Below are 288,358 nucleotides of genomic sequence, written 5' to 3' on the forward strand. Positions count from 1 at the left end.
AATGTTTATTAAGCAAATAAATGACAGGATAAACCATTATTGGCCACCTATCATTTACAGATTACAATCCAAAATTGTTACCACTGGCTTCAAGATTATGCATATTTTGGCTCCTACTCACCACTGCCACCTACCCTGTGCTTTTACTCACCTCCCCAAACTGGCCATGCATTTTTTTGTTTTGTTTTGTTTTTTGGCAGGGGGAGGTAATTAGGTTTACTTATTTTTGGAGGAGGTACTGGGGATTGAACCCAGGGCCTCCTGCATGCTAAGCATGCGCTCTACCGCTGGAGCTATACCCTCCCCCCCAGCCATGCATTTTCACGCCTCTATAGCTTTGTATACATTTTCCTTCTGCCTGGGCTATCTTACTCCTCTTTCATCTAATGAATTCTGTTTTACTTTTCAAAAGTCAGCTCTGAGTCACTTTTCTGTCTGAGGCTTTCCCTGAGTCCCCGAAGCAAAGCAAATTTTTGGTAGCACTTTGTATTGTAGTTATTGGAGTGTAAATATTTGCATTTCTGCCCTGCACTCTGAGGGCAGGGGTCTTTTTTTCATTTATAGCTGTATTTCCAGCACTTAGCAAAGTCTCTAACACACAAAGATACTGATAAATAATTGCTTCATGGATGAGTGAAGAGCTCAGTGATTTGAAAAGACTTCAGTGATTCTTTCATGGGAGAGCCTTTCAGCACCCCTATTGCCCTCAGCTTTAATCAGTGATTGACATAAGAAACAAGCCCTTGAAGAAAGTTTCTGTGTCTTCTGTAGAAATGCTGTTGATAGTTGTCCATATGTTATCTAATATCCTTTTTAAAAAGGAGATTTGATAAATGGTTCCAAAATCTAGTCAGGAAAAAAAAAGTATTTCCCCATAGCAATTTGTTGCACCAAGTTTGTCTGGCACCTGCTTGCTTCCCTCTTAGGAAACTTACAGCCTTCCAAGGTGGCCCATTGCACTGTTGGACAGCTCTGTTAGAAAACTCTTTAACTGAAATCTGATTCTCAGAGACTCCCCACATTGCTTCTAGCTCTGCTGTCAGGGCTGCCCAGAAAAAAGCCAACTGCTTTGATCTTTTGAGAGCCCTACAGACATTTGAGGCAGAGAACCCCTCTTCCATACTCTCATCCTTCCTTACCAGTTCTGGCACATGGACCCCTCATGCCACATTAAACTTTCTCTCTCTTCAAATGTGCTGAGCTCTTTTGCCCCTCCCGCCCTCTCCATATCATTTTTTCTTTCCTAATGCCCTCCTTGTACCTACTCTCATCTGTCTGGCAGGCTTATTTTCCCAGGATCAAAGTAATCTTGTTCATTCATCCAACAGTTACTGAGAGCCTGCCCTGTGCCAGGCACCATGCTAGGTGCTAAGGACACAGTGGAGAACAAGACAGACACTGATGCTTGTAGTCCAGGTTCTCGCTGAGATCTCTTTAATGGCCTTCTTTCCTCCATGCTTCTGTATCTCTGTTATAGCACTTAGCACATTGTACCATCAAAGGTTTTATGTCACCTTCTCTAAAGTGAGAACATACACTGTTATTTATCTATTATTTTTCCTAACCTTCAGCACAAAGCTTTGTAGCTGCTAAATAAAGGTTCATTGGACAATATTCTTGTTCTTTCAAATAGTCTTCTTGTGACATGTTATTTGTGGCTAGCAATCCTCCCCCTGGGCTGCAGGCTGCTTGATTATGTAAGATTAGCATAACAATAAGGATCACAGGGTTCAGTGTCAGGGAAAGGCTTCTTAACCACAGTCCAATTAATTTCGTAAGTAAGATTCTAAAAGCAGATTCACCATATGAGAGTTAATATAAGAGGACTATGTAACACATACTACACCAGTGGTGTCCTGACAAATGTTTAACAACCAGCTCCACAGGAGAAGAAAGCTGTGGTTTATAGCATTTGCCAGTTTCCATGGTGTGAATACTCCCATCATGGCTAATGTCGGGTTACCAAAGGATGTCATTGAATGTGGAGTTGAGATGCACAGTAGGACATCATTATGCAGTATTTCCATCATACAGATACAATAAATTAAATAACTTCAAGAACGTTGATAGTAAAATTGTAAAGTGTAGTAAAATAATTAGGTGATGATTTGAATGTTTTAAATACAACTTATTTAATTACAAATTTATCTAATTTAATGTTTAGTAATGACTGTGTTTGACAATCAGCTTGCAAAATTCCTGAAAAATTTCGCAAATTCCTCTCCTGAGCTTTTACAAGCTGGCTATAGTATTGTATGGTAAAAGTATTTCTTCACTGGTATATAGTGCACTGTCTTTACTTGATGATGTCCTGCAAAGGGTAAACAAATTGACTCTTGAAAGTTGTGTCCAATTTAGATCCATTAGGAGGAAAGTCTTACTTAAAGGAGCTGTTAAAGTTGATATTATTTGTGAAGCAAACAATCCCCACTCCACTCCCACCCTTCAGCCAGGTCAGAGTTATTTATCCCTGTAGAAAATATTTAAGACCTACTGTTATTTTAGGACATGTTCATTTGAATCTGCAGATATCCTGCATATAGTTGGCCTAAATAAATGCTTGTAGAATGAATGTGAGGCCTCCCCAGAATTATTTCTATGGGTTCTTATGTGGCTATGTGAATATTTCTAAATCTTTTTTCTTCTCTCAGTGGACCCTCTCTTCCCAGGACAGCCTGCACATAGATTCTGAAGGAGGAGGTATCGGGAAAGCAGGATAGGGGAACACATGGCCCTTAATTTCACAGAGTCCTCATGGGGGAAACTGAGTGGGGACAAAGTGTCTTCAATGGGACACATGGAGTAGGATCATCCTTCAACCAGGTCCTAAGCTCTGCAATCGATCAGAGGCCTCTTCTCTTACTGGTGTCATCACTAACCAAGCACCAAGGAGAATGTAACTTCTGCTCCTGCCTCCTCCATGCTCAGGGGGACCTTCAAAAAGCGGTTTGTCCTGAGACTTCTTTGCATAGATCTGTGAGGATGTAGGTAGAGCACCTGTGGATGGTGCCACACAATTTGGGTTCCAGAGCCAGATGGTGGCAGGCACTGTATCCACCCAAAGGTGGAGTGAGGAGCCACCAGAGTTATCTTTTCAAAATGTGAATCATTCAGTGTCACTGTCTTAAAACCTCTCCATTGCACTTAAAATTGCACTTAGAATAAAATCTAAACCCTTTGCTACATTTTGAAAAGTCCCTCCATGACCTAACATCTGCCTGCCCTCTGACTTTAGAAGTCTCCCTATACCTGCTATGCTCCAGTCCATTGGCCTTCTTTCTGCCCCTGGGTACACCAAGCTGCCTGGACCCTCAGCAGGGTCTTTGCCCTGGAGGCTTCTCCTGCTTAGAATGTTCTTCCCTCAGCTTTTTCCCCAGCTGACACTTCATTCAGCTCAAATGTCACTTCCTCGGTGAGGTTTCCTTGGTCCAGCCTATCTAATGAGGTCCCCATCCAGTCATTTTCTATTGCCATGTTTTATTTCCTCTGTGTCACTTATGATCTGAAACTTATTTCTTCACTTGTATATTATCCTCCATGAGCATGAAAACTCTATGGCAGCCTGGATGTTGATTCTTTTTTTTTGTATATATATTTTATTGAAGTATAGTCAGATTACAATGTTGTATCAATTTCTGGTGTACAGCATAATGCTTCAGTCTTACATGAACATACATATATTCGCTTTCATATTCTTTTTCACCATAAGTTACTATAAGATATTGAATATAGTTCCCTGTGCTATATGCTATACAGTATAAACTTGTTGTGTATCTATTTTATATATAGTAGTTAGTATCTGCAGATCTTGAACTCCCAATTTATCCTTTCCCACCCCCTTCCCTCCCTGGTAACCATAAGTTTGTTTTCTATGTCTGTAAGAATGTTCCTGTTTTGTAAATAAGTTCGTTTGTCTTTTTTTTTTTTAGATTCCACATATGAGTGATGTCACATGATATTTTTCTTTCTCTTTCTGGCTTACTTTACTTAGAATGACAACCTCCAGGTCTATCCATGTTGCTGCAAATGGCATTATTTTATTTTTTTTATGGCTGAGTAGTATTCCATTGTATAAATATACCACCACTTCTTTGCTGGATATTAATTCTTAATCACTGCTATATTCCTTATTCCTAGAACAGTGCCTACATGTAGAGCGGGCTTACTAAATATTTTTTTGAATAAATGAAAATAAGCGGAGGATAGAATATGTGTCTGGATTATCTGCCTTATATGAGGAATGAACCCTAAACTCAAGGCCCCAAATCCTTCAAATTCAACCACTCTTGTGTTTTCATCATTATTATTATTGCCTTCACTTTTATTATCTCATAACCATCATTATCAACAACAGTGGTGCCTGGCACATGAGGGTATTTACTGTCTGTAGAATGAATGAAGGAATGGACTTCAACTTTACAGCTGACCTCAAACTTCCTTTCTAGTCTTATTTACTACTCTCTCCCCAATCCAGCTTCTTGTATATAGTACACTCCAGCTACTCAGAACCAATCATTTTCATCTAACACACCATAGCTTCATGTCTCAGTGTGTCAGCTTATTCTACTGTTCCTCCTATTTGAAATTCCCATTACCTGTCTCTGATGAGTTCTCATTCTACTAGGACCCACTTTTGTATCCCTTCCAGGTAGTTTGTCACTTCCCCTTCTTGTGCTTCCATATCACTCTGTCTACACCACTGTTAAAAACTCACTTCCTGAATTATAGTTGTTTGTTGACATATCTGCCTTCTCCCCTAGAGAGTGAGCTCCATGAAAGCAGGGACAGTATATTTTCATCTCTGTGTTCTCAGGAACCACTGCTGGGCCCACCACATAGCAGTTTCACAATATGTGTTGAAATCCTCCATCTGGTATTGGGCATAGTCTGCCTACAGAGCTGGATGCTAGGTGCTGAAGGAGAAAATAGACAATGCTGGGCAAAACATGGTCCCTGGCCCCAAGGACTTACAATCTAATTAGAGGGACAAGTCCTTTTCATAGAAGATGTAACATTAAAAACCAGTATATTCTAACAGACTCAAAGACATAGAAAATAAACCATGGTTACCAGAGGGGAAGGGAGTAGGAAGGGATAAATTGGGAGTTCGAGATTTGCAGAGACTAACTGCTATATATAAAATGGATAAACAACAAGTTTATACTGTATAGCACAGGGAACTATATTCAGTATTTTGTAGTAACCTATGACGAAAAAGAATATGAAAATGAATCTATATATGTATACGTATGACTGAAACATGCTGTGCACCAGAAATTAACACAACATTGTAAACTGACTATACTTCAACTAAAATTTTTTTTAAAATAACGACAACAGCAACAACAACAACAACAATTTAAAAAAACCCCAGTGTATTCTAGAATTACATATGAGACAAGAGGAAGCTTGGTGGTGTAGAACAGGTATGGGACTGGAGTAGCCAGTAGACTTTTGTTTCTGGTTCCTACTTTACCATTAATTCACTACGTGGCCTTGACAAATTATTTCTCTTCTTTAGACCTTGGTTTTCCTCCCTGTAAACAATAATGTTAGATCAGAAGCCTTGGCTGATTTCTATAGCCGATTCCATCTCTGACATTCTGAGTTTGGCTCCATAGAACTGGGTGGAGATGGTGGGGAGAGCTCGGTAGTCTTGGTTTGCCCCCTGGTGGTCACTCAGCAGCATCACAGGCCCGGGAGACCTGGCTGTAAGCTTTTCCCAGCGATGGAGGTAGTAGAGCCCAGAGCCTAGAAAACAAAGAACTGTGGAACAGTGGCCATTCCAGAAGAGAACCAATCAGCCAGCCACTGGTAGATTGGTATAGAATCCTATCCTCCTTCAGGATTAATGAACTCGGGAGACCATGCTCTCTGTTTTCAGCCTCTAGGTGAACTCATCTCATATCTATTTCTTTCCAAACCAGAGGAAGTCAATCGTAAGAGGTGCTTTTGCAGCAACCCCCCCAACTTTTTCTTCTGCTCCCATCACAGTACTCTCTTCTGAGGCAAATTCTTCATTCTAGTCGCCATCCATTTATATATAACAAAATGAGGGTTTTCTCTCCTTCTTATTCTTTTCCTGGAGGAGGGTCACCAACCTCTAGTTCTGGGACACTTGGTCCAGAAAAAATGAAGGTAGCAGGAGGATTTCTTTGTTGAGATGAGAAAAACAGACAGACTCAAATAAAACATGTTATTTATACTGTAAAAGGTGATTACAACTAGCAAAGTTTGTCTTGTCTTTTTTTTTTTTAGATTCATGCTTTATTTTCTCTTTCAGTTTTATTGAGATATAACTGACATACAACACTGTATAAGTTTAAGATGCACAGCATAATGATTTGACTTACATATATCAGGAAATGATTACCACAGTAAGTTCAGGGAACATCCCTCATCTCAAATAGATACAAAAGAAAAGAAAAAGAAAAATATTTTTCCTTGTGCCGAGAACTCTTAGGGTTTACTCTCTTTAACAACTTTCATATATAACATACAACAGTGCTAACTGGATTAATCAAGTAGTATGTTACATCCCTAGTACTTGTTTATCTTATAACTGGAAGTTTGTACCTTTTGACCACCTTCATCTAATTCCCCCTCCCCCAAACTCCCAGATTCATGCTTTAGAAAGATCATTCTGGCTGCAGTACAGAAAATAGAAGAAGGCATGACTAGATAGAAGGTGTTCTGGATATTTTCTGTTTGCCTCTCCAGATACTCTCTCCACCATACTCCTGTTCTGTGTCCCAGAAGTTTGATCTGTGTGGGCTCCCAACAGGCTGGAAAGTTTTGCCTTTTAGGTGTCTCACTCTGAAGTGGAGTTAGGGAGGGCCCTTTGGCAATTTATTTCTTTATTCTCTGTATGTTGAACCTAAAGGACTTAGGGCCACCACTATCCCCTTAAAACAAATGAATTGACCAAATGAAAGAGGGAATTGGTTGCTTGGAATCTTGGGCCAGAGCCTAGAGGGAGAAGGATAGAGTCTCTGAAGGTAGGGAAGAGAGGAAGAAAGACCAAGGAGATGGGAGAGAGGTGCAGAGAGAGAAAGAGTGAGAGCGGTTGAGGATTCTGGTTGGACTTATAGGTATCTAGAGGGGAATCTTTTTTAACTGAAATGTAGTCGATTTACAATGTTAGTTTCAGATGTACAGCAAAGCGATTCAGTTATACATATACATACATACATATAGAGGGGAAATTTAAAGAAATTAAAGAATTCTTTTTCTTCACCAATGTGCTTGCTTGTTAAACAGAACTTTTTCTTTTCTGGCCAGGACTGCATTCAAACCTCACTAAACACTAAAAACATAACTAAGGGGCTAACATTCATTCATTCCACAGCCTCCTGAATGTGCCAAATACTGTACCTAAAGCTGGTTCCACCAAAGCTGGCTCAGCCCCCACAACCCTGCCTGCCTAGTGCGCGGCTGAATTCTCAGCACCTGTATTATCCTACCATGTAGTAACTGCTCACTAGGTATTTGTTGAATATAGGAATGCTAGGATGAATGTTAGGTGCACTATAATTTCTCCAGTGATATCTCAGCTCCATAGGGGTGGGGTGACATCTGCTTAGATTACTTTTATTCCTCACTGATAATTATAGGCTCAAGAGTTATCCTTATAAAATATAGATCTATATGCAACGCTCCCTTGATCCAAATTTCAATGGTTCCCCCAGTAGCCTGAGTTTATTTCTCTGAAAAATGGCGATAATAATATACTTACCTCACAGGGTTACTTGAGGTTTAAATGAGATAGATATATTATTGGTTGGCATGTGCCTAGCACATGGGAGTTGCTCAATGAATTCTAGTTCCTTTTCTTCTCCAATTTTCTAGCCTCATGTCCAGCCCAATGTTCTGGCCACATCAAATTCCTTATCAGTCCAGCACAGATCCTGAACTTTTATACATTTTTTTTTTTGCCTCTGCTCTTGTTTCCCTCTGCCTGGAATGCCTTCCTTCCTCTGTGTCTACCTAGTGAACTCCTCCTCATCCTCCAAAACAGAACTCAAATGTCTCCTCCTCTGTGAAACTTTTCCCACCTCTTCTCACCAGCTTTGCTTTCTTGCTTCCATAACACCTTATACGTGTTTCACCTTTATAGCTTGTACTTCTGTTATAATTCTCTCTTTTTTTCTGTTATAATTATTCATGTATAGTTTTGCCTGTTAGGGTTAGGCTGTTAAGAGGGCCAGGGACCAAGTCTTGTTTGTATTTGTAGTGTCTGGAAAGAATCGGAGGAGGCTGGAAAGATGACAGGTAGAATGGATAGCTTTGCAAAAAGAACTACTTCTTCCTCTGAAACAAAAAGGAAGGAACTGAAGATGGGTAATGGTAAGAATGTGACAACAACCTTTAAAGCAAAAGGGAAGGGGCCAAATCTCAAGGGGAAATCTGGCTTGAGGGAGGAAGAGTACAGGAAGAAGAGGCCACCAGGAGAGGTGAGGAGGGCAAAGGAGGGGTGGTGCTGATGCGGTCCAAGGGACTGAGCCTTCTGCTTCCTGGGTGTGTGAGGACTCAGGAGGGACTTAGTGCCTGGGTTGGCAAGAAGGGGTTTTTGGGGTCTGCAGGGAGCAACAGCCTGGCTGTACTTGGAACTAAGCCGAGTGGCCTTGCTTCATATTTGAGTCTTTTAGTTCATCAGGAAGAAGCTGGAGCTTCCAGCTGGAGGGAAGAGGGAAGGTTTGCAGTGATGTGGATGAGGAGGGCTACAGGGATAGCGGGGGTATGGACCATGGAGTGCTGGTTAGGCACACACTTTGAGAAGGATGGCAGGGAATTCTGGCAGCTATACAACCCTCAGAAAGGACGACAGGAGAGGCAGAGCAAAGGCAGCTGGAGAGCAAGCACTGGTAGGTGTTCCTCAATGACTGCATTAAAGTGAGTCTGTGAGTCTGTCTTCCCTTGGTGGGCTGTGGTCCAGGTTGGGGCTTAGGCAAAAAGCAACACATGCAACTCGGGCTGTTTCTACTCTAGGCTTCAGACTAAGCTTCTTGGATCATCTCATAACTTACCAAGCAGCCCTGACAAGCATTTTCAGGTGACACTTCAAAAACAACAAACCAATGTCTCAGTCAGAGTCCTTTGATGCAAACAACAGAACTTGTAATTTAAAGGACAAAAAAAAAAAAAAAAAGGAATTTCCTCAAAAGATATAGAGAGTTCACAGGAAGGCTAGAGAGCTGAGTGTGGAAAATAGGTTATAACCCAGGCAGCAGGCACCACAGCCAAGTTCGTGCCTCAGGCACAATCTGGAATTCTCACCGTCACCCTGGTAGGGACACTCCCCTCTGGACCCCAACCCCCAACGGATCCACTGTGGTTGGACATCCATTGTCTCTTTCTGTGAATAATTATAAACCTGTCAATATGTCTTTGTGTCATTCCTTGAAGTGTCAAAGTTCAGAGAGGAGTGGCCAGGTGGCTGAGCCTAGGTCATAGGTCATGTTCTGACTGCTGTGGGGCAGGGACCTTCTCCCTGGTTCAGCTTCCCTCATCTCAGCAATACTGTGTAGAATGGGCTTTCCCCCAAACAGGAAGAAGTTTTGGATGCTGATGGTAAACTAAACAGAACAAAATATCCACCATGGCCTCATCTTTCAGGCTGCTTTTCCTTCCCAGTTGCACTCTTGTAAGTTGTCAATTGTGATCATAATCTCAGGCTCCTGGACTTGACACTTTAAAACCATCCTTATCACACTCATTTTCCCATGTAGTGAATAACTCTCCAAGTTTCTTGGATTTGCCTTGCCTTCTGTCACAGCTACTGCTTTAGTAAAGATTACTTTGACAACAGCGTAAAGAGGAGAGACTGGAAACTGGGACTCAGACTTCGAGAATGTTAGAGCTAGAAAGAACTTTGGATTGATATATTGTAATGGTCTTATCTAGGAGTAATGATTAGAATTCCTATGATATTATAAAAAATTTACATGCTGGCATCCCACTCAGTTTTTGGGGTTCAGTAGATTTGAGGAAGGACTTTGGCATGTTTTGTGTGTGTGTGTGTGTGTGTGTCTTAGCTGCATCCCTGGTTGAGAACTGCTGAATTCCAATTCTCTTATTTTAAAGATGAGGTGACTAAGGCTCAGAGAGACTATCTGTTTGAAATCATACAAGTTAATAAAAGGAAGAAAGTGGCCATGACTAACCCTAGATCTTCCACTTTTGGTCTCGTGCTACTCAAAACTCTTGCTTTTTCCCTCTGCAAAAAGAAATTTCCTGTCTTTATTTGTATCCAAGAAGGCATGCTAAACTTCTGTGGTTCAGCTGCTCCAACAGTAAATACACTTCAGATTAAGAGCCCCAAACTGTCAAGAGTGAACAGCCCACACCAAGGGCCCTGTTTCTAATGGTAATTGGCTTGATCTCTGGACCACAGGCCTCCCTTCTCAGAATCTGGGCAAAGCATCCTCAAAAACCTCAAGTGGAAAGTGAAATGAAGAGGACCCCTGGATAAAGGACAGTCTGGCCGAGGCCATATTTCTGTGTTTGGCAGGATTCTGACTGTCTGGGCCTCTGTGCACACAAGCCCTTGTTTTAATTACTCATTGACCCTTCTTCAATTCTTGACTGTCCTTTAGCCATCTGGTTCTCATTTGGGAAATCCACTTTCTTTTTTCTGCTGACTTCCACCAATCATTCTGCTTTGGACTGGTTTACTATCAGCTCAGGCACTGTTTCCAGGCAATCTCATGGAGACCCAGGGCCTCTGATGCCTTCCATTACATTATGTTGCTTTTTAAAATTTTGCACTCCTTGCAAAACTTGTGCTTCCTATAAAGATTCCCAACAGGAAATGCCACTTGCTTAATGTCTTCCTGCTCCAAATCTACTTTAATGCAAAAAAAAAAAAGCAAAGGATGGGAAAATTGCTGTAGCAGAACCATCTCTCTATCAGAGGGGAGTCATTGTTTCTTCCATATCCTCTGCATCCAGAAAGGGGATTGGCAACAAATCTGAGCATCTCACTCAGTGATTAAGCCAAGCAGGAGTGATGCGGTCAGAGCTGTCCTATAGGAAGCAACTCTAAGAACTGTGGAGGATGGATTGGAGGAAGAGACTCTGGGCAGGGAGAAAATTTGTAGAAGCTACTGCAATAATCCAGGTGAGAGATGATGAGACCTGAATTGGGCAGTGGGAGTGGGATGAAGAGGAGAGGACAGGTGGGAAAATGGTAATTTCGGCGGGAGAGCTGACAGGTGTGGGAGATGAGGGAGAAGTAAAGATTACCACGTTTGGAGGTTGAGGAACTGGGAGAATAGTACCTTTAATGGAATGAAAGGAATAAGAAGAGCTGTTTTGAAAGGAGGGTGGAAAACAGTGACTTTAGTTTTGCACACGAAGGATGCAGACATCCCAAATGATGTTTTTTCCATCAGGCAGTTGAATATGCAGGGCTGGACTCAGGAGCGCACTGCAGGTATCAATTCAGGAGTTTCAGCTGGAAGAAAACGTGAGGTGGTTTGGGGGCTGGACGGCAGTGCATGGAAGAGAGTGAGAAGAGAAGAGGACTGAGGCCTGAGCCTAGAGGAATACCTGGTTTTAAGCCCCAAACAAGGGGAAGGGCTCAAGAAAGGAGTCTGAGAAGGAAAAAAACTAGGAAAGTGTGGTTTTTGCCAGCCAAGAGAAGGAAGTTTCAGGAAGGGATGCGGAGAGAGGACTGACAAGAAGCTGTTATTTTTGGCAGTTAGTTGCTGGTAACAGTGGGCCTGGTCTTAGTCCCAACAGCTTACCCCCCCATCGAATGAAGCACTGAGGCAGAGTTCTGGATTATTCACATTCTCCCCACCCACTTTAGCCTCAGTTGTCAGGGTATTGCAGGATAAGTAAGTGTAAATACTTTATAAAATTTAATATCGCTCAGAGTTTCCAAATAAATCCTCTCAGTTCTCAACCTGATTTGGTTCAAAAAGAGGAAACTGCAAAGGCTGGAAGACGAGGCTAAGAACGGATATATAAAGGATAACTAATAAGTATTAATGAGGCTTCACCTCCCGCCAACCAGGGCCCGGGAGAACCTCCTCTGAATCCCCGCCCCTTATGAATATTGAGATAGCGCTGCCGCCGCGCACTGCCCCGCCCTCTACTCTTCTCCCTCGCAACGGACTCTCCCTTCAAACGGGAAACAAGATGGCGGCGGCAGGTCCGAGTACTCGGGCTTCTTCCGCGGCGGCAGCGGCGGCTCTGCGTCGGCGAGGTCGGCGGGGCCGCTGTGACGAGATGGCGGCAGCCAAGACTGGGGCCCCGGGCCCAGCTTCTGGCCCCGCGCTGCTGGTGTTGCCACCGCCGTTGCTGCAGCCGCCGCCTCCGCCGCGGCCGGAGGAGTCGGGCTGCGCTGGGTGCCTGGAGACCCCGGGGGAAGCGGCGGCCCTGCCGTGCGGCCACTCGTTGTGCAGAAGCTGCGCCCAGCGCGCCGCCGACGCGGCGGGCCCGGGTTGCCCGCGCTGCCGCGCCCGCGGCCCAGGGTGGGCCCGCCGTCGGGCCCGCGACGACGGGCAGGCCGACGCGGAGGTGCTGGGCGAGCGCGCCCGTCGCGGCCCACCCGAGCGCTGCTGCCTGCGTCGGGACGGGGGCGCGGCCGCCGCGGGGCCCAGGCCGGAGCAGGAGCCGCGCGCCGCGCCCGCGGAGCCAGGTGGAGCTTCCCCTCCTCCCTTTGGGGTCCCGAGTGAGGCCACCGCGCCCCGGCCAGGCCTGGTCAGGGGGTGGAGGGCCCCAGGCCCTGCTCGAGCGGTTGTGGAGTGGTCTCGTCGGGTTGGAATCGGGCTCTGCCTAGGTGCAGTGTTTCTGAATTTTGTTTCTGAATTTTGAACTTCGGAATGAAGTAGGGGCATGATGGATTTGGAGGGGCAGTGAAAGTATCCCGCGCCTTACCTGAATCAGAAGTTTGGGGGGAACCAAAGCATTCTTGGAACAAGTTAGGGCCAGGTTGGAATTGTTGAGTCGAGGAGGGTATTGAACTTTGCAGGGGCCGTGGAGAATCAGAGAAGTGCTTGGTTTAGTATTGGGTGAAGAGCTTGAGGTTGAATTGCGTGTGAAGATGTGATCTTAGGCGTGAATGGATGGGTCAGTGAGGAGTATCCAGAGTTTAGGGGACAGGTTGCTTTTGAGGATGTGAAGGGAGCTTTTCAGGCTTGAGGGTAGAGTGAGTTGAGAGAATGAGCTCACATGTGCAGCTTTCACAAAATCTTAATACATGCTTAACACAGAGCTTGGCTAGAGAAGTAGTAAGCGACGCCTTTATATATTTATAATAATACTAATAATAAGCTCCAGTGGTGCTCGACAAAAAAAGATGGATGGGTTTAAAAGTCTTGGAAACGGAGATTGGTTGACGGGGACGCCTTCTATCTCCATTGAAGTGTCAGTTTCCTCCTATTATCCTGGCAATTAAAAGCCTGTTGAAGGAATGATGCCTTCAACTTCTTCGCCTTTCTTACCCCTCCTCCCTTCAGCAGCGTGCTACTCTTTGGTGCTGAGATTGACGTAGAAAGTGCCCTGTTTAAAACACAAAACAAAACTGTGTTTCAGCTTAGGACTCCGAGACACGCCCAGTCAACACAGCATCTACAGTTCTTTGATAGAAGCTTGCCTAGGAAGAGATTTTTCAAGAAACATAACCAGGAAAGGCCAGATATTTGCAACTTTTGTGTTGGGAATTCTGCCGTGTGTTATTTTCAATAGGGAAAAGGAGGCATTGCTTGTGTATAAAAGTACAATCCCTAGAAATTACAGGTTCCAGAATGAAGTCTGTTTTGATTCAAACAGCCAGACACCTGCCACTGTCCTAGGATGCCTTACTTTTATTTCTGTGTCTTACTTTCTGTGTTCCTTATTATTCCTTTTAAACTTCATAACCTCCTTATGAGCTAGGTACTTTTATTTCCATTTTACAGATGAAACTGAGGCCAGGAGAGGTTAATAATTTGCCCAAGGATGAAAACCGAATTCTATCTGATTCCTGCTCAGATCCGGGATGAAGTCCTCCCTAAATGTTATCTAATTTGTGGATGCTGTGTAATCATCTCATATACTATTTAATTTGGTTCAAATTCTGAGATTATGGTAAAAAAAAAAAAAGACAGTATTTTTCTAGTCTCCCTATTAGCACTATTGACTATATGGTCAAATAGGATAGAAATTTCAATTTTTATTTCCAAAGCCTGGATTCTCTTGTGAAATAACAGGTCTGAGATTTGAACCATGAGAGGGAGTATGGCTTGATGATTTGTGCAAACTTTTTCCCTTGAAGAAATTTGTGTATCAGTGATAAAGGAAAAATATATAAAATGAGATTCCAAATTGGGATCTATCGAGTCACTGAGTCCCATCAGTTACTTTATATGTTTATATGAGGACCATAATGAAAAGTATTTTTCCTTAAATGTTCTTGTTGTTGGGTCATTGGGTATACATAATTACATGCTTATTAAGTCAAGGACATTATAGAAGAATATTGCCGAACAGGGTTTGGGGAATTATCTTCTAGCTTCAGGTTGTCTAGACCTCTTGAAGTTACATGCAGTATTTTTTAATTTAAAATTTTAATAGGCAATTCACATAACTCAAACAAAAATATAAGAAAGTATACAATAAAAAGTTCCTCATACCCCTTTCTTCATTTCCCTGTCCCACCAAAGATTTGTGTTTGTTCTTCCACGGTTTCTTTATGCTTATACATGGGAATTCAAATATATTTGTTTTATTTCTTGATCTTTTTACATAAAAATTATATATTATACACACGTTCTGTAACTTGGTTTTTTCATGTGACAATACATGATATATCTTTTCATATCAGTACATAGAAGATTTCTTCAGTCTACTTACAAGGAGTTGCAAGGAATTTCATTGAATGGCTGTGACATAATTTACTTGACCATCTATTAGTAGACATTTAGGTTGTTAACAGTCTTTTGCTATTATAAATTATAGCTTATAAAATAAGTTTATATGTACATTTTTATGAAGAGGTCACCTGTAACTTTCACCATACTCTGAAATGGTTGCAAAAAAAAAAAAAAAAAAAGGTTAAGAACCACTCTTTTAACCCAGGCCCACATTCTACAGAAGAGAGAACTGAGGCCCAGAACAGTTAGAAAGAGTGCCAGCTAAAGGTCATTGGGGTCATAGTAGCAGATAAACAAGGGCTGAAACATAGCCTAGTTCCCCATTAAATGCTCATGATGCTTTTAACAGGGAAAATAAAAGTACCAGTTTTATAAATATTTACATTGTACTTTTACCAGTGGGAAACAGCACAGAATTAGCAGTTTTAGGTATATTCAGAAGTATTTTGCTTAGCAGTATTCTTTTGGCATAATTACATTAATTGATAAAAGAAAGGTCAGGCCTGCTTTATAAAATTGGAAATGAAACTTTGTAGTAAATTCACTGATTTTTAAGTAAAATTCTTACAATTAAAAAAGAATTTTGTTGAAGCCCCATGGCTCTTTTGGAGTTGAATCATTTATGAAAAAAGTGCAAGAGTTTGTGTATATTGAAAATTTTGGTTGCGCTTGGTGACATTTTTGTTTTTTGCCTGCTTCTTGGCAAACTTTAAAGTTCAGAACCTTAATAACATCTGTTATAAAGTGTTTTATTTTTTTCTTATATACATTGTCAATTTGCTTTTAGAAACAGTATCAGTTGATTTGTTGTACAGCAGTGTGTGTGAAGGATTAAGTCAGTGATCATTTCAAGATGAACCCAGATTTCAACTTTATGTACTTTGAGTCTCTGCAGCTCATTGTATATATCTACATATTAAGTATTTGGACCATCTTGAACAATATTCAGCAAGTATGTAATGAGTGCCTACTCTCTGCCAGGCACTGTTCTAGGTCTTTGGATGACAGTGAATAGAAATATTACTCGAGCTTATAGTCTAATATTTCATTGATAAATGAAATGTTATTCTAGAGTCCTGGTTCATTGGTTTAAAAAAAAGATTTACCACACAGATGTACATAGCTATATGCAACAAGAACATTTAAGCCTTGTTGATAATAATTAATGAATTTTAAGAATTTATTTAGTCTTTTGATTTGAAATGAAGGATGATCATTCTAAATTATGCTGCTCTTGAGCTGGAAACCAAGACCTTTTTAGGGTAGTTCTTTTTCTTCTACCATGGGTGATAATTGAGGAGAAAAGCTAGAACAAAGGCTGATGAATCCTTCAAATTGGCATTTTTTAATTTGTAGTGTTAAAAGTACATTTCAAAAATTGAATAAGGCCAATAAATTGAATAGTACCCCATTTATTCCTTCCCTTTATTCCACTCCAACCTCCTTGTTCACTTAGGGTTAACATTTATACATTAAAAAAGTTTCCTCTTTCTGTGAAAAACAAGTAGTTCTGGTTTATTACTCAGTTGGCAGACAGTGTGTGCTGTGTGTGCAACCTAAATTGCATTTAGGACTAATGAATAACGAAATCATGTGATTTTAGTGTGAAAGGACAGGAATTTCCCTCATTTCAAGGGATTTATTTTAAAATGTATAAAGTGACTCAAGTTTTTTTTATCTTTAATAACACATATTCCAGAATTTGAGAGTGTCCTTATGTATTATACTAATGTGGAAATATTTGCCTTGTGTTTATGCGGTTTTTAAAACTCAGGATGAGATTAAACCTTAATTACCATTGATGGAATAGCTCCATTATGTAAAATTCAGGATTGAACAGCAGGAACTTAGGTAGTATTTGTTTTTATTCATATTTCTACTCCCTATATAACTTCCAGTCAATCGTGGAAGACTTACCTACCTTAAATTCATTTATGTTTGAATTTGCTTGAGTGTAGGATGTATGATATGTCTGTCAAATTTCATTCGGCTAATTCAGTGAGCATTTAGGGCATGCACTGTGTAGGATAATACAGTAAAAAAGATGAGTGAGACATGGTTCCTGTTGTTTAAGATTCCACAGTCTGGTTGGGGAAACATACCTTATCACATACAATATGAAGTGGTAAGTGAGGTAAATGCATAATGCCAAGAAGAGTAGAGGAATGGATAACTGACAGTCTGGAGGAAACCTGAGGATGGCATTTGCACTGTGTGTTGGAAAAAGAGTAGGAATTCACCAGGTGAGGGAGGAGGGGATGACTATTCCAGGCAGAAGAACCTGCATGTACAAAGGCATGAAGGCACTTGGCATGTACAGGGACTGACAAGAAGTTAAATATAGATGGAATGTGGGGCTGGAGTGGGGAAGGAGAAGAAAAGAAACTACAGAAGTTGGATCTTGAAGGTCATGGTATGTCATGCTGAAGGAATTTGGGACTTTATCCTATAGACAGTGTGGAGCCCTTAAAAATGTTCAAGTAATGGAATGACATTGTCATAATGTGCTTTAGAAAGACACTGTTCATTGGAATGTGGAGGAAAATTGTGAGTAGAAACTGGAGGAAGGGAGTCCAGTTAGGGGACTGTTTTAGTAGTTCAGACATGAGATGAAGAGGGGCTGAACTAAAGCAGTGACTGGGATGGTTCCTTCACTTATTCATTAATTTAGTAACCATTTGAGGTGAGAGCCTTCTGTGTGTTAGGCAGTGGAACTACAAATAGAAATAAAGCATAATTCTGTCTCTTAAGGTCAGTGTAGTTGAGAAGATTGATATATAAACATGCAGCTGGAATGTGGTATAATAAGTACAGTAATAACTAATGCAAGATGTAATTGTAGAAGACAATATGGCATATATTAATAGAGCAAGTTAATGCAGCAGGGTCTGAGGACAGACTATCTGTGTTCAAATTCCAGGCCTGCCATTTATAGCTGTGTGTCATTGGGCACATTGCTTAACCTCTCTGTACCTTAGTTTCCTCATTTTGGAAATGGGGATAGTAATGGTAGCAGAGTCATAATGTGGTTCTTAAGACTAAATGAGTTATTAGGATGAATTATTAGCATATAAAGAGCTCAAGAATTGTAGATATTTTTATGAAAAAAGAGAACCCAGCTTGGGTGGGTCAGGAATGGCTTCAGTGAAAGGCAGACACTTGACCATGAGTATTAAGTAGGTGGTTGAGGGCAGAATAAAACTGAGGGAAATCAATACATTTAAAAGCATAGGAGTATTACACAAAAAGAGTTCTAGGGATTGCATATAGGGGTAGTTGGAGCATGGAGTACATGTGGGAGAGTGGAAGGAGGGCAGAAGTGCAGAAATAAGCAATTACTGGATACTGGTGGACTTGGAATGCCATGCTAGGGAGGGAGGATCCACTGAAGAGTTTTAAAGAGGAGTTCATCTTTCCATTTTAGAGAGATCACTCCTATGGGGGTAATGTAGCAAATGTATTGGAGATCCCAAATTCTCTTTTAGCAAGACGGCTAACTGATATTAGCTGAAGATTTTGCTGCTACAAGTATCCAGAAAAGCTGGATGATATACAAGCAGGTCTTTTATGTGCATTTCTGAGCTTACAGGAAAGACAGGAAAATCTCTAGATTCCAAAAACAAAAATGGAACGAAAAACCAAAACTTCAGTAAGCCCTCTAGCTCATGCTGTGATGCCCTGGACAAAGATGAAGGAAGGGAATGAGGGGTTATTTCTGGTTTTCTATTCCTAGTGACTGAATGTTAACTGTGTGGAAAAAAAGAACCAAAACTAAGACTTCTGCATCAAGCTGGGATTCTTGATGTGTTGCATCCTAGGTAAAAGGGTGGATTAGAGAGGAATCTTCCCACTGAAGCAAGGCAATAATAAGAAATACTGTCTTTATTTGCCTGGGCTTTATGCAAAAAGGAAATGGAAAAAAGCGTCCCTGAGAATTTGAAGCGCAAGAACTATGCCTTGCTCATTTTTGGGATTTGAGTTTACATTATATGGTTCAGGTATCCCCATGCTGAGAAATTAGTGTAAAAACTGGCTCCAAGTCAGTGATACCCCTGGGTCACCTGGAGAAATGAAAAGCAACACTAATGTGTACTCCCATATCTCAGGCCATGAGGGATTCTTACAGAAGAAATAAGTGTAACTGAAGATGAATTTACAATGAAAAATGACACACAAGGAAACAGTTTTCTACCTTAAATGAAGGTCAGTAGATACAACAAGCAGGAGGATTATAGCTCTAAGAACTGGGATAGGAGAATGGCAGTTTGAAAGATAGTTTAAATTAGCACATTAAACAATTAATTGACATCCCAGTAAATGAATAAGACATGAAACAGGTACATTTGAAAAAGAACTAAATGTAATGAAAAATACAGCCAGAGGTTAAAAAAAATCTCCGTAAATAAGCAGTAGTTTACACAGATGAAAATAGTAAGTTGGGAGTTAGATATGCGGAAATCTGAGTGCAGAACAGGAAGATGAAGGAAAACGTGAAAGAGGTGGAGAAATGAAAGAATAAGCAAAAAGACCCAAATCTAATAGCAATTTCAGAAGGAAAAAAATAAAACAAGAGAAATGGAATTTTAAGAGATGATGACTTAAGAATTTTTGAAATTAATAAAGAAAACGTGAATCTTTAGGCTTAAGACTCTTGAGAGCCTAGCAAGAATTAAATGAGCAAGACAACAAACCCCACAACTAAACACATTGCAGTGAAACTGTTCAATACCAGACACTTTTAAAAACAACCAGAAAAGAAGGACAAAGGAGTAAGAATCAGACTGACAGCAGATGTCTCTTAACAACAGAGGCCAGAAGAAAATTGAATAATGTCTTCCAAATGTTGAGAGATTTGAATTTCATACTGAGCTAAGTTATCATTCAAGAGTGAGGGCAAACTAAAAGTATTTTCAGATAAATAAAAATACAGAGACTTTACCACATTATTTCTGAAAGAACAGTTACACTAAAGAATATACTTCCAGAAGAAAGAAATGTAACTTAGGGGAGAAAGTAGGATACAAGAAGTCATGGTGAACAAAGAAATTGGTAGGTAAACTAAGCATTGACTATATAAAACAAAAATAATTATGACTAATTTGTGGGGGCTAAAACCAAAGTGGAAGTAAAATATCAGACAAGGATAAATTGTAAGCTGAGAGGGAAGGTGATCAGTATTAGTGAGTTATATATAGTTCAGGAGGAGGATAGAAATATTGATTAACTTTTAGGCTTATAGTTAAATGCATATTAAAAATTTAAGGGTAACCACCAAAGAAAAGAAGTACAATGTATAACTTGATCTATTGCACATACATAGAACCATACACCTCCCAAATCAGAGAATATACATTCTTTTTAAACAAATGTGGAGCATTTACATAATTAGGCACAAAGAAAGTTTCACTAGATACTAAGGATTGATATGTATACCATGTTTCTGACCCCAATACAATAAAATTAGAAACTAATAACAAATATAACCAATTCTGCCCACCTCCTGCCCATGTTTGGAAATTTAAAAAGTAAAAACAAAAAAAAAACTTCTAAATAATGTATGGATTAAGAATAAAATCATGGGAATTGGAACATATTTAGAATTAAATAACAATGGAAACACTATCTGAAAACATCTGTGGAATACAGATAAAGCAATACTAAGAGGAAAATTTAAGTGCCTGTATCATATTTCATTGAATTTTAAGATGTCATTCGTGAGATGGACTATTATTTTCCAATTACAATGCTTTCCTATCACTTAGATTTTTTAACTTTACATTACTAAAAGAGCACTTAATAAATTTATGTAGATATAGACTTAGTATATCACTCATGCATATATTTATAAAAGGAAGTGAAGTAATAAAATATTCCTGTGACTTCATACTCAGTCTGATTCTTCTAAATTATTTTTTGACTGACTTGTAGAGGGTTGTGTTTTTCTACATAGTATTGTTCACTATGTCATTGAGAGCATTGGTGATACGTTTCTTAAGAATGCTCCACGGCTATCTCCAGCATTTTCTTTCAAAGTGCTGGCACCCATCAAATTTTGATGGTAATGTTTTCTTGAACTCGCTAAAAGGTATCATCAGAAGGTTTTTAGGTTTGTTTGTTTATTTTGATGGAAGCACTGGGGATTGAACCCAGGACCTCGAGCATACTAGGCACACACTCTACCACTGAACTATCCCCTCCCCTTCACCAGAAGGTTTTTAGATGAGACTTGTAGGTCTTTAGATGGTCTGTAATAGGTTTGTTGACTAACATTGAAAATTTACTGTTATCCAGTCATACCACAAGGGATAACCACAAATTTACTACTTTTTTTGCGAGCTTATTCTTTAATTGTGCACATTCCTACATATATAAGCAATGACAGTGGCACCATCACTGCTGCCTGAGTAGGATTGTAAAACTCCAAGTGTGAGAAAGATCCCAATTTCAGAGATACTAATATGGAAAAATTTATGTCCTAGAATCTATAAGGTATTTGAATAGAAGAAAGGCTGAAAATTATTAAGTAGCCAATTGAAAAACATAACAGCAGATTAAACCCAAAGGAAGAAGATAGGAAAGGATCAAGATAAGAATAGAAATTAATGGAGTAGAAAACAAACAGTGAAGAGGATTAATAAAATTAAAATCTAATTCATTGAAGATACTAATACAGAATGTGTATTATAGACAAATCTCAGGCAAGATTGGTCAAGGAAAAAGAAAAACATACCTTCATGTGTTTGAATTTGGTAGATGACAGGTGGCATTACACATCAGTGGGGCAAAGATACCATTTTCAGTTGTTGTGGATAGTTAGCTGACTTTATACAAAATAAGAAAAAATTAGCTCTTTACCTCACACCATACACAAAATTTAATTCCAAATGGATTAAAAGTCAAGCTGTAAAACTTAGAAAATACTAGGAGTATTTCTATGAAAATGGGGTAGGAAGGATTCTTTATACAAGCAAAAAATACAAAGCATAAAGGAGAAGACATAATTTGGTCACACTAACATCAAAACTTCCACATGATAAAAGATAAAGATAAACCACAGAGAAAATATTCGCAATGAAATAACTGATGAAAGGTTAATGTCTAAAATACATGAAGAACTACGAATCACAGTGACAGACACCTCATTGGGAAAATGATGAGGGGATTTGAAAAGACATTTCATAGAAGAGGAGAACGGAAAGGCCAGTAAACATTTGGAATGATGCTCAATATCATTAGTAAGTAGAGATGAGATCTAGCATACCAGGGGAAGGTTGATCTTATACATGATTAGAAATAACTTCCCCCCATTCTGGTGACTTTGTACTCATTGCTCTCTCTTTTTGGATCATTTTAATTGTTTGAAAGTTAAGTTTCTAGTGAATCAAAATCTGCTTCCCTAGTCTCAGTATTCAAATATTTAAAGAACATTATTTCTATCTAAATTTTTAGGTTAAACTTCTCAAATTCATCTCATTGGTCCTCTTTCTCCCTTTCCCAAGATTCTGGTCATGCTGTATTACTCAGTTTTTGAAACCTTTTTGAATTTTGTCACCTATAATTATTCTGGAATACTCTCCCCTTTTATCTTCCTGTCAAATTAGACTCATCTTTTAAGACCCAGGTGAAACAAGTGCTCTGTGAATTTTTTTCTCGCTCAAATAGGAGTTGATTACCTTCCTTGTGCCATCATGTGAGTATGTGTATTTGTCATGTCACTGGATTTCAGTTCCTTGTTTTTTTGTCTGCCTCTGGTACTACACTGAACTCTCTGAGGTCAGGAATTATGTCTTTGTGTATTTAGTGCTTCATGTGGTACCTAAAATTTTTTAGAAACTCAGTAAATGTTTAATACAGGAAAAAGTCCTCAAAAATACTTTAAAAACATTTTTGATTATATGTCATGAGTCCTTTATCCTTCTGCTCATTTTTAAATATGCCACTCAGAACTGACCCTCATGCTTTAAATAATGCCTGACCAGTGCAAATTTTAGTAGGATTTACTCTTTCTCCATCTGGATGCTAAATTCTTACCAATACTACCAAAGGTTGCATTGGCCTTGCTCTTAGTGAGTTTGTAGGCAACAGAACTTTTTTTTTTCACGAACTGCTGCTGTCAAGCCAGTCTTTCTTATCACATGCACGTACAATGAAATTTTTAAGCCTGAAGGCAACTTATATCCAATTTTGGTTTTTATTTTTCTGAATAATAGTGGATTTATTTTCCCTTTACTTACATCTGTTTTGTCATTTTTCTTGTGTTTTGTCTACCATTTGGTTCTGTAAAATTATTATAAAAAACCTCAAAAGATTGGATTGCATTAATTTGGAGTTTACTTGGACTCTACTAAAGTTTATCTTTGCCCTAATTATAAAGAAAAATTCTACTAAATTCATCTTCTTTCAGACAACACATTCTTTAAAAGACCTTAGGACAAAATGGTGCTGGTATTAAAGCACTTTTCATTGGTTCATTGAACAACAACAACAAGTTTAAACCACTTTTTCACCCTGAGACACATACCTAGAGATCATCTCTATCTTCAAGAAAATCTCCTAGCTTGGGGAATCAGAGGCAGAGACCAGTAATTATAACATAGGTAATAAATGCTACTACAGTTGAGGTAAGTCAAGAATGTTGTGAGGACCCACAGAAGCCTAAGGTGATTCTCTCTGGGTGGGAAGTGAGAAACTTTACAAAGGAGAGGGTAGTAAACCAGGTTTTGAACAAGTTGTTATGTCGTGAAAAAGAGAATAAACATTCTGGGAAGAGGAAGTGGCATAGATAAAGTCAGAGGAGACAAGGTATGGCATATTGAGGAATAGTGATATGTGTGAAGGCTGGGGAGGGGAAAGTATTTAGAGAATGGTAGAAGATGTGGCTGGAGTGCGAGAGTGGGTTCTATTTATAAATCTTGAAGGCACAGGGAAGCCAATGAAGGTTATTTAGCAGGAGGTGATAGGGTCAGGTCTCTGCTTTATAAAGATCTAGGGAAGCAGTGTTGAAGATCGAAAGACAGAGTCCAAGAGACAGGCCAGTTAGGCTTCCATTTAATATTCACAGAATTAGTACCAAGTAGGTACTGGAGGAGTAGATGAGACAACCTGTTAAGGTAGGTGTTACTCCCATTTTATGGATGAAGAAACAGGCCTAGCAAGGATGAATACTGGTAGGTTCAAAGCCAGTGGGTAGTAGATTTGAATGCAGGTTGATAGGATTCCAAATCTTGCACTCTTTCTAATTTTGGTATCATTCTACCTTATGGACTATTGTGGATGATTCTTTGTCTCAAAAAAGTGCAAAAGTTAAGTCCAAAGGCTTTTGTACCAGGATGGTGGTGATACAGTGATGGGGACAACCACGTGGTCTTGGCCTGCCTCGGTCTGCATAGCCATCATGTCTGCAGCATTCCTATACCTGCATTTGCTTTTGTGACCTCTTTTATTGTGTGCCTCATGCTCTGACTGTGCTGATCCAGTGCAGGCTGCCTTACTGTGCCTTGTTTGGGCTATTTCTGGAGTCAACGAGGAATCTTACATGTTGATTCCGTGCTTGTTTAATATCAGCTTTTGCAATTCCTGTTGATCTCTACTCTCTTTGTCTTTTTCTAATCAGGGCGTCATAGTCAGTTTGGGCTGGGATAACAGCATACCATGGACTGGTATGCTTATAACTGGGTGGCTTATAAACAACAAATTCATTCCTCACAGTCTTGGAGGGTGGGAACTCAAAGATCATGACTGATGGATTCGGTGTCTCATGAGGTCCTGCCTTCTGGTTCATAAATGGCTGTCTTCTTGCTGTGTCCTCACTTGATGGAAGGGACAGGGGAGCTCTTGGGGTCCATTTTATAAGGGCCCTAATCCCATTCATAAGGGCAAAGCCTTTCCAAGATGCCACCTCCAAATACTGTAACATTGGGGATTAGGTTTCAGTGTATGAATTATGAGGAGAACACAAACATTCAATCTATAACACCAGGGGTTATGAAACTACATTTAGCAGTCCAGATCTAGCCTGAGGCTTATTTTTGTAAATTTTTATTGGAACACAGCCATACTCATTCATATTGTCTATGGCTGCTTACAACAGCAGAATTGAGCAGCTGTCACAGAGACCTTTTGGTCTGCAAAGCCGAAAATATTTACTGTCTAGCCATGAGTCTACACGACTCATGCTGCTTAGGACTCCTCATTATTCTCTCCAGATCAAAGTACAAATCAGGTTAAATCTTTAAGGAAGCAAGATACAACTTGGAATTTGAATATTTATGATTAGTTTTTACTAGCAGCTAACTTAATAAGCATTGTCCACTTGCCCCACTAATATATATAAAAAAAACTCTGATGCCATTTTTCTTCATTGAATTCCTTATACTTTCCTACAATTCTGAGAAATTTCTATCCCTGAAAATAAGTAGAATTTTTTTCCTTATAAGGAAGTACCTAACATTTAATGATCAATTATATGTCCCTCATTGTACCAGACAGGCATTGCTTTAACTCATATTTAATCATTCATTACTACTTGAGAAATGGGGAAACTGAGGGCTAGAGAAGTTGTAGTGTGCCCAGTGTTACACTGGTAAGTGATGGAGTCTGATTGGTCTCCACAGCCTGGGATCTTTCTACTTACGGAAGTTACCAGGCATACTCGTGTGGTTGGTAAAGTGCTATATTAAGAAAAAATGTTTAAGTGAATGACCAACTCAGGCAGTTAGGCATTCCTGACAATCCCTGAGGTAGCTCCCTCATACTGTGGGGCAGATTCTGCCCAAATTTGGCATTGTTACTACAAAGAATTAAAGAACATCCTATTTCCCAAATATGCTGGATAACTGAGGTTTTATTGTTTATTAATAGTTTTACTATATTAATAAGATTAAATACGGTAGTATTATTGTTGCCGACAGGATGAGTTTAGATTCCTTAGCCTAATGTTGAAGGCTCTCTGTAATCTGGCCCCAACCTACTTTTCTGGCCTATACAACTCTCTGATAAACTTTGTTTTAACAGAATATATTTCCTCACAATCCAGTCTTCACACTTTAAGAAAATGAAAATCACGTTAAAAAACCAAACATGTAACTTGAAACTTACCATCTTAACCTTTTACGTGTGCAGTTCAGTAGTGTTAACACACTTTTGATCATGCTTTATTGTTCATGTGAATTGCTCTTCTTCCATCTTTTCACTTAACTAAGTTTTACCAGTTGGACTCAGCTTCATCCCACCTTCCTAAGCCTTGCCTGCCCTTCCCAGCCCTTGTTCTCCTATTGCAGTGTTTGCTTGTAAGATTCATTTGGTAATTGTTTATTTTGTAACTTTGCATCTCTCATCATCTCTACAGTTACTTAAATCTCTTCTTAAAACTTTATGAGATTGTCTTAGCTACTAAGCTATATTAATAAATGGTTTAGGGAAAGGGTCTCATGCCTTTTTTGTGTGTATTTTCTCTTCCTACAGCACTTCCCTCCTCACTGCTCACCTCCCTCTTTAACTTCCTGATCCCTGATAACAGTTTCCATTATTCTTACACACTTAATGTATGATAACTTGATACATTGTCACTAATATTTTCTTCTTCTCCCTTTGTAACTTCTACAGTTATATTGCTGTTTCTTTTTCCATTTCTTATTGCCGTTCTATGTTTAATGTTTCTTCCTGTTTGAAATTACAAGGCATATTCAATCTAGCAACTTGCATCTCTCATTTATCCTAAATGGTTTCCTCTCTTCTTAAAGCAATATCTCATATTATTTAAAAAATCTTTCTATGTACTTCTGATGCAGAATAATAGTACATTGTATACTGTCCATAATTAGCCTAATCATGCCTTCAATCTTGGACATTTAGATCATTCTGTTTTTGTTTTGCAATTATGAACAGTGTTGCAATGAAATCTTTTTATGTAAAAGTTTTTCTATATTTTAGATTATTTTCATAGATAGAGTCCTAGAAATTATTAGGTCAAAAGTTACAAACATTTGGTAAGTTCTTCGTATGTGGGCTGTGGCATTTTGATTTCATTAGTTTTTTGCCAAAGGATTGTTTTAAAACACAGTTTAAATTAATGTAGTAGTAATCTGTGGTGTTAATTATGGTACTTAGGTAAACAGCCTTAAAATTTGATGTGAACATTTTATTAGCTTTTAACTTTTTCTCTGTGTGCTGCTTCTTCTCAGGTAAACACTCTTTATATTGCCTGCTGTAAATTGTTACTTGTCTTGGGCAAGGGGCTAAATGAGCAATTGCATTAGTTTAAGACAGTGGGTACTTGGCTGTCATCTGCACTCTTAGAGATTTAGCAGTAAATAAAAAATGGTATATCAAGTGAAAAGCACTTTAGTGTGGTTTTAGAACACATTTGTGGTTCAATTCCCATGTTTCCACCTTCCTACTTCTAAATTGTATGCTTAATTTAACCTTAAAGTTTCTCTTTTTGGGTATTCCATTTGAGTAGTTCAAAGTTCAGTGGGCAGTATAAACAGGTAACCTTGAGATTAATATGGAAAGTAGCCTCTTGTTTCCTGTGTGTCTCTGTATTACATATGTTTTGTTGTAGAAGATGTGCTTTGATTCATTGTCTTCTTTTGCTGTTGTGCACCTCTACCTCATGCTCTTCTATGCAGCACTTAGGTGTTTAGTTTTATAACTCTTTGACATTCTATAGTTGTTTCACTTGTGTATGTTTTTCATTCCCTAGTTAAATTGTAAGTTTCTTTAGGACTTGACCCACACATATTCTACCATTATTAGATTCCTTTCTTGACTTTCTCAAAGGAATATTTTCTTCTTTTGTCTTCTTCCTCACTGCTCGTTCCCTCTTTAGTAGTGGTTTGTGGTTTCATGATGAAAATCTTGTCTTCTCCACTGCTTATGAAGAATGTAGATTCTGCTTCTGGCTATGATGGAGCAGATTGTAGCAGACCAAAACTCCTGCTGAGAATAACTAGAAAAGCTTGATTTTAAAAAAAGAAATCTATATGAAGGCATTGGTAAGTTGCCAAGGCAGCCAGGACTTCAGACATTTGTGGATTCTTGGCAAAGAGAGAGTACAGCTATTAAGAGGCTGAAAAGCCAGCAGAGCTTTCTTCATGGGTCTGGGGAAACAAAAATTATAGTTCAGGGCTGCCAAGGCAACCAGAACTTGAGAGGCCAAGATCCCAGAGAGAAAGGAGGTGCATCTCCCCTTGCCCCCCACCCCAGCCTCTCCACCTGCTTTTTTTCTCTTGAGGCATTTGCAGATTCTTAAACTGTGCAGAGTAAAAGGCTGAGAAGCTTCACAGAAGACTAATGAAAAGCAAAGCACTGTTTTAGCATTTCTTCAGTGTTGAGGGAAAAACAGTTCAGGACCTTCCAAGGAAGGCAGGCTTGATAAATACCCCAGGCTCTCAATTGGATCTTTGGAGGGCTACAAACTAGGGTAGAACAAGCTTTGCAAGCTTTACAAAGACTGCAGCCAACCTTGAATCAGCTCAGGTCCTGATTGGATAGTGAGGTGATCTGCCCTCATTCTAACTGCCTGCCAGAGAATATGGTGAGTCCTCTGTAGGAATATAATATTATCCATAGCCTTTACAGTTTTTCATACACAATGAATGGCATTCTAACAGTAATTACCAGGTATGCCAAGAAATCAGACCAAGAATAAAAACAGACATTATAGAAATAGATCTGTAGTATCCCAGTCATCTCATATTTATTAAATCAGTCTCCAAATGAAGGACATTTAGGTTGTTTCCAGTCTTAAGAATTGTTAATGATCTGTAGTGAATATTCTTGTGTGTACATCTTTGTACACATGTGTGATATATCATTAAGATAAAGGATACCCTTGCTAACTCTTGTTTTTATCAAATTGTTTGATCTTTGCCATTCTGATACATAAGTGTTTTGTTTCAAAAGTTTTTCAATATGAGTTAAATTGAGCATATTCTAATATGTTTATGTCCTCCGAATTTATTTTTTCCATAAACTGCCTATGTCCTTTGCCCATTGTTATATAGGGTTGTTCAGCTTTTTTCCCCCTTTCTTTTGATAAAGGAGGTAATAATAAAGCATCGTGGGTAAGAGCACAGATCCTGGAGCCAGATTGCCGGCATTTAAATCATAGCTCTTTCACTTACAGTAGTGTAGCCTTGGGCAAGTTAAATCCTCTGTGCTTCAGTTTCCTCATCTGTAAAATAGGGATAATAGCATCACCCCATTGGGTCATTATGAAGATTAGATGAGTTAAAAATATAAAGTGCATAGAAATAGGCTTGGCATAAGGTAACTGCCAGCCATCAGAATGATGCTGATGGTGGAGATAGAGATGGAAATTAGCCAAAGAGATTTTTTTATTTCCCAAGGACAAATAGCTAGTAAGTGGGAGTATTCAAATTAGGATCTAGGTCTTGGGACTCTTAAGTCCTAAGTTATTTTTTATTCTACTGCACCGATAAGAAGTTGATCCTACAAGGGTAAAAATATAACCTGGTACTAAGGGGTGATTACCTTTCGATTTGAGAGTTGTTAGTTTAGTTGCCTTCCCAATATAATTGAGTGCGGTTCTTTTTCTAATTTTGTATCTAGTGTGGATGCTTTGACAGTGACACTTTATTCCTTAGGGTTTGGTGCAGTTAGCAAAATGCCTGTCTTATAGTTTGTTTTGTTTGCCTTTATTAATAACCAGTCACCCCACTCCATAGAAAATTCTTTTCAGGAAGAACCATCAAGGAAGTAGAGCTGCTCCTACAGTTCAGATTAGACTGAATGCAGTACTCAGCTTAGGTCACTGGCCACAGTGGGTGCTTGTCATTCTTTGGGCATCGTATCCTTAGAGAGTTTCTCTTCTTGTTAAACATAGTACAGTTGACCGTTGAGCAACATGGGGATTGGGGCACTGACCTCCCTGTGCAGTTGAAAATTCGTGTATAACTTTATGATGGATATGTGGATTCAACCAGCCATGGGTCATATAGTACTGTAGTATGTATGTATTGGGAGAAAAAAATCGACTGTATAGCACAGGAAACCATATCGAATGGCTTATAGTAACCTGTAATGAAAAAGAATATATATATGTATAACTGAATCATTATGCTGTACACCAGAAAGTAATATAACATTGTAAATCAACTATACTTCCATTTTTAAAAAAGAGGAAAAAGAAAAAATAATCTATATATAAGTGGACCTGTGCAGTTCAAATCTGTGTTGTTCAGGGGTCAACTGTAGTCGTCAGAGGGCAGGCATTATGGACGTACTTCTACCACTGTATTCATTTATAAATACTAAAATACTCAGCAGTTCAGTAACACTTGAAGTAGTTTTTAGTATTTTCTGTGAGATGAAGGAAGGATGAGTGGTTGTTTCTGTGCTACTGAAACACTTGAAAATCCCTGTGGATTCTGGTGGAGGGATTGGTGGGTTTTGGGACTAACTTCTCTGGACTAAGGAGGGTGATGTTCTGGTTCTTCTGACATCTTGTTGCTCTGCTTTTGTTCTTCCCTTCCAATAATTTATTTTTTAGAGCAGTTTTAGTTTCACAACAAAATTGAGAGGAAGGTACAGAGACTTCCCATATGCTCTCGCCTCAACACATACATAGCCTCCCTCATTACCACTATCACTCACCAGAATGGTAGATTTGTTACCAAGGATAAACCTACAGTTACACAGCATAAATTACCCAAAGTCTGTAGTTTACCTTAGTGTTCACTGTCGGCATTGTACATTCTATGGATTTGGACAAATGTATGACATTTGTCCATCATTCTAATATTAGAAAGAGTCTTCACTGCCTCTATATTCTGCCTACTTATCCCCATCTTCTCCATCCCTGGAAACCACTGATTTTTATACTGTCTCCATAGTTTTATCTTTTCCAGAATATCATATAGTTGGAATCATACAGTATGTAGCATTTTCACATTGGCTTCTCTCACTTAATAATATGCATTAAAGGTTCCTTCATGTCTTTTCATGGTATTGATAGCTCATTTGTTTTTAGCACTAAATAATATTTCATTGTTTGGATTATCAACTTTAATAATAAAGTAGCCAGTTATTTTACTAGCAAAAGTGAGTTTATTCAGGAGTGGCCAGAGGAGTTGCAATTCAGGATATGCAAACTATAGCAGAGCAGAGGCAAATCCAGAGAACAAGGGGAATTTGCTTTTATAGGGAAAAGAGGGGAGTTGGGAGGGACTGTAAAAACCAGAGAGCCCTTTGGAGGAAGCTGGGAGTCCAAAGTATGTAGGCTTCTTATTGGTTGGGCTTCTACAGTATCTAATTGGCAGGGCTGTTGTTGGATGGAGAGTTTTTTCTTCCTGCTGGATAATAAAGTAAGCAACGCTTTCTTGTCAGAGGTATAAATAAGTGCATTGCTCTTCTTAGTTGGACTAGCTGATGATGCATGGTAGGGCATGAGCCTCTCCCTGCAGATCAGCCCCAGTTTTAGCTGAGGTTTCTTTAATTTCACAGTATACCTCAGTTTATTTATCCATTTACCTACTAAGGAGTGCCTTGGTTGCTTCCAAGTTTTGGTGATTATAAATAAAGCTGCTATAAATGTCCATGTACAGGTTTTTGTATGGACGTAAGTTTTCAACTTACTTGGGTAAATATCAAGGAGTATGCAATTGCTGGATTGTACGGTAAAACCGTGGTTAGTTTTGTAAGAAATTGCCAGACTCTTTTCCAAAGTGGCTCTACCATTTTGCATTCCAACCAGCAATGAATGAGAATTCCTGTTACTTTACATCCTCACCAGCCTTTGGTGTTGTCAGTGTTTTGGACTCTTGTCAGATTCTCTAATTAGGGGTGTAGTGGCATCTTGTTTTAACTTGTAATTCCCTAATGACATAGGATGTTGAGCATTTTTTCATATGCTTATTTGCCATGTGTATATTTTTTTTGGTGAGGTATCTTTTAAGATCTTTTGCCCATTTGAAAAAACAGGTTGTTTGTTTTCTGATTAAGTTTTGATAGTTTTTTGTGTATTTTGGATAACAGTCATATCAAATATATCTATTGCAGATATTTTCGTCCAATCTTTGTCTTTTCTTCTCATTCTCTTGACATTATCTTTTGCAGAGCAAAATTTTTTCATTTTAATGAAGTCCAGCTTATCAGTTACTTATTTTATAAATCATGTCTTTGATATTGTATCTCAAAAGGCATCACCATACCAAGTCATGTAAATTTTCTCCTGTTGAGCTGCTTTTATGCTATTGCAGGCATTTCAACCATAGTTTCAACTTTTGGGGTGGCAGAAGCTGACATATGACTCTAGGAAGGCAGAGGGAAGTAAAGAGAAAATGAAGAAAAGGGAAGTCCCACATCACAGACAGAAACTATTTTATTATAAATGACCTTTCTTTACTAAAAGTCAGAGAACCTGAAAGGTTAATCATGATTGATAAATATCTTAGTATAATTAATAACGTTGAGTGTATACATGTTCTCCAGTAAGCTTTAAGAGATATTATAGAAGACTGTGGTTTAAAGGGGGAGATTTTTATTTTCTGGCCTTTTTCTGCTCCATTTCTCATAATAGTCCAGGTGGATTGAAACACCACATTTCATAAGGCTTCAAAGTAATTATTTTGATGTTATAGCTACTCTTATGTAAGTTTAACATTCTAATAGCATTTTTATCCATTATATTAAACTTTAATAGAGTATTTCAGAATTTAGAGAAACCTATTGAGTAGTAAATGAAAATGAGATAAAAATATTATTATAGGCATACCTTGGAGATACTGCAGGTTTGGTTCCAGACCACTGCAATTAAGCGAATATTGCAATAAAATGAGTCACATGAATTTTTTGGTTTCCCAGTGCATATAAAGGTTATGTTTACACTATTAGTGTGTAATAGCATTATGTCTAAAAAACAATGTACATTCCTTAATTAAAAATATTTTAGTACAAAAAAAGGCTGTTCATCATTTGACAACACAGGGTTGCCATAAACTTTCAATTTGTAAAAACCACAAAAATCTGTGATGTGCAAGAAAGTGAAGTGGACTGAAACAAGGTATACCTGTACTGAATCATTAACTTTAGAAAGTCTCTAGTGTATTCACTTCATTTCTCCAGTAGAAACTGAGATCTACAGAGATCTTAGTCCATGATACGTGTATAGGTATGTCTCAGGAGGGCTCTAAGACCCTCCCCCACACTGGCTTGATGATTCACTAGGAGCACTCACAGGACTCAGTTTATAGTTCTACTCATGGCTATGATTTATACAGTGAAAGGGTACAGATTAAAATCAGCAAAGGGAAAAGGCACGTGCGAGAGACTCCAGGGGAAACCAGGCATGAGCTTCTAGAGTGCTCTTTTAGTTGAGTCTCACAGGATGGACTTAATTCCCCAGCAACAAGTTGTGGCAACAAGTGTTAAAAACCAGGGAAACTTGTTAGAGACTTGATGCCCAGAGTTTTTAGCAGGGGTTGAGCACGTAGGGATAGTCTGCCTAGCATGTACCAAAATTCCAGACTCCCAGCAGGAAAGAAAGTATTCAGCATAACTACATTGTTTCTACAAACAGTTTAGGTACAGTGAACCTGTACCTAATCTGGGAGGGTAGGAACTCTCCTGAAATCCAAGTTCCTAGGCACCAGCCAAGGGCCAGCCTTGTAAGCAGGCCTTTGAAGGTAGGCAGTTAGGCCTGCTATTGTTAAGTCTTTTCCGCATTCTCTGTGTGTGTATGTACGCAGCATTTAGCATATAGTGTGCTCTAATTAAATGTTAGCTGTTTTTATTTATTATAGAGGTTCTTCACTGATTACTACTACTACTATTATTTGTGGTCTTCTGCATTTCTATAAGGTAGGTTTGGCCAGTATTTTAATTTCCGTTTGATAGATGAGAACAAGGCAAGGAGAACCTTTGGTATTTCTAAATACTCATTTTTTGCAAGCCCATAGGGGGGAAAATGGAATTTTTTTTTTTGCTTTGCTGACATTTCTAGAGGGTGTTACTAAAATAGGAAATAGGATTAAATATTTAAGTTAATGTCACATTGGACCAATTCACAACCTATTATTCCTAACTGGTTTTGTGTTCAAGAGTTACTTTGTTAACTATGTAAATTTTGAGCTTTTGAGCATGATGCCAGTTAATGTAGCAAAGTCCTGTTGGGGGAAAAAGTCACAGAGTGACTATTTAGCATTGTATTCTTTTTTTTGTTGTTTACTGTTTTTCCCTTTTTGTTATGGTTTATTACAGGACATTGAATGTAGTTCCCTGTAGCATTTTGTATTCTTAAAGCATTAAATATTATTAATCTTAATCCAAGAGTAAGCTGATCTATATCACTATTAATTTTGGTGAATGTTAGTTAGTACTCCACTTCTACCCCTGCCATTACCTTTTGCTCTCAAATGAGTCAAGACATAGTAAGATTTCAGTTAGTATCCTGAGTTCCTACTTGCTCTTATGTATGAACTTTGAGATTTCTTAATGAGTATCCCAAAGTGAACTTAACTTTTCATACATGTTTCAAAGCAGTTGGGGCATTATCTTTGTTTTTTGTTTTTTTTTTTAATTTAATTTTATTTTTTATTGAAGTTTAGTCAGTTACAATGTATCAATTTCATAAATCAGACCAAACTACCATTTCTTTATCTCACCAACACCAGAGACAATTTTATAGTTACTATGCCACTCCACTGCTAAAATAGTTTACAAAGTGTTTTCATTCTTAGTATATTCATTTGATCTTCATAATTGTGTGTCATGATAGGTATTATTCTGATTTTACAGAAGAGGAAGTTAAGGCTAACTTATCCAAGACTCTGGAAGCTTCTAAGTTGGGGATTTGGCTTTTAATTTTGTAGTATTTACACTATATATTGAAGATGTTGAGCTCTTTGGACATTTTCTTCTAAATGTCAACAAGAACTATTTTAGAGAAAGCAAATTCTCCAACAGTAAGTAAAAAGCAATCATTTTTACCAGGCTATCCCTAAAATATTTTTGGTCCCTTAAGTTGGATAGTAGACTTATTAAAAGCCTGAATAAGATTATGCTACTTATGTTGCTCCCAAATAAAAATATTTAGTATCTTTAAAAGAAGACATGAGAAGAATCTTATACTTTGTACCAGAAGAAACTATGACAGAATTTGTTTTTGTATCTTGGCCTGAAGAATGTCCTTCCAAATATGATATAAGATGCAGAGGCCACTAAAGGAGAAGCTTGATAGTATAACTACATAAAAATCACCGCTATAAGCAAAGTCAAGACATGATAAACTGGGAAAAGTATTGCTATTCATCTGACATGAGGGTAATTTTCCTTACATAGAGAGAGCTTTAACAAATAAAGAAAAAGTTAATTCCAACAGGAGTAAAGGAGATGCATATACATTTTCTATCAAAGGAAATGCAAATTACTTAAACATATGAGAAGTACTCAATTTCACTCATAAAATAAGTACATAAGATACAGAATTTCACTTATTAGACTGGCAAAGCTAAAATTTTCAGCACTCATTTTGCTGGAAAAGGTGTGAGGAAATGGCACTCTCATGCATCGCTGGTGGGACTGTAAGTCCGTATAGGCTTGAAGGGCAATTTGGTTTTGTCAGCATTACAGAAGCACATATTCTTTGACATAGCAATTCTGATTTCAGCAATTTATGGATATACTTGCAGACAAGCAAAATGATATATATGTAAGATCTTTCATTATAAGGATTGTTTTAATAGTCTCTGGAGATTTAAACTCACCTGAATTTCTCTATCTTGGTCCTCCTTTTTATTCTTAGTATTAATTTGTCTTCTCTCTCTCCTTTTTTTCTTAACCAGTTTTAATACTTTTGTTTATTGGTCATCTCATAGTACCATGTGGAAAATAGAATCAGCCAGTGTTGTTAGCTTTAATCAGCAGAAATCTACTTTGGCAAATTTAAGCAGAAAAGCAATTTATTGAGAAAGAATATTGGGTAACCCAGGGTAATCAGCCAGGTAGCTAGAGAACATGGCTTGGGAAATGGCAGCTAAGATCCAAGAGCAAAGTCTGTATAATATGAGTTCTTTGAAATGTTTTTGCAACTTCTTTGTCACTTAGTGTATTTTCAATTGTTCCTTGTTTGCTTTCATATATATTTTGTTCATTGGGTTCATACATGTATATAAATATATATATTCAAGGTTGTTAATTTTATTGTTCAATTTTTCTGTATTTTTATTACCTTTTGATCTGCCTGATCTGTTTTTAATTGTGGTATGTTAAAATTTTTTACCATAATTTTGGATATATTAATTTCTCTTATTTTTTGCTCTGTTGTAGGTTCATACAAGTTCATAATTATTGTATCTTCTTGATGGGTTGCCTTTTTCATCATTATGTAATATCTCTCTTTGTTCCTGTTATTTCTATTTCTCTTAAATTTGCCATGTACTATTTCTGTGGCCTTGGGCAAGTCATTAACCTCTCATTTTCCTTATTGTAAAATGAATAAAATACCTGCTTTATAAAGTTTCTGTGACAATTCACTGGGAAAATAGATATGAAGTACCTGCCATGTAATAGTTTCTCTATAAATGGATTAAAAGTTCTTTTTTGCCTTAAGGGCTTTGTTTTACCCTCCCTTCTTTCCCTCTTCTTTTAAAGCAGCTACTTTTAAATACTATTTGCCTGTAAGTAGAAATGTGCTTAGGGATATGATTAAAATACTCATCAGGCCTTTTTTTTTTTTTTAAGTAGTGAAGGTGATGGAGTGTTTGTCTCCCAAACCCAGGGTCTAACAATTCTCTAGTGCTTGGAGTTCTGCTTCTCTAGAGCTTTAAGTTAATTTTCTGCATCTGCATTAGGTCCAATGTTTCTGAGTATCTTCCACATTCTCTGGTGCATATGAGTCTTTCTAAAATAGTTGAGATGAATAAAAAATTAAAAAATAAAATAGTTGAGACAACTGAAAAAAGGACAGAAGTCAACTTTTTGAGGAGCTTACTTTTATGCAACAAATATCAACCTGAATGGGATATAGAGTTATTAGTAAGTCTTAAAATAAATACTATGCTTAAATCACTGAATAATAATAATAATAGGGTATATAGAAGTGTCATGAACATTTAAGGAAGCAGAAGTGTGTACTTTCTCCTTTTTGATAGCATTTAGGACTTATCTTTTATTCCTGTTCTTAACTTGGATTTTTATCATCTCTTTATATAACCAGTGTGTATTTTGTGCCTCCTGTGTGCCTGGATATCTCAGATTTAAAACTATATATAGAGAAGGGGAGAAAACAGAATTTCAACCGAAAAAACAGTATAAAAAGTTTAAAAGTATATGGCATTTATATATTGTAACCAGATAGTCAAGAGTTAAAAGATACAGGACTTTAGAAAGATAAAGTTGTGATCGGTCTCTGGAGAACCTTGAGTGACATATTGAAGAGTTTTGACTTTATACTATAAGCTGATCAAAGCCACTGAAGGCTTTGAGGATAAAAATTCAAGTTATGTACAGAAAATATTTATAGATTACATGTAGGAAAATATTCTGGTGCAGTGTTGAAAAAGAAATAGAAATAGTATTATGAGTAAAACTTTAGCTAATTTAAAATATTGCTTGGTAACACTGAACTAAAACTACACAGTTTTCCTTGAGGTCTTTTAACATGGTACTTTATCAGTGAGAGCCTTCTAAACTACTCTGGATGAAATATATTTTTTCTTCCATTCTACGTTTATTTTCCTCCATAGCCCCTAGTACTGCCAGTTGTATTAACACATACACGCTTGCTTGTTTATTGTCTGTTCCATCCACAAGATTGTAAGCCCCATGATAGCAAGGACTTTATTTGTTCAGTGCTCCTCCCTGGTGCTTAGAACTGTGCCTGGCTTATACCCTTTAATAAATATTTGTTAAATGAATGAATGAATAAATGAATATGCAAATTAATGACCACAGTTTTTATGTGGTTTATGATGTGGGGGCAACAGTAGGACAAGATCTTGGTTCCTTCCTAGAAAGTTTTGTTAAAAAGTGTTTTCCTTTCCCTTTTCTCCAGAGTTTATATTCAGAGCACCAATCAAATTAAGCAAGCCTGGGGAACTTTGTGAGGAATATGAAAGCCTGAGAAAGGTATAGTATACATATTATTACTGCCATTCATTTTCTTAAAGTAGATGGCAATAATGACATTAAAGAATGCTTAGTGGAGATTTTGATTTACTAGGGGTTTTTAAAATTTACAATGCAGAGCCTGTCTTTTTCCACTCCACCTTTTACTGGTCCAGTTAGATTTTGTAGCTATAATGGAAGTAGAGTAAACCTTAACTAAGAACTCCTTTTTAGCTGTCCTTTCAAAGATGAAAATGTAGCTCACAGGGCCTGTCACATACCTGTTGCAAAGCTGGCCACCAAGAGGTATTCTTGGCATTTAATTGTTAATTAAAAGCTAGCATTTAAGCTTTAATAATAATAGCTTGTATTATTTTTCCTTATCTTGCAAGATTCCTCTAATTACAAGAAGCTGGTATTATCTTTTATTGCTTTCACTCTATTAAGAACTCCAGAAGAATGTAACTTAGGCCATTAAGGGGGTAGTGGAATAATTTTCGTTTACCATTGGGAAAGCTTTTAGCTTGTCCACATCATCTTTTTTGATGTTTTCAAGCTAATTGTCTAGAAATCATTTGGGAGAATTAAGACTTGAAAAAGGCTCCTAATAAGAAGTATACTATAAGATTTGTGTCGTCCTTCCCTTGCACTCTCCCTCACCACCATCCCCTACCCACGTTCATAAATGATTAGATAATCATTCTACATGTAGATATTTATTTAATACTTTATACAGGCAAATAATCCACTTCTCTGAATCAGACAACATCATGAAAGAGGTGAGACAATAACATTATTGTGGCATTCTAGACTGAATGAAAAATATAGGTATTTAATAAGGTCATGTTAAAGAGAAAAGATTAGAAAACTGCTTAATGACTGTGTATTCTTTGACCTCGTTTAAATGGGGGTGTTACATGTTGACTTGGGTTGACTTTTATGTTGTTATTGTGAAGTTTTTTTTGGTTTTTGTTTTAAATCACTTACAAAGCTTGTTTCTACATAGAAAGAAATTATTCTCAGGGGACACATCAAAAGAACCAAAGTTCTCAAATAAAATTTCAGAATATGCAGATATTTAGTTTCAATGTAACTTTTCAGAAGCTTGGAGAATATGGAAAATTTAAAGCTATCAGCTTAAAGGTAAAGAAAAAAACAAGGAGTTGGAAGTAGGAAAAAGTGGTAAAGCAGAAGGCACAGTGAGCATAGAGGCCTTTTCACGCTAATGGGAAAGACAGTAAATAAGCAAACAACCATTCAATATATATTAATAAAATAGAAGTAAGAAGAGTTATAGGTGAGTGGAAGGGAAACTTGAGACATAAAAGGACTGTTTTTTGAGAGATGGCAACATCTGAGTTGCTACCTGAAAGAAGCGAAGGAGCAAGCCAAGTAAAGGTATGAGGTTTGGCTGAATCTGAGCGTGCAGGTGTTGGGTGGAAGCGGGGAATGGGGATTTGGTAAGACATGGGCTGGGAGAGTTAAGAAGGCCAGATCAAAGAAGGCCTAGTTATCTGGTAAGGGGCCTAAACTTATTTTAAATGTGTTGGGAAGCCAGTAATATGATCTGACTTACACTTTTAAAAAGGTCTGTGATTGCTGTGTGGGGAATAAACTGTAATGGGCCTAGGAATTAAGAATAGTAGAGACCCAAAATTTATGACTCAAATAAATTAGGAGTTTTATTTTTCTCAAGCAACAAAAAAAAAACTGGAGACAGGCTATCCAGGTCTGATATGGCAGCTCCATGACATCAGGGGATCAGGCTCTCTCTCTTTTTTTTTTAAATTTAGACGTCTTCAAGTGTGCCTGTCTCCCGTGTGGTGTGGGATGGATGTCCTTCTCTAGAATCACATCTAGACAGAAGGCTGAGGCAGAAGGGTGTATGTCAGCTGTATTGGGTCTTTTAAAGAGCTTTCTCCAAAGTCCCACTCAGTGACTTCACCTATTTTTATAGTTCGCTGTCACAGACTTCCTTTAGCTGCCGGGGAGTCTGGGAAGCATAGTGTTTTAGCTGGGTACATTAACTTCCTAAGTAAAGTCAGGGTTCTTTTAGTAAGGAATGAAAGAATGGATATTGCATAGGCAGCTAGCTGTCTCTGCATCATGGTACAAGAATGGAAATAAGACTAATTAGGACACTTCTGGAGTAAGCAATGTGTTGAGTTTAACCAAGGTTAGGGTTTTGCCAGAAGTGTGATCGAGGGAGAGGTGCAGTGGACTTGAAGATGTAACAAGGAAGTTGTTGTAGTTTTGGACCATGGTTATTTAAGGAGGTTATTTAAGGAAGGAGTTGAGGGCATGAGGGACACATGGACAGTAAGAGTGGGAGAGTCAATGGACTGGAACTTTTGATGGTGATACGGAATTGTAAAAGTAGGGTCACTAGCATACAAGTAAAGTTGAAAAGCTAGGAAGTGGTGAGAGGCTTAAAATTGAGACTTGGAGGTGGTTTAGTTGTTGAATGTGACAAGGTTTGGGTTATGACTGTGGGAGAGATAACTGAAGTAGGATGGAAGATTTATTTAGAAGGAAGTGAAGAAACAGATTATACTGATATTGAAATCTTCAGAAATGATCACTGGAGTGGCTGCGCAGAAACTTAGATGCGAAGTCTTTCTGTGAATAAGGGGAGCTGACAGACGGGTAGATAGGTGACTGCAAAGAGGGACTGTGGGTATTATAGTCTGATGGTAAATACTTCAAACAAGCTAGGAATTTTGAGGAATAATATCTATTCTGTAACTTAAAAAAATTTTTTTACTAACAATGTGGTTTTCTTGGCGGGGGTTGGGGGTACTTTCATATAGATACTTTTAAATTCTAAATGATATTTCATAGTATGGATGAGGCATAATCCACTTAACCATTCTATTATCATTTAAATAATCTGCTGATTATTTAAATTGTTTCCCATTTTCCCCAACAGTGAAGAGATTTTGCACTAAACATACATGAACGTATCTAAGCAAATGCTTCCTTTAGGTTAGAGTCCTAGAAGTGAAAGTGCAGGGTAAATGTTATATACATTTTGTATTTTGGTGGATATAACAAACTGCCTTTAAAAAAGACTTTTTCAACTTAACCCTCTCACCAACAGTAAAAGAGTTCCTTTACTTTAAATCTTTGCCAAACCTTTATCATTATTTTTAATATTCTACTGTCTGCTGGATAAAATATCTCATTGTTTTAATTTACACTGCCCTGACTACTAGAGAGGAGCATCTTGTGCTTACTGGTCGTTTTCTGTGAATTCCCTGCTTATAACCTTTAGATGTGGAAGCTCATTCCACAAATACCTTTTGGGTATTTGTGATCTTGATTGCTAATGGCATGCTATTTTGTTGTTGTTTTTCTGTGCTTTTATAGATGTATTCTATTAAAAAGAAGTTTTCTGACACAGGGTTTTAAGTGGAAGGAGAGTATTAGCATGTGTTCAGTTCTTCATTTGGGCTACACTGATTGAGGGAAGAATTTTGTTGTATTCATTCTTGAATGTAGATATTTTTGTCTGCAGTAAATATATATTGAAGTGAAAAAATAATTTTTAGGGAGAAATTATTTCAATATTGATCTCTTCATGGTTCTAATCTATGTAAGATTGTTAGTTACTTTGTCTTTTAAAGCAATTGATGCGTTGCTGTAAGTTCTGTTTATTGGTTGCATTAAGCCTATTATTTACACCATTATTTCTTCTGCTTATTTGTTAAGTGCTTCACTTTGACTACATGGTTAAGTAATAGTTGCTCTATGTTATAGTTGGGAAACATGATCCATCATGCTTTTGTTTGTCTTCTTTGAATCATTAGACAGAAAGGTTGAAGGTGGTGGGGGGGATAGTCTTTTTGCTTCTAGACTGCTTTTCTCCCTGGTTTCTATAGTGGGAAAGATGAATTGCTTTTGATAATTCTGTGGATCACATGAATGGTTTAGGCTTTCTCTGAATTAGTTTACTGACCTATCCATTTTCTTTTATTCTCCCTCACCACTGTTTTTGGTGGAGAATTTGTTTTTGAGGAGAATTTTCTCCCCATTGCTGGCTGAATTATTCAAGTAGTAAGCATTGCAGTTCTTAGTCCTTAGCCAGAGCATAGAGTAATCAGATATAGTCAGTGGGTTACTGAAGTGAGTAATGACTCTATAAGGCAGACATTAACTTTTCTGAAGGAATTTTTTTTCAAGGTAAGTAAACTTTTAGGGCCTAATTATCTTTGAAATTATATATCTTTATGTTTCCTTTTATTATCTTTTTGCATGAACTGTTAAATATAATGTACTTTATTAAAACTTGAACGTTCCACGTAAGTCTATTTGGCTATGCAATGCATCATGAGCTGAATGCTGAGCTGGCCTTTCCCTTATTTTTTAAATTTATTAATTTTAAAAGAAGCTTGTATTTACTTAAATATGTTCTGTAACACCATGGAAGCAGCAGGTTGTTTGCGTGTTGAAAAAAATTTTTCCCAGTTAGATTGTAAAATCTTTCAAGATGGATCTGTTTTAGTCTCTTTAACTCTCCACCACATCTAATATAATATCTTGCACTTACATATTTTTTTTTACTAGCAAATGCTTTACTTTATTTTTTTTAACATTTTTTATTGATTTATAATCATTTTACAATGTTGGTGTCAAATTCCAGTGTTCAGCACAATTTTTCAGTCATACATGGACATATACACACTCATTGTCACATTTTTTTCTCTGTGAGCTACCATAATGTTTTGTGTATGTTTCCCTGTGCTGTACAGTATAATCTTGTTTATCTATTTTACAATTTTGAAATCCCAGTCTATCCCTTCCCACCCTCCGTCCCCCCTGGCAACCACAAGTCTGTATTTCTATTTCTGTCCTGTATTTATGCTTTGTTTTTGTTTGTTTGTTTGTTTACATATTTATTACATACTGATTGAATTGAGTTGTTGATCATCCAGTTTTAAAGCCCCTTCTTTTAGAGAAATGACTTGAGCAGGGATATACAGCTGTCTCATGATAGAACTAGATGTATTTTAAGATTTCTAGAGTTCTTTTTACCATATTATTTTCTCTTTTTTTCTTCTTCATCTGAAATGTTAATATGTAATCTTTGAGGAAATGCCTGCTTTTGGCATGTGCTGATGCACCTCTTTCTTGAAAAAGAAATAAATATAGAATCTCTTAATACATCTTTAAGAGCAGATAAGCTGTATGGTCCTAAGAAGGAAAAACTCTCAAAAGAGTATGTTTTAATTTTGACTGCATGAGGGAAGAACTTGTTACCTTTTAGGATGTTCAAAATCTGGAAATGTTCACCTAGTTTTTTTCTTCTTTTGCTATTTACAGCCACCCAGATGAGGAAAAACAACTTTATCAAGTAATGTGCTTTTCAAAGAAAAACAACATAATTTGGGAAATTCAAAGCCATGATCAAATTTAATTAGAATAGCAGGTTATTTAGATTACATCTGCAATGTGCTGTTTTTCCTTGTTTCTTTTATTTATGAGAGATGATCAGTAGTTATAAAATTACTATATTAGTATAATAGTTTATGTGGTTTAGAGACTAATTTAAATAAAATCATTTCAGTACTACTTGAAAACCAAACTAGGGTATTTTCTAGAAATAGTTGCAACTCTTCTGTCTCTAGTTTAAAATAAAATATTTTGTTAAAATATCTGATTAGTGAGACTTTTAGTAAATTTAATTAGCTTTATTTTTTCTTACTTATAAAACTAAGCAGAATTGTAAAGTACTGTGAGTTGTAAAAAGAAGAAAAGTTCAAGTTATAAAAAGACTTCAAGGAGAAAGGGAAAATTACCAGTAATCCTGCCACCTAATAACCATATTTAAATGCTTATCATTTTTTCTAGTAAAATTATTTTACTTGGTTATAATACCAATCTCCAGTAGCTTGAAATAAAAACTTCCATGGTCTCCAGTTGAACTTTATGCCATTTTCTTTTAGAATGTCCTGTTTTTATTAAAATAATGTCTAAACCACTCTATGTATTCAACCTTCTTAACACTCAGATATGGGCTTTTGGAAAGGGCACAGGTCACCAGCTCCATGAAGTGGCTAATTGGTCCTTGTTTCGGAAAATCCTTTAGGTATTTATCGAGAAATATATGTTTGTGAAATTCTGAACCATTGTCATTAAAACCTGCTTCATTGTTAATTAGAAACTCCTAGAGTTTCCCCTCTTTTGTCTACTGGATCATCTCTTCAGAACTGTTTTGGAAGGGCTATTCACTGACTGCAGCTAAATGCTTAGCAAATTCCACATCCCAAAGTGAAGGTGCTGTCTCTGTGTTTCAGATGCCTCTTTGATAACTGCCTTAAGCTCAAGTATTTATCTCTTCTCTTTGGATATATTTTGCCTAAAACTTTTTCTAAGATCAACGGTCTTCTCATGGCCAACATAATCATCAGCTCCTTCATCAAACTGAATCTGATGCACTGATCTCGTACTAACTCTATCTGTGGCAGATCTGGCAACTTTCGTAGCTGACATGATGTTACTGAAACTAATTTTAGGTCTTTCTCCATCTTTCTGTGCCCTTGAGTCTTCCTTGTGCTGTTGGATCTCCCCGAGCAGCTCTGACTTGGTGGTCTGCTTGTCAAAAGGGAGGGAGTCTGCAACAGCAGATGCAGCTGCCACTAGCTTAGAACTCAGGGACTCACTTCTCTTTTTGGGGGCATCTTCTGGGCTTTTGGAAGTCTGCCAGTTGCAGCCTCCAAACGTTTAAGTTGTCTTCTGTTGGGTGGCTTTGTTGTTTGTACATTTACTGTGCTTAATTCAACTTTCATGTCCTTAATAATATTTATCAAGTCTTTTTTCTTATTCTCATTTACACTGTCTTGGCTCTCTCTCTCTCCTTGGAAATCTCATGGGTTGGAGCAGAATGCTCATCTTTCTTGCGATAGATCATGCTATTAGTGCCAAAATATCTCCTGATATTATTTTTTTGTTCTGACCATTCCATATAGAGAAGTGAGTAACACAGTCACAGCCAACAATTCCTCTGGGCCTCCAGAGTGCAAAGGGAGGCAGGAAAGGGGGCAAAGAGATAGGATTCCCTAGACACTTGGAAACATCATGGAGAAACAAACTGAACTGGGAAACAATGGGGATAGAGCAAATGTCCCCCACCCCCATTATACTAAGTGAGATACGTCAGAGAAAGACCAGTACTGTATGATTTTACTTATATGTGGAAACTAAAAGGCAAAACAAATGAACAAACTAACAAAATAGAAACAGAATTATAAATACAGAGAACCCCTCCGGTGGTTGGTTGCCAGAGGGGAAAGGGTAGGAAAGAAATAGATGAGGGAGATTAAGACGTATAAATTTCCAGTTGCAAAACAAGTGAGTCAGGAGTATGAAATGTACAGTGTGGGGACTACAGTCAATAGCTATGTAATATCTTTGTAAGGTGGCAGATTGTAACTAGACTTATCATGGTGATCATGTTGAGTATAGAAATATTCAATTACTGCGTTGTTAACAGGAAATAACATAGTGTTGTAGGTCAGTTATACTTCAGAAACAAACTCACTCATAGAAAAAAAAGATCAGATTTGTGGTTACGAGTTAGAAGGTGCGGGGAGAGGGAATTGAGTGAAGACAGTCAAAAAGTACAAACTTCCAAGTTATAAATAAGTACTAGGGATGCAGTGTACAACATTTTAAATACAATTAACACTGCTGTATGTTGTACATGAAAGTTGTTAAGAGTAAATCCTAAGAGTTAAAAATTTTTTCTATTTAGTTTTGTGTCTGTATGAGATGATGAATGTTCACTAAGCTTATTATGATAATCATTTCATGATGTATGTAAGTCATATCATCATGCTGTACCCCTTAAACTTGTACAGTGCTGTATGTCAATTGTATCTTGATAAAACTGGGAGGAAAAATATATCTATCATAAATTTAAGCTTGACTTTTTACACAGTATATTTAGGGTCACACTATGCATGCCATTTTTACTAACCTTTTTATTTAGCATATCAGATGAAGCTTTCCATATCAATATCCAAGCCAACAGTTTTGATGGCTGTATAGAATAACAGAAAATATCTTTGTAATATATCACATGCATGCCGATATCTTCCTTAAAGCCTAACCATTTAAGAATCAGAAGTAACATTTAAAAATGTGATGTTTAAAAAAAGATTCCATAAAATAATTTTTAAAGTGTCCTATCTCTATTCAAATTTGTGTAAAAATTCACACGTAATCTACTTTCAGTAAAATTGCAAGCTTGGCTGTATTCTTCTGGAATTCAAATGAGAGTTTAAAGCCTCATGTGCTGCTTACATCTGAGAGGCAACTTTTTTGTTTATCTCAGACTTTAAAACAAAACTGCAGATGCTTGATAAATCACAATACAGATGGTGTGGCTATTTTGCCCTAACCTGAGAGACAGGGCGTTATAGTGCTTAGGAGCCAACTGTCTGAGTTCAGATCCTGGCTCTACATGTGAATTTGGGCAAGTTAGTTCATCTCTCCATGTCTTAGTTTCCTGGTCTGTAAAATGGACACCATAGTACCCAGCTTATAGGGTTACTGTAAAATAGTGCCTGGCACATGGTAATCCATATATAAAAATTATTATTCTTTTTTTTTAAGATTTTTTATTGATTTATAATCATTTTACAATGTTGTGTCAAATTCCAGTGTTCAGCACAATTTTTCAGTCATTCATGGACATATACACACTCATTGTCACATTTTTTTCTCTCTGAGTTATCATAACATTTTGTGTATATTTCCCTGTGCTATACAGTGTAATCTTGTTTATCCATTCTACAATTTTGAAATCCCAGTCTATCCCTTCCCACCCTCCACCCCCCTGGCAACCACAAGTCTGTATTCTCTGTGTGTGAGTCTATTTCTGTCCTGGATTTACGCTTTGTTTTTGTTTGTTTGTTTGTTTTTGTTTTTGTTTATTAGATTCCACATATGAGCCATCTCATATGGTATTTTTCTTTCTCTTTCTGGCTTAATTCACTTAGAATGACATTCTCCAGGAGCATCCATGTTGCTGCAAATGGCATTATGTTGTTGGTTTTTATGGCTGAGTAGTATTCCATTGTATAAATATACCACATCTTCTTTATCCAGTCACCTGTTGATGGACATTTAGGCTGTTTCCACGTTTTGGCTATTGTAAATAGTGCTGCTATGAACATTGGGGTGCAGGTGTCATCCTGAAGTAGGGTTCCTTATGGATACAAGCCCAGGAGTGGGATTCATGGGTCGTATGGTTAAGTCTATTCCTAGTCTTTTGAGGAATCTCCACACTGTTTTCCATAGTGGCTGCACCAAACTGCATTCCCACCAGCAGTGTAGGAGGGTTCCCCTTTCTCCACAGCCTCTCCAGCATTTGTCATTTGTGGATTTTTGAATGACGGCCATTCTGACTGGTGTGAGGTGATACCTCATTGTAGTTTTGATTTGCATTTCTCTGATAATTAGTGATATTGAGCATTTTTTCATGTGCTTTTTGATCATTTGTATGTCTTCCTTGGAGAATTGCTTGTTTAGGTCTTCTGCCCATTTTTGGATTGGGTTGTTTATTTTTTTCTTATTGAGTCGTATGAGCTGCTTGTATATTCTGGAGATCAAGCCTTTGTCGGTTTCACTTGCAAAAATTTTCTCCCATTCCGTAGATTTTCTTCTTGTTTTACTTCTGGTTTCCTTTGCTGTGCAGAAGCTTGTAAGTTTCATTAGGTCCCATTTGTTTATTCTTGCTTTTATTTCTTCTAGGAGAAAATTTTTGAAATGTATGTCAGAGAATGTTTTGGCTATGTTTTCCTCTAGGAGGTTTATTGTATCTTGTCTTATGTTTAAGTCTTTAATCCATTTTGAGTTGATTTTTGTATATGGTGTAAGGGAGTGTTCTAGCTTCATTGTTCTAGCTACATTGTTCTAGCTACATGCTGCTGTCCAGTTTTCCCAACACCATTTGCTGAAGAGACTGTCTTTATTCCATTGTATATTCTTGCCTCCTTTGTCGAAGATGAGTTGACCAAAAGTTTGTGGGTTCATTTCTGGGCTCTCTATTCTGTTCCATTGGTCTATATGTCTGTTTTGGTACCAATACCATGCTGTCTTGATGACTGTAGCTCTATAGTATTGTCTGAAGTCTGGGAGAGTTATTCCTCCAGCCTCTTTCTTTCTCTTCAGTAATGCTTTGGCAATTCTAGGTCTTTGATGGTTCCATATAAATTTTATTATGATTTGTTCTAGTTCTGTGAAATATGTCCTGGGTAATTTGATAGGGATTGCATTAAATCTGTAAGAATTATTATTCTTTAAAATTTGAAATTCTAAAAAGTCTAGCACAAAGTAACCCCTCTCCATTGCTGCCATTTTAAAAATTTCTTCATTTGAGTAAGAAATGGCTTACTGTCAAAAAGTTATGATTGGAAGCTGGAAAGTTAGTGGTATGAACCATAAATGAATTCCCAGTTTTCTTGCAATTTGAATAGTGAAGACCTGTCTTTGACTTTTCATAGTCCATCACTTAGAGCTCTTTACACTTCTAATAAGTGAGTGCCCTCCCCTTCATGTAGCCTTTTAGCTTGACAACATATGACTTAGACAATATCTGCTGGTTCAATTTATGTTTAAACTTAAATGCTTATAATTAATTTTATGTGCATTTTTTATAACACATGTAATAATTAAAAACCTATATTGAAGTAATTTTAAACATTTTACATAAAGGAGAAAATTTGTAAAATGTTATGTTGGCATGTATATTTATATATATTTAATTCTAAACATAACATTTAAATTGGAAGGTGTTTAAGAATTTAAAGTGAAGGGAGCATAGTATTGTCAATGTGATTTCTTTAAAATTAGGTATAAGTCATAAGAGCAAATAGTTGCTCTGGTGCTATTTAAGTGATTGCTCAAGTCGAAGTCGTGGCTTTAGCCTTGTTTGCAAGAGTTCATTTGCTATGATTTCTGGATGCTGTGAGATGGAAGCTTCAGGTAGTCCTTACTTATCCCAAACACTTTCTTTTTGTGTGCAGCATCAGCAATACTCACCATTTAGACCCCATAGTAGTGGTTAACTATTAGTATCAAATGAGAGTCTATGAACGAGATAGGAGATATAAAGCATTGATCGCTGTAGATACCGAAGTAAATTGAAATATTCTGACACTAATTTGAATATCTAACAAGTTCATCATGTTCTGAAGCAGTGTTTCTGAAGTAGTGGTCTACGACTTTATTATCTTGTATTATACTCCTTTCACAACCCCCTTAACAATTTAAAATACTTTTGATGTCTTCTGTTAAAGAATAATCCCTAGATAAGCAACAAAAGTGTATTCAGCCTATTTATTGAGATGGTGATATTTAGTGGTTACAACCTTATGGACTATAAGTGTATGATTTGTTAGATTGTTAGGAGATTGTCATTCTAAGTGAAGTAAGCCAGAGAAAGAAAAATACCATATGATACCACTCATATGTGGAATCTAAAAAAAAAAAAAGACAGAAATGAACTTATTTACGAAATAGAAACAGAATCACAGACATAGAAAACAAATATGGTTACCGCGGGGAAAGGTGGTGGGAAGGGATAAATTGGGAGTTTGAGATTTGCAGATAAAACTAACTACTATATATAAAATAGATAAACAACAAGTTTCTTTGGTATAGCACAGGGATCTATATTGAATATCTTGTGGTAACCTATAATGAAAAAGAATATGAAAACAAAAATATGTATGACTGAAACATTATGCTGTACACCAGAAATTGAAACATCACTGTAAAACTGACTAAACTTCAATTAAAAAAAAAGACCAAGTCTACAAACAAACAAAATATATATATTGGAAATTAACTTAAAGATTCCCATTATTACCTTTGTGAATCCTCTTAGGAGTCTTGGGTCCCAGTTTGAGAACCTTTGGCCCAGAAATAATTAGAAAATGAGTTAAATATATATAACTCATATAATTTACTATATGTTTTTATATATAATCATCTTATTTTATAGGAAAAAAATCTGTTATTGTGTCTTGGGGGGAAGATTAATGAAACACCACGAGGCTAGAAGGTCCTACAGCTCTCACAAATAATTTCTGTAGTCTACTATCATTGGGTGGTGGATCATTTCTTACTTAGATAAGAAAATGAGAAAATTACAGATTGGTGAACTCCTAATCTTTAAAGTACCATTTGGCAGGACTTTTCCTACTAGCTCTGTGTTCATGGCACTGCCAGGTCTGTTATCTTTTATTGTGGAATTGAGAGAAGCTCCCCAAAGCAGGGGGACTGGTACAGTGACCAAAATAGGTATAGTTTATACTGCAGAGAATATTTGTTGGAAGGACCTTTTAAAAATTAATTAGTCCAGTGACGTCATTCATTTCAACCACATTCTGCTAGAACATAAGCCCCATGCAAAGAGCTTTGTCATTTTTGGTCAGGGTTGTATCCTTAGCACTGAAAGGAGTGCCTCACATGTAGACTCTAGTGCTTTGTAAATATTTGTGGAACTGAACTTATTGAACACAGGCCCTGTGTCTAGAACTCAAGTAGGAGAGAAGAAATGAAGGATGAATAGGACATGGTTCCAGACTGAAAGAAGCTCATAGTGTTTAGGGAAAGATTTGAAAACAAGTAATTGGACACAAGCAATTTGTGTTAAAAATCCATGATAGAAGTGTGTTTTGTGTGTTATGAAATGTATATTAAAATATTTCATTTGGAAACAGTCTGATATGTATATGTATTTTAATCTAAACTCTAAGGATGGCTAGTTAACATTTGAAGCACTGAAGGGGAATAGTGGAATAGTTACATGGCATTTGAAAGACTGTAATCTGAACTTTTCTCTGCAGAGGCTCCTAAAAGCCCTTTAGTTAGCTCTATAATCACCCAGAACTTGAGGTTTGTTAACTAGCATAATGGATGTTATAAATGATTTCTAAATTTTTAATTTTCATAACATTTAAACAAACATAAAAGTGGAGAGAACAATAAAATGCACCCCTGTATACCTATCACTTAGATTTTACAATTATGAAGATAAGTAATTTTTCATGATGAAATGAGTATTATTCAAGACATGTGGATTAGCTTCAAATATTGTACAGGCATTGCTGCCCTTGCATGAACAGAATTTTAGAATCTAGTGAGTTCAATAGCCTGTTCCTTCGATGGAGCATTGCCCTATGGCTAGGAATTCTGTTTGCCTCTGTGCTTAGCTGTTAGGAGAAAATTCAACTACCTGATTCTAACCAGAAGAAGTTGAAGTCTCCTGCTAAAATACTGCCTTTGCCTTGAGTGAACCTGTCATACAACTTGTTTACTGTAGTATCTAAAAGAAAGCTATCTGGAAGTTCATGATATGTATGTAATAGGATATATAACACTTCAATTATTTAAGTGCTATAAAATATACATAATATAACATTTGCCGTTTTAACCATTTGAAGTGTACAATTGAGTAGTCTTAAGTACATTCACAGTGTTGTGCAATCATTACTTTCTTTTTCCAAAATTTTTTCATCACTCCAAATAGAAACTCTGTACCCATTAATCAATATCTCCCCATTCTGCCATCCCCCCAGCTCCTAATAACCTCTAACCTACTTCTTCCTTCTACAGATTTGCCTATTCTAGATATGTAAGTGGAATCATACAATATTTATCCTTTTGTATTTGGCTTATTTCACTCAGCATAATGTTTTCAAGGTTTATCCACATTGTAGCATGTTTTAATACTTCATTCCTTTTTATGGCTGGATATTTTATTAAGTGTGTATATCACGCTTTGTTTATCCTTTCATCTCCTGATAGACACTTGGGTTGTCCCACTTTTTGGCTATTGTGAATAATGCTGCAGTAAACATTGGCATATAAATAACTGTTTGACTCCCTGTTTTCATTTCTTTGGTGTATATCACTAGGAGTGGCATTGCTGGGTCATAGGAATAATTGTATGTTTAATTTTTTGAGAAAACGTGTTTTCTACAGCACTATCTTACATTCCTACCAGCAATGTTATGAGGGCTCCAATTTCTCCATGCTCTTGTTAGCACTTGTTATGTTCTGATTTGTAAAAATAATCATTTTAGTGGGTATCTCATTAGGTTTTGATTTGTATTTCCCTAATGAATGATGATGTTGAGTGTCTTTTCATGTGCTTATTGACCGTTTGTGTCTCTTCTTTGAGAAATGTCTTATTTAAGTCTTTTGCTCAATTTTGAATTGGGTTGTTTGTCTTTTTGTTGTTGAGTTGTAAGAGTTCTTTATGTATGCTGAATGTTAAATCTTTATCAGATATGGGATTTGCAAATATTTTCTCTCATTCTGTAGGTTGGCTTTTCACTTTTTTGATAGTGTCCTTTGCACAGAAGTTTTTAATTTTGATGAAGTCCAGTTTATCTGTTTTTTCTTTTGTTGCTTGTGCTTTTCTGTTTGGCTTTTTCACTCAGTGTAATTATTTTGAGATTCATTCACTTAGTTGCATGTATCAATAGTTTATTCTTTCTTATTGCAGAGTAGTATTTCATTGTATGCATATGTCACAATTTGTTTATTTATTTGCCTTTTGATAGATATTTGGGTTGTTCCCATTTATATTACAAATAAAGCTGCTATGAACATTCATGTACAAGTCTTTGTATAGCATATATATTTTTTTCTCTTAGATAAATACTTAGGCATGAGATGGCTGGATCATAAGGTAGTTGTGTTTCATTTTTTAAGAAACTGCCAAACTTTTCCTAAGTAGTTTTACTGTTTTAACTCCTACCAGTAGCATATGAAAGTTCTGGTTTCTTTCAATGTTTGCCAGCATTTGATATGGTCAGTCGTTAATTTTAGCAATTCTGATTGGTGTGTGGTGGTATCTCATTGTGGTTTTAGTTTGTGTTTCCCTAGTGAGTAATGATGTTGAGCATCTTTTTGTGTGTTTATTTGCCTTTCGTATATTTTCTTTGGTTTAATGTCTTTTCAAATCTTTTGCCTTTAAAAAAGTGGGTCATGTATATTTTCTTGCTGTTGAATTTTGAAAGATCTTTGTATGTTCTGGATACAAGTCTTTTATCAGGAATATGCTTTGCAAACATTTTTCTTCCTGTGTGTCAGTCTCTTCATTCTCTTAGAGCCTTCTGAAGAGCAGACATTCTTAACTTTCAAAAAGTACAGTTTATACCTTTTTTCTCTTATGGATTGTGCTTTTGGTGTTATATCCAAGAATTCTTTGCCTAGCCCAAGGTCACAAAGATTTTCTCCTATGTTTTCTTCCAAAAGTTTTATAGTTTTTGGCTTTACATTTAGGTCTATGATCTATTCTGAGTTAATTTTTATATACGGTGTGCAAATTGATGTCCCAGTTATTCCAGCATCATTTGTTGAAAAGACTATCCTTTCTTCATTGGATTATCTTTGCAACTTTGTCAAAAATTAGTTATCCATTTATTTGGTTTTTTGTTTATTTCAAAACTCTATATTCTATCTGTACCATTGATCTATTTATTTTCACACCAGTACCCTGCTGTTTTGATTATTGTAACTTTATAAGTTTTGAAATCTGTTAGTGTTAATCCGCCAACTTTGTTCTTTTTCAAAGTTATTTTGACTTCCTGGTTCTCTGTATATCCATCTGAGTTTAGTTATTAACTTGCTAGTTTCTACAAAAAAACTTGCTGGGATTTTGACTGGGATTGCATTGAATCTATAGATCAATTTGGAGAGAACTGACATCTCAATAATATTGAGTCTTCAGACCTGTCAACATGGTATCCTTCTATTTTCTTAGGTCTTCTTTAGTTTCTCTTAGCAGTGTTTTGCGGATTCTAGTTTCCAAATCTTGTCAGATTTATCTTATGTATTTCACATTTTTGATGTTAACTGTAAATGGTATTATAATTCCTATAAGTATATAAAAATCCAGTTGATTTTATATTTTGATAGTCTATCCTGCAACCATCCAAAACTCACTTAGTAGTTTTAGTAACTTTTTTGTAGGTTCTAGTGGATTTCCTACATGGAGGATTATGTTGTCTGAGAATAATGACTGTTATAATTGGAGGACTTTACTACCAGATTTAAAAATGATAGTCATCAAGACAGTATGATATTGGCATAATGAAAAGACATAGATCAATAGACTAGAATATAGTCTTGGAATGGACCCTCGCATATATAGTCAAGTGATGTTCACAAAGACACAAAAGTAATTCAATGGCAAAAGAACTGTCTTTTCAATAATTGTGCTGGAAAAAACTGAATATCCTATGAATAAGTAAAGGTGAATTTTGATCTCTACTTTACACAATATACAAACATTAATTCAAAATAGATCATAGACTAAACATAAAAGCTAAAACTATGCAGAAGAAAAGGTAGAAGAAAAAAATTTTGACCTTGGGGTAGGCAAAGATTTACTAGATAGGAACACAAGAAACCCTAATCACAGAAGAAAAAATTGATATATTGGATTTTACTAAGTTAAAAACTCCGACTCATTTAGGAAATAAAGGCAAAGCAAAGACTGGGAGAAGATATTCTCAAAATGTATATCTAACAGTGGACTTGTATCCAGAATTTATAAAGAACTGTTGCCCTTAATAATAAGGTTAAAAAAATTGGGTAAAAGGTTTGATTGAACAGACACTTCATAAAAGAAGATAATGCTACTAAACATATGGAAAGATGCTCAACATAATTAGCCAGCAGGGAGATAACTTATTAAAATTACAATATGATGTCCTTTTACGTCCTCTAGAACAGCTAAAATTAAAAGGCTAAGAATTCCTCATGTGCGAATTAATGTGCAAATGTGACTAAGCTGGAACTCTCATGCATTGTTAGTGGGAGTGCAGTCCTCCCTCAGCATCCACAGAGGAATGGTTCCAGAAACCCTGCAGATACCAAAGTCTGTGGATGCTCAAGTCCCTTATATTAAGTGACTTAGTAGAGTTGGCATTTATATCTGTGGCATCCACGGGTTCCACCAAAGGTGGATTGATTCTGGATTTTTGATCTGCTGGTTGGTTCAATCCATGGAATCCATGTATATGGAGGGCTGACTGTATAAAATGGTATAACCTCCATGGGAAACATTTGGCTGTTTATAAATTTAAACATATACTTACTACTTGACCCAGCAAACCACTTGTAGCTGTTTAGCCAAGCCTAAGAAAAACATCTGTCCACAAAAAGACATGAATGTTCATAGCAGCTTTGTTCATAGCAGCTTTATTCATAACAGCCCCAAACTAAATACAACCCAAATTAAATACAACCCAAATGTACAACACTTAAGTGGATAAACAAACTGTGATATATTCATACAATGGAATATAGCTCACCCATAAAAGGAATATAATAATAAACTCAGTAACATGGATGAATATCAAAAATATGCTGAGTGAATGAATCCTGATGTAAAGGATTATATACTATGTGATTTTATAACATGCAAAACTAACCTGTAGTCATAGTTACCAGATTAAAGGTTGCCAAGGGCTGTGTAGGGTGGGAGATAGATGGCTAGTGGGCTTGAAGGGACTTTCTTGGGTGGTAAAATGTTCTAAATCTTGATTAGGGATATGGTTATATGGATATACACATTTGTCACAATTCATAGAGCTATGCATTCCATATGTGTTCATTTTATCATATGTAGATTATTCCTTAACGTGGTTGATTTTTTAAAAAAATCAATTCTAAGTGAATTATACATCTAAATGTGAAAGGTCAAATAATAAGCTTCTAAAAGATAACATGGGAGAATTTCTTAAATAGGATATAAAAAGCACTAATGTTAAATTAAACTACATTAAAACCTAGAACTTCTAGTGTTCAAAAGACACTACCAAGAGAGTAGCAAGTTACTGTGAGAGGGGAAAAAAAAGTGTGTATCTTGTATGTATATTTTTTCCTTGAAAATTGCCTCATATCCAAAAAATATAAATAATTCCTAAAATTACTAGGAAAAACCCAAATATTTAAAAGAAAAATGGGCAACAATGTGAATAGGCACTTCATAAAAGAGAATTTCCAGATAGTCAGTAAACATATGAAAAGCTGCTCTACATGTTCAGTCATCAGAGAAATGCAAATTGAAGTCATAATGTAGTGGCAGTATGTATGCACTGAAATGGCTAAAATAGAAACACAGTGCTCACAAGGTTGAGAGCAACTGTCATTCTGCTACATTGGGTTGGAGGGTGGGAGTGTAATCTGAATAACCAATTTGGAAAACTGATAGCCTTGAGATGCATTTCATACTATTTCTCATATTGTTCTCTGTAGCCAACTATTAGGCCAGCCACTTTTACTGGCTTGTTGTCTCTCATTGTTATGCTATTCCATCCTTAACTCCTGCTCCCCAATAAAATATTCATGAATAAGCCTTCTACTCAGACTCTGACCAGCTCCCCTTAACAAAGAATTATCTGCCCCAAAATGTCAGTAGTGCTGAGGTTGAGAAATGCTAGTATCTGAAGTTCCAAAGGTTTGCTTAAAAATCTAAGCTCTTCAGTATTCAAACAGTGACTTTAGGAAATAACCATGAGTGTTAAGTTTTGTGTCTATAAAATGATAATGATAGATACAAACAAAACCCTTAAGGATTAGATAAGATAAGCTCTATAAACTTAATGCCTAGGCCATAGAAGAGTTCAGTAAACAGCAGCTGTTGTTATTTCCTATTCAAGTTTCCATGCTACTTTCTGACACTCTCTGAGCCATTTTCCCTGAGTATAAAATCTCTTTCCCAGAGACCAAGTTCTCAAATCCTTACAAATAATCACCAAAAGGGTCAAAAAATAGCATCTGCAGAACCCAGTATAGAGATAACACTATTAATGTGAAGATTTAAATGAATATATGGGTTTTTTCAGTTTTGTAAATTTTCAGCATTAAGTTGATGCTGTGTTAGCAGCGACTCAACATTGCAATGAAAAGATTGTTTTGCCAGCAACACATGTTCATTGTCAAAACTTTGAGAGCATCAATAAACACTAGGAGGCAGAGGGTACATTCCAAAACACTAGAAAAGCCAGAGAACATAGTATGTAAATACTACTAAGCACTAAATAAAATAACACTAAAATATATAAAACAGGAAATTTAAAATTTAGGTTTTTATAAAATAGTAGTATCTGTGTATGTATACATTATTGGAGGCTATCCTGTGCATTTAGGGTGTTTAGTAGCAATTCCTGGCCTCTGCCCACTAGATGCCAGTAGCACACACCTTATCCCCTCAGTTGTGACAATCAAGAGTGCCCTAGACATTGCCACATGTTCCCTGAGAGGCAAAATCATCTTTGGTTGAGAACCACTGAGATAAACGTAGATTTGAATTCCAGCTCCAAGGCCTTGGCTCCATAAATTTGAACACATTTACCTAACTCTTAAACCTTAGTTTTTTAAAAGTAGATTATGTACAGTGGCTTTTGCTTAGCACCTGACACATAACAGTTCAGTAAATGATGATAATTAATGTGATGCTAAAACCTGTTCTCTTTTGTGCCACTCTGCTTGTCTATCCTCTAAAAATGAATGCCTCTTTGTGTAGCCTGTGGTCATATTCTTGAATAAGAGTGTCTCGTCTAAGATCATCAAAAGGCATTGATCTTATATGTGGGCAATCAGCATAGACTTCAGGTTTGCTTTCTCCCTATCTATGGATTAGCCTCCTTTCTCTTGTTTTCTTGTATGACTTGGGCAGAGTTGGGAGTACATTATTTCAATTTCCTCCTGAATAACATTGTATATGGTGTTCATTGCATGTTCATAACCTCTTGAGTTAGACTCAGCATGTTAAAGACTAGTTAGGGTTTATTGGAATCATCCTGTAGAAATTGGAAAAGATAAGACTGAATCTTTATTGTTGTTTATTGTTATTGTTGTTTTTGTTTTTTAACCTTGAGTTGACTGTCAATAAAAAGACTTTATTTTTTTATGAGTATAATTAAAAGTATTAGTAGCCTGGAATTGCTTTGATATACATTTTGTTATTTAAATTTTATTAAAACCTTAGGCAATGAAAAGAAATTAAAGAAAGGTTAGGATAGGGAACTCTTGTTATACTATAAGTATATAGCAAGATACTACAGTAAGTACTTTATATTATTACCTCGTTAACTTCTTAAAACAGTATCTGCAAAGTAGCATTATCCCTGTTTTGTAGGTGAACATATGATGGTTCATTTGCCCAAGATCATACAGCTGGTAAATAAGTGATAGAACCACTAGAACCCAGATTTTTACTCCAAAGCCCATCTTATATTCATAATGCCATGCTACACTCCCCCCTCCCCCCATGAGGAGCATATTACTCTGCCTTAAATTTCTTTGTAGACCATGTATCTTGACCTTTCCTCTAGATCACAAGATAACTGCATAAATTGTAGGATACTGGAACTGAGATAGTCCAGTTACTTCTGTTGCCAGTTGGCCCAAAGATCTGGTTTGCCTAGCCCAGCTTCTCTGGCCCTCTGTGGCCTACATCTCTGCTGTTCTCCTGGTCTGAAGCAGTTACATATGGCTTATGGGAATAAGGAAAGTTTTCAGGTTCAGCTTTTTTTGGCTAAGTGAATAAACCTCATTTTTTTAATTATATGTGTATTATCTTAGCTTTTACAATTTCATATTGCTCAGAAATGCAGAGCAGTAAATCTTAAACCATGAAGCAAATGTTTGGCCAGAGTCCAGTAAAGTAGACTTACTTAAAAATTAAGAGGGCTTTATATCCAATAAGAAAAATAGTCTCAAAACTTTGTGGTTCATTCTTACAGATTATTGAGTAAAAGATGTTTTTAAGTATAGTTGCCTAAACTCTGCTGTCTTGGTGTAATTTGTATTTTTAGCTGAGAGAAGAAAAGTTACAAGAGGAGAAAACCTCTGAAGATCAAATCCACAAGCTGTTACCAGAGGATACAGAAATAGGAAAAAGGAAAATGGATGAACAGAAAAAAAGAGATGAGCCATTAGTACTGAAAACAAATCTGGAGCGTGTAAGTAGATCACCTTTCTGATGGACAGTTGCCTCAAAATCAGCAATTAGCCCAGGTGACATGGGTCTGAAAAACATATGTTGGCGAACAATAATAGTCGTTAACTGTGCAGCTTAAGAGTAGTGAAGAATTTAGCATCAAGATGAGAGCTGGAGAAAATGGTTTACGAATGGAACAGTGAGACTTGTATGGAAAGATTAAGAGGGGGACAGTGGTGAAAAAAGTTGAGTGAGGGAAAACCTAATATAGTATAGTACTTGTGGTAAGTTTTATAATTATGTTGTCATTTTGACGTAATGTGTTGTTATTTGACATTTAAGTTCTGTATGTATTATTTCCTTAACTCGATTTCCTCAAAGTTTGTATTTTACTTCCCTTTACTCTTTATAGTGCCCCAAGCAGCACAGTTCTAGATACAGGGTAGGTCCTCAGTATTAGATTAGATACTCAGTTTAAACTTAACCTAATTAGACTTCTCATTGGGCCATATCTTGCTTGAATTTTTTCCCCTTACTTATTTACCAAGCAAATTACTGAAAATGGTTATAAATGGAAAATTTAACTAATATTTGGAAGCAGTTTTGGAGGATCCACTGATTACGCTCAAATCGATGATTACAATTGAGGTTTTTTTCCTTTAGTAACTCGTATTTGATTGGACATCTTCTATTGCTTGTTGTATGTACTTAACATATCTTTAGAATCATATATTTTAAAATATTTTGTGATTCAGGCTTGTTAGTATTTCAGGTTATATTTTTAATTTGGTGGATTTAATAAAGCTTTATCGTATATAAAGACGGACAACATAGAATAGAGGAAAAAAATCTCTGAATGAGAAGTCTGCCTCTTAAACGGGTCCCAGCATTGTAATAGACTGTGTACAAACTTTGGCAAGGTTAATTTCTCTGTGTTTTTGGTTTACTCTTTGCAGTCATTTTTCCTGAACTTCAAAAATTGAGATTACTTAAGTTTTCTTAGATTGATAGTATTTGCTGACTGTCAGCATGCACGTGGGGCTCTTTGATTCTAGTAATAATAATAATTATTATCATGTAATTATTATTAAAAACAACCATTTGCATTCCAGTCTTCTAAAAGATTCAGTTTACAAACATGAAGTTCTTGTGTACTCAGTGCTCTGTTCATTGGGAACTACAGAAGGAAAAAGACTGCAGTTGGAGAGAATACAGTTCATCTAGGAAGGCAAGAATGAAACATATGATAGTCTTATGCATATAGTATGTCTTCTGACTAATAGCCTCAAGTGCTGTATGTGGTCTCTAAAGACTGCAAACTCTGCCTCTTCACCCCAAAGGGACTGTCCATTAGGGCCCCATTAGGACAAGCCAATCTCGACAGAGAGAGCTTACTCTTTACTACGGGCCTTTGATAGAATGAACCTGCTGTTTTTGGCCTTGCCAGATCCAAGTTCCCTCCAGGAAATGATCTCTAGTATTAATTAATAACAAGAATTGGAAATTAGTCTAATTATTTTTTCTTTTGCCACTACAATCTTTGAAATAGAAATGAATTTTATCAACCTATAATTTAATCTTAAAAGGAATCAGGAAGTACAAATTCTGATTGGCAATAGCCAGGTTTGCAAATTTTTCTATGGAAAACATATTGAATAAAACTGAATCTATGAACACTTCAAGTTTTAGATTTTTATGATTTTATGTTTTTTTCTGGTTGCTTTTATATTTTTGAGGAATTATTAAATGACTAATTTTGCTCTAAATGTGTCTTAAGAGCTTTTGGTGTTGAACAAATAACTTCATTGAGCCAAGGAAACATTCAAATTGGGACTGAAGAGAAGCTCAGATGGTCTCAGTGGAAAGCCAACTGAAGGATTATATTTTAGAGAGTATTATGATTAGAACTGGACTGATCATTTTACCCACCTGCTCTAAATACCTCAGTGGCTCCCCATTTCCTGTGGAATTTAAATGAGAACTCTTAACTCCAACATTTAGGTCCTTAGTATTATTCTAGTTTATCTTTCCATCCTTGCTTACAACCCCCAAACTCTAGGGAACAGAGCTGTTTGCTTACCCCAAGTATCTAACCTTTGCTTTCCCTCCTGAGAGTCTTGGTCTTGCATTTCATCTCATTGAAACGCCACTGACCTTAACTGTTGAAAGGCTATTTATCTTTCCATGTCCAGTTCAAAAGCTGTCACCTTCCTGGAGCCTATAGGGATTCCTTACTTGTTTCTCCACTCCTGTCATCCATTTCTCCCCTCTCAACTTTCCTCTCCTCACTTTGTAACTTTTATAGGACTTACTGCATTCTTCCTTACCTTATGGTTATTTGTATGTTTATGTGTCGCTACTTGATGTGTAAGTTTGTTGAGTATAGGGAATGTGTCCTACCTATTTTTAAATCTCCTGTAGTACCTTGCACATCACAAGTGTTTGATACATGTGTACCAAACTGAATTCAAATAGAGGGAGGAAGGTGCTTATTCTAGAAGCATAGTTATCTGCTGTTACTTGTTCAGAATGGAAATAAAATAGGCACCATGTTTAATTTATTATGATTTATTGTGGTACAGTTAATACTGATAATAATGTGAATTGCTGGGAAACAATTTGGTGTAACAATTATAGTCACATCAAAGATGATAAGGCTAAAAGTGAAAAATTGCTTCTCATCCCACAACCTAGAGATAACCCCTATAAACATTTTGGTAAGTATCCTTCCAGACTTCTTTTCTAAGTGTGTAGGTATAAAATATATTGTTTTTCTTTTCAGAAACTGCAACCCATTATATATACTGTTTTATAACATTTTAAAATATAAGTTGTGGAAGTCTTTCCATGTAAATAAAGAACCCCACATCGTTATTTAGTGGCCTGCTAGTTACTCTTTACTGTAGAATTTGTTTTAATTAATCTCCTGTTGATTTTTTGCTACCTTAGACCACCACTGTGATGAAAGTCTCTTGGCTCATTAGTTCCTTAGAATAAATTACTAGAGGTGGAATGATCAGATCAAAGGGAGTGTACCTTTTAAGACTTTCTGGTACTTCTTATTCAGTTGACCTCCAGAAAGTTTGTATATAATTATACTCCCACTAGTAGTAAAAAAGTGCTAAACTAATTTCCTCACACCCTTGCCAACTCTGTATATTATCATTCTGTTAATTTTTTTAGGCACATTTAGAAAAATATCACTTCAGAGATTTCCATCTTAGGAATCCATAGTGCTATAGGCTTATTCTTATCCAAAGTTAAAGATGAGAGGTAAATATTTTCCTATCTTATGCTCTAGGTTTTTTGGGGTAGAAATATAGAGGGATTGGGGTACCTTCTGTTTATATAATTATTTTTTATAAGGTAAATTTATTTTCAACAATTAAAAGAAATCTGGCATATAGCTATTATAATACCAAAGTTTTTTTCTTAAAAGATTAGTAGTATTTAAATTGATACAAGCAAATCTATCTTCCGTGGAGCACTTACTACTTGTTAGCTAATGTACTATGCGCTTTTAACGGTTTATCACAATCTGTGAGTAGACAAAGCATTCTTAATTTTTCAGGTGAGAAACTGAGGCTCAGAAAGATAGTGACAATGATAGCTAAGTAATAGAGCTGGGATTTAATTATTCTCTTACTTGGTACTGAAATGATTATGAAGACAGACCTAAGTAAACAGAAACTGCATTATTTATCCCCTGTTGAGTCTACTGATGTCAAAGCTTTTCCTTTTTCCCAGAGTTGAAAATTTGATTATGCTATTTATGCTATTAAAGTTTCTCCAGTGAATTTTTTGTACAACAGGGTTCTTTAAGGAGTGATACCCTAATAAATTGAAAAGCTCTATAAATTCTAATTCTTCAACTCTTTCTCAGAGGTCATTAGGGAACTTAGCCTATTGTATGCACGTGCCTCTCAGCCTATAGAGTAACAAAGCATTTAAGGAATACAAGGTACTCTGACCTATAGGATGCCTTGCATGCCCCATCTACAACTCTAACTTTGATAGTCATTTAATCATTAGATAACTGGTTAATCATTAGATGATTAAACATTTCTTTGTTTACTTACTATATATAATGGTGTTAGAAGTTTTAAAGAAAAGGTCGTCATTTACTCTTAGAGAGTTTGTCTAAAGTTCCTAAATAAGAAGCTGCAGTTCAGTGTGATTAGTTGCTCCCCCTAAAAGACGACTCCTAATGAATCATGAGCAAATCCTCATGACACGTTGTGTGCAAAAGGCACATGTAAAAGAAACTTCAGATGTAAATTTAAGGACTCAAAAGGAGACTCTAAAATAAAAGGAAGGAAATGAGTGAGTGTCATTAAGATGTAAAAAGCTGATGTAGCAGTATTTGGAAGCCCTTGCAGAGAAAGTGACATTTAAGATGTCTCTGAAAGGCCAATTGGTATTTTATAGGCAGAGAATGTAGAAGGGGAATCTTAGGCAAAGGGAATAATAGCATGTCCAAAAGAATAGGAATTTTGAAAGACTATGATGGTACATGTGGAGAAAGTAGTTTGATTGTACTAGAGCTCAAGGAGTTACCTGTGTGGGAACAGGAGGGAGAAAAACTATGAAAGAGAGTCAGATCTAGTTTGTGAAGGTTATTGGATCATGCTGTGGGGTTGAGACCTTGTGACGTCACCAACAGTTATGCAGAGGAGTGACAGGATTCTGTCTGTGTGCCTGATACTGTGGAAAGGATTAGAGGGAAGAAAGACTGGAGAGTGCAAGGCTTGTGAGTAGATTATTGCAATAGTCCAGGCAGAAGATGACGAGAATCCAAGGAAAGACAATGACAGTGATTATACATGGGAAGAGTTAGATCTGAGAGACATTTTAGGAGTAGAAGGGAGTACAGTGGAAATAACATGGAGGCAGTCTGGGGACAGACACTCTGGATCTAAGTACCAGCATAGCTACTTATTAACTCTACAATCCTAGGCAATTGAACTATTCTGAGCCTCAGTTTGCCATCTATAAAAGACAGGTAATAACCCCTTCTTAGTGGGGCTGGTTAAAGAGTAAATGAAATAAAGTATTTAGAGGTGTTGGGGTACTGAAAACTTCTATACAATGTTGTAACTTTGAAGAAAAGAAAGTTGTGGATTGAAGCTTCTAACTGGGTTGGTAGTGGGACTTAGAGAAGAAAAATAAGTGAGTTTGATTTTGGAAATACTGTTAGAGATGCATTTGGGATCTCTAGGAGGCAGTTGGAAACGTAGATTGGAACTCAGAGAGAAGTGACATAGACTAGATTTGAACAATAGCTATGGGAGATGCCATGGGAACCCCAAATGGACAGTGTTGTCTCCCTTGTCTCCTGACAGTGTCCTGCACGTCTCTCAGATTCAGAGAATGAAGAACCTTCCCGAGTCAAGATGATACAGACACACCGCTCGGCATTTGTTTCCAAGAACAATTCCTACTCCTTAGCTTTCCTGGCAGGGTAAGAGGCTGATACTGAATTCAGTCAGGGTTCTTTCATTTTCGGGTATAAGACAAAAGGGACTGGGGGTGCAAAAGTACTTGTTGTAGCTACTTTGGGGAAGGTGGGAGTGGGGAAAAGAGGGGGAACTGGTTTTCAAATATGGATTAGGAACAAGGGGCTAATCTGAATTTTTGAAGAAAAGTAAGTTTGACCCATTTGTGGTATCCTCAGGATAAGACTATGCTAATTGCTCTGCTGCAAAGATAAGAAAATACTAAGTTTCAATTCCAGATGATATTTAGGAAATCAGTATGGAGTTGTTAGTACTGACAATGAGATGAGTCATATTGATATGTTAAAAGAATTAGTACGGTGGTGGTTGCATAGCAATGTGACTGTAAACTTAAAATGGTTAAAATGGTAACTTTTTTTTTTCTTTTTAAGTTTTATTAGGTAGAATTATTATAGTTTGCACATACACATTATATTGCATGTAAATACATATATACAATATACTGCATAATTTTTTTAGTTTACATATATGTACTGATTATTGTTTCTAAGAACAGATTAGAGCTTTATCTTTCTAACCGTACATAGTTATCAAAGGAATAAAGCCAACTACAAAATCAGAATCAACAGAATGCAGTAATCCAATCATAAAGGACAGTCAGTGTGCTTACAAATTTTCAAGAGATCAATCATCTTAGTTATAAGTAATGAGTAGTTCATTTATGTCCTTATTATTATTTTTTAGATTCCTCATATAAATGGTGTCATATGGCATTTTTCTTTCTCTTTCCGGTCCACTTCACTTAGAATGACAATCTTCAGGTCCATCCATATTGCTGCAAATGGCGTTATTTTATTCTTTTTTATGGCTGATTGTATTGTACTGTTCCATTGTATATATGTACCACATCTTTATCCAGTCATCTGTTGATGGACATTTGGGTTGTTTCCAAGTCTTGGCTATCATAAACAGTGTCTTTTAGAATTTTATTTTTCTCTGGATATATGCCCAGGAGTGGGATTGCTGGATCACATGGTAAGTCTATTTTCAGTTTTTTAAGGAACCTCCATACTGTCCTCCATAGTGGCTGCACCAGTTCACACTCCCACCAACAGTGTAGGAGGGTTCCCTTTTCTCCACACCCTCTCCAGCATCTATTGTTTGTAGACTTTTCAATGATGGCCATTCTGGCTGGTGTGAGGTGATAATCTCATTGTAGTTTTGATCTGCATTTCTCTAACAGTGATGCTAAGCATTTTTTCATGAGCCTTCTGGCCATTTGTATGTCTCTTCACTGGAGAATTGCTTGTTTAGGTCTTCTGCCCATTTTTGGATTGGGTTTCTTGTTTCTTTGATACTAAGGTGTACGAGCTGTTTGTATATTTTGGAAATTAGTCCCTTGTCAGTCACATCATTTGCAAGTATTTTCTCCCATTCTGTAGGCTATCTTTTCGTTTTGTTGATGGTATCCTTAGCTGTGCAAAAGCTTTTAAGTTTAACTAAATCCCATTTGTTTATTTTTGCTTTTAATTCCAGTACTCCAGGAGCTGGTTAAAAAAACATTGCTGTAATATATGTCCACGAGTGTTCTGCCTATGTTTTCCTCTAGGAGTTTTATAGTATCTGGTCTTACATTTAGGTCTTTACTCCATTTTGAGTTTATTTTTGTACATGGTGTTAGAGAATGTTCTAATTTCAGTCTTTTACAGGTAGCTGTTAAAATGGTAACTTTTATGTTATATATAGTTTGCCACAATTTAAAAAATTAGCATTGTTAATAGTTTTGGGTTATTTCAGATGCATTTTTTCTTATCGGTTAAGCAACAGCAAATATTAGGTTTTCTCTGCAAGTTCTTTTCCTAAAGAGAGTTCATATGTATAGGCTTTAAAATTTTTTACACCTGTATTTAAATGAAATTAATCTGCCTTTATTTTACTTCTCTACTTTATAAACTTTTCTTTCTTAAGCCCAAAAGCATGGAGGTAAGAGTGAGTAGACCTGATCGGATGGTTATTTTGGAAGGAATCCATCGATAAATTGTGGCTGTGAGTCTTGGCAGCAGCTATTTTCACTTGAAAAATTCAAAGCAAAAAGAGCTTTGAACACTATTACAATGTTCTGTAGTCCTTTGAAAATCAAACCTCTTCCAGATGGGCAGACAGAGATATAGTTAGCCCAAGGTCATTTCTAAGTTAATCATAAAATATACATTAATTGAAAAGAATTAACTTGAACCATAAGATATATAATTATAAAGTTAAACTTTTAAATATCTGAAAAACTGGTTTGTTTAAATTTATTTATTTTCATTCCTCATCCCCTCTTCACCACTAGAATCTGGTTGTAAATTATTCTAAAGCTCAGTCTGGAAAAACTTTCTCTGTTGAGCTAGTGTCTTTTCTAAGAGCTACGTGTCCATTTGTGTTTTTCATCTTTGCTTTGGCTGTCAGGAAGTTTAGGATTAGGACAGAGTTTTTAATTCAGTCATCATGGTTTTTCAACATGGCCTATAATTTTAAAAGCTAGTTTTTGGTATACTCTTCTCATATTTATTACTTACTTCTTTATTCTCTGTTAAGGCTCAGTCTTTGTATTTTTACTGTAAGTCAACTTAAAAGTCTTCTTAGGAATAGGGTATAACCATAAACATAAATATAATCAAACTATCCTCTTTTCAGTTTAAAAGATGAAAAAAAGAAAGCGATGGAGTAATTCCAGTACTGCTATTCAGTACAAAATTGTATCTTAAGTAAATGGTGCCTAGTGAGATTTCTGGCACATGATAAGCCTTCAGTGAGTATTGCTGCTGCTACTTTGTTGTTACCTTGTCTTAAAATTCTTAGAGCTGAAGAGGACCTTAAATATTGTCTTACCTAATTCCTTTGTTTTATGGATGAGAAGATGAAAGCCCAGAGAGAGAATGTGGCTTGCCAAATCTTAGACTGCTAGAATAGTAGGAAGCTGAGTTAAAACTGACGTTTCTTGGCTCTTTCTACTACACTCTCTTGTCCCCTATGACCTTCTTATAGAGCCCTATGCTGCCTCTGCCCATTTTCCCACTAGACTTTAAATCCTTTACAAGCAGGGGCAAAATCTTGTTCACCACTGTATTCACAGTACTTAGTACTGTGCCAGGCACATAATAGAGGCTCAGTAATACTTGTGGAATGTTTGAATGAGATAGATCTTGTGTCCATGGGTAACTTAAAGGGGGGCTTTGTCAGAAATGGTTGCCAAACTTACAGCCTAGGGTCTCAAGGAATGGAGGACTCTAGGAGCTGTGGAGGAAACAGATTGGCTAGCAGCTGTGTTTTAGACTAGATTCCATAGGATTAGTGTGGGATTTAGGGGGGTGTCTAGTGACCACATTGATAAAGCTTTTATACTATAAAGTTGCTAGTTTTTTAATGCATTAGGAATACCTTACTTACTTATTTTTTTTACTTTTTTTATTGAATAATAGTCACTTTACAATGTTGTGTCAAATTCTAGTGTAGAGCACAATTTTTCAGTTATACATGAACACATACATATTCATTGTCACATTTTTTTTCTGCTATGAGTTACCACAAGATCTTGTATATATTTCCCTGTGCTATACAGTATAATCTTGTTTATCATCATTCTGCATTTTAAAATCCCAGTCTGTCCCTTCCCACCCCCAACCATAAGTTTGTATTCTATGTCTGTGAGTCTGTTTCTGTTTTGTACTTTTTTTTTTTTTTTTAGATTCCACATACGAGTGATCTCATATGGTATTTTTCTTTCTTTCTGGCTTACCTCACTTAGAATGACATTCTCCAGGAACATCCATGTTGCTACAAATGGCGTTATGTTGTTGGTTTTTGTGGCTGAATAGTATTCCATCATATAAATATACCACAGCTTCTTTATTCAGTCATCTGTTGATGGACATTTAGGCTGTTTCCATGTCTTGGCTATTGTAAATAGTGCTGCTATGAACATTGGGGTGCAGGTGTCATTTTGAAGTAGGGTTCCTTCTGGATATATGCCCAGGAGTGGGACTGCTGGATCATATGGTAAGTATTTTTAGTCTTTTGAGGAATCTCCATACTGTTTTCCACAGTGGCTTTCCTTGCTTCCCTCTCCCACTCTTAATGATTTAGTTGCCTTCTTTTACAATTTTGTGTTTATTCTATTTGTAATTCATGGCAGTTACCTCCTTTCCAGTTATGAGTTTCTCATTTTTGTAGCATCCTGCTTCTTTTCTGTTTAGAGTAGACCTGTCAATATTTCTTTTAGCATGGGTTTAGTGTTGGTGAACTCTTTTAGTTTTTGCTTGTCTGTGAAGTTCTTTCTCTCTCCTTCTATTCTAAAGGATAGTCTTGGTGGATAGAGTATCCTAGGCTGCACCTTTTTTTCATTCAGGATTTTGAATATATCTTGCCACTCCCTTCTGGCCTGTAGTGTTTGTATAGAGAAATCAGCTGAGAGCCTTATAGGGGCTCCCTTGTAACTCACTCTTTGTTTTTCTCTTGGTGCCTTTAGGATCCTTTCTTTATCCTTGACTCTGGCCATCTTGATTATGATGTGTCTTGGTGGGGGTCTGTTTGGGACCCTCTGGCCTTCCTATACTTGGATATCTGATTCCTTCTTTAGGTTTGGGAAGTTTTCAGTCATGATTTCTTCAAATACCTTTTCAATCCCCTTTGTTCTTTCTTCCCCTTCTGGAACCCCTATTATACGTAGATTGGCACGCTTTATATTATCCCATAGGTCCCTTATATTGTTTTCATTGTTTTTTATTTGTTTTTCTCTCAGCTGTTCTGATTGGGTGCTTTCTGTTGTCCTGTCTTCTAGGTCACTTATTCATTCCTCTGCATTTTCTAGCCTGCTTTGTACAGCCTTTAGGTCAGCTCTCATCTCAGCAAATGAGTTTACTAATTCTACTTGGTTCTTTATAGCTTCTATTTCATTTTTGACGTATTTTATATCTCTAAACACTATCTCTTTTAGTTCCTTCAGTACTTTGATCACTCCTCTTTTGAAATCTTGATCTAGTAGGCCATCAATGTCTATTTCCTTGATCATGCTTTCAGGGGATTTCTCTTGATCTTTTAATTGGGAGTGGTTCCTCTGCTTCTTCATATTGCTCATATCTCTCTGGCACTGTGGCTTAAGGAGTATCAGTTATCTCGTTCTGGAGATGGTATGCTCTTAATGATTTTATTGAGAGGTCTTTGTGTCTTCACCCTGTTTCGCGAACTCAGCTTGCTGTTTCCAGAGGCCCTCTGTTGGCACCCTCGTCTGTGCTGCTCCCAGTGGCTGTTGGCTAGCAGATCGTGCCCCCTCCCAGCACTGGGTCAGGTGCTGAGCTCTTTCCTGGTGGGGGGGCGGGTCACTCCCCCTCCCGATGCCACAGTCAGATGCGCTAGGGCGAGGCAAGTGGTTCAGTCGCGCCCCCTCCCAGCACCGTGGTCAGGTGCTGTGTTCCTGCCAGGAAGGCAGTTGGCCACCTGCCCTCTCCCGGCACTGGTCACTCTGCTGCTCTGTGCAGCTGCCCACTCCGCCTTGGGTCAGTGCTCCAAAGGTGGGCTCAGGGAAGACCGTGGAATGGTCCTGCCCCTGCTGTGTGCCAAATCTCAGCTCCTTGTTTGTCTCGGCAGCGTGAATTCTCTGAGGTGCCAGGGCAGAAAGATCCTATCTGCCTGGGCTGTAAGCAAGTCTCAGTCCTGCCTAGGAGGTTGCGGAGCCCCCTGGTTCGGATTCAGGTCTCAGCCCCGCCCGCGCCCAGGTGCTGTGCACAGGAGGAGATGGTGGTGGTGGCTGTACCCTGCCTCTCTTCTCACCAGAAGTGCCAGTAATTGTGGTGCGGGTCTCAGGAGACAAAGGCTATGGTGCTCCTGTCCCCAGGGCACACTAGCCTTGTTGCTTTGCTTTTTTCGCAATTTATGGGGGACCAAGGTTGTTCTGCTCCGTATCCTGTCCCAGCTACGGCATGCAGCACCCTGCAGTCCCCCAGGGCTGCCTCAGTGCAGCCGCCCCAGTCCTCCACCCAGCTCGGGTGGCCTGTCCCGGCCCCAGCTGCCGGCTTGCATCTCGGGCTGGGTGTCGCGGGGACCCTCCGTGCCCGTTTAACTCAGTTCTGTTGGTCAAGGGGTGCTCGGGGCAGATATGAGCCTCGGAGGCTCCCCCTGTCCCCTCCACTGGATAGGGGAGACCCAGCGAACAAGCGCCAGTCCTCCTTTGCCACTCCCTCCCCGCGGGACTGGTCCCGCACTGTTTTGCTTTTTCTTTCTTTTTTCCTTTTCTCCTACCAGATTTTTGGCGTCTTTGTCTTTCGAAGAGGGCACTGTTCTGTCGGAGTTCAGCAGGTGCTCTGGTTGGCTGAGTAGGTCCGTAGATGTGAGTTTTGGTGTATTTGTGGGAGAGGGTGAGCTACAAGCGTCCTTCTACTCTGCCATCTTGCTTCTCCAGGAATACCTTATGATCTTTTCTAAAAATTCTATAAGAGAAAAATCTGTGTTCTACTGAGTAATAATTAAGCCTTAATTAAACAGAAATTAGCTACATTATTTTGTTTTCTTATGTCCAGATCCTTTAAGCCTGAGTCTGTGGTTCAGAGTGGGATGCAGCAAAAGAGATCTGAAGCATCTGTGCTTATTAAAAGGTGTGTGTAAGGGGAGAGAGAGAGACAGAGACTGACTGTAGACTCGGCAATATTAACTGTGTTCCCAGTCAGTGTCGGAGTGAATTAAAATACACAGACTTGTTCCTCTTTTTTAAAATGAACAAATGGAAATACAGATGCTTTCAGTTAACAGATATCAGACACATAAATGATATGACACTGGAAGACTAGTTCTAGAATTGATGAAAGGAGGCAAGCCAGAGAGGTGAGGGTAGAGAAGCTAGCCTAGGGAGGTTTTTAGGAAAGTAGCAGGTGAGCTTGAATAAAATCAGTTGACCTCTTCCTGTCTCATTTATGTAAAATGCTGGTTGTTATGCCTGACCTATTGCTGGCCAGGGGATTTCACTGAATGATTTCTTAAGATTCTTTTAATCTCAAAAATCGAAGTGTCTAGAAGTGGCTTAGATTAGAGTTTTAAAGGGTGGAGGAAATGTGGCCAGGGCATGGAAAGGAACAGGTAAGGGCAGTTAGAGAATTCTATAAAAATGTAAGGTGTAGACTTTGCAAGTTGTGTGTGGGGAATAGTCCAAACAGTAAGGAGACTATGAGAGAAAAAGAAGGTAGTGATTTAAAAGAAACCACAAAGCTTGATGATGGCGGAAGGGAGGGGAGGGGGGAGGGGAGGAGAGGGGAGGAGAGGGGAGGAGAGAGAGAGAGAGAGAGTTGAGGGGAGGGATAAAAGAACTGAAACAAATCAAGTGGATGAGCTGGTTAAGAGGACAAATCTTGTTAAAAGTATGGAGTACTGGAAAAGGAAGATAACTTAAAAAGAAATGATGTGGAACTTAAGGGATGTGGCAGGTTTTAAAGGTGTCAGGAATCTCTCTGCCATACTACAATAGAAATATCTTTGTAGTTTCCAGAGGGGGCTGCCAGGATGGTGAGGGGTGGCATTAGGGAACTAGCTTTTTCCTAGGGCTTCCTGCCACGTTGAGTACTTTATGTACCTCATTTCCTTTAGTTCTCACATTAATCCTATAAAGTTTATAACATTATTCTCATTTTATAGCTAAGGAGAATGCAGTTCGAAGAGGTTAAATAACTTGCCCCAGAACTTCTCACCTCAGTAGAGTGACAGAGATGGAATTGGAACTCAGGTCTCTCTTGACTCCTAACCTATATTCTTTCTATCAAGCCACTGTCAGAACCCTATGACAGAATGCTCTTCACTTAAATGTTTGTCTTGAAATGATCAACCTTTGCAACATAAAGCTTCCTTCCTTCTGTTTGTTTAATAATTTATACCCTGCCTTGTTCTAAAAAATACTTAAGTTTGCTACAGAGGTGAGTAAAAAGCTATCCTATTATCCTGTTGTTTGAGGAGACTCAAATCCTTTTGCATTATGCTAGGCTTTTTGGAATGCATCTGTGTAAAGTGTTCCTATCCATCAGCAAATACTATATGTCCAGAATAAGCAAATATGTAGACAGAAAGTAGATCAGTGGTTGCTTAGAGGAGAAGGTGAAGGAGGAGAAGGGTATGAAGTTTCTTTATGAGGTGATGGAAATGTTCTAAAATTGTGATGGTTAAATAACTGCAAATATACTAAAAACCATTAAATTGTACACTTTAAGAAAAAAGAAAGAGTGCTGGTGTACATATGGAAGGGAATCCAGTCATAAATCAACAAGGGAGGGGTTGTAACAAAGTCTTACCCATTTCTGGGTGCATGGCAGCTAGAGCTAGGCCTACGGAAGCTGCTGCTTTCACTCAAGTATGTGGGAGTGGGGCTCACACACCCAGGCTAGGGGCGGGGAGGTGGGTCCTCTCCAGCCTTTAGCTTCTTGGTGGGACTGAGCTCTGCAAGACCTGAGTCTGATTAAGAAACTAATGTGCTATGGGTATGTAAGAGGCAGAGAGAGTGATGAGTGAGCAGTTAAGAACATGAGCTGTCTAATGTTTTATATCATGTATTAACATTTGAAATCTCTTTACACAGTGTTTTATAAGCATTAAATCTTCTAGCTTTCCAGCTGCATGTTTATACTGGCTGCTCCTCCTTTTCTTTGTTTGTAAGACAGATTCATTGTGGTTGTGGGTATTTTTAGCTTAACTAGATATCCCAGAAACCATCTGGTCTCTTGGCAGTGGAAGTCTGAAGCTAGTTGCCTTTCAGACAATGCTGCTTTCTCTTGTTTATGACTTCAGTATGTGTTTTGAATAGAGAACTTCCCTGGACATGCTGGGTCTGTTCTTTGGCAAAGTAGAATGTAAGATCAGTATGCTGTGGTAGAAAGAGCACAGATCTTAGAATCTTGGAGATACAGGTTTAAACCTTGGCTCAGCTGTGTGACCTGGAAAAATCACTTCCCTTTGTAAATTGAGGATGCTCTACTTACAGTGTGTCTATATGGATTAAATGAAATACAATATATTTAAAACACTTACACAATGCCTGACAGATAGTAAATTCCTAATGAATGTTTAAGTTTTCTTTCCTTAAAGGGGAGATAGGCATTTCTGTATTTTTATTAATTTAGAAGAAATTCATCGAATATATCCCTGTGTCAGGCACTGTGTTAGGGTTTGGGAATTCAGAAATAGGTGTGTACAAAGGTAGGAGGAGTAGTTACTTGCCCTTTTTTTTAGCAAAAGATTATTTGAACTCTTAAATCTTAACATTATCAAGTTCACTGTTCTTGACTATTCTCAGCCAGCATTTTGAAGCCTCTTAATCTAACCAAATGCTACAGTAATATCTGTATATTATGTTTATGGTTTACATGGTATTTCCACATTTGTGATTTTTGTGGTTCTTCATGTGACAGTAACATAAAGGGGGGTAGAATTATATTGGAACAAAGTTTATGTGTGGTATTGAAATTGAGTTGGTATTAATTTGAAATAGATTGTTGTATTGTATTTTGTTTATTTTGGAGGTAATTAGGTTTATTTATTTACTTATTTTAGTGGAGGTACTGGGGATTGAACCCAGGATCTTATGTATGCTAAGCATGAGCTCTACCACTGAGCTATACTCCTCCCCTTGAAGAGTAATTGTAAACTAAGAAAGTAACTAAAACATATAAAGAAATAAGAAGGAAGTCAAAATGGTACACTAGGAGATATTTAACACAAATGAAGGCATTAATGGAGGTATTGTGCAACAAAAAAGGTATAAGACACATAGAACAGAAATAGAAAAATGCAGTTCTTCCTTATCAGTAATTACATTCAATGTAAATGAACTAAACTCTCCAGTTAAAAGGCAGAGATGGCAGAATGGCCAAGTATTTGCTGAGACTCACTTTCAATCCAGAGACAGAAATAGGTTGAAAGTGAAAGATGCAGTGACTGAAAGAACTTGAGTAGCTATTATAATATCAGACAATGTAGACTTTACAACAAAAATTATTACAGGATACAAAGAGGATTATTTTATAATGATAAAAAGGCCAGTCCACTAAGAAGATATAACAACTACTAACACATGTACAACTAAGAATGGACCCATAAAATATGAAGCAAAAACTGTAGAATTGAAAGTAGTAGTAGACATTTTAAAATTAATAGTTGAAGACACTAACACTCACTTTCAATGATAGGTAGAATATACAGGTGAAAGGAAAACAAAGGATATAGAAGACTTGAACAATACTCTGTACCAACTAGACCTACCATATATAGAGCACTCTATTCAACAACAGCAGAACACATATTCTTGCACATAGTCCATTCTTCAGAATAGACCATGTGATAGACCCTAAAACAACTCTAAATAAATTTAAATATATTGGAGTAATACATCTTTTTTTTTTTGGACCACAGTGGACTGAAGCTAGAAATCAGTAACAGAGGGAAACTGGAAAATTCACAAACACACAGAAATTAAACAACACATTCTTTAAAAAAAAAAAAAAAGAGTCAACAAAGAAACCATAAAAGAAATGAAAAGTTCTTTGAGAAGAACGTGAAAATGAAAACCCACATACCAAAACTTATTGGATGCAGTAAAAGCAGTGGTTAGAGGGAAATTGGTGGCTGTAAAAGCCTACACTAAAAAAGAAAAATCCCAAATAATTCAATCTTTTACTTTAAGGATCCAGAAAAGGAAGACTAAACTAAACTTACATCAAGCAGAAGGAAGGAAATAATAAAGATTATACTGATGACAAATGAAATAGAGAACAGAAAAACAGTGGAGAGAATCTTGAAAAGATCAACAAAATTACAAATCTTTAGCCAGACTGACTAAAAGAAGAGGGAGAACACTCAAATTACTAAAATCAGGAAAGAAAGTGGGGACATTACTACTTACCTTATAGAAATACAAAGGATTATAAAAGAATACTATGAACACTTTTATGCCAACAGATTAGATAACATGGATGAAATAGATGTATTCCTAGAAATAAACAAAAACTAACTAACTGACTCAAGAAGAAACAGAAAATCTGAATAGACCTGTAAGAAGTGAAAAGGTTGAACCAGTAATCAAAAAACATCTGACAAAGAAAAGCCCAGGACCGGATGGCTTCACTTGTGCTTCTACCAAAAATTTAAAGAAGAAATCAAGATGACTCAAAGTTTAGAAGATTGAACACTTCCCAACTTATTCATCCCTTGAGGCCAGTATTACCCTGATATCACAGCCAGATGCAGACATCACAAGAAAACTACAGACCAGCATCCTTTATGAAGCAAAACAACAAGAAGTCTTCATGCATTAGAGAGGGTAGGAGGAATACTTTGGCTTAACCTATCACCCATCCTCCAAGGTGGCACAGCTCAGGGCCAAAAGAAATTTTCCTGGCCCATGATTGTTCTTGTGGGGGAAAGTAAGAGTGTGTGGTGAACACCTGGCTCCTCCAGCTGTGCAAGACACTGCCAAAGAAGCCCATTTCTCTCCTACCTCAACCAGAGTACTGACTCATTAGCTACATGACTAAGGGGAAGGAAGAGGCTGGGAGAGTAGCAGATAGGACTCTCAGAGGGCATTAAAGAGATGAGATCTTACTAGGTACATTATAGACTCTATCAAGAAGCCCGCCCACAAGCCACTGGTCACACCTTACTCATGGATCCTCCCAGCTGGCCCATGGGCACTCCCGTCACTCCACATACCTTCCTCACACATGCTGATACCCTGTGGCTGGCTCTCTGTGCATGCTTCCAGTGACAGCAGGGTTTGGCAGATGGTCAGTTAAGCATGTGTAGAAAGCTAGCCAGAATCTGTGGGCAAGGGAGAGACCACAAACTAGAGCTTTAGTGCCACCCTTAGGAAAGTTAAAAGGGAGGCTGTCAGCCCTTGGCCTGGTGTGTTGCAGGATCAAGAGAAGGCATACAAGCTTAGGAGTTGTGCCACAAGAGGGAGCAAGAGGTGAGGAACTGGTGTAGAATGTCTGAGAAACCCTGAGAAACCCTGAGAAACTACCAGGGCTAATGGAAGGTATTTATCTCCTGAAGGCAGTTAGTAAAGATTGGTTAAGAAAGATTTGCTACTTCAGATACAAGAACAGCAATGCAAAACTTCAGAGAATGTAAAAAATCAAGGAAACATGATGGCATCAAGGGATCACAATCTTCCAGAAGTGGATCTCAAAGACATGGAGGTCTGTGACTTATCCAATAAAGACTTAAAAATAGCTGTTTTAAGGAAGCTCAGTGAGCTATAAGAAAACATAGACAAATCAATGGAATTAGGAAAACGGTACGTGGGAAAAAAAAGTTTAACAAAGAGACAGATCATAAAAGAAATAATCAAACAAATTCTGGAGTAGAAGAATACAGTGAATCAAAAGAAAAATGCAGTTGAGAGCACCACTACAGAATGGATCAAGCAGAAGAAAGGAGACTGAAAAAGAATGTAGAAAGCTTACATGATCTATGGGATACCAGTAAAAGAACAGTGTGTGAATTATTGGAGTTCCAGAAGGAAAAGAGGGAGAGAGAGATGGGGGCAAAAAGCTTATTTAAAGTAATAAGAGCTGAGAACTCCCCAAATCTGGGAAGAGGTTTGGATATCTAAGTTTGTGAAGCTCATAGGTCATCAAACTCAACTTTGAGATCTTCTCCAAAACACTCTATGATCAGGCCACCCAACATGGCTGTTCCCTTGCTCTTTGTACATCCTCTGCTTGACCAGTCCCTGCGTCACCTGCATCCTACTCACATGACTTCCCTTCCCTCTTAATCATATAATATAATCAGTAAATGCCTACATATTTGCCCTTTGCCTGCACCCCTCACCCCCGGCAGTGATTGTTCTAATCTTTAGATTAGAACATTTCCACCATGATAGTTTATCAAAGGGGCAGTGAGGGACATGCTCTTCTGCTGGTTTCCCTGGTAACCAATGAGCCAACTTGACATCAGTTCCCCCTGTAACTGGCAATCTTCCTTTCCCCCTGCTCTTGTAGTCTGTTGCCATGTCCTGCCTGCCATCTGCTGCACACAGTGGGGTGTTGCTCCAGGACCTTGCTTCAGACATATAAGATCCCCCTATCCATTAAACCATTGATGTCTCTGTCACTGACTCTGGGCTTTTCTTCAGTCTTGAGGCTGGGCAAGTTACAGGGCTTGCAGGCCTGCAGAGTGCAGCCCAACAGACACATTATAATAGAACTGTCAAATACTGAAGACAAAGTGAGAATCTTAAAAGCAGCAAGGGAAAAGAGGCTTATAACTGAAGGGAACTTCTATAACACTATCAGTGGAATTCTCAGCAGAAACATTACAGGCCAAGGGAGTGGGATGATACATTTAAAGCACTGAAAGAAAAATCCTGCAACCAAGAATACTCTATCCAATAAAGTTGTCCTTCAGATATGAAGGAGAGATGAAGACTTTCCCAGACAAACAAGCTGAGGGAGTTCATCACCACTAGACCTATCTTATAAGAAATGCTGAAAGGAGTTTTTCAAGCTGAAACAAAATGATACATGAAAATATACAACACCACACTGGTAAAGGTAAGTATATGGTCATATTAAGAATACTCTAATAATGTAACATGGTGGTGTGTTAACCACTTAACTCTAGTAGAAATGTTAAAAGGACAAGAGTATTAAAAATAACTATGGCTAAACTAGTTTGTTAATAAATACACAATATAAAAAGATATCAAGTGTTTTGTGTCAGAATGTTTTGTGACATCAAAAGCAAAATGGAGGGGACTAAAAGGGTAAAGTTTTGTATGCAATCAAAGTTGTTATTAAACATGAAATTGACTGTTGTATCTATAAGATGTTTTATGAAAGCCTCATGATAACCACAAAGCAAAAACCTATAGTGGATTCACAAAAAATAGAAAGTAGGGAATGAAAGCATACCTCTACAGAAAATCACCAATTCACAAGGGAGGGATAAAGGAACAAGAAAACAATAAGACAGCCAGAAAACAATGACTAAGATGGCATTAGTAAATCCCTACCTAGCAATGACTCTAAATGTAAAAAATGTAATAAATTCTCCAGTCAAAAGGCAGAGTGGCTAGGTGGATAAAAAAACAAAAACAAAAACAAAGCCCAACTATCTGCTGCCTACAAGAGAGTCATTTCAGCTTTACAGACACATATAAGCCTCAAAGTGAAGGGGTGAGAAAAGATATTCCATGCAAATGAGAGCCAGAGTGGGAAAGAGAATAGGAGTAGCTATTCTTATATAGAGAAGACTTAAAGCCAAAATGGTAACAACAATGAAGGACACTATATAACGATAAAGGGATCAATTCCTCAAGAAGATAAAATAATCATATATGAACCCAACACTGGAGCACATAAATATATTAAGTAATTACTAACAGATCTGAAGGGAGAAATAGACAACAATACAATAATAGTAAAGGACTCCAGCACCCTGCTTTCCACAATGGGTTAATCATCCAGACAGGTAATACATAAGGAAATGTTGGAACTGAACTATACTTTAGACCAAATGGGACAAATAGACGTATACAGAACATTCAATCCAACAAGAGTAGAATATACATTCTTTTCAACTGCATATGGAACATTCTCTAAGATAGATCATACAGGTTACAAAACAAGTCTTAGCAAATTTAAGGAGATTGAAATCATACTAAGTATCTTTTCTGACTAAATTGGATGAAACCAGAAACGAATTACAGCGGTAAAACTGGAAAATTCATAAATATAGGAGAATTGGGGGAGAGGGTATAGGTCAGTGGTAAGAGTGTGTGCTTAGCAAGCACAAGGTCCTGGGTTCAATCCCAGGTACCTCTGTTAAAACAAACAAACCAACCTAATCCTCCTGAACAACCAATTAGTCAAAGAAGAAATCAAAGGGGAAATTGAATGTAGTTTGGTGCAGCCATTATGGAAAACAGTATGTAAATTCCTCAAAAAACTAAAAACAGACTTACCGTATGGTCCAGCAATCCCACTCCTGGGCAGATATCCAGAGGGAACTCTAATTCAAAAAGAAACATGCACCCCAGTGTTCATAGCAGCACTATATACAACAGCCAAGACATAGGAGCAACCTAAAAGTCCATCGACAGATGACTGGATAAAGAAGTTGTGGTATATTTATACAATGGAATGCTGCTCAGTGATTAAAAAAATGAATAACGTCATTTGCAGCAAAATGGACTGACCTGGAGATCATCATTCTAAGTGAAGTAAGCCAGGAAGACAAAGAAAAATACCATATGATATCACTCATATGTGGAATCTAAAAAGAAAAAAGAGGACACTAAAGAACTCACCTACGAAAGACACAGACTTGCAGACATAGTAAACAATCTTATGGTTACCAGGGAAAGGGGGTGGGAAGGGATAAATTTGGGAGTTTGAGATTTGCAAAAGTTAACCACTATATATAAAAATAGATTAAAAACAAATTTCTTCTGTATAGCACAGGGAACTATATTCAATATATTGTAATAATCTTTAATGAAAATGAATATGTGTGTGTGTGTATATATATATATATATCATGACTGGGACATTATGCTGTATACCAGAAACTGACACACTGTACCTGACTATACTTCAGTTTAAAAAAAAAAAAAAAAAAAGAGGGAAGTACATAGCAATAAACACATTAAAAAAGCAAGATCTCAAATAAACAACCTAATCTTACACTTCCCAAGGAACTAGAGAAAGAAAAGCAAACTAAGCCCAAGGCGGCAGAAGGAAGGAAGTAACAAGTAACAATAGAAAAGGTTAATGAAACAAAGAACTGGTTTTTTTTAAAACGTAAAACTGACAAACTTTGAGCTAGGTTAACTAAGGAAAAAGACTCAAAAGACTCAAAAATGCAAGAGGAAACATTACAGCTGATACCAAGGAAGTAAAAAGGATCATAAAAGACTACGATGAACAGTTATACACCAACAAATTGGATAACCTGGAAGAAATGGATAAATTCGTAGAAACATACAACCTACTAAGATTGAATCATGAAGAAACAGAAAATCTGAACAGACCAATAGAGTAATGAAATTGAATCAGTAAAAAAACTACTTCATAACAAAGAAAAGCCCAGGACCAGATGGTTTCCCTGGTGAATTCTACCAAACATTTAGTGAAGAATTAATGCTAATCCTTTTCAAACTCTTTCAAAAAATTGTAGGAGAGGAAACACTCCTAAACTCATTTTACAAGTTCAGCATTACCCTGATACCAAAGCCAGATAAAGACACAAGAAAACCACAGGTCACTATCTCTGATGAACATAGATGCAGATATTCCAAACAAAATATTAGCAAACTGAATTCAACAGCACATTAAAAGGATCATACACCATGATCAAGTGGTATTTATCCTGAGGATGCAAGGATGGTCCAACATAGCCAAATCAGTAAATACGATATACCACATTAATAGAGTGAAAAATGAAAATTATAAAATCATCTCAATATACACAGAAAAAGTGTTTGACAAAATACAACATCCTTTCATGATAAAAACTCTAAACAAATTGAGTATAGAAGGCACATACTAATAAAGGCCATATATGACAAGCCCACAGCTAACATGATACTCAACAGTATAAAGTTGAGAGATTTTCCTCTCAGATCAGGAACAAGACAAGGGTGCCTGTTCTCACCACTCTATTCAGCATAATCCTAGAAGTCCTAGCCAGAACAATCAAGCAAGAAAAATAAATAAAAGGCATCCAGATTGGAAAGAAAGAAGTAAAACTTTCCTTGTTTGCAGATGATATCATCTTATACATAGAAAATCCTAGACTCCACCAAAAAACTATTAGAACTAATCAACTAATTCAGTACTGTTGCATGATATAAAGTTAATGTATAAAAATAAGTTATATATCTATACATTCACAATAAAATATCTGCAAAAGAAGGGAAAAAAATAACCCATTCCCAACAGCATCAAAACAAAATAGGAATAAATTTAACCAAGGTTGTGAAAGATCTGTACACTGAAAACAAAATCCTTTGATTAAACTGAAAGAGACACAGATAAGTGGGAAGATATCCTATGTTTATGAATCAAGGAATTAATATTAAAAAATCAATACTACCCAGAGCCATCTATAGACTCAGTGCAATTCTTATCAAAATGCCAATGGTATTTTTTCACAGAAATAGCAAAAACCTAAAAATCCTAAAATTTGTTTGGAACACTAAATAGCCAAACCAATCCTGAGAAAGAAGAACAGAATTGGAAGCATCACACTTTGTAACTTCAAACTTTACTACAAAGCTATAAAAATTGAAACTGTGATATTGGCATAAAAATAAACACATGGACCAATGAAACAGAATCTAGAGCCCAGAAATAAACCCATGCATATACAGTCGACTAATACAAGACAAGGGAGCCAAAATGCTCAATGAAGAAATGATTCTCTTTAATAATGGTGTTGGGAAAACTAGATAAGCACATGCAAAAGAATGAAATTGGCCTCCTATTTTATATCACTCACAAAAATTAATTTGAAATAGAATTAAGACTTAATCATTAACACCTGAAAGGCTTAAAACTCCTAGAAGAAAACATTGGGGTAAAGCTCCTTAACATTGGTAACAACTGGCAATAATTTTTTGGAGATGACACTAAAAGCATAAGCAACAAAAACAAAAATAAATGGGAGTACATCAAATTAAAAAGCTTCTGCACAGCAAAAGAAACAATAAAATGAAAAGGCAACCTATGGGATAGGAGAAGATATCTGCAAATCATGCATTTGATATCCAAAATATATAAGGAACTCATACAATTTAAAAGCAGTAAGTCCAACAATCCAGTCAAAAATCAGCACGGGAACTGAACATTTTTCCAAAGAAGGTGTACAGATGGGCAACAGGTATGTGAAAAGTTGCTAACATCACTAATTACCAGTGAAATGCAAATCAAAACCATGAGTTATCACCTCGCACCTGTTAGAATGGCTATCCTCGAGAATATGAGAGATAACAAGTGTTGGCAAGGATGTGGAGAAAGGGAACCTTTGTGCACTGTTGGTAGGAGTGTGAACTGGTAGCCACTATGGAAAATAGTATGGAGATTCCTCAAAAAACTGAAACTAGAACTACCATATGATCCAGCAATCCCACTTCTGGCTGTATAGCCAAAGAAATGAAATCAGGATCTGAGAGAGATAACTTCCACTCTCACGTTCATTGCAACATTATTCACAATAGCTAAGGCACAGAAACAGTCTTTAAGTGTCCATCCATTGTCCATTCATGGATGAATGGATAAATAAAATACGATGTGATATTATATATATTATTATTATTCAGCCACAGAAGGAAGAAAATCCTGCCACTTGCGATACAATGGATGGACCTTGAGGGCATTATGCTAAGTGAAATAAGTCAGAGAGAAAGACAAATACTGAATATCACTTATATGTGGAATCTTAAAAATCCAAACTCATAAAAACAGAGTATAATGGCATTTGCCAGAGAGTGGGGGAAAGGGAGAGATGTTGGTTACAGGGTACAAACGTCCAGTTATAAGTTGAAGTACGTTCTGGGCATCTAATGTACAACATGGTGATTAACAATTCTGTATTATTATATATTTGAAAGTTGCTAAGAGAGTAGGTCTTAAATTTTCTCACGACAAAAAATAAATGGTAATTACGTGAGGTGATGGAGGTATTAACTAACCCTACCATGGAATCATTTTACAATATATAAGTGTATCAAATCAGCATACTGTGCACTCTAAACTTACACAATACTATATGTCAAATATATCTCATTAAAACTGGGAAAAAAAGAAAAAGCATCCAGATTGCAAACGAAGAGGTATTCTTCCTTTCACGTCTCTACTCACGAATGATATATTATTTGTAGGAGATCCTAAGGAATTCATGAAAAAACTATTAGAGCTAATTAACAAATTTAGCAAAGTTGCAGAACAAGATCACCACATAAAAATCAGTTGCATTTCTATATACTAGGAGTGAACAATGTGAAAATGTAATTAGGAAAGCAATTCCATTTACAGTAGCATCAAAAAAAAGAAAAAAGAATAGTTATGAATAAATTTAACCAAAGAAGTGCAAATCATGTACACCGAAAACTACAAAACATGGTTGAAAGAAATTAAGGAAGACCTAAATAAAGGAAAATATTTTCTGTGCTCATGGATTAGAAGACTTAATGTTGTTAATATGGCAGTATTCTCCAATTAGTTTTTTATAGATTGACTGCAATACCTATTAAAGTTCCAGTCCCCCTCCTTTTTTTTTTTCCAGAAATGAATAAGCTGACACTGAAATTCACATATAGAATTGCAGAGGATCCCAAGTAGCTAAAACAATCTTGAAAAAGAACAAAGGTGGAGGATTCACACTTCCTGATTTCAAAACTTAGGTCCTGCAAAGCTACAGAAATCAAGTGTGTGGTTCTGAAATAAAGATAGATATATCAATCCGTGGGATAGAATCAAGAGTTCAGAAGTAAAGCCATACATCTATGGTCAGTTGATTTTTAGTAATGGTGCTGAGACCATTCAATGGATAGGAAAGAAGTCTCTTCACATATGGTGCTGAGACATCCTGGGTATCTACACGCCAAAGAATGAAGTTATACCCCAACTTGACATCATATACAAAAATTAAGTCAAACTGGTTCAGATATCTAAATGTAAGATACAAAACTATGAAACTCTTAAAAGAAAACACTTGGAGAGTTTAGTTGTATAATTACTGCTATTATAGCTCTTTTGTGGTATGTTGTGGTAGACTTCAGTGGCTGGATGCATCTATGGGTCAGAATTATCTTTTCATCAACCTGTCTTAAGTGCTTTGCACAGAATTGGTGCTTAGGAAAGTCTGCTGACCAAATGAATGGAAGAGACAATGACAGTTTCTGCCATACTGAAGTTTACCAAAAAGATTTTAGATTATTACAAACTACTTTAGGTGCCGTCGGTGTGTGCTTGAGTGCTGCAAGTGTGAATTCCCTCTCTGGGCCTTTTCTTTCACCAAAACAGAATTTAGAGGCCATGTAAAGAGGTTCTCCTCAGCAATAGGTAGCTGTCATTTGTACATCTGATAACTTGGGCATATAGCCAAAAGTGTCTTTAAATTTGACTCTGTTACTGCTGACAAAATGGATGTATAGCCTGTTTTTTATAAAAATTATATTAAGCTAGTTTTTAATTTTGGAATGTCTGGACCCTAAAGTATGAATCCAGACTCAAACACCTCTAATGACAGGAAGCTCAATACTTCTCAAAGCAAGTATCAGTGAACTGCTCTTACTATTGAATGTCACAAAGTTCTTTTTTATATTGATCAGAAAATCTTTTCCTCTAAGTGTGTACTTGATTCTCCAGTGGAATCATGTGAAACAATAATGAAATAATAATGCTCTCTTTCAGCTCTATAACCATTTTCTTGACCCAAAGTAAATGTTATTCTTCCCAGCATTTTAATCTGCTATCCAGTTTACTTCTGGGTGGCTTGTACACCACTGACAGTTTGTGTGAGTTCTGGGAAGGCAAGTGAATTTCAATACATTCAAGTAAAATACAAACCAAGCTGACTTCTAAGCAGCTGCCTTTATAGGGTGATGTTGAAGTCTTCTACGTGCCCCAAAATATATCTCCCACCAGATAATACAACTCTCACATTTTTTGTTTTTGGTTCAGTGTTCAATTTTGGTAAAGTACAGACATATGATGCAGGTTGGCCGTCACTTTCTCCTATTAATACCATAGCATAGATTAGTTCATCAGATTGGAGCCGTCCAGCACGGTGACGTGGCCATGAGACATAGATGAGAGGGGTCTGAATGGGAGGGAAGACCAGAAGTGCTGGAACAGAAGCCACTGTGGGTAGGCTAGGCTTTCACTAGAGATGAAGGAGGGGAGAGGCACGCTGGGCGTGTATCTTACTACCTCCCTTATAATTTTCTCTGAACTAATCTGGCATAGTAAAACTTTACATCTTTTGCTCAGAAGAGAGATATCATTCCATTCTAAACAGAAATAGAATCACTTAAGGAAATAAATTTCTACATCTGCATGGCTACATGTTCACCTTGTCTTCTGGCAAATCCTCATTTATCCTTCAAAGTACATATGCTACAGGAAGTTTTTCCAACCCTGTTCTCACTCCATCCCAGGTAATTAATAACTCTTTTATTGCCATTCTGTCTCTTAGGTATAATTTTTTGTTGTGTCATTTCACTGTATGGTATTGAATTCTTTGTCTGCCTCATTGGACTCTGATTCCTTGAAGACCTAGACTGTATCTCATTCTTTTCTGTATTTCCAGTGCCCAGATAGTGCTCATCAGTGACTGGCATATAGTAAGTGTATGATAAATGCTTGCTGAATAAAGTTGTATCATAGATAAAATATCTGTTGGTTTTTGGTTTGCAGTATAAAGTTATAAGCTAATGCATGCATCAGACAACAAAATCATGTGTTCTTGAAATCTCTTTAATCATGAGGAGGTAGGCCTTTGGAAGCTCAAATTAATTGATTAAGGGGGAGGCTGCATTTAATTTTGACTCCCTACACAGGAATCTAGTGTACTGCTATGCATTTTGTAAGTACTTAAATATTTGTTTCATGGCTGATTTAGATTGAGGAGAAGTTTGGGCCTAATAAAAGGAAAAAAATGTGTTGTTTGTAAAGGTGATTTAAAACTGTATCTACCTTATTAAGGAAGGTGAAGTGTCTCTCTGAGCATGAGCAAAATAGCCACTGGTTAGCCCAGAAATGAGCCCACAAACTTTTGGTCAACTATTCTTTGACAAAGGAGGCAAGAATATACAATGGAATAGAGACAGTCTCTTCAGCAAATGGTGTTGGGAAAACTGGACAGCAGCATGTAAAGCAGTGAAGCTAGAACACTCCCTTACACCATACACAAAAATGGATCAAAGACTCAAACATAAGACAAGATACAATAAACCTTCTAGAAGAAAATATAGGTAAAACATTATCTGACATACATCTCAAAAATGTTCTCCTAGGGCAGTCTATCCAAGCAATGGAAATAAAAGCAAGAATAAACAAATGGGACCTAATTAAACTTAAGCTTCTGCACAGCAAAGGAAACCATAAACAAAACAAAAAGACAACCTATGGAATGGGAGAAAGTTTTTGCAAATGAAACCGACAAAGGCTTGATCTCCAGAATATATAAGCAGCTCATATGACTTAATAAGAAAAAAACAAACAACCCAATCCAAAAATGGGCAGAAGACCTAAACAAGCAATTCTCCAAGGAAGACAGACAAATGATTAATAGGCACATGAAAAAATGCTCAATATCACTAATTATCAGAGAAATGCAAATCAAAACTATGGTGAGGTATCACCTCGAACCAGTCAGAATGACCATCATTCAAAAGTCCACATATGACAAATGCTGGAGAGGCTGTGGAGAAAGGGGAACCCTCCTACACTGCTGGTGGGAATGCAGTTCGGTGCAGCCACTGTGGAAAACAGTATGGAGATTCCTCAAAAGACTAGGAATAGACTTACCATATGACCCAGGAATCCCGCTCCTGGGCATATATCCAGAAGGAACCCTACTTCAGGATGACACCTGCACCCCAATGTTCATAGCAGCATTATTTACAATAGCCAAGACATGGAAACAGCCTAAATGTCCATCAACAGATGACTGGACAAAGGAGATGTGGTATATTTATACAATGGAATACAATTCAGCCATAAAAATGACAATGCCAATTGCAGTAACATGGATGTCCCTGGAGAATGTCATTCTAAGTGTAGTAAGCCAGAGAGAGAAAGAAAAAATACCATGAGATCGCTCATATGTGGAATATAAATAAATAAATAAATAAATAAATAAATAAATAAATAAAATGAACATAAATACAAAACAGAAACAGACTCATAGATATAGAATACAAACTTGTGGTTGCCAAGGGGGTGAGGGGTGGGAAGGGACAGACTGGGATTTCAAAATTCATAGATACTGACAGGCATATGCAGAATAGATAAACAAGATTATACTATAGCACAGGGAAATATATATAAGATCTTGAGGTAGCTCACAGCGAAAAAAAAATGTGACAATGAATATATGTATGTTCATATATAACTGAAAAATTGTGCTCTACGCAATTACACTACATTGTAAAATGACTATAACTCAATAAAAAATGTTAAAAATACCCACTGGTTTTGCATCATTTAAGCAGGGTCCAGTTTGGAAACAAAGGCTTAAACCAAATGTCCTTCCTGGCGAGCTCTCTCTCTTTGGACAGGATTTGTTCCTAGAATATATTTTAATAAATTCATTCATTTTCTATTGTAGCTATGTGGCTTTGAAAGCACACAAGAGATTGTCAATTCTTTTTCCTTAGCTATCATATGGGCTACTTTTGACTGTCTTTTATTTATGCTCTTTTAGGAACCTACATTCCAAAACGGAAAGGAGTCAGAGCTGCAGTGACACTGGTCAGGACAGAGTAAAGAGCAGACTCAGAGCAGCACCAACCAGCAAAGCCAAGGTATACCTCAGACCAGGCTTCTGCGGCTCTCTAGTCCTGTCCCATAACCTCTGGCACACGGCCACCAAAGAAACTGTGCAAGATGAGAAGAGGCAGAACGGGTCATAGGCATACTAGTTATGTTGGAGAATTTTACACATAGATGTGAAAGAAGAGAGTTTGAATTAGTAGCCAGATGGGTGGGATGAGGGCCACTAGAAGACCCTTTTTTAAAAGTTCTCGATGAGTTTTTTTCCCTAAAGGTTTTCAATTTCATTAATTGTTTCAAGTGTGTCAGAATTTCTGCAAGTGGCATGTGCATGCTAAATTAGGGATTTTCCTCATTTCTTAGGCTCACATCACCCTTTATCCCCTTTTCCTCCTTTCCCTCCCTATCCCTCTACCATCATGAAGGAATTATGAAGGAAAAAAATATATGTATAATCTTTTTCATCTCTTTCAGGTCACAACCATAACCCCAGCCTCCAACCCCATCATTGGTGTCCTCTTGTCTACTCAAAACAACCGCTGCCTTTCAGCCCCTGACTTAACCATTGAAAAGCGCCTACCCTTCAGCTCCCTCTCTTCCTTGGCTTCCCTGCATAAGCCAGAGCGCTCTATCAGCCCTGAGAGCAATGACAGCATCTCTGAAGAACTCAACCATTTCAAGCCCATCGTCTGCTCACCATGTACTCCCCCCAAGAGACTCCCTGATGGCCGTGTGCTGAGTCCCCTCATCATCAAGTCAACCCCCCGTAACCTAAATAGAAGCCTGCAGAAGCAGACTTCTTACGAGGCTAGTCCACGGATCCTCAAAAAGTGGGAACAGATCTTTCAGGAGAGGCAAATCAAAAAGACCCTTTCAAAAGCCACCCTCACCTCCCTGGCTCCAGAAACAGGGGAAGACTTCCTGGTCTCTGAAGTTACCCATTCTAACAAGGAGAAGCCACTTCTGGCTTTAAATACAAGACTGTCCAGTGGGCAAGGACTCTCTGAGTGTACAGGACCCACCCCCACTGACCTTGATTATCTCCCCTCTGCTAGCCAGACAAAAGCAGAACAGGGCAGCAACAGTAAGAGGAGCACTGAGATCCCACTGGAAACCTGTTGTTCTTCAGAGCTCAGAGTGGGAGCCAGTGGGACTTCTTTGGAGAAAGAGCAGTTTGAAGGGTCAGGGTCAACCCCAGATGCCAAGTTAGATAAAACCTGTATCACAACAACTATGAAAATCTCAGCAGTTAATTCAGTGCCACCCAAAAACAGTGTTTCAGGGGTCCTTAAAACAAAGAAACAGCTGAAGACAGTGAATCATTTTGATCTGCCTAATGGTGTTCTGGCAGACAACTTAGGTGAGGAGCCACTTCCTTCCTTGCGTCGGGGCCGGAAAAGACGCTGTAAGACCAAGCACTTGGAACAGAATGGCTCTCTTAAGAAACTGCGGCAAAGCAGTGGTGAGGTGGGTCTGGCCCCAACAGACCCAGTACTGCGAGAGATGGAGCAGAAATTGCAGCAAGAGGAAGAGGACCGGCAGCTGGCTCTGCAGTTGCAGCGCATGTTTGACAATGAGAGGCGGACTGTGAGTCGCCGGAAAGGAAGCGTGGATCAGTATCTCTTGCGGTCCAGCAACATGGCTGGGGCCAAGTAGCACCTGATGAACAGTGTTACCTATTTTTCAGGTCTTTGGGCTTGATCATATACCCTGAAGAGCTCAGTGTTCTCACTTTGGGTTTCTTTTAATGGCAAAACACTGTCCAATATGGTTCTGAGAGGTTCTGAGGGCCTTCATAGTATGTATCCAAGGGAACTGTGTCTCTGCCTCCCTGTGACCCAGGCCAGAAGCATTCTTCACCCCCTAAGTGACCCACCCCCGAAGGCTTCTGGGCCAAATCTGGCAGCTTGGAATACGATTCAGGAGCACAGAGGCCAGGGTTTGAAATGGTAGAGGAAAAAGGGGATACCTTCTCCAACTGATAGATCTCCTGGCTTCTTTCAACAGGTGTTGTTTTAAATCAGCCTTGCAGATAAAAGTTAGTTCCATCTCGGTTCTCTGGCAGATCTGAAAAGGTAATGTTCTCCTTCCTCCTTACTGTTGCCACAAGTAAATATACCTAATGAAATCAGTTTTTATGCTTCTACAAAGTTAACGTACATTCTCTGTTTAAAATATAATATTTGATTAATGCTCTATAGTTGACAGACCACATTCCTAGTCACTGTTTAATGTGGTCTTCTCAGTAGACCAAACACGTAAGCCCCATTTTCAGATGATGGAATTGCAGTGCAGATGTTCAGATTCTCTCAGCTACCAAGTGGCGTAGCCCAGACTGATGCTGGGTCTCCCAACAACAAATCCCATGGATTTTCCACACTTAAGAGGTTGCCATAACGGACTGCAATCCAAGGGCATGCCAGGAGAACCTAGGGAAAGCTGGCTGGGCTTTGAATCTCGATTGTGCAGAATCCACATGGAGATAATTGAGACTGACTGGAAGTATAAACATATACTGTGCAGTTATCCCATCCCTACTGAATACAGCCTCTGTTTTCCTCGGGGTTCCACGCTATGAGATAAAACTGTACTTGGACTTCATTATTACTCTCCACGTGGTGAAGGGTTATCTGCAATGTTGATCTAAAATCCAAAAAATAATTTGCCCAGAAGTCAGGCAAAGAACAATACTGAAACTCCATACTATGGAAACAAGGTATCTAGCTGTATGCAGCTTGTAAATTCAGTCCCATGGACCTTTGGGGTTTATTTTCCTTAGCAGCTGACACCATGTGTCTTTTGCATCTCTGGTGGTGCTTGGTGCTTCTGCCCACCTGGGCTCATTGAGAGTAGGGATTAAGATAGGATTTTAGGGAATCTCAGGTGGGCTGGCATTCCCTGTGCATGTATGAGTTGTTACTATAAAGTCACGTGACTGGCATATTAACACACCTTTCGGATCTTGATATATCACAATGTATGTTGTCCCCCTCAGGTGGTCTCAGCAGGATACTGATAGTATTTCCAATGATGTTGCCATTGGTGAAAACATTTCTGGAACTGTCCTCAAAGTCTGGAGACATCTATATATGTAATGTCAGAACTGGAAGGGACGTTAAAGGTCATCTGTTCCAACTTCCTCCTCTTACTAAGGCAGAAGCTAAGATCCAGAACAATGACTCACTTATCAAGGTCACACGGGATTTACTGTATCACCTACTTTTGATTCTTCTCAGGAGATTTGCCTTGTTTCTTCTCTGGGCAGATCTTTAATTTCTGGGGTTACAGGAAAGAGAATTTTAAGTCTGAAGCTAGTCAGAAGCGATCTGAAGACTTGGAAAGAGAAGGTGGCTTATCCAGAGGATTTGGAGTCATAAATGAGGTGCAGCTATAAAGCAGTCAGAGCCGTTTTCTTGTGCAGCTCATAAACAGTTCCCAAAGAGGAGTTCCAGAGATGTCTTAAGCATTTTGGTCATCATTGAGATTTGTGGACCCTCCTCAGTGACTACTTTGGGGGAAGTGTCACTCACCTGAATGTACGTATGCTGTGTTGTGTGTGTGTGCGTGCACATGTGCAGATGTGTGTTTAGAAAACATACATCAATCTCATTACTGTATGTTCATGCCACTTCAGTTCTAGGTTCTACTAGCAACATACACCTGACAAAGGCTGCTGAAGGGAATATTGGTGCACAAGATGGAAGAGCTGGCACTGGCCTGTACAGGACAGGGAGAGTGACTTACTAAATGCCCTTAGAAAAGACATCAGTTACTGCCATTTCATAGTTTCTTTTCGATCTTAGTAAATATTATTGGAAGGCTAGTTTAATTGGTAGTAGCAAAGACACTTATTTTTCCACTTGACACCTTTGTCTGTATCTCCAATAATTTGAAAAACACTTTTCAGTTGGAACTGATTTTTGTTTTTGAAAAAAAAAGATAAATATTTTTAATAGAAAAAGATAGATATATATTTTAAATATCTCCCCAAAGTAATACTTTCATTTTAAGAAATTGCTTAGCAGTAGCAACAGTTTTAGTGTCAGGTGCAGAGTGGAAATTCTCGTTAAGTGAATATTCCAAGTGCTGGGTCCATCTTACTGACTACCTACTGTGGAGCCTCGAATGGTACTGACAGTTTTTCCAAACTTCCAGATGAGCAGTAGTCCTTCAGATACAGGCGACGCAGTTTAGATTAAGGAGGAACAAGGCTTACTCTTTAATCAGCTTGGCCTTGGAGGAGGGGAAAACCACTAAGGTATTATCTGTACTTTAAGATGCTTCCCATACTTAATGACTAAAACTTGAACACTTTCTCGAAAATTTCCCTCTCCTGTTGCTTGATTGTGAAGTTGGTCACAAATGGAGTTGTAGCCATGAATTCTTTGGAGAAAAAGACAAGGAAGGAAAAAACAGTGATGGGGAGGGTTTGTGAGCTAGAATGAGAGATACACTGTCTCACAAAACAAACGTTTGTCACAAATCATTGGAATCTGATTCACCATAGGAATTTCCTGTGTCCTTCTAACTCTGTTCCTTGTGTATATGCATTCTGTGTTTTTTCTTATTAAAGGGGAAGTTATAAGAGGTTGGAGGATGGGTCATTCTGATGGGAAATCAAAAAAATGTGGTGGCCTGAGTAGGGGGCTCTCAGCCCTTTTTTATTGAGTGAGGAACACTTTGGGAACATGGTCATGACCCGTTGATTATATTTGCTGGAAGAAGTCATCTGGGCCTGTTGGGTTGGTATCAAATCTGGAGATTATGCACCTAGCCCCCGGTCCCTTTCATATAACTGCCTCTTTTCAAAAGGTTAATTCTTTTTGGCTGAGGCGTCCCAGGAAAAGCTTTTGTTAAGTGGTTTCACTTATTTTTTTTTTAATTTTTGCCTGGAGGAAGCACTGGTGATGAATGCCTTCTGTTTGTTGTTGTTGTTGTTGTTGTTGTTGATTTTCTCTTAAAGAAAAATGCCCTTAAGAGAGTAAAGCTGCTTAATTAATTTCTATGTGACTACAAACTGACACACTAAGATGGAAAGCTGCCACGGTGCTTGAGTGGTGAAGCTGATGATAGCAGTCTGTGCTGTTCATCCTTCCTGTTCCATTTGATAGACATTTCCTGAGCTTCAAACTCGTGCCAACCCTGTGCTGGGTCATGGAGATATAGGGAAGGGAAGGATAGTCCTTGCTCCTGAACTCAGTGTCTGTTGGGATGTATTTGAATGTATGTGTGGCTTGAGAGTTTGTTGATGGTTTTATGAAAGGCCACAGTCATCTTGGATGGCCCATTCAAGATACTGTCCAGCACCCTTGAACAACTTAGATACCATCAGTATCTGTGAGTTTGATTGCAATGCTGTTTTCCATTTCTTAAGTGATTTTACCAGAGGAGAATGACTTTTCTCCTCCAGTGATTATAGGACAACAGCATCTCTTAAGAGCTGCTTTTAGCATAAAGCCCCAAGAAATGAGGCAGGCTGTGGATCACAGACACGGTCAGAAGAGGCTCACTTCTCAGCTTAGTAACCTCCTAAGCTCTTGCTCAATCAGACCTCTCACCAGAGCTGGAAGCAACTTGAGATTCCTTTTTTTCCTGCGTGGCTTTTTATTGCGATGGAAGGCCAGTAGGTGAGGAAGGGAAGAAAAATGAAGGCTGGATCATAATCATAAAATATTACATGGCTGAAATGGGCACGAAAATCATCCAAGTCAAACTATCCCCCCTGCCGACCCTCTTGTTTTTTAAGAAGTGAGGAACTTGAGGTTCAGTGCCTCGTGGCATGTTTGTACCGCAGTATTCCAGAGTCTGAATGAATCGTCCTTTACTCACACACACGTACAATTTGCTAATAAGGGGGACACCCAAATGGATTTAGGAGTCTTTTTGTTTTAAAAGCTTTTTCTTCCTGCTTTTTTCAGGTAGAATTAAAATGTACCTATATCCCCTGAATATATACCCATGTAGGGAAAATCCCCATAGAGAGAGTAATGTGAATGTGGAATCTTGGGAAGTGATACATTTTGATTGGAACAGCTGTCATTTTAACTACCAAGGATTAAAACCCAGCCAGCACTTCATTTTTCTTAGAAAATCAAGAACTCCTTAGGGACTTGAATTTTTCTCAGCCAGCCTTTTCCGCATCAACCTACAGATTGGTCTTTTGGCCTGTATTTTAGAAGTGAGTAGAGCTGCTTATAAATTCTTGTGACTCAATGAGAAAGCAGGTCTGCCTTTAAAAAAAAAAAAAAGTTGGGGGTGGGATTTTAGGAACAGAGGCTGCTGAATAGACTTTCCTCCAAAGATACCCAGAAATGCATCTTTACACATGATTGTTATCCATAATAGCTTTTTGAAGAAGATTGTTATACAGAAAAGAGACGTACGATATATACAGAAGACACCAGTTAGAGACTGGTTAAACTGGATGAAGGAAAAGTGCCAAGACTGAATGTGCACACTGTTCTATGTAATATCAGTATTTTTTTCCCTAAGAAAAATACATACTTTGCTTTGTGAGTAAATGCTTCCTTAATGCCTTGTCTCAGTAAATGTGGGAGGCAACCTCAAACTTGGGGCAGGCTCCCTTTCTACCTTTTCTGGTGTCTTAACTAGTTGGACAAAGCCAAGGTAAGGCCAGGCTTATTCCTCTCTCTTTGCTCTCATTTAATATGGGGTAGAAACAGGCAATGCCCTCTTCAAAGATCAAGCCATGAGAGCTTGGGTCCTGGCTCCACGTGGCAGCAGATTCTCCCTTGTTGGCCCTGCCCCCTCTCCAAGCTGTGCGACCACTGGGAGCCGGGGCTCTCCCTCAGTGGGTTCAACCTGAAGTCCTAACGAGAGAATGGATAACCATGCAAGGTAAAAAGTGACTATCTCAAATGCCAACTAATGGATTAATGAATGGATTTTTTTTTCACCTGATACACTGTTTACTCTCTTTGTAAAAACGCATTGTCCTTAGGGCCTTATCCCCTCCCACCTGGAAATAGAAAATGGGTTGTATTTTGGTATCATTCAACCTGCTGTTTGCATGAGAGTGGCGAAGGGGCTTGGATCCCCGGCACTGCCACTGCTTGCTGCCTTCTCTCCAACTCATCATAAAGAGCATTTTGACAAAGACAGAGGACTCAGAACAGGGCACTCCCTACCAGGGATGCTTCTGCCAACAAAGAAAATCAAAGGGGATGACGTGTTGTTTATTTAAACAGTACCAAAGTGCATTCTTCAATATATGTTTGCCAGCTTGAGGAGAGGCCCAAGTTGAAAATACAGTAAAGCAACCTCATGAATGTTCTGTTTCTAGTCCAAGTCTTATGTCTGGAAGGCAATCTCAGACAAATCTGAGCTGAGCTTAGACTATGTGCATTTGAGTTTTGATGCTGTTTTTGCTCTGGGAGATGCCCCATATTGGACCATCTTGCTTTGGCATTCAGAATGATGGGAGAAACTAGGAGGGATGGAGTTTCCCTGGTGTACAACATCTTTTGAGTTATAAGTTATTTCCAACTTACAGCTGTCATCCTTGTATTCAACTGTTCTCACTCCTAATGAAGGCGCTGAGAAAGAGTCTTAGTAAAGAACAGATGTGCAGGATGACATCCTTGTACACTAGGGCTGTTTTCAGAACATCTGATTTTTGAAAATACCCTCTTTTGGAACCATTGTTCAGAAATTCAAAATCCCCTTGGTGTCAGTTTCTCATCCAACAAAGATCTAATGTATCCATGTTCCATTTAAACCAATTTGAAGGACTGATGTAAGAATGCATACTGTACATGGTAAACCAGCACTTGAGGGACCTTTGAAATCATCTGGTACAACCTCGCCAAAGGAGGGTGGTTAAAATGATTTGCAAGAAACAGTGCAGCTAGTTGGAGAATAGAACTTGATTGTCTCTTGGTCCCTAAAGTAACAGAAAACACTCTACATACCACTCTCATTAATTCCCGTATAGCCTGGTGTGGTGAAGTGGGTGGCCCTCATTTGCAGAGGGGAAACTCTGGCTCTGACATATCCTGGAAGCTGGATCCTCTGACTCCAAAGCTACCTGCTTTCTCTGCTGCCCTGGGTCAAATGAACCTCAGAGTGGTGCCATCTTCCTCCACTGGGTTTAGCTAACAATATCGTTCGAGGTGATTTCTGGGTTGGATCTCCTCCTTTTGTACTGGGCCTGACAGGGCTAGAGAGATCAGAATCTCCCCTCTGTACCCACTAAAGGGGTGGGAGGATCCTGAGGTAGCAAGGATTGTGAGGCACAATCTGCACCTAAATCAGTTCTCTCCTGTGGCCACATCTGAGTCTACCCGGCTACTCACTGGAGCTTGGATAAATGACTTGAAAAACAGGATAGGCTTACCTAATCTTGGAGAGTTGGTGGTGGGAGAAATTTCTTCTGGTCTGCTCTTGTTAGAAGATTGGAGAAGTCCCAGAAGAGTGGCAGCCAGCTTCACATCTGCTATGGAGAAGGAAGGGGCTCTGGTTGAGTGCCAGCCCAGGGGGATGAAGTATCTTGTAGATGGGATTTGCCCGGGAGAGCTAGTGACTACGCTGGCAACAGGGGAAGTGGCCGCTACCTGAAAGACCCCCTTGATTAGTTCTGAATTACCATTCATCTGACAAATCTAGTCTTAGGCTTTACTCACTGAAATGAAGATTGGGTCATGACTCTTTAAAAGAACAAAACTCAGGAAACCAAGTAACTGAAATTTACTCACCCCAGAGCTGAGAATGTGTTTTTAACACCAGAAGGACCCATAGAGATTGAAACCCCTATTGATGCTATGGGTAAGTGTGAATGACCTGCTCTATGTCATATAGCAAACAAGACACAGGGTTAAAGTCAAATCCCAGAAATATGACCAAGTCCAGATTACTGTTCTGGTAGAAAAGAATGAACACAACTTGTAAATGATTGTATGTCTTCCCAAGATGCAGCAGTCCACTTGGATAAAAGGGTGGATGAGCTGACAGTCATACTTTGCATACTTACAACAGCAGGCAGGTTGGAATGCTGGGTTTTTTTGGTTTTTGTTTTTTTGTTAATAAGAACATGGTTTTAAGGGAAAGCCCAGGCAGTGCCTGTGGAAAGATGCCCACACTGGCTTCTGGTTGCCTAGCCATACCTGTGTATATACTGTGTATTATCCCACTAAGCGCCAACATGAGCCATTTCCCATTCCTCCCAACACATTCTTCAATAAATCTTATTGAGGGCCTCCTGGACCCAGGCTCTGGGCTGAGCACCAGAGGTATAATCAGTTCTTGGTCTGATACAGTTTGGTGCCCATCGAAGTCATACTGGGTTACAAAGAAAAGTGCAGTTCAGTTTGGGAGGAGAGTTCAAGGACATAACTGAGCTGAGGCTGAAAGGATAAGAAACATTAGCTACCATGTGGTCTTACCTAGGTCTTCCTAGATGTACTCAGCAGAGTCTCTGGGTAGCCTCTTAGTGGCTTCCTTCCCAGGAGTTCTACATTGCATGACTTGGTTGTACGTGAGGGAAAAGGGGCCAGCACTCTGCACACTCACTCTATAAACCTCCAAGACGGGAAAGTTAACAATCAGGAATGCAGAATGATCCTGGCAGCCTGGAACCCTGGGCTGAGGCTAAGATGATAAAATATGAAATCCTGCATCAGATACCAAAGGTCAATTTCAAGTATAAAAAAAGGGAACACAGTTCTGATACTAGTCTGCTGATAAAGGCTCAATAAAGCCAAAGAGGAAATATCATTGTTTTAAGAGTGAGCAAAAGGCAAATAGTATGGCAGGCTATATAAAAGAATGTCCTAGCCAGAGAAGGGAGTGGGCAGTCCTGCTGTGTGCTGCACTGGGCACAGCTAGAACACTGCATCTGGGAATCATGAGTAGGGGGAACCCCAAAACTTAGCAAGTCTAGGAGAGGCAATCAGTTTATTCAGGTGGTATCCTACATGGAATAACTGAAAGTTAAGAGCATCTGGCCTAGACAGGTGTAGCCTCTTCAGGATACGCTCACGTCAGTAAAGGGCTGGCCTGGCTGGGCAGGGAGAACAGGTACACTCTTGGCCAAAAAGCAGAGTTAGGACTACTGAGAGACTTAGGCAGACACTTAGCCCAATGGCTAGAGCCATCCAACAGCTTTCCCAATAAAAGAAGGGACAGCCTTTGGAGGGAATGAGCTCCCTGTCACTAGATGTGCAGGTGGGAGCTGAATGACCTGTTGGTGAGACTGCAAGAGGCTTCCTGACTTGAGGTTGGGACAGGATGTTCCCAGGAGCCTTTCAGGCCTCGAGCCTTTGATAGTGTTTCTGGCTAAAGGGAGCATTCCAGTTCTCTAGAACTTGAATCTAGTGCAGTTTACAGTGTGAATGATGGTGTGGATTCTCCTTCCTAACATTACGGGAAGGGTGGTTTGGGGCCTAGGAGATCCAAGGTGGTGAGTCAGCGACATGCCCCTGCACATGGATCTGTCCAGATGCCTGAGTGAATGAGATGTAACTGACTTTGTAACTTGGTATGTGCAGGTGACTGTATGTAATTAATTGTGTATGTGACTGTCTGAATTTGAATGTGTCTGGTATGACCACAGCTGGCTGTAACTATGTCACTGGCCACATGTGTGAGACTGGTTAAGTATGATGGTATGCAAATACTTCTGTCCTAATAGTCTCACACTCAAAATGCAGCAGATACTACACCATGCTACACCTGTGGCTACAAGACTGTATTTCTATAATCACCTTAATTGCAACTTAGGCTGTGGGAGTCTGTGCCATGGTGAGGACTATTAATCATTGTGCCACTGCTTCCTGGACCCTGAGAGCTGCAGGCCTGCTCCCCAGATCTGAATTGTAGGCACCTCCAGGAGAGTAGTCTTAGGAGCAAGCATTGCCCAGGTGACTACGTCAGACCCAGCATCCACCCTGAAATGCACACCTCTCCAGAATTCAGACAAGTGGACTTCTGATCCCCCTCTGCAGCAGGTGCTGACTACTGGGCACTCATAAGAATGGGACAACCCCATAGGCTGCCTTGGCCAGAACTAGTTTACTTACCTCAGTCCAGGTTGACCTTGCAGAGTCCCAGGGTCCGTTTTAGAGCCATAGTCCACTGTATTTGCATACGGGACTTCAGCTTATGTCCTGATCAGAAGACCTTGGGAAATTCCATGTAAGTCATCCTCTCAACTTGTCCCAGCTTTGGCCATGGCCATCCGATGAGGAAATTCCCAACCCCCTCTCCTCCCTCACCACATTTGCCCTCACAATGGAAAAAGCTGCCACACACACACACACACACACACACACTCTCTCACTCTCTCTCTCACTCTCACTCTCTCTCTCTCTCTCTCTCTCTCTCTCTCTCCCTCTCCCTCTCCCTCTCCCTCTCCCTCTCTCTCTCTCTCTCTCTCTCTCTCTCCCTCTCCCTCTCTCTCCCTCTCTCTCCCTCTCCCTCTCCCTCTCCCTCTCCCTCTCTGTCTCTCTCTCTCCCCCTTTATTGGCTGTGGGTGAGTTAACTTCTCTGAGCCTTAGATTTTGTGCTGCTTCTCTGTTTCAGCAACACTGTTTTCCATCCTGGCGCTTACCCCAGCTCTGCTAGACACGTGTGCCTCAGACAGGTTTCCCACAGGACTTCAGGGATGTGCATCAGCTGGGTTTCTTTCCCCAGTGCAACAACTTGGCCCAGGCTCCAAAAAGGAACGAGGGCTCCCTTGCTGTATGCACTCACTCTTTATTGCTGTTGCGCCAGGTTTCTGCCTGGCCCGAGGAAGGGAGGTCCTGACGATCTCCCCATTCTCTGCCACCAGTGAGCGAGGCCCAGTAGAGCTCCGAGGCTCGCGCTTGTCCCAAGGAGCAGTCAAGGGCATGGAATCCCCGTGGAGGGTGTGGGGCGCAGGTTGGGTGGCGTACATGGCTGTGTGTGCAGCCCTAGCCTTTCGAGTCACTGGCCATAGGCTCCTGGCAGAACTCGTCCATGAACTCAAGGAAGCGGCCAAACTTAGGGTGGCCCTCACTCAGTGCAGGGTGGACCTGGGGCGGCTCTGTGGCTCTGAACACTGTCCGTAGCGAGCAATGCACCAGCCGTCGGTAGCGTGCACGAAACTCCTTCAGCAGCTTCTTGGCCTCCAGGTACTGCTTCTGGTTCACCAGCCGCTGCTCCTTCCGCTGGCACAGGACAGCTCCTGCAGGAAGAGAAGCCAGGAGGGCCACCAAGGTCGCCCTGGGTCCACCTGACCCAAAGCAGCAGGGATTGGGTCCAGAGCCCCACAGAAAGTGGGATAGGGTAGGAAGAGGATGTTAAGGACCTGAAAATGGTCTCTCTGGCTTGGACATTAGAAAGCCAGTAAGTATGCCCTTCTGATTCTCTCTCAAGCTGTAGTTCTAGACGGTAATATGCTGTGTGACTTTAGGCAACTCTCTGCCTTACTCAGGCCGCAGTTTTCTCCAACTGCACACAGGAAGGTCTGGGGCAGATACTCTCTAAGGGTCCTTCCTGCTCTGACACAAGTCCTTTGTCATACTAGCGGATGAGTAAACTTCTAGATCTAGGATTCCTTGTAGCTGAGGACTGGTGGCCGTACCTAGTGGCGCCTCTGTAATGTTCCGAGGGTCCCGCATGCGAATGAGGACATCATCTAGCAGCTGAGCTCGAGTCTTCCGTGGGGGTGGAATAGGGATCCTCTGGGTCTGCCAGAAGGTAAGAGAGCAGAGTGTTATCCCAGTCTTATGCTCAGACTTCCATGGTCTCACCTCCTCACACAGTCACAGTGACATGCAGGGGAGAACCTGGGGGCACTGGGGAAAAGCATAGCTCTTTGAAGGTCCCAAAGTTACAGCAACAGCCACCCCTCTGTACCTGTGAGGATCCTGAGGCACCATTCACACACTCAGGTGGAGGTTTACCCGTTTCTCCTTGGGAACATAGTGTTTCTGAAGAGTGTCCAGCCTGGGCTTGCAGGAGTGGTGCAGGAGCGGGTGTTTCAGCATGTGCTGCAGGGCCTGTGCATTCTTCTGGATTCCTAGGGCAAAAAGACAAGGCTGAGTTGAGACATATCCCCCTCCTCCTGGATGCCTCTGCTAATTCTTCATTCCCCATCTCATAGCAGCTCTGAGTAAAAGGATGAGAAGCCCCAAGAAAAAAAACAGTATTCCCATATTCTGCCCTCATCTGTTCAGTGCCATCATTCATTCAGTGAATACTTGTTCCCTTTGTGCACAGATCCTAATGGAAAAATAGCACAGGAGTAGGGGAGGGGACTAACCCCCAGGTAACCCATTAACCTCGAGGGTTTACACTGCCAGGACTGACACCCAAGAGAGCACAGCTGGGCACAGTACAAACACTGTTGACACATCAGTCTGAAATAAGAGGTCAGAGAAGGTGCTGCCTCCTTTGTCTCAAACCAAATAGGGAGGATTTTGGTTGTTCAGTCTGGGGCCTAACTGGGCCGGGGAGGAGCTTTAGAATCTGACTACACTGGGTGTTTGTTCATCAGACCCTTCCAGAAGAGACTTTTCCCACAAAAGCAGCTGGACCCAAACTGGCTGGAATCTCTCAACTGCTGTGGCTCCCCAACAGGCCAGGGGCCCTGACGTGTAGGGTTCCAAACAAACCAGGATACCCTCAGGGACCCTTTGACAGATATTCTGTCAGAGGATACCACCTGGCTTGGAAAAGAGGCTTGGCTCCAGCTTTGGCTTTGCCCTGACTTTCTCTGAGCCACGGAGGGCCTGTCACTCTGGAACCATTCTCCTCACATACCTTTTGGCTCAGGGAAGGCCGGATCAGGTTTGGCTGTCAGCAGCTCCTCATAGCCATGGTACTTGCTGGGGAGGGAGGCAGATGGGAGCTTCTTCTGAGTCCTCTTCACAACTCTGGGTACTGTGGGTGGTCTTTGGCCTTTCTCCTTTACTTCTGAGTCATCCTTCTGGAAGATGGAGGAAGACAGCCCACTCACCTGTGTACAGGAAGAAAAAGAAAATTCATTCCATTAACACTTCTGAGTTCTGTGTGGGTCCCCATGCTGCATCCTTTTAAGGGCAAGAACCAAGACTGGAGTGAGAGGAAGCAGACATGAAAATAGATGATGACCATACACCTTGATAAATGCTGCAACAGAAGGGAGCACAAGGGTTCTGGGTGAGCCCACAGAAAGCCCTCACCAGCCTGGGGGACCAGAAAGTTTATTGGAGGGATTGATGCCTTAGCCTGAGCTAAGTCTTGAAGACCCAGGAGAGCCATTCCCAGGCAGGAGTTTGGCAGGGGCGGGGGGCTGCAAGTGATGAGAAAGGAGGACGAGGACTGCTGCTGGGAGGGAACAGCATAAGCAAAGATGCATAGGTCAGATGCAGCAAAGTGCATTTGGGGGAAATAAAAATTGGTGTGGTTGGAGGGTACTGTGAAGAAACAGGCAGCTGGAGCGATAAACAGGGCCCAGGTCAGTAAGGACATTTTAATGCCAGGCTGAGGGTGTTTGTTTTGGTTTTGTTGGTATTTTATCTTTGCTGTACTGGCAAGCTATTGAGGAGTTCCAAAGGGATGAGTGAATACTGTCTGAATTCACTTTTTTAGCCTTACCCTGATGGTACTATAAGAAACATCTTTGTGGGGAGGGTATAGCTCAAGTGGTAGAGTGCATACTTAGCATGCACGAAGTACTCGGTTCAATTCCCAGTACCTCCTCCAAACATAAATAAATAAACCTATTTATTTATCCACCCCCCAAAATAAATAAAAATTAAAAAGGATAAAAAATAAGAAACATCTTTATGAAACTGATAGGGATGTAGTTATACCCTTTATTTAGATTTATAGCTACTAAAGAAATAGAAAATCTGGATAGACCTATAACAAGCAAAGAGACTGAATTAGTAATTTAAAACCTTCCCACAAAGAAAAGTCAGGACCAAATGGCTTCAGCAGTGAATTCTACCAAACATTTAAAGAAGAACTATGAATCCTTCATAAACTCTTCCAAAAATAAGCGGAAGGGGGAACACGCCCAGCTTATTCTCTGAAGTCAGGATTACCCTGAACCCAAACTAGGGAAAGACATCACAAGAAAGGAAAACTACAGACCAACATCCCTATGAATATAAACACAAAAATACCCCCAAATACTAGCAAACTGAATCAGCAACAGATGAAAAGCCATGACCAAGCGGAATTTATCCCAGGTGTAAAAGATTGGTTTAATATCTGGAAATCAATTAATGTAATACATCATATCAACAGATAAAGGGAAAAACACAAAACCTCAATAGACACAGGAAAAACATTTAGCAAAATTTAACACTCCTGCTCTGTCTCCAGATCCCTTTCCAGTGTCTTCAAGGTTTCTGGACTCTGCGTGGAATAAAGATAGTCTCTTTGATAAGTGGTCCTGGGAAAAGTGGACGTGTAAAAGAATGAAATCAGAACACTCTTTGACACCATATACAAAAATAAAATAAAAATGGATTAAAGACCTAAATGGAAGACCAGATACTACAAAACTCCTAGAGGAAAACATAGGCAGAACACTGACATAAATTGCAGCAGTTTTTTTTTTTTTTGGATCTGTCTCCTTAAGCAAAGGAAACAAAAGCAAAAATAAATTCATGGGCTCTAATTAAAACTTGAAAGCTTTTGTACACAAAGGAAACCATCAACAAAATGAAAAGACAACCTACTGAATGGGAGAAGATATTTGCAAATAAGGGGTTAATATACAACATAATTAAATAGCTCATACAATTCAACGTCAAAAAAACAAACAACCTGATTAAAAAGTAGGCAGAAGAACTGAACATTTTTCCAAAGAGGACATGCAGAAGGCCGATAGACACATGAAAAGATGCTCAATATCACAAATCATCAGGGACATGCAAATCAAATCCACAATGACATATCACATCACACTATTCAGAATGGCTATCATCAGAAAGAACACAAATAACAAATGTTGGCGAAAAGGGTACCCTTGTACATCGTTGGTGAGAATGTAAATTGGTGCAGCGACTGTGGAAAACAGTATGGAGGTTTCTCAAAAAACTACAAACAGAATTACCATAACAATTATGTAAATTAAATAAATAAAATAAATTACACAAATATAAATAGATTAAATAAATAAATAAATATAAAAAGAACAGGACCTAACAATTCCTTTCCTGGAAAAAAAGACACCAATTCAAAAAGATACATGCACCTCAATTCACAGCAGCATTAGTTACAACTGCCAAGGTATGGAAGCAATCTAAGTGTCCATCAATAGATGAATGGATAGAGATGTGGTATATATTCACAATGGAATACTACCCAGCCATAAAAAAGAATGAAAATTTGCCATTTGCAGTAAAATGGATGGACCTGGAGAACATTATGCTAAATGAAATAAGTCAGACAGAGAAAGACAAATACTGTATGATATTACTTATACGTGGAATCTAAAAAATACCAGTAACTAGTAAACAAAACAAAACAGAAGCAGACTCACAGATATAGAGAACAAACTAGTGGTAACCAGTGGGGAGAGAGATGGGGGGAGAAACAATATAGGGGTGGGGAGGGGAAAGGGTTTTTATGGGACTACATGAAATCATGTGTGTGACACTTTTGAAAATTGTAAAACACTATAGAATTCAAAGAATCTTTTACTCAATAAAAAGTCAACTAAAAAAGAAAAAAAATCTAACACTCCTTCATGATAAAAAAACACTCCAGAAACTAGGAATAGAAAGAAATTTCCTCGACCTGATAAAGGACAGTTATGGAAAACCCACAACATCATAATTAATGGTGAAAGACTGCACGTTTTTCCACTAAGATCAGGAGGAATAAGACAACATTTTATTGGAGGTTATAGCCTGGGCAATTAGGCAAGGGGGAAGAAAAAAACCTATTTTTTTTTTTCATGGTGACTCCTAATTGACTGTTGCTTTGGCTGCTAGGAAACTCAAATGCATTTTGGCAGTACACTTCTATTATGAGAGTCGTGTATGATGTACATGGTTGAGTGACAGAATTACCCTTGCACTTATTATTTTCTTTTCTGTCCATATCTTCCTTTCATCCAACTCTCTCAATTATTTATTTTTTAATACTTGTTTGTTTAAACTCTGCTTTGTTCCAAAAAGATTCTGATATAGTTCATAAGATACTTTTTTTTTTTACATAAGGATACTTTTATATTGTATGAATTTATATGTCACTATAAGTCATCTGGGGAATAAGTAAGAGATGGGTGGACAGAGAGGTAGACAATTTATGGACGGATGTACATCTTGGAAAGATCTGGCAGACTGAAGGGGTAAGACTGGAGGCAGGAAGATCAGGGAGGGTAGTGTTAAAATAATAAAGTTCAAGGGGGCCCCACCAACTCCTCCAGCCTTATATTTCCCTTATCCTACACATCACCTTTCTACTGTTTTTACACTGAACCACTCATGGGCCCTATATATACCATTTTAATTTCTTTCCTCTGTACCTTGCTTCACACTGTGCGCTCTGCCCAGAATGTCCTTGCTGCCCAGGTCTTCACCTTGTTAGCTCCTACTCAGACTGCAAAACTCAGCTCATTTGAATTGCTTCCAGGAAGCCCTTCTGGTCTAGGGCAAAGGCATCCCTCCTTCCTCTAGGCTCCCAGCCCCTAGGTTCTCCTCAGTCTCAGTACTGACAGCATGCACTGTTCCTGTCCATCTCCCCAATTAGACTGAAGACATCTTGAGGGCAGGACCCAGGTCTTATCCATCTGTGATCCCAGGATTCAGAGACAGCATCAGAAGTGAGGTGACCTTAAGCAGACAGGCAGAGGCAACAGCAAATCCTTCTAAGAAACTGGTCAGAACCAATGCCCCAGCCAGACCCCAGACGTTGTCTGTGCCACAGAACCATGACTTGTCCCCATGGGTGTCCCTAACAGTAGCCTTGAATCAGTAGATCTCCCACAAGAGGCTATGGGCCTTGCCAAAGGTACTGCCCTCTGGTTTCCAGACCTGCCTGGTGCTCACTTCCAGCTGCCTGCAGCAATCTAGCCATCTAAGGGTGGTAGAGGAACCCAGGGAAACTGGGAACAAGTGGGCAGAGGCAGGTGGGTCCAGGCACCTGGGTCAAGAAGATGGACTCGGTGCTCTTGGTGTCCTCGTCGTCTGGGCTGTGGCGGCCAGCAGGGTCGCCGAGGTGAGATGTCTCTTCACTATACACAGCAGAGTCAGAGCGGATGGGAGGCAGTGGCACAAAGGTCCGGTGGGACAGGGAAAGGCCCTCCAAGCCCTCCATGGGCATCTCTCGCGCCACAGAAATGGTTTTGGTGGTGGGCAGCTCCTCAGTCAGTGCGGCCTCTGACTGCAGCATCTCCTTTGAGGAAGACTTGATTGTGATCACGGGTGGGTGATGGACAATCAGAGGCTTCTTTGGCACCTTTGGGACTTGGGCTTTCACCTGTCATGAGAGAAGGGTTGATTAGATTGGTTTGCTTCTAATCAGAACCTTTCCTCCTGGACATCACCAGCCTAAGGCTACCTGCTGTATCAGTCAGAGCGCTAGGTAAGGACTCATAGTGGGAGAGAGGGGACAAAAATCACACTTATTGGGCGTCTATGATGTGCCCCATACTTGATATATGTTATTTTATTTACACCTCAAACTACCCAGTGAATAATTATGCTCACTTTAGAAATGAGGAAATGGGTTCAGAGAGGTAAAATGACTTGTCCAAGGTCAGTTATTCGGCGGCACAGCCTGGACTATCTGATTCCTGTCCTGAGTTCCAGGCCTCATTCTGCATCCCTGACTGTATCACTCTGGCCTTCAGTAGCCTTATTCCTCTGATCAAGTTTCACATAGTGCCCTTGACTTTCCTCAGGGACTCTAACGAGGGCCTGGGGGAGATGGTCCCACATTCTCTGGAAGGCAGCAGCGCCAAGTCCCTTTCAGGGTGCTGGTCCCTGCACCTTATCTGGAGACCCATAAAGCAAATCTCTCTCAGGTTCAGGACCAAGGAATTAACTGCTTTCTTGTTGAACTGCTCAGCTTCCTTAATTAACGAAAGCCTGTCACCCTCCCTTCTCTTTGGCTCATCTATCAGGAGAGAGCCCTGTACCCAGTTTCTCTCTGTTGGGCTTAATTCTGCATCCCCTCCCTAGGTAGCTGGTAGACCTATTATTCTCTTGTCAAAGGTATTTGGTCCACTTATATCTGTACTTGGACAGACCGTGCAGTGCAGTAGAAAAATCTCAAGCACAACTCCATCTTTTGAGCTCGTGTAACAGGAGAATAGTTCCTGCCCACTGATCTTGCAGAGTTCTCCCAAGTGAGCTGGGGTGTGCAAATGTACCAAACAAACTAGGGAGAGTGAAGGATGACTGTTTTATAAAATAAGGTTCTTTTTAAGAAAATATTTCCTTTTTGAAATATATAAAACCTCAGTGTTTAGACTTGAAGCCTGAAGGACCCAGAGTCTTTTTTCAGAACCCATGCCTCAACATCCAAAACACCAATTGCCATCATTTACTGGCTGGTGGGGAAGGGACCACATTTATTCTTCGCTCTCATGGGTCTGTGCTGGAGGAGTGCTGGGGGATGCTCTTTCTCTAGCCCATCCCCACTTTCCCAAGGGAAGACTCGATAATCTGACTGGTTAGAGGCCGAGAGTCACTGGGCCCTGCATCCCAGATGGGCTGGACTGCTGAGCATCAAGGGCAGGCTGTTTTATCTTCCGTTTGTGTTCTCACACACAGAGGCTCACACGGCTTCTTGGTTACACGCTGGGTGGGTCTAGACCTGCTCTGGCAGGCTCTCCAATTTCCCCCTGTTCTGTCCATGCCTGGTATGAGCGAGGGCCAGCAGCCTTGGTTGATATAACTGATTGAGTAAAAGGCTGTAAATCCAGCCCACCTCTGGGAGCACACAGGGGACATGCAGGCATCTCCAACCTGCCTACAGGCCACACCACATTCTCCAGTCTAGCCTGCATTGGAGGTTAGATGCTGGTTGCCTAGATTTACAAAGCATTGATTTGCTTCTCATTTGGCCACTGGTGTTTGTGTTTATCACAAAGGTGGTTTGTGATAGCCACCTTTGTGGTTCCCCTGAACCCCAACACTACCCTTTAACAAGTTATTTCACTTCGCTTGGTGTGTTTCCTGTTCTGTGGTGAGGATTACAGGATGGCGTGTGTGCAAGTTCTTGGCATGGGTGCTCTGTACATGGAGTGAGCATCTGGCTCACTCTGGTTCTGCCCCTCCCCAGCTGGCTGATGGGAAGGGATGCAGCAGGATCCTTAGAGGAGGCAACAAAAGGAAAGATGATAGAAACCCTTTGAATTTGTCTATTTCTGGTTTTAAATGCTGCTCTGGTCATCTGAAGGCTCCAGACTGGAGGGTGGCTGTACAGAGGGGGCAGTCAGGGGATAACTGTATTTAACTTTTGGGGTCAGCAATGACCAGTCCAGCTTTTGGCTATAGGAAGACTAAAGTTCAGGAGGGAGGAGCATTTCAGAAATTTCTGAAATCTTTCAGAGGAAAGGGGATCTGATTTACTTTATGGCACCCCAGAAGGCAAGACTAAGACCACTAGCTGGGGGAGGTACAGAGGGAGCAAACTGCTCTCAACATTAGGAAATGCTTCCTAAGATTCAGGCAGAAGATGTGTATTCTAGGCCTGGCACAGCCATTCATGATTACCATAGGTGACCATAACTTGCACTGGTAGGGGCTTGGGGTGTCTATGATGTATTCTTGTATCTGTTGCTTCCACCAGTCCTCTCAGCAGCTCTGAGTTGAGAAGCTGAAGTCCAGAGAGTGGAAATCTTGCCCAAGTTCAGGCAACTATGGAAAGTGATAGAGTCAGACTCACACCTGGGTCTTCTCTCTGATTTCTCCCCACTTCTCCACAGCATCTTCTCTGGGCCTCAGCTTCTCTATAAAATCAGACTCAATGACCTCCCAGCTCCTCCATACTCTGACTTTTGGGCCTCTGACTGATTGTCTTGTCCCTCCTGGGTGTATCTGTATGTAGGAGAGCAAGGGCAGGAGAAGACAAAGCTGCTACTACAAAACTAAGGGAGGGATCCCAGCAGTTCTGTGCCAGGTGCGTCTGCAGGCACTGACATAGGCTCTACCCATCCTGGGCTTGGGGTCCTGTCTTGGAAGCCTTACCTTCCGCGAGTCCTTCTGAGGCATCAAAATACGATGCTTAGCCTTTACTATCTTCCTTCGAACTAAGCGGATTCCCAGCCGCTCCTGGAGGAAGCTTTTTAGCAGTGGAGGGACCCCTGGAGCCATGGTGGAAAAAGATCACTATTAGCTAACATTTACTGGGGGCTTCTCTGTGCCAGGCTCTGCTAAAATTGCTGCATACACACAAACTTACTTAATTCTCACACCAGCCCTAGGAGGTCAGTAGCTTTATTATGCTTATTTGACAGGTGAGGAAACTGAGGCACAGAGAGGTTAAGGAATTTGCCCAAGGCAATCAAGAGAGTGTGGAGCAAGGACTAGAGCTCCACTGGTGTCACTCTAGGGCCCAGGCTTCTAAAATGCCTCCGGCCGCTTCATCTTGGACAGTGGGTTCCACTACTGACGCATCTATTCCATTCAGTGTGCTCTGGGAAGGGAGGGCTGTGCAGTTGGGCCCCGCACTCTTCCCCAGCTGGGAAGTGGGGAGTGAGGTCACAACAGACCAGTTCCACAAAGCAGGGTGTTGTTAAACAGCTCATGCAGGATCTAGATAATTCTGTACTCCATTCTCAGCTCTACCTCTTTGTTGCTGTGTGACCTTGGGTAGAATGGGACCCTCTCTGATCCTCAGTTTCCTCCAATGTACATAGGGACAATAAGGTCTGCCTCACAGGGTTGCTGTCAGGATGAGCCAGTAGAGCAGAGGTGCTCAGCAGTGTCTGTTGTTTTCTCCATCTCCCAGTGCACCGTAAACCTTGTCCACCCATGACACAGAGCAGAGCAGGGCCTGGCACTGATGAGGGAGGGATGAGGATGCCTACATTGCTTCCTGGGGGCTGGGTTCAGGGCCAGGTTTGTGGGCACCATACCTCGTGTATGGGCCACCAGAGGGTTGTTATGGAAGATGAGCTCGCAGAGAGATGGGAAGAGAGCTACTGGCAGGATGGCATCTTCCTTCGCGATCTGTAAGGAATGCAGGAGAACATCAGCTTGGCACCGCCCCCCACCTCTGCCCAAGTGCTTCCAGGCCCCACAATGCAGCACTACATGCTCCCTAGGACTAGGGTAGGGCTGGGGGACTGAGGCTGCTGGGGACAGGACTCCCTGCTGGGCAGCATCTTATCTCTGCAATTTCATCTGCTCGTACCCAGAATACCTTGCCCCTCCTATCCGAAATTCCACCATCGCTATTATCGTATTTGAAAGGTATGATTTTTTTTTCCCTTCTCCACAATGGATATGTAATCCATACCAAGTATTGAGATGTTGGTGACAAAATAATAAGAACATATATATAGCACTTGTTGCACAAGGAGTCTGGCAAGACATTGACTTTGACTTCAGGATACAACTTGTCTGACACTTCATCTTCCTCAGTGCAACCTCTACACACCCAGTCAGTCTGTCAACAACACTGATGGTCTCTTTTACAGAAGCCTGTCCTGTTCATTGATCAAGGGAGGGATAGGGGACAGGAGGTCAGGGGGATACATGCATCTGAGCGATAAGCAGAGCCAGTGGAAAGGGAGACCTCATGGCTGGCTGGGGCCCAGAGGCCACTCTACCCCTTATGAGGCCAGCCTCTGAAGGGTAAAAAATACACAATCCTTGTTGAGCAAAGTGGCTGGAATATCTGGGGACAACCGTGGGCAGGGTGTCTATTAGCAGTGAAATAGTATCAGAGGGTCCACGGGCAGGGCAGTGGCCTTTCAGATGCCTGGACACATTGAAAGGTGTTGTGTCAGATTTGGGACCCACAGAAGGCATCAAGGTCAGAGGGCTGGGAATAGGACGGTACTTGAGTTGACTTCCTCTGGAGCCTCCCTGGGGAGCACTAGATGCCCAATGGGCAATTACCTATTCATTCTCTTTCCTTTTTGTTCCTTTGATCAACAAATATTTATTGAATGCCTACATGTACCAAGCACTGGGTTGGGACTGAGCAGAACAGAGCAATTCCTATCCTCAAAAAATGGTACCTAGTGGGAAACAAGCATTGAAGAAACAGTAACACAAAGGAGTAAATTTACAGCCATGATTAGTGCCACAAAAGAGAGACACATGAAGCATTATGGTGATTGGACCTAGTCATGGCGGTAAGAGAAGACGTCCCTGAGACCTGAAGGATGGGTAGGAGGTAATTAGTGGATGCAGTGGGGGATGTGGGATGTGTATGTGTCAAAGAAAACTCTGTATTAACCAAAACCATCCCCTCTTCTTTCTGGGCACACAGCCAGACTGTATTCTCTTGCCTCCCAGGCACCTATATGTGGGCATATGACTCACTTCTAGCCAATGCAAACTGGGTGGAAATGATAAATGCCACTTCCAGGCACAGTCCTTTCAAAACCTCCTGAATGATCCTCTACGTCTCTCACCACCCTCCCTTCACTCAGCCATGTATCCACCAGTTGCACAGGATCAAATAATGTACTCTTAAGGTCCTATGGAACGACACAGCCATAGCCAGAAGGGACTTGGGTCTCTGAGGATCATGAGGACCTGCCAACCAAGAATATCCACAATGTATTTTGTAAAAGCAAGAAATAAACTTTTGTGTTTAGTCACTGAGATTTTTAAGTTTGCTGGAGCAGCTAATATTACTTACTCTAATGCCAGAGAGGAAACGTTCCATACAGAGAAGAATGTGTGAAAGGCCTCATAGCAAGGAGGAGGAATGCCTGCTGGAAGGATTTAAAGACAGCGAGTGTGACTAAAAGCAGAGAGAAAGGGTGCTTGGAACAAAATGAGGCAGGAGATGCAATTATGAACCAGACCAAAGTTAAAGATTTTGGTCCTGAGCGGACCTATTAGATAAATTTTTAGAAATATGAGGACTTAGGCTATTGCTTCAGGAGGCATATCAAGATGGAAGACAAAGAGGATGTGGAGTTAACCTCCCCCTACAAACACATAAAAAATATACCTATAGTGGAATAATTCTCATGGAAAACTAACAGAAGAACTTTTATACAACCAAGACAGCAAGAAAGATTCCCATGAAATTATGAGTATGGAAAGAAAAGCACTGGGTTGGGACGTATGGAAACTAAGAGGAAAGGGCAACTGCATGTGCAGACGCTACCCTGGGGAGTGAACAGGTCCGGTCACAGACAAGGCGTCCCAGTCCTGGGGTCCCACGCAGGGGAGACAAGCCCCCTTGGCTGCCTGGTGAAATACTGGGACAGATATCAAAGCTGCAGAAGCCTAGACCCCTAGACTGGTAAGGAGTGCACGGGCCACCTCTGCATCTCTAGGGCAGAGGTGGCCCGGGGCCTGGGGTGTGGTCCATGTGGGGCAGCAGCAGCCACTGTGAGTGCTCGATCACTCAAACAGCGCCACGAGGTGGCTCAGACTACTGACAGCAGCACAGCCACTTTAATTTCCTCAACCATGACACCACGATCCCCAGTCCCAGCCTAGTGAACGCTCCAGCCCTGCTCACTCTACACCACAACCTTGCACTAGATGTGGGGCTACCGCAACAGGGGAAAAGATGCAATCTTGGGCTGCAGCTGAACAGAGCTTCAGACCTCTACAAAGGCAGAGGATTGCACCTATGTAAGCGCAAAGCCCCATTTACTTCAGCACCCCCTCCTTTGGGCAAAGGCCCCATTGCGGGAAGAAGGAAAAACACACACCCTTAAAGGGAACAGAGCCAGCTCAAGCCAGACCCTCAGGGCTTCCGTTCCAGCAACTAGGGAGCAGACCCCACCTGTGACAGAGCTGCAGCGGCCACTGAGCAGACAGGAAGTTCTGCCTCACACCCTGCTGGAGGCACTGGCTCCTCCAATACCAGCCACACCCTCTTCAAGGTGACAGTGGCCAGCACACCCTGAGGAAAGATATGGCTGGCATCCACATCAAATCTAGCCCTCAAACCAAAGATGTTGGGCACATCTACTCTACATAGGGATACGCTCACAGGCACACCAAAATCACAACTATCTGCAGAACAACCATCAATGAAAAGGACCAGAACATACCAGAAAAGATCTTCTACCACAAAAGATATAAAGAAGGAACTATGATGAGATTGGTAAGAGGGGCGGAGCTGTGATATAGTTAAGTCCCACACCTCCAGGTCGGTGACCCACTAACAGAAGGATAATTACAATTGCAGAGGTTCCCCCAAAGAAGAGGTCTGATTTCTCACATTGGGCTCCCCAGACTGGGGATCCAGCACCAGGAAGATGAGCCCCCAGAGCATTTGGCTTTGAAGACCAGCAAGGCTTACTTTAGGGAGTTCCAGAGGGCTGGGGAAAACAGAGACTTCACTCTAAAAGGGCACACACAAAATCTCACACACTCCAGGACCCAGGGCAGAAGCAGTAATTTGATAATCGCCTGGTTCAAACCTACCTGCTGACCTTGGGAGAGTCTCCTGGAGAGGTAGGCGGATGGTTGCAGCTCACCCTGGGGTCACAGACTCTGGAGGCAGCAATTTTGGGGGCTCGTTCTACTGCATGGACACTGGTGCTGGCAAGCTCCACTGCAGAATCTTCCCTCTAGCTTATTAGCCCCAGGATGAAGCCCTGCCCTAGCCCAACAGTCTGCAGACACCAGTACTGGAATGCCTCAGGCCAGGCAACTAACTGAACATGGACAAAGCCCCACCTACTAGCAGACAGTTTGTTTTAAGAACCCATGAGCCCAGAGCCACCTTTGGATATGGCCCTGCCCACCAGAATGCCCAGGACCAGGCGCCCAAAATTAGGGCTCAGAAACTAGACCTGAGACCATAGGATGCAGCCCCACCCACAAGTGGGCAGACACCAGCCGCAAGAAAACCAGAGTCCTGCAGCCTGTGGATCAGGCCCACCCAACAGCAGGCCAGCACAAGCTTCAGGACACCTTGGACCCTGTAGCCATATCCCAGGACCCAGTTCTGCCCACCAATAGGCAAGAACTAGCCCCAGGACCTGGCTTCACCCACCAGTGGGCATGCAACAGCCCAGGGTCTCCTGGACCCTGACTACCCACTAGTAAGCTGGACCTGGGCCCTCTGGGGTTCTGCAGTCAGCAACCTCATGACCCAGTTCTACCAACCAGCAGCCGGCAGCTTATAACCATGGCAGGGCTTGTCAACCAAATGGACTAGGGGTGAATCAAGTCTACCAGACCGCCCACATAGCCTGCCACAACAGAGCCCTCATGGGGGAACCCCTAGAGCATACAGCTCTGGAGAGGAGAGGATAGTGTGCTGCTGGGATGCACAGGACGTCTCCTACAAAAGGACAATTCTCCAAGGTTGAGAAACATAAACAACCTACCAGATACATAAAAATAAAAACAGCAACTTAAGCAAAATAAGGCAACAGAGGAACATTTTCAAAATTAAGGAATAAGATAAAACCCCTGAAGAACTAAGTGAAGTGGAGATAGGCAATCTACCTGAGAAAGAATTCAAGGTAGTGATCATAAAGATGATCAAAGAACTAGGGAGGAAAATGGATGCTCAGAGCAAGAAGTCAGAAGTTTTTAACAAAAAGTTAGAAAATATAAAGAACAACCAGAGATGAAGAATACATTAACTGAAATGAAATATACACTAGAAGGAATCAACAGTAGACTAAATGATATAGAGGAACAGATCACTGAACTGGAAGTCAGAGTAGTGGAAATCACTGACCCTGAACAGGATAAGAAATGAAGACAGCTTAGGAGACCCCTGGGACAACATCAAGCACACTAATATTCAGATTATAGAAGTCCCAGAAGGAGAAGAGAGAGAGAAAGGGGCTAAGAACATAATTGAAGACATAATATCTAAAAACTTGCCTAAGGTGGGAAAGGAAACAGACATCCAAGTCCAGGATGTGCAGAGAGTCCCATACAGACTTAACCCAAAGATGAACACACCAAGACACACTGTAATCAAAATGACAAAAATGAAAGATAAAGAGAGAATATTAAAAGCAGCAAGGGAAAAGCAACAAGTTACATACAAGGGAACTCCCATGAGTCTAGGAGCTGATTTTTCAGCAGAAGCTCTGCAGGCCAGAAGACAGTGGCATGATGCATTTAAAGTAATGAAAGGAAAAAATCTACAACCAAGAATACTCTACCCACCAAGGCTGTGGTTCAGATTTGATGGAGAAATCGTAAGTTTTACAAACAAGTAAAAGCTAAAAGAGTTCAGCGTGACCAAACTAGCTTTACAAGAAATGTTAAAAGAATTTCTCTAAGCGAACAATAAAAGGCCACAACTAAAAACATGAAAATTATGAAAATAAAAAGCTCATCAGTAAAAGCAAACAAACATAAAGGTAGGAAATTATCCACACACCAAGCTAGTAGGAAGGTTAAAAAACAAAAGTAGTAAAATCTCCTGTATCCATAATAGGTAGTTAAGGGGTACACAAAACAATTAGATGTAAAACATGAGATCAATAATAGTAACTCTGAGGGGAGGAGAGTACAAAGAGTTGTTAAAATGCATTTGAAATTAAGAGATCAGTCACTTACAACAATTGTGTATATATATAGAAGGTGATATATAAACCTCATGGTAGCCACAAACCAAAAATCAGTAAGAGACACAAACAAAAGAAAAAGCAATTGAAACGTAACACTAAAGATAGCCTTCAAATCACAAGAGAAGAGAACAAAAGAAGAAAGGAACAAAGAATACCTATAAAAACTCAAAACCAATGAACAAAATAGCAATATGAACATACGTATCAATAATTACCTTATTGTTTATATACAGTTTATTCAGCAACAGTGTTATCTGTAAGAGTTCAAATTCTTTAACAATGTCCATTTACCTTACAATGACTATGTTTGACTATTTCTGTTCTACTTAACTTTGTATTTGACTTTTTTTTTTATTGTAGTCAGTTTACAATGTTGTGTCAATTTCTAGTGTACAGCATAATGTTTCAGATATACATACACATAATACTCCTTTTCATATTCTTTTTCATTTAGGTTACTGAATATAGTTCCCTGTGCTATACAGTAGAAACTTGTTTATCTATTTTATATATAGTAGTATCTTCAAATCTCGAACTCTCAATTTATCCCCTCCCACCTCCTTTCCCCACTAGTAATCATAAGTTTGTTTTCTATGTCTGTGAGTTTGTTTTTGTTTTGTAAATAAGTTTGTGTCTTTTTTTTTTTTTTTTTTCAGATTTCACATATAAGTGATATCACGGTATTTTTCTTTTTCTGGCTTACTTCACTTAACATGATGATCTTCAGGTCCATCCATGTTGCTGCAAATGGCGTTATTTTATTCTTTTTTATGGCTGAATAGTTGTATATATGCCACAACTTCTTCATCTAGTCATCTGTTAATGAAGATTTAGGTTGTTTCCATGTCTTGGCTATTGAAAACAGTGCTGCTATGAACACTGGGGTGCATGTATTTTTTCGAGAGTTCCCTCTGGATGTATGCCCAAGACTGGGATTGCTGGATCATATGGTAAGTTTATTTTTAGTTTTTAAAAGAATTTCCATACTGTTTTCCATAGTGGCTATACCGAACTACATTCCTACCAAGAGTGTAGGGTTCCCTTTTTTCCACAGCCTCTCCAGCATTTATTCCTTTTTGTTTTTTCAGCATTTATTCTTTGTTGACTTTTTAACGATGGCCATTCTGACTGGTGTGAGGTGATACCTCACATATCAATAATTACTTTAAATGGGAATGGACTAAACGCTCCAATCAAAAAACACAAAGTGGCTGAATGGATACAAAAACAAGACCTGTATAAATGCTGCCTACAAGAGACTCACTTCAGATCTAAAGACTCATACAAACTGAAAGTGAGGGGATGGAAAAAAGATATTTCATGTAAATGGAAACGACAATAAAATGAGAGCAGTGATACACATATCAGACATAACAGACTTTGAAACAAAGGCTATAATGAAAGACAAGTAAGAGCATTATATAAAATAAAAGGATCAATATAAAAAGAGGATATTATACCCATTAACATATACACACCCAGTACAGGAACACCTAAATATATAAAATACTAATAGACATAAAAGGAGAAGTTGATAATAACAGAATAATAGTAGGTGACATTAACACCCCACTGATATCAATAGACAGATCTTCCAGACATAAAATCAATAAGGCAACAGAGGTCTTAAATGACACAATGGACCAGTTGTACGTAATTGATATCTATAGGACATTACATACAAAAAAAATAGAATACCCATTCTTTTCAAGTGCACATGGAACACTCTCTAGGATAGACCACATACCAGAATTAGTAAAAGAAGAACAAACAAAACCCAAAGTCAGCAGAAGGAAGGAAATAATAAAGATTGGAGAGGAAATAAAGAGAGATTAGAAAAAAATAGTAGAAGGGATCAATGAAACTAAGAGCTGCTTTTTTAAAAAGATGAAGAGGATTGAGAAACCTTAAAAAAAAAAAAAAGAGAAAATACCTAAATAAAATAAGAAATGAAAAAGAAGTAATAACAACTGATACAAATACAAAAAACATGAGAGCATACTATGAACTGTTATATGCCAATAAATGGGACAACCTAGAAGAAATGGACAAATGTCTAGAAACAGAAATCCTGCCAAGACTGAGTCAAGAAGAAACAGACAATTTGAATGGACTGATCACTAGAAATAAAATGGAATCTTCAATCAAAAAAAAAAACAAAAAAACAAAAAAACCCAAAAAACCCCAAACCTCCCAGCAAACAAAAGTCCAGGACCGGATGGCTTCGTAGGGGATTTCTACCAAACATATAAAGAAGAACTGATACCTATCCTCTCAAACTTTCCCCAAAAAACTGAAGACCTGAAGCCATATAACTCTGAGAAGAAAACATAAATTGTAGCAATATTTTCATTGACATAAATTGTAGCAATACTTTCTTGGATCAGTTTCCTAAGGCAAAAGAAATTAGAGCAAAAATAAGCAGATGGGACCTAATTAAACTTAAAAAGCTTCTGCACAGCAAAGGAAACCACTGACAAAACAAAAAGGCAACCTATGCAATGGAAGAAAATATTTGCAAATGATGTGACCAACAAGGAGTTAATATCCAAAATATACAAACAGCTCATATAACTCAATTATCAAAAAACAAATAAGCCAATTAAAAAATGAGCAGATTTGAATAGATATTTTTCCAAAGAAGACATACAGATGGCCAACAGGCAAATGAAATATGCTCAACATGACTAATTATTAGAGAAATACAAATCAAAACCACAACGAAGTATCACCTCACATCTGTCAGAATGGCTAACATCAAAAAGTATACAAATAATGAATGTTGGCAAAAATGTGGAGAAAAGACAACCTTCATATGCTGTTGGTGGGAATGTAAATTGGTGCAGCAACTGTGGAAAACAGTGTGGATATTTCTCAAAAAACTAAAAAGAGAACTACCATATGACCCAGCAATATCACTCCAGGGTATAAATACAGAAAAAACAAAAACACTAATTCAAAAAGACACATGTACCCTAATGTCATAGCAGCACAATTTATAACAGCCAAAACATGGAAGGAACCCAAGTGCCCATCAACAGATGACTGAACTAAGAAGATGTAGTGTATATATACACAATTCAATATTACTTGGCCTTAGAAAAATGAAATAATGCCATTTGCAGGGATGTGGATAGACCTAGAAAATACTATGCTTAGTGAAATAAATCAAAGACAAATATTATATGATAACACTTATATGTGGAATCTAAAAATAATACAAATGACTATATATGCAAAGCAGAAACAGACTCACACAGAAAACAAACTTGGGGTTACCAAAGGGAAGAGAGAAGGGAGAGGGACAAATTAGGGGTATAGGATTAACAAAAGACTATATATAAAATAGATAAGCAACAAGAATACACTGTACAGAACAGGGAATTACACTCATTATCTTGTAACAACATATAATAGAATATAACATGCAAAAATACTGAATCACTATGCTGTACATTTAAAACTAACACTTGTAAACCAACTATACTTCAGTAAGAAAAAAGAAATATGAAGACCTAACTTTGTCAAGATTTGGATTAGATATGGGCGGGGAGAAGAGATGTACAGGAGAATGAAGTTTCAAAGATGACAACCAGGTTTTGGCACAAGTACCTGAATGGAGTCAATAGTTCAAGTAACTCAGCTATTGACTAAGATAAGGAAACAATGGAAGAACATCAAATTTGAAGGGATAAAACCACTAATTCACTTTGGATATGTGTACTGTGGAGGTGCCTTTTAGACCTCCAAGTGAAATTGAAGTAGGCAGTGGATACACTGGTCTGTGGTACAAAGGAGTTTTAAGTTTGTGAGGCACTGGTCATGGGCAAAAGGTATGTGAGGTCAGCCCTAGGGAGAAAACCCAGAGTAGAGTAAAGGGACTTGGAGTGGACCTTAAAGGACTCTGACATTTGATCATTTAGACCAGAGGTCAGCAAATCTTTTCTGTCAATGGCCAGATAATAAACGTTTTTAGGCTTTTCAGGCCATAGCGTTTCGGTTGAAACTACTCAGCTTTGCTGTTGTAGCACAAAATAAGCTGTAGACCATTCATAAGCAAGTAAGTGTGGTGACTCTTTTCCAACAAAACTATTTATGGACTATGAAATTTGAATTTTATATAATTTTAATGTGTCATGGAGTATTATTCTTCTTTTGATTTTTTTCAAAACATTTAAAACTGTATGAATCACTCTTTGCTCAAAGAATACACAAAAACCAGGGTCGGCAGATATACCCTATGGGTTAAATCTGGGCCCCTATCTGTTTAATAAGGTTTCATTAGAACACTGCCATGCTCATTCATTTACGTACTGCCTTTTGTGCTACAAGTGCAGAGTTGAGTAGTTGTGATAGAGCAATATATTTACTATCTGGCTCTTCACAGAAAAAACTTGGGGACTTCTTATCTAGACTTTAGAAAAAGAGGGGAGGAGGATAACTTACAAAGAAGACCAATATGTATTAATAAATGACTATATAATGGTGGTTAGAGAGGGTGAAGGGTTGCTTTTGTGCAAATCAAGGAGTCAAGAAGCAGTCATAACAGAATGGAAGATGAAGAATTTAATTTTGTCAGGATGCAAAATTCCATCCATCCAAATCAGGCAGCTAAAAGTTGAAGTTACAATTAAAGTTGGCTGAAAGTTGGGGAACCCTCCTACTCTGTTGGTAGGAATGTAAATTGGTGCAGCCACTATGGAGAAGAATACGGAGATTCCTTAAAAACTAAAAATAGAGTTACTATATGATCCAGTAATCCCACTCCTGGGCATATATCTGGAAAAGATGAAACTAACTCAAAAAGATAAGTGTATCCCAATGTTCACAGTAGCACTACTTACAGTAGTCAACACATGGAAGCAACATAAATGCCTCTTGATAGAGGAATGTATGAAGAAGATGTGGTGTGTATATACATATATGATATATATGACATATATATATATGATAGAATATTATTCAGCCATAAAAAATGAAATAATGCCACCTGGAGATCTGATATATACAGTGTATAACAGATACATACTACTACATATAAAATAGAAAAACAACAGGACCTACTATATGGCACAGAGAACTATATTCAATACCTTGCAATAATCTATAATAGAGAGGAATCTGAAAAAGAATATATATACGTATAAAACTGAATTACCTTGCCGTACTTATGAAACATTGTAAATCAACTATGCTTCAGGAAGGAAGGAAGGGAAAAGGAAAGGAGAGGAGAGGGGAGGGGAGGGAGAAGAAAGAAACTGGTAGAAAGTTGAAAGATACCTAGGGTGTGTATATCATATTTCTGTGAAATTAAGTACCAGCTGAAAGATACAGGCTTAGGATTCTGTCTGATACTGTAAGCAGAATTTGGCCATCAGGCCAGCTTGTTCCTTACAAGGTTGGTTTAATGCCCCTGGAAATAAATTCAGTTTCCAATGACACCTTGAAATTTCTGCCTAATTTTTCACTGGGTTAAGATGAATATAGCTTAATTTGTCAAATTTATGAACTAAGTAAATATTAAAGGTACAGTGAAAGTGATTATTTTTTGGCACAAAATTACTAGATTTTTTAAAAATCTTTTTTTAACATTTTTTATTGATTTATAATCATTTTACAATGTTGTGTCAAACAAAATTACCAGATTTCTGAGTGAATATTCTAGATGAATAGTTCTGTTTGAAGGCATAATTGGTTTTAAAGTTTGAAACTTTGATAAATTGAATATTAATTTCAACACAGGCAGCATGAGTACTCCTTGACACAATCCAAACATCACTCATTCATCTAACAAACTTACTAAGCACCTATTGTGTTATCAGTTTGAGATGATGAAGATATAGCTGTAAGCAAAACAAAGCCCTAGTTCTTAAAAGAACCTACATTCTGGAGGTAGACAACTGATAATAGACAGAAAGATATATGTTAGGTGGTAACTCTCGTAAAGATAAATATTTAAAACCTCAAGTGAGAATGTAGAAAAATGGAAAGATTGCAGCTCTCCTCCTAACAAGATAAAAACTAAATAACCTACAGCATCGCAGGTTTTCTTGAGTCCAGTGGAGAGCTAAGGTCTCAGGGCAATCAAGTGGCCTGAAATCTAAGAAGAGGAGGCATATCCAAGGGGGAACAGGACACGGACACTGGCTCACCTACAGCAGAGTGTGGGAGGAAGAGATGGTGAATGCCATACAAGCATTTCAAAAGAAATCAGCTAAAATTTTTAGTGAATTGCTAAAGGCCAAGTGTGGGCTAGAGTAAGAGAACAGAAGTGAGAGCTGCAGACACAAGGGGAATTCACACCCACTTGTGGATGAAGGGCTGAACGCAGGAAGAGAGACTGGAGAAAGTCTTCCTTGGGGTGCAGGCCTGGAGGAGAAGAGCAGCTGCCACTGTAGGAAAGACAGGAAGCCTTGCCAACCCTTCTGCCTAGTGAACAAAAGCCTAAGTTGCTGAGGAAGATCAGTAAAACCTGTGAGGGCCCAAGGCTCTGCATTCTGGGGGAATTAAAACCTGATACTCTTGGGGTAGGGGGGTGGAATACAGCCTGGCCCATTACATAGAGGTTACCTACTGCTGGGAGAGGGACAGAACCACTAAGAAAGGCCCATCCTGCAGACAAAGGAACACAGGGCCTACCTAAGACTGAGGCTGGGCCCTCCCATTGGCCCCCTACCATCAGGCTGGCAAGCACTAAGTAACAAGCAAAAGCAGTCTACTGCTGGGGGAGGAATAAGAGTGTGGAGATAAATTCCTCTGAGGTGTAGGAACACAGAAAAGGCTGCAAGATGAGGACAGAGCAGAAACATAGAAAAATGCTCTGGCATCCCAGTGAGAATCCACTACATGCTGTCTCAGTGAGATGGACTTTAAATACAAAGCTATAAACATGTTGGAAATAAAAGGAAAGAAAGATATAGCATGCAAACAGCAAGCATAAGAAAGCTATATATCTATACTAAAATCAGAAAAAACAGACATTAAGACAAGGAGTATTATTAGAGGCAAAGGAAAATAAGTCATAACAATAAAGCATCAACACATCAAGTAGACATAAAAATTCTAAATGAATATGTACCTAAGCTTCAAAATACATGCAGCAAAAACTGACAGAACTAAAGGGGGAAATAAACAAATCCACAATCATGACTGAAGATTTTGGCACACGACTTTTAAAAACTGACAGAACAAATAAACAGGACAATAGTACAGGAAAGATCTGAGTGATACCATCAACTACCTTAACAACTGATATTTATAGAACACTGTCCTCAAACTGCAGAATACACTTTTTTTCCTAAGTGTACACAGAACGTACACCAGGATAGAATATAGGGTGGACCATAAAATAAGTTTAAATAAATTTCAGAAGAATGAAATCTTACAGATTATGCTTTCTGACCACAAGAGAATTAAATTAGAAATCAACAAATGTAAGTTATTGAGAAGATCCCCATATATATGGAAATTAAACAACCCACTTCTAAACAACCCATGGGTCAAGAAAGAAATTACAAAAAATTTTAAAATATTTTTAAAATTTTTTTTGGGGGGGGAGGTTATTAGGTAAAAATATTTTAGCTGAATGGAAAACAAAACACAAATCACAATTTGTAGGACGCAGCTCCACTAGTGCTTAAAGAAAAAAAGTTTTACATGCTTATATTAAGAAGAAAGGTCTAAATCAATGACTAAAAAGTAGACTACTTAAGAAACCAGAAAAAGAAGAGCAATTAAACTCATTGTGAGTAGGACAGAAATAAAAGTTACAAACAGAAATCAATGAAATGGAAAACAGACAGTAGAAAAATCCAGAGAAACCAGCAGCTGGTTTATTTTTTTTTAAATCAATAAAGGGGATAACTTCTATTTTGAATCAATAAAATTAAAGACACAAATTACCAGGTTCAAGAATGAAAGGAGGATCCATAATACATCCATGGGCCACTGATTTTCAACAAGGGTGAGAAGACCATTCAATGGGGAAAGAACACTCTTTTCAATAAATGGTGTTGAGAAAACTGCATATTCACATACAAAAGAATGAAAATGGACCCCTATTTCACAACACATATAAAGGTTAACTGAAAATGGATCAAAGAACTAAATGTTACAGCTAAAATTACAACTTAGAAGAAAGCACCTGGGGAGTTTCGCTATGCCAACCTTTTGCCTGAGAAGGAATGTAAGCAGAGTTCCTTCAAAGCTGCCTGCATTTCACACCTGAGTAGGGCTCAATCAGTGGGGTTTATAGGAAGTTTTATAGGACGTGGCTTTTAGAAAAATATGTTAACATGAAACATGTTAAGGAAACACATGTTAAATCTGCCCCATGGACTTTACATCTGCTGCTCCCTGAGGCTAGAACTTTTCTCACTTCACTCTACCCTCACTCCTCACCTCACTGAACTCAATGATTCCGATCTCAGCTTAACCACCACCCTTGAGAGATCTTCCCTGATCCCGAGCATTAGGTTAAGATCCCATGACATACTTCATAGCACTACGAATGTCTTCATACCACTAAGCACACTTATATTGTGATCATTTGTCCAGTATCAGTGTCCCTGTAGGTGACAAGCTTTACAAGGGCAGAGGGCCAATCTTTCTTTGTACACTGTATCCCCAGCGCCTAGCACAGAGCTGGCATATGGGAAATGTTAAATCAATATCTGTGACTGAATGGACTCCTGCCTGGCCTGCACTCCCTGCACTTCCCCCACGCTGAGAATTCCCGAGCCTACATTACTGCTGATGCAGGGAATCAGAGCGCTGGCTTTCAGGCAGAGAGGCTCACATCCAACCCTCCCAACTGTGCTGGAGGAAAGAGGTAGAGAAGCAGAGAGTCACCTTGTTGTAGGCCAGGTTAAGGTACCTCAGCTCTGGGAAGGGCGGGGCCAGCGTCTGGTTCCTTGCCTTCAGTGACTTCACAGGAAGAATCTCGAATATGGGAGGAAGTGCACATACCTTGCTTGTCTTAGAAAGAAAAGAAAGTCAGAGTCAAAGTGCCCTTATGATAAAGAAGGGGACCAACAGACCCATCCTAAGGAGTGTGGTGGAAAGAATGACTGACCATTCCAGAGAGGCTTGGCCAAAAGAGACATCTAGGGTCATAAGAGGAGACACCACCAAGGGCCCAGAGTTCTGGCTCCAAGTTCTCTGATGTCACATGATGAGCTAGTTTTCTGGCACCCAAAATTCCAGTTTCAAGTTCTCTGGAGCCAAAGGATAATACAGCAGCGAGGCAAACATCAGAGATTCTTTGCTCTCAGTTCCCACTTTCTGCCCTACAGTGGCTTATCCTAAACTGGGCCTTCTACACAGTTGGGCTAAAATTTCTCCAGAAGGCAAAAGGGTAGGTGCTTGCATTGTTAAGGAGACTTTTCCTTATGAGGAGACAGAGAGCAAGAGTGACCTGAGCCTTGAGCACCTGATTTGTTGGGCTAGTCCACATCCTACAGTGCAGGCTTTTCATTTCAGGAAGAAACAACAGCTAAATCCTGGATGACTTCATCCAGGCCTTGGGGCCTGGATGTGGCCAGTTTATCTGGGTCACTTGCAGGGTCATGGTCTCTCATCACAACCCAGCCTGCCTCTGGGTCAACATGTTTGATCAAGGAGAAAGTGGTAATTGCTGGATTAACCATGCCTAACTCAGTTCACTCACTGATTCCTTTGAATCAGCTGAGTTAGATGCAACCAAAGGAAATTACCGGGAAGATGCTTGGCTAATGGGTTATCTGGACTGGGTTCAGGTAAACTAGTTTCTGTTCTAAGTTCCATTAATTGCTGTGTAATCTTGAGCAAATCACTTAAATTTCACTTGTTCATTCAATGACCATTTGTGGAACATCTACTTTTGGCCAAATATTTTGTGTCCTCTTGGAGTCCAACTTGTACAGCCACAAGTGAGACAGGTGAGTCATGGGTGAGAGTAAAACAAAAACCAGTGATGGTGCCTGGGAACTTATATGAACTTGGAAACTCTCCTCTAAAGGAGATCCAAATGCAATCTCCAAGAGGCCAGAGTGGAATTTGTGGCAATCTGGTAAGGCATTCTCCTCAACTGTGCAATTCCCTACCTGGAGTAACGCTGTGTGAATCAAAGGAGGCAAGTCCGACTGGAGCACAGAAATGTAAAAAAGCCAGACAGGCTTGGGTGGTATCTAGCCCTGTCAAGGGGCAGGGATGTCCTGACCTGAGGGCATGACGCTGGCTCTGCTGTGGACAGAGAGGGCCCTGTCTCAAAGGGGGGAATGCATCTGACCTAGACAGAGAGAGGCCACTTAAAGTTTCAACCATTCAACTCAGTCTCTATATTCTTGGATGCCAGACAGTTGGAGTCTGAGCACTGACCAATCTACCAATTATCTCTGGCTTCTGTGTCCACAAGCCCCTCTATCCCTTATGTATGCCCTTTTGCAGTGTGACCCTACTGCTCCTCCTATTCAGACGTAGAGTCTGTATCTCTACCTCCTTAAGACCAGACTGGCTGCTGTATAATAAAAATTTTGTCTGGTCTTTGTCCTGAATTCTTGACAATGAGCTTCTAAAACCCTTGGAATCTTATGAGTGATAGGAATGTCTGTTATTCATGACCCCTTGGATCATTCCTGAGTTCATGTCAGTGAGATGACTTAGGACGGATGGGAGCTGGCCATACCAGAAAGACAACCATGTGATTAGAGGATTGGGACTTTGAGCCAGTCTCACCTCTGGGGAGTGGGGCAGGGGTTAGAGATTGAGTTCAATCATTTCCTGTAGCTAATGGTTCAGCTGATCATGCCTATGTAATGAAACTCCAATAAAAGCTCTGACACAGAGGTGAGCTTCCTGGTTGGTGAAGACAACAGATGTGCCGGGAGGGTAACACACACTGGAGCCCTCCTGGACCTCGTTATGTGTCTTTTCATTCGTCTGGTCCTGATTTGTACCCTTTATAGTAAAACTGTAACCAAAACTATAGTGCTTTCCTGAGTTGTATGAGTCATTCCAACAAATTTTTGAACCTAAGGGGGTCATGGGAGCTCTAAAATATATTGCTAGTAGGTCACAAATATGAATAGCCTGGGGACACCCAAACTGCAGCTAGTGTCTAAATTGGGGGCAGTCTTGTTGGGGACTGTGCCCTTAACCTGCGGGATCCCTGCTAATTCTAGGTGGCTAGCATCATATATGTACTGCAGTGTTATACTGGCCTTATGACTTGCTTTGACCAATACTTTGACCAACAGAAAGTACCACTGTTTGAATTTCAGAGCACTGCTCTCTTGGAATTCTAATGCCATCATGCTGCAAAGAAGTTCATGATGAAAAGACAGCATAAAGATGCCAAGCCATGCCAGCTATCCACGAGCCCAGCCCCCAGATAACCAGCCAGTTGCATAAATGTGCCCTGGCTAAACACCAGCAGAATTATCTAACCAACCTAAATAACTGTGAGAAGTAATAAACTGCTATTGTTTAAAGTCAGCATTGTTGGGTTGGCTTTAAGTGGCAATAATGTAACAATTGATATAAGTTCTCACCCAGTTACATATGCGGGAGAAGATGAACTGAGCTGCTTCTCAAGGATGCAGGTTGACTAACTGTACAATGGTACTTCTTACTAACAAATGAATAAATCAACATTTAGTTAGTACACCAGTCTTTGTTGAGCTTGTTTAGTGAGCATCTACCCTGAGAGAAGAGCCAATTTTCTGTGCTGACAAAAATCAAGTATCTAAGTCTGTGGCACCAAGGATTAGACCCTGGATGGTGGTGTATTTGGCCAGGATCACTCTAGTTATGTGGGGAAGGTTCTTGTTAAGGAGCTGCTGAGCTTCATCTTGGTGGCAGCCTCATTTCAATGCCAGCTTGATCACTTGAGGCAACAATCATTTCCATTGAACAGCATTCTGAGAACAATGGAAGCTAGCTCGTGGGCAGTGTGAGGTCAGGACCTGTCTGCTGAGTCCATTCCTGTAGCCCCATAGACCAGCGCAATACCTGGCACATGGTAGGTGCCCTGTAAAAACGTGTTCGGTGAATGCACTTCCTCAGTGTGATATATATAAGTGCCTCTCATGGCTCCATTAACTTATTTTTGTATATTAAAATTAATGCTTTAACTCAAGGACACAAATATAAAATAGGCAGTTCCTACCTCTGAGGTTGAAAATCCAGGATAAGATGAGAACACGACCTCTGAAATAGAAGAGAAACAGAACGAAGGTTGGTGACAGCGCTGACTGACTCCCAGAGAGGCCAGGGTCTGGTTCAGCCATCCACTATATATATGCAGCACAGTGTCTTCTATTAGGGTCCTCAATGGTCCTCAGCTCCAGTGCTAATTGGGAAGAGGTACCAGCTATGACATACGTCAGGTAGTAAGCCCTTTGCACTAAGAATCAAATTCAAGCTCCTTGGCCAGGCCTCTAAGGCCCTTCCTGATCTGGCCCCTGCCTACTTCTCCAATCTTATCTCATGCTACCCTGCCCCTCACTTACTATATTTCAGCCACAATGACGTCTTTCTGACTTTACAACATGCAAGCTCTTTCTAAACTCAGAACTATTGGGTAGTTAGCACTGGTTAGAAAGCAAACCTACTGTCTTAGAAGAAAGAAATGTATACAAAAGATATTCTGTCAGAGGATTTGAAAATATTATTTGCTGTATCACAGAAACAGAGGGTGTTAAGACAGTGAATTCAGGAGAGAGAAGTAGTAATGGGGAAGCTGCAGAGTGACTTCATTCTTGGGACCATCAGACTAAGATGAGTCAATTAACAGCTAAGTTCAACCTAGTAAAACAAAACACCTGCTGGGACTGGATCCTGTGCAGGGACCACTCACCTTTGCCCTGACTAACAGGATCCCTTCCACATATTAATAATATTATACTGAGAAAGGCTACATGACAATGAAATCATCAATAGTAGGGGTGGAACATCACGTGGCATAAATAACTTTTCCTAAGAAGAGGGTCTGGAAGGAATTGGGGGAAGGTTTGTGCAAGGAAGAAAGCAGGAGTTAGCTGGAGGATGGGCCATGGTCACAACTGTGGGTGCTAAGCAGTGGCCCTCTGGGGAGACAGAGAGGCCCCACATCTAGAAAGATAAGCTGAGGTACACTCTGAACTCATGTCCTGGGCCCCACCCACATTTACAGGAAGCAACTCCAAAAACTAGAACCTGCACTCCAAGGTTCAAATTGGGGCCTGTTCAAGAGAAAGAAGGACAATCAAGCATCTCCTAATATTTGAGGAAAATTAACATTAGGAAAGAAAGTTTTGAAACATTACAGAACTATCATCTGAAAAAAACAACAGAGTTTAAACAAAAGAATAAAAACTTTAACATAGAATAATTAGTGTCCTCCAAGGAATTCAAAAGGCTATTTCATTCTTAAAACAAAAATAGGTTATTACAAAAGAAAACTTAATAATTTTGTAATTTTAAAGTATGATAACCAAATAAAAGACTTAATGTGCTGAATAGAAGAACAGAACCATCTGAAGAGCTAATTCATAAAATGGAGAATGTAAAGGAGAAAATAAATAAAAAATTTCCAAGATGAAGAAAGCCACATGGCCTTGACTAAAATAACCATTAAAGTGCCCCAAAAGATAAACAAAAAAGAATTGCACACCTAGATGCATCTTAGTAACTATTTCCAAAGGATAAAAGGGAAATATTAAGAGATTCCAGGAAGCAAAAATTAGTTTCCTACAAAGGGATGAGAATCAGACTGGGATGAGACTTCTCACTGGCAACAATGGATCTGGAGGGCAATGGAGTAATATCTTCCAAGTTTTAAGGGAAAATTATTTTAAGGCTAGAGTTCTCTATTCAACAAACTAACATTCAAATATGGTAACAAAATAAAGGTAACTTTGGATATTTTATGGACTGAGAAAATCTACTACATGTAAACCCTCTTTGAAAGTATTATTCAAACAGCAAAATGAAAAGCAATACCGAATAGGAAGCTATCTTTGTCACTACGAGAAGGGAGATGTTTCTTAAATAAGAATCCAAAGGCATAATTCGCAACAACATGGTTGGACCTACAGATGATCACACTAAGTGAATAAGTCAGACAAATATCATATGATATCACTTATATGTGGAATCTAAACTATGATACAAATGAACTTACCTACAAAACAGACTCACAGACATAGAAAACAAATTTACAGTTACCAAAGGGGAAAGAAGGGGGAGGGATAAATTAGGGGTTTGAGATTAGCAGATACAAACTACTATATATAAAACAGGTAGACAAGGTCCTATTGTATAGCACAACTATATATTCAGCATCTTGTAATAATTGCTGTACACCAAAAACTAACACAACATTGTAAATTAACTATATTTCAATAAAAAAAAAGAAATCAAAGGCCTAACCATAAGGTAAAATTGGATAGATCTGGTGTTAGGGACTGAATTGTGTCGCTCTCACCAATTTGTATGTTGAAGTCCTAACCCACCCAGTACCTGAGAATGTGACTGTATTTGGAAGCAGGACCTTTAAATAGGTAATTAAGGTAAATATGGCCATTAGGATAGACCCTAACTCAATATGAATGGTCTCCTTGTAAGAATAGGATATTAGGACACAGACAACACAGAGGGATGACCAAGAGAGGATACACAAGAAGGCAGCCATCTGTAAGCCAAAGAGAGAGGCTTCAAAAGAAACTAAACCTGTCAACATCTTGATCTTGAACTCGTAAACTCCAGAACTGTGAGAAAATAAATATCCGCTGTTTAAGCCAGTCTGTGGTATTGTTATGGAAGTTGTAACAAACATTTCGCTAAATCAAAATTAAGAATTTCTCTTCAAAATGTCATCTCTACCATTACAGATGAAATTAACAGATGGGTGATGACAGGATAAAAGAATTTAAAACTGTCAAGGGATATAAAATAGCAATTCATAAAAGTTGAAAACCAAATAGCTAAGTAAATGAAGAAATAGTTAACATCACCAATAATTAGAAAAATGCAAATTGAAACAATGAAATATCAGTTTACACCTACCAGAATAACAAAACTCAGAACAATTAAAAAGCTGGGGAATATCAAGTGCAGGCAAGGTTGTAGGGAAACAGGAACCCTGGTCCACTCTGGTGTGAGTATACATTAGAGCCACCATTTTGAAGAACAATCAAATCAGGTGGCATTTATATAAACCATGTATGTGTATACTCTGTCATCCAACAATCCTGCTCCTAGAATAAATATTCCAGAAAAACTCTGGCACAGGGGTGTATGCAAGAGACATACACAAGGTAGGCAACCTAGGTGTCTATCAGGAAGGGAATAGATGAATAAGATGTGGTTACAGCACAGTGTGGAATATTACGCATTTGTTAAAAGGAAAGAACTGGACGAGCATACAGTAACAAGGAAAAATCTTAAAAACAGTCGTGAGGGAAAAAAATTAAGTAGCAGAATGAGCTCAACAGCATATTACCATTATATAAATCAGAACACATTATACACAAAATAATACATTTTACAAAGATACATCCATATATCCAGGAAAGTATACCCAGCACAAACATAGATATTTATATGAAAATGGGAAACAAGAGTGGAGATCAAGAATGAAGAAAAAAAGAATATGAAAATGAATATATGTATGTATATGTGTAACTGGGACATTGTGCTGTACACCAGAAATTGACATATTGTAGCTGACTGTACTTCAATTAAAAAAATAGAATGAAGGAGAAAAAATAAGAGGGCAGGAGGAGCTTTGTACAGACTAAAGATTACACTGTGCTAATAACCAGAGTTTTATTAACTCAACTCTCTGCTCGTTAAGTTACACACACACACACACACACAATGAGGAATCTAAGAAAGAGTAAGATTTGAGATATGAGCAGCTGTGGTCCCAGAAGCCAGTAAAACTAATAAGAGTTCAGTTTCTCAGTGTAAAGAGTTGTTGAGTAATTTCAAATATTAAAACCACTCAAATCATTATTAGGGTTTATTACATTATGGGACATGATGGAGGTAGGGTGGAATATAGGTAAGCACATATGAAGATTTTTTTTCTTATTGAAGAATTATACTTACATTTGGTTGACTCCAGGTATTGATAGACAAAGGTGAGTTTAAATAACTAGAGCAAAGTTTTAGGGTAACCATTGAAGTAGAAATGAGATGGACAACTTTAAATCTCTAGATGAAAAAGCAGAATTAAAAGAAAACTTGGTGGGGAGGGTATAGCTCATGTGGAGAACACTTGCTTAGCATGCACTAGGTCCTGGGTTCAATCCCCAATGCCTCCATTTAAATAAATAGATAATAAACCTAATTACCTCCCCCGCATAAAACAAAAACAAAAAACCCAAAACAAACAAAGAGAAAAAAAAAAAAGAAAACTCAATCGGTGCTCACAAAAAAGGCACAAAAGAGGGAAAAAAGCATGGTAAATAGAAAACAAACAATATTGATGACAGAAATAGATCAAAATTATCAATAATCACAATATAAGCGAGTTAAATTCTATTAAAAGAAAAAGACCCATATCAGGGAAAATATGAGGGTTATATTGTTTTTGAGACATCCTAAAATAAATATTCATATCAAACAAAATGGAGGCCCAGGCTAAGGGCAAAAGTATTAAGATAAGGTGGAGTATTTTACAGTGATTAAAAGACACAGTGTACCAAGATAACAGTCACAAACCTCATAATGAAATCAAACCAACTTAATAGTTAAAAACAGCCAGAAATGTAAGGAGATACTGACAAACCGAAAATAGTGGTTAGGAGACTTTAACACAGCTGTTCCAAAGCTAACAAACCAAATAGACAAAAAATTATCTTGGGAAAAACCTGAACAACGTAATTGTGCCAATTATTAAGGTACTGTTTTTTATTTCCAAACCCACACTTCTCTATTCTGCTTTGGGATGCTGGAGCTGGGCCTCTGAAAACCATGTTTCTGCTTTGCCACCTGGTTTCCTTCCTGTTAGATTCTGATCATAGTGGGTGGGGCTAGAGGGAGACTGCAGAGCTGCAAGAGGAATAAGGAGCTTGATTCCTCCTGCCTGCTTCCCCTGCATTTCTTGTGATTCTTGTGAACGCCACTGGAGCAATGTCATCTAACCCCAATTTCAGCAAGGCCCTCCCCAACAGCAGTGGAATCCAGTTTGCAGTTTTCCAACCTGTATAAACCAGCTTCAAAGATACCAGCACCAGCCGGCCAGTTTCCTTCTCTCAGAGATCTGGGTCTCAGCTCCGTGAGGCCCATCTGAGCTCAGAGATACCAGCAGCTGAGCTGCACCTCCTCCTCAGAGGTCTACATTTCTACATTTCAGCTCAAAGAGAATTCTCCTCCAAGTCTCTGGATTTTAATAATTTCAACATCTTTCCACAAAGGGAAGTCCAGGCTCAGATGGCTTAATGGTGAATTCTTCCAAAATTTAAGGAAGAAATAACCAAGCTTATACAAACTTTTCCAGGAAACAGAAAAAGAATATTCATTTATCCAAACTCATTTTGAGGCAAATATAACCTTGACTGTAAATCCTGGGAAGAATATTATAACAAACAAACAAAAAATAACACCGACATATCTACTGAATATAGATGCAAAAATCCTTGACAAAATATCAATTGGCAAGTTAAATCATGACCAAGTGGGGTTTATCTTGAGAGTGTAACTAAGGCTGGTTCAACATTCAAAAATCAATGTAGCTTTGTTCCCGGGTCACTCAGGCAGCCACCCCAGTGGGCACATGCCCTGGCACTGCTCCTGCCCCATGCTCTCTCCCTCAGCCTTTCACATCCTAGATGCCAAGATCTTGGAAGCTTTGAAGCTCAGCAAAGAAGGGAAGTCCACTGAGGACAGTCTGTAAAGGGCTTCAGCTTCATCAAGAGTCCTTGGTGGGTAGGAGCAGCCAAGAGGGCAGAGTAGAGAGACCCTGAGCTCACCTCCTCTCACAAGCACACCAAAATCACAACTATCTGCAACTATCTGCATCAGTGAAAAAATCTGGAACCCACCAAGAAAGATCTTCTATAACTAAAGACATAAAGAAGGAATCACAAGATGGACAGAATGGGTGCACTCACGATATAATCAAATCCCATAGCCCCCCAGTGGGTGACCCACAAACTGGAGAATAATTATGTGGCAGAGGTTCTCCTAAAGGAGTGAGAGTTCTGAGCCCCACGTCAAGCTCCTCAGCCTGGGGGCCAGGCACTGGGAAGATGAGCCCCCAGAGCATTTGGTTTTGAGGGCTAGTGGGGCTTAATTGCAGAAGCCCCACAGACTGGAGGAAACGGGATTTCACTCTTAAAGGGCACACACAAAATCTCACATGCACTGGGACCCAAGGCAAAAGCACCAATTTGACAGGAGCCTGGACCAGACCTAACTGCTGGTCTTGGAGAGTCTCCTGGAGAGGCAGGGGCTTATCCTGGAGACACACACTGGTGGCACACATATTGGGGAACATTCAGCCATGTGAACACTGCTGTTGTGGCTCACTTGCTCCAAGACCTGGCCCTACCCAACAACCTGCAGGTGACAGTGCTGAGATGCCTCAGGCCAAACAACTGAGTGGGAACATAGCCCCACCCATCAGTAGATAGGCTGCCTAAGACTTCCTGAGCCCAGAGCTGCCTATAGACATTCCCCTAGACACAGTCCTGCCTACCAGAGGGCCAAGCCCCAGCTCCACCTACCAGTGGCTTGGCAACAGCCCCACTTGCCAAGAAGCCTGCACAAGCTTCTAGACCACTGTCACCCACCAGGGGGCAGAATCCAGAAGTAAGAAAACTACATTCCCACTACACAAGCCAGACCCTATCCTGGGACAAGCTGGGCCCTGGCCCTGCCCAATAGCAGGCCAAAGCAACCTTTGAGACACCCTCGACTCCACACCCAATGTTGTTAGGAATTGGCCCCACCACCACCAGTGATCCAAAAGAGCTTGGGACACCTGGGCCCTAAAGCCAGACTCCAGGACAAGCTCTGCCTGCCAATAGTCCAGTACTAACCCCAGGACCTGGCTTTACCTGACAGTGAGAGGGCAACAGCCCCAGAGTCTTCGGGACTCTGATTTTACCCACCAGTGAGTCAGTACTAACCGCAGGGCCCCCTAGGATTCTGCAACCAGGCACCTCGTGACCAGGTCCCATTAAACAGTAGCCAGAAGCATCTACACGAGGCAGGGCCTGGCAACCAACCAGACTAGGGACCAAACAAGCCTACCAGACTGCCCACATAGTCATCCCACCAGAGCAGAAGGACCCACACAGCCTTCTTTGGGGGAACCCCTAGAGCATGTAGCTTGAGTGATGATAAGGGAGTTCATGCTGGGACACACAGAATGCCTCTTACAGGGGGCCACTTCTCCAAGGTCAAGAAACATAACTAATCTACCACATACACTAAAATACAAATAGCAACTTGGACAAAAACAAGGTAACAGAGGAATATATTTCAGATCAAGGAACAAGATAAAACCCCAGAAGAAGAACTAAGTGAAGTAGAGATAGGCAATCTTCCTGAGAAACAGTTCAGGGTAGTGATCCTAAAAATCATCAAAGAACCTGGAAGAAGAATGAATGCATAGAGTAAGAAGTTAGAAGTTTTAAACAAAGAGTTAAAAAATATAAAGAGCAACTAGAGATGAAGAATACAATAGCTGAAATGAAAAACACAATAGAAGGAATAGCATACTAAATGATTCAGAAGAACAAATCAGTGAACTGGAAGCCACAGTAGTGGAAATCACTGCTGCTACACAGGAAAAAGAAAAAAGAATGAGAAGAACTAAGGACAGTTAAAGAGGCCTCTGGGACAACATCAAGTAAACTAATATTCATAGGATAGGGGTCCCAGAAGGAGAAGAGAGAGAGAGAAAGGGTCTAAGAAAATATTTGAAGAGATAATAGCTGAACACCCCCTTAACCTTGGAAAGGAAACACTCAAGTCTAGAAGTGCAGAGAGTCCCATACAGGATTAAACCAAACAAGAACAAACCAAGACACACTATAATCAAAATGACAAAAATTAAACATAAAGAGAGAATACTAAAAGCAGTAGGGAAAAGAAACAAGTTATATACAAGGGAACTCCCATAAGGTTATCACTTGATTTTTCAGCGGAAATTTTGTAGGCCAGAAGGGAGTGGCAGGATATATTTAAAATGATGAAAGGGGAAAAGCTACAACCAAGAATACTCTACCCAGCAAGCCTGTGGTTCAGATTTGATGGAGAAATCAAAACTTTTACAGACAAGAAAAAGCTAAAGGGATTCAGCCCCACCAAACCAGCTTTACACCAAATGTTAAAGGAACTTCTTTAGATGGGGGGAAAAAAGGTCACAACTAGAAACAAGAAAATTACGGAATGAAAAAGCTCACAGGTAAAGATAAACATACAGTAAAAGTAGGAAATCATCCACACACAAAGCTAGTAAGGTGGTTAAAAGACAAAAGTAGTGAAATCATCTGTATCCACAGTAAGTACCTTACAGATACTCAAAAAAATTAGATGTAAAAAATGGCATCAAAAAGAGTAATCATGAGGGGAAGATAGTACAAATGCACAGTATTTTAAAAGCATTTAAAATTAAGAGATCAGCAACTTAAAACAATCACACATATACATATATACTGCTATAAAAAAATAAACCTCATGGTAACCACAAACCAAAAATCTGTAATAGATGTATACTTCCAAAAAAGAAAAAGCAATCCAAACGTAACATTGAAGACAGTCATCAAATCACAAAAGAATAAAAGAAGGGGGGAAAATACAAAAACAAACCCAGAAAAATTAACAAAATGGCAATAAGAACATTCATATCAATAATTACCTTAGATGTAAATAGAATAAATGCTCCAACCAAAAGACACAGACTGGCTGAACAGATACATAAACAAGGCCTATATGTAGGCTGCCTATAAGAGACTCACTTCAGATCTAGAAACAAATACAGACTGAAAGTGAGGAGATGGAAAAAATACTCCATGCAAGTGAAAATCAAAAGAAAGTCAGAGTAGCAATACTTACATCAGACAAAATAAACTATAAAATAAAGACTGTTACAGGAGACAAGAAGGACACTACATAATGCTCAAGGGATCAATCCAAGAAGATGTAATAATTGTAAATATACATGCACCCAACAAAGAAGCATCTCAATATATAAAGCAAATATTAACAGATATAAAAGGAGATACTGACAGTAACACAATAATAGTAGGGGACTTTAACACCTCACTTAGATCAAAGGACAGATTATTCAGAAAGATTCAATAAGGAAACACAGGCCTTAAATAATACTTTAGATCAAAAGAACTTAATTGATACTTATAGAGCATTCCACCCGAGAGTAGCTGAATACACATTCTTTCAAGTGCACATGGAACATTCTTCAGGATAAATCATAAGCTAGGCCACAAAATAAGCCTCAGTAAATTTAAGAAAAGTGAAATCATATCAAGCATCTTTTCCAACCACACACTATGAAACTACAAATCAACTACAAGAAAGAAACTGAAAAAATCACAAACACGTGGGAGCTGGACAATATGCTACTAGACAACCAATGGATTACTGAATAAATCAAAGAGAAAATCAAAAAAATTCCTAGAGACAAATGAAAATGAAAACATGACAACCCAAAACCTATGGGATGCAGCAAAAGCAGTTCTAAAAGGAAAGTTTGTAATGATACAAACTTACCCCAAGAAACCAGAAAAATCTCAAATACACAACATGATTTTACACCTAAACGAGCTAGAAAAAGAATAAAAACTAAAAGCATGTTCTTTGAAAAGATAAATAAAATTAACATTTAGCCAGACTCATCAAGGAAAAAAGGGAAAGGGCCCAAATCAATAAAATGAGAAAAATAAGAGGAGAAGTTACAACTGATACCACAGACATAGAAAGCATCGTAAGAAACTACTACGAGCAAATATATGCCAATAAAATGGACAGCCTAGAAGAAAATAACAAATTCTTAGAAAGGTACAATATCCCAAAACTGAAGCAGGAAGAAAGAGAAAATATGAACCAGTACTGAAGTTAAATCAGTAATTTAAAAGCTCCTAACAAACAAAAGTCCAGGACCAGATGGCTTCAGAGGTGAATTCTACCAAACATTTAGAGAAGGGTTAACACCTATCTTTCTGAAACTATTAAAAAAAGTTAGAGAAAGGAATACTTCCAAACTCATTCTGTGAGATCACATCACGCTGATACTTAAACCAGACAAAGATATCGCAAAAAAAGAAAATTACAGATCAGTATCACTGATGAACATAGATGCAAAAATCCTCAACAGAGTACTAGCATCAACTCCAATAATATATTTAAAGGATCATATACCATGATCAATGTGTTTATCCCAGAGATACAAGGATTTTTCAATATCTGCAAATCAATCAATATGATACCCCACATTAACGAACTGAAGAATAAAAGCCATATGATCATTTCATTAGGAACAGAAAAAGCTTTTGATAAAATTCAATATTAACTTATGATTAATAAAAACTCTCCAGAAAGTTGGTATAGAGGGAACATACTTCAACATAATAAAGGCTACATATGAGAAACCCACAGCTAACATTATACTCAATGGTTAAAAGCTGAAAGCATTCCCTCTAAGATCAGGAACAAGACAAGGAAGTCCACTCTCACCACTTTGATTCAATGTAGTTTTGAAATTCCTGGCTACACCAATCAGACAAGAAAAAGAAATAAAAGGAATCCAAGTTGGAAAGAAAGAATTAAAACTGTCACTATCTGAATATGACATGATAATATACATAGAAAATCCTAAAGACACCACTAGGTCTCACTAGAAACTCATCAAAACTACTAGAGCTCATCAATGAATTCAGTGAAGTTGCGGGATACAAAATTAATATACAGAAATCTACTACATTTCTATACACTAAAAACAAACTATCAGAAAGAGAAATTAAGGACCCAGTCCCACTTACCACTTTATCAAAAAGAATAAGATACCTGGGAATAAACCTACCCAAGGAGGCAAAAGACCTGTACTCCAAAAACTGTAAGACGCTGATGAAAGAAACTGAAGAGAACACAAACAGATGGAAAGATATAACGAGTTCTTGGATTGGAAGAATCAATATTGTTAAAATGACCATACTACCCAAGGCAATCTACAGATTCAATGCAATCCCTATCAGTTACCAAGGGCATTTTTCACAGAACTGGAACAAAACATTTTAAAATTTGTATGAAAACACAAAAGACCCCAAATAACCAAAACAATCTTCAGAAAGAATAGAACTGGAGGAATCATGCTCCCTGACTTTAGATTATACTACAAAGCTACAGTAATCATAACAGTATGGTACTGGCACATCGATCAATGGAACAGGATAGAAAGCTCAGAAATAAATTTACACACTTTCGGTCAATTAATCTATGACAAAAGAGGCAAGAATATACAATGGAGAAAAGACAATCTCTTCAATAAGTGGTGCTGGGAAAACTGGACCGCTACATGTAAAATAATGAAATTAGAACATTCTCTTAACACCAGATACAAAAATAAACTCAAAATAGTTTAAAGACCTAATTGTAAGACCAAATACTCAAACTGCTAGAGGAAAACATAGGCAGAATCTTCTTTGACATAAATTACAGCAATATTTTTTTGATCCATCTTCCAAGGCAATAGAAATAAAAGCAAAAATAAACAAATGGGATCTAACTAAACTGAAAAGCTTTTGCAAAGCAAAGGAAATCACAAAGTGAAAAGACAACCTACGGAACTGGAGAAAAGATTTGCAAATGATATGACTGACAAGGGATTAATTTCTAAAATGTACACATAGCTTATACAGCTTAATATCAAAGAAAAACAACCCAACCAAAAAATGGGCAGAAGACCTAAACAGACTTTTCTCCAAAGAAGACATACAGATGGCCAAAAGGCACATGAAAAGATGCTCAATATCACTAATTATTAGAGGAATGCAAATCAAAACCACGATGAGGTATCACCTCATACTGATGGGAATGGCCAGCATCAAAAAGTCTACAAATAATAAATGCTGGAGAGGGTGTGGAGAAAAGGGAATCCTCCTACACTGTTGGTGGGAATGTAAATTGGTGCAGCCACTATGGAGAACAGTATGAATGTTCCTTAAAAAACTAAAAATAGAACTACCATATGATCCAACAATTCCACTCTTGGACATATATTTGGAAAAGATGAAAACTCTAATTCAAAAAGATGCATGTACCCTACTGTTCATAGCAGCACTATTTACAAGAGCCAAGACATGGAAGCAACCTAAATGTCCACCAACAGATGAATGGATAAAGATGTAGTATCAGACACAATGAAACATTACTCAGCCATAAAAATGAAATGGCATTTGTAACAACATGGATGGACCTAGAGATTATCATACTAAGTGAAGTAAGTCAGAGAAAGACAAATACCATAGATATCAATTATATGTGGAATCTAAATCTAAAAAATTGATACCCAGAAACTTATTTACAAAACAGAAAACAGACTCACAGACATAGAAAATAAACTTATGGTTACCAAAGAAGAAAAGGTAGGAGGGATTTGGGACTAACAGATACACACTATTACATATAAAATAGATAAACAACAAGGACCTACTGTATTATACTATATTTAATATCTTGTACTATATTCAGTATCTTATAATAACCTATAATGGAAAAGAATCTGAAAAAGCATATATATATATACACATATATATAAAACTGAGTCATTTTGCTGTACACTTGAAACATTGTAAATCAACTATACTTCAATAAAAAAAATAAATAAATAAAGGGGAAAAATCGATGTAAAATAAACAAGTGGGATTGTATCAGAGTAAAAAGCTTCTGCACAGCAAAGGAAACAACAAAATGAAAAGAAAACCTACTGAAATGGAGAAAATATTTTCAAATTCTACATCTAGACAAGGGGTTATAATATCCAAAATACATTTTTAAAAAACTCATAAAACTCAGTGGCAAAAATAATAATAATAATAATGAAGAGGATCTGAATAGACATCTTTCCAAAGAAGACATGCAAATGGCCAACAGGTGCTTGAAAAGATGATCAACATCACCAATCATCAAGGAAAAGCAAATCAAAATCACAATAAGATGCCAGCTCACATCTGTTAGAAGGGATATTATCAAAAAGAAAACAGCAAGTGTTTGGAAAGATGTAGAGAAAAGGGAACCATTGCACACTGTTGGCAGGAATGTAAATTGGTGCAGACACTGTGAAAAAACAGTATGGAGGTTCATCAAAAATTGAAAATAGGGGGTGGGTATAGCTCAGTAGTAGAGTGAGTGCTTAGCATGCACGAGTCCAGGGTTCAATCCTCCGTACTTCCATTAAAAATAAATAAATAAATGAATAAACCTAATTACCTCCCCCTAATTATTTTAAAATTGAAAACAAATCTATAGTATCATTCAGAAATTCCACTTCTGGGTATTTATCCAAAGAAAATGAAAATGCACCCCCATGTTTATTGCAGCATCATTTACAATAGCCAAGACATGGAAACAACCCAAATGTCCACTGATGGACAAATGGATGAAGCAAATGTGATTTTATATAAATGTATACACACACACACATATATAAATTATTTGGTCATAAAAAAGAATGAAATCTTGCCATTTGCAACAACATGGGTAGACCTTGAAGGTATTAGTGTTAAATGAAATAGTGAAATAAGTCACACAGGGAACTATATATTCAGTATTTTGTAATAATCTTTAACGAAAAAGAATATGAAAACAAATATACGTATATATATGCATTACTGGGACATTATGCTGTACATGAGAAATTGACACATTGTAACTGACTATACTTCAATAAAAACAAGTGAAATAAGTCAGAAAGAAAAAAGATAAATACCAAATGATCTCCCTTATATGTGGAATCTAAAGAACAAACAAAAACAAAAACTAATCCAAATCAAAATAAAAAAGTCAAGCTCTCAGGAACAGAACAGATTGGTGGCTGCCTGAGGCAGGGGTTGAGGGGTGGTGAAATGGCTGAACATGTCAAAAGGTACAAATTTCTAGTTATGTACAGGAATGTAATGCATATAGCATGGTGATTATAGTTAATAATACTTGTATTGCATATTTCAAAGTAGCTAGAAGAGTGGATCCTGAGAGTTCTCATCACTTTATTTAACTGAACTTAAAAAATCAGTGAACCATATTAATAGATTAAAGAAGAAAATCACACGATCATCGCAATAGATGCAGAAAAAGTATTTGATAAAATTCAATACTCCTGCATAATAAAAACTCTTAGCAAACTAGGAATACAAAGAAATTTCTTTAATCTGATAAAAGGCATTTATAAAAATATCTACAGCTAACTCATAATTCTGAAATACTGAAAATACTGAGCAGCTTCCCCCTGAAATTGGGAACACACAAGGATGTCCACTATCACCACGTCTCTCAACATTGTACTGGAAGTCTTAGCCAGTGAAATAAAGAAATTAAAAAGTAGAAGAGGTATAAGACTGGTAAAGAAGAAATGAAATGGTCATTATCTATAAATGTCATGATCATGAACACAGATAATCCAAAAGAACCTGCAAATGACTAAAAATGATAAGTCAATTTAGAAAGGTTACTGGATACATGTTTAGTATTTCTATACACTAGCAACAAACATGTGGAAATGAAACATAAAAAAGCAATACCACTGACAACAGCATAAAAAGATCAAATACCTAAGAATAAATTTGATGAAAATTATGCACAACCTCATCATTTTAGACTACAAAACTTTGTTGAGAAGAATTTTAAAAGACCTAAAAGAATGGTGGGATATATTATTTTAATCAATCTGAAAACTCAATATTGTAAAAGATTCAGTTCTCTCCAAATTGGTCTATAGGTTCAATGAGTTCCAATCAAAATTTCAGCAGGATTTTGTGTGGAAGTTGACAAGCTGATTCTAAAATTTGCATAGAAATGCAAAGGCCTTATAATACCTGTAACAATTTTGAAGATCAACATAGCTGGAGAACTTCACTATCAGTTGTCAAAACTTGTTATAAACCTACAGTAATTTAGACACATACACTGTCAGCTGCCTTACCACAATGCCTCCTCAACAACTTAGTGGAGAAAAGGATATAGTTTTTCAACAAATGGTACTGTGTCAACTAAGTATCCACATAAAAAAGTAAACTTTGACTCTACCTCACATCACATACAAAAATTAATTCTAGATAAGTCATAGACCAACTGTAAAAACTAAAATAATCAAGCTTCTAGAAGAAAACTATTTAAAAATATCTTTATGGCTTGAGAGAGACCAACAATTCTTGATCAGGAAATAGAAAGCACTAACCATAAAGACTGATAATTTGGACATCATTAAAATTAAGAACGTCTGTTAAGTTCACCGTTAATATGAAAAAGCAAGCCACAGACTGAAAAAAGATGTTTGTGATATATGGATCTACAAAGAACTTGTAACCAGGATAAAGGACTCAAATCAACAAGAAAAAGACACACGACCCAATTTAAATATGGGCAAAAGGCAACAGGCACTTCCAAAAGACGATATCAACGTGACCTTTACAAACATATGAAAAGGTACGCAACTTAATTAGTTACTTGAGAAAAGCAAATCAAAACCACAATGAGATACCACTACATATCTACCCAAACCAGTAAAATGAAAAAGACTGATGTCACCAAGCGTTTGTAAGGATATGGATTAACTGGAAATCTCTTACATCAATATGGGATTGAAAATTGGTACAACCACACTGAAAAAGTATTTGGCAGTATCCATTACTGCTAAATAAACTTTTATACTCTGTGACTCAGCAATTCCACTCCTGGGTATATACTCAACAGAAAGGAGTGCTTATGTCCACCAAAAGATGTGTAAAAAAATGTTCATAATAGCTTTATCCATAATAGCCCCAAAACAAATAACCAAAATGCCTATCAACAGTAAGAAGGGTAAATAAATTGTGGTATAAATGGGATAAATAAGAGAAATGGAAAAGAGTGAATCACTGTTACATGCAACAACATGAATGAACCCCACAGACATAATGTTGAGTGATAAATATATTTCAATTCAGGCAAAACTCATCTGTGGTAATGGAAGTCAGAATGGCAGTTATTCTTGGAGGAGGTACTGATTGAGAGGGAACCACATGGGCTGCTGAAAATGTTCTATATTGTAATACAGGTGACAGTTAAAAGTATATATGTAAAAATTCAAGCTTTACACAAGATTTCTGAATTTTGCTCTAAGTAAATTATTCTTCAATTTTATTAAAATAAATGTTAAAAACAATGTGGTATTGGCACAGTAATAGAGAACTAGATTAGTGGAGCAGAATATGTAATCCAGATATACACTCATGTATTAAAGGGATTTTGGTTTATAATAAAGGTGACCTTTCTTTCATTTTCTGCCCCCGAATGTTGCCATCTGGATGTGATTTTTGGGACTGTGGTAGCTATCTTGAGACCTCAAAGGGAACCAGCCTAAAAGAACAAGCAAGAAGGACAAGGAGGCAGGCCAAGGATGGAAAGAACCTGAGTCCCTGAGAACATCAATGCACCCCAGAACCATCCATCTCTGAAAAGCCTTACTTCTGATTTTCTTATTATTTGAGATTAAAAAAACAAAAAATATCCACTCATAACTGGATTTTAAAAGCATCTTGACTGACAGAACAAGTTAGGAAATCACTGAAACAGCTCATGTTTGAGGTCACACTCTCCCAGGCCCAGCAGTTTAAGAGCAGCAGCTCCCCAGGGAGATACAGACTTTCAGAATAAACTCTCAGAAGTTTACTCACACCATAGGGTTAGTCTGTGCAACAAGGGGCATCACTAACCTGTCCGGTCAACATCCTTTTTCATTGGCAGTATAGTATAATCCGGTTGGTCATCGGAGGCCTCAAATATCCATGACTTGGGCTGCAGCATGGACTGGGGCTCTTTCCGGGGACTTGCCCTGCCTCCAACCCAGTCTCCAGACCCACCTCGGAGCTGAACCTGCTGTAGGTACGGAATCCGGGAAATCCTGTTTTGGTCCAGGCTTAACTTCTTCAGTCTTCAATTAAGGAAAGTGAATACAGAATCACAGCAATAATGATACCTCAGGGACATTTACTAAGCAACTTTAGGGAAAGAACATGGAATCAAGCTTAGACACTTACTACTCTTGTGTGACCTTGAGTCAGTGACTTACCCTCTCTGGGCTTCAATATCCCTATCTCTAAAATGGGGACAGTACTTATTAACCTTTCAAGGTTCTTGCAAAGATTGAATGAGACAATATACAAATGACCTGGCACAAAGCAGTGTTCAGTAAATGGTAGCTGAATCCAAAGTAAATTTTCCAGGGATCTAAAACATTAAATGCCAGCATTTCATTACTTCAAAGAAATACAGTCATCCCTCCGTATCTGGTTGAATATGTGGATGTAAAACCTACAGATACAGAGGGCCCACTATACGTAGAACTCAGAGTTTAATTTACCTTTCTGATTCTAATTCTTTTTTTTTTTTTTTCCTGTTTCCTCTCTTACGGTCAGGATCCCATCTCTGATAATATCTCCTTCTATCCTTTCTCTTTGCTACTTCTAATCCAGTCACATGATCAGAAATATCCTTACTGACGCCCCACTTTCATGGTTTGAGCTAAAGCTCAGAGGGAAGAAATGACTTACTCATGGCCACACAGCAGATAAGTGGTGGAGCTCAAATTTAAACCCAGGCCTTTTGGCTTCCAGAGAAGCACCCAAGGTGTGAGCAAGGCTGGGGGATATAGAGGGTCCTGTGGAGAGAGGCTTGTAGCCTTACCTCCTGAGCCCGGCCAGGCTAGCAAAGCAATTGGGGTTGGAGAGTTTGTTGTCATCTAGCATCAGTGTCTCCAGCGCTGGGAACCTCAGGATGTACCTCTTTCTGGTCAGCGATGTTACAGATGCCTCCCTGTGAGTGCAAAGACCTTGGGTAATGAACAAGGGAAGGAGACAAGCTCCACCATTCCTAAGAAGACAGAGAATCAATCCAGAGGCTTAACCAGCTTGGGAACTCTGCTAGTGCCCAAGAGAGATCTCTGTGAAGAGGGGCCAGAATATCTAACTCCCTCCCCAACTAACTTCTTCCCCAAACCCCATCATACTTATAGTCTTTTGTATGAAGAAAGGCTGCACACATTTGCTTATGGACACAGTGAGACTGGGTTGGGGCAGATGGAGGGAAAATACCAGGGTGACTGAGTTAGGGGAAGCATTCTGCAGAAGAACACTGCACAATTCTGGGTCAGGGAAGATTCCCAAGTATGCTGTGTCACCCCAAGGATTGGAAACCATAGGAGCACCTGGAGACAATGCCCTTGGCAGGGACCAAGGTGGGTAAGGGAGGATGGATGAAAGGCACCATCCCTGGCTGCAGTGAGGCTCTCCTCTAAAGTGACTTCATAAAATGCACACATCAGTAAGGAACTGAGAAGTCTTTTCTTTAGTGCAAACTCTCTGAGGATTCCCAGAAACATCTGAGAGTGGTATTTAACAGGCTGAGGTCCTGAATCACACAGATGGGGTAGGAATTGGTAGCATTTTAGGTACTACCATCAATGTGACCTCTTTTGTGTCCCCAGGTGGATGAGGCCTAGGGAATTATTTTTAAGCACACAAAGACAGCCGATTCAGATCATGTTTTCATTCCTCCCTCCAACTCCATCCCCTCTATACACCAAAACAAACACATATGGACATCCAGTCACAAATACATATACACATACATAAACCACAAACATGCATACAGCAAAAGGAAGGGAAAGGAGAATTTCTTCTGAGCCTACTGCATTCCTGGCACTGTGTTGGTTGTTTTATATACGTCATCTCAGAACAGCACTGAGGAGGGTAGGTGTTATCTATCTCCTCTTCAGATGAGGAAATTCAGACTCAGAGTGACTTGCCTAAAGTCTCAGAGATAGAAAGTGGTAGAGCTCAAACTCTACTCCAAACTCCAGGCCCTTTCCACTGCAGCGCCCACCTCTCACAACACACCTTCAAGCCCTGTGTGGGTTGAAGGGTGGGGAGGTGGAAGGGTAGCCATTGCCTGGACCGGAGAAGCTAGACGAAGGTAAGCAGTGAGTTCAAAAGTCCAAAAGGACTGTTACTGTACACCCAAAGGCAGGAATATTTCAAAGGTGAATTTAGAGGGAGTATATGGCCAGTGGTGCATTCATTCATTTATACTCATGAACTTCTTTAACACGTATCTGTGGAGCTGGGAATAGAAAGAGAAAAGAACACATCCCCCTCTCAGGGTGCTTCTAGTCTCACAGAGGAGCTAGATGCCCAGCACACAGTGGGACAAATGCTGTAACAGAGGCAGGCATGAAGCTTGCTGGGAATCATCCACTCTGGTGGGGAGGACCCACGGAAGGCCATGTTTAAACTAAACCATGAAGACTGGAGAGAGAATTTGCCATGTTCTTAACAACTGTGTGAGAGAGAAGGAACAGAGAGAAAAATCACTGCTTTGTGGCTGGCGCTGCAGTATTTTTAGAAGCTCTGGTGAGTCATATTTCTCATGGTGGGGCCTAGAGAGACACAGATGCTCACCTGTAAAGACAAATGGGGTGAGTCACAGAGCGGAGCAGATGTGAAAGCTCGGGGACCGAACTTCAGGCTGCTCCACAATGCTCAGGACGTACATTCAGTATGTCCCTGAAGCATGGCTGTTAGATGTTCCAATTTTCTAACAGTAAATTCCTCCTTTTTTGGTACTCTAATAATGATTTAGACTATAACTATGACTGTAGTTATAACCATGTAGACTGTAGACTATAACCATGATAGTTCTCACTAAAAAAAGGCACAGGTCACATATGGTTTCAGAAAGAACCCTGGCAAGGTGTGGGAAAAGAGGCTTGAAGTCCAAAGACCGGAGACACTCAACAGAGAAGGAAAGAAGCCTTTAGTCCATGGTATTTTTCAAGGTCACAGCTGACTCTCTTCCTCTTCCTGAAAGGACCAACTTTCTTATAATGAATTTTTAATCTACCTGAAAGCAATTACTGGAGGGTGTACTGAAGCTCTGTTGATTTATAATTAATTAGCCAATCTTTACTTTTACCCCAATGAAATATGAAACAGCTAAGAAATACGGCTTCAAAAAATTCCTCTTAAGCCCCGTAACAAAGAACCTGTCTCTTGTGACAAGTTAAACTACTTTGCCTTTTTTAAGTTCAACTCTAATTATAATGTAGTGAAGTTTCATTTTGTCTCTAAAACAGGTGTCTTAAAATAGGGGGGCAGACAAGAGGGAGGTGAGGAAGATAAGATGCAAAGCTTCACAGGAAAGCATCAGACTTTCCCACTGAGCCCTACCCATGGCAGTTTTGGGAGAACAGCTCTTTGAAGTGGCTGGAGTCTGTCAGTAATGGAGAAATCGAGGTTTCCAGCTGTTCAGAGTAGTACTTTTTTTTATTATACCTTCTCTTGGAAAAAGGAATTGATATCATTTAAAATCTGATGGCTTTAATGGAATTTTTTTTGAAGGTAGGAGTATGCCCCAGTGGTTGGATTCCCATTCAGGAATGGGAATTCTTGTGCCATATCAGAAAAAACATGGAGATAAGGATCAGAAGCCCTGGGCTTTGGTTCTGGTGCTGCTGCTCCTAGTTGGTGTTAAGCATCTCTGGGCCTAGTCAGTTCCGCCCTCTAACTGTATGATGAAAGAGGATTTCATTTACTTTACGTTGTAAGATTTTGAATCAGGCTAAAATTATTGCTCAACAGACTGGACCAAGGATTGCAGCAAACAAGATGAAGTTTAGCAAACTCTAATGTTCGTTCAAATGTCAGTTCAGCTTCTGTGATAAGATACAGGAAACCTACCATGCAAACACAGGGTGAGAGAGACAAGGCTTAACAGCTTGCTTGCGTGAAAAAGAACTTACAATATGGCTTCTAAAAAACTAGTGCTCTTTTAAGTCACATTATTAGGAATATGATGATTAGAAAAAAGGGGGTCACAATCCCCCTCTGTTCTGTGCTGGTCAAGCCAAAGAGCCGACCCTTGGAACAAGGGAGCAAGGGAATAGGCCTAATGCGAAGGGCAAAGTATCAGCTATCAGTCAAAACAAGTAAGAGAGCAGTCTAAAGATGGAGTAAGTCAAATATGATTCCCCTAATTCACCCAGAGATAATACTGTGATCTGCCCAGGAATGGAGATACAGACAGTTCGGGATAAATAAGGTATATTGTGAAATGGAAAAAATTAAGAGAATGGAGGATGGAGAACCAGGCAGAGTCAAGTCATGAAAAATCTTGTGATCAATGTTAATGGAGTTTATCTTCGGAACACTGGGAAGCTGCTGAAGGACTTTACGCAGGGCAGTGATAGAATCAGAGGTGCATTTTAGACACATCACTCTGGCCGATGGTAAGGAGGATGGATTGGGAGATGAGAAACTGGAGACTAAGACCGAACAGGAAGATTAACAGAAAAGGGAAAGTTTAAGGAAAGTTTAGGAAGTGTAATTCAGAATCTGGCGACTGAATGGATGTGTGGGGTGAGGACGGAAAGAATTCAGGCTGATGAACACGTTTCTAGCCTGGACAACTGCACAATGGATGAAAAGCAGTGCCCACCATTGAGGCCAGGGACACAAGAAGAGATGTTGGCATGGGCATGTGTGTGATGAGTCCGGTAGGATAAGTAGGATATATGGGTGTATAGCTCAGGAGATAGAAGTGAAGCAGAGAAATACTAAGACTTGGGAAGGGATGAGACCACTAAGAAAGACTCTAAAGATTAAGAAAAACAGTGGGTTGAGAGTGGACAACAGGGGACCAAGATTTAAGAGCCTGGTAGAATAAGAGGAATCCACAGAGCACACTGAGTATGGACAGATGAGTGGGAAGAAAATGACAATAATACCTATCTGGAGCCTCATCACTTTCAAAGCATAATTATTTCAGTTGATACTCTGATGTAATCAGGGGTACATTTATTCTCCCTTTTTCATATATAAAGAAATAGTGCAGAGTGGTGGAGTATTGCCTTACTTTATGAAATTAGACTTAATACTGAAAACAACTAGAATGATGAATAAAATATAAAAAGAAAAAAGATCTATCATTTAAAAACATGTAAGAGATACGAAGATAGTAAGGAAGTAGCATGCTGAAATCTAAAAATCCAGACAGAACCTGAGTACAAGAAGCCACTTGTGCCTTTGCTGATATTTGCTGATCTTGTTGAAAGAGAAGGTGAGGCATGTAATTGGAGATCCCCCCCCACCAACTGAATTTTGGATTCTAAAGAGAGGTACCCTCAGGAGAGAGTGAACCAGAACTAAATCCATTCCCCTCAGCCAGGGGAAAACTGCCTTGGAGTGAACAAAGAAAAGGAGGGAGAGGGCAGGCTGGTCTTCTTGCAAACTCTAGCCCAAATTTGTATCATCAGAGTGGTCCAGAAAATATCCAGCTAGTTTAGTTTAGTTTAAAATGGTTCCACACCAGGCACCTAGGCACCTGGCCAAAATAAATGGAAAGGCTCATGGGTACTGCAGACTAAATAACGTGCACCAACTTTCCCCTTAGTATAAACTAGAAAACCAGACAAAATATATATATTAAAAAAATCCTTAAGGCATCTGGGAACTAACAAGTTGTGAAAAATTGGGAGGCCAAGGTTTGGAAGAAGAAGAAAACCCAAAGGGATTCATGTAATATTTGGGGCCACTTTTCCCCTAAGGCTGTCAACTCCAAAAGTGGCTGAGAAGTTGAGCAGAGATTCTGACAAACTTACCAGTTCAGGGACCAAAAACTGGGAGTCCAGGCTGTGCCACAGAAAGGGAACCCTGATCAAATGCCCCTGCTTTAAGTTAGGGCATTGAAGGACTAAATCCTAGGGAGAAGTGTGAACTACAGTGGGGTCCTTGCAGGGATTAAATATTAGCTTCAAAGAATTTCAGTTTCCATAAATGAATTAAGATGATTTGGAATTACTGGTGATCTATGTAACCAAAGAACTCTAGATCTGGTGAGAAAAAAAGTGATTTGAGTTGCCCAAAGGGAGAGTCATGGTCTCTCATTCAGTTCCTGACTATTTACATTTAAAGAAAAAAACTAATTAAACTTAATAAAATTAAATATTCAGCTCTCCAGTCACACTAACTACATTTCAAGTGCTCAATATGACTAGAGGCTACCATTGCAGACAATGCGATATAGAACATTTCCAGTGTTGCAGAAAGCTCCACTGAACAGTGCTTTCAAGGATTACCACATAACACCTGCAAATTGGTGCTAATGTCTGGGAATATGAAAGCCACGGTGGTCCACTCAAAGTGAGGGATTGTGAAGGTCCCATGGAAGAAGGAAAATTTAGCCTGTGGATGGACAGTGAAGTCACAAACCTACTTTGTGGTTCTCTCTCCAGTTCCTGAACTTGTAAGTAGAACAGATATACTAAGCAACTGACAGAATAACCACACTTCTTTACTGACCAACCAAATGAGGGATATTCTAGTAGGAGGGGCCAAACTGACACCCTAGGAATTCTGCTTCCAAAACAGTAAACCAAAAATAATTCTGCATCCCTGAGGTAACTGTGGAGATTACTGCCAACACTAAAAACTAGAAAGGTGGAAGGATAATGAGTCCTATGACATCCCTGTTTAACTTGTTTATTTGGCTTATGCAGAAAACGGGTCTTGAAGAGTGACTGGAGATTACTGCAAGCTTATTCAAGTGGTGACTCCAATTTCAGCTGCTGTTCCATATGTGGACTCCTCTTACTGCATGCAGCACATCAACACAGTCCCTAGCACTTATGATATTGCTGAGGACCTGTCAAATGTTTCTTTCTTTTTTATCAATGAACGAGAACTACCAGAGCAGTCTGCTTTCACCTGACAGGGACAGCAGTATACCTTTGTTCTCTTCTCTGGGGGCCACATCAACTCTTTAGCCCTATCATAATCTATTCCACAGGGATCTTAATTATTTTGGTATTCCACATCATGTTGATAACAGCTGATGGGCAGGGAATTGGAAATACCTCAGATGCCTCAGTATAGAATGTGCCACAGGATGGAGTTAAACACCTCACAAAGATTCAAGGAACTGCCACCTTGATTAAATTTCTTGATGTTCACATATCTGGAGCATGTTGGGATACCCTCCAATGTGAAAGACACCTTGCACCACCTGCTACTAAGAAAAAGGCACAAAGCTTTGTTGGCCTTTTTGAATTTGGACAGATAGCATAGAACATCTGTGTTGTTCTGATGCACTTACTGAGTCTCTGGTCCATTTACTGTGGCTGCCAGTTCTGTGTGGGATCCAAAGCAAGACAAGGCTCTGTGACAGATCCAACCGCCCTGCAAGTTGTTATTTAAGCATTATGTCACTGGCCAAGGGCATTGGGTATTATGACTCAGCAGATCCAAATGTGCCCTAAATGTCTATGGCTGTATAGACAGGGTTACCATACATTTTGACTTTCAAGGACAGTCTGAGTTTTCACCTGTTATCCCAAAATAATTAATAGCGGAGATTTCCCTCTCAACTATGTCCTTGTTTGGATGGTAAATGAATGGTCACCCACTCTACGAATAGAGCCTCTTTTAGTCACCAATTACAGAATGATTTTTGAGCAAAGTTGTGCTCTACTCTGCAGGTAACTATTTTCCTTTTGAAAAATAGTTCCTGGCTTACTCCTATATGTTGGTAGAGACTGAATACCTGACCATGAGACACTAAGGTGACCATGTCTCCTGAGCTGTTCATCATGAACTGAATGTGCAGAACTCCCTCATTAAGCGAAAGCAACACTGGAGATCAGGCACAAGCAAGTCTGGAAAAGTTGCATGAATGAATATTGCTTAGATTTCTATAATGTCTATACCTGCTGTACTGTTGCTTCTCCGTCAATCCACAACTAAGGTCCTATGACCAGTGGTTGTAGGACAAAAATCTGCAGCTGGGTTTACAAATGATTTTGCATGACATGCTGATACTAATCCAAACCAGATTGTTCCAGTACTATAACTCCATACAAAGATGGCTCTGAAAGACAGGGGAGGAGAAATCCTCCCAATAAGTAAAACTTAGAGCAATATACCTGATTGACCATTTTGCTTGGTTGGTGAGACAGCCAGAAGTACAAGTCTATGCTGATTCATGGGCAGTGGTTTACCTGAACAGTCAAAGTTTGGGGGAAAAACAAGGGGTGTAAAACTGCTGTCAGGGAGGTCTGAGGGGAAATTACGTAAAAGGACCTCTCAGAATGGATAGGGAGTGTGAGGAGTATTTGTGTCCCACATGAATGCTCCCAAAGACTATCCACTGTGGCGAAGACTCTCAGTGATCAGGTGGACAAGATGACCCATTCCATCAATGTCAGTTGGATACCCTGGTGCTCGTAAAATGGCCCAAGGCAGGGAAGAAAGCTACACACTTCCCTGTACCAAAGCAGATCTGGCTACCACCCCTGTCAAGCACCCAACCTGCCAATAGCAAAGGGTGATGCCGAGTTCCTAACATGGTACCATTTCTGGGAGGATTAGCCAGCCATGCAGTAGGAGGATGACAACAGTGGACACCTTCCTTCATAAAAGGAGCAGTGACTTTCTCCCCTACAGAAATAAATGTGCATTTGAGACAAAGATTTTCACTCCCTGACCACAACATCCTGACAGCATCACCATCTGCGGACTTACAGAATGTCTTATTCATTATTCTGGTAGTGCACATAACATTGCTTCTAACCATGGAACATATTTCATGTCAAAGAAGTACAATAATGGGCTCACAGACATGGAGTTCACTTTTTTACCATGGACTCCATCACTCGTAAGTAGATGACCTACTAGAATGATAAAATAGCCTTTTGATGACTTATTTATTGCACTAGCTAGGCAACTACCCATTGTGAGGATGGGGTGCTGATTTACAGGATGGAGTGTGAAATAAACCAGCAACCGATACTGATGCTGTTTTTCTCACAACCAGAACACAAGGTCCTAGGAATTAATGAATGAAAATGAAAGCAGCTCCTCTTACAATTATACCCAACAATCCATTTGCAGCTTTTTTGTTTCTCATTCTTGCAACTTTTGAGCTGAGCTGAGTTAGAGGTCTTAGTTTCCTGGAAAGGAATACTTTTACAAAGGACACAACAATAGTTGTACTTAACTGGAAGTTATTACTGGCTACTTGGGTTCCACAGTCCACTGAACCAATAGGCAGGAAAATGTTTACTACATTGGCTAGGTAGTTAATATTGATTATCAAAAGTAGATATGATCGCTGCTATACCTTAAGAACAAAAAAGGAATATGTTTGGAATCCAGGGAATTATCTGGCGTTCCTCACAGAAGTGTCAGGTCCATTAGTCTAAGTTAATGGAATTTCTGCAAGATGAAAGGAGTTCTGGAGAGGGATAGTGGTGATGGCTGCACAACAATGTGAATGTGCTTAATGCCACTGAACTGAACACTTAAAAACGGTTAAGATGGGGAAGGGAGGAGGCCAAGATAGCAGAGTAGAAGGATGCTCGTAGCTCACCCTCTCCCACAAATACACCAAGACTCACATCCACAGACCCACTCAGCCAACCAGAGCACCTGAGGAACTCCGACAGAACATCATCCTCTTCAAAAGATAGAGATGCCAAAAATCTGGTAGGAGAAAAGGAAAAAAGAAAGAAGAAAAGGCAAAACAGTGTGGGACCGGTCCTGCGGGGAGGAAGTGGCAAAGGAGGACTAGCGCTCATTCACTGGGTCTCCCCTCTCCAACTGAGAGGCCAGCAGGACGGTGGGGGAGCCTCCGAGGCTCAGATCTGTACAGAGCAGCCCTTGACTGACAGAACTAAGTTAAACGGGCACAGAGGGTCCCCCCGACACCCAGCCAGAGACGTGGCCAGGCAGCTGGGGGCAGGGCCAGGCTGCCCGAGCTGGGCGGAGGACAGGGACGGCTGCACTGAGGCAGCTCCAGGGAACTATAGGGGGCTGCGTGCTGTGGCTGTGGGTGCACAGGGCAGAACAACCTGGGCAATCCATAAAACAACATGGCTGATGTGCCCTGGTGGGAAGGGTGCATACCCCCATCTCTGAAAACCCATGGAAAGTTTTTGGGTGAAGAGAGGTAGGGCTCAGGCACAGCCGCCATATCCTCCGGCGCTTAGCACCCAGGCGGGGGCAGAGGCAAAACCTGAATCCGCACCTAAGGACTTAGCAGCCTCAAGGGCCAGACAGAGACTTGTCTACAGCCTGAGGCAGATAGGATCCTTCTGTCCTGGTCCCTCAGAGAACTTGCTCCGCCAAGACAAACAAGGCGTTGGGTTTTGGCCTGGAGCAGGGACAGGGCTGTTCCTCAGTCTTCCCCAGAGCACGCCTGCGGAGCGCCGACCCAAGGCGGAGCGCGCAGTGGCACAGAGCAGCGGAGCAACTGGCGCCAGGAGAGGGCAGGCGGCCCCCCACCTTTCGGGCAGGAACGTGGCCCCTGACCGCAGTGCTGGGAGGGGATGCGATCTGCCCTCCTACCTGGCCAGACTGCAACATCTGACTGCGGCATCGGGAGGGGCAGTGACCCGCCCGCCCACAGCAAAGGAGAGCTGCACCTGACCCAGTGTTGGGAGGAGGCGCGATCTGCTTGCCGACAGGCACTGGGAGCAGCACAGACAAGGGCGCCAATGGAGGGCCCTCTGGAAACAGCAAGTTGAGCTCCCAAAACAGGACGTAGACAGAAACACTTCGCATTAAAAGCACAGTCTCCAGGAGAACACTGACACCACCCCTTTTTTTTTTTAAATCTGTTTTTACCTGTTCTATTTTCTATTACCCTTTTAATTTTTACTTCTTAAACAACTATATATACCCCCAGTTTTAATTCCTTTTAAATTAAAAAAAATATTTTATTATTGTTTTTAAAAATCCACATCATTTCATTTTTATTTCTCTTGGTTTTAATGTCCTGTTATTGATTATACACAGGTTTCAAATACATCTTTTCCTCTTTTCTCCTTTTTTAAAGGTTTTTAAAGGACGTCTCAACTCGATTGCTATTCTGCTTCAACTTGCTCTTCTATTACTCATTATACACTGTTTTCAAACCTTTTTTTCTCCCTTCTTTTAAAATTCTTTCTCTCTCCCTTTTTTCCCCCCTAAGTTTTATTCCTACATAGGCATTAGATAGATAAACTCCTTAAGGACCACAATAGATAACTGATACTCCATAAACCACAGTGCCAGAGAGGTATGAGCAAGATGAAGAAGCAGAGAAACCATTCCCAATTAAAAGAACAAGAGAAATCCCCTGAAAGAACGATCAATGAAATAGACATTGATCGCCTACTAGATCAAGATTTCAAAAAAGGAGTGATCAAAGTACTGAAGGAACTAAAAGAGATTGTGTTTAGAGATATAAAATATGTCAAAAATGAAACTGAAGCTATAAAGAAGAGCCAAGTAGAATTGGTAAACTCATTGCTGAGATGAGAACGGATCTAAAGGCTGTGCAAAGCAGACTAGATAATGCAGAGGAACAAATTAGTGACCTAGAAGACAGGAAAACTGAAAGCACCCAATCAGAACAGCTACAAGATAAACAAATAAAAACAAATGAATATAGCATAAGGGACCTATGGGATAATATAAAGCATGCCAATCTTCACATAATAGGGGTCCCAGAAGGGGAAGAAAGATCAAAGGGGATTGAAAAGGTTTTTGAAGAAATCATGACTGAAAACTTCCTAAACTTAAAGAAGGAATCAGATATCAAAGTACAGGTAGCTCAGAGGGTCCCAAACAGGAAGAACCCAAATAGACCCACACCAAGACATATCATAATCAAGATGGCCAGAGTCAAGGATAAAGAAATGATCCTAAAGGCAGCAAGAGAAAAGCAAAGAGTGAGTTACAAGGGAACCCCCATAAGACTCTCAGCTGATTTCTCTACACAAACACTACAGGCCAGAAGGGAGCGGCAAGATATATTCAAAGTCCTGAATGAAAAAAAGATGCAGCCTAGGATACTTTATCCAGCAAGGCTATCCTTTAGGATAGAAGGAGACATAAAGAATTTCACAGACAAGAAAAAGCTACAAGAGTTTAGCAACACTAAACCCATGCTAAAAGAAATACTGAAAGTTCTACTCTAAATAGAAAAGCAGCAGGATGCTACAGAAATGAGAAACTCACAACTGGAAAGGTAATAACTCATGAATTACAAATAAAATAAACACGAAATTCTAAAGGAAGCCATAAAAATCATTGAGAGTGGGAGGAGGAGGCAGGAAAATATAGAATATTTTTTTCTTTCTTTTTTAAATTTTTTGTTCTCAGTAGGATGGGTTTGAGATCATGTTACTATCAGTTTAATAAAAGCAGTTATAGTAATGGGCTAATAGACTTACAAAAAAGGGTAACCACAAGCCAAAAACTTACAAGGGAGTCACAAAAACTAAATAAAATCCATGATAGTACAAAGGAAAATTACCAAACCACAAAAGGAAGAAGAAAGGAACAAAGAGGAAATACCAAATCAACTGCAAAGGTAAGTTCAAAATGGCAATAAACACACATCTATCATTAACTACTGTAAATGTTAATGGACTAAATGCTCCAGTCAAAAGACATAGAGTGGCAGACTGAATAATAAAGCAAGAACCTTCAATATGCTGCATACAAGAGACCCACTTTAGGGAGAAGGACATATATAGACTGAGAGTGAAAGGATGGAAAAGGATATTCCATGCAAATGGAAAAGCCAAAAAAGCAGGTGTTGCAGTCTATTTTAAAACAGACTTTAAAACAAAGACCATAAAGAAAGATAAAAAAAGGACATTTTATAATGATTAAACGAGTGATACAAGATGATGATACTCATTCATATATATGCACCCAATATAGGAGCACCTAAGTACATAAAACAATTACTAACAGAAATAAAGGGGGATGTTGATGGGAATACAATCATAGCTGGAGATTTTAACACAGCATTAACATCACTAGACAGATCTTCCAGACAGAAAATAAACAAGGCAACAGAGAAATTAAATAATACAATAGAAAAAATAGATTTGGTGGGTATTTTCAGAGCATTACACCCCCCAAAAATAGGATATACATTCTTTTCAGGTGCACATGGAACATTTTCCAGGATTGATCATGTACTTGGGCACAAAAGAAACCTCAACAATTTTAAGAAGATAGAAATTATCTCAAGCATTTTTACTGACCACAATGCCATGAAACTAGAAATCAACAGCAGAGAAACAAAGGAGAAAAAAAGGAAAGCATGGAGATTAAACAATATGCTATTAAAAAACCAATGGGTCAACAAGGAAATCAAAGCTGAAATTAAAAAATACCTTGAGACAAATGAAAATGAAAGCACAACCACACAAAATTTATGGGACACAGCAAAGGCAGTGCTAAGAGGGAAGTTTATACCGATACAAGCCCTCCTCAAAAAAGAACAATCTCAAATAAACAATTTAACCCACCAGCTGAGAGAACTAGAAAAAGAACAAAAAACCCCAAAAGGCAGAAGGAAGGAAATTATAAAGATTAGGGATGAAATAAATAAAATAGAGATTAAAAAAAAACCATAGAAAAAATCAATCAAACCAAAAGCTGTTTTTTTGAAAAAGTAAATAAAATCGACAAACCTCTGGCCAAACTCACAAAGAAGAAAAAAGAGAGCACAAATTAGCAGAATAAGAAAGGAAAATGGAGAAATTACAACAAATAAAATAGAAATACAGAATATCATACAAGAATATTATGAAAAACTATATGGAACCAAACTGGATAACCTAGAGGAGATGGACAAGCTTCTGGGAACATACTGTCCACCAAGACTGAATCAAGAAGAAACTGACCACTTGAACAAACCGATCACTAGAAATGAAATTGAAATAGCAATAAAAAAAACTCCCTACAAATAAAAGTCCAGGACCGGATGGCTTCACCAGGGAATTCTACCAAACATACAAAGAAGAACTCATACTAGTCCTTCTCAAACTCTTCCAGAAGACTGAAAAGGAGGGAATACTCCCAAACTCATTCTATGAAGCCACCATCACCCTGATACCAAAACCAGGCAAAGACACTACAAAAAAAGAGAATTATAGGCCAATATCACTGATGAACATAGACGCCAAAATCCTCACCAAAATATTAGCAAAGAGAATCCAACAACACATAAAAAAGATTATACATCATGACCAAGTGGGGTTCATCCCAGGGACACAAGGGTGGTTCAACATATGCAAATCAATCAATGTAATACATTACATCAACAAGAGAAAGGACAAAAACCACATGATCATCTCAATAGATGCAGAAAAAGCATTTGATAAAATTCAACACCCATTTATGATAAAAACTTTCACCAAAGTGGGTATAGAGGGAACATATCTCAACATAATAAAAGCTATATATGACAAACCTACAGCCAGCATAGTACTCAATGGTGAAAAACTCAAAAGCTTCCCACTAAAATATGGGACAAGACAAGGATGCCCACTCTCACCACTCTTATTCAACATAGTCTTGGAAGTCCTAGCCACAGCAATCAGACAAGAGAGAGAAATAAAAGGGATCCAAATTGGAAAAGAAGAGGTAAAAGTGTCACTATATGCTGACAACATGTTACTATATAGAAAACCCTAAAAGGTCCACACAAAAACTACTAGAAATAATCGAAGAATTCAGCAAGGTAGCAGGTTACAAGATTAATGTTCAAAAATCAGTTGCATTTCTTTACACTAATGATGAATCAACAGAAAAAGAAAGTAAAGAAACAATCCCCTTTAAAATAGCACCCAAAGTAATAAAATACCTAGGAATAAATCTAACCAAGGAGGTGAAATTATTATACACAGAAAACTATAAACCATTGATGAAGGAAATTAAAGAAGACTTTAAAAAATGGAAAGATATCCCATGCTCTTGGATTGGAAGAATTAATATTGATACAATGGTCACACTGCCCAAGGCAATCTACAGATTTAATGTAATCCCTATCAAATTATCCAGGACATATTGTACAGAACTAGAACAAATCATAATAACATTCATATGGAACCATCAAAGACCCAGAATTGCCAAAGCATTACTGAAGAGAAAGAAAGAGCCTGGAGGAATAACTCTCCCAGATTTCAGACAATACTATACAGCTACAGTCATCAAGACAGCATGGTATTGGTACAAAAACAGACATACAGACCAATGGAACAGAATAGAGAGCCCAGAAATGAACCCACAAAATTTGGCCAACTAATCTTCAACAAAGGAGGCAAGAATATACAATGGAATAGAGACAGTCTCTTCAGCACGTGGTGTTGGGAAAAGTGGACAGCAGCATGTAAAGCAATGAAGCTAGAACACTCCCTTACACCATACACAAAAATAAACTCAAAATGGATCAAAGACTTAAACATAAGACAAGATACAACAAACCTCCTAGAGGAAAATATAGGCAAAACATTATCTGACATACATCTCAAAAATGTTCTCCTAGAACAGTCTACTCAAGCAATAGAAATAAAAGCAAGAATAAACAAATGGGACCTAATTAAACTTACAAGCTTCTGCACAGCAAAGGAAACCATAAGTAAAACAAAAAGACAACCTACGGAATGGGAGAAAATTTTTGCAAATGAAACCAACAAAGGCTTGATCTCCAGAATATATAAGCAGCTCACACGACTTAACAAGAAAAAAACAACCCAATCCAAAAATGGGCAGAAGACCTAAACAAGCAATTCTCCAAGGAAGAAATACAAATGATCAATAGGCACATGAGAAAGTGCTCAATGTTACTAATTATCAGAGAAATGCAAATCAAAACTACAATGAGGTATCACCTCACACCAGTCAGAATGGCCATCACTCAAAAGTCCACAAATGACAAATGCTGGAGAGGCTGTGGAGAAAAGGGAACCCTCCCTCACTGCTGGTGGGAATGCAGTCTGGTGCAGCCACTGTGGAAAACAGTATGGAGATTCCTCAAAAGACTAGGAATAGACTTACCATATGACCCAGGAATCCCGCTCCTGGGCATATATCCAGAAGGAACCCTACTTCAGGATGACACCTGCACCCCAATGTTCATAGTAGCATTACTTACAATAGCCAAGACATGGAAACAGCCTAAATGTCCATCAACAGATGACTGGACAAAGGAGATGTGGTACATTTATACAATGGAATACTACTCAGCCATAAAAACTGACAACATAATGTCATTTGCAGCAACATGAATGCTCCGGAGGATGTCATTCTAAATGAAGTAAGCCAGAAAGAGAAAGAAAAATACCATATGGGATTGCTCATATATGGAATCTAAAACAAACAAACAAAGCATAAATGCAAAACAGAAATACTCACAGACATAGAATACAAACTTGTGGTGGCCAAGGGGGCGGGAGGTGGGAAGAGACAGACTGGGATTTCAAAAGTGTAGAATAGATAAACAAGATTATACTGTATAGCACAGTATACAAGATCTTATGGTAGCTCACAGAGAAAAAAATGTGACAATGAATATATGTATGTTCATGTACAACTGAAAAATTGTGCTGTACACTGGAATTTGACACATTGTAAAATGATTATAAATCCATAAAAAATGTTAAAAAAAATAAAATCAAAAAAGAAAAAAGTGAAAAAAAAATTGAAAAAATACTGAATAAAAAAAAATGGTTAAGATGGGAAGACATCTGATAAAGAAAGGAGAAGGGTCTGAGCTAGCCCTTGGAATACACACAGAATCTACATAAGAGAATGTAATGGCCATAAGCATGGTCTCTGGAGTCAGTTGGACTTGGTTCAAATCCTGGCTCTCCCACTTACAAGCGCTGTAACTCTGGATGAGTTATTTAACCTACCTGTGCCTCAATTTCCTCATCTATAAAATGAGGATAACAATAGGACACCTACTTCATAGGGCTGTTGTGAGGAATAAATAAATTAATGTATGTTAAATGCTGAGGACAGTGTCTGACACATAGTGAGCACTACATACATGTTATCGTTACTAAGAGAGGAAAGACCAGTACATTCTAGCCAGAAGGTATGGCCTCAGCAAACGTGCAAAATGGGACTACGTCAGGCTTATTTAGAGGGTTCAGGAAGGGGGAACAGTCTGGCAAGAGCAACAGCCATAGCCTACAATGACTGATCAGAGGAAGGGAAAGTGACTTGTCAGACACCAGTATCTCCCCTAATAAACAGCACAGGGGACTGTGAAACACCCAGCTGAGGCCTCCCCAACCTTTGTGGCCCGGTTCCCATGGAAGCTTTTTCTGGAAGCTTCAGTAGGTGGCATTCTCCCTGCTTTGAGCACTCACAGCCTGCCCTTACCGCCCTTTCCAGCTGCTCTAGATGATTTCCTTGGAGACTTGTACCCAGATAGAGGCTCACAAGGGAACACATGGGACAGACTCTGGGATGTAGAACTTACTGCTCTGTGACAGCCAAACTGGGCGGCAGGGAGGTGAGTCCATTGCCTGTGAGGAGCAGGACACGGAGGTGTGGCAGAATCCCCAGATCACAGATGGCCTCCGCAGTCAGGCTGTTGAAGGAAAGGTCCAGGAACTGTGGTGCAAGGATAAGAGACGGGGAAAAAGAAGCACTACTCGTAACAATGATGCTCATACATGAGGCGGGAGCTGGTCCCTTTTTTTTTTTTTTTTTAACCTTCCAGAGGGCCCATCACCCACAGGCTAAAACCCTCTTGACTCTGTGGGTTAACATTCAAGGTCTACTGGAGTCAGTTCCCAACCTATTTGTCAGCCTTAGCTCCCACACTGCAAGCCTTTGTTTATCCTGTGGTGTTGGCCAAAGTGACTCCTCCCCATTCCTTTCCTCCCCCGACCTAGAAATCTTTACTTGAGCTTTTCACTCAACCAGGAAAGCCCTTTCTCCATGTATCTGAATCTAAGCCTGAAAAGGCTGGCTCAAAAGCTGTCTCCTTATAAAACTTTTCTTAATTCTCCAACCACTTGGACTCACCCCTCCTCTGACTTTATCTAGACTGCTCTGAGAGTGTTTTTCATGGTTGACCAGGTATCTGTGATAACTGAGTCTAATACTGGTACACGGATGTGCCCAGCAGTCTGGCACACAGTGGTACACTAGACTATAAACTCTCTGAGTTGAAAGGCCTTGGCACTGTATTGCTGTATCCTTATAACCTAGCATAGGACCTGGCACATAGTAAATGCACATTAAAAAATCAGCTGAAATGAGCTGGCTTAATAGAGGACAATGATCCAAACTGTCACCTCATCATAAAGCACCTTCTAACTGGCCACCTAGATTCACGAGATAGTTGACTGGGGCCAGGGGGTCAGTCAGGAAACAGTTTCTCTCCGCAAAGACAAAGGTAATTGTGATGAATGATATCATCCCAGTCTTTGTTCTCTCTCTTCTACAAGAGCCTCTCTGGACACTCATTTTAGTTCTTATGTACAAGTCCGCTCCTTTCCCTCCCGCTCCAGCCCCACACACCCATTGATGCCTATTGAATGGGGCCAGTTTCAGCATCTTATCCAGTTGGTGCATGGGTAAGGTTTTCAGTCAGCCACTCCAATGTCACATGGTCATTCACGCATATACACAACTGACTGTAAGTCACTGCCAAAGGAGGTCTGACTCCACTGTAGTACTTATTTGATGGGCTCTGTAGACCTGGGTTTAAGTCCTGGTTAGTTGTGTGACCTTGGGCAAATTACTTAACCTGAGCTTCCTTACCTACAAAGTGGAAATAATAATGGATTTTTATGAGGAATTATGTAGATAAAGTCTTTAGCATGGGGCCTGGTATACAGTAAATGCTTACTGTTGGCTGTCATGGTCATTACCATCCCTTCTTCAAGGCATCTAAACTGAAGGCTTACTTTGAACCAGTCCATGCCCTGGGTGAGCTCACAGCCTAGTTGGGCAGCTAGATACATTTATAAGTCTGTTAAGAAGAAATGATGTTGGGATAGATGTTTGAGCTCTACCAGAGGTCCAGACAGGCTTCATAAAGCAGATGACGCTGAAGCTGTCCTCAGAGACTAGTCAGTATTCACAAAATTGTTAAGGGCAAAAGACATACAGCCCAGTAAGTGGCATGCATAGAAGCCAGGAGGCAGGAGTCAGCTTTGCTTATCTGAGAACTGCAAATGGTGTAGGTATGACTAGAGTCCATGGTCTAGAGAGGGCTTGATAAGACTGTACAGGCCACAGAAGATGCCCGGCACCAAAGGAGTTCGTGCCGCCATCAGCAAATTCTCAAACCTCTTAAAGTTCTGAGTATTCACACAAAGGGGAGAGCCCACTTGGCAGGGGCAAAGAGAGAACGCTTCAAGAAGGAAGACCCGGAAAGCTAGCTTGGATAAACACAGACAAAGATGGGGATAATTCATACCCATATGTAGGTAGTCAACAAAACCTATTAATTCTACCTCCTTAGTATCTCTCATACTTGTTCCTTACAATCCACTCTTCATATAGTAGCCATACTGGTTTTTCTAAAATACAGTTCTGACCCTATTACTCCTCAGCTACAAATCCTTCAATGAATCCCTTTTATCCATAAGATAAGGTTCAAAGTCCTTAGCAAGGCTTCCAATGCTCTCTATGTTCTCTCTTCTGTTACCCCTCTGGGCTCATTTATCCCCACACTCAACTGTGTGTCACTCATCCCAACCATACTGAGCTGTTTCATCAGTGTTCTCACTCAGAAACTGGCAATCAAAGATCTGTAAGCCAAATCCAGCCAGCTGTCTGTTTTGTACGGCCTATGAGCTAAGAATGGTTTTTACATTTTTCAATGGCTGGGGGAAAAAAAACCAGGAAGAATAATATAGTATGAAAATTATGTAAAATTCAATTTCAGCATCATAAAGCTCTCTGGGAACACAGCCTTGCCCATTTGTTTACATACTGTCTACAGCTGCTTTCCTTCTGCAACAGCAGAGTTGACTAGTTACGACAGTTATGACTAGTTATGACCACATGGACTGCAAAGCCTAAAATATTTACTGTCTGGCCTCTTACCAGAAAAAGTTTGCCGACCCTTGCTCTAGCTGCATTAGGCTATTTAATGTTGGGTCCAAATTTGCTTTCTGTGGAATCAAGGGCAGCTCAAAGAAATGAACAATCTTAGAACCACAGGTCACAGAATTTCATAGCTGGCCCAGGACTTACAGAGAGGAAACTTAAGTTCCAGAGAGAGTAAGTTACTTGGCCCAGAAGGTAAGGCAAAGTAGTGGCAGATCAAGACTAGAAGCAAGGTCTCCTGACTTTCAGGGAAGGGCAGGGCTCCAGCTGACTCTTTTTCAGACCTGTATGTAGAGAATCAAATCATGACAAAGCTGTTTTTCTAAACTGACTCCTGAAGAGTTCCACTTGAGGTGACAGCCCTTCTGGCAAAAAGGGACAGAAGATTCCTAACTTGGATGCTGCATCTGCTGAGTCACATCAAGTTTTATTACACATCAAAGTATTCATTGCTGTGAGCTGTAAACTCAGGACATTTGACAGGTTTATCCTTTTTCTTAAAGAGCATCCACAAACCATAGAGATGAAAACAAATGATTGGCCAAAAGATTTCCTATTCTCATTTATAGTCTGCATCTTGACTTTGGCTTACTCTTTTATGTAAATAATTTCCCTTGGGTAAAGCTAGTCTGCTGAATAAATAAACTTCATCAGTTGCTATCAAACAATCAAGTAGGGCCTCCAAAAAGTCAATCATGATCCAAGCTAGTCAGCTGGGGGTCAGAGCCTGTAGGTATGTCCCCTCCCCACTGCCTACAGGCACGTGAAGTAGGGGTTTGAAATGGTAGAGGGGAAGGAAGATAAGTTGCCTGGCACAATGCACGACACACAGGAGCTCAATAACTATTTTTTAAAAAAGCAAAATAACAAATTAATGAAAGTTTGTAAGACAATGCTCCCAGGCCTGTAGGTGAGGGAAATGGCTCTCTGTATCTCTAGAGCATCTGGAACTTGTTCCCCACCGTCTATAATAAACTCTAGTATAAAATGCTTTTTAACTTAGCACAAAATTGCTTCAGTTGTAAATTTACTCTTGCTCTGTCTGTTTTATTGAGGAAGCAAAGCTCTTGAAAGTCCAGTAAGTATGAGACCCACCACTGTCTCAACTCACTGTTATCCTCAATATGACCAGAAACCACGGAGAGAAAATACCATTAAATTCAGTATAGCATGCTTTAAAAATGCAAAGACATATAATCCATTTTAGGAAGACTGCCATCCCAAGTGGTCAAAACTTCTTAAAACTTACTTGTATTTATACAAATAAAATTAACTCTTAAAAACTCACTCTTGTGGAAGGTCTCCCTCTCTCTCCCTCTCTCTGTCTCTGGCCAGACCAAGTTAAATGAGGTTTTTATGAAGAATGTCTGACCCCTGATGTTTGCAGATTAAATTATGTAAGTTACCAGCTCTTTGGGGTAAACCCCAAGGCTCATGACATGCAGAAACTTTGCTGAGGTGTGAGTCTGAAACTTTTCTATGAGGCCAACAATGTGGCAAAGAGCCCATTACTTAGTGAGCCTGGCCAGATGCCCAGCCCCACGCCTTGCTCAGCTGTGCTGTTCTCTACTCTCCATGTATGCAGTGACTCTCAGGTGGTGACAAAAGCTTTGTTTCTTTGTGAAAAATCACCTTAAAGTTTTCATGGATGTTGAAGAGGTGATTAATTTGAAGTATGAGAAAATGTATCAAAAATGCATGACTACAGGAAATTCAATGAAGGAGAAAGCCAAGAATGCAAACTTTTTTTTTTTTTTTTTTTGTATTTTTGAATCTGGGGTTTGGAAAACAGCTATGGATGTACAAATGTCAAGAGTCTGCTCTAGAACTCATAGAAGCCCTACTTTATTTTACATTCATCTCTGGGCCTATGGCCTACAGCCTTATCCTAGCTCATTAGAACCAATCGGGCTCACTCAGACGAGGATGGGTCTCCGGAATCAGTCCATAACACCTCTAGTTGAGCTGGTCCAATCTGCTGTTCCTAGCATTTAACGTCCATGACTCCTTAACCCGCACTGGAGCCAGATCTCCCCTCAAACTCTCTCTCCTATAATACTCTGTTTAAACTCACTTTTCTGCACAGACTTCTTTGGAGATGACCTTTGGCATTTATTTTCCAGAACCATGCACCATGGCTAGAGATAAAATATATTCTCATCTATTTGCCACCACCACCAACCCCACTTCCCTCCCCAGAGGAACACCTGGAAGCAAGGGTCTGGCTACAAAGGCCAGAGAGCCCCTTCCCAACAGTTATAATCAGCAATCTCCTCTACACCCATTCCTTACAGGGAAACAGGTGGGCTCCAAAAACTCCCTACCTCCAACTTACTTCTAAGGACTTAAAGTCTCCATATTTCACGTAGACTGTTTTGATGCTGTTAAATGCGAGCTCCAGTTCCTTTAAAGCTGGAAACGTGTGAAATGCCTCTACAAGGGGAGGAGAAAGAGAGAATCTACAGATCGGGAAGGATTTAAGAGAAAGAATCTAACAGTTATTTACTGTGTTCCCACTGGGTTAGGCCAGGCACTGGGTAAAGTGTTTTACATACAAGGGCTCTAAATCTCTAACAACCCTGAAAAATAGGGATTACTACTTTCATTCTACTGCTGAAAAAACAAAGGCTCAGCTAGACTAAGTGATTTGCTAGAAACAGAATTGCTGATAAGTGGAGGGGCCAAGAACTGAATCTAAGTCTAACTCCAAAACCTATTTTAAAAATATTATTTCTGATTATAAAAGCAAAAATTTCCACCAATAAAAGTAAAAATAAAAAACATAGAAAAATAAAAATTCCCTTAATCTCAACACCCAGAGACAACTATTCAAAGTTTCACCTATAATACTCTAGACTTTTTCTCTTGTGTATACTGAACCACACACACACTTCTTACAGAATGGGAATCATACTATACACATTGTACTGTGACTTGTTTTTTTCCCTTAACAATATGAGTTAAAAGACTGTTCCAAATCAAAACATAGATCTGCATAATGTCTGAATTATGTTCTATAGTATAGACATATTCTATTTTACTTATCCATTCCCCTAGTGATAATTGTTAGACTATCTGGATAAAAGGTAAGAACACTTTTCTCCTTCTGCTTGAGAACTGGACCTTGGGTTAACTTTCTAGCCCTCTTCCCCTGGTAACCTGAAACAAATAACATGGTAACTGTGTCATTAGGCAATATTGCTGTGGTAAAAATGACCCCAGATGAGTAAATCACATCTGGACTAGGAGAAACTATAAATGAACTATAAATATCTGACGAGGGCATAACTGTGGGCTTCTCTGTGCATGCTGACTTCTATACCTGGACATGTTCTTTGCAGGAACTCTGGGAGCTACGTCTACAGTGTTATAACAGCTCTTTGCTCCTATGAGGAACAAGGTTTCTAAGCCAGACATAGAGTTTAACAAGGCTCCTGCATCTACACAAAGAGTCTCATTGTCTTGGACCCAAGCTGGGGGCCACAGAGTACGGCTCACGGATGGCTACAGGAACTGCTGTGAGGATCCCACTGAAGAGGAGCTGCTGATGCTGCGCTCCTGGCCTTCTAAGTGAACCTGGTGTGAAGTGTGGCCAACAGTGGTTCTGGGAGTTGGAATGTTCTGTAGAGTCTAAGAGAAAGACTGCTTGGTAGGTAGAGTCTCATAGAAAGACGCACTTCCAGGATATTTCCAATGAACAGCCTTGTACAAGTATGTTTCTGTAGAATAAATTCCTGGAAATGGAACTATGAGATTAAAGGCAATGCCTGTTTTAAGAGACCAAATTGCCTTCCTAAGATGCTGCACCAATTTTTTACACTTGAATACGAGAGCATCCATTTCTCTACTGATGCTGGCAGTCATCAGTCCTTCTCATTCTGTCAATATTTTATAGGTAGAAAATAGTACTTCGATACTGTTTTATTTACTAATGAGGTTGAGAGTCCTTTCATATACCTTCTGGCCTTTGTTTTTCAAGCCCATGCTCTTGACAGACCACGCTGTTTCCTCAAGAGCAGGGACTTGTCACATGCTTCCTTAAAAACAATCCTTAAACTCACTGCATTCAAAACTGAACTCATCCTATTTCTCCCCAATCCTGCCTTTCCTGTAGTGCTGTCTCACTGAATTCCTTTGGTTCCTCCTTTTCTCTCCATGTCCATTAGTTACCAAGTCTGGTTATTTCTACCTCCTCCTGAATCCTTCTCTTTCTCACTTTCCTCTGCCCCTATTGCTACAGCCCTGGTTGAGGCCTCACCTCCCCTCCCCTGGAAAAATGAAACCATCTCCGAGGTTTCCTGGCCTCCATTTTATAATCCACGCTTCTCACAGCCACCACCCAGCCTATTTCAAAGCCTTCTGAGGCTCTCCTTTGCCTGCAGGATTAAGTCCAAGTCATTCAGGGCCCTTGATAATGTAGTCCTTACCCACCTTTCTAGACTCCATTCTCCCCTGCCTATATCCCTTGCAAACATACAAAGCTCCTTCAGGACCCCTGATCAGGCACTGCCATTCCGCATCTGCTCTGCGGGCCTGAAATGCCTTCTTACCGTCTAATTCCTGAGTCACTCCTATTCATGTGTTAGGTCTCAGCTTACGTACTCTTCATCTCAGAAGTTTCTTCTGACACTCTCGGCCAAGCTGATTACCTGTCATTTTCTGATTCCCCCTATCATTGCACTTACCATATCCTGGTATAACTAAGCTCACCATAACAGGAACTGGACACTGGTTTCTAAAATCCAAGCAGGCATTTAGTTCTGACACCCAGCAGGGGTCGCTGTGGATTTGCTGAATAAACAAGAAGGCTTCACACTCCTCTAGGAGCTTTTAGAGGCTTGAAAATGTTTCATAAACAGTCCCCCATTATCTGCAAGAGATTGGTTCCAGGATCCTCCATTCTCATTCCCCACCCCCAACTCACCTCCCAACCCCCACCAAAATCCACAGATGCTCAAGTTCCTCACATAAAATGGTACAGTATTTGCATCTAACCTGTGCACAGCCTCCTGTACACTTTAAATCACCTGTAAATGACTAATAATACTTAATGTAATGTAAATGCTCTGTAAATAGTTGCAAATACAATGTAAACGCTATGGAAATTATTGCCAGTGCATGGCAAATTCAAGTTTTCTTTCTGGAACTTTCCGGAATTTCTTTTTCAAATATTTCCCATTCATATTTGGTTGAACCCACAGATGTGGAACCCATGGATGTGAAGGGCCAACTGTACTTATCCCGTCTGAGTCTACAAGGCATCCTGCCTTGGGAAGAAAGAAAGGAAGGGAATTATCTCCTTACAGACAGAGAAGCAGCAGCTCACAGAGAAATGTTTGAAGTAGGTAGTGCCAGCTCTGGGCTGGAATCCAGGTCTGTGTGTTCTCCCACACCCAGCCTATTGCACCCCAGAAAAGAGATGCATGGCCAGTCACTGATGAACTGACAGGCAAGTTCTAACATGAGAGACTGGCTGTGTCAGCCAAGAGGCAGAAGGTAGTTTTCAGGAAGAAAACTTACCTAGAGGCAGCAGGTTTTCTGAAGCATTGATGTAAATCACAGAATTAAAATATTTGAAGTCCTTTTCCTTAGCCTGCGGGAAGGCATTTCAAAGAACACAAGATTAGCTCCCTGCCTGGAGGCCTTGCTGGAGCTCCAAAGCTGCCCTAAGAAGGAGCAAAGACCTCAAGGAATAAGACACATCCTGAGCACAAGAGCAGCCACTTGTTGAGAGCGGGAAGGGCTTTTCTGCTTCTTTTTTTTTTCTATTATGAAATAATTCAAATGTCCAGAAAAGTATAGCGAATGATACTCTGAAGACCCATGAAACCACTATCCAGCTTTAATAAATCTGAATATTTTGTAGTCTTTGCCTCAAATTTCTTTAAAGAAATAAAACATTACAGAGAGCTGATCGCCCCCCACCAACATATCCCTCCCCAGTCACATTCTTCTCCTTCTCTCCCACAGATAACAGCTATTCTGAGTTGGTGATTATCATTCTCATACCTGTTTATACTTGCAATACATATATGTGTATCCATAAACCACATATAGTATTATTAACATGTTTTAAAACTTTATATTAAATGCAATCATATTGTAGATATCATTCTGCAACCTGCCTTCTTCACTCAGCACTATGTTTTTGAGATTTACTTTTGTTGATACACATAGCTCTAGTTCACTCATTTTAACTGCTGTGTGGCATTATACAAGCACTCTGTCCTCATATGCCATGGAAGGCCTACAAACCAAAAATGTATGCCATTATATGCAGTATATACACTGGCTAATGGTAGGCCACAAAGGTGGCTCCAAGCTACCTTTTAGCCAATGCAACAAAAGAAACATTACTCATTACATAAGTCACAGTCTGTGAGTTAAGAACAAACCAGCATCTTGGGAGAAGCATCATTACTACTTCTGGCACTGAAACCTGAGAGAAATATCTCCTTTAGGCTCTTCTGATTGGAACTCTGTCACACAATGAATCATGCCCAACAAAACTCTAAGCAAATTGAAGCCACTTCCATAAGGCTACTTATTTCCTTCAACTCACCTCACATGGGACAATGGTAATACCAAATTTACAGCAAAATATTGTGTCTGAATGTTGTTTCCACCCAGCAAGTCCTTGTCTGACTTTCCCACTCCCTGTGACCAGATTCCTAGCCCCCAGGGACTCGGGAGGTAAATTGGTTAAACAGCCAGGAGCCACCATCAGTCTGGCTCACCCAGTAACACCTCTGCTGGCTGGCCTTACCTTGGACAATTTCAGGCCGCTCACGTTAATGCTGCATAGGTCTGATGGTTTCTCCACACAGTGGTGCTTCAGCTGGAACACAGTGCAGAGAGTTAGCCCAAAACAAAGCTTATGTAATTGGCCAAGACAAAAAATAACTCCCTGTTGAGGGTGCCTGATACAGTGGAAACAGCACGGGCTTTAGAGCTGCTCAGAATCAAGCCACCACCTCAGCTCTCCCACCTGTTTCCCATTTGTAAGATGGGGATAGAAACACTGACTTCATGGGGTTCTTTAGGAGGATTCCTTCCTCTCTGTTCCTTCTCTTGTCTTTTCTGGGCCCCACTTCCTCTACCTGGCTCTTAAAAAAAAAAATCTATTTCTGGGGCTTTACCAAACTCATACATTTGTCATAATTTATTGGCTTGTTCACTCATTCATTTATTCATCAAATATTTACTAAGTACTACTTTAGGTCATGTACTGTACTAAATAATGTATCAACAAACTTTCTTCTTATCCTAACTAAACAATCTGACATTAGTATGATTATGAAAGGGTGGGGTGAGGCCAATACACCAGACATTGTTAAATGCCTTTCCAAGAGCCACTTCTCTACTTCCTTGTTAAAGAACCCCAATATCATTCACATTTCTCCAAGTGAATGTGTCCTTAAATTGCAGATCCACAGGATAAGCTAATTTCCAAAATATACAAACAGTTCATAAACCTTAATATCAAAAAAAAAACAACCTAGTAAAAAAAAAATGGGCAAAAGACCTAAACAGACATCTCTCCAAAGAAGACAGACAGATGGCCAACAAGCACCTGAAAAGATGCTCAACATCACTAATTGTTAGAGAAATGCATATCAAAACTACAATGAGCTATCACCTCACATCAGTCCAAACAGCCATCATCAAGTCTACAAATGATAAATGCTGGAGAGGGTGTGGAGAAAAGGGAACCCTTCTTCACTTTAGGTGGCAATGTAAATTGCTGCAGCCACTATGGAGGACAGTATTGAGGTTCCTTAAGGAACTAAAAACAGATATACTATATGATCCAGCAATCCCACTCCTGGGCACATATCCAGAGAAAAATATAATTCAAAAAGACATATGCACCCCAATGTTCACAGAAGCACTATTTACAATAGTCAAGACATCGAAACAATCCAAATGTCCATTGACAGATCACTGGATAAAGAAGAGGTGGTATATATATACAATTGAATACTACTCAGCCATAAAAAAGAGTAAAATAATGCCATTTTCAGCAGTATGGATGGATCTAGAGATTGTCATTCTAAGTGTATTAAGCCAGAAAGGAAAGAAAAATACCATATGATATCACTTATATGTGGAATCTAAAAAAAAGACACAAATGAACTTATTTACAAACAGAAACAGATTCACAGACCTAGAGAACAAATTTACCATTACCAGGGGATAAAGGGGTGGGAAGGGCTAAATTCAGAGTTTGAAAGTTGCAGATACTAACTACTATATATAAAATAGATAAACAACAAGTTTATACTGTACAGCACAGGGAACTAAATTCAATATTATGTAGTAACTAAAATGAAAAAGAATATAAAAATGAGCATATGTATGCATATGTATGACTGAAATATTATGCTGTACACCAGAAATTGACACAACACTGTAAATTGACTATACTTTAATAAAAAAGAATGAAAAAAAGCAACTTACCAAAAAAAAAAAAAAAAAAAGAAAGAGAAAGACAGAAAAACAAGAGAGAGAGAAAAAAAAAAAAGACAGCAACAATCTCTTTTCTACCTCTGGATGTTATCCTTTAAATGTGATGACCAGAGCTGCAGCAGCCATCTTGGGATCATGAACGCAATCAGCCCAAGAAGACAAGTTAACATGCTGAGTATATAAGAGCAGAAAGATGGAGGAACATGAGCCTTGGAAGACGTCATTAAACCAGTGAATTAGCCTACCCTGAAATAATAATGCCTCTGGCTTTGTTTTATGTGAAACAAAAGCACCTCTGTTATTCAATTAATCCAATAAAAGATGATAGTGGCTCAGATTAGGTTGGTGGCAGTGCAGATGAAGAGAGTAATACAGATTTGACAACTATTTAATAAAAGTACCAAAGCTTGGTAACGGCAAGGGTTGGGGTGGTGATGGGGAGGTAAGTGTCGAGGATAACCCCAGGTTACTTGCTTGGTGACTGGGTAGATGGTAGTAACATCACAGTGTAGTTAACACTAGAAAAGAAGTATTTTGGGGACTTGGTAAAAGGGGATTGGTGCAGTAGTTCAATATGAGGTGCCAGTGAAACATTCAAGTAGAACTATCCATCAGGTAGGTAGGTATCCCATTACTCTGAAAAACATCCTTGTTTCTTCTGCTATCCAAAGTGGCAACATGGGTAACAAGCCATCTCGATTAACGTGGGACATATATATTGCTGGAAACAAAGGGGAAAAGAAGATCACTATGGGAAGTGTTTTTCCTCAGTCCTGTTGTTTGTCTTCCTCACCCCCAGGAAGTGGACATCATAATCAAAGAAATTCCCAGGACTCTGCAAAAAGTTTACACTACCTGCCTTGAGGTGAGATGCAATCAGCTGCCCCCTTAAAGCCCTCTTTCAACATCTGATCCATGCAGAAATCTATCTTTGGGAACCATAAACAAAGCCTGGGCACAAAGCAGGCTGCCAGAGAGTTCTTCTTAGGGAGCTATGAGCACTGGACTGTATGTTAATATTGGCTTACAAAATGTCTCTCTCTTTGCAAAGCCACCAAGGCATTGCACAGAGCAGGTGTAAAATTACATGGCTGGTCTCCAGCACAGCCACTCAAGTCCTCTTTGTAAAGCCTTCTCTAGTCACTGGGTAATATCTGGTTGGCATTCCTGGCCTTTAGCCAGACACTAAACCCAAAGGACAAAGGCTGTGATGTGTGGGACCTCCTCAATCCCTCTGCTCCTAGAGCAATCTCCCCAAAGCAGAGCAGGAATCTTTACATCCTACTAGGTGCTGGAATAGGATTTTCAATTTACTAACTCTCCCTGACCTACTTCTTTGCCTCTCTAACTCTATTGTAAGTTTTTATCTGATAAAACATAAAGGCACAGGCTTTGGAGTCAGTAGACCAGAGTTCTAATCCTCAGTAGTTTTAATCCTGGGTAGACCACAGTCCTAATTAATAGCTGAGGGAACCTGGCAAAGGCAAATTAGTTCTCGGCGCCTCAGTTTTCTCATCTGCACACTGGCAACAACATAATAGGGATGATAATACCGATCTCACAAGGTGGATATAAAAAAACTTTACAAATTAAGAGAGCTTTGGGTCCCTTCATCATCTGGCTGTACTCAATTTGCCAAGATCACTCTAATAGTTTGGGATGGACTGGGGGTAACTGTACGGGGCAAGTCCTTGCCCCCCACCAAGACAGTCATTAGCTGGTGCTGCCAGCCATTCCAGGATCCATTTCCTCTCACAAGAAAAGCCCGGTCCAGCACATGTCTAGCAGTGTCCACTTGGCTTTCCTGTCGAGACACTTTCTTCCCTCCGACCTCAAAAGAAATCTTCTGGCTTTCCTGACCTTCAGCGGGTGCCTCAACCACACCCTTGGGCTTCTTCTTGTGGCTACGTTTCCGAGCCACTAACCAGTGTCCTCGGCCTGTTGAGAAGATCAGAACAGTGAAAAGGAGCAAATTCCTCCAAAGCCACAACTAGTGCACTTACAGAATGTTTATCTATAATACTAAAACCTAAATCAGCTCCTCATTACCTAATATGCTCCAGATACTGTGCTGCAGCTGGGGAGGGAGGTGTCTATATACCTGTCTCATTTAATTGACTCCAAACCCATTGAAGACATGCTACTGCCCCCATTTTACAGATGAAAAGGCTAAGGCTCAAAGTGTGGAATAACTTGCCCAATTCCTTCCTCCACATTTTTGCCTCCAAACTCTAATTGTTTCTTCAGGATTCCAGATCAAGTATTTCCTGTTTTGCGAAGCCTTGCCTGATTCTCCTCAGCAGAGCTGATCATTCTTTCCTATGCCAGCTAGTTACCTCCCCATTTGTCATCTCTTGGGTGAAGCCCATTGTGTGACACCAACTCAGTGGACTCCATCTTCCCAGACCTTACCCTGAATTTTATCATTATAGGTAAAAGGTTGCGTTAGGGGCTCAGGACAAGAAAATAGTAAGACAGTTAGCATCCCCCAAAAAAAATAAAAACAAAACAAAACACATTCACTGTAGCAGGAACCGTAAAATGCATGCAAGCAAAAAGAATGAGTTTCCTAGTAAGCCCACCTAACAAAAACCATGACAACATTCTAGAATCTCTTCTCTCCTTCATCGGTAGTTTATTTACTGCAAGGCATTCACTGCAATCTGTAATTATCGTATTTGTTCACTTGTTTATTGTCTGTCTTGCCCTCTAGAGTGGGAGCTCCACAAGAGCACACTTTGTCTAATTTGTTAATCTCAGTGCTCCCAACGCCTGCACAGAGCTTACCACACCGCGAGTGTCGCTGAACAAACCCTGAGACACAGCCCCACCCACAATCATCCATTTAGACCTTTTCTGAGTGTCTACTTTGAGCTGGGGCTATGGAGAAGACTATGACAGAGGATTTGAAGGCGCTTAATAATGTAAAGGGAGCTACCAGCCTAGGGCATGAGCTAGACAGTGCATGTTGAAAGTTGACTAGGTGGAAACAGAAAAACCAAGGAGCTTGGGCAGAGGGAAGAGCACAAGAAGTACTCAGAGGTATGAAAGATCAGGACTGCACAGAAGAATGGCACAGAGCTGTGGGAACCAGCTTGGGGCCTCCTGCCCACACAGCCCACTACCCCTTCCTCAGGGGCTCTGACCACTGCCACTAATCCTGTCTCTTGAATGCAGCTCCTGCCCTTCGTCTGATGGGAGCCAGTTCCTATTCCCACCCTGGGCCTGACAGCTCAGGCACTGTTTCCCAGGGCTGTCCCAATCTGGGGCACGGACCTTTGTCTTATCCTAATAGTCCCAACTCCTGGAGACTCCAGGCTGAGGTGGTGCCCAAACTGCCAACACAGCCAGGAAGAAGGCCCAGAGGGTGTCAAGAGATGAACACGAAGGAAACAAGATGGGGCTGAGGGAGGTCAGCAACGTCAGATCAGAAATGTCTTGAGAAACAGAATAAGGAGTTTGGGTTTTAATGGAGTAGTCTTCCAGTAGGAAAAGTATCCATGGGAAGGTTTTTATTTTCCTCGTAAATTTTCATTTTGAGCTATTTTAGAATTCCATTAAAGTTGTAAAAATAATACAGAGTTCCCGTACAGCTTTCACCCAGTTTTCCTAATGTTAACATCTTATATAATTATAATTTAAACCTTTTTGCACAGCAAAGGAAACCATCGACAAAACAAAAAGACAACCTACTGAATAGGAAAGGGTATCTGCAAATGATATGATCAATAAGGGGTTAATATTCAATATATATAAACAGCTCATACAACTCAACATCAAAAACAAAACAAAACAAAAAAACACTGAACAACCCAATCAAAAAGTGGGCAGAAGACCTGAGTAGACATTTTTCCAAAGAGGAAATACAGATGGCCAACATGAAAAGATTCTCAACATCGCTATCATCAGAGAAATGAAGTCAAAACCACGATATCACCTCACACCTGTCAGAATGGCTAGCATCAAAAAGAACACATATAACAAACGTTGCTGAGGATGTAGAAAAAAGGGAACCTTGTATACTGTTGGTATTAAAATAAGTTGGTGTAGCCACTGTGGAAAACAGTATGGAGGTTTCTCAAAAAACTAAAAATAGAACTACCATATAACACAGCAATCCCACTCCTGGGTATATATCTAAAAAAACAAAAACACTAATTCAAAAAGATACATGCACCCCAATGTTCACAGCAGCATTATTTACATTTGCCAAGATATGGAAGCAACCTAAGTGTCCATCAACAGATGAATGGATAAGGAAGATGTGGTATATATATAAATATATATATATATATATATATATATTATATATATATTTATTCAATGGAATGCTACGCAGCCATAAAAAAGAAAGAAAATTTGCCATTTGCAGCAACATGGATGGATTTGGAGAGCATTATGTTAAGTGAAATAAGCCAGACAAAGACAAATACTGCATGTCATCACTTACATGTGGAATCTGAAAAATACAACAAACTAGTGAATATAACAAAAAAGAAGCAGACTCACTGATACAGAGAATAAATTAGAGGGAGTAGAAGGGCAATATGGGGGCAGGAGTGGGAGGCACAAACTACTGGGTATAAGACAGACTCAAAGATGTACTGCACAACACAGGGAATATAGCCAATATTTTGTAATCACTGTAAATGGAAAGTAATCTTTTAAAATTGTATAAATTTTTTTAAAAATTAAAAATAACACAATGGTTGAAACTAAGAAATTAACATTGGTACAACATCAGTAATTAATCTATAGCCCTTCTTTGAATTTTGACAGTTTTCTCACTAATGTCCTGTTTCTGTTCCAGGATGTAATGCAAGACCTCACATTTCATTTAGTCGTCACATCTCAGTCTCCCGTAATTTACAATCTTTCTTTTTTCTTGTGTGACCCTGACATTTTTGAAGAGTACTAGTCAATTATTTTGTAAAATGTACCTCAATTTGAATTTGTTTGTTTTCCCATAATTAGATTAAGAACTTACGGTTTTGCAAGAAGTGATGCTCTGCCCTTCTCAGCACAACGTATCAGAGGATACATGATGGCAATATGTCTTATTAGTGGTGATGTTTATTTTGCTCACTTGGCCAAGATGGTATCAGCTTAATTTCTGTGCTAAGAACTCTCTTTGTAATTAATAAAGATATCTCAAGACTATACAAATATCCTGTTTCTCATCATACTTTGACCTACTAGTCTTAGCATCTGTGATGGTTAATTTTACATGTCAGCTTGGGTAGGCTATGGTAAGTAGTCAATCAAATGCTAATCTAAATGGCTGTAGATGTGGCTAACATTCACAACCAACTGACTTTAGGTAATTTAGGTTATTTTTTATCTCTTATTTGTTTTTTAACGGAGGTACTGGGGATTGAACCCAGGACCTTGTGTATGCTCTACCACTGAGCTATACATTCCACCCCACAACCAATTGACTTAAAGGAGACTATTCTTGATAATGTGCATGGGCCTCACCTAATCAGTTGAAAGACCTTAAAAGCAAAAATAGGCTCCCCAAAGGAAGAAGAAATTTTGCCTAAGACTGCAGCATCAGCTTTTCCTTGAGTTTTCAGCTTGTCTGTCCTTCAGATTTCAGACTTGCCAGCCTCCACCATTTTATGAGCCAATTCCCTAAAAAATGTTACATATGTGTGTGTATATTTGTCCACGTGTATATACACACACATATGGAAACACAACTAGTAGGCTATAGATATATACACACACACATATCCTGTTGGTTCTATTTCTCTGGAGAACCCTGACAGGTACAGCAGAAGTTTCTTACCTGTAAAAATTACATTATGATGCTTTAATAGTGATTTTCTATTTCCTACATTCCTTCTACATTTATTAACTGGAATTTCACTATAAGGAAGAGCTGTTTCTATTCACCCACTTATTTATGTATTTAAATGTTTATTTATATTAGTATAGGGTCATCAATATTTATTCTATGGATTACAAACCAATTCTTCCTTTATTTATGTTGCTGCCCATACTGCCCCAGCTTTGGCCATGGGGCCAAAGGATGGCTCCTATGTCCTTTCAAATTGCCCCATCATTTTTCTGAGCACTTCTTTATTTTCTGGCACCACACAATGTTCCAGGTTCAATATATATTTTTCCTGCGTAAGCCCTGGATATAACTTTTTGCCTGAGGAGCCCTGGCTTTTACTGGAGAAAGGTATTTAGAAATCATCATCTAGGTGCCAGGTGTGCTCTTTGCGACTGAGCTGTCATTGCTCTCAGTGGACTAGGAAATATATGTACATATACTTACATGTATGGATACACATGGCTACATTTATTTCTCTGTCAATCTGTGTGTGTGTGTGTGAGGGGTATGACAGTGAAATTATAAGTTCATACTGAGAACTCCATGGGAGGGTTTCAAACAGGTAGGTGGCCTGTTTAAAACATAAAAGGTCTTTATATGAAAAAGAAATCACTCAAGAAAAGTGGGGAGGACAGACTGGAGGAGAAGGTTTTTCTAATATTCCACGTACAGAGTGACCAGCAATTCACTTCATGTAGAGTAACCTAGGGGCACTTCTCCCTTGATCTACCCTTTCAGTAACAAACACAATCCAGTGAACTCGCACTTCTCAGCAGTATTCCATTTGCAGGACTCTGCTCAGTGTTAGAAGGAGTCCCTGCCCCAGAGGAGTTTTTAACTAGATAAATGTCTGAAAAACTACTTAGCAGAGTCAAGTTTAAGCCATTTTATTTAGGATCTGGGCAGAATATGATTATGTATCCAATGAAACACAGAGAGGAAGATGGCTTATGAGAGAGGATGGGCACCGAGAGCTGGTGTAGCTAGACATGGCTTATTGGAAGAAGTGGGAGAAGAGCTGGGCCTTGTGGGATGGGAAGAGTTTGGATAAATGGAGTGAGGACTGGAACATTCTGAGTGAATTAAAAAAGCTAAGTGAAAAGAGAGCACTATGGAAAAGGGCATAAATCAATGAATGCGGTTGTAACAAAGGATAGTGGGGATTAGAGCAGCAGGTAATGGAACCAGCAATGAGAAGTCACTGAATACATGGGAACACCATGGTTAGATGTGCACTTTAGAAGGCTCCCTCAGGCCGCTGGTGGGGAGATGGATTGGAAGGGAAGGGACTGGGTGGGGCAGGGAACAGTAGTGAAGGGGACGAAGAGGAAGAAATGGGTGTCAGAGACATTCTGAAGCAGAAATTGGGTGTGAGGCAAAGGTACCAATTTGAGAAGTCACCTGACCTTCCACTGGTATCCGAAGCAGATTTTTGGCTGGAAAGCAGTTGCTTAGGTAAGGCTTCCCATCATCCAGTTTGTAGACTCCTGAAGAAGCCATGGCCCTGAGAGCCAAGCAAGGAAAGCAAGGAATTAAGAAGTAAGAAGGTGCAGTGCTGCTCCCTCACCCCAACACAGCCTGTGAGCCCACCAAGACCACCCCCAATACACACCCTATCTCTGAGATCCTGGAAGTCCACCACCCTGCTTCAGAAATGTGCTGGCCTTTTAAATAAAGAGAGAGACAAGACCCTGGGTTTTGGGGTTCAAATCAATCCTAACTCAGTGAAACACTAAAAAGAACATCACCTTTGGGATCAGACAGACCTGATTTGAATTTTGGCTCTGTCTGGTTCTATGACTGGGAAAATTACTCTACCCCTCTGAGCTTCAGTTTCTCACGTGTAAAATGGGGGTAATAACATCTACCTTAATAGACAAATGAGAGGATCAAGCTAGAAAGCTGGTGCTTACTACATATTAAGTGCTTACTAGAAATGTTCTTTATTTTGCATTCAGGAGAGAGAGGGTTTATATTTAAATTAATTAATAATTAATAAATATATTTAAATAAATGCAAATAATGAGGTATGAACTAGGTAAGTAGGATTTGAGAGATGAACTGAGTTTGCTGATAGAGAGAAGGATAAGCATTCCAAACAGAAAGGGCCACAGGCCTGAGGGCATGGTGGTGGGCATGTCTGGCGCAGTAAAGAAACAATTTGACCCAGGAAGGGGAAGGATGTATATTTGGGAGTCTTGGACAATAAGACTGGATAGGAAGAATGGTACCCGCAACTGAAGGCCTTCAGTATCAGGCTAAGAACTCAGGCTTCACTTTGAAGGTAACTGAGAGCCATGATCCAAGCTAAGCTTTAGAAAGAGAGGTCTGAGAAAAATAAAGCCAGGTGAAATGGGATTTACTGAGTCATGACAATTCCAGCTCAGAAGTACAGTTCCAATGTATATTTCTCTATCTCTCACTGATTTCATTATATCTTTCACCATCTTCCACCTAGAACACTGCAACAGTCTCCTGACCAGATTTCCACTGAGCAAGTTTAAGCCTGGTCTTGAAGGCCCCTGGGGCCCTATGTCCTAACCTTACCAGCTCCAGTCACCCCAGCCCAAGAGGCTCATAGAATCATTTCCTATTCCCCCAAACACATTCAGTCCTCCGTGTCTTTGTTCTTAGTTTGGCCTAAAATAGCCCTTTCCATATTGCTCATCTGACTGGTCTCATGTTTAAGAGTCAGCTCAAATGCTACTTTCTAGGAAAAAAATCTCTAATCAAAGATCTAAATTTTTTAAAACTTAAGCTCTTAAGAGATTAAAGATTTTTCTTTAAAGGGATCCAGCCAGTCCCAAATCTGCTTTGAGACAGCATCAGACAACTTGGGGTAGCAGGGGTTTGGGAATCTGGAAGCCCCTGGCCAGGTAAAGGGAGGCCCTGGCAAGAATGTGGGATCCTGAGCTGGACGGTCTGGGAAGAGATTCAGTAAAAGGAAGGAGCAGAGTGGAGAGCTGGGTTCAAGTGTCCAAAGAAAATGTTTCCTGGAAGTGACAAATATGAAAAGTAGAGGGGTGCAGTAGGAGAGGCAACAATTTTGGAGACAGGAGACTTAAATTTGAGACTAGTTTCTACCACTAAGCTGAGTGACATTGGGCAAATCACTTTACCTCTTTGTGCCTCAGATTTCTCACATGTAAAATGAGGATAAAAACCTGTGCCTCAGAATTGCTGTAAGAATGAAATGAGGTAATAAAGCGGGGGGAAAAAGAGCTGCTTTCTAGACTCAGTCCAGATGACACCCCTTCTACAAAGGTTTCACTGAACCTTCCATAGGGAAGTAACTGCTGCTTTGGCTAAACCCTGCAGTGTTTCTTCTGTATCTCTTTCATTGCCGGACCCCTTTGTACCCTCATAAGATTACTAACAATAGTTAGCACCTCAATAGTCTCTGAACCTCCAAGTCTGAAACCATGTCCAATTCACTATCTCTCTTCCACCCTTGGAATGCTCATAAGAAATACCCAATAAACATGTAGGAGCCAAATGAAGGATACAATGGTACTCCCAGGCCCAAGGGTTTTTATACATATTTCTGATCTCATTAATTAGACTTGGAGCTCCTGTAGAGGAAGGACAGCATCGATGGTGTTCATCTCTTTATTCCCAGCACCTAACACTTGGCACATAATAGATTCCATAATTTTTTGTGGGATGAATGAGTGATTTTGATATTTCCTTTGGTTCAACACAGGGCACTGTGAATGTCCCAGTCCCTAACCACCATGAAAAGGGTTGGAGGCCATTCCTATGAGTTTCCACAATACCCCATCCTTCTCCTGGTATAGTACTTATTTTATTATAACTGTCCCCTTACCAACTTCCCACCTGCTATGGGGCCTAAGACACATATTCTTCTTTGTAATCCCAGAGCTCAGTATAGAGCCTAGAACTCACTAAAAAATGTGCTGGGAAGATGAATGGATGGAAGGATGGGGAATGATAATCATCCAGTCAATCTGTCTTTCAGGAAATCTCTCTTGTGACCAACCACACCTAACTGCTAGATAGGTGAGTTAATTAATTAATTAACAGCAGGGTGGGAAATGTTACAGATGATGTCTGTTGGAAAAAACTCCAGTAGCTTACAGAATATGGGCACCTTGGTTCTGATCTGCACAGTACTTACTTGATCTTTGACCACGGGAAAGACCTCTTTTCCTTTTTTTTTTGTTTCTTCACCTGTTTTTTCACCTGTAAAATAGATATTACATTCCTTCTTAGCCTACTATTTAGAGGTCTTGAACTTTCTCATTAATTATATCCTGCTGTGTCCCTTTGCTCCAAAATGTGTCTCACCTGGGACCTAGAAAAATAACTCAGGGTGAAAGATCCCAGAAATGGATAGATATAGAAGTAGAGACTGAGACAGAGACACAGATAGCAAGGTGGAACAGGAGAATAATTTTGACACTGAGGTGGAGCTAGAGTGCTTAAATAAGAAGTGCAAATCACAAATCAGGAAGAAAAGGATAGATTATATGACCATTTACATGAAATAAATTTATACGTGATAAAAGTATCAAAGACAAAGTCAAAAGATAAGACAAATCTGGGAAAAGATATTTGCTATAAATTTATAAAGGATGAATCAGGCTCATGGAGGGCATATAGACCTGGACATACCAAACCCTGGAAATTCCAGTTCCCTATGAAGAATACTAGGTGAAAAGGTGTGGATTTATGACAAATAGGCTAGGAAGGGCACATAACCCTCAGGTTATATTGTCTAGAAAGTAATTCTAAGAAAAGTATGAACTTTATCTACATGGTAGAAAAAAGAAAGTCTAAGTTCCAGGCTTAGAGGCTGCCTACCTAGATAGCTTCAGCTACCAATGGGCTCCATCTCAAATTTGAAGCAGCTAATCTCAATCTAACTGTTGTGCCTCCCAGTTCCAAAACACACAACACACACACAGTAATGCTTCTCATCTGCATGCATTTGCTTTTTCCATTCCTTTGGCATATCAAACTTCTGCCCCTCTTCTTTGCCCCGACTCATACAGAAAGCTTTCATGTATATCCCCCTTCTCCTAGTGACACCTTAGCCCACCTCTTAATGGAGGCACTCTGCCACACTGTACTATAATGGTCTGCTTACCTGTCTGTTCCTCACTCCTCACACCCCAATCTCAGGCTGTGAGGCTTTCTAAAGATGGGCCTGGGTTCTACCTCTGTCATTATCCCTGGCACCTGATACAGGGTCTGGCCCATTGAAGAGGCTCAATTGAGTATTTACTGAACTAAACAGAACGATGAACACAATGCTATGGAGTTCTTCATTTTGCATGCAAAGAAGGAAGAAGTTTCACAGAGCAGGTGACGTTAGAGCTGGGTCTTGAAACATAAGAAGTTATAAAAGACAAAAAAGCTACAAACAGAAAAGCTACAGGGGTATCTGACTGGATTGCTTCACAGAGTGAAGAAACCACATTTAATATTATTTAGTAATAATTATTATCACATGAGTGTTAGCTTCAAATATATATCCCAGAGACCAGAACAGTCACCACTACATAGTAAGTACTCAATAGGTATTTGTTCAATCATTTGGACACTTATGAGGAATTCATGGAGATTAAAAAAATGATGCAATGTGGGAGACCATAGTAATACAGTCCTGTTACGTGATAACTGTAGGTCATTAGAGAAGTTCCATGAAAGCAGGGAACAGGTCTCTCTTGATCATGAGTATCCCTCAGTATAGTTTCAAGCAATGTTGGTGCTCAATAAATATTTGTGTAAAAAAAGGAATTAATAAAAATCTATGATACTATTACATCCTAAAACTGTAAACGTTAAGTGGCAAAGATGAGGTAGGGGCACCTAGGACCCTTTACATGAGTGCTTGCACCTGGATAAAAGTTTCCCTGATCAACGAAATACGAAGAAACTACAGGAGACTAAAATTAACTGCATGCACCACAGCTGGGGCAGATTATGACCAGGATACAAAAAGGCCAAAAGTCAACTGCCACTTCTGGGGTACCAGGAGCAAAAGCGGGGTACTGTGCACGATCCCTGCGCACAGCACCACCAAAGGGGGTGGGCAGACCACATAAACTACCCACTTGGACCAGACCCACCCATCAGCCCCTATTCTCTCCCCATTTCAGGGACCACCTCGCGCCCCTCCTCCCCCCGCACCTGTTTCTTGTTCTCATCCCTTTCTGCTGCAGCAAGAGTCCCAATAAAGCCTTGCCTGAATTCCTCCTCTGGCCTCTTATCAATTTCTATTGATTAAAGAGTCCAAGGATCCCACCTGTAACAAAGGGAGCATAATACGGGTTTGATGCCCCAAAAAACCAAAAACAAACAAACAAACAAACAAAAAAACCAGAACAAAACAAAACCCTGGCCTCTAAACCAGGTTCTGATACATGCTATCTGGCCTTGGTTAAGTTCCTTAGTCTCCTCATTTGACTGCGCTGTTAGGGGACTAAACAAGAAGATGAATGTACACGTACATGGAACATTATCTGGCCGACCGCAGACGCTCAGTGAACGTGAGCTCTCTGTAACACGAAAACACTAAAAGCTAGAGAGAACTAGTAAGTGCTGTAATAGGACTAGAAAAGAGTGAAGGTCGAGTTCCTGCCGCCCCTTGGGAAACCCGACACATGGAGGCACGGAGACTCTAACCCCTCAGGTAAACTGTTTCCAGCCGTACCTGCCTCCGGCGTCGTTTCCGCCTCCGACGCGTCTGCGGGGGCGACGTCCCGGTCAGGCGGGATGCACGCCTGCGAGCCTCCCGGGGATCTCGGAGCCGCTCCACGGTGACGCCTGCCACTACCTTCTCCACCCCTTAGTAACCGCGATGCGGCGGCTGGCCGAATAGGCGGCAGCCGGTGGCTGGAGCTTATAATTACTACGGGTCCCGGCAAGCCCCGCGGCCACTTCCGCTGGCCCCCTCACGTCAGCCAGCCCCAAACTACGGATCCCGGTGGACTAAGCACGGCGCGTCACGCCGTCAGCTCCAGCCAATCGGTTTCTGACAAGTAGGAGGGGAGGGAGAAGCAGAGGCAGACAAGATGGCGGCGGCGGCTGCTCAGGGCGGGAGAGCCGGTGGTGGAGGTAGTGGTGGAGCTGGCGGTGGCCCCAACTGCGGGACAGGCAGTAGCCGCAGCGGTTTTTTGGACAAGGTGAGGAGTCGGTTCCTGGGGACAGTCGAGGCCTTGGGACGCCCGGGAGGCGGCGATCCCACCTTCCCATCCTCGCCCCCCTTTTCTTCTGCGGCTTCTCAGGGGGAGTCCTCGTCTGGTCCACCTTGGGAACCCTACGGGCGCTTGTAGCCCTCTCTCTATACACCTCAAACCCGGGCTCTATCCTCTTTAAGGCTTCTTTTCTTATCGGAAGCATTCTGTGTCCTTAACCGCGGCCACCACAGCTTCTTATTTGATATTCCCTCACTTCATTGCGGCCATCGCTTTTCCTCGATGGTGCTGGGGGCCACTGTGGAGTGTGCCCATTTCATCGGCAGGGAAAACTGAATCTCGACTGAAAGCAGCTACTCGAAGTCACTAGTCTCCAAACTCCCTACCACGACCACCACACTTGCGTGCTGCTGCAGATTCCAGAGTGCTCTTGGCCTTTTGCTTACTGTAGTTTCTAGGCATTTTATCACGATACCCCGAATACTGAACTTCGAGTATTGACTTCTGCGATCTGACAGGAAGCCTTTAAGATTTATGTTTTTTCCACTCGCCTTCCTCACTCTCTCTTTTCCCGCTGTGCTTGCCACCTAGTGCACTAGTTGAATTGGATCGGTGAGCCCGCTACCTGCTCATGCTTACCTCTTCTCCTCCGCCTATTCAATTTTGTTTTTTAAACTGCGGTCCTAGCAACGAGGGCTTAAAAGAAAAGGGGGAAAAGAGGAAAATTCTTCTCCTGGGTTGGCCCTTCGTGCCCTTTCCATAGCATCTTGGAATAAATAATCGCGTGGAGATCTGGGTTCTAGTCCTGGATCTCCTTCTGATTAGCTGTGTGACCTTGAAATATGCCTGTTCTCCCTGTGTCTTGTTTCCTCATGTGTAAAATGAGGGACTTAGACTTAATGGACCTTAAGATCCCTTCCAGTTCTCATTGTAGGGCCCTGGGCCAGTTTGATGAGAAATAGTAAGCTTGGCGTCTTTAATACAGTAAATCGTCAGAATTGCTTACTTCAGTTGAAAACAGCTTTCAGACTTCTGTGCCTAACACATGGTAGGTTCTTAAGAATTGAATACATGATAATATGGAGGAGTTCAGATTCAGATCTTTTTGCTTTTCTTTTTGGATGTCATTGGTTTTTAATTACGTGGTTCTCACACTCTTAACCCTTAAGAGACAGGAACATGTCCTGGGGGTTGGGATGGTAAATTGCTTCAAGTTATGTTGAGAGTATTGGGAATTGATGGTCGTTTTCATACACAGATCCTGCCTTCCTGGTGGGTGAACACCTCACGGCCTGTGTTCATTCTGTCCCATTAACTGCTCTTGCTCTTTCCTCTATTTAGATGATCACCAGCAAACATTAAGCAGGACAGTCTGCTAAGGCAGTGATTACTGAAAAGTATATGGCATCCTTGCGTTGTTGGAAGAGCATGGATTTGGAGATCATAGATCTGGGCTTCAGTGTAGCTCCACTACTTTCAAACTGTATGTAGGCTGGCAAGTCAGTTAACCTCACTAATCTTCCCTTCCTTCATCTGAAATGTTAAAGTTTTGGGGAGGATCAAAGGAGATGATATATGTGATTGATCTCTGTAACCTATAGTGTCTAATACAGTTGTGTGATGGCAGAGGAAAAAAAATCAAGAATCCTACTGTCAGAAAGTACTTAATATAGCTGTGTTTAGGACATGGGGTACCCAAACTTTTATGTATTTGGTGTGTTCAAATGTGTACTTTTTACAGAAGTTAAAATGAGAGGATGATCTTTAATTTCTAATTGATAAGGGGTTGAGAGCCCCAGGGAAACACCTCATGTTTGAGAGCGGAGCTGGGACCTTATTTTGAGACAGAGACAGAAACAGACAGCATTCCAAGTAAGAATGTCTTTGAACAAAAAGGTACATGGTTGGTGCCTGATGTTTTTCATGTAGTTAGTTGACTTGACTATTCTCTCAAACCTGTAGTGACAAGTAGGTAGAATCAGGTTGAGAAGGGCATGAATAGCTTGAAGTAGGAGGAGGAAGCCTTGAAGGTTTTTGAGACTATATATAAAGTGGTTTTAGAAAATTACTCAGATAGTTTGGCAAGGTAGAAATTAGAAATCTTCTAGTAAGGCCGTATACTGTATTAGCATATAGGATTTAGTATGAAAAGAAAAATTTGAGTTCTAGTGTAGCATGTTAAGAACTACATGGCCTTGGGTAAGTTATGTGATGTTACTGAACTTAAATTTCCTTATGTAAACAATGTGGATTCCTATACATATTGTAGGCTTACTGTAAATATTAAGTTGTATAACATTGGTAAATGTTCTTTGTAAATGGCTATAAAAATAGAATGCAAGGTGAGGAGAACCCTAACTTGAGTAGCAGAGATAGGTAAAAGGCCTCACAAAGGAGCACTTGGCTGAACTGAGGGGCCAAGGAAAGAGAAAATAAGTGAGGAGGTGTTTAGGTGCTTTTTCTTGGAAAACTTCGCTTCAGCCTTACATTGAGTTGTTGTTCCTCTGAAGTCTCTGGCATTTATTGCACATAGGAATTAAGCTGTCATTTAATATGACATACTGTCTTGAATTGTTCTACCAATTTGTATTTGTCCAGTTTCCCATGAGCAGTTCTTATAGTTCTCTGTAGTGATCGACACAGATAAGCATTTGCATAATTGAATTTAGCAGAGAAAAAACTTCAGATCTGCCACCTCAGTCTTCAGAAACTACCTTAGAGAATGGTACCTCTAATTGTCTGAAAACGAGGGTACTGTGGAAGAGAACATGGGGGAAAATGTTACTCTCAGTGGAGCAGAAGCTGAATGAATAGAGAAACTTTTGCTCTGTGGGAATGAGAGGCTGTTACCTTACATTCTCTTTGATTTGTCTTGATTGGGGGGGGTGTTTTTATTTTATTTCCTGCAGCTATAGTTTAACTTGCCATGAAGAAATGTAATAAAGAGATGCAAATGTGCTTCTAGCTTTCCCTAAGCAGATGTGAATTTCTGCTCCTGTGAAACAGACTTAAAAAACAAAGCAATTCTCGTTTCCTGATCTTAAAAATAGGTATGCAAATATAACCTTCCAGTCTCCATCACAGAATAACGTAAATTAGATCATTGCAGTAAGTTCTTTTCCCCAAAATACATCAAAGCATTTTGTTCTACAGAGCAGGCTATGAAGAAAAATTGTTTGCTTCATTTATTTTGGCTATTAAAATTGACCGTGCTTTCCAGAACTATATCCAAATCCTTTTAACCTTGTAGCTGGATTTCTGTCTCCTGGCTGGTTTTGTCTGGGCTATTAAAATGTGGTATTAAACCTTGCTTTCTGTAAGCTATATCCAGACCCTCCTAACCTCATATGTGGATTTCTGTCTCCTGGCTGAACTGTCAGTGTGATCTTAAAGCACAGCTTTTATATCTTAATTGTTGAGAACATAGGTTCTGGAGCCAGTGGCTGGCTTTGAATCCTTGTTCTGCCACTTAACAGATGCATACTCTTGTATCTCAGTTTCCTCATCTGTAAAGTGGAAATAATAATAGCATTTTCCTTAAAAGGTGGTGTCTGGCATATAGTAAGGATTCAACAAAACATATATAGCTGCCACTGACTAGCTGGTTAGTCAGGGCCTCAGCTTCCTTAGATGTATTTTTTATAACATAATATGAAGACTGTCTGCATCAGACTCTTGGGGTTATAGTTAAAAATACAGATTTGTGGACCTCATCCCAAACCAGAATCAGGTTCTCGGGGGGTGGGGCCTGAACAGCTGTATGTTTTCACACATAGCTATTCCTTCCTTCCCTTTCTTCATTCACTTTCTTCCATCCTCTACATTTTAACAGTTTAACATTTTATTCAGGTTGAGAACTACTGTCTTAGATGACTGTCTTAGAAATCCCTTCTGGTTCTGACATCTTAAGGGGTTTGTTTGTTTTTGTTTGGTTTTTAATCAATAGTGATTTCTCTAAAAACGTATCTGATGAAGAGTCTTTGAAGTTCATCTGTTCCAGCCTCCTCATTTTATAGACCTGGACACAGTTGGAGAGGGGAAGATGAAGTAACTTGTTCAAGACCACACATGTTCAAGACCATAAATTCCATAACTTGGCTTCCCAGCTCTTAATCCAGTGCTCTTACCTTATTTAGTACATTACCTCTTATACTGGAGCAGACCACATGCTAGCTAATGTAGTAGTGGAAAGAGCATCTATTTTGAGGTTGGATGATTTGGGTGAAGCCTTGGCGTTGTCACCCTCCACCCATGTGTCCTTAGGTCATGTATACTCTTTTGCTCTCTTTGATGGTATCTCAGCTTGCCATACACCTGAGTGGTATGCCTGTACCCTAACCCAGCTCTGACAAAGAGGATGAACAGTTTTATGGCATTACTGTGATGTGTGTCTGTATTTAAAGAAACAAGATGCAGATGTTTAATATTGTTTTGCAGACTAAACTTTAACAGCATCTCTGAACTCATTATCTTTGAATAATGAGTTTCATTATTCAATGAGTTTCAGATTCAATAATGAATTTCATTTCATCAAAATTCAAAACTTTTTCAGGATAAAGAGCACTATCAGAAAAGTGAAAAGACAGTCCACAGAATGAGAGAAAATATTTCCAAATCATAAATCTGATAAGGGTCTAGTATCTGACTATATAAAGAATCTTTCAACTCAATAATAAAAAGACAAGGTAATTTTAAAAAGAATAAAGGATACAAATAGACATTTATCCGTGGAAGATATACAGATGGATAGTAAGGACATGAAAAGATGCTCAACATCAGTTATTAGAGAATGCAAATCAGAACAACAATGAGATACCACTAGGATGGCTATAATAAAAGAAAAAAGAAAAATAACCATTATTGGTGAGGATATGGAGAAATTGGAACCCTCCTACATTTCTGACGGGAATGTAAGATGATGAAATTTTTAAAAAGTTACCTTTTGACTTGGCATATTCTATTCCTAATTGTAAACTCAAGAGAATTGAAAATGTTTGTCCACATAAAAACTTGTACACAAATGATCGTAGCAGCATTATTTACAATAGCCAAAAAGTGGAAGCAACCCATAAACATGGTATATCCATGCAGTAGTATATTCTTGGGACATAAAAAGGAATGAAATACCAACACATGTTACAACACAGATGAACCTTGAAAGCTTTATATTAAGTGAGAAAAGCTGGTCATAAAAGGCCACGTATTGTATGAGGCCATTGATAAGAAATGCCCAGAATAGGCAGATCCAAGCAAACAGGAAGTAGATTAGTGGTTGCCAAGAATGGGGGGAGGGGGCAGTGATTGGAGTGACTGCGTGTGGGCATGGGGTTTCTTTTTAGGGTGATGAAAATGTTCTGGAATTAGATGGTAAACATGCACAACCTTGTGAGTATAATAAAAATCCCTGAATTGTACATTTTTAAATGATGAGCTTTATGGTATGTGAATTAGATCTCAGTTTTGAAAACTCATTTTTTTTTATTTTTACCTGTTTATGGAATAACTTTGAAAGCTTCAAATTATTACTTTTGAACTACTTATTCACCACTGTGTAATATAGTGGTACCACAGATGTTAATAACCTCCATCTACCTGGGTCCCTTTTTTAATTGTTGCCTACATCATTTCTCTGTTCTGACCTGCATCTTGTCAATCTCAATAGTGGTTTCTCATATTACCTGACCTTGAGTATTTGACTCATTGATCACTTCTTTCTTGAAATACTTTATTTATGTGGCTTCTAGAACACCACTCACCCTGGGTTTCCTCTTCCTCCACTTGTCTCTGTCTTTATTGTTACTGTTTTTTTGTCTTCTTCCTGACCTGTAAACATTGGCGAGGCCCTGGCCCTCTCTTCCATTGACTCTCATCCCAAGGAGATACCCAATGTCATGCTTAAATACCACCTGTAAATTGGTGACTTCCATATTGATATTTCCAATGTGGACCTCTCCAGTAAGCCCGAGACTTATATGTCCAAATGCTTACTTGCCATCTCCACTTAAATATCTGATAGGTATGTTAGACTTCAGTAGCCAGAGATGGTCTACTGACCTCTACTTTCTCTGGTGTTGCCACTAATGTTCATGCTCACAGTTAACACGTGGTAATTTCTAACCTCCAACTTAACTCCAGCGATAACTGCAGCCAGTACTAAACCACTATTAAGTAAGTAATTTTATTTGAAGTATTTCTTGGCCATTTTGATAAAAAATAGATTGAAATTGAAGATGATTTTGCAAAGAACTGTAGTATCCCTCTTTGAGATATCCTAGTATTTCTGAATTGGGATCTTAATTAGATGATAGTAAGCATTCTCAAGACAGACATTTTTCTCCCCAAATTGAATGTTTTTTTCTTATTTTGAACTTACTGCTTTCTGATCTTTTGTCAAATGTGTGCATGTTGGGACGGAGGGGGGCATATTTCCAACTCAAATTATATCTCAGCTTCTGAGTGTGCTATCAGTTTTCATAATCTTAAGGAAATTCTGAAATCAATTTTACTAAAGAGCTTAAACAACTTGAACAGCATATATAAATGAGTATTTCTCCTCTTGCCTCCTGTGTACCTTCTGGAAAATAACATGACAACTCAAATAGTTATCTAAGCCCCAATTCTAGTAGAATGGTCATCTCTGTCCTCTCTCTTTCATGTTTCCTGTAACTAGTCCGATAGTAAGTCCTGCCAATTCTACTTCATAAATATTCCCCTTTCATCCCCTTGCTGCTGCTCTAATTCAGGCACTGCATCTAAATCAGGACCCATCTGATGTGTTTATCTCCAGTGTTACTCCCTTCCAGGCCATCTGCTAGTTTGCTACAAAAAAATCACTTAAAAAAAAAAAAACAAATTTAAATGTGTTGTTTCTCTGCTTAAAATATCCTCCATTGCTTGTTTCAGAATAAAGTCCCAAGTCCCTTAGCCTAGTAAACAAGCCGTCTTGTCTTGTGCCTCATCTCCTACTACTTTACCCCTTTCCCACCTGTAGCCACTTTCTAAACTGGGAGAGACCAAAGAAGAGAGACAAGAAGTTTATTTGTTTTTCTCAGAGCCATGCTCACTTATTTTAAAATCAGAGCAGAGTCCTTTCATTGGCACAGCTGACCTCTGGTATCCTTTATCTCTTCAGTGTGAATTGAGGAATCCTTGGAGCCTTACTGGCCAGTTGTCAAGCTAAGGAAATTTATGAAGGAATCCACCGAGGTCTTTATCATTGTGTAACTTTACTTCTATTTTCACTATTACTAAAATTGTTTTATTACTCAAATTTGCAGAGTAGAATTATAACTGAAGTGAGTCTGTGACGTTCTATCAAAGCCATCGAATGCATAATTTTTGTGAATAGTTAGCCATCCAGGTCTGACATCAAGTATGCCAGTAAAGTATCTTATGTTGGTAGTGGCAGGAAAGTGATTTCTTTAATAAAAACAGGACTTTTTGAGCTATATTTTCAGTCAAATTGCAGTTGGTTTTAAATGGAGGAAAATGGAAAGTTCAGAATACTTGATAACCTGAAGATTTTGCTGGCATATTCAAGACTAAAGTCTTTTTTAGATTTTTTGTAATGTTACTAACTATAATATTAGATAAGAATCAAGGTACTTTGTATGGCTATCACTTCAGGGGTCTGTGTCCTTTTGTTTTTGATGGCTAATAATTCCTTTCCTTACACTTTATGGGAAGCAGTGTGGAATAGTGAAAGAGCCTAAGTTTTGAAATCATGAAAACTTGATTGTTGAGTCCTGGCTTTATCACTTACTGGCTTTCACCTTGGGCAAATTTCTTAAACCCCCAGTGTTAACTGTAAAAGGAAGATGCTTGTCAGTTTGGGCTTCTGTAACAAAAAAATACCATAGGCTAAGTAGCTTAAACAACCAAAATTTATTTCTCACAGTTCTGGAGGCTGGGAAGTCCAAGATCAGGGTGCCAGCATGGTTGGGTCTAGTGAAGACCCTCGTAACTGGTTGCAGACAGCTTTCTTGTATCCTCACATTGTGGAAAACAAGAGAGTGAAAGCAAGCTTTCTCTGTCTTTTTATCAGGGCACTAATCCCTTTCAGGAGGGCTCTACCCTTGTGACCCAATTACTTCCCAAAGGCACCACCTCTGAATACCATCACACTGTGGGTTATGATTTCACCATAAGATTTTGGGAGGGAGATGGGGAGCATGGATGGGGCTAGACATACACATTTGTCCATAGCAGATGGTTATTGTTCTTAATAGGGTTATTGTAAGGATTAAATTAGATGGTGTGTATAAAACATTTAGTACAATACATAATGCATATGTGCTCAATAAGTAAGGAATTCTGTGGACAAGAAAGAACCAAATGACATCATTTCAGCCATGTGTACATTTGATAAACTGAAAGTTAACATTTTAGAAGTCTTTTTCTTTTCTTTTTTTCAATAAGTAGCCATTGATACTATATTGTATCCCAGGCTGAGAATGCAAAAATGTGCTTTTCCTATTACGTAGCAAGGGAGCCAATACATGTACCCACATATACATGTATTATGATGCGGTGTTTTATGTAGTTTCACACAATTAATAACAATAGCGAATTTTTAATAATTACTTGTCTTGTAACAGGCACTATGCTGTGTATTATAATATTTAATCCTCATACTAACCTTGTGAAATATTGTTACCAGCTTCATTTTACTATTGAGCAAGCTAAGGCTGTAGAAAAATCAAATTATTTGCCCAGCATCATCTATCTGTTAAATGGAATAGTTAGAGTTAAACACAAGTAGTGTGACTCTAAAGCTGTAGCTCTTAACCATTGTACTATATTCCTTTGCATATTAAGGGCCCACCTTACTGAGTAAGGGAAACATGTATTTGCCTACATCTGTCTGTATTCAGTGTAAATCCACGCAGGTTCTGGTTTGAATTCTAATACATCTTTGAGAGAATAATCACAAACAGAATTTGCCTCAGTGTTGAGTTCAGAGATTAAGGCAAGTAAAAATGTTTCTGTCACTAAAGAAGGGGACAGTTTTATCGTGAACCATGTATTTGTAAGTTAGCCCTAATGAATTCTGTTGCCTGTCACTTACTGTCTGTCACATTTAGTACTCTGACATCTTGTTTTCTAACCTGAAGGACACTGGCTTCCAGATTGAGGAGCTGCTTAGGGCCTTGCAGTGGTACTAGCAGTTTAACAGTGGATGAAAATTGACCTGCTTCAGGGACATCATCTTGATATCTTAGATACTGGCAACATAAAGAACTTCCTGTGAATTTTTCCAGAAAAAAAATCATATATGAAGGATCAGGAATCAGAATGGCTTCAGAAATCTTAGTAGTCACATGCTCTGTTGAGACAATGAAGTAAAACTTTGACATTTTTGAAGAGAAATCATTTCTCTTATTTAAGTGTGAGGGTAGAATAAAAAGATATTTTCAGATGTAGTCTCAAAATCTGTTTCCCATATGCCATCCTTCACAGAAGCCACTAGAGGATGTGTTCCCAAATCAAGGGAATGATAAACTAAGAGAAAGACATGGTATCTAAGAAAAGGAAGTTCAGCCCAAGAGGAGGTTAAGGGAACCCCCAGGGTCATGGTAAAGGGAGATTCCAGGATGACAGTTACACAGCAGTCCTGGAAAGCAGTCCACATAGACTGAAGCAGGTCAGAAGGCTCCAAGAGAGATTTCTCTCAGAAGATGAAATTCACAGAATGCTGAATATGTCTGAACATATTGAGAGGAGATTTAAACAGTTGGAGATTTTGAGAATATATTGGTGAGGAACACATTGTATAATTAAAAACGAAAACAACAGTAGCTCCAAGGAAAACAAAAAACTAGCAGGAAAAAAAGGTAATACACTACGTGAGTAATCTGTGAGTAACGTTTAGGGTCAAAATGTAAACTCCAAATAATGATCTAGCCAAAATTAAGGTATTATATGAGATCAAATCAATATTGATCTACTATGACTATCTTAAAAAGTGGTGAGGGATAAGCAAGAAAAATAACTGTGAGAATGGCAGAAGATGAAACAGTTAAATCTTATCTTCATGGTGAAAAGTCAATAGATTTAATACCAAAAGCTGACAAAATTAATAATACAGACTTTTTCCCCCAGAGATATAGAGGTGAATACCAAAAAAAAAATCAGCCAAAGAAGTTGAAATTTGTGTCTCTCTTTGGGGAGTGGGAAATGACAATAGCAAGAGTCTTAAGTGGAAACAGGACTGATTTTTTTTTTATAGCAACTTACAGAACTCTTTTACTTTTTAAACTATGTACATACGTGACCTTGGTGTAAATAATAACTAAATAAGTCAATACTTGTTGATTATGCCCAATATACATGTATCCATAATATGCAGGAGGGAATAAAGGGAAGAGGAATTGTGTGTGTAGTTACCACATCTTCTGTATCTTAATTGGCAATACTGCCTGTGTATCAGAAATCCCAATATCACTTTGTTCAATGATTCACTAGAAGGACTCAAGCAGGACTCAGTGTGTGGTTGTCCTATTGGGTAAGATTTATTACAGCAAACAGATACAAAGCAAAAACAGCAAAAGGGAAAAGGTGCATAGGATGAAGTCCAGAGGAAACCAAATGCAAGATTCCTGGAGTTCCACATAATGTGCTTAATTCTTCTAACAACATGCTATGGTGATATGTGTGAAGTGTTGTCTGCCAGGGAAGCCTACTAGAAACTCGGTGCCCAAGTTTTTTATTGGGGGCTCGTTAAGTTGGCACCCTCTGCCTAACCCATGACAAAATTCCAGACTCCTAGAAGGAAAACAGGTGTTTAGCACACACCACATTGTTTACAGTTTAGGGAAAGTTTTAATATCAGCCTAGGAAACTACCAGCCAACTTCCCAGATGCCAGCCAAGGGCCATCCTTTTTAAAAAGCAGGCCTTTCTAAGGATGGAAGTCTCAAGCCTATATGAATTCTTCTTCACAGAGCTTTTCTTCGTAGTTTATCCTATGAGGGTCAACATAAAAGAAACCAACCTTTGCTTCATCTTTTTATTGCTACAAAGGGAAAGTAATTTGCACTTAGGGTTGAGGAAGGTAAAAGTGAGAAAGAAAAGACAGTTTCTAAAATATCCTGAATAGAAGGAGAGAGTACATGACAGGTAGCATACATTTTAGTTGATGGGCAGTTTTCGAGAATGATGGGAAATGGACACCCTCCTGCCCTTTTTCCAGATGTGTGTCTGTACTACAGCAGAGATGCTATTTGCTTTGAGATAGGCTAAGGTTTTTCATGTACACAGTGGATTATCCTCTGAATTGTAGAGGCACATTTCCTTTCTGTGATGTATGTATAGCTGAATTTCTTTGAGAGTATAGTTTTTTTTTTTGGAATGAGCCAAAAAAGTCTTTTAATGACTTTGATTCACAAATAAAGTCTGTTATGGATTCTGGCTGTACAAGTTCTTTGTTTTGCTTGCTGTTATCAAAATGGGATTTACTTCACAGCTACTTTTTTTTTTTTTAAACAAATGGAAGATCTGTGGCAACCATGCATCTTGAGCAAGTCTATCAGTGCCATTTTTCTAACAGCATTTGCTCACTTTATATCTCTGTGTTATGTTTTGGTAATTCTCTCAATATTTCAGACTTTTCAATGATTATATTTAGCTAGGTAGCCTGTTAATTTCTTCCCAGTCCCATTAGTATTTTTAAAATTAGGTGTCATGTTTGATTTCTAGGCTGGCAGGCTGTGAGACTCATTATTACAACATGGCTGCCACTAGTAATTATCTCAAAAAAATGCTTGATTTTATTTGACACCAAAGAGAAAAAACCCTGATTGTTAATCATTTGAAGTATGACCGTTTTAGTTCACGTTTTCCTCTCAACAAACTTCACAGAATAGTTTTTCTTTTTTGTGTAAAAATATATAGAATCACAAAGTTAAGTTTAATAAATTATATTTCTACATTATTTTAAAGTCTTCTCATTTTACAGATATTTGTTCCATCTTTATTTCTTACATGCAGTGTCTGTGAACTTGTACTCAATCAGAAAGAGAAATGAGAAGTTCTCGTCTCTGTCCTTCAGTAAAATCTATTCTAAAGCCAAATGAATTTTGGATTGCCTGCTGGTTTGTAATTTTTATGAATTAAATAATTTTATGAAATAAAAAAATTAAGAGTTGGGCATTATGATCTATGAAAGGCAGGTTTATCGGATTATTTGTAGTATCCTGTTCCCCTTAAGCTATGTTCACATAATCACTTGTATTTGAAAAAATTTACTATATAATCCATTCACATGGTCAAAAATTAAAAAGGTATACATTGAGAAATCTCACTCCCACCCATGCCCCTCTATCTTCTCAGGATATCTGGGTGTGCCATAGTTTAACCAACATGAAGACTGGCAACATCATATGCGTACCACCTGATTCCAGTGACCTGGTCTCCTTCAACTTCATTTGTAACTGTTTTGTCTTTTAGCTGTCCAGGATCAGAAGACAGAGTAAATGTTATATATACTTGAGGATGCTCTTAAAGAAGTAGTTCATTTTACTTTCAGTAAGATACCATGTCTCTTAATGCACAACTTATTTATTTGTTTTACAGTGGAAGATTGATGATAAGCCTGTAAAAATTGACAAATGGGATGGATCAGCTGTGAAAAATTCTTTGGATGATTCTGCCAAAAAGGTACTTTCTTGAGATTGGGGGAGGGGGTGTCTGTTAGTATGGGTACAGCTGGTGACACATCTCTTGCAGGATTTTTTTCTTCTGTGACTTGGAATGACCTTAGTTTTCAGTGTTAGAAATTGAGCCAGAAAGTATTTTCTAAAATCTTTGCAGTGTATATAGGGGACATGTGTTAAAATCTAATTGTTACCTACCTCAGGCTTCTCTAAGTCTTAAATTCCAGAAAGCTGGTAATCTATTGTTTTTGAGGTTAATTAGCCTAGAGACAAGAAGGTTGAGGGGATATAGGACATTCATCCATGATGGATCATCTCTCTGCTTATTTTTTTGTTTGATTGGGGTTTGTTTGGGGAGGTGGGAATTAGGTTTATTTATTTATTTTTTTTTTAATGGAGATACTGGGGATTGAACCCAGGACCTTGTGCATGCTAAGCATGCACTCTACCACTGAGCTATACCCTTCCCGTTCATCTCTCTATTTAAAACGAGGAAAAGAAATTTTTAGCTTCATCCTAGGGAAGAAGTTGAGGATTAAAAAAAAAAGTAGAAAAAGCTGATGAACTTTCTCTCTGGGATCATTGTAAACAACTTGAGTCTTTTTTTGCTTGCAGTGGCAAAATCCTGGTTGGAGAGAACTACTTGGTCATTTGTGTGATTAAGATAACTTTTATCATAGAAATTAAGAATTAAAGGCAGTACAGAGAAGGAGGTATTCCTAATAGCTTGATTCCTTGTTCTTCTCACTAGGTACTTCTGGAAAAGTACAAGTATGTGGAGAATTTTGGTCTAATTGACGGTCGCCTCACCATCTGTACCATCTCCTGTTTCTTTGCCTTAGTGGCTTTGATTTGGGATTATATGCACCCCTTTCCAGAGTCCAAGCCTGTTTTGGCTTTGTGCGTCATATCATATCCTTTATTGAAGCTCATGTTTGTTTTCTACTGACAGTTTTTTAAATTTTCTACTGATACTTGTCCCTGCTCCCTACAAAAAATAAACTTCAAGCCTGGGGCCTGCTAATGTTAGGATTTAACATTATGAAATGTGGGCATTTGTAGATTATGTAGTAATTATTGTTAACATTTTAGATTCAGTATTGTTATTTTATCTTAAATTCTTTTGGGTTATTGGTAGAGGTTATTATAATCCAAGTGTGAACAACTAATAGCAAAACACAGTAATAGTAATAGTGAGACCCAGCTCTTCTCATTTCTAGCCTAGAACTTTTCCCATTCGACCGGGCTGCTTCAAGCCTCTCATTCCAGGGTATAGACTTACCTCACTTTATTGCCCTTTGTTTTATTATGCTTCACAGCTACTTTTTTTTTTTTTTTAAACAAATGGAAGATCTGTGGCAACCATGCATCTTGAGCAAGTCTATCAGTGCCATTTTTCTAACAGCATTTGCTCACTTTATATTTCTGTGTTATGTTTTGGTAGTTCTTTCAATATTTCAGACTTTTCAATGATTATATTTGTTATGGTGATATGTAATCAGTGAGCATTCATGTTAATATTGTAGTTGTTTTTTGTGGCACTACAAACCATACCCATGTAAGACAACAAACTTAATAAATGTATGTGTTCTGACTGTTCCACTGCCCAGCCATTCACCTGTCTTCTCCCTCCCCTGGGGCCTCCCTATTCCCTGAGATGCAGTAATATTGAAACTAAGCCCTACAGTGGCCTCTGATTGTTCAAATGAAAGGGAGAGTTGCAGGTCTCTCATTTTAAATCAAAAGCTAGAAATAATTAAATGTGATGAGGAAGGCATTTTGAAAGCCAAGATAGGCCAAACTCTAGGACTCTTGTGCCAAATAGTGAGGCAAATTGTGAATGCAAAGGAAAAGTTCTTAAAGGAGATTAAAAGTGCTACTCCAGTGAACACATGAATGGTAAGAAAGCGAAAGAACCTTAATCCTGATATGGTGAAAGTTTTAGTGGTCTGGATAGAAGATCAAACCAGCTACAAGATTTCCTTAAGCCAAAGCCTAATCCAGAGCACAGCGAACTGTCTTCAGTTCTATGAAGGCTGAGAGAGGTGAGGAATCTTCAGAAGAAAAGTTTGAAGCTAACATGGGTTGTTCATGAGATTTAGAGAAAGAACCATCTCCATAACATAAAGTACAAGGTGAAGCAGCAACTGCTGATGTAGAAGCTGCAGCAAGTTATCCAGGAGATCTAGCTGAGATCATTAATGAAGGTGGCTACACTAAACAACAGATTTTTGATGTACATGAAACAGCCTTACATTGGAAGATGCCATCTAGGGCTTTTGTAGTTAGAAGACAATGCCTGGCTTCAAAGCTTTAAAGGACAGGCTGACTCTTGCAGCTGGTGACTTTAAACTGAAGTCAATGTTTATTTACAATTCTGAAAATTCTAAAGCTTTTTAAGAATTATACTACATCTGCTCTGCCTCTGCTCTGCAAATGGAACAACAAAGCCTTAATGACAGCACATCTGGATGACAGCACATCTGTTTACAGCATTGTTTACTGAATATTTTAAGCCCATTGTTGAGACTTACTACTCAGAAAAAAAAAATTCCTTTCAAGATATTACTGCTTGTTGACAGTGCCCTTAGTCATCCAAGAACTCTGATAGAGATGTATAGCAAGATTAATGTTGTTTTCATGCCTGCTAATACAACATCCCTTTAGTAGCCATAGCTCAAGGAGTGATTTCAACTTTCAGGCTTTATTATTTAAGAAATATGTTGTAATGCTATAACTGCCCTGGATAGTGATTCCTCTGATGAATCTGGGCATAATAAATTGAAACCTTCTGGGAAAGATTCACTGTTGTAGATGCCATTAAGAACATTTGTGATTCATGGGAAGAGGACAAAATATCACCATTAACAGGACTTTAGAAGAAATTGATTCTAGCCCTTATGTATGACTTTGAGAGGTTCAAATCTCAGTGGAGGAAGTAACTGCAGATGTGGTAGAAATAACAAGATCACGACAATTAGAAGTAGAGCCTGAAGATGTGACTGTATTGCTGCAATCTCATAACCAAACTTTAACAGATGAGGAGTTGCTTCTGGATGGTTTCTTGAACTGGAATCCACTCCTGGTGAAGATGCTGTGAAGATTATTGAAATGACAACAAGGATTTAGAATATTACATAAACTTAGTTGATGAAGCTGCAGGATTTGAGAGAGGATTGATTCTAATTTTGAAAGAAATTCTACGGTGGGTAAAATGCTATCAAATAGCATTGCATGCTATAGAGGTATTTGAAAGGAAGAGTCAGTTGATGCAGTAAACTTCATTGTTGTCTTATTATAAGAAATTGCCACAGCCACCCCAACCTTCAGCATCCATCACCTTGATCAGGTCAGAAGCCATCGACATTTGAGGCAAGACCCTCCCACCAGGAAGAATATTATGACTCACTGAAGTGCTCAGATGATAGTTAGCATTTTTTAACAATGAAGTATTTTTAGATTAAGGTATGTACATTGTTTTTAGACATAATGTTATTGCACACTTAATAGACCTGAGTTTGAAATCCCAAGTAATTTTGTGAGTTGTGCCAATAGAATTTAACTTTTTGGAGACTGAATGCTGCTCATTTGTAAATATGAGTAATACACACTAAGAATTAGCATAAAGATTAAATGAGAGATTTTATAAAGCTTTTGGTTTAAAAAAAACTAAAAAAAATAAATAAATAAAGCTTTTGGTATGTAAAGTTATATGTTCACAGTAACAATTTTCTTGTGGTTGCCACTCCCTCTTCCCCAAGTCAGTTTGTGCATACTGAACTTTTTAATTTGAAAAATACTTTGAATGTCTTTCCATGTTAGTATATACAGGACTACCTCATTCTTAATAGCCACTTAGTACTACTGCTGTGTACTAGTTGTTTAAAATAAATCATTTTGATAGGTAGTTTACTTTTCATCACAATCTTACCACTGCCTGAAATAGTTCTAAAAACTCCGCTTTGGGAATTTTTCTTCAGAGGCAGTTAGAAAGCCATTTAATAAAGCAGGTCTTGGTCAAAATTGGTATTGTCCAAATTGATCCCAAATCACAGTCCCAGAATTTATACCTTAACTCCTTTCAGTATCAGATAAATGATCCCAGTGTGAACTTTTTCACTATTAAGACAACAGTTCAAAAGAGTATGCCATAGGTTCTGAAAAAAGTTCCCAAAGGAGTTGCAAAGAAATTTGAACAATGACAACAACCTTATTACTAATATGTAGTCTCCCAAGAGATCAGCCTCAATGGAATTTCATCTGTTTGGTTATACTTGTTTAAAACAGAACAACATCTTGCCACTTTTATAATCATGTCATTTTTATAATAGTAATGACTACCATTATGAATATCTTCTGTGAGACTCACGGACATACAAAACAATCTGGTTACCAAAGGGAAAAGGATGGAGAGGCATAAATTACAGGTTGGGGATTAACAGACACACATGACTATATATATATAAATAGATAAACAACAAGGACCTACTATATAGCACAGGGAACTATATTCAATTTCTTGTAATAACACATAATGGAAAAGACTCTGAAAAGAAAATATATATGTGTATGTATATGTATAACAATCACTTTGCTGTACACCTGAAACTAACATTGTAAATCAACTACACTTCAGTAAAATTTTTTTTAAAAAATCTGTGATATTTTTCACAGACTAAAAAATATATACCATCTCTAAATCTCGTGACAATTCTAAAAAGTCAGTTTTATCCCCATTTTAGAGGTGATATTATTACGCCTTGGGGAAAGGAGTCACTTGTCAAGGTTACATTAGTTAAAAGCCCTGAATTCAAATCTAGGACTGCTTTATTCCAAAGCTCATACACTTCGTACTATACTTTCCTGCCTAGCGCGTCCATAAAATTTAAATGACACATGTACACAAAGCTCTTATGCCAATTTCTGGCACACAGCTACTCAAATACGGTAGTTACTCCTATGAAAAACTGAATATAATAATAAGCCTACATGTATATAGGAAGTAATTGTTCTTATAGTAAACTAATTTGAAGTAGATTTTCTTCTCTTTGACTGATCCTTGAAATTGGTTGAGCACGGTCAAGTCCATTGTGATTATTAGTTTTGAATTGTATAGAGAAATAGCACAAGTCTTTACAAACTAGGTAATAGAGGATCTTATATATGTTGTCCTTGAGCAGAAAAGATGAGAGCTGATTTATGCTCTGTTCCTTTTTCCTTTCTTCCTTTTTGAGGTGTTCTTTACTAAATTTAACCAGAGAGAGCCTTGCTTCTCTTGGTATATAAACATAAGGATGAAAATGAAATAGTTAAATTTTCAGTGTTTTTGCAGCAAGCAAAACTCTATCCTTTAGGACCACCATTAGGAAAGTTTTTGTAGCCCTTGCTTGTCATTTTGTGTTATTTCTCTTTTGTGTGTATGTTTGTGTATTCTCCCTTAACTTTATCTGAACCTATTTTGTGATGATGGGGATCCTGACTATTTATACCTCGTATAAGGAAAAGAGCATCTTTCTTGTGGCGCACAGGAAAGATCCTACAGGGATGGATCCTGATGACATTTGGCAACTGTCGTCTAGTCTCAAAAGGTATGACTATCCTCACAGATTCTTAAATCCTGCGGTTGGATTTTCTCTGGGTATTTAGTCATTATCAACAGACTGTTGTATGCCTATTCTTTGCAGGTCATAGTGTTAGTCATGTAAAATGAAGGGTTATGAATGACCTAGAAGATTTTCCCTAGCATTACACTTCTGAGATAGCATGATTTATCACAGATAATGGGGATAAACTGGGAGAAGGTACACTTTGGTGGAAGAATGAAAAATGAGTCTCTTTTTCCTTGTGGCCAATAAACTGAGCCAATTAGAGTAAGAATTATAAATTAATAAACAGCTTCTGTCATTACCAACTTGAGATACATGTAAGAAGGAGCAGACTTTCATTCTGATGTTGGTTCTTTCTCCTGCTGGTAGGGCTCCTAGCTGCCATTTTGGCCTCAGCCATCATAAATCTGTACCCTGTGCCAGGCCCCTAGAGCAGAGTTGCAGAGTTCTAGACCTTAGCAACATCTTGATTTCATTATTTTCATTCTGACTTAGGTATTTTTTTAACAGCTTTATTGAAATATAGTTCAGATACTATAGCTCACCTATTTAAAGTGTATATAGTTCAGTGGTTTCTAGTGTGTTTAAAGATATTTGCAACCATAACCACAGGTAACTTTACAACATTTTCATCGTCTCCAAGAGAAACTGTACCCTTTGACTGTCATCTCCCTGTCTCCTCATTGCTCCAGCCTTAAATACCCACTAATCTACTTTCTGTCTCTAGATTTCCCTGTCCTGGATATTTCACGTGAATGGAATCATATAATACATGATCCTTTGTGACTGGCTTCTTTCACTTAGAATGTTTTCAAGGTTCAGCCATAGTGTAGCATGTATTGATACTTCATTCCTTTTTATGCCTGATGTTATATTGTAAGGACATACCACATTTTATTTATCCATTTATTCCTTGATGGATGTTTGAGTCGTTTCCACCTTTTGGCTATTATGAATAATGCTTCTATAAACATTCATGTACAAGTTTTTGTGTGGACATACATTTTAATTGCTGGATCATATAGTAACTCTTTTTTAATTGCTTGAGGAACTGCCAGTCTGTTTTCCAAAACAGCTACACCATTTTACAGTCCCACTAGCAGTATAAGAGGGCTCTGATTTTTTTTCACATTACCTGTTGACTTTTACCAACTGCCACATTGTTGGTGCCTGTGGAGAGGAAATATGCCACCTCTTTTTGTCTCATTGTAGTTAAATACAGACTTGCTTCTCTTTCCTTGGAGATGACTCCTGACTCATTGGCACTCTCTCTAACATAGTTCCTTTCAGAAGGCTTGATAATTTCAGTATCCACGTAGGTGATTATTCCAGTACTGTAGGTCTCTCAGTTTTACTTCCTGTCTGATTATCTTGTTTTCTGCCATGTCTTAAATATTTATTTCCCTTACATACCCTAGACCTTACTGTTACTGATAACTAATTACCTTCAATAATTTCACTTCTAAGTATCCCACTCTCTGACCACTGCTTTCTATTTTTCTAGTTTGTCTCCTTGTTCTCTTGTCCCAACAGTTATTCAGCCCCAGTGGCATCAATAACCCATTGAGCCTCCCACCTTTTCACTGTACCTCATCCCTTCAGTGTCTCACTTCCTCCTTTCCCTGCTTAGATTCCCTGGCACTTCTGTAATCCAGTTACTCTCTCACTGTCCGAGAGGATCTGTCATACCTTCGCCTCTGTTCTCAAACCTCTTGTCCTCTTCACCCATCTTCGTTCTCATATTCTTTTTGTTTCTGAGAAGATAGAAGCAATGAGAAGTCTCCCATCGTTATCCACTCACAGTGCTCATCATACCCTGCCTTCTTTCTCAGTTCCTGTCTGAAGCCTCCTCTCCATTTGTCCGCTAGCATCTATCCCTTCTCATTGACATGATGTTTCCCTTTCTGCTGGGTCATTCTCTCTGGCATGAGCATATATTGTAATTTCTCCCAGTGGAAAATTGTTTTTCTCTTCCCTTCTTCTCTCATATGGTCTCCCCATTTCCCTGCTCCCCTTTTCTTCCTCTCCCATTATTTCTGGGGTCTGCTCATCTTTACTTCTCTTTCCTCATCGTACTTGACCTGTCAGCAGCATTTAACACAGTGGATCACTCTCTCCTTGTTATACTTCTTTTTTTTTTTTAAACTAGGCTTCTAGGGTGCCATAGTCTTACAATTTTCTCTTAATGTCTGTTCCTTAGTCTCCTCTGTGATTCTTCTTTATCCTCTTTCTCTAAGTTTGAAATGCTTGTTCCTGCCACCTCTTCTCTATCTATATTCACTCACTAGGTGTAATCTTATCTAGACTTTCAAGATTTTAAATACCATCTGTAATGATGAAGATCTCTAAATCTGTATTTTCATCCTAGACCTATTCTCTGAACTCCAGGTACGTTCCACCTTTCTATTTGACATTGGATCCTAATGAGCATCTCATAGTTAATATATACAAAACTTAACTCTTCTATCCCTCATCTAAACCTCCTTTTCCCTGTTTTCCCAATCTCAGTAAATGGCAACTCCATCCTAGTTATTCAGGCCATTTAACTCCTCTCTCAGTCCTTCAGATAGATTGTCAGCAGATTGTCAGCTCTACCTCCTAATTAGATTCATTCTAACCACTTAGTATCTCCACTGCTGCCATCATCTCTCAGTTAGGTTCCTATAATAATGTCCTAATAGACTTCTGCAGCTGCTTTCCCTGCCCATAGTCTATTTCCAGTACAGGAGGCAGAGTGATCCCTTTAAAATGTAAGGCAGATCAACTCAATCCTCAGCTCAAAATCCTCTCAGAAAAAACTAAATTCCTAAGCATGGCTTAGAAGTGCATACTTACCTATTCTCTGCATCCCACATACATGCAGACACCCCTCACCTCCTGTGACTCGCATCTCCTCCCTCTCCATTGTTTGTATTGGCCTCCTTTCTGTTCTTCACACATTCTAGGCATGTGCTTGCCTCAGGCCTTTGCATTGTTTCCACTGCCTGGAATATTCTTTTTCCAGATAGCTTGTTCTCTAACCTTCTTTAGGCTCTGCTCAAACATCTGTTTAGTGAAGACTTTCCATATTTAAAAGAGCATCATAGTTTTTATTTTATTGTTGGTTTCCTCACACATACTAAAATAAAACTCTCAAAAGACAGAGAGATTACTCTGCTGTGTTCATTACTGTATGTCCTTAGCATCCAAAACTGCGTGACATATGGATGGTCCTGAATAAATATTTGTTCAATTAATGAGAAACTATTTCTAAAACTATTTCTGTTAGATCATGTCCTACCATCAGAACCATGGAACTGGACTCAAAAGTCCAAAAATTGCTGTGATATTGCTTAGCAACAGTGATCAAAACTTGAGAAAAACTTTTGAGGTGTTGAAAATAGTTCAAGGACCTGTACTCCTAGCTATCCAGGTTGGAAGTAACTGGCTAGACAACAATTTATGGAGCTATGATCTTTTAAACACCAGTTAATGATAGGAACTATTACAACTGTAACAGTGATTCTGAAAAATAGGTGATAGTGTTACTGTTTTAAACAGGCCGAGAAAAACAGATGCTTAAGCATCTGCTTCCTCTAAAGGTAATACCAGCCTGACAATCCGTTGAATATGCCCTAATTAAATGGAGACAGAAAGAGAGGACTTGGGGGAGGAATGTCAGCCTGCCAGAGGTTGATGTTATAAACCTTCTTTAGTGGGTGGAGATAGTAAAGGCCTTCACGATATACCTTATGGTGTAGCTAAGAAATCTGTGGAGTTTGTGTAGTAAAAGATATCCCTGGCCTGGGATCAGGGTGGAACCTGGAGCTAGACTGATTACAGGGAACAAGGACTGTGTAGCCTGGAATTGGGGAACATCTGTGAAAATAAGAGTTCTTCATTCATTAATAAAAATTTGCCTACCAAGTGCCAAGCTAAGAATAGAAAACAAGTAAGACAAAATCCTTGCCCTCAAGAATCCCTGTGACTAGTGAAGAAAACAAATACTTAGTCATCACTTTAAGAGATAATCTCACTGATAGCATAGGAGCCTATCATTAGACCTAGTTAATGACAGGCACTCAGTATTTGAGTTAGCTATTGATTGACGGTGCTGTGGATGACATAGGAGAGACATCTAACGCAATTTGGGAGTGTTTGGAAAGGTTTTCCCAGAAAGTTTTATGCCCAAGTATTAACAAATGGAAACTAGTCAGGTGAGATTGGAGAGAAGTGTCTACTAGGAAGACCCTTAGCATAACAACGAACCGAAATCCAGAGGTGAGAGAAGATGGTCCATATGGTTTAACAGTCTATGACAAGGTGAAGGGCATGCACAGTAATTTTTTTTTTTTTTTGAAAGGCTAGTGCTGTGTGTTCCCTATATCACCAGTAGCCAGCTCCACCCTTAGTGCTCTTGGTTTCAATCAGGAGTCTAAAGAAGAGTCTTATGGTCGTTGGCCATTTCAGAACTTTGGAAATGTAATGTCAATTCATCAGAAAGAAACATGAGTCATTAGTGATAGATGTGGGCTCATACCTACTTGAAGTTTATTAATACTGGGATTCCAAAATTTAGAGATCCCTGATTTAACTTGTTCATTGGAATTATAAAACTGTTGGATCCAATTACTACCCCAAAAAATTACTGTGGGTTTTCCACGAAAACAGTAGGATGATTCTTTTTGAGTTGTTTATTGGATTATAAAACTGCATCTATATTATGGACATTGATTGAGAAAGTTACTTTCATAGTAAAGCACTTTTTAAATATTAATAAATTAATTTTTAAAAAGTACTTAATGCTCTACTGTTAAATGTCTGTGTTGAAAAGTCTGTTGAAAGTCTGTGTATAGTTTTTGATTTGTTGTCTTTGCTCAGGTTTGATGACAAATACACTCTGAAGCTGACCTTCATCAGTGGAAGAACAAAGCAGCAACGGGAAGCCGAGTTCACCAAGTCCATTGCTAAGTTTTTTGACCACAGCGGGACACTGGTCATGGATGCATATGAGCCTGAAATATCTAGGCTCCATGACAGTCTCGCTACAGAAAGAAAAATAAAATAGCCACTTCTAAAAGCAGCCGTCTTTCTGCCGGATCATGCTGAATTAGGGGTAAGGGAGAAAGAGACAGTGAACTTAAAATGGATAAAGTAAGAAATGTTAAAAAGTCCCTGTTTTGTCCTAAAATTTTAGTCTGTTCTGGATAAATAGGATTTTCTAGCTCAGATACGAGAAGTTGTAGCTCTGATATCTAGCTATAGCCTCTTTGGTCTGCTGATGACATTGTTTTGATTTGCTTTTCTGGAAAAGCATTTTTTGCTAAAAACCATACAGATTTCCTCCTTCATACCTAGCAGTACTTTATATAGTATAGCTTTGTGCCATGGTGGCGTTTAAGATGCAGTTTTTAAAATTGTTAACCTGTTGCTGACTTCATTGTGTTAATTCTCATTTCAACAGCTGTTTCCCTTAATTCAGGATACAACTTCTTGTGTATGACAGTTTTCCTTCACACACCATTTTTGTGGGTGTGTATATATCTGAATTGGGGAGAATTGGAAAAGAAACCCCCACAGCTTTTTAATTTGTTTGAAACAGACTTTCTGCCTGTTACATTTTGTGCTCTTAACCAATTAAAGAAGTCAGTGGCATTTTTAGTTTTATCTTGTCTATGTTTTCCACTAGTATATCCCCATTGATTTGTTTGTGCCCTTTATTAACTGCCATTTTCTAAAATTTTTTTCAATAAAAGGAAAGATATGTGAAAAAATGGAGTCATAGTCTTGATGGAAGGAACAAAGCAGTACATGTTAACTGTCTTACTACTATAGGTTCCTTTTGTTTCTAGGCTGCTTCACAGATCAGAGGTCCCTGAGGACCTGTAGAGGAGGAACTACTAGCTTTCCAGTGATAACAATAATGACACTCAGTACTTTGTGTCGGGTAGTGTTCCAGGTACCTTACATGTACTAGCTCACTAATGCCCACGACAGTCCTAAGATAGTAGGTAGTAGTATTAGCCCCATTTTATAGGTGAGGAAACTGAGGCACTAAAATTGAATAATTGTCTCATAGCTACCAATAGAGCTGGGATTTAAACCTTGTGAGTTTGGCTCCAGAGTTGTGAGCAGCATCTTTTCTAGTATTTTCCCACTGTGGTCAGAGAAGAACTGGGCACTTGCCCAGATACTGTGACCTATGGGAATATTGTTGCTCTAGCCCTACGTAAGTACAATTTCAACTGAGCCTAGTACCTAAAACTATATTCAGTTTATAAGAAATCACACTTAGCACATTCTCCTCTCTGACTTGGGAATGTCCTATCTAGCACCACACAGTGGGGGTTTGAGGAACATCATTGGACAGGAAGTTGAAGCCTTGAATTCTGTACTCTTTATTCCCATAAACCCTGGGTAAGTCATGTAATTCTCTGAGCTTCTAGTTTCTTCTTTTTTTTAGGTGGTGATCCTATTCTGTCAGCTACTTGAAGCTTTTGAAAGTGTATAATCGGGTAATTGTGTTTTTACAATGAAGGAGTTACTGTTAGACACAGGGTCCCAAGGCTTGTGATGTGGACAGGGAGTAGCCCTCTCCATGATGACTCCTTGGAATTCTTTCACACCATGCATACTTTTTTTCTTTAAATATGCAAACGTGTATCTTCACTTTTTTTTTTAATGAAAATTGAATTATTTTGAAATATGTTCTGTGTCTTTTTAACTTAATTGTTCTTAGGTATTTTCCCTGTCAGTATACATAGGTCAATGCACTTTTGAAAGCTGCATAATATTCCACAGTAGAGATGGTTTTAATTTAACTATTTGCCTATTAATTGATATGTTTGTTTGTTTCTAGTTTTTTACTATCCCAAAGGAGGAATCGGTTTGGGAGAGAGTGGGGAAAAAGGTCCTCCAGTGAGAAACAAGAGACCGAGATTGTTTTCAGCTTTATTCTAATTTGTGACCTTGAGCAAATCTCATTCTTTCTCTAGGTCCAAGTGTCTGAATCTGTCAGAGAAGTTTCAGTAATGTATACTTTGAGATTATAAAGACTCCCTACCCCCCCCCAGAAATGCCTGCGTATAAAACATTTTTCATTATGAATAATATGAATGCTATAATCCCTTAAATCTGCCCGTAAAACCCCACTTTGAGATTTCTTCAGCTACATGGATCCCTTAAGGTTTTTCCCCGACTCCAGTAACCAGTTGGCAGTATCAATTTGATAAGTAAAGAAGTGGGTTAGCAGCCCAGCCATGTGGTCATCCTGCATGTACCTCCACCCACCCACCTATCCAATTATGGTATTTTAGGACAGTTTCTCATCACTCGAACAGGCTCAAGCCTCGGCATGGGCATAGTCTGTGAGGCTGCAGAGGCACTGCAGAGTGCTTCTGGCCGGCATTTCACACATGCATCAACCAGCTGGTCACTCCAGCCAGTTTTGAATGTTGGCTGGGCTGTTCTTCACTCTCTTGAGTAGGTCTGCAGCACCCCTCCCACCAGGAAACCCTGATGCCCATCACGTTTTCCTCCTTGCTCTCAACCCTTCACACTTGCCTAGGTTGGACTTAGGTCTTCCCAAAAATGTAAGGCTGCTAAGGAGAGTGGGGAAAGACAGCTAATGTTTTTCATTATTTGTAAATTTGAGCTGCTAATGTGTATTTGATGTTTGGTGCTTTTATATGTATTTTAGAAATAATCTTTTTGCTTCAGAACAACCTTAGGGAATGGAAGAAAATGCAAAAGTTCCTTTGAATACATGCAAATTGTATTTTTCTCTGGGTCCAAGTTCCTACTCAGTTTAGAGCTCTTTCTCTCACCAGCTCTCTATCATGTCTTCACCCCTGGCTAGACACCCCCTTCCCTGATTCCAACCTTGTCTCCTTGATGGAAGTTATCTGGGAAAACAGCTAATATCACAATATTTTTTTGTAAAAGACTATCCCCACTAACAGCCTTTAGTGTTATTAAATAAAATATTCTTAATAATCCAGCCTGAAAGCACATGTGCTCAGATGACTCCTCTGATATTCACAACTACTTCAAGAATAATTGACAAGGACTCTTAACCATTTTTTTTTAATGCCATGGATCTTTTTTGACAGCCTAGTGTTGTCTATGACCCCCTTCTCAGAATAATGTTTTAAATACATTATTGCCTGTTAATGAGGATTGGGGAGGTGGTTGTAGGCTCTGAGTACCGGGAAGTAGGTTCAAAGACAGTTCTTCAGAAGGTGCAACTGGTGGTTGCTCACTCTCTTCTGATTAGGAGGACTTCCTCACTCATCTGGCAGTCAGCTTCAGATCCACCCCATTGTAATACACTAATATTCATCCCGGATGGGCAACAGGTTCCTCCTCCTTTCAGACAGCAGTTACAGAGACACCTACACAAACATGAAAAGAGGAAAATTCCCTACTTCTGTGAATGGAAACTATGTGAATTGTTAGAAATTTGTCTGGTTTACTTGGGTGAGGAGAGGTTCTGGGGTATAAGGCTTGTTAAGGAAGAAAGGCAACTGTTAGATTGTCTTATAGCTTGCTGCCTCCTGCAGTCTATCATGCCAACTTTAGATTCATTCAGAGACAACAGTAAAGGTCTCAGGGTCTTTTGCAGAATGTCTTGGCTGCTATAAGGGAGCTTTGGCTCTTTGAGGGAAATTTCCCTGTGACTGACAAACTTCTGGGAAACCACTGATTAGTATTGAATAATATTCAGTATCAGTATTCAGGCTCTTAGTGCCCTGGATTTAGTTTATAATGCTGTCAGAGGTGACCCACTGGAGAATGAGAAAGTGTTGGGAGAAGCAATCTGCCAGGAACCCTGAGCATCCCTGCATGTTCTTGCTTCACATGAATGCCTTATCTCAGTGTTTTCTGTTTGTAGTGAGCAACCTTGAGAGATGAGGTAATGTCTCTTTCCTAGGAGCAGGTTTGCCTACTGTTCACTGTGAAAGTGTTGAATCCCCCAAGCTCAGGGTTTTCCTGTGACACAACCCACTGCATGTGTAGGCATCCACCTAGGCCTACCTGCATCACTTGTTGGGGGGTGAAGGGGGGACTGGCACAAACTTGCCCATTGCTGCTTACTGTAGTATAAGCAATAAAGTTCTTTGTCTCTGATTCAGGAATCTCACGTCATCTGCCAGCATCTGTGAAAAAATAATAGGTTAACTTGTTCGTTTTGCAAGTAGGATCAAATTCTAGACCTTTCATAGACTACTCTTGACAGTCTGGTAGCAGGGATGGGATCCTGACAGACAAGGCTTCAGAAGAGAGAGGACATGGGCCAGGTGAGAATATAAGAAGGTAACCTGGGGTCTGGTAGCAAATGCTAGTGAGAAAGGAGGGGAATAAGGGCCCCTGGTTGTCCTACATGTTAATGAATGTTTTGAGACTAAGCAACAAGAGGTAGAATTGAAACACACTGCCCAACTGGGATTTAGGTTGTTGCTCATTCTCCTAAGGCCAGAAGGAGGGAAGGATGTTTTGATAATGAGGCAGCAAGCCTGTGGCCCGAGCTGAAGGCAGTTATGGCTGTGACTGATGAGTAAAGGATTCCCCAAAGGTGGAATAAGTGGTGTCGCAATCAGGATATAGAGCTTTGAGTGGACCAAAAATATTAGGAGTTTGTTGAGTCCAAGCAGGTAACCATTTGAAACAAAAGTAAATGCATGACCTGATCCCTTTCCTGATTTAAGGAAGGAAGCTATGTATGCTGGGGGAATCTTTGAGGAGGGGAGAGACTCCCCTTTTATAGCTGTATTGGATATAATCATCTAAGTCACCATCCTACTTAGTCCCATGGAGACAGGGAGCACTGGGCACAGGGATGCTCAAAAGTGCCAAGGACTGTGGGGCAGATCCACAGTGGTATGCAGAGGGGTGAAAAAATATACCCAAAATAGAAATCTCTGATCTGCAGATGCTTGTAGGAGCCAAGCAGTACACAAGGGAAGAGGCAGCACTGACCCTGGAGCAGGAGTCAGAAAAGTCCTTACCCAGCTGCCCCGTGTAGGCTAGCCTCTCACACTTACGGCTGGAAGAGAACATGATCTCTTGGTGGCTGTGGCTGTGACTGTGGCCTGCTACTTACCTATTTTAAACTGCTTAGTTTGGATTCCCATGGTGGGGGGAAAAGTGTCTGAATTCAACTGGTGGGGTTTGGGCCAAGTTTGCAGTGGGAAAGGAAAATTAAAATGACCTGTAGGGGGAGCCTCTAAATGAATTCAGTGTACTAATGCTTTGTGGCTTTCACATCAATGTGTTATTGATATCAATTGTATATTTGATGATGTTTGACATGGTCCTAGATCATAAAATTTAGAAGAAGTCACCCCTGGAGGCTTCCTCTCAAAGAAAAATGGCCTAGTACAACTGTCTCAAACTGTTGCAAGCTCCTTAAACTTAACTAACTGCTGGATTTGCTATCCACCACTTGATGGCTCTGACCACAGTTTGATTCCTTTTAAACATTCCCTTTAACCTACTGAGAGGTCAGGTGTAATTTCAGCTCCTATACCTCTCATGCAAAAACATCAGGTGGAATTTCAGCCCCTGTACCTCATGCAAAACACATGTCACAACCTCTAGATGTTTCCTCACCCCCATTCTTGTAGCTATTGCTCAGTCATCCTGTAGGATGGATAGATGCCACCTGGCTGGTGACATGGACAAATGGGCTAGGTTGGACTGTTACCAGGGAATCTTCAAAAACAAGGACTGATTTCAATTATTCTAAATGACCTGGGAACTCTGAGGCCTACCAGGTGGGCAGGCAGTTACATTAGGGACACTGTCAATCTGTGTCCTCTAAATGATGTAGATCCCACTTGGGAGGTCCCAACAATGATAAATGGGGACATCATATATGCCCCCAGGATTGTATTTCCTTTGTGGAAGCCAGGCATTAGCCCCTTCTGCCCTGAAAACATGGTGTCTTGCACATATGGAGGGTCATAAGCAACCTTCAAGTGTTTAAGGAAACACCACTAGTAGGTCATGTAGCCCTTAGGTGACTGTGGAGATTGCCCCAAAATGAGGCTACCCTTGGTTACACAGGGGAGCTTCCTGGAGGGTGACCGACTCATTTATGCACATTCTGCAGGAGGTTATCCCCATCTTGAGAGTCATCCTGTTAGAAATGTTGATTTGAAATTTGCTCCTGACTTAAGCTGAAGCCATCAATGGTATCACCTCAGCCCTGGAAGTTACTCAGGTGAACCTCAACTCACTGGCCAGTGTGGTTATGGATGATAGAATCACTCTTGACTTCCTTCTGGGCCACGGTAGAGTGTGCAGTTGCTAATATATCCTGCTGTACTTGGAGTTATGCCTCAGAAACCATCTGTACAAAGTGCTGTGGAGGCTGGAGAGAGAGTAACTATTTTAGCACAGAGGCCTGGTAGGCCTCCATGAAATGAAATGTATTTGATCTGATCTTTAAATGAGGAGTGGGGCCAAGAGTGCCTGTTTTACAGATGAGGAACCTGAGGCACAGATGTTAAATAACTTGCCAATGTCACTCAGCTAGGAAGTAGGAAGTAAAGGACTGGAGTCAAGATCTCTTCACCTCCAAATATAGAGATTGCTGCTAAACCTCACTGCCTCAGCATTAGACTGAGACCACCAAAGAAGAACTGAGAGAGATTTGGAATTCACTTTAGATATTTTCCTAAAGTTGACTTGATGATCCATAGAATTGGTGATTATGTGTTTGAAGAAGTCTGATGAAGAACCCTAGGACTTTGTAAGAACCACTCTTTAAAAATGAAATATTTCAGACAAATTATAAAGTTTAGAGAATAATAAAGTGAACACCCATAAGCCCACTGCCACCTTTAAAAAAAATTACCAATACAGTTGAAGTCCCTTGGGTATCCCTAATCACATCTACTTCTGCACTCTCAGAAATGACTACTATCCTGAATTTGGTATTTATTATTCCTATGCATTTTCTTCACACATGTGTGCATTAACAACACATGGTATTATTGTTTTACTTGTTTTAAATCTTTATATATGGTATTTGGCTGAGGGTTCCCAAGACTCAGATTCATCCCTAGGTTCAGAGATTAGTTAGAAGCACTCACAGGACTAAGCATATAGTTGTACTCACAGCTAAGATCTATGATAGCAATATAGAGAGGACACACACTGGATTGTAAGAGAAAAAGATGCAGGCAGAGTCTGAAGGAATCCATGTGTAGGCTTTCTTATGCTCTCTCCGTCCATGAGGGATCTCATTAAATACAGTTTACCCCAGCAATGCAAATGGAGCGTGTGTGCCATGTTTCTCCCTAGAGAATCCATTAGACTCAGGACCCATATTATTGGGGCTATTCATGGGGGAACCCTCTGCCTACCACGTATCAAAATTCCAGGCTCCCAGAAGGAAAGCAGGTGTTCAGAAACCATATTATGTTCAAATAGTCTCCACACTGTCTACATTTATTAATTGGAATTCTACTATAGGAAGAATTGTTTTTTCTCTCCTATTCAATTGTGCATATCAGTATGGACTCGGATTTTTATTTTATTCAGCGAGTTATCAAATACAATTTGCTCAAAAAATATATTCATACATGCATACATACATACATACATACATAAAATAACGCATATGAATATAATTTGAATTGGGTAGGTTCCCCAATGCTCTGGACCCCTGTACCCTTTTGTGAAGTCCTCTCCGAGGCCCGGAACTTTTGCTCGACTCTCAAGCAGTCCAGGGAAGTTTTAGGCAGTGATACCTAGCATCAGAGTGGCGACCAATAGGTGAGAGCGTGGATACAGGGGACTCAAAAAAGCGGGGGTGGGTGAACGGGGAGGGGGGCAGGAAATGGAAGGGTGAGGGGCGGAGCCAGGGAGCTGCGCGGCCATTAGGAGCTGAACCGGGGCCTGGGCAGGAGAGGGTGACCGGAAAGGAAGGGGCAAGTCCCAAGCCTAGGCTGGGACGTGGCTGAAGGCTGGCGTGGGGAGAGACGTTCAAGGCTGCACTGACCGGTGGGGGCGGGGCTGACTCCCCGCTGCAGCCAACCAACGGCCGCAACTGCCGGCCGCAGCCTCCGCGCATGCCCGCCCCCGCTTTATCCTGCACTGTTCGGCTGTTTGTGTCCGTGTCCGCCGTCCTTCTCTTGCCTCGGTCTCCCTAGTCTTGGTCATTCTCCCGGACTTTGGTGTCCGAGACGTGAGAGCTTGACCTCGCGCCCAGATCTGCCCTGAGAGAGATGGCGGAGCTGGCGTCCCGCGGAGGTGAGTGGGGCAGGGAGACTGGAGAGCCCCCGAAAAGTGGGGTACTGTGACTGTGGGAACAGGTTGGGCAGCACCATCTGGGTTTAGGAAATCCAGTCTACAGGGAATATTGGGTCTTAGACATAGCCAGAAAGTATTCTTGGCTTGTTATGTTTTTGTTTTCCTTCGACTGAAGCCAAACTTATTTAGAGATGAAAGGGAACTGAGGCTAGAAAAACCCTTCTTATTAGAGAGGGTCTGTGGGCTGCAGAGAGCCCTGAGCTGAAACTTAGATCTGGGCCTCGGTCCAGGTTTTGTTACTGACTCATTGAGAGGCCTTAGAGAAGTTTATGCCCTTCGGATCGGTTTTTACCATGTGTTCCATGAGAGGGGTTTGGACTACAGGATTTCCAGAGGCCTGACGATGGGTGCCCCTTAAGTTTTATTTGTTAGGAGTGAGTAAATGAGAGAGGCCTCCTTTTGGGGTTCACTGGAGGCTGCCAGCTACACTGAATTTATTGGAGTCTATGGAATTACATTGTTCTTAAAGCTTGAGAAATAGGTGGTATTATCCGCATTACAAATAAGGTAATAGGCTCAGAGGTAAAGTGATTTGCTAGTAAGTGTCAAAGCCAAGTCAGACTTCAAAGACCAAACTACACTATACTTTCTCCCAGTAGGAGAGCATGGAGGGCTTGACTGAAAGGTGATTATAGGGAGCAGCAGTTAACAACTTTGAGTTCTCTGCTAAAATGAACGGCTCCAGAGCAGAACTATATCTGATTCTTCTCTATCCCTAGCTCCCAGCATATAGTTTGTGTGAAATAGTTTGGGTATCAGTGCCAGAGCCACCACCTGTGTTGCACACTGTCATCAACATGATCAGCATAATCATAATTAATAAAAAGAATGATGGGGACTCTAATTGTTACAGTGATAGCAAAGCCGCAAGTGAAATTGTGAGGACATCGGAATTTATAATACTTACACGGTGTTTTAAAGTTTATACAGCACTTTTGAGTGGTTCTTCATTCGATAATCTTAGATAAATATTATTGTTGGTCACATTTTATAAGCAAGGAATCTAAGACCTAGAGAGATTAAGTGACCTGCACAAGGTCACACAGTGAGAACTTGTATTTCTCCTTATGTGCTCTCTCCACTTTCTCTCCCTTTTCTTTGTCCTGGTCCTCCCCACCCATTCCCATGCCTAGCCTGTGCTCCATTCTTCGTATCACTCAGAGACATCCTCTTTTGATGTTAACCAATAATCATGTGTTGGCTGATGAATAATAGTGTTGGTATTAACTCGTATGACTTCTAAGAGTTTAAATCTCAGAGATGCAGAGGGATTTAAATGCCTTTAAGAAGGGGAGTTGTAACTGTGGTTGTTATCATCATCATCATCCACAGGTTTCAAGGAATGAAACTAGAATATGCAGTGACTGACAGTCTAAGAATAATAACTGTTATATATTGAGCTCATACTATGTCATGGGCCTTGTAATAGCCTCTTAAGTAAGCTTTTTAACTTAATTCCCTCAACCATTGTACTGAATCTTATAAATGAGGCTCTGGAAGCATAGAGAAGTTAAATAACGTGCCTGGGTTCATGAAGTCCTGGTCTGGTCCAGTTCTGTATTCTAAACCATTACACCAGCTTGGCCTAGGAACAGATCTTTACTTAGGAGAAAGCCTGACCCTCTAGCAGGAGAGCCTGAACAGGGGAGAGAGAGGTGTGCTCAGGTACGGTGTGAGAAAGACAACTGAGAGCCCAGAATTGGAGTGAGGGGAGGTTTTGCTTCTGGACTCGAGGCCACCTCCCCACCCGCCTCAGATAACGAACCACGGTTCTTCTCTCTTTAAGTTAGAAACAAGTGACTGAATGAATCACTCATGTTGCTGATGACAAAGCTTGTCCTGATTGACACTAGGAGTCTGTAGCCTTTGACAATGCAACTTTCCCCTTCAGTTCATTGCCCAGAAGGCTACCTGAGAGAATAGTCTAAAATGCATACTTGATTATGGCATTCCTCTGCCAAAAACTGTTGAATGGCTCCCTATCTGTGGGGTAAACACCCTAATGAGGTATCAAAGCCTCCCAGGATTTGCACTCGCCTGACCCCTTCAATCCCACCTTTGCTCACAGCTTTTGCGTTCCACTAGAGACATACTGGATTACAGAATCCCCACAGCTTGCTATGTTTTCTGTGACCTTTAGGCTTTTTGCATCGCACCCCTCTGCCCTTCTCCTTTTCACCTTTCACCTGGCTAACCCACTATTCATCCTTTAAGATCCAGCTCGCCCATTCATTCAGTCATTCAATGAATGTTTGTCAAGTGCCTGTCAACTACCAGGCATGGTTATAGGTGTAGAGGTGTAGCAGTGAGTAAAACAGACACATCCCTGCCCTTTATGGAGCTTCTATCCTGTAGCGCATATTAAACAAGTCTAATAAATCAGTGATGAGTGGCATGGAGAATAGAGTGGGGAAAGAGGATCGAGAGGGGCAAGGGAGTCATCAGGAAAGTCTTCAGGGGTTTGATGATGTTTGAACAGATCTGGAGGAGGTGAGGGAGTGAGGACAGTGCCAATTTGAATGTTCCAAGCACAGAGTTTAAGGATATGAGACAGGAAATGACTTGGCTCAGTTACGACTCTTCCAGAACTCCTCTGCTGCCTTGATCTGGACTGATGCCCTTTTCTGTTTTCCTACATGCTCTCATGTTGACCTCTAAAGTAGCACTTACTACATGGTATTATACTTGTCTATGTATATGTCTGTTTCCCCAACTTGGATATGGGTTTCTTGAGGGCAGGGACCTCTGGTTCTGACTGCTCAGCACCTACCTTATGGCCTGACTTAGATGGAGTAGGCACTCAAAAATATTTATTAAATATTATGAGTAAGACCTATGGGCCCTGTTCTTACAGCCTCATTATTTTTTACAAATGATTTGGAAGACAGGGCTTGATGACAGATAGTGAGAGAGAAAAAAGAAAAAAATTCTAAGCCTGATTCTGTCTGTCTGGCTTGATTCTGTTTTTTGACCTCTGAGAAGTTGAATACCTGATTTTCTTTGAGAAATGTAGCTAGAGACTTCCACTTTCAGCATTATGGCAGGCTGGCTAACCTGTAAAATGGTAGGTAAAATATAACAAAGTCCCTTGTAGTTGAATTTGCAAGAAAGTAAGAGAAATCCCCAGGGGCCTAAAAAACCAAGAGTAAGCTGAAAACCAGAGAAGTCAGCCCCTTTACCTGACCTCAGATGCCCTGGATGTTTGCTGGTCCCACTTACGTAGAACCTTGGGCTACTGTTACAGTGAATGAAACTATGGGCCCACATGGGTTAGACTCTGGTTAGAACTGAGACGCCTTCGTGAAGCTTGGTGCCTTGAAAATCTATGTCCTCTTATCAGGTGGAGCAGGAAAAAGAAATCTCGCTACTGACAAAGATGAAAAAGGTTGCCTCTTATCCTAGGTTCCAGTAGAAGCATTCCCTCATATGGATTTGGGTTTATATTTATATTACCTGAAAGGCCTAAAAATTCCAAGCCAAGTAATGGACATTAGAAACTATCTAGGCTTTTAATACCCTGCCTGCTTGGCAGAGGCACATGCAGAATTTCCCTGGAGAGACACTTGACAGGAGTCCCACAGAGTCTGGAGGGGAGACTTGTTAAATGAGAATGTATATTGCCTGCTCTGTGCTGTCGAGATCATGATGTTACTTTTGTATAAAAATTTAAACATTTTAAGTACATCTGTGCCTTCTAGTGATCTCCAGAAATGGATGATAGAGCAGAACTTGTATACAAGCCACATTTGGATGTGGACATGTATTTAGCTGCCTCCTATCCTTGCAGAGGTCATGGAAGAGGTGACATCATGCTCCTTCAGCAGCCCTCTGTTCCAGCAGGAAGATGAGAAAGGGGTCACCTACCGGATCCCAGCCCTGATCTACGTTCCCCCTGCCCACACCTTCCTGGCCTTTGCAGAGAAGCGCTCTACGAGCAGGGATGAGGATGCGCTCCACCTGGTGCTGAGGCGAGGGTTGAGGACTGGGCACTCAGTACAGGTGACTCCCTATCCCAGATCTGGGCCTGGGCCTTGGTTTCTACATTGCTCAGAGCGTGTCAAAGCCTGTGCCTTTTCCTGTCACTGCAGGAAAAAGCTTGTGTCAGAGCTGAGGAGTTAAAAAAACAGTAAAAGCAATGGCTTTCACTTATAGAGTACTTATTTTGTTCCATGGGCACACTGGATCTCACAGCCGCTCTGTGATGTAGGAACTGTTGTCAGTCACATTTTACAGAAGAGGAAACTGAGGCTCAGAGAGGTTGCTACTTGCTCAAGGTCACACAGCTATAATAAAGCAGTAAAAGTAGGCTTCAAACTCAGTCTCTGACTAGAGGCTTCTATGTTTCGTTAGATTCAACCAACATGTGGTGTGCTTTTCACTGACATTCTCTTTAATCCTCATGAGTTACAAAAGAAGTAAGCATTATTATTCCAGTTTTGCTGATGAGGGATCCTGATGCTCCAGCAGATAGGTAGCTTGTTCAAGACCACAGCTAGCAGAAGATGCTGGGAGGATAACAGCCACCTTACTCCTCCTCCTCCTGCTTAGCTTCCTCCTCCTCCTTGTCTTCCTCCTCTTCCTCTTCTTCCTCCATGCTTTATGTGAAGTGCATATGATTGTCCCCATTTTACAAGAGGAAACTGGAGCTGAGGATTAAAGTGACTTCCCTTAAGCACACACCTAATAAGGGGCAGAACTTATAAGGGGCAGAGCCCTTGTCCCTAAGTAGCACATTTTTACTGTGTTTTTAATGGAGGAGAGAAGCCTTGCTGCCCTTGGGCCTGTGAGCTACAGGGTTAGTTCAGATCCCATTTTTCTTATTGTTGCCTTCTTTTATCTCTCAGAGCTGGCTGAAGTGAGGATCAAGTGAGGCAATGGATTTGAGACTTAAATACATACATACATACATACATACATTTTTAATAAACAGGCACTTTAATCCCCCTAATGTGCCCTGCTTTTCTGCCCACAGAAATCTCACCGTTAAAACTTCATGTCCATTGGGATGCCTTGTTTTGCTGTTATAATGCAAATGCTATTCTGCTGAAGGTGGGTCTTGCCAGCAACCCCTGTCTTTGCTTTTGATGACTTACCCACATTTCCCTGTGGGGAAGTGTTTTACTTTAGGGAATTTCCAGTCCATGCTCTTACACCTTGTCATGAGTTTTTCTTATGGCGTCCCATGGTCAAACCTCAGCTTATATTACTGGCGTCCTGCAGCCCAGCGTGGAGTTCTAGTTCTTTTGTTTCCTTCGGGACAGGCCATGCCTGTGGTTATGTTGCCTTACTTTCTGTCACTGACAGTTGGGCGGTTAAGCATTTGTTATCAGACCATACCTGTTACTTAACTTCACTATCTGGTAGTCACACACGTTAACAAATGTATCCACTTTAACTCATCCTCCCTTCTCTTCATGTTATTCACATTCATTCTCTGATGTACTTAATTGTAGAATCTTGAAGTTAGAAGAACCGTCAACTTCTTTCCCAAATAAAGAAGTTTTTTGTATTCTGTTGGAGCTACTAATAGCTTAGTGGTTAAGAGCACGGCTATGAAGTCAGGGAAGACCTATTTATCGGCTGTGACCTCGGATAATTGACTCTTCTCTGTTTCATCATCTGCAGAATATAATTAATAATCGCAATTACATAGTAGGAACTCAACTTTAGTCATCTTCTATTAAGGGTCTGCTTACACAACTCCTCCAATGAGTTTTGCCTTAATCCTAAGGCAACTGAACTTTGTGTGTGTGTGTGTGTGTGTGTGGAATGAGATGATCTGCACTTGTCTGTAATTAACTGTTGGTCTTCTGCCTTCTGGGGAAGTCCATCTGTACATTGTACAGATAAAGTCCCTCTTGTGGAGAACTGCACTTTGACGTACCTGAAAGCGATATTCACACCCGCTTCAACAGCTTCGGTTCTTTTAGTGGCTCCTTCGGCTACAGTTTGATTTAGTTTCTGGTCCCTTGAAAACTGTGATTACTGTCCCTGGGACCTGGTCTGGGATGTCTGTGTCCTTTTTTGAAGTATGGTACTCAGAATTGAACTTATGGCCCCAGAGATAGATTGACCAGCTCAACAGCCAGGTGGCTGTCCAATCTTGTATCCTTTTAACGCAGGCTAAGGTAAAGTAGCATTTACTTTTTTGGGTAGCTGCCCAAGTATTAAGTACATGGTCAGCTAAAACCTCCAAGCCTTTTTCACATTTTTTCTTCCTTTTAAAACCTTTTCAATTGTGGTAAAATACACTTAACATAAAACTTTCCATCTTAACCGTTTTAAGTGTACATTGCAGTATCATTAACTGTATGCACATTGTTGTGCAACAAATCTCAAGAACTTAGTACACGACTGCAAGTTTATACTCATTGCACAACAGCTCATTGCACAACAACTTTCCCTCTCCCCCGGCCCCTAGCACCCATTACTGTTCTTTGTTTCTATAAGTTTGATTACTTTAGCTATGTCATTTAAGTAGAATCATGTAGTATTTGTCTTTTTGTGATTGGTTTATTTCACTTAACGTAATGTTCTCAAGGGTCATCCATGTTGTAGCATATGTCAGGATTTCCTTCTTTTCAAAGGCCAAATAATATTCTGTTGTATGTTTGTCCATTATAACATTTAACCATTTTGTTTATCCATTCATCGGTTGACGGACTTGAGTGTTCCCACCTTTGGCTATTGTGAATAATGCTGCTGTGGAACATGGGTGTGCAAACATCTCTTCAAGACCTTTCTCTCAGTTCTTTGGGATATATACCTAGAAGTTGAATTGATCATTATATGGTGATTCTGTTATAAATTTTTGAGGGACCTCCATACTGTTTACCACAATGCACCTTTTTATATTCCCTCCAACAATACACAGTTTTTCCACATCCTCACAAACACTTATTTTGCTTTTTGGTTTTTTTGATAGTAGCCACCCTAATGAATATGAGGTGATAGCTCATTATGATTTTAATTTGCATTTCCCTGGTTATTAGCAATGTTTGGTATCTTTTCATATGCTTGTTGGCCATTACATTTGTTGTTCTTTATTCATGTTTCTCCATCTAAATTTTTAAGCCCAAGATTTGTTTTATCTCTGTCAAGCCTCAGCTTGTTTATGTCCCATTGCCCCACCTGGTTGAGGTCATTTGGCTTCTAATGCTTTCATATTTTGTTTACAGTTTCTTCCAGCTTCATGTCAACTTTATGTTAGACATATCTGGCCCAAAGAATTTTCTCTTCACAGCTAGTAAGGATGGCTGAGCTTCTGACTTCTCAACAACTGGACTGCCCAGTATTTTTTTTTCCCTCCTATTCCTGAAAGGAATAGCAGTGCTGATGGATATTCTTAAATATTCCTGGCTCCCGCTCAAGATTGTTGATCTGAGCAATCTTAATTATCCAAATGAGTTTGCACCTGTTACTTCTCATCAGCTCACATATTGAGTGCTATCCATAAAGTGTTGGTTTCCACACAGGGTGCTGAGAAGACAGGCACACTATCCCTGGGGTGACAATGGAAAATTAAGTCTGCTCCCCAGACGGTCTTATTGGCACTTGAAAGAGAGAAGAGACATGTATGGAGGAGGGCAGAGAAGAGCCTTCATACATTGACTCCTCTTTGGGAAGAATTTGCTCAACCAAATTGCAAAGAGAAAGCAAAGCTGTGCATAGATGTAACTGTCCAAAACATCCACACAGAATCCACAAAGTGTCACAAGGCAGGTTCACGCAGAATGGGTGTTTCCTTAGGAGTGCATACGCAGCTGGAGATAGAGAAGCTATTGTGTGGGGCATGGCATCTAAGCTGACACTTGAAGTGGGTGTGTTGAAGGTAAGAAGAACCAAAAGTGATTTCTCCCTGGATTCTCTACATCAGACATGATCTTTCCCTTCTCTGACATCCACAGTGCTTTGTTTATCTCCTGTCTCTTGTGGTATCTGTAAGACTTTGGAGTCAGCTCTGTGGGTGCCTTTTCTATCCTCCTCGAGGCAGGCCTAGCTGCCCTCTCCCGCTGGTGGCCTTCCGGGCCTTGATTTTCTGAGAGTAAACAGGGAAGTGAGGTCCCTGTCTCCATGGTTTAAAATGCAGTCAGGTCAGACAGCAATGTGGACTTCTCATGCGTATATTTTCCAGAGAGGAACAAAGCCATTTGAGGGGATTTAGGAAGCAGTCTTAGCCAATCTGGGAGAGCTTCATGGAGGAAGGTGGACTTCTGCCCAGTAATTAAGTTGACTTTGGCACATATGTTAGAACTGTTTACAATTGTACAGAGTACTCCGTCATAGAATGGGCTGCCCCAGACATAGTGAGTTCCCTGTCCCTAGACTAGTTCAAGGAGAGACTGAATGGCCTTTATCCACAAGAATTAGAGGAGAATCTTCTGTAGGACGTGTTAGCACTGGGTCCTTATGACTCTGAAATTCCATGATCTGAGCTTTGCTTAATAATGTGTTTTGCTCATTCATGCAGGAATTAAATTTTTTGTTGTGGGTGGATAATGCATTCATAGGGCTGAAGGATAAAGACGGTATAGAAATGTGTACATCCCATTTCCAGTCCTCTACCTCCTATAGGCAGTCAGTTATTTCTTATGTATCCTCCTAGTGCTTCTTCATGTAGAAACAAAGAAATACAAGTAGATAGTCTTAATACCCCCTTTTAAAACTTTTTTAAATGTGAAGTGATAACATAGATACAGAAAACATAAAAAATAATTGTCAAAGGCACAAAACATAAATGTCAGCTTTGTAAATTGACAAAGCCAGTACTTCTGGACTCACCACTCAGCTCAAGGAATAGAATATTGCCAGCACCTCAGAAGCTTCTCTTTTGTCCCCTCTCTTCTTCCCAAAGGTAATTACTAGTCTGATTCTAGAGTTTTGTTTTGCTTGTTTTTAATCTATGTATTCTTTATGTTTGGCTTTTTTTCTGTCTTGCTTCTTTTGTTCCATATTCTTGAGGTTTATTCAGATTGTTATGTACAGCTGTAATTTGTTCATTTTCATTGTTATATAATAGTCCATTGTATGACTATATACATTGAATCGATGCATTCTATATTTGTTGCATATTTGGGTTAGTGATTAAGTGTATAGATAATGTGGCTCTGAATATTCTGCACATGTTTTTCTGTACTATGTGCATGCATCTTTGTTGCTGTGTATATTAAGGTTGCAACTCAAAGCATGGTGGGTTTACCAGGGCCTCTAATTTTTGTCCTCCTAGCCCCATAGGGCTGTCAGATGAATTGCTCAGCTTCTTAGCCTTTCAGTTACCTCTTTGAAAATTAGTAGACATACTGAGGGGAAAAGGTACTTAAAATACCAGGTCATCCTCTCTGAATGAACTGTTTCAGTTCTTGGCCAAAATTCTTCATCACCTTGTTTGCTCTCTGGTGCTTCCAAATAGATGTTTTTGTTTTAATTTTTTATCTAGCCTATTTTTCTTTGGAAGATTTGGTTACATACCTAGTTTGCTGTAATTGGAAGTCCTTTTCCTTCACGTTTCTTATACACTCTTCTGTATTTTGCTTTGTTCATTTAATAATATATTATGGAGATCTTTCCATATCAGTATACAGAAGCTTTCCTTTCTCTTTTTTCACCTGTTGTATTGTATGTTCATTTAACCAGTCCCCTATTGATGAATATTTGGGTTCACTGTATTGTGCTGTTTCAAGCAATGCCACAGTGAGTAATCTTATACATACTTAATTTGATGAGCAGATATATCTTAGGGTAAATTCCCAGAATGGGGGATGCTGGGAAAAGATAAGTGCATTTATAATTTTGATATGACGTTCATGAGTGTTGAAGCATTTTGCACTCCAATCCACATATGAGTGCCTGTTTCTTCACATTTTTGTCAACAGAATATTGTCAGAGTTAATGATGTTGCCAATTTGTTTGATGAAAAATACTATGCCAGTTTAATTTGCTTTTCTTTTTTATATGTGAGGTTGAACATATTTTCTTTTTTTTTTTTTTCTCTTTCTGTGAGTTGTCTGATCTTGGTCTTTGCCCAGTTCTGTTAGGTTTTTGGAAAATTTCTTATACCAATTTCAAATGTTGTTTTAAAGATATATTAAGGAAATTAGGTATTTGTTTATGATATGTCGGATTAGGCATTATCTCATGTTATCCTTACAACTCCTCTTTGAGCATGTTATTATGTCCTCGATTTAACTGATAAAGAAATGGAGGTAAAGTTAAGATTAAGTAACCTGGCCTAGATCACACGACAAGTGATGGAGGCAGGGGTTGAACTAGGTGTCTCTCACTCCATGTTTTTAATGACACTTTTATGAATTGCCTTCCCAGGGTAGTAGAAGAAGGGAAAAAAATCTTGGTCTTAAATTTTCCTTTATTTGCCTAAAACTTCCATATTTATCTGCCTTGCTGTGCTTTTCTTCCATTTGTTTTTCTTTTCTTTCTTTCTTTCTGCTTTTTTTTGGGGGGGGGTCTTTCTTTATAAAAATATTTATTTTGCCCCCATCATGTGCTAGGCACTGGTGATACAAAAGTAGAATAAATTGGTTTCTACCTTCAAAAGACTCAGTCCAGGAAGGGAGCCAGTCACATAAAAAAATTACAGACACCTGTTTCAGTGCACTTCCCTTTACTGTGCTTCACAGATAATGTGTTTTTAACAAATTGAAGGTTTGTGGCACCTCTGCGTGAAGCAAGTCTGTCGGCACCATTTTTCCAACAGCATTGCTCCCTTTAAGTCTCTGTGTCACATTTTGGTAATTCTTGCAATATTTCAAACCCTCCAGCAGCAGAAAGATTACAACTTGCTGAAGGCTTAGATAAGGGTTAGCATTTTTTTAGCAACAAAGTGTTTTTAAATCAAGGTATATACATTGGGGATTTTTAGACATAATGCTTTTGCACACTTAATAGACTACAGGATAGTGTAAATATAACTTTTATATACACTGGGACACCAAAAAATTCACGTGACTCACTTTTTCATGCTATTTCCTTTATTGCAGTGATCTGAAACTGAGCCTGCGGTATTTCCGAGGTCTGCCTGTATGATATATAATATGTGCTGTAACTCTTCTATATGTACAAAGAGAAAGCCACTGATTCTTTGGTAGGGATGGAGAGGGAGTTTGATGGGAGGCTTCATAAATGAAGTGATTTTGAGTTGTTTTGGAAGATGAATTGGGCATCTAGGCAAAGTGGGGAAGAGTGTTCCAGACAGAGGAGACAGCATGTACAATGTCCAGCATTACCTCTCTGCAACTTTATAACTTATATAATATTTGAGAATTCAGTCAACACTTGGGCCTTCATGATTTTACAGATTTCACTACCATTTATTTCTTATCTTTGAGAGGTCCTAATACTTTTAATCTTTTAATGAGCCTCCTGTCTTCCTATTAGTCTTTCACTCCTGCTCTCTCTCCCTTCCCTTGTCCAGTGGGAACCCCTGAAGCCACTGATGGAAGCCACATTACCTGGGCATCGGACCATGAACCCCTGTCCTGTGTGGGAGCAGAAGAGTGGCCGTGTGTACCTATTCTTCATCTGCGTGCGGAGCCATGTCACTGAGCGTCAACAGATTATGACAGGCAGGAATGCTGCCCGTCTCTGTTTCATCTGCAGTCAGGATGCTGGCTATTCATGGAGCGAAGTGAGGGACCTGACCGAGGAGGTCATTGGCCCAGAGGTCAAGCATTGGGCCACATTTGCTGTGGGCCCGGGTCATGGCATCCAGCTGCAGTCCGGGAGGCTGGTCATCCCTGCATACGCCTACTACATCCCTTACTGGTTCTTTTGCTTTCGGATACCATATAAAGTCAGGCCTCATTCCCTGATGATCTACAGTGATGACCTAGGAGCCACATGGCAGCGTGGCAGGCTGATTAAGCCCATAGTGACAGTGGAGTGTGAAGTGGCAGAGGTGAGCAGGAGGGCCGGCCAACCTGTGCTGTATTGTAGTGCCCGAACACCAAACAGGCGCCGGGCAGAGGCTCTTAGCACTGACCACGGTGAATGCTTTCAGAGACCAGCCCTGAGCCAACAGCTCTGTGAGCCCCCGCATGGCTGCCAAGGCAGTGTGGTGAGTTTCCGGCCCCTGGAGATTCCACATGTGTGCCAGGACCCTACTGGCAAAGATTTTCCTACCATTCAGCAGATCCCTCTCCTGGGCAGATCACTGAGGCTAGAGCTGGAAGCTGGAACCCGGTCAGAATCATGGCTCTTGTACTCACACCCAACCAATAAGAAACGGAGGGTTGACCTAGGCATCTACCTCAACCAGACCCCCTTGGAGGCTGCCTGCTGGTCCCGCCCCTGGATCTTGCACTGCGGGCCCTGTGGTTACTCTGATTTGGCTGCTCTGGAGAAGGAGGGCTTATTTGGGTGTTTGTTTGAATGTGGAACGAAGAGGGAGTGTGAGCAGATTGCCTTCCGCCTGTTCACAGACCGAGAGATCCTGAGCCATGTGAACGGGGACTGTTCCAGCTCTGGTCAGAACTGAGCCAACTCAAAACCAATTGGCTTAGGACCCATCTTTTCATAGAAGGGTTACCATAACAGGCAACCATGGCCAGGATAACAGAGGTTACTGAAGTCTGCAGAGAATCCAAAACATTCTGCCCCCTACCTTTTTTTCCGCTTCTCCTCCAAAGAGCAAAATGAAAATCTTGCCATAGCTACTGCAGGGGAAGGAGCACTGAACTGTGAATTGAGAGACCATGACATAATCCTGGCTCTGCCACTGTCTTGTTTTGGGACCTTGGACATGTCACGTGAACTCTGGGCCTCAGGTCTCCATCTGTAAAATGAGAGGATTGGTTCTGTGATTTCTCTTCTTCCCAGGTCTAGGAAAGTCAGGGTGCCCGTATGCTATGTGATCAGCAAGTCCTGGCTGCATATGTGACTCTCATCTCAAAATGGAAGTCAGAGGACTCATCTTTTCAAATGACTTGCCACTCATCCAAGTGTGAGGTTACAAGCAGATGCCATGGCACAAAGGAAGACCTGGATGGTTTGTTCTGTTTTTAGTAACAAAAGATGCCCACACCCTTCCAATCATGCTCAGCGCTCTACAGGCTCCCTGTTCTAGAGGAATTGGGCCGAACAGTAGAATCATGTGATCACTTGTCTGCTCCAGCTTTGCCCCTCTGCTCAACCTTCCCTCCCCTATCCAGAAAACATTATTTCCTCAGAAGAAAGTGAGAAGCTCCGTGTCAGTGGTCTTTAATAATGGTACTTATTATTTCTGATGGCACGACTCCTATGAAAGATGAACCTGAAGTTCCCTTATTAGGATAGCTCTTGATGGGAAAAGAACATGGGTTAGGAGTTTAAAGCATTGGACAAAACTTCTCATAGTTTCTGCCCTTAAGCAGTTCGCAGTTTATAGGGATAGAAGGAGGAGAAAATAAGCAGCTAGTTTGTAGATGCTGGGCTCTAAGTTGGAGTGCTCGTAGCTCCTGATGTCATTATCTTCACTGTATCTCATTGTGCCTGCAGGCATCTTCCCCAGGGCTTGTCCAAGCTGCTGAGTTTCCCAGTTTGTTTTTTTCAGAATGTTGTCCTGGCCCAGCCACTGCTTTACCTGTAGAGAAGCTCTTCACCATTAGGAAGGTCTCTGGACTCCCAAACCTCTGATTCAGGCCTATTTGTTTGGACCTACTGGGATGCCTCTTTGTGTGATAGGTTTGGGGCTGAACTGTGCCAGTGCTGGGTCTCAGATGATACCAGATGGCTGCTCTTATTTTAGATTGTTTCTCCCATAGAGTGTGACAGATATTCTATCATGAGAGATTTCTTTTTTGTCCCTATTTTGGGAGGATAATGCCTTGAACAGGTATCAGGTAAATATGTTTGCTGCTGGGTAATGACCCTGGAGAGCAAGTCTTAGTCATGGAACACAGCCTAAGAGGCTGGTAGAGATTAACTTCACCTACTTTAGCGTCTGGCTTAAGCCCAGGGCTTAGAGGGGCTTTAAAAAATTCCCTTAGCCTCTCATACGAATTTCCCAAAGTTGTCTTCCCAGCACACAGTTATGATCATTCATTCACTCATTTATACGTTTATGTAAATATTTCTATAACTGAGTGCCTGTGCATAGTGTGAGGCACTTTCTATTGCCATTCCCTTGTTAAAAGTCATTTGTGGCTCCTCATTGCCACCAACACCTCATTGTGTTTACATTTAGCCTAGCATATAGGTCCTTTAGTTGTTGGGTGAAATAATGAATACTCATCTCTACTTCTTCAAATGAAGCCGCTGTCAAAGAAGACCTCTGTCAAGTTGGCAAGTGGAGGGGGTGGGGGTTTGGGAGTGGGCAGAGTTAGTGGTACAGGGAGGAACTGGGGAGGGGAGAGGATTAAAAGGGCTGCCCCCTCCTCAGTAGTGGAAACTCCTTGTTAAGCAAAGCTTTCCTGAGCACTGTACCCCAAATAGATAGGAATAGGGAAGATGGCTAAGTTCTATAACAAAAGCTAAAGGATGGAGAGAATGAGAATATGAAGACTTCTTGGGACCACCCAAGAAGGGAGTCAGGGACAGGTGCTGAGTCACATGCCCGTGTGGACCACACTGTTCTCATAAGATGTCTCATCTACCTCTAGTTTCCCTCCCCTTTCTCCTTCCCCTTTGCCTCATGTTTGCTGCTGCTTAGTGACTAGCAGTGAAATTCTGAATAGGCAGAGGGCCTGCGTGCATATTTCAGGAATGACAAGAAAAGAGGGCTGGGGTAATCCAGAATGAGGATGAGAGAGGACCAGAGTGGGGGATGGCAGCTGTGAAGGAAAAGAACAGCAGGTAGGAGTCCTGACGCCTTTAGGAAGAGAGAGAAGGGGCGCAGACATGGAGCCTTGGCAGGAGAGATGGAGTAGGTGGTAGCTGCTGTGAAGAAGAAATGACAACAGGCTGGAGCTGTTCTCCGAGACGTTTTTGGGAGGGAAAGAGGGCTGCACAGGTTAGGCTGCTGGTAAGTTCCTGCCCAACCCTGAAACTTTAAGCTGTCTTAAACTTTAAAAACAGCTGTAGGCCCTCCAACTCTGTTAGTGTCAGTTAGCCAAGGTCTTCAGGACCCTGGGACTTATACCAGGATACTGTTCCCCTAACTGAACCCATTTCAGCCACTCTCAGGTTGGGAGAATGGAAAAGATAGGACAGGTGATGGCAGCTGTGAAGAAAAGAGGAAAGCAGACTGGAGGCTTCCAATCCAGCGGCATGATAAGAGGACTGTGTAGGCTGTGGTCCTTTGCCCCTAGAGGCCCCCACCCTGTCCTTGGACCCTTAGGATGGATCCATCCAGCACAGGTGGCCCACCACTGGGAGTGCAGGAAGGCTGCCCTCCTGCTGGTGTATGCCCAGACCAGCCTCCCACTCATTCAACCTGCTGGTTCCCACATTCCTAGGCTCCTAACGTTTACCTCAGGCCCTTTATTTTGACCTGTTCCTCCTGGTCACCAGTCTCCCCTCAGATCTATAGGATATCATGCACCTGCAGCCAGAGGTAAGAGACCTTGCACCCTGCCTGTTGGGTAGTCCGAGGGATGCACAGAGGCCAGCCTGAGGGTGCACAGTCCCCTCCCCAGGGCAGTAAGATTCATTACTTCCACTTTGGCTAGATTAGGCTGCTTGGTCTTCTCCAGTAAGCTGTAAATTTCCCCCCTGTGTTAGTCAGTGGCTGTCGGGTCATGCCTCCCTGTGGCCTTACCACAGGCTGCCTGGAGTTATTGTCCATGTTGTGCCCGCTCAGCCTCTGCTAGGCTATGAATCCTTGAGGGCCAAGTCTGACTCCTCTCTGCATCCTTTTTACCTTGAATCACAATGACTTACTTAGAAATATATGATTTTTCTATCATATTCTGAATTTCCTGAAGATAAGGACTGTGTCTGATTCCTCTCTATGCCCTCTGCACCCAGCACAGGGCCTGGCACAGCACAGACAGCAGTAAAGTTATGCTAAATGAACAAAGGGGTCACAGACCCTTGGCCTCCTGGAGGTAACTGAGAGGCCAGGGCAAGTTCCCTGTGGGAAGAGCAGGAAGAGCGTGATGTGTCCCTCTGTGGCTTGCATAGCACTCAGCCTGCTGAACATTGGCCCTAAATGAGTCTTATCGGCAGGAGGGTGGGGGGAGGGTATGTCCAGGCTGGTCTCAGTACTTCCTGGGAATGAGCTGCTCTCTGTCTTGGTTGGTCCTGCCTGAATGTCCCAGGATCACAGCCCAAGCCTAAAGCCAAGCCTTGACTTGGGGGGTTTCATGTCACTGGTATTTCCCCTCTGTCCCTGATTGGGTTTTCTATAACTGCCATTCCTCCAGGACTCAAAGTGAGATGCGGGGGTCTGCATGTTTGAGCGTGCCTTGGCTCTGTGATACCAAGTGCCAGAAGTGTTCTCTGTACTATAAGAACTACCTTGACTCTTTGAAACAAGGAAGATGAATAAAGAGCTTAATTCTGATGACTACTGTTTTGACTTTTGTTGCTGTTAAGGAAACTATGAGATGGTTATTATCCTAATACTTGTAGCTAGTTTGTAGCCAACTCCTTTAAAAAATGGATTTGAGGCAGTTTCTTGCTTTTCATAAGAACTTTTACTTTCAGAAAACCTTAATAATCGTCCTTTGCATTTTTACACCTTGTCCTTTGAACAAAGTTACCTACCGAGGGAAGCAGGGCAGAGATGAGCATGACTGATTTAGTTGCATATTACATACTAGCTATTAAGTGAAGGAAGTGGGATGCACAGAATCTCCCCTGTCTGACACCAGCCCCAGTGCTTGTCACTGCATGTCTTTTTCTATTTTGAAAATAACCTTGAGGTTATTCTCAAATTGAAGCTGGAGAGGCCACAAATATTACCTCAGTGAAGTGGGTGATAGCTTTAACTTGACTCGTGATTTTTTATTTGACTGCTACCATTGAGATGCTTAATGAGCTGCTGAATTTCGCCAAATGTTTCAAGTTCTTTCAGTAGGTCAGGCTGCTTTCTTAAAGCAAATGACTATTGAAAAAGTTTCAAATGGGCCTATCTTTCATCATAACACTAAGAGTCATATAAAACGGAAGAATGAAGTTCTAAGAATGAAGTTGTGAGAATGCCTGTACATAGCAGAAGCCTGAAAGAATCAAGAGCCAGGCAGCAACAGTCCTGATGATACCAACTAGGGCCCCCACTGTCATGGGAACCCGTAACCCCCAACTTTGTTTGATTTTTTATTTCTTAAGCTAGTTTGGGCTGGATGTATATAGCTGGCAACCAAAAGAATATGACTACCCATACTTGGAAAATTCAATTAGTTGGTACCACAACCTGTTATTACCTGGAGCAGAACTACAAGCCATGGGAAATAAATTTTCAATACAGTCTACTCAAGTTTGATTGACAGTATTACCTAAAAGGTACATTACCAGGAGACACACTGGAATAGAATGGACAAAGAACTGGGCCAGGAGGAGTCAGGAGTCCAGGGTCTTTTCCTCGAGCTTGACACTGGCCTGATGGGTGATTTTGTGCCAGTCACTGGCCCTCTCTGGGAATCCATTTGTTTAGTTATAGCAGGAGCAGGCTTCTAGCCCGGCCACTCACCAGGGAGTGAATCCTCAAAAGGGTTTAGGAAATGGTGCAATTTCATGTAAATAGGGAATAAATTACCTTTCACCCATTGATCTTCATTGGCAACATTGGACAATTGAATGCTGAAAATAAGAGTTATGGATGGAGGAGAGGGGAGGAAGGCAGGGCCCCCCGGGGAGAGTGCTCCAAGGCTGTCACGTCCTTAGCAAATCTCCAGCCTTTTGATTTTCCCAACCTTCTGACTTTGCCCCAGACCTTTTGCTCCCTTACTGAGAAATGACCCAGCCTGATATAGAAGAGGGGAATCTCAGCTCCAAGGAGGAAGGAACTTGGTCTGAGTCATTGCTGTTCTCCATGCCCACCATAGGGCCAGGAACAGCACAGTATAGGAAAGGAGATGTGAGGTGAGCAACACTTGTAAAGTGCATACTGTGTGTTTTCAGTTATACATACATTCTCTCATTTAATTCAATAACCCATTTTAGAGATAGGAAAGTTGAGACTCAATAAGATTACATGACATAGTCCAATGTCACATACCAGTAAGTAATGAAGTCAGATCTGATTCCAAACCTATATTTTTGTCATCTGGCAGATAAAAGGCTGACCTGTGTGTGATTACTACCTTGCAGGTTGATGTGAGGCAGAGATGGTGTCTCTTAAGTCCTTGGAATGTGGTGGGCATTCAGTAGCTAGTTAAGAGGCTGCTGCTGCTGATCCTGGTAGTAATGTGTCTCACAGTTGCACTAGAGTTGTCTCTCAAACCAAAGGTCTTCCCTTTCTATTTCATCCAAGAAAAATGCATTAATTTCTCTCCTTGGGAGCCTAGATCTAGCTGGAAATTACTTTCCAGTACCCTCAACCTTCAGGGCAGTTGCCTTCCAAAACCCAGCGTCATCCTAAACATAGATTTTGTTGTCATCAACTAGGAATAGAATCAGAAATGAGAACATAGGTTTCCTTGAGGGGTAATAGAGCTTGATAGCAGGTGAAGCTGGCTTAGCGCTGAGTGAGATCAGAGCCTGCGGGCTCTGGGCAGGTCTCCAATTGAGGCACAAGTCGGAGATAGCAACACTGCCTCTGCCCTTCCCTGCCGTGGGCCAGTCCCTGGAGCTGCACCCAGTGCCAGGTCTGAGCCCATCACACAATGTGGATGGACCTCCACACACTGTCTCTTGTTCTCACAACAACCAGGGAGGCCAGACGTTGTCTCTGAAATACAGACAAGGGAACTGAGCCTTGTAAAGGTTAAGTGACTTGGGTAGTTTACTATAAATTCTTCACCTGCAAAAACTAGGATAATAGAAGTATCTCAAAGAGTTGTTGCCAAGGTTATGTGAAATAAGGTATTTAAATTTAGATAAAGGTTAACAAGTGCCTGGCACATAGCAGGTAATTCAAAAAATGGAAGCTGCCATAATTATTATGATTTTCCCCTGCAATAATTGTTAGCCCATCACCTGCACACAGTGTGGGAGTTGTACTTTTCAAGCTTATGTGTCCCTGTGGATCACCTAGAGAGTTGTTGTTGTTTTTTAATAGCATGCTGCTTCCCCTCTCCCAGAATCTAATTCAGTAGGTCTGGAGTGAGGCCTGAGAATCTGCATTTCTAACAAGCCCCCAAGTAATGCTGATGCTGCAGGTCCACGGAAACTCTTTGAGCAGCACCATGTTACCAAACTTACCTCTTCACCTATTACCTCACCTACCTCATACTCACACTCTGGCCAGCCCCATGGGGCAGGAGGAACAGAGACTGCTAGTACTAATGTTCACGTGATGATACCCACTAGTCAGACAGTAATCTGACCCTGTGTCTGGTCTGAATTGTCATGTTCTGCCCTTTGTGGTCACACTGTGCACAGCCATAGGCAAAAGTCCTCGTTACTGTCTCCTGTTACCCTTCTCTTTGGCTCCCTCTTCTCAGGGGCCCGAGACCCAGATTTCTTTGTGATCAAGACATTGGAAAGTGATCAAGAAGCTGCAGCACCCCTCCTGCTACTTACTCTGTGTGCCTGGCTTGAAAGCTCAGGCTCCTGTTTTTGAAGTTGAATGATGGTTCTGGGCCATGGAGTTTGCGTTAAGGCCAAGCCCTATGGGCAGGTATGAGGTTTGAGGGGAGAGTGCTGTGCCCGATTGTTCACCATATTGTTTCTTCCCCTAATGTATTAGGTACTCAATAAATATTTGTTGAATGAATGAGTTAGTGGCCATTCCAGTTTCAATCACTTGGAAAAGTAGAGATCCTCCAAAATTGGAAACTTTGAGGTGGGGTTTAGGCGGGATAGGACACTCCTGCCTTTCCTAACCTCACTGCTTTGGTCGAGACTTCATGGCATCTAAGTGACCCAGAGGATGATCCCCGGAACCCCAAGTTAAAGTGAACCCTGGATTCAGGGAGGTGCCGCCAAGTGGCTCCCAGGTTGGAGCTGAGGAACACCTTCCCTGCCATTCCAGTAATCCAGGTTCATGCCACATTTTCTGTTGTTACTCAAAAACCTTTCCAAGAGCCTGATCTGACACTGCAGCCTGGCTTCCCCTGTGTTGCTGGCATTGAGGGATGGATGGCTGGATGGGCACACTTGACCTGGAGCCTTGGAAGTAGAGAGCGAGGCTCCCAAAGGCCAACATGGTGGTGGCAGCAGAAATCAGTGAGAAAAGACCAAAAGGGGAATTTGAATCTTGAGACCAAAGTCTGGTGTGTCAATTGCCTTCCACCCATTATGTGAAGACTCCCCTTTCAGGATAGTAACTACTTTTTTTACAATTCTCAGTGAGGTGTGATGGGGCTTGAGGGTAGGGTTCCATGTTTGCTTAGGCCACTGAATATCCCAGTGCTTCAGGAGTTGCAGATGGAGAGCAGAAACCTCATACCAAGCTCAGGTCCTCGTCGGACATCCCTTAGCCCAAAGGGGCCCGACAAGGGTTCGCAGCTGCAGATACACTTATACTTGTTGGGGAACTGAGGCTGATTCTGCCAACTGGGAGCAGATGGGTTTCAGAGTCGGGAGCTCAGGTAAGTGATGTGTTTGGACAGGGTTGCCGTCTTTGGTGCACCAGACAAAAGCGCGTGGCCAAGGGGCAAGCGGGGCCTGAAATTCAGCCAGTGGAGAGCTCCCCAAATCACTCTCCTGTAAGGCTACAACCACCTGAGGGCACACCTTCTTCTAATTAGTACAGAGCAGACCTGGGAAACCCTGGGTTTGGGTGTTGGAGACTGGGCTGAGCACAGCTGCCTGAGAGCTCTAGGCTGTGGAGCCTATGCCTGGCTCCTCTGGAGGATGCTGGGGCCAAGGTCTGGCTCTCCTCTTTGCCATGACTGAGAGAGGTTGACCTGGGGCTAGGATATGTCTGCCCTGCATCTAAATATGGGGCATTCACCTCCTGTTCTGTCTCCTGGGGCTGACCCTGCTCTGAGTCTGGCTAGGACGAGATCCAGGTGTATCAAACCTTTATTAAGGGCCTGCCCAAGAGAGGGACACTGGCGCAATTGTTTAGTTAAATGCCCACTATTGCCCCTCGAGGCTGGCATCATGAATCCCACATTTTAGCTGAGAAGAATGAGTCTCAGAGGGTAGGGTGGCAGCGAATTTCCCAAGGTCATACGGTTTAAGTCAAGCCTGGATCTGGGCCTGGGGGCTCCCAGATCATGATTTTGCCTGTAGCTCTGTGGCACTGCCAACACTGACCACCAGGTGGCAATCTCCTCCAACTCCTTGCTGGCCAGCAGTGCCTGGGGGTGGTGACAGGGCAGCAATCTCTGCCAGTCTTTCAAAACTGGCCTGAGGTATCACTAATTCACTCTGTTGTCCCCAAGGAGAAATTGATGTCCTGAGATGGGCGGCTGCTTTCCAGGGGAGGAAGTTCTGGGTGTGCTTGAACACAGGACCTATTTTAGTTCTGTTCTATTTGAGACTGGCGGACCTGCAGACCTGTCGTTGACTGAGATGGTGGGCATGGTTTTCTTGGCACAGTGTTCTTTCCCTTCTGCTCCCTCTGTTACCAAGACCTCACTCAGAGATGGCAGCTGAGTTTTCCTTTGACTCTGTCAGAGGCGTAAGGCCCAGCCCCTTCTGTGGATGGTGTCACCCTTACCTGGTCTGAGGTCATCTGAACAGTCCATGGGTCTCTCCCCAGTTCTAACCTGCGTGTTCTTTGTGTGGAGCTGTGATCTTCTTCCATGCTGCCTGCAGCTGGGAACAGCTGGGAGGGAGCCCTCTAAGTCCTTCCTGGAATACCTGTCTGTGTTCCCTTCATCACCACTGGCTCGAAGGGCTGGAAGGACGCCCTCAGTGGGAGTCCTGCTGCTGGATAGCTCGACTGGAAACTTCACCCCAGTCTCTGTGCTGCTCAGTGGCTGCCCCAGGGTGGGCCTGTGGGTTCTCAGCTCCCCAAATTTTCTGCCCAAGATCTGGTATGCTCATTTCTCTGAGGAGCTCCGGAACACTCTCCACCTTCCATGACAGTAACTTCTCAGCACAGAGCACTCAGGCTACCACTGCTTCTATGTCCTGTGTGTGAGTGTGAGTGTGTATATGTGTGTGTGTGTGTGTGTGTGTGTGTGTGTGCACGTGCACATGTGCACACACTCTCCCCTGTGTCTCTCTACTGAGTGTGTGTGGTCTTAGAGCCTCCAGTCCTGAGCTGGGGGCCTTCACTGCAATTCCACAAATCGGAGCCTCAGGGAAAGGCCTACCTGACATCCTGTCAGGTAAAGGTCATGACAGCTACCTTGACAGACACTGAAAGAGTTTCGTTCAAAAGTGAGGGAGACCAGGGGCGGCTTCAGTAGGGTAGGGACCTGCCATTTGAGCTCTGTGTCCCCAGAACCCATCACAGACCTGCATGGAACAGGCATTCGGGAAGGTTTCTCAGATGACTGAAAGGCCCCCCCACCCCCACCCTGGGTTAGATTGGGTTGCCTCTCAGAGCAGGATGGGTCCCCTCCCTCTGTGGCTCCCCACCCTCCCCTCTACAGGAAGTGGAGGTGGAGAACAGAACAAACATTTATCAAAGTTAGCCATTATATAGCCTTGCACAGCCATTGTTTCAGGGTTTCCAAGCTTCTCGCAGTTCCATGCCTCCTCTCTGATTTTTGTTAAATGCATGTATTATTCTTGATATTTTTCTTTAGCATATTTTATGTATATACCTAATTTCACTGTCTCCTAAGTAATAATACTCATGAGATCACAGGTTTGATATATTAGCAAATTTTTTTCCTAATACAAATTAAAATAAATATGTAGTTATTAAAAAAATAGCAGAGACCACCAACAAACACCCTGTGTACCACCAGTGAGGGGTGTACCATATTTGGGTTATATAGTTTGCGCAAAACCCTCTGAGGTCAATAAAATCTTAGAGAGGTGAAATGGCTTGGCCAAGGTCATGGAGAGTCTTCTGATCTTGGCCCCACTGCCTACTGATAGGAGAGGGGAAGGGAGGAGTGTGTGCTTAGGGAGGTGATGGGTGGAGGGGGGTGGGGCAGCTACCAGTGAGAAATGAAAGAAGACAGGGAAGATGGGGCGGGAGGGGGCAGGACTCCACGTCAAAAAGGCAAATGACCTGAGTCCCAATGTCCTATGCACAGTAATGGCCATGAAAATAGCTGCAGATTTGCCTGCATTTGTGTGACCATGATTTATTGTGCCAGCAACTCCGGTAATTGGATGATGAAAGCACTGCAGCTGGGACTGTTGGCTGGAGATTAATTATTAGGGAGCAGGGGGAGTGGCCTGCATGATGCCTGGTGGTGGAGACTGTAACCCACTGGAAGAGCAGGAGGGTGGACTTTCGAAATCCAGCGGACCCCTCCCCACTCAGCTGAGACCCAGGGAGGAAGGTGACTGGCTCAGAGCCACAGTTGTTCCAAGCAGAGCCAGGTGAGAGCTCTCTGAGTGCAGCTGATTCTGGACGTAGATGGGCAGCTACAGCAGCAGGAGGTGCCTGGACTTGGACTCATGAGGCTGGAGGGAAAATCCCAGCTTTGTCTCTTATTGGTTACATAATCTTGGGAAGGACTTAGTATCTCTGAGCCTCAGTTTCTCCAAGATGTAAAATGGGGATGATGGTGCAGACTGTACTAGGAAGTTGTGAGGTTCTAAGGAGATTATTGGGCCTTAGGTAGACCTGAGAACCACTCTGAGGAAACTCATTCTTACTCCCACTGCTCATGTCTGGCCCTTGTTCCCCTTGTCTGCATCCTGCAAGCCCCTCCCCTCCATTCCCAGAGCCCTAAAATTTGATGCCCAGCCACTATGGATGCTTTCTGCTTGCATACCAAGGGTTCCCAGTGGGATGGGGAGACTCAAAAGGTCTAGGGGTTGAGGCATCAACCTGCACCTGGACTGACATGCCTCTTACTGGTGGGGGCTCGAGGTCGAATGAGCTCAAGTATGCATAGTGCCACTCCTGGCACCTAGCATACTGCAAGCATTCAGAACTTTGAATGAAACTCAAAAATCTTCCTCTCACACCATAGACCTTTCTCCTGGCCCCTTCCACTTTGTGGAGGCTTCCAGCCTCGGACCCCCTCATACCTGTAGCTCTTCTTGGCTGCCCTTCTCCTGGCCAGCCTGGACCTGGGATGGGGCAATCGTTCCATCCAGACCCTCTGCAGCGCCCAGCACTCACCACCTTGCACCTCAGCCAACCTTCTCGTACTTAAAGCTCCAATCCCCAGCTCTGCACTCCCTCTCAGCAGACCTCTTGCCAAGGTCTGTGCCCCTGGGAAAGTGGTGGGTGATCACTGAAAGTCGCTCCCATTCACTGAGCAGCTCCAAGTGACTAGCCCTGTGTTCAGTGCTTTACCCATTTATGTTATGAACTCTTCACAATCCCCCTTGAGATGGAGCTCTGTCCAGATGAAAACGCCATGGTTTGGCTGGTACAGTGAGGTGCACCCAGCTCTGCCCAACTCCAAATCCTTAGCCCAAGAGCAAAGATGCTGATGTGAGCTCCATCATTATTCCTCCCTTCCAAGTGGGGTTTCCACAGGTCACACCAATCTTTCCCTCCTTCTCTCTAGCTTTACAGGACGAGTTAGCTAATAGCTAATTTGTATTGACCACTAACAGCTTTTATCAAGCACTTAATATGTGCCTGGTACTGTTCTAAGCACTTTACATCTATCATCTCACTTGATCTTCATAATAACTTTATGGGACAAGCAATGTCAATATCCCCATTTTAGAAACAAGGAACTGACAGTTCTGCCTTGGGTAAAGTAACTTGACCAAAGTCAAGCCATCCTGATGGAGCCCAGTTTCAAAGCCAGACCGTCTCCCTATACACCCTGAGCTTAACCACTGTGCTGTACGGTAGAGTGGCCACTGAGCTGCCCCTACTCTGATTCAAGGCCCTGGAGCCCATTTTTTGCCCAGTTCCTCCAGGAACATGGTTCCATTGATCACTCCTTAGCATTCAACATGTGTATGACTTTCCCACCTCAAAAATGTCCTCCATCCCATGTCCCTCTACAGCTACTCCTATTTCTTTCCTCACTACCATAGCACAGCCCATTTTCTTGAAAGAATTTCTCTACTTGCTGCCTACACTTTCTCACCCTTCTTCACACTGGCTTCCACTCCTCCCACGCCACCAAACTGCCCTCAGCACATGGAGACTGTGCAGCCTTTCCAGAGGAAAACAACGTATGCCCATCAACAGACTAAAAAATACCCTGTCAATCAAACATGAAATCAGTCATGTCAATGGTAAAACATGTTACAGTTCAGTAGTTCTGTAACAAATGGTTCATCAATATTAAAAATAGGAGCAAAGACAAACACTGAGTATTTTGGTACAACCCAATTGATGATGACCCTTGAGTCGAGTCTTCTCTATCTAGCTGAGGTTTTGCTTTTCTGCTCACATGCACTGGACTATTAAACCCAGCCAATATGCCATTCAGGTGTAAAGGCAACAGCCCAAGAGTCTTTAAAACCAACAGCTGACACTCGCGCTCTTCTGTCTCCCTTGTTATACACAGTTTTTACTCTTCTTCACTCATTTAGCATTCAGCCATGGTGGGCTGTGTGGCTTCTTAGTTATCATACCGCCCTAACAGTTTTTATATATTTGTCTTCTCCCATGATCTTCCTTTTCCTTCCCTTCATGTCTCCTCTATCTCCCTAACATGGCTATTTTCCCTCACCTGACTCAGGATTTCTGGAGAGGTTGGATAGGATTCACTAGTATTCTGGGGTCAAAAAATGGCCCAAGGGCCATGGGTAGGGTGTATATGGGCCCCTCCAACAATTTAGTGACACTGTGCCCATGAAGACTCCTTTGCCAAGGTTCCCAATGACTGCTGCCTGCTGGTCCCGAAACCCAGTTTTCCACTTTCACCTTTCTGACCACTCAGCAGCCTCAGGAACTTCTTCTTCTTCTCCTCCTCCTCCTCCTTCTCCTTCTTTTTGTGGGGTTGGAGGGTTGTTGATAAACATTTATAAAACAATAAAATATGTTTCCAGAATCTGGATTTTTGTCTACTTATTTGTTTTGTTTTGTTTTGTTTTGGTTTTTTTCCCATTTTTAAAATTGAAGTATAGTTGATTTACAATGTTGTAATAGTTTCTGGTGTACACCATGGTGACTCAGTTATAAATATAAAATATACATACTCTTTTTCATTACAGGTTACTACAAGCCATTGAATCTGATTCCCTGTACCATACAGCAGGACCATGTTGTTTATCTATTCTGTAAACAGTTGTTTGTGTCTGTTAGTCCCAAACTCCCAATATATCCCTTCCCCCCATTCCCCTTTGGTAACCATAAGTTTGTTTTCTATGTCTGTGAGTCTGTTTCTGTTTTGTAAATAAGTTCATTTGTGTAATTTTTTTAGATTCCACATGTAAGTGATATTATATGATATTTGTCTTTCTCTGGCTGACTTACTTCATTTAGTATGATAATCTCTAGGTCCATCCATGTTGCTGCAAATGACATTATTTCATTCTTTTCTATGGCTGAATAGTATTTCATTGTGTGTGTATATATACATACACACACCACGTTTTCTTTATCCACTCATCTGTTTATGGACATTTAGGTTGCTTCCTTGTCTTGGCCATTGTAAATAGTGCTGCTATAAACATTGGTATGCATGCATCTTTTCAAATTAGAGTTTTCTCCGGATATATACCCAGGAATGGGATTGCTGGATTGTACAGTAACTCTATTTTTAGTATTTTTAAGAAAACTTCATACTGTTTTCCACAGTGGCTGCACCAATTTGCATTGCCACCAACAGTGTAGGAGCGAGGAACCACTTACTTCTTGACCTGAAGCAGTTCCATTTCTCCTGGGATGACCTCACATTGCACCACACTGATTCTTCCTTCTGCTCATCCTCAAGTGTTGGAATGCTCCAAAGTTCCAGCCTCAATCTTCCATTTGCTATAGAAATTCCCTCTAATGACCTAATTTACTCACACAACTGTGATCATTTGTTTATCAGCAATTCCCAAATCTCTGTCTCCAGGGTAGGGCTTCACTCTACACCCAGATATCCAACTGACCTCTGATTCAAGACCAAACCCATCTGCAGCTCCCAAGCCTGCTCCTCCTCCCGTGCTCCCTCCATCCACAGCCTCCATGGCTAGAAGCCCACACAGCTTCCTTGAATCTTCTCTGCCCTTTGCTTCCCACATCCAATCACAGAAATTACATGGATTCTATGCCCTCTTAGACTACCTGGAATCTGTGCCTTCCTTTCTAGGAAACAGAACACAGTAGAAAGAGCATGGGCTTTAGGATTGGACAGACCTGGGTTGAAATCCTGCCTCTGCCACTTATTGGCTATGTGACTTTGGGCAACTCTCTTAATTCAGCCAAGGCTTAATTTCCTTATCTACAAAATGGGGATAATAGATCACTTTGAAGAGTTGTTGTGAAGATTAGAAAAAATGATGTAAATACCTAGCACTGTGCCTGTCCCATGGTAACACTTAATGGTAGTATTCATCATAATGATGATAATGATGATTATTATTATTTCTGGATTCACTGTTATTGCTCTAATCTAGGACATCATCTTCTCTCTCCTGGACCATTGCATTAGCCTCCTCACTGAACTCCCTGCCTTCATTCTCCATTGCCACCCCCTGAAATCTGCTTTTCACAGTAGTTGGGGAAATTTTTCTAAAATGCAAAACTGATCATATCTACCTGCTTGAAACTCTTCTCTCCCTCATTCCATCTGCCCTGTGTCCCAGCCATAGGGGTCTCCAAGCACACGATGGTCACTGACTACATTCTGCCACGTTTCATTCAAGCAGTCGCCTCTGCCTCTACCTGAATGTCTCCTTTCTCCTCCTTCCCTCACTCCCTTCCTGGCAAATCCTCACCTTTCCCACCAGTGCCAACATCTGCCACCTCTCCCTGGATTTCTGTTTACTTGGAGTTGACTGCCAGCTCCTTGAGGGCAGGGGGAGAGTCTGACGTTTCTTTGTGGCCTCTGCCTGCCTGCACAGGGCTTGGAATAGAGAAGGACCTCACAGAATGTCTTCAGACTCTTACCCAAGGTCACAGAGTGGGTCAGCAAGAGGGCCAAGGCTTGAACCCAGGTCCCTTGTCTTCCTGCCAGGACCCTTTCTTCTGTGCACATCATTTTGCCCCAGCAGAGGGCGGGAGCCCAGGACTGGTGGCTGGGGTGGGGGACTACCCCACTTCTGCCTGAGGGCATCACTCACCCCATCTCAATGTGGCTCCAGAGAGTGGGGGAAGGATAAAATTATCCACTGCCCATGCCCTGTACCTCCCCATCCAACATGGACTAGAGATAAAAAATGAAGGACACAAAATCCAATCTTCCTTGGTGCAGAGGTTGGCAATAGTGTGGTGGGGGTGGGGCTGGTGGCCTGAGCAGCCCCTCATCTCGCAGCACATCTCATATTTATTGGCTCATAATTGAAGGCAGCCTGGAGATGTCCCAGCACCAGATCGGGCAAGACAGATGGGGGCACAATGACTGCTGGCGGAGGGAGTCAGGACACAGACTTCCTCGCTAGGCTGCAGCTGTGGAGGGGAGGCCAAGGAAGGGGAGGCAGCTAGTCAGCTGCTGCATTGGCCCCTGGGGTCTGACCCAGGCTCAAGGTCCTGCTTCTGTCATCCACTTGTGATGACTTTGGGTCAGACCCCTCCTTCTCCAGACCCATCATTTCAGGCTTCTGGATTTTATTACTAGGGTATGGGAGAGCTGTTCTGGGATTGGAAAAATCTGGGATACTTATTTGCTGTGTGGCTTTAGGTGATTCTCTTTACCTCTTTGAGCTTTGTGCTTTCTCCTTGCAAAAGATCAAGGGGGCTGAGCTGGCCTACAAGCAGCTAGGCTGTGCAATTTGGCAACAGCACTGGAAAGCTTCCTGTAGTGGAAAAGGCAAAAAACCCAGAATGCTGCCAAATATGAATAAACTGCCATAGTCCCCGACGAGCCACATTCCCAGGCTTGGCGTCCGGGGCCGTGAAGCCTGTGTAATCTCACCTCTTCTATTTGTGCTGTGGTGGGAGAGGCTCTGGGGCGGGCACCAGGTGCCTGGGTTCTGGCCAGTCTCCCCACCCTCCTGCTGGTGACTGTGGCAGGGCCTTTACGTCTTCAGGTCTCAGTTTCCCCACCTGTAAGGTTTCTGCCTGTGCTCTAGGAGGCAGTTAGGCCCCCAAGCCTAGAGCCAGTTAGCAGCTATGTTCTGCGGCTCTCCCTCTGTGTCCCCCAAATCCATCCCTTCCCTCTCCCTTATGGCCACTGCCTCACCTCAGTACCCCTTTTTCCCTCCCAGACCAGTGCAGTAGCCTCTTCACTGGTCTCACAGCCTCTGTCCACCACACTACCCTCTCCAGTCAGAGTGACACTTCTAAAGCATTTATCTGACTGCGCCTGCCCCTCCCTGTGCCAAACACTTCCTCAGCTCCCTGCTGCCCTCAGTTGAGCTCCTCAACTTGGCACTGAAGACCCTGCAGGACCTGGCCCTGTCTTGTCCCCCAGCTGTCTGCATTTGCAGCCTGGCTTCCTCGCCCCCCTCCTCACATTTGCTCAAACTGTTCTCCCAGGCCCTCGCCCTGCCCAGTGTTGTGCTTAGGCCCCTGCTCCAGCCCCTCCAGAAGTTTGTCGAGATCCAAGCCCCACAGAGGACCCATTCTGTGGAGTCACCACAGCCTCAAGTGGAAGTGATACTGTCTGTTTTCCCTCCTACTGCTGATGACCAGAGAGTGTCTGAGCCACAGGGGGCCCAGCAGTGACCTCCTATAATCCCTCATTGTACAGATGGAGAAACTGAGGCCCAGACAGGGCAGTGGCCACCTAGCAAGTCAGTGTAGAGCCAGGTCTGGGGCTTATCTAGTCCTTCTGTCCAGGGTGAGGGCACAGGCTAGAGCAGGACTGCAGAAAAGGCAGAACACTCTAGAGGCACGTCAGCAGGGGCATCTGGGCTATCCACCTCTTGGGGTGAGAGATCTTAGCAGGAGAGACTTAGGCAGGGGAGGGGCTTCTGCTAATTGAAATCCCATCCTCATTGGGCTCCTGCTGGTTCTGTTCTATCAGGGTTGCAAGTCTCTGAATTTACCTGACTGAGGCACAGGATAGGATAGGATTTGCCCAGTTGCCCCAGAATGTTAGGGCCGGGCCTGAGACCAAAATCCAAGGCCCCAGGTTCCCAGCCAGGAGCCCACCTAGCACTCCACATTTCCATTCCATGACATGGAGTGGTGAGCCAGGGACTTGCACAGAGGTTGTGCAGAGACAGAGAGGAGTGACTACTGAGTAGGGTTTGTGCTCAGTGAAGAGGGATGGGCACATCCTGCCTTTCAGGGCTCCAGAGAGAAGACCATGGGCAAGGGCAATGGGAAACTTCCTAGTCCCTCCCCACACGAGAGTGCACTCCATCTGGGCTGCAGCAAAAGTTGTGCACTGCACAAAGCTACCACCCAGGCTTCATTCTACTCAGAAAGTTTTCCCTCTCAAGACCTCTCTGTCTATGCATAGATCGGACAGCATCTGCCTTCAGTACCATTTTGAATTCACCAGGAAAGAGGGCTTCTTTGTAATCCGTCTACCATGGGGGGATTTGCATAAAGGCTGTGGTATAAGCTCGTGGTGGCCTGGCCTGTGTGAACACCTGTAGATTAATAGTTTGTAACCAGGCTAGACAGGACACTGAGTGTCAGACGGAAGAGTTCAGACTTTATCCTACAGGTGATGGGCATGCAAAAAATTTCAAGTAGGAAGTGGTATGGTCATACTTGAGTTCTAGAAAGACCACTGAAATGTAGCAACATAAGTGGGTTAGGGGGATCCACAGAAGGCAGGAAGATCAGAAAGGAGGTTGGGGTCATGATGCCAGAGAAAGACAATGAGGCTCAAGGTGGGCAGAGGCCATGGGAATGGAGAGGGCATTATGGATTTGAAAGATCTTCTAACATTTCTGTCCAACCCCAGTGAACAGCAGGTGCTGGGGTGAGGAAAGAGGAGTTAAGGATATAGCTCAGATTTGAAAGGGTAGAAGGATAGTCTTAGAAAGTAGGCTTCCCTGTAGGGGAGTGCTCTACACCCACCCTTGAAGCCATCTATTTACCCACGCTTCCATCTACTCATCCATCCATCCATCCAAACATCCATGCAACCATCTATCCAATGCTCACTGAGGCTTTCTCCTTTGCCAAACCTCCACATGCTGGGAACTCAAAATGGTCAGTGATAAACCCTACTCCTGTGGAACCAGAGAAACAGATCTGTCCTCCCTCACTCTCCCACCTTAACAGCACTTCTTGTTGCTAGTCTCTGTCCACGGGGAATGTAACAGATGTGACTGGCTGGCATTTCTTCTCAGAAAGTTAGTCACATAGGGGCTGGGGAGGGGGTCTCCATCCTGCCTGGAAATTAGTATTAAAGCTACAAATCTTACCAATTTACATTCCCACCAACAGTGCCCAAGGATTCCGTTTTCTCCACATCCTCTCCCACATTTGTTATTTGTACACTTTTTGATGATAGCCATTCTGACAGGTGTGAGGTGGTATTTCATTGGGGTTTTGATTTACATTTCTCTAGTAATTAGTAATGTTGAGCATCTTTTTATGTACCTGTTAACCATGTGTATGCCTTCTTTGGAAAAAAATGTCTATTCAGGTCTTCTGTCCTTTTTTTGACTGGTTTGTCTGGTTTTTTTTTTTTGATATTGAGTTGATATTGAGCTGTTTGCATACTTTGGATATTAACCCCTTGGTGATCACATTATTTGCAAATACTTTTTTCCATTTTGTAGGTTGCCTTTTTGTTTTTTCAATGGTTTCCTTTGTTGTGCAAAAGCTCTTAGGTTTAATTAGGTCCCATTTGTTTATTTTTTCTTTTATGGAAAACAGTACACAGCTTCCTCAAAAAACTAAAAATAGAACTACCATAAGATCCAGCAATTCCACTTGTGGGTATATATCCAGAAAAAATGAAAACACTAATTAAAAAAGATACATGCACCCCAAAGTTTATAGCAGCACTATTTGTAATAACCAAGACACAGAAGCAACCCAAATGCCTATTAATAGATGATTCAGTTAAGAAAATATGTCATATATATAATGAAATATTACTTAGTCATAAAAAAGAATGAAATTCTGCCATTTGCAGCAACATGAATGGACCTAGAGAATATTATGCTTAGTAAAATAAAAGAAATACAAATGCTATATGATATCACTTATATGTGAAATCTAAAAAATAATATGAATGAATGTATATGCAAAACAAAAACAGACTCACAGACAGAAAACAAACTTGTGGTTACCAAAGGGAAGAGGGAATGAGAGAGGGACAAATTAGGGTATGGGATTAACAGATACACACTACTGTGTATAAAACAGATAAGCAACAAGGATATACTGTATAGCACAGGGAATTGTAGCTGTTAACTTGTAATAACCTATAATGGAGTATAATCTGCAAAAATACTGAATCACTATGCTATACATCTGAAACTAATATAACATTGTAAATCAGCTGTACTTCAATTTTTAAAAGTTGCAAATCTTGGCCATTGACAGCTTCATGACATGATTGGGTACGTGGACAATGGCAAGGGGCTCAGCTTCCTTCTCCAGGTGACACAACCTGACTTCCAACTCTGGTTAGGACTTGTCCCTACCAGGTGCTGCCACCCATTCAGAAACACGAGCTCCTCTACTGGGTGTCAGGGACACTTGGTCCTTGCCCTTCCAGCTCACAGGCCTAGAGATGGGAGACAGAGACCCTTGAGGGGAGAGAAGATAAGACTAAATCACTGCAGTGGTGGTGGGTAGAGGGGAAGGGAAGGATGCCAGAGAAGTAGAACTGGCAAGAGGTATGTGATGTCCAGGGTCCTGGGTGCCTAGGGGTGAGGGTGGCCAGGTGGGAGGTTAGAATGCACCTGCCCCACTGAGTTGTTTCTGGAGCCCAGGCCCACGGGGTCCTACAAGGGAATGAGTCCTGATCGGAAAACTGGTCCCTACTAGGGGAAGGTTTAGGAGATTCTCCCCAGGTCCCATTCCACATTCCAGGGAACCATTGTCTTAGGGCTGAGGTCACTGCTTTGGATGAAAGGCTGTTTTATGCAGGCCCAAGCTGGTGGTCTCATTAGGTGGCACCATTAGGGAGCTTTTACAAGGGTCAGGTTATTTGTTTCCCAGATGTAATTTCATAGGAGGAATATGGCCAAAATGGAACCTTGTCAATCTAACAGCAGAAGCAGCCTGTTCAAGATGCAAAATCGGGGGTTTCCTACATAGCATGTCTGTCAGTGACATCATAAATCTTGTGTTCATTCTGCGAATAATGACAGAATACTGTGAATTAGGCTCAATGCCAGGCTCGAGGAGTCTACAGCTTAGGCCTACATTTCCTTTAGTGTTTATGGTTTCATTTTCCACATTTTATTCTTTAACTCACTTAGGGTTTATTTGGGCATATGGTATAAGATGAAGCTGTAAAATATTTCCCCCAATTGGACTGGATACATGTGGGTTGTAATCTAGATCAGAAATTTCCAGAGTGATTCTATAGAATACTGGTCCCATAAGATGCTCAGGAGTCAAAAAGATCTGTAGACAAAAAAGTTTAGGAGCTATTGTATCCTGATAACCTTCTTAGAGATTCACAGGGGTCATGAGCATAGTAAAGGCCCAGAGGAGTCCTGCAGTAAGGACATTTTTATGTCTTGCTTTCTAATTTTATTTCACTACAGAACCTGTTGTTAAATTATAACTCTGAACACAATGCAGAGCATCCATTTTGCAGTAAAGATGACAGCAGAGTAGAACCGAGACTGAGGCCTCCTCTGCCTCAGCTTCTACCTGCTTGTGGATTTGGGGTCTGGCCAAGAAGACTGATATGCACTCGACTAGCTCTGCGCCAAGGCCTGCAGTCCCAAGATCTCTGCCAGGAGCCACAAACCAGAGCTCTGCCCCAGGGAGGGAGAGGCGGCCTGTCTGGCACTTGGCTAAGACTTACAGAGGATGTTTGCTCTGCGCTTTGAAGGATGAGCAGAAGTGTATGGTGGAAATATCTCTTGTGAGGGTAGGAACTCCAGCAGTGACACCCTGCCAGGGCAGGGACACAGGCCATGCCTTCAGAACAAGGGACAGACCGAGCTATCTGAACAGAACACCAAAATTAGATGCCCATGGGGAAGCCAGGTGAGAACACAAATGCTTGTAACAAGGGGCAAAGGTGAGTGCGGGTATGCGGCCAGAACAGGTGCAGGGAAGGGTACTTAGCATTCATTTTCCAAGTTCCAGGTCTGCCTTGATGAGGCAGGGTCTCCTGGGTACTCATTATGACAGACGGTGCAGGGCACACATGTGACCCCCTCCCAAGGCCTCTTTTTCCTCTGGGAGTCTGCAGAGTTGTCTGGAACAAATAGCTGGGGAGTTGGGGTGGAGTGAGAGGAGACTATGGGGACCCGGATTCCTAGGGATTAATTAGGGCCCTTCAATGTGATCTGTTTCCCCTCTGGAGGCCAATTAGGGAAGGAAGCTTCGGAAGTGGGGAGAAGAGAGTAGGTATGTGTGCGTGTGTCTGAGGCAGGCCCATCTGTCCTGTGCTAGGCTGGGTCCCTCTGAGGGGAGAGCAGACCTCAGGGGTACCGTGTCCACTTACAGGAAAAGTACAAATGCAGAGATAATCACAGAACTGTTTTCATCATCTAAGGACTAGACTTCAGTGTTGCTCTATATGAAGTGCATCATCTTCATCACAGAAATCACCTCCGTAGTAATAAACCTGTACTGAGCACTCGCTAGGCGCCAGGCCCTAGGCTAGGCCTTTACATTCATGATCCACCAGCAATGCACAGGGTTCTAATTTTTCCTCATCCTTGCCAATATTTGTTTTTGTTTGTTTGTTTCTTTGTTTTGATGATAGCCATCCAGGTGGGTGAAGTGGTTTTGATTTGCATTTCCCTAATAATTAGTGATGTTGAGCATCCTTTCATGTGCTTATAGGCCATGTGTATATCTTTTTTGAAGCGATGTCTATTCAAGGCTTTTGCCCATTTTTAAATTGGGTTGTTTGGGATTTTTTGTTGTTGTTGAGCTGTAGGCATTCTGTATGTATTTTGGATGTTAATCACTCATCAGATACATGCTTTGCAAATATTTTCTCCCATTCTATGGTTTGCCCTTTTACTCCTTTGGATAGTATCCTTTGATGAAGAAAATATTTTCATTTTGATGAAGCTCAATTTTCTATTTTTTCTTTTGTTGCCTGTGCTTTTGTTGTCATATTCAAAAAAATCATTGCCCGATCCGGTGTCATGAAGCTTTTCCTCTATGTTTTATTCTAAGGGTTTTGTATTTTTAGCTCTTATGTTTAGGTCTTTGGGACAGGCAGTTTTTAATCTTAACTCATCTAATAAACATCTGTTAAACACTTACAAAAACGATGGCTCCTAGGCCAGGTGCTTGAAAATACAATGATGAGCACAACTCTTTATGTCAGGCATGTTATGGATGAGGTATTTGCACTTCAGAGAAATTAAATAAGCTGTGTAGAGTCACAGGACTAGTAAGTGCGAGAACCATGACCCTGCCTTAGATCTTCTTGTGACTTTAAATCTACTCTCCTGTCCCATGCTCCCACCTGGTTTGCACACCTCCTACAGCTCCTGAATGCCCAGGAACCAAGCCCATAAACTACAATGAGGCAGCCTTACTCTTTATTAGGCCAGTCCACATTTTCAGCCTCATCTTTCCTGAGCCACCTTTAGGTACCCCTCACTTGAGCTGGTGGCCTGGTCTCAGTCCAATCAATGCCCCATGCTCTCTGTTTCTCTCTTCTTCTTTTTTCAAGCCCACTTATACTCAAAGGCCCAGCTGACAACCCACCTGCTCCAGGAAGACTTTCCTAACCTCTCAGCCCTCCTACATCTCTTCCCTTCCCTTTTCAAAGAATGTAAGGCCTCAGTATTATACTTATTTGTATCTCATTAAAATCCTTCTAATACTTGAATCAACATCAGAATTGAAGTCAGAGAAACCTCATCTCGAATCCTCTTTCTGCCACTTTGTAAAGTCACATCATCTCTCAGAACCAGTTTCCTCCTCTGTAAAATGGGGACAGAAATGTCCACATGGCTGGTTTGTTGTGAGACTTGGAAACAACAACCTGAATCCCCTGACACAGTGCACAACCCAGAGCAAGTGCGGTGATACTGGTTGTGGGTCCTCTCTCCTTCCCTCCTCCCTTCCTCTGTATATTCTCTGTTGCCCCAGTAACCTGGTGTGAATCTGCTCTTCTCACCCAGGTCACAGGCGTATTCCCCTCCAGCAACTCCTGTTCTCTCGCTTTCCTGGCAGTGCAGCAGGAAAATCACCCTGTGCTCATCCTCTACGCCAGCCCGGGATTATTATTCTCCTTCTAGAGAAAGAAGTGAGGCCCAGAATGGAAAAGTGACTTAACTGAAGTCACACTTCTTAGCTAGTGCCACCCATGTATCTGATGGTTTATTTATTTGTGTATTTTGGGGTGGTTTATTTCACTAATAGCACTATATAAACTATAATTATCCTGTTTATTTCTTGTTGTCTGTGCTCTCACTTGAATGTAGACTCCATAAGGACAGGAATTTTGACTTGTCCATCTCTCTATTTCCTATGCCTAGTTTTTGGTGTTTCTTTCATAGATGTTTGTTGAATGAAGATTGTTATCAATTTGATTCAAAGGAAAAGGCAGTAGGGAGTAGTTAATTCAGAATGTCTATTGAAGGCAGCACTTTTTAAGAATGTTGAGATCCCTGAATCTATGAGCAATTTTTAGCATCCCGCAGGGTCAGATTCAGATGAACCCTTAAAGACATCTTGGTCCAAGTCCCTCATCTTACAGGGAGAGAACTGAGGTTCAGAGATGAGTAAGGACTTGGTGAGGAACACAGCAAGGCAGTGACAAAGCTTAACTGGAATCCTGGTCTCCTGCTGCCCAGCCTAGGCTTGTTTTCCTCCCCCAGTGGCAAGTTGTTTGCCTCAGGAATGTGAGGAGAAAGGCCTAGGGGAGGGGTCTGCACTCAGAGTGACTTGTCTTCATACATCAGTGACTGCTTCCTGTGCTCCCTCAGCTTTGAGCTCCCTCCCTCTGGGGGCCTCTCCATTGTCTCGAATGCAGGCAGAGCTCTGTGTCACCCTCCACTTGTGGAGGGAGGGATGGACAGAAAAGATGGGATTCCAGAATCACAGACCCACACCATAGAACCCCAACCTCCATCTGTCCAGATAGGGATATTGAGGCCAAGAGGGGGCCAGGGACTTGTCCAAGAGCAGCTCCACACACTGGCTCAGCAGCCCAGTCTCCTGAAGAGGAAGCCCAGGTGAGCAGATTCTGGCCCCCTTCCCCAGGCACCAGCTCTGCCACAGGCTTTGTGGTTAGAGATTTACCATCAACTCATAGTGTGATGCGGGCTGGTTGTCCCCCTGCCCGGGTTCCCTTGCACAACGGGGAGAATGACCTCTCCCATACAGGAATGTTGTGAAAAACAGATGAAACAACATGTCTGAAGAATCCTTCAGAAAACTCTGTTTAATGTTGGGGACTTGAGTCTCCTTAACCTCAAATCCTCACCCATCTTAACTGAGTCTTCAGCATCACTCAGACACCTTAGTGTCAGCTCCCGCTCCCATTTTCCATTGCACTATATGCTACTTCAAATCTTCATGTTACACAAATACCTCTCACCCTTTCCCCCTGCTTCTCCTCCCCTTCTTCCTTATTCTGCCCCCACCCAGTCCACTTTCTTCTTCAAATTCTTCTTCTTCTTCCTATTTCTCCTCCACCCCCTTCTTCTTTCACCTTCCTCCTCATCTTCCTCTCCGACTTCTGCTCAAGATTCTTTTCTATTCTTAGATCTCTCCATTTATATTTAAATTTTGGAATCCACTTGTTAATTTCCACACTTACACAAAACTCTGCTTAGATTTTGATTGGAATTTCATTGTGCATATATATCATTTTGAGAAAAATTGACATGTTTACAACAGTGAATCTTCCAGTATATGAGCGTGGCATATCCCCCTATTTATTTAGGTCTTTTTAATTTTTCTTAATAATGTATTGAGTTTCCTGTGCAGATAAATTACACATGTTGTGAACTGGAGTGGGATACTGAATTAGCACTGACTCTAGCATTTGAGAGATAATAGGGGAAACGATCATTATAAGGACCATGGAGTTACTCAATTTTGGGTGTGTGTATGTGTGTGTGTAAAATCTCACTGCATGTTTCTGCTCCTCTATCATCAAGATTTGATTTCCTTTTGCCTGAAACACCCTTTGGTGTGAATTTGATGATGAAAATTCTTTCAGCTTTTGTTTGTCAGAAAATGGCTTTGTTCGTCTTTCTTTTATAAAGGATATTTTCACTGGGTATGGACTTTTTGGCTGACAATTATTTTCTATCATCACTTTGAAGGTATTATTACATTATCTTCTATTTCCATTGCTTCTGTTGAAAAATCTGCTGTCAGTGTATATAAAGGTCGTTCCTTGGAGGGAATTTGTCTTTTTTCTCTAGCTGCTTTAAGAATTTTTATTGGTCTTTGGTTTTTAGCAACTTTACTGTGATGTGCATGTTTATCCCTATTAGGGCTTATAGGATTGCTTGAGTATGGGCATTAATGTCTTCGGTCAGTTCTTTAAAAATCTCAATCATTAGATCTTCATATATTACTTCTTTCCCATTTTCTCTCCCCATTACCTCTAGAGCTCCCTGTCTGGTCTTCCCTGAAGAAAGACCTCCTTTCTTCATTCCATAAATCTCTTATACTCTCTTCTGTATTTGTCCCGCTTTTGTTGCCTCATGCCTAATTCTGGACACTTTATTCTGACATATGTTCCCCCTCACTTATTTTTTTCTCTAGCTGTCTAACTTGCTGACAAATTCATTTGTTGAATTTTAATTTCAGTTACTATGTTTTTCAATTTTTAGAATTGTTTTTCTGGTTCTTTACCTTAGTTTCCTGTTCTCTGTTGAAATTCTCCATATCTTTAAGTGGGTTTTAGAAAAATATTTAATATTAAAGATTTCTTTTTCTTTGTTCCTTCCTTCTTAATTCTGGGCACTTTTTTCAATGTAGTCCTCCAATTTCCTAATGGTTTCTCAGTTATATCTGTTCTGTTGTTAACTTCATCAATTGTATTCTTTATTTCCACTATTACACTTTTCATCTTTAATATTTCTGCATGGATCTTTTCTGTTTTATCATTTGTGTTACACATTGATAATGTCTTACTGCACCATTATACATATATTTAAAAAGCTAAATATAATTCTTGGGCTCTCTTATTTAATATTTCTGATATTGTTGAAATAAGTAACCCAGTATATTGTCTTTTTCTTTAAAATGGTAGCGCACCATAAATGCTTTGTTACTGTAGTCTACTAATTCATTTCCCCTGTTGGTATTAGTTTTGCAGTATCAGGCAATGCATATGAGGGGAGGCCAGACCCAAACCGTCAGTCCTAGTTAGCTCAGGATGTGGAGAGCAGCTGAACCCTAGTTGGAGAAAATCATAATCAATCCCTCCTTTCCCAACAAGACGGACCTCAGGAGGTCAAGTCATCACCTCTTGCTTCACAAGCAGAAGCAGCATTAAGGTCAGACTGTAATTAGACTGTAATTACCCAGTTCTGGGGTTTTGAGGGGAACAGTGCCTGGGCAAGTGCCTGAGTCAGTTATTCACACCTCAGAAGTTCTTCTGGACTGCCCTGATTTTGCTGAGGCTACTTGGAATGGAGTTCCGAGTTGCTGCTGGTGCGGTGGGACAGAAGTCAAAGCAGAACTTCAATGGTTCCCCATTTGTTTTCTCCTCCTGCAATTCTTCAAGGCTGCCTCCTGCCCCAAACCAGTACTACCACCCTCCAATATACCAGTTCTAAAAAGGCCCTGTCATACCAGGGATTTTGTCTTGTTTTCTCAGCATCCTGGTGTTTTTCCTCTCTGGCTCCTTGAGGTTGAGATTGTGGGAGGAAGCCAGCAGTTTTACTAGTTTGATGACTGGGACAGAACCTTTTAATTTATTTTCAAAATAGAGCTTCTTTTATTTTTTTTATTATTACACAATTCTCACTAAAAATAGAAATAGTTCCCCATGCTCTACAGTAAATCCATGTTGCTTATCTATTTTATATATAGCAGTTTGTATCTGCTAATCTCATACTCCTAATTTATCCCTCCCCATATTCAATATCTTATAATAACCTATAATGGAAAATAATCTGAAATATATATATATATAGCGCTAAGTTTTATTTTAGTTAAATTCAATAGAAGGAAAAGGAACTGAAGTGAAACTGAAGAAACCAATGAAGGTCAGATAAATGTATATTTAGTTGAAGAGATATTAATTCCTAAAAACAACACAATGATTAAAAAATTTAAAAATGCTATGAAAAACAAGAGATTGGAGTCATTTCTTAAATTTCTCATTTCAATTTTAGAAGCTATTAGCTTTGTATACTTGTTCTCACTTCCTTTGGAGCCTCAGAATGTTAGTAATTAATTTTACTTTGTTAAAATTTATAACATTAATTTATATCCTGCAGTTATAATCCCCAGAGTTCTTGAGTCTTAGTTCTATATTTAAGTATAGATTCTTTAGTACTCACCACTATCCTTTTACTGTGCTTCTGCATTCCAGAAATCTTTATTTTGATTCATTTCTTGGTTGTCTGGATTTCTTTATGAAGTAAGTTTTTAATGAAGAGCTCATGGATGCTATACTTACTGAGTTAGGTTTGGAATATTTACCTGTTGTCTTTAGGCTTGAAGGACTTCAGTGACATTGTTCCACCATTTGGAATGTTGAATGATACTGAGGAGAAATACAATAATTATTTTTTTCTCCCTAAGTGCTTGAAACAATTTTTCTTTATCATTGAGGTTTGATAACTTAAAATATGCATAGGTATCAATCTTCCTGCACCAAGTTTTCTTGAAATATGCTGCAGTGTTTAGTGCTGCAGAATTAGTTCTTTATTCCTTGGAATATCTCTGCTATTTATCTTGGAATACTCTTTCTGTCATAGTCACTGGGTTCTCTACTTCAAGGACACCAAATAGATAAACATTTTCTTCCATATTTATTATCTTCTCTCCATTTAGGCATTGGGAAGAAGGAGAGGCACCTGTCTTACACACATCTGTGGGAGACTGTGGTGCTTGTGGGTTGGAGAAAGCAATAAAGTGATTTTCCTTGCACCCTACCTCCTAAAAATGGTCAGAGAGAAAGTCCTGGGTAAACAAGATGTTGGAGTCAAGGAGAAAAGGGTAATGGTTTTAAGGAGGAGTCTTGACATTACACTGACTTTTCAAGCTGCACTCTATAGTTTTCCTGGTCCCTGTGGTCCTGCCCTGGCTAGAACTTAACCTGACCCATTCTTTCTCTGGGACAAATGAGATTTGACTGTTGGGAAGATATCACCATTGATTGGCTCTGTCTCCTGAGGAAGGGGCAGGGTCAGAAGAGGGCTCTGCTGTGTATTAGTCAGAACATTTTTGGTTGCAAGTGACAGAAGCCCAGCTCAAACTAGCTGTACCTGTTGGAATCTTGCTTGCAAATAGCAAAAACTGACTCTGATTGGCTTAATCAGCAAAGAATTTTGCTAAAAGAGATTAGGCAGCTTACAAAATCTCTGTTGGGCCAGAGAATTTAGGTCACATGCCTGGGTTCTACTCGCAAGGGAAGCTGGAAAGCAAGAAACAGCTTCTTTTGTGGGAGAAGATGGAAATCCACAAACATAGGAAGTTTCTGGACAACCAGCATAATAGCAAATGTCCAACACACTAGCCTGAGTTAAACATGGAATCAATTGTTCACTTAACTGGGAAGCCCAAGGGGATATTTGGGTTTCTGATATAAATGATCCAGAGATTCACATGGTAACTTTGCTCTCCTGCTCCATCTCTCAAAGATATTTTTCCCATGTTGGTTTCATTCTCAGACAAGTTCTTTCCAAAGCTGCACTATAATGTTCATGGACCCTCAGTATTTTTGGTTTTTGAACTGTGTCCTCTATATAAAAATTACATTTTGTGTAATTGCATTGTTATAAAGATGAATATAATCCGTGCTGGATTATATTCCTTTTCTTATGATTTTAAAAGAAATTAAAACATTTTCATGGGTTCCTAAAAATATGGTGGGCCTTTGGCACTGTAGGTATTGTACTTACGGAGAAGCCAGCCCTGGCTCCTTCAACCACATGGAAAAGTTGGCTAGGAGCAAATCTTGACTCACAGCGTTCATACTGTTCTTACAGATCCTAATCCCAGGTGATGAGAGTGTGCATTGCTCTTTCTCCCATTGTGTATATTATTGCTTGAAAAGTCCCTCTGCTCATGTGTGGAAGGATCACTGTGCTCAGGGTATAGGGATTTTCTAGCCAGACTGGGTCATGTGCCCACTCTTAAGGTGGGAGAGGTGATGCTGTGTGTGGCTGATGACCCCACTGAGTTGCATGGAGTAGGGGGTTGTAGTTTCTAAAAAGAAGAGATGCTGGGCACACAAAAAGTACTCGGTGTCCACTCCAGCCACATAGTGATGTAATTGAAGGCAGAGAAGTGGTTCACTGTCATAGACAATCTGACCTTACAAGGAAGTGACTGAGCAAGTTGGCAGCTCTGACCTTCCTTTAGGTTTGCCTCTGAGCACCATCTCAGAAGGAGCAAAGTACTTCCTGGCAGGTGCACTGGAAAGCTGATTTATTTGTTCAGGTACCATCAGTAGTTAGGAATAAAGTCATAGAACTAAAGAGTCCACATTTCTATACTCTTTGACTTAAAATTTTAAGAATTTGGAATCATTGGCAATTAGTTCCTAATTTTGGATGCTGAGTCTACAATCTCTAAAATCATGGAATTTTCTATTTTTATCCCCATTTTTTGGGGAATCTTTGTTTCTAAGTTTTAAATTTTACAGTCTTAAACCTTAGACCCTGAGTCTGGGAACTTTAGAATCATACTCTGAGAATGGTTTAGAATAATAGAATACTAGCATTTTGAACCTTACTCTCAGAATCTTGGCTTTGTAATCACGAGTCTTCAAAATCAGAGAAGCTTGGGCTCAGACTGCTGGACTCTTGACCCTGGGACCTCTGTACTGTCAGGGATTAAAGTCAGGAAAGAACCTTATTTGGTGCCTCAGACCTTCACAAGAGGGCACTGGGGCAGGTGGTGAATTTAGATCCCTGGTATAGTTGCTGTTCTGGGTATCCCATCCTGAACCTGATCTGCCTGGCGACCTCACACTCTCTCCCACAGCCTAGGACATGTATTTACAACACCCTGAGCCCAGGCCACCTCATCTTCTTGGGGCTGTTTCTTCTCTTCCTGGGATCAGGGTGTCCAAGCCTCCACTGGTGACTACTCACATGAATAGAATCCAATACTGGGCAGATGAACCAGTAGGAGAGGGCAATAGTCACCTTGCCAGACATTTTCCTGGAGGTCCTCTGAGCTTTCTTGAGGCAATGAAGTCTTCTCTGAATATTGGCCTACTGGCAACTGGAACAGAAGGAATCCCAGGCTTGGAGGAGGCCTCCAGTAGAATATAGAAATACGAAAGAATCTCACCAGGCTCTTGCAACACACCATAAGAGCAACTGCTGTCTGGGGCCTAATATTCAGTATTATCTTACTACTCTGTCATATTATTGAGATATCTGATTGCCACCTCTCCATACTGAACATTAATTAAGCAGTTCAGGGGTTGGAAAATTCCCTGAAACTGTAACTGAGTAGGACCCTATGAGGCCTTCCTGGGGCAGACCTCCCCCACCATGTCCTCCATCTGCCTCTTGTTTGTAGAACAAACTTTAGCCTCCTAGGCCTCTTCTGAGTTCCAAAGAATAAATTTAATCAGAGAAGTGAGAAAATTCAGGAACAAAGGAAAATAGTCAAGCAAGACAAAATAATAATAGTTTAGCCATTAAACAAAGTCAGAGACTTTTTAGTTCCTCTTCAAAGTCTATAGATGATATTTTGAGCCATATTCTTTGAGCTGTTTGAAATATACTGAAACCATCACCAAGTGGAAGAAATTAACTGTATGCTACCCACAAGCATGTAGCCCCCAGACCGTTTGGAACCAAAAGGTTGGTGATATTGGCTCCTGATTACTTCACCACCAACCAATCAGGAGAACGTCCATGAGCTGATCATGTCCCCCTGAAACTCCCCTTTAAACTTTCTTGCCCCTTGATTGGCAATGGGGAGTTGGTTCTTTGAGACATGAGTCTACCTTCTCCCCAGGATTGCCAGCTTCCTCAATAACGCTGTCTTTCCTTTTACCCAACACTTGTCTCTCAGTATTGGATTCTTGAGTGATAAGCAGCTGAATCTGAGTTTAGTAGCAAAACTAGAGATTATCCGAGGGAATCTACTCAGAATAAAATGTAACACAAAACAGTGGGTCTAGTCCTTAACTTTTTCTAATGATTATTATTTTGTTTTAAGCAAATGTCTTTATAATGATATCTATGCATTTATATGTAATACATGTATGCTTATTTATATTCTATGCAAAAGAAGGGTTTAGAAATTGAAGACAATGTAAAATAGGGCAAAACATAAAAAAATAATCTAGAGGGAGGGAAAAGAGCAGTAGACATTTTCAGGCAACAAGATGGCCCTGAGTTCATGTAAGACAAGGCAGAGAAAGAGTCTGTATATGAAGGATTTCATTGTTAGGGAAAAAAAAAAGAAAATAGTTTACTTTTGATAAAATGTTTTTTCTCCCACTGCATTTAAGGAGAAAGTTATAGGGCAGTGCTGAGTAGTATAATGGGCACTGTAATCCACTCATTGATTCTGCAGGATAATATTAAAAACCTAATGCTTACTGAGTGCTTACTATGTGCTTATTTGTGTTAGAAATGCAAATTCTTGGGCCCCATTCAAGACAAACTGAATAAAAAATTTCAGCAGGGGGCCCAGTAACCAGTGTTTCAACAAGCCCTCAGTGTGATTTTAATGCACACAGAAGTTCAAGAACCACTGACGTGGAGGGGAGGGGCAGTTTGGGGTTCTGTGCCACCAGGAATGACCCTCCAGGTTCTTGAACCTCTTAGGGAAATTGACTTTTGAATCTGTCATCTGTTCTTCCCGTGAGATTAAGAGAAGGGGCACTTGAAGAGCAGAGACAGCTTAATGGAAATGGAATGGATCTCAGCCAGGAGACCTAGGCTATGGCCCCAGCTTCTTCTTTAATTTACTGAGTCCATGGGAAACACATCCTTTCCCTCTTTGGGTGTGAGTATATCCATCTATAAAACGTGGGGTCTGATGTGGTGATTGTTCAGAGATTGTGAGGGAACTAATGCCAAATGACACCACATGCCAAGGGCAGAACTATTTGTCAAGCTGCTACTGTGTGCCAGGTCCTATGAGAGGTGCTGGGCATGTAGGAATGGAAAAGGCAGAGGCTGTCTGTCCTCACATAGCTTGGAGTCTAACGGAGAATAAATACAAGTAATGACAAGGTAATTTATAACTCAGTGTGATAAGGGCTATAATTGGGAACCTCTGTACCAGCTAGAAACTGATCTTCTTTTTCTAGCATAACAAGTAAAAAATGGAAATGCTTTTTTACAATAGTAAAACAGATGATGAAGTTTAAACTATCAAAAAAGACTACCATGTTTGTTGAAAAATTAAAAATTTGAATGAAAGACATGAGAGAAGATTTGAATAAATGCAGGAGCTGTATCAAATAAGTAGGAGAGGTAGCATAATGCAGTCTCAAAAAGTTATTGCTACACTTTTGAGGGAGCTTACAAACATGTTCCAAAATTTAAATAAACGAATAAAGTCAACTTCAAGAAATATGAAAGGTCAGAGGGGGCTTCCTGAATCAGGTAAAAAGACATACTACAAAGCTATAGTATAATAATATGGTACTGACATAGCAATAGGCAAATAGACAACAGAACAAAACAAATAGCTCAGAAGTATACAAGTGTATAGGGAACTTGATATTGATAAAGATATAAAACAGTGAGGAAGGACAGATTTTAAAAAAATAGACTTGCAAAAAAATGGCTTCAAATATGAAGAAAAATAAAGCAGACTTCCTACCTTACAACTTAAACAGAAAGGAACTCCACATGAATTCAACTTTTACCTTTTTTTTTTTTTTACTGTATTATATTTTGCAGTGGAGAGGTAATTAGGCTTATTTACTTACTTTTTAATGGAGGCACTGGGGATTGAACCCAGGACCTTGTGCATGCTAAGTATGCACTGTACCACTGGGCTATACCTTCCCCTCCTGAATTCAAGATACAAGTATAAAAAACCTAGGAAGCTAATGAAAGGAAAATGTTGGTGAATAGCTGTGATATAGTGGTGAGGAAAGGCTGAAAACCCACATACCAAAAGGTAAAAAATGTGATGGATTTAAGTATATCAAAATTAAGAATTTCTGATCAATGAAGGACAGATTACAAACTTGAAAAAACATATTTTCAGTATTTAAAGTTGACAAGGCACAAACATACAGAAGTCCTGAAAGCAGAAATATTACAAGAATTCCAAAGAAAATGAGCGAAGTTTCTCAATAAGCAATACACATAAGGGGAAATGCTAGTTGCTACCAAGTATTTACAGAGATGATTCATTAGTAATCAGAGATGCAAGTGAAACAGAATGAGGTACCACTTTATCCTGATAAAGATGAAGAAAATTAGAAAGTTGGATAATACCAATGTTGGTATTGGGGGGAAGATGTGGGGGATAGGGTGGGAACTATACAGTCTGTAATTCATTATTGCTGGGAGTATAAGTGGCACAGGAAGCACTATTTCATTCTAGGAAACAATATTGAAGTACATATAGTCAATTTTCATTATTTGTGGTAGTTATGTTTTATAAGGTCACTGCAAACCCTAAATTAGTGAACATATTCCATCACTCTTCTAGGGGAAACACAGGATTAGTTTCCTATGAGCCTCTTGTCACATTTTTGTCAAATGATCAAACACATAACCTTGTTTTATAGATGTTTCTATTTAAAAACCCCTTATTTAATATATATTGTTGATTCATTAACATTGAACTCATGCCAACATCACTATAACTCATGCCTGAGAGAGGCTTATCTAACACATGTATTTTCTCCAGAAGGCACATCACAGACTTTTTGTGCTCAGGAGCCATAGACAGCACTTGAGCACTATGCTTGGGTACAAATTTAAAAAGGAAATTACCAAAATAGCACAAAAATGTGAAAAACAATGCAAAAATAGACCATGGAAATAACACATGTTCACAGTATGAGCTGAAACAAGACAACAGTGTTGCCTGGTTAGACCTCACTAAGAATGTACATATGATGACTCAGATATTGTGCTGCTTTGGGTGTGTCTGAGAGTAACCCTGAAAGTGCCAAGAATGTTGGTTTTGGGGTTAGTGAGTAAGCAAATTTGCAAATACAGAATCTGCAAATAATGAAGAGGGAGTATGTTTAGCTGAAGTTTGTCCATACCCGTGACTAACCTATATTTGAGTCCTTATTATATATTTCAGGGACAATCCTCTACGGGATCGTACAAGGACATATACAAGGACATTTATCATGACACTGTGGTAGCGAAGAGTTGGAGGCTATTTAGGTGTTCTGCACTAGGAGAAAAGTAAAATGTGATAAAATCATACTGTGGAATATTAGGCATCAATTGGAACCAATGAAACTTTATCTATAAATAGCAACACAGACAGATCTAAAAAACAGAACTGAGTGGAAAATGTAAGAAGTAAATAGAGACATGTAACATAATTCTTTTTATATAAATAGACCTGTTCATTCATGCACAAAACACTACCTACTTTACAAAGATATGCTTATATTTATGGACATACAGCAAACACATCAGAGTGGGTGCTTAAACGGGAAAGGGGGATGGAATGGGAATTTGAGCATTGGAAGTAAAGGGGAGGACAAATAAAACCAGCAAGGAGCCTACACAGACTGATGGGTATAATGTGCTCGGAGCTCTTTTCTCCTAAGGTCTCCTTAAATTAAAAATTTAAAAGTGCCATTATGGGGGAATTATAAAGTGCTAAGGGGGCACATACAAAGGGCATCTACTCCACTTTTCAGGGTGAGGTGCCAGGGCTCCCCTGAGAAAGCAATGTTTCAGAAGAAACTTGAGTAAGATTTTAGCTGAAATGGACAAAGAGGAAGAGGGTTTAAGGAAGAGAGAAGAGTGACTTACTGGTAAGAATGAGAACTTTGTGTGTTTGGGAAACTGAAAGCAGTTGGCAAGAACTTCTGTATAGCACGGGAACTATATTCAATTTCTTGTAATGAGCCATAAATGGAAAAGAAACTGAAATATGTTATATGTATAACTGAATCACTTTGCTGTATACCTGAAACTAACATTGTAAATAGACTATACCTCAATAAAAAAAAAAAGAAAAGAAAAAGAAAGAAGTTCAGAGTTGCCATGAGAGAGGCAATGGTGAGATCTGAAGTCAAAGAAGTCATTTAGGGCCAGATCAGGGAAGGCCTGTAAGTTATGTGGAGGGTAGTAAGGTGACCAGATTTGTATGTCAGAAAGCCCATTCTGGCCCCTGATGAAATGGAGGGCAGGCACACAGGCAAAGGGACCAGCCAAGAGACTCTTGTGCTCATTCAGGAGAGAGTAGGTGGTAACATGGCACCAGGGTGAACGAAGTGGAACAGAGAGGAGTGGATGCAGTCTAGAGATATTTGAGAGATGAAATTTCCCAGTCTGACTCAAATCTTCACAACAACTATGTGACACAGATAAGGCAACAACTCCCCTAAGTGTCCCAGGTTTCAAATGCCTACCTTCCCACCCCAATTGTTAAGGCAGACTGCTCCACTAACTCTAGTGTCCATGTTGAACCACGTGATTGAACACCACACATCTTTCTCTGGCCACAGCTAGTCCGTCGGTCTGGAGTGGGCATCTGACAAGATGGCAGCCAGCCCCTAGGCTACTCAGGGACCTGTGACCTATGGCCTGATTTGAAACTATTTGTCAAAATATTTTTTATTGTGGCAAAACATACGTAATATAAAATTTATCATTTTAACCATTTAAAAATGTACAATAGAGGGCATTAAGTCCATTCACAGTGTTATGCAACCATCACCACGGTACATTTCCAGAACTTTTTTATCATCCCAAACAGAACTCCATATGCATAAAACAATAACTTTCCCTTTTCCCTGTCACTTCCCAGCTCCTGGTAACCATTATTTCACTTTCTGTTTCTGTGATTTGACTATTCCAAGTACCTCATGTAAGTGGAATCACATAATATTAGTTTTTTTGGTGTCTTGGCTTATTTCACTTACCATAATGTCTTCAAAGTTTATCCACATTGTAGAATGTATCAGAATTTCATTTCTTTTTAAGGCTGAATTATATTCCACTGTAGGTATATGCTTATCTGTTCATCTGTCGATAGACATGTGGTTTCCATCTTTTGGCTATTGTGAATGAGGCTGCTATGAACATTGGTGTACAAATGTCTCTTAGGACTCTGCTTTCAATTCTTTTGGATATATACCCAAAAGTAGAATTGATGGAACATTTGGTAATTCTATGTTTAAATTTCTGAGGAACCACCATATTATTTTCCACAGGGGCTGCACAACTATTTCAAGGTTTCCAACTTCTGCACATCCTCACTAACACTTGTTATTTTCCATTTTTTGACAATAGGTATCCTAAGGAGTATGAAGTGATATCTCATTACGGTTTTGATTTGCCTGATGGCTGGTAATGTTGAGCGTATTTTCATGTGCTTATTTGCCATTTGTATATCTTCTTTAGAGAAATGTCTACTCAAATCTTTTGCCTATTTTTTGAACTGGGTTGTTCGTTTTTTGTTGTAGTTGCTGAATTGTAGGAATTCTTTATATATTCTGGATATTAACCCCTTATCAAATTTGCAAATATTTTCCCCCACTGCGGATTTTCTTTTTAGTCTCTTGATAGTGTCCTTTGATGCACAAAAGCTGAAACGACTTTTTAAAATTGGGAAATACAAAGAGACTGTGCCAGTTAGCGGGTGAGGCTATAGGTGAAAGACATTCTTCAGGATGAAATTTGGCATTGGGGAAGGGAATAAAGAGCTTGGGCTGGTTTCTAAGGCCAAAAAGAAGAATACCTAGGACTGTATCTTGAGAAAGAGTGGAGGTCCTGGACACAGCATACTACTGATGGCAGGGAGAGACTTCTCTACTTAGCTCCCCATTGTCATGGATAGGAAAACTATGGTGTGGCTTAGAATTAAAAGGATTGTAAAGGTTTTTTGTCCCACAGGCTTGGTGAGGGACACTTCTTGCCTAAGCACAAGCTAGAGGAAGAGCATGCTCTACTTTTATGATGCCATGAGGGGTTAGACACCAGAGGTAAATTTCCTATATGACTGGTATTGAAATATTGGTAGTGGCAGTGAGTTTCCAGGCAACAGGGTTGAGATAGTAGTAGTTTCAGACTTTTTCCTTGAAGGGAATTTCTAAGTTGCTACTCCAGCAAGAAAGGCAAAGCTGATTCATATCTATGTGTCAGCAATTCTGGGGACATTTAGAAATATTAGAAGAGGAAATACAAAGGAAAAGACTGAATTTCTTTCTAGTCAAATACTTGAAGTCTCTGAGAATCAAAATTGCTTAAATAATGGAAATGTGCCCACAACTGTACTCACAGTCTTGTGAAATTTAGGATTCACAGCTTTAAAATTGAATAGAAAAATCCAACCCATTTTGTCTGTGAAATAAGGAAAGAAAATCATTATTTTATTACAATGGAAGAATACCTAGGACTGTACTTTGAGAATTGTTATTCTAATTGTCTGGCTATCTGAAATGTCCACTTTTCCCTCTACTGTTATTTGTGTTTGTGAGAAGATAAAGTTACACCTATGAATCAGGATTTCCCAGCATTCTTTGGGTCCTGGGGATGTGCCATTTTGTTGATGGCTGCTTTGACATCCTTGTTCCTCAGTGTGTAGATGAGGGGGTTGAGGCCTGATGTGAGAATAGCATACACCACGTTGCCCATGACGTGGAAGTCAAGGGGCAGGTCTGCCCTATAGGCCACATAGGCTATGGCAATGGAGGAGTAGTAGGTGCCAACCACCAGCAGGTGGGAGCTGCACGTGGAGAAGGCTTTTGAGCGTCCTTCTCGGGAGCTGATGCAAAGCACCGAGGCCAGGATGTGGGCATAGGAGAGAAGCACCAGGAGAAGGGGCAGGAAGGACACCACCATGGCGATGCAAAAGCCTATGAGGGTCTGGGGTGTGGTGTCAGAACAGGAGGCCTGGACCACAGCCAGGTGGTCACAGAAGCAATGGTAGATGTGAGCAGTGCTGTCAAAAGCCATGTGGGAGGTCTGCACCACTGCTGGGATGGGCAGGAGGAGGGCAGTGAGCCAGGCACTGGCTGCCAGTGCAGCATTGATCTGTGAGGTCATGAGGACAGGGTAGTGCAGTGGGCGGCAGATAGCCACATAGCGGTCATAAGCCATGACCACCAATTGAAGGCTTCAGAGCAGGAGAAGCTGTGGAAGAGGTACATCTGCAGGAAGCAGGCAGTGAAGCTGAGGTAGTAGTCCCCAAGTAAGAGTAGGGACAGCATCTTAGGGACAGCATCTTGGGGAGAGTGGTTGTAGTGAAAAGAATGTCCAGGGCTGAGTGGTTGATCAGGAAGAAGTACATGGGCTTGTGGAGTCTGGGCTCTATCACCACAGACACCAGGATCAGGGTGTTATCCACCAGGATGAGCAGATAGAGGAGGAGAAAGACAAAGAAGATAGGAAGGAAGAGGGATTTTGGCAGAGAAGGGATGCCCATAAGGAAGAAGATGGTCGATGAGCCCTCTGATCCATTATAGGCTACAGTTTCCATGATGGGTTAAGCTGTATGCCCAGGTGGTAGGTAGTGGGAACAGGTGGGAACCAGAAAAATCAGTGATTCTGGAATGAGAATTACATAATAATCACTGTATAATTAATATAACTATCTTTATTTACAGCCAACTCTAGAAGAGAGATGATGGGATCTGCCTTCATCCTTCATCCCTTCATCCTTCACCCTCCATCTATTTTTCCTTTTTTTAAATTAAGTATGGAAAAAGTACCTATGATATACAAAATCATGTATTATATACTGGGTATATAACAAGTTGAACAAAACAAATAAGGTCTCTAACTTCATGGATCTGAAATTTTGGTGGTAGAGAAAGACATTAAAGGAGGGGAGGGTATTGCTAAAGTGGTAGAACACACGCTTAGCATGCACAAGGTCCTGGTTCAATCCCCAGTACCTCCTCTAAAAATAAGTAAATAAACTTAATTACCTCCCTCCCCACACCAAAAAAAAAAAAAAAAAAAAAGACATTCAGCAAAGAATCACATAATTATTTAATTTCAGTTAAGTGCTAAGAACTTATGCTGATCCCCTTTTCCATGTCCCATATGGTCCTTCTGGAGATATTAGATCTCTTAAACCAGGCCCCTAAGCTCCTTTCTCTTTTGGCATTTGCTTTAAATTTTGAAAAAGTGACATCTTTGTCACCACGTTGCTAGGGAGAGCTGATTTCTCTGAGGTTTACAGCAACATGCTGTCTTCCCATCATAATTATTAACCAGGGAATGGCTCCTTTCTCTCTTATTTGCTTGGTGTAGTGATTCTGCCTGTCTGAACTGTTAATGGATTCTCCCACAGTTGGCCAGCAACAGAGAATCCAAGACAGTATCTGTGTTACTCCATTGAACCTGCCTCCCTACTGACCGCTGCAGCTCAGCAGGTGCTCCTGTTTTGCACGCCCACTAGCCAGCAGGCTTCCCTACTCCCTGGTCATTGCTTGGGAAGCATTTTGGAAGGAAAGGAACTGGAGATCTGCTTGCAATAGCTGCTCCCAGACAAAAGAACCCCTCCCAGAGGAATCAGGAGGGAGTGTTTTCAACCCACAGATTGGGGGGTTTTAACAGAGAAATACTGATTCACCCTCCACTTTATATGTGTCCCTTGGACTAAGCAATCCCCCAGGCAAGTCCATATTGATATTGGTATTCCTGCCTCATTGATCCTGATGAGTCCATGAGCAGTAGCCCCACGATTTTCCTAGAATCATCTGTAATTTTTTTCTCTTCTCAAAACACCTTTTAAGCATAAAACCACTAATGTAAAAGTTGGAAACAACTTTTTTTTTATTTTCAAATCTAACCAATTTTCCTCCTGAAGGCCAGAGACTGAGCAGAGAAAGGGCAGGACCTTTCTCTAGTGCCACAGGCACTGGACGCAGAGCCACCACCAGAACTCAGGTCTTTTATTCCCAGGACAAGACTCTTTCTTCTATGCCATGTTTTCTGGAGAATCCAGAAGTTCAGGTTTTCAGGGAAGAAAATATTAAGGCCAAAATTTTCTGTTTCCCTTTCTGTCTTTTCACTGATAACATCAGACAAATTATATTTCAGTTTTTTATCTGAGTCTCTATATGGTGAGTACTAACTGGTATCTGGCAATGCAAATCTTCCTTCACTGAACATTGAAATAATGTTCTAGAAGTCAGACTCCAGGACCTAGCAAAAGGATGAAGCTGCTCTGCTCTGCCCTGGACATTCTGCTCTCAGAGAGGCAATCATGGCTGCCAGTCCCGGGTGAGGCAGAGCCGGGGATTTGATTGGCAGAAACACAGAGCATCAAAGCCAGAGGGACCCTAAAGGAGCCATCAAGTCAGTTGCTCCTCCTGCCTCCCCTGTCCCACTGCTTTGCAGATGAAGGTAGGGATGCTGAGACTCTGACGGAGAGACGGTACGTGGCTTTTCACTGCCAGGCAGTGCTGGACTAGAGAACAGGTGGACCAGGTATGGGTATGTGCTGGGTCACCAGCCAAGCAGAGGTACCAAAAGTAGTTTCTGAAAGAATTTAACATTTGTTCTTTCAAAACACCATTCAACCAACCCATGACAGGAAATATCCAAAATTTGGCTGGACTTCTCTTACACTTATTTTTACAGGTTAGAGTTCTTGTTTTGCTTTGGATTACACACTACATCTGGGTGATGCAGCCCTGTGCTTAGGACCTAAAGGGTCCTGTTTCCCAAGGCCCAAAAATTGCCCCAGTAGATCCTCCCAGTTGGGATTGTCTACGAGCCGGTTACAGTGCTGGTGGGGACAGAAAAGAACAGAAAAACCAATCACTGAGTGTCCAACCTCATGCTACACTTCGTGAACATCATCTCCTCCCATAATCCAATACTGCCAGGGAGTGGTTATGCCTGTTAAACAAATGAGAAGCTGAGGGTTGGAGAAGGATTGTCCTTGTTCAAGACCACGACTGATGAGAGCAGAGGTTGTTCAGGAGCCAGTCTACTATAAAGGATCCCTTCCTGGCAAGCAGAAATCCTGGCTTTGAGACCAGCTCTGCCTCTTGCTTGCTGTAACTTTGGGCCTCTGAGCCTTGGTTTTCTCCTCTGTGCAGTGGGGGGTTTGGAGAAAAAGATCTCTGAGGGGTTTATAATTTGATGAGCCCTTTTCTGAGTGTCTCCTCTGTGTCCAGCAGAGCGGATGTCACAGGGTCCATGCCCCAAAGGAGAGGGTGAGGGTTCTCCCACCTAGAGAGCTCCTGCTGCCAGCCAAGTGCTTTACCTTCATCCTGTCCTGTGAGTCTTGGTGGTCAAGTGTGTGCACTTGTGAGTCATAAAGGACTGGATTCCAGTTCCAGCTCCTGCCTGCAATTGTGTCACCTTGGGCAAGTCACTTTCCCCTCCCTGAGCTCGTTTCCCTTAGCTGTGACCCGCTGGGGTTGTTGTGAGTCCTTATGGAGAGAATGCTTAGGCAATGCTACACAAGGGCCTGGAACAGGTAAGCGCTCAAAGTTTGCTAATGTTTCCAGTGGTTACTGTTGTCTTCAGCCTGGCTTTACTGTGGGAGGAAATGGTTTGATAAGATGATGATTTGAATTCTACCTGTGAGTATACCCACTTGCCTGGACCTGCCAAGGTGTGTGGTCCAATGTCCCACAGCCCACGTTTGCACATCCAACCTGGATTCTGGGCACCTGCCTCTTGTGCACACCCAGTCAGTCTTCCTGATCCCTGGCCTGGGTTTATAGGCCCTGGCTTCTCTGCCCCTGTCTTCCTACCCCTTGTTTTATCTGCCTGTCTCCATCCCTAGCCCAGCTCACCTGTTAAGCCAGGCCCACACTGCTGTTTCCTGTGGTATCTCCATGTGAGGAGTTGTTGGACGCTGAGCCATGGTCTATTAAACCCTCAGCTCCCTCCTTTCAGGCAGGCCTTCTGGGGTGTTTTCCTTGGGAAGGTGTTCCCTTGGGGACCCACCATTGCTCAGGGATCAACTCCCCAACATTTCCTAGAGCATATATGAGGAGTACGGGTAGGATTTGTCCCCAGGCTTTGCTAATAATGAGAAGAACATTATTAACAGCTCTCAGGGGCTTAGGACTTTATATCAATGGTGTAACCTTCATTCTCATTATGAGTTTGACTGAGATCCATGGATGGATCATCTTGTCTACCTGATTTTGCCGACTCTTGCTGATTTTGGAGCGCTCTTTCTACTACGGGTACCCTTGGGTAAATAGTCACGTGGGACACAAATATCTTCACGATTCATGACCATTCTGAGAAGTCTATCACCTTAACTCTTCTCAAGACTTTCTGTTCACTAATCCTCTTATCTTGTTCTAAGTTCCTTCATATCCCAGCAAAGGCTTTAGCTGTTTCTCATAAACTTGTATAAATTCATACTTCTTTCTACTTTACCTCCCAGGTGAGATGAACCTACCAGGTAGAAAACCAGGTGCACTGCCAAAGGTTCTGCCCACTGACAGGATTTACCTTCATGTTGATCCTTCAGGGCCCTCCCGAATGGGCTATAATGCAACAGCAGTCCACTTTTGGGTGGTCCCAGCATATTTTGAAGAACTATTTGTGAATTAGGCCTGAATTTTTTTCTCCTTGAGGGAGTTGATTATAGGCAATTTCCCATGAGGTCATAAGTTAGAGTTGATGAGAAGGTATCAATATAGTAAGACTGCACATCATGGGAGTCTGGGCCACCCACTCATGTAACTGCCTTGTGCCTTCAAGATCTGCTTAAACTAATATAACATTTATTATTTTACTTCCATTCAATAGTTGGATGTTTCTGTACATATCCAATTTTTTATTTTGTTTGTTCAAATTAGTACCCAATTACAAGGGTCAGCTCAGGACCACAGTCATTTAGTGTTCCTTGTCAGGCATTCAGTCTGCACCAGAGTAAGGAACTGTTTCTCAAAAAGAGAATAGTTATCTACAGAAAATAAAAGTTCACTCTAAAACCCCACTGTGTTTCTCCTATTAATAGTGTGAAAACTCAAAAACTCAAAGAGGACTTTTAAGTTTTGTCTATGACAGAGTACCTTCTTCAACTAACCTTTTTGCCAAAAACAACTGTAAAATTTGGACAAAATGTGTAAAACAATTGTTTGGAGGCTTCAGAGAGCAATCAATAGCAGGTCTTGAAGGACTGTGATCCTTGAGAGAAGGAAGTCTTGTGAGGTAATTTCCACATGACCCCAGGTTTTACCTGAGGGCATTTCCCAATTTGCAGGACTGGAGAATAGAGCTCAGTTAGAAAACTGAGTCCTACTAGTCTGAGGAGATACACGTTGGAATTTGGGTTACCGAAGGAACTGGAAATTACGGGGAAAAATCCTGGAGAGGACAGTACTACAGAGAAAGAACTTCAAAATCTGTGCACAGATTCCTTTCAAGTCAGTGACAAGCTCCTAAGGTGTGCATGTACAGGGAGAGACTTAGAGAAACCAGAAGAATACACAACTGGGAGGCTTCCGAGCTGCAGAAAGATTTTAGCAGCCACAGGATGTTGGAGAGTCAGAGTGTAGAATTCAAGCCCTGTCCAAGTGAATGGGCCTTAGTAAGTCTTCCAGGATTTAGGAAGTCTCATTGGAAGTGAAAAACACGTTTTGAATTGAATAAAAAGGAAAATACAACATATCAAACTTTGTAGGAAATTGCTAAAGCAGTAGCTAGAGAGAAATTTATAGAGTTTAATACTTATATTGGAAAAGAAGAAGACTCATATCAACAATCTAATCTTCCACATTAAGAAAAAGAAGGTGAAATTGAGGCAGGAAGCCCCATGAAAAGACTGGCAGGACCCCCAAGCAGGGCCACTACTCTCCTGCCAGCATCATCCATTTCCCTGGCCCAGAGGCTCTATCTCACTTTTTGCCTCTGAAATGGCTTACTTACCCCTAAAATTCTATTGGGTCCCTGAGCTCACTTCTGATTGGTTGTTTCCTTCACTCCTGATTGGTTTTTACTCTCACTTCTGATTGGTCCACTTCCGTAACTTCTGATTGGTCCATTTGTAGTACTTTATTTGCATGGAGCTCACTCCTGATTGGTTATTTCTCTCACTCCTGATTGGTCTATTTCTACAAAGCTTGTTCCTAGTTGGTCAACTTCTGTTATACTTTATTTGCATATGATGTTGCAAAGTGTAAGCTGGCAGCCTATAAATGCCTGTGTAAACCTACAGATGGGGTCCAGAGTTTGGAGTGTTAACTCCTCTGGTACTGCTGGCGTTAATAAACCTTTCTCCAACTCTCGGAGTGCTGCTTGGTCTCTCGCCTGTATCCAGGTTGCTGTCACAACTGAGCTGTAACACCGAGCTGTAACACATTTTTCCGCAACAAAATTAAACCCAAAGTATGTAAAAGAAAGAAAATTATAAATAGTAGAGCAGGAATCAATCCAATTGAAAACACAAAAACAGCTGAGAAGTATCAATGAAACTAAAAGCTGATTCTTTGAAAAATCAATAAAATTGATAAATCTATAGCCATACTGACCAAGAAAAAACTAGAAGACAAAATTACCAATATTGAATGAACTAAAGGACCTCACAGACATTAAAAGGATAATAAACTACTACAAACAACTTTAGGCCTATAAATTCTACAATTTGGATGAAATGGACAAATTCCTCAATTGAGAGGCACAAACCAAAACCCATTCAAAAATAGATAACTGAAAAACTCCTATGTTTATTAAAGAAGTTGATTTTGTAGTAAAAAAAAAAAATTCCTATAAGAAAATTCCAGACACATGTGGTTTCATAGGAAAATTTTACTAAATATTTAAGGAAAAAATAATATCAGTTCTACACAGTGTTTTTCAGAATATAGAAGAGAAGACTTCCCAATTCTTTTGATAAGGCCCGCCAGCATTAACTCAATATCAAAACTAAAGAAATTAAAAGAAAACTACAGATGAATACCCCTCATGAACGTTGATGCAGAAATCCCAAGCAAAATATTCAAAAATAAAAACCCAGAAATATTTAAAGAAGTTAATACATCATACCTAAGTAGAATTCATCCCAGGAATACAGAATTTGTTCAATGCTCAAAAACCAATGAATGAAGCCTACCATATTAACAGACTAACAGAAAAATTGTACTTAAATATAAACCTAACAAGATATGTGCACAATCTGTAGGCTAAAAGCTACAAAACGTTGATGAGTAAAATCAAAATTCTAAATAAATAAAGAGATATATCCATGTTGATGAATTGGAAGACTCAATATCATTTTGTTAAAATGTCAAATGTGCCATTTGTGTAGATTCAACATAACCCCAGTGAAAACCCAGCAAGTTGGTTCCAAAATTTATATGAAAAAGCAAAGGAGCTAGAATAGCCTAAACAATTTTAAGAGAGAATAACAAAGAGAATTCACACTACCCAATTTCAACACTAAGTATAAAGTTATAGTAATCAAGATGGTGTAGTATTTGTGAAAGGATGGACATATATACCAATGGAACAGAATAGAGAGCCCAGAAATAGAAACAAATACAGTCAAATTATATTTGACAAAAGTGCAAAAGCAATTTAACAAATAAAGAATAGGCTTTATAAAAATGGTGCTGGAACAACTGGATGTCTATACGCCAAAAAATTTTTAAAAAAAAAACCTCAACCTAAATTTCACACCTTAAAATTTAACTCAAAATTGTTCATAGACTGAAGTGGAAAATATAAAACTAAAACTTGTAGGGGCTTCTTGTTTTCCGTAAGGCAAAATTTGCATAATCTTTGGCAATGAGTGTTTAGATATGATATTAAACAGTGTAATCTGTAAAGGAAAAATTGGTGAATTGGACTTTATTGAAATTAAAAACCTTTTCTCTGCAAAAGACACTGTTCAGAGAACCCAGCCACCAACTAGGAGAAACTATTTTGATATCACATAACTGATAAGGAACTTGTATCTAGAATATATAAACAACTCTTAAAATTCAATAGCAGGAAAATAAACATTCTAGTTAAAAATGGGCAACTGATCTGAACAAAGAAGATATATAGATGGAAAATGAGTATATGAAAGATGCTCAGCATCATTAGTCATAGGGAAATGCAAATAAATTAAATTACAGCCACAATGAGGTAACACCGCGTACCTATTAGAATGGCTAAAACTAGAAAACAACAATAACCAGGTAATAGTAAATGCTGACACTGATGCAGAACAACAGGGACTCTCATTCATTGCTGGTGGGAATGCAAAATGGTATAGTCACTTTGGTAAACAGTTCATCTGTTTCTTATTACGCTAACAGTGCACTAACAATACACCCAACAAAACCAGTCCTAGTCCAATATAATTAATAAATTATATTGATGTCATTTACCCATCAATATGATGTGGCAAGAAGGGCGTATTACCTCAATCAAGCCAAAAATTCATAACCTCAGTCCATTAATGATAAAAATGTCAGACATTCCAAATTGAGGAATATCCTACAAAATACCTGACTATTGCTCTTTTTAAAAAATTAGTAAACTTTATTTTTTAGTGCAGTTTCAGATTCACTGCAGAATTGAAGGGGAATTCTCATATATTCCCTGTCCATCGTCCCAACTCTCCCCTGCACCCAACTTACCCTCCCATGACATCCTGCACTCCAGTGGTACATTTGTTGTAATCCATGAACCTATATAACACAACAGTATCACTCAAAGTCCATAGTTTACATTAGGGCTCACTCTTGGTGTTGTACATTCTCTGAATTTGGATTAATGTATAACAACATGTATCTACTATTATAGTATTATACAGAATAGTTTCATTGCCCTAAAAATCCTCTTGTGCTCTGCCAATTCATTCCTCCCCTGTCCTAACCCCTGACAACCACTGATCTTTACTATCTTCATTGTTTTGCCTTTTCCAGAATGTCATACAGTTGGAATCATACAGTATGCAGCCTTTACAGATTGACTTCTTTTACTTAATAATACGCATTTAAATTTACTATTTCTTCAAAATTAACAAGGTCATGAAAGACAAGGAAAGACCAGGTCACTGTCAGTCAACCAAGGAGACATGATAATTAAATGAAAGGTGGTATCCTAAATTAGATCCTAGAATGGAAGAAGGATATTGGTGGAAAACCTGGAGAAATTTGAATAAACCTTGCAGTTTAAGTATTTATCAATGTTAGTTTCTTAGTTTTGATAAATGTACCATGGTAATGTAAGATGTTAAAATTAGAGGAATCTGGATGAAAGATAAATGGAAACTATATTTCTAAAAAATTTTTAAATTAAAAAAAATTTTATTGAAGTGTAGCTGATTTGCAATGTTAGTTTCAGGTGTACAGCAAAGTGATCCAGTTATACATATACATACATACATATTTTTTTCTTTTCAGATTCTTTTCCATTAATTGTTATTACCAAAAATTGAATACAGTTCCCTGTGCTATACAGTAGGTCCTTGTTCTTTATCTATTTTATATATAGTAGTATGTATCTGTTAATCACAAACTCCTAATTTATCCCTCCCCTACTCATTCTCCTTTGGTAACCATAGTTTGTTTCCTATGTCTGTGAGTCTGTTTTTGGTTTGTAAATAGAATTTGTATCATTTTAACTCTGTACTATTTTTGCAGCTCTCTGTAAGTATAAAATTGTCGCAAAGTGAAATATTTCAAATGGCAATGGTTATAGAAATATCTAATTTAAATCTAATTTATTTTAAGTAAGCAAAATTATAACTTTTTTAAAAGACGTCTCAATGTAGCTTAAGTTGTTATGTTGTGTTGGATTTTTCTTGTTTTTATGTTATGTCCCCCTTAGGATGTAGTTAAAGTATTGTTTTAAAGTCACTTACAGTAAATTTTCTTCATGGTCATGTCATTAATTTAATAGACATCCAGGGTCAAGTGTTTATTTAAAATAGGGGGGAATTGTGGTTATTTTCTCTTTGAATTATTTTAATTATGTAAAACTGTACATACTTTTAAAGTCAGACTGTACTTTTAAGTTCGTCTTGCTTCCATTTTTGTCCCTTCTACTTTGTTCTCTCTCTCTCCTTATATAAGGGTAACCATCTTTGTTAATTCAGAGGTTTAATCCTTCTAGGTTTTTCTGGAATTTTAGGCAAATTATCTCTTTTCTTACGAAAAGGTTGTTCTGTAGCTTGCTTTTCTCACTTAGCATAACCTAGATGACACCATATCAGTATATAGAGATCTTCATCACTTCCTTTTTATAGCTGCATTGTACTTTTTTATAGTTTCTTCAACCAGTCCCCTGTTGATGAATGAGTAGCCTAATGAATTATTGCCAGTGTATCTTTGAGACAGATTTCTAGAAATGAGATTGTGGGCCAAAGTGTAAATGCAACTACACTTTTGGTGAGTACTGCAGTAGTGCTCTACCAATTTGTACCCTCCCAAGCAACTTATGAGAGTTCTGATTTTCTGCATGCATGTTGCCAAATATTGGATTTTTCCTAATCTGATTATGTGAAAAAAATGGCATTTTGGTGTAGTTTTAATTTGTGTTCTTTTTATACAGTAGACTGGAATACTTCTTCATTATTTAAAGACTGTTGCATCTTTTTTGTAATCTGTCTTTTCACATATTTTGCCCATTTTTACATTGGAATGTTAGATTTTTGTTCTAAAATTTTAGGAGCTCTTTATCTATTTTGGACATTTGCCCTTTCTCTGTGATGTAAGTCTTTTCTTTTTTGACTTTGCTTATAAAGACTTTTTGCCATGAAGATTTTGTTTTTTAGAAAAACCTTCTCGAATTATGAAGTAGTGAAATCCTTATATGACAACTCAAGATATCGTATAAAGATTAACATTATTTCATTGCACCAAGGGAAAGCTCTGGACTAAAATATGACAACCACTGTTATAGCCATCTGCTCCACTGAATTTTCTTTTATCATTCTATAGTCATTAATTTATTTATTTAAGAATATTTATGGAGTTCCTGATCTGTGCTGGGCACAATCCTGAGAGCATAATTAGCTGCATCTAAAGGTCAAGGGCTCCTACCCCAGACTGGGTCTTGAGACATGTGATTTTGGTAATGGCTGCCTTGACATCCTTGTTTCTTAGAGTGTAAATGAGAGGATTGAGGATTGGTGTGAGAATAGCATATACTACGTTGCCCATGACGTGGAAGTCAAGGGGCAGGTCCGCCCTATAGGCCACGTAGGCTATGGCAATGGAGGAGTAGTAGGTGCCAACCACCAGCAGGTGGGAGCTGCACGTGGAGAAGGCTTTTGAGCGTCCTTCTCGGGAGCTGATGCAAAGCACCGAGGCCAGGATGTGGGCATAGGAGAGAAGCACCAGGAGAAGGGGCAGGAAGGACACCACCATGGCGATGCAAAAGCCCATGAGGGTCTGGGGTGTGGTGTCAGAGCAGGAGGCCTGAACTAGAGACAGATGATCACAGAAGCAATGGTAGATGTGAGCAATGTTGTCATATGCCATCTGGGAGGTCTTCACTACTGCTGGGATGGGCAGGAGGAGGGCAGTTAACCAGGCAGTGGCTGCCAGTGCAGCATTGGTCTCTGGGGTCATATGGACAGGGTAGTGCAGTGGGCGGCAGATAGCCACATAGCGGTCATAGGCCATGACCACGAGGATGAAGGCTTCTGAGCATGTAAAGCTTTGGAAGAGGTACATCTGCAATAAGCAGGAAGTAAAGCTGAGAAAGTGGTCCCCAAGCAAGAACAGGGACAGCATCTTGGGGACAGTGGTTGTGGTGAAGAGGATGTCCAGGGCAGAGAGGTTGATCAGGAAGAAGTACATGGGTTTGTGGAGGCTGGGCTCTGCCAGCACAGCCACCAGGATCAGGGCGTTACCCATAAGGATGAGAAGATAGAAGAGGAGAAAGATGAAAAACACAGGGAGGAAGAAGGACTCTGGCAGAGAGGGGATGCCCACCAGATAGAAGACTGGTGAGCCACCTACTGATCCATTACATGTTGTGGCCTCCATAGTGAGACAGAGCTAGACTTCTGGCAGATGGGAAGCTGGAACATCTGGACACTGGAGTATCTGGAAACCACAGAAGCAAGGATTCTGGAATGAGGATTCTATAATATTTATTCTCTAATCAAAATATAAGCATAATTATTTACAACCAACTCTTGAGGACTTATTGGTGGGCTGTAATATTGACTTCAACCTTGTGAACCCAAAACTTCTACCTTTTTTCTTTTGTCGAACATTAATTATTAATGAACTGATAACCTACCAAATAGAAGTCATCATGCTGTGTTCAGGTGATACAGTGATGAAAATAAAGAAGGCAGGAAAAGTCCCTACCTTCTTAGAGTTTACATTTTACCAGGAAAATCAGATCTAAACAGTTGATTGTTGAATTATGATTGTGAGGAGTTCTTTGGAAAGATTACTGCTGGTCTTCATCTTAGATTTCATGTGTCTAGTTTGGGATGTCAGATCTCTTAAATCAAGTCCTGAAGCTCATGCCTCTACTTTGCACTCAAAGTTCCAACCATGTTGCTTTGGAAGTGCTGCTTTCTCCAAGGTTCTTTGCAGCAGGCTATTGCTCACATAGTTATTAAGCTTATTTTCCTCTTGTGTGCCTTAAGTAGTGGTTTTTCCTGACTCTTTTTAAGCTAGTTGTCTGGACTTCTGCTCCTATGTAGGACATAATAGGTCATGGTAGCCCAACACTTTCACTGCAACAATTAGACACAAACCTGGATAAATTACACAAATCACATTTTTTAAAATAAATTGGAGAAACATGAGTATAGTAAGGATGAGATGAACTGGAACTCCAGGGAGGAGGGATCCTCCAAAGTGAACTGACAATCACCAGCTCTTTTCTTCTCTGGGAATATGATTACTCCCTCCCTGATTTTACTTGTGATAAAACATTTTTCATGCCACTGAATCATAAAAGTGCCAAACCTAGAAATGTCCAGCCAATTTTTTGTTTCTTTTCTTAGACAAAAGAGGGAAGGGCTTGCCCAAGGTCACACAGCCAGTGAGCCACAGAGCTAGGACCAGAACCCAGTCCTCTGACACTCAAACCAGGACTCTTTATTCTTTATTATGTTCCCTGGAGAATCCGGAAGCTTAAGTTATCATGTGGGGTGAGATTGGGGCAAAGATTTTCTCTTTCCTTCTCCAATTCTAAGATGATATTGTCAGCAACAACCATAAATTTCAATTTGTTCTTTAGTCTCTAGTGCGGAGGAGGCCTGATTCCCTGTCAGGGAGTGAAGGCTGGTAAAATGTCTTTCTAAAAGAAACACGGAACAGGCCACTCCATTGTGACTGCTTCATTGAAAGAAAAAAAAAAGTATTCTAGAGGTCAGCCCCCATTATCCAGGCAGAAAAGCAAAACTCGTGCATCTCAATTTAAAAGAGTGAACTCTCAGCTAACCAAACTCAATCTGCCTGAGGCAATCACCAGGTTTCTTGCATACCCAAGCTCATGCAAACTACATTTTCCTGCATGTTGTTAGAGCTCAGAGAAGTCAATTTTGGATTGAATGTCACTGAGTTAAGCTGAATTGGGGTTTGAGGAGCAGAAACTCAGAGCTATCAAGTCCAATTGTACCCCTTCTTCTCCCTCCTCTGGTTCATTTCTATTAAGTGGAGGAGACAAAGTCTGAGTCTAAAGTCCAGAAACAGAGTGTCTTCTCAAGGCCAACCAACAAATTCACAGCAGAGATGGGTCTTAAACTCAATGTCCTGGCTCCCATCCAGTGTTTGTAAGGTTTTTTTCATGAGAGAAGATGATTCCTTAGCCTGCCATTCAAAGCTCATCTTCTTGGAGCCTTATTTCTCCTGTCTCTAGTCAAATGGCAACTCCTTGCTCTTGCCTTGTTCCCTTTCCAAACTAAGCTTCAATGTTCCCTCCTCCAAGAGGTCTTTGCTGTCTCAGCTGGCTTGGCGGCTTCTTTTCCGAGCTCTTACAGTTCCTGTGCTTTCCTTTGTCATCACTATGATCACACGGGGTTGTCTCTGTCTATTTATGTGTCTATGGCTCCATCAGACCAGGAGGATTTGCAGGGCTGTAATGGGGCCTAATTGTTTCTATTTAATAATGTACCACCACCCTTCTCAGGAGCTCAGTGCTGCAGCAACGGGAGCCAGGATGCAACTTTCCCATCTGGCTTCATTTTGGTGCTAAATTATAAAATTGGAATGAAGGGGTCATTAGCAAATCCCATTTCTTATACAGATGGAGAACACAAATGGGGGGCTCAGAAGCATGCTGTGATTTGCCCAAGGTCACACAGTAAGTGGGTGACAGAATCAGAACTAGACTATCAGTGGGGCTGGATTATCACCTTGAGCCCAAGATAACCCAGCAATGAGCCCAGGCTGCCTCATCTACTTGGGGCCACAAGACAGACCAACCAGTTGAGGTTTATTTGCTCACCCCAAAGTCAGTGAAGCACTTTCCTTCCCTAAGCTTCTGTTTGGCAGATTGGGCCTGTGCAGCAAAGCATGTGGTTAGGACGCCAGCTAGACAGGAGCACTGAAAATGTTTTTGAAAGAATTTAGTGTTTGAGTTTTTTAAAAAGCATCATTTGATGTAGCATCATGGTGAAAATCAGAAAATTTCTGTATTTCTTTACATTTATTTTGTGGTTCAGATGAAATGATTTCATTTTGGATACATATTACGAGGGCAGGGTGTTTTCACTGCTTAAGGACAGTAAACATATTGTTAGAGGACCATTTCCTTGGTCAGGATTATCTACGAGCCAGTTACAGTGCTGGTGGGGGACAAAAAAACAAATTAAATTTCCTGAATGTCCAACCTGACACCTCACATTTCTCCTCCCATCATCCAGTCCTGCTGGGGAGTGGTTATGCCCTTTCAACAAATGAGAAACTGAGGGGTGAAGGACAGACCCTTGTTCAAGGCTGGTGAGGGCTGAGAGCAGAGGTTGTTCTGGAGCCAGCCTGCTGCGTAGGACTGAGCCCTGCCTGGCAACCAAGAGTCCTGATTCCTGGGCCAGCTCTGCCACTCCCTTGCTGTGACTTTGGGCTTCTGAGCCTGTTTTCCCATCTGCAAAATGAGGGCTTTGGAAGAGATGATCTCCTCCAACTTAATAAACATTTTTGAGTGTCCCCTCTGTGTTTGGCCCAGTGAGAGGTCGGAGATGAATGTCTCATTGTTCAAGCCTCTAAGCAGGGAGAACAAAATTCTCCCCTTCGATAAGCTCCTGTTGCACACTTGAATCCTTATAGCTGTTGTGTCATTACACTTCACTACAACTCCCAAATCCATGCTGTTCCCTGGTATTTCTGCTACCCTGTGCTATTCCCATAGAAGAGGAGCAGGATATGTGTGAATTACAGAGTTTGGGTTCATTAACTGGAGTTAGAATGTCTCAGGACCCTGACATTCACACATAAAGTGTGTGCTCCAGGGCTCCTCAGCATGGCTCTGCACACCCCTGGCCTCCCTGAGTCTGTCTGCCCACCCCAGCCTTTCTTGCTTCTAGACAATCCCTCCCAGCGCAGCTCACCTGCCAAGTCTCATGCACCTTGGTGTCTTCTGTGGAGTTGCCACACGTGGCCCTGAGGGGGAGGTTGGGGCTGAGTCACAGCCCTTAAACCCCAGAGCCATGGCCTGCTGGGACACTCTCCTTCAAGTTGGCTCCCCCATGGGACCCCATACCTGCCACCTGGGAACAACTTCCTATGATGGAGCCAGGGACATGGCCTGGGCTTTGCAGATAATGAAAACAGCATCATTAACTACCCTCATGGGCCACAGAACTTTATTGTTAATGGAGCAGTTTGATTCCTGTTTTCCTATCTGGTCTCACAACAGCCAGTAGGATTGTTCCTACTATTTGACATTTGAGGAAACTGAGATCTGGAGAAGAAAAGTGACTCGAGTGGCTGGGGCAGAGCGGGGATTTGGACCCAAGACTCCAAATCCAGTTTAGCAGTTTAGCAGCCCATCATCTAATGGCTGAGACCTGAGTTCTTTCCAGTTTTGTCATTTTGGACAAATCCCTTAACTGCACGGAGCCTTCCTTTCCTTATCTATATAATGGGCTATGGGGAAGATTTCATGCTTAGCCTAGTGCTAATTAAGTGAGAGCTATTATGGTAATAAACCCAAATAGGCAAACCCTGTTGCATGACTGAGGTATAACTACTGCTGTTGTGCAATGAGGAACTTGCAAAGGTTCTAAGAAAGGAATGTGAGGTGGAGGTCTGTCCCCCAACCCCAGGCAGTGGCAAAGCCGAGTCACAGCCTTTCCTGCCTCAGGCTTTCTGATTCTCTTCTTTGGCTCCATAGCTCTCTATTTCTGACTCTGTCATTCTCTCATTAGTATGTATAACATTTAAACAATTGAAAAAATTTCACAATTAACAAATAAATCCCATTGTATTTTCCTCACTACAGAGCTTTATTAGGTAAAAAGTGGAAGTTTTCTTCACACCAGCCCTTCCCATGTTTCCCCTTCTCCCCTCAGAGGTAATCACTGTTGCCGATTTGGTCAGTTCCTTTCAGACCTTTCCTAAACATGTGGGGTGTGGAGGGAGGGGATTGGTTTGTTTTCTTTTAGCATAAATTGGATTATTTGGTACTTATTGTGTCAATTATATTCTTTGTGTGTGTGTCACTTATATTCTAATGTAATAAGTCTTAGCATTTTTCTGTCTGATCTGCTTCATTCTTTTATCTGATATTTTTCGTATATGATAGTATGAATATGACATAGTTTGTCTAATAATTTCCCTGCTGATGGACATTTGAGTTGTACCCAGTTATTGACATTATGAGCAATATTATCATTAGCATCCTTTCAACATGCATTTGGGGACACATATACCCAAATATTTCTCTGAAAGAGATCAATAGAAGTAGGAATTCTGGGCCAAGCAGTAAGCAGATTTTAAAATCTGCATGTGTGCTTGTATGGGGACAGTCCCAGCTTCAAATCCCGAGGCTCTGAGAACAGTGAGCCACAGGAATGACTGAGATGACCTTGTTACACCAGTGCCGGATGCTGCTGCCCAGAACCAGGAGGAAACCAGGCATAAGCAATTCATTGTAGCCCACAGACGAGACTTCCATAATAGGTCTCTGCAGTCAGTAGATCTACAACTACAGGATGCAAGATTACTAAGCCATTGGAACTTCATGGAAACCAGAAACTGGTACAGTAGAGGCTGCAGCCCCTTCTGATCTAATGAACTTCATGATGGAGCTGAAGATGGTTTGAGAAGTTTCTTTGAATTACAAATAAGAACTATATGTGCCACCTCATCCTCTGCAGATCTCTCCCTCTGATTGAAGAGAGGAACTTGGGTTTGGGATAAATTTGTATATGTGAATGTTTGCTTCCGTATCATAAAGGTAAATGCTGAAGGTATTTAAGCGGGAGAAGGTCTAACCACTCTTAAATGAAAGGCAAAGAATTCTGCAGAATAACCAGATTGTTAGGTGGAGTCTTCTGTTTCTGTTTTTCAGACACTACAGAACTCCTTAGGAAACATCCAGAGCTAGCTTTTGGCAGCAGGAAGATAACTAAAGGCTTTCTGAGATGTTACAGATGAAACTAATTAAAGAACCCGGGAACTTGGGCCAGAAGTACTCACATGGAGTACAACAGTTGGTAGAAATGCAGTTAAGTCGGAGAAAACAAACACAAACCAAGACGTAAATTCCTTTTAGGTTTCCAATTTTATTTTATGTTACTAATGAAAAGGAACCTAAATAGGAGAGCTAAACAGTTAGCTGAGATTTCCTTATGAAAAGCCAACATTCTAAGACTTACTATTATGACACTACAGGATAAAATATGATTTATTTCGTTACCTCTGAGAATAAAAATGTCCTCATACTTCTAGGAAATGACTGGCTCTTCTATAGCCATGGTGACAAATAGTCAGCAGAACTCTTTTTAAACCTGTTTCATTGTTCAAAGACAGCTTTGCATCAGTACACACATTGCTAAAAGCCAGCAAGTCTCAAAGTCAGCCACCCAGCAACTGCTTCACTCCAGTAACCACACTTCTGTGGATAAAGGCAAACCCACCCCTAGATACTCCCACTCCTGAGAGTCCACCAACCCCTGATCTCTACATTTTCCACAGCCTTACATAAGATCAGCTCCCTGTGTTGCTCAGAAACAAACTGTGCTAGAAACTACAGCATTCCTGTGCTTAAGCTAGCAATAAACTCAGCTTTTTGTTTCAGATGTTGCACGGTGGTCTCTCCTTTTAACGTTTCTTATTTATGTCACTATATTTGGTAGTAATGTCCTGTCTTTCATTTTTGATTTTAGTAATTAGGTCTTCTCTCTTTTTTTCTTGGTCAATCTAGTCTAAAGGTAAAGGTTTGTCAATTTTGTTGATACATTCAAGGAACTGATTTTGGTTTTGCCTATTTTCTCTGTTGTCTTTCTCTTATCTTTTCATTTATTTCCACTCTGATCTTTATCATTCTCTTATGCCTACTGATTGCTTTGACTTTAGTTTGCTTTTCTTTTCTAGTTTCTTAAAGTTAAAAATTAGTTTCTTAATTTGAGATTCTTCTTTTTAAATGATAAGTATTTACAGCTACGAATTTCCCTCTAAGCGCTGTTAACAGGTACATCTCATAAGTTTTGGCATATTGTGTTTTCATTTTCATTCATCTCAAAATATTTTCTGACTTCCCTTGTGACTTCTTTTTGAACCCATGAACTATTTGGGAGTGCACTGTTCAATTTCCACATATTGTGGAAGTAGCTTTCAGTGACAGAGCTTTTATTATTTTAAAATAGCATAGAAAAAGTGGGCAGGTTATTTAAAACACATATTGCTTAGAACAAAAAAAAAAAGCTACTTTAGAAATAATGAAGTCTTCAAAGGTGAAACTAGACAAGGTTAGGGTGAACAATTCTGGGAATATATTTGAAGAAAAAAAAAGGAGAAATAAAGGAAATTAAAGTGAACTATGCTATTTGGAATATAAACAGAGAGCACAAAATAAGAATTTATTATGCTATAATCATTTTACTTACCATTAAGAAGATATAAAAATCAATGCAGAAAAAATGGTATTACATAAATATCGTTCTTATAATGGAATCAAAATCTTATGACTGCAGAAGTTTTTTCACTCTTTGTAAATGATAACTGAAGCTAGTGTTAGAGCTCAACATTCTAATTGAGTTTAGAAGTGTTTTAAACTAGCTTTTGAAATTTTAAAATTTATTTCTTAATCTTCTTTTAATCTCTCTTTGCCTCCCAGTAACACTGAGATATAAAATATAGCACATGGTAGGATCATGATATGCAAACTTAATACATGAAAGACACTGTATGTCATTTAGCTGACAGATTTGATTTTCCT

The 288,358-nt window shown here is 40.2% G+C and overlaps 6 protein-coding genes, 1 long non-coding RNA gene and 1 pseudogene across 33 annotated transcripts; 4 read left to right on the forward strand and 4 right to left on the reverse strand.

Annotated features, from left to right (window-relative positions):
* Positions 1-12,108: 12,108 nt before the first annotated feature.
* RNF169 (ring finger protein 169) lies at positions 12,109-94,398 on the forward strand. The gene is made up of 6 exons (XM_014556690.2): positions 12,109-12,646; positions 37,876-37,949; positions 58,778-58,924; positions 64,245-64,363; positions 87,804-87,903; positions 88,346-94,398. The coding sequence occupies exons 1-6, from the start codon at positions 12,145-12,147 to the stop codon at positions 89,525-89,527; spliced, it is 2,124 nt and encodes a 707-aa protein (XP_014412176.2). The 5' UTR covers positions 12,109-12,144; the 3' UTR covers positions 89,528-94,398.
* XRRA1 (X-ray radiation resistance associated 1) lies at positions 13,492-185,808 on the reverse strand. Of its 25 annotated transcripts, none has more exons than XM_032489355.1 (22): positions 185,575-185,785; positions 183,034-183,098; positions 180,302-180,399; positions 174,810-174,991; positions 171,351-171,422; positions 170,105-170,177; positions 166,920-167,017; positions 161,997-162,130; positions 145,359-145,487; positions 144,389-144,606; positions 127,636-127,676; positions 124,341-124,466; positions 109,881-109,974; positions 108,991-109,106; positions 105,938-106,273; positions 101,615-101,810; positions 100,756-100,871; positions 100,434-100,539; positions 99,438-100,034; positions 97,273-99,007; positions 96,228-96,323; positions 13,492-13,509 (listed from the first exon to the last, which is right to left on the reverse strand). In XM_032489355.1, the coding sequence occupies exons 3-19, from the start codon at positions 180,393-180,395 to the stop codon at positions 99,781-99,783; spliced, it is 2,385 nt and encodes a 794-aa protein (XP_032345246.1). In that variant the 5' UTR covers positions 180,396-180,399; positions 183,034-183,098; positions 185,575-185,785; the 3' UTR covers positions 13,492-13,509; positions 96,228-96,323; positions 97,273-99,007; positions 99,438-99,780. The 25 variants fall into 25 exon arrangements, with proteins under 25 accessions (XP_032345246.1, XP_032345245.1, XP_032345243.1 ...); XM_032489354.1 differs by lacking the exon at positions 13,492-13,509 and adding an exon at positions 79,362-79,382; XM_032489352.1 differs by lacking the exon at positions 13,492-13,509 and having other exon boundaries at positions 95,697-96,323; positions 97,273-97,477; positions 98,908-99,007.
* On the reverse strand, positions 43,784-45,276 carry LOC102515163 (annotated as a pseudogene).
* Positions 165,868-176,081, forward strand: LOC116666475. The gene is made up of 3 exons (XR_004323358.1): positions 165,868-165,949; positions 172,627-172,631; positions 176,071-176,081. It is a non-coding gene; the product is annotated as an uncharacterized LOC116666475 (long non-coding RNA).
* Positions 185,809-185,890: 82 nt separating the features above from the next.
* Positions 185,891-210,069, forward strand: SPCS2 (signal peptidase complex subunit 2). Its single transcript, XM_006173293.3, has 5 exons — positions 185,891-186,046; positions 198,631-198,714; positions 199,462-199,622; positions 204,164-204,298; positions 209,177-210,069. The coding sequence occupies exons 1-5, from the start codon at positions 185,936-185,938 to the stop codon at positions 209,361-209,363; spliced, it is 678 nt and encodes a 225-aa protein (XP_006173355.1). The 5' UTR covers positions 185,891-185,935; the 3' UTR covers positions 209,364-210,069.
* A 7,102-nt stretch (positions 210,070-217,171) lies between these two features.
* Positions 217,172-234,053, forward strand: NEU3 (neuraminidase 3). Of its 3 annotated transcripts, XM_014556570.2 has the most exons (3): positions 217,172-217,555; positions 221,403-221,614; positions 229,044-234,053. In XM_014556570.2, the coding sequence occupies exons 1-3, from the start codon at positions 217,531-217,533 to the stop codon at positions 230,103-230,105; spliced, it is 1,299 nt and encodes a 432-aa protein (XP_014412056.1). In that variant the 5' UTR covers positions 217,172-217,530; the 3' UTR covers positions 230,106-234,053. The 3 variants fall into 3 exon arrangements, with proteins under 3 accessions (XP_014412056.1, XP_014412061.1, XP_032345269.1); XM_014556575.2 differs by lacking the exon at positions 221,403-221,614; XM_032489378.1 differs by lacking the exons at positions 217,172-217,555; positions 221,403-221,614 and adding an exon at positions 222,588-222,664.
* A 34,532-nt stretch (positions 234,054-268,585) lies between these two features.
* Positions 268,586-269,564, reverse strand: LOC102506764 (olfactory receptor 2AT4-like). The gene is given in 3 exon segments (XM_014556511.1): positions 268,586-269,196; positions 269,199-269,304; positions 269,307-269,564. Coding segments are annotated over 3 exon segments (975 nt in total).
* Positions 269,565-280,029: 10,465 nt separating this feature from the next.
* Positions 280,030-281,003, reverse strand: LOC102523438 (olfactory receptor 2AT4). The gene has a single exon (XM_006173294.2). The coding sequence runs from the start codon at positions 280,999-281,001 to the stop codon at positions 280,030-280,032; it is 972 nt and encodes a 323-aa protein (XP_006173356.1). The 5' UTR covers positions 281,002-281,003.
* Positions 281,004-288,358: the final 7,355 nt, after the last annotated feature.

This window comes from Camelus ferus, chromosome 10 (assembly GCF_009834535.1).
Source record: "Camelus ferus isolate YT-003-E chromosome 10, BCGSAC_Cfer_1.0, whole genome shotgun sequence".
NCBI lineage: Eukaryota > Metazoa > Chordata > Mammalia > Artiodactyla > Camelidae > Camelus > Camelus ferus.

Coding starts and splice junctions, on each gene's coding strand:
- XRRA1 (XM_032489355.1), bottom strand. CDS start 180,395: ATGGCTTCTTCAGGAGTCTACAAACTGGATGATGGGAAGCCTTACCTA. Junction 124,467..127,635: donor CTGGATTTTCAACCTCAGAG/GTAGGAACTGCC, acceptor TTTCTTTCTAAG/ACAAGCAAGGTATGTGCACT. Junction 109,975..124,340: donor TTAACCTGGCCTACAACAAG/GTGACTCTCTGC, acceptor CATTCCTTACAG/ATCGCGAAGGAAGATGCCAT.
- NEU3 (XM_014556570.2), top strand. CDS start 217,531: ATGGCGGAGCTGGCGTCCCGCGGAG. Junction 217,556..221,402: donor GGAGCTGGCGTCCCGCGGAG/GTGAGTGGGGCA, acceptor CTATCCTTGCAG/AGGTCATGGAAGAGGTGACA. Junction 221,615..229,043: donor GGACTGGGCACTCAGTACAG/GTGACTCCCTAT, acceptor TCCCTTGTCCAG/TGGGAACCCCTGAAGCCACT.
- LOC102523438 (XM_006173294.2), bottom strand. CDS start 281,001: ATGGAGGCCACAACATGTAATGGATCAGTAGGTGGCTCACCAGTCTTC.
- SPCS2 (XM_006173293.3), top strand. CDS start 185,936: ATGGCGGCGGCGGCTGCTCAGGGCGGGAGAGCCGGTGGTGGAGGTAGT. Junction 186,047..198,630: donor GCAGCGGTTTTTTGGACAAG/GTGAGGAGTCGG, acceptor TTTGTTTTACAG/TGGAAGATTGATGATAAGCC. Junction 199,623..204,163: donor TTGGCTTTGTGCGTCATATC/ATATCCTTTATT, acceptor CTTTATCTGAAC/CTATTTTGTGATGATGGGGA.
- RNF169 (XM_014556690.2), top strand. CDS start 12,145: ATGGCGGCGGCAGGTCCGAGTACTCGGGCTTCTTCCGCGGCGGCAGCG. Junction 37,950..58,777: donor AATATGAAAGCCTGAGAAAG/GTATAGTATACA, acceptor TTGTATTTTTAG/CTGAGAGAAGAAAAGTTACA. Junction 87,904..88,345: donor CACCAACCAGCAAAGCCAAG/GTATACCTCAGA, acceptor CATCTCTTTCAG/GTCACAACCATAACCCCAGC.